Source organism: Mustela nigripes, chromosome 8 (assembly GCF_022355385.1).
Source record: "Mustela nigripes isolate SB6536 chromosome 8, MUSNIG.SB6536, whole genome shotgun sequence".
Lineage (NCBI taxonomy): Eukaryota > Metazoa > Chordata > Mammalia > Carnivora > Mustelidae > Mustela > Mustela nigripes.
In genome coordinates this window covers 23,838,363-24,126,720 of record NC_081564.1, presented here as the reverse complement: position 1 = coordinate 24,126,720, position 288,358 = coordinate 23,838,363, and the positions used below count along the sequence as shown (strand labels likewise).

The following is a 288,358-nucleotide window of genomic DNA, read 5'->3' as shown; positions in this document are numbered from 1 at the left end:
AAACTACCAAGTAAAAACATTGTATGATTCCACTTAAATGGGGTACCTAGAATAGGCAAATTCATAGAAATTGAAAGTAGAATTGAGGTTTCCAGGAGCTAGGAGGAGGGGAAATAGAGAGCTAGGTTCAAGGATACAAAATTTCAGTTTGGGATGATGGAAAAGTTCTGAAGATGGTTTGTAGTCATGGTTGCTCAACAGTGTGAATGTACTTAATGCCACTGAACTTAAAATGGTTAAAATGGTAAATTTTACCTCATGTATACTCTACCACAATAAAAAAAGAAAAATTCCTGCAAAAAGAAAATTCTAAATCCCACTATGGGTAAGAATATGCAAGAACCCACAATTTCACACTCTGTGGTGGGAAGTGTCATCTGCAGAACAGCTTAGGTTCACATATAAAAATCTTAAACATAGGGGCACCTGGGTGGCCCAGTTGGTTAAATGTCTGCATTCCCTCAGATCATGACCCCAGGGTTCTGGGATCAATCCCCATGTTGGGGCTCCCTGCTCAGTGGAGAGCCTGCTTCTCCCTCTGCCTCTGCCCCTCTGCCTCCCCTGCTTTTGCTTGTGCTCTCTCTGTAATAAATAAATAAAATCTCTTAAAAATCTTAAAAATAATCAAGCCTTTTGACTAACAGATCCTGTCTTAGGAATTCATCCTTAAAAAAGTTATCAGACAAGTGTGAAAGACATTCATCTCAGTATTATCTACAATGATAACTTAAAATGGCCTAAACATCCAAAACCAAGGTGTTTATTAAATAAATATAAATATATCAATATGCTAAAATAATTTGTGGTCATAAAAGGGATGTTTAGATCTACAAAATGTTATTCATAGTGCAATCTCATTTTGTCCACATGCGATGCTTATTTATAATTAGATAATATAAATATGAATATGTTTAACATGTAGGTGTATTGCATTTAATACATATTTTAAAGTCTGAAAGGACCAAATGTTAACAGTGACAACTTATAGGATATGGGCTTAAGAATAACTTTTATTTTTCTTTTGGCTTGTCTATATGGCCTTTTTTTTTCCTAATAAAATTATGTATTACAGGCATAATTAGAAAAAAAAACAAATGAATATAGACAAGACTTGCATCTAATCTGTCCTTAAACTGCTGGATGTCAAACGGGCTATCTGTAAGACAAGAAGTGATTCTGTTGGCAAGATTTGTTCTGATGCAATCAATAAAAAAAGTAACCTGACATTTGGGCTCATGAGACCAAGGCTGTGATTTTTATAACGCCTTATATAGAGGAAGGTGTACCTAAGTGTACACCTATATAAACACAGGTGTAGGCAGAAGATAGTCCCAGGGACTGATTTTTTATTCTGAGTTTAACACAGATTTATTAGTATTTTGGGAGAACCAAGAAAGGCTTTACAGAGAAGGCAACATAAAAATACCCATTTAGAAGTCAGACAGAGAAAGAAAAATACCATATGATCTCACTTGTACATGAAATCCAAAAAGAAAAATTTATAGACACAGAGAACAGACTGGTGGTTGCCAAAGGCAGGAGCTTTGGGGGTGGACAAAATGGGTAAAGGTGGTCAAAAGGTACAAAATTCGGTTTTAAAATAAATAAGTCCTGGGGATATAATAAACATTATTGGGACTATAGTTAATAATGCTGTATTACATATTTGAAAGTTGCTAAGAGAGTATGAGAGTATTTTTTTAAAGTTCTCATCACAAGGGAAAAAAGCTGTAACTATATGTGGTGATACATGTTAACTAGACTTATTGTGATGATCATTTTGCAATATACATATATGTAAAATCATGAACATTGTACACCTGAAACTAACATTATGTTGTATGCCAATTATACCTCAATTTTTAAAAAAGAAAGAAAGAAAGAAATCTATCTAATTAAAAATAGCTAATTTATGTATAAAGCTCATCATGTATGACAGGTAAGGCACTGCATGGACAAAAGCCAGGAAACATGAATAGTCCAGTTTGGATGGAAACTTACTGTATCTGTTTATATAATTGAATAAACTGCTATTGAATAATTTCTCTGTGCCACACACACTGCTCTAGGCATTAGAGGAACCACAGTGAAGAAGATATGGTCTTTATTCATATCATGTTCTAGTTGTAGAAGATAAATTTTGAAAAAAATAAGCAAATAGTGCATATAATATATTAGGCAATGATAGGTCCTAGAAAGGAAAATAAAGCAGAATACAGAGATAAAGATGGTCAGAAAACGGGGTGGTGATCAAGCGGGACCCCTTATGAATGGTATGGAAGGAATGAGGGATTGAGCCATGTGATGTCTGGGGGAAGGCCCTTCCAGGTAAGAGAGCAAATGCAATCAGAGAAATACAAATCAAAACCACAGTGAGATACCACCTCACACTAGTCAGAATGGCTAAAATTAACCAGTCAGGAAATGATAGGTGTTGGCGAGGATGCAGAGAAAGGGGAACCCTCCTACATTTTTGGTGAGAACGCAAGCTGGTGCAACCATTCTAGAAAATAGTATGGAGGATCCTCAAAAAGTTAAAAATAGAGCTACCCTATGACCAGCAATTGCACTACTGGGTATTTACCCTAAAGATACAAATGTAGTGTTCCAAAGGGTCACGTGCACCCAAATGTTCATAGCCACAATGTCCACAATAGCCAAACTAGGGAAAGAGCCTAGATTTCATCAACAGATGAATGTAATACATACACACACACACACACACACAGGAATACTATGCAGCCATCAAAAATGGAATCTTGTAGTGAAAAGAAGGGCCATCTGTACCCCAATGTTTATAGCAGAAATGGCCATGGTCGCCAAACTGTGGAAAGAACCAAGATGCCCTTCAATGGACGAATGGATAAGGAAGATGTGGTCCATATACACTATGGAGTATTATGCCTCCATCAGAAAGGATGAATACCCAACTTTTGTATCAACATGGACGGGACTGGAAGAGATTATGCTGAGTGAAATAAGTCAAGCAGAGAGAGTCAATTATCATATGGTTTCACTGATTTGTGGAGCACAACAAATAGCATGGAGAACAAGGGGAGATGGAGAGGAGAGGGAGTTGAGGGAAATTGTAAGGGGAGGTGAACCATGAGAGACTATGGACTCTGAAAAACAATCTGAGGATTTTGAAGGGACAGGGGGTGGGAGGTTGGGGGAACCAGGTGGTGGGTATTAGAGAGGGCATGGATTGCATGGAGCAGGGTGTGGTGCAAAAACAATGAATACTGTTACGCTAAAAAGAAATAAAATTTTTTTTAAAAATGAAATCTTGCCATTTACAACAATGCAGATGGAACTAGAGGGTATTATGCTTAGCAAAATAAGTCAATCAGAGAAAGACAAATATCATATGATCTCACTGATATTAGGAATTTGAGAAACAAGACAGAGGACCGACCATAGGGAAGAGAGGGGGAAATTAAATAAGATTAAACCAGAGAGGGAGACAAACCATAAGAGACTCTTAATCTCAGGAAGCAAACTGAGGGTTGCTGGAGGGCAAGAGGGTCAGAGGGATGAGTTGGCTGGGTGATGGAGATTGGGGAGAGTGCATGCTATGGTGAGTACTGTGAATTGTGCAAGACTGATGAATCACAGACCTGTACCCCTGAAACAAATAATGTATTATATGTTAATTTAAAAAAAAGAGTGCAAATGCAAGCCCCCTGAGAGGTGAACAGGAAGAGAACGAGAATAAAGATTTGAGAGACAGACTCCAGACTATGTTATTAAAGGCCTTGGATGCCCCTTAATCCAGTAGCAGGAATTCTTCCAGGACTTTAACACAAGGCAAGAACTTTGGAATAAGAATGAAGATTCCTGAATTCAAGTCCTGAGTCTGCTTCTAACTTGCTTTTTAACCTTGGGCTAGTGTTTCAACTCTCTGAGATTCAGTTTCCACGTGAGTCAAATGCAAGCAACTCTCCATCTTCAGGGGAGTCTCAAAGGAAGGTGGAGTGTGTGGAACCGTTAAGAACAGACACAGTTCTCTTCAAAAAGGGAAAGACAACTATCATATGATCTCCCTGATATGAAGAAGTGGTGATGCAACATGGGGGCTTAAGTGGGTAGGAGAAGAATCAATGAAACAAGATGGGATTGGGAGGGAGACAAACCATAAGTGACTCTTAATCTCACAAAACAAACTGAGGGTTGCTGGGGGGAGGGGGTTTGGGAGAAGGGGGTGGGATTATGGACATTGGGGAGGGTATGTGCTTTGGTGAGTGCTGTGAAGTGTGTAAACCTGGTGATTCACAGACCTGTACCCCTGGGGATAAAAATATATGTTTATAAAAAATAAAAAATTAATTTAAAAAAAAGGGAAAGGATATGACTGTGACACCCATAGAAGGGCTGGGAGAACAAGGGATCCTCAACATTTGGAAGAAATCTCTCTTTTAAAAGGGGTGGTAAATGAGGAAGTCAATTGCCCTAAAAGTTGGAAGGAAGAGGTAGCACGAATATCACCAAAATCACTTTGCAGCCCCCACTCAAGGCCAGAGTGCAGGACTCAGAAAGTACAAGAAACCATCTATGGAAACCACCTCAAAAATGTTTATATGACCTGAGAAGGCCTGGAGCCCTCCAGATTTCTGGCATCATTTGTGTGTGTGTGTGTTAGGGGATGGTCACAACCAGGACAAGTCCTAATCTGTAAGAGAAAGGAGATAAAGTATACAGGGCAGGAGAGCAGAGCCAGAGAGAGGATGAAGTTCAAGGCCTTGAATCAAACCTTCAGTCCTTTAGGTCCAGGGGATGATTCTCTGGAGACCATTGTTAGAATAACAACAAAAGAATTATCATTAAGCAATGGCTTGCTATCGTTTATTGACCACTGTAACAAGTGCTTTATAAACATTACCCCCCTTTAATTCTTACAATACCCCATGTGATAGGCAATATTATCCCCAATATGTAGATAAGAACACTGAGATTTGGAAAGATTAAGAAACTCGTAAAAGACAGAACTAGAATTTGAACCCATTTCTCTTAAACACACATTAAAAATATGTGCCCATAATATCAAATCATTGCAATGCACACTTTAAATATATACAAATGTTTTTGTCAACTATATCTAATTAAAGGGGGTAGGGAGTAGGAAATTAAAAATGTGCCCAGAGAAGGTATCCAGGGGAAGGGGGAAAAAAAATAGCCCTGGGCAAGAACTCAGAATGTTGGCTTCCTGTGCCTGCTCCACTCCTCACTCACCATGTCACTCCAACAAATCTCTTCCCCTCTCTGACCTACTGGTCCTCTGTGAAACCATCAAATTCTCAGCAACACAGCTCCACCAGCATCTCCCTACCTCCTTGATTCACTGGCCTCCTTCATCCTCTCAGAGATCCCAACATCTTGCTACCACACCTTTTCCCACATTTCCAGCTGCACCAGACTCAGATTCTGATGTGGGTCCAAAGTCTTGGTGGCCTGTGGGTGGAGGGTTGGAGAGGAGATTCCAGGGAGCTCTGCTCAGCTCAGAACACTTGGCTCCTTCCCTGTGACCTTTAGCAAGGCTCATAACTTGAGCCTTATCACATAATGAGTCTGGTTCTTTTAGAGGTCAATAAACCACACACTCCCCTCTCAGAGGGTACACAATTTATGTGATAATCTAAGTCATGCCAACATACCCCACTGCAAAAATGTGTAATTAGAGCAGAGTATTGAATACCCATTATCACAGCTCCCTGATTATACATGTGTAACAAAGCCATCATGGATCTTCAGTTACCTCACTGAGGAGCCCAGAGTTAAAGTCTTGGGAAAACCAGCTCACTGCACCCAGAAAGCCAACTGGTCTACATTTATAAATCTGCTTTCCTTGGTTACAACTCGCTAAGCTCCTTGAAGACCTGGAAATTACATAGCTTGAATGTGATCCCTGGAAAGTTCACTAGAGAGGACATAACTATCTCCACTGGGACACTGAGGCCCAATGAGGTCTCCTGGTTTACCTGGAACCAGAACTCAAGGCTTCCGCTCCCATGCCATCACCTTGATATTGGCCCCCATTTCACCCTTCAGCAGGTTTGATAAGTCAGAGCTATGAAAAAGACACCCACACAGTGCTCTAGAGCTTTCTGATAGGGCACTGAATGAAGGCTGTGTCCTGGAAGCCAGGGAGTTAGAAAAATCTCCCCAGAAGAGTGATATAAGCAGTGTCACAAAAGATCAGTGATAATGACCCAGGGGATGGGAGCTAACTGGGCTAGAGGGAAAGAAGGTACAGCTGTGACTAGGAGCATAGAGACAAGTTGGAGCACACAACTGGTGCTCAATAAGTATTTACCATATAAGGGACAGCCTGAGTCAAGAGCAGAGCTGGGATTCTCTCTTAATCATGGCATATAAACTTGGAAAGTCTCACTTCTGCCCTGAGCTCATTGTGCTCAGATGATTCATGAGGGTACCCCCAGTTCCATGATGCTTTATTTGGAAAGGAACATCAGGCTTTGGGATAGCACTCCTCCGTTCCTCCAGCTGAGTCAGGCAGGAGCATGTTTTCACCTGCTCGATTCAGGAAGAATTTGGCCTAAGAGGCTGGCACCACCCTCTACAGGTCAAACCTGTCTCTGAAGAAAAAACACTGATCACCTTATGAGCACTGTCACACCTTTTGAAAAGGAAATTTTCCTTTTCACAGCTAAGGTGAGGAGCCCAGATATTTCAGGGAGCTACATGGTCTCAGAGTCTATTCACAGAGCACTGGAGCAGAACAGGAGCAATCATTGAATTCAAGGTAAAAATAAGCAACATCAGGGGCACCTGGGTGGCTTAGTGAGTTAAAGCCTCTGCCTTCGGCTCAGGTCATGATCCCAGGGTCCTGGGATCAAGCCACACATCGGGCTCTCTGCTCAGCGGGGTCCTGCTTCCTCCTCTCTCTCTCTCTCTCTCTCTCTCTCTCTCTACCTGCCTATCCGCCTACTTGTAACCTCTCTGAGTCAAATAAATGAATAAAATCTTAAAAAAAAAAAATAAGCAACATCAGTGAGTATAAATTTGATTAATCTGATGAGAAACAAATAAATTACATTTTAAAACAATCATTTTGAAGGGGAAAGTCCTGATTAATATAATACTAGTCAAGTTTGTTGATTCAGTATTTTTCCAGTTTTATTGAGATATGACTGACATATAACATTGTATAAGTTTAAGGTGTACAATGTGGTGGTTTGATACATGTATATATTGCAAAATGATAACCATAATAAATGTTTTTATTTATGTTATTGTATGTACGTATAACTTCCCCCCAACTTGTCTGCATACACACACACACACATACCCACACACACACAGAGGCATACATAATAAAATTAGTTAGCACCTCCATCACCTCACATAATTACCATTTTGTACCATGCTGAGAACAAAAGTAGATTTAAGATCTATTTTCTAAGCAACTCTCAAGTATATAATAGAGTATTCTTAACTATAGTTTAACCCATTAAATTAGCTACTTAGGGAAAAAAAAAGTCATTGAATCCATCTGAATTATTTGCATCATATAACCCAAAATATCTGGTTCATTCTTTTCCATTTATTAACCGGTTCAGTATTGCACGTGGCCCTAGAGAAGAAGTAATAGGCCAGATCTCAACCACAGTCAATGTTATGATTGACAAATGCAAAAGTGGCATCTTGACTATCAGCTGCTCCAAGAAGGAAGAAGCATGAAGATGGCAGTGGGCACATGTATTAGTTTCCTATAACTGCTATAACAAATTACCACAAACCTGGTAACCTAAAACAACACAGAGATTAGATTCAAGAGATAAAACCCAGTTTAAATCTATATAAGCAAAACAAAACAGGCAAAAAACAAAGTGTAAACAACATATTTGTATATTGAACAAAATCATGGGAGGAGCAATAAGGGAGCTAGATTTATGCATGACTGGATCCAGAAAGCCAAATGATATCAAGACGCCCTTGTTCTTTAAAAAAAAAAATCCCTCATTCTGTGGATCTCATCTCTGCTGACTCTATGTCAACTGTCAAACTGTGGCTGAGTATTTCCATAGGGTATGGAATATGATTATTGAAAAGTATTTTTAAATCATCTGACATCCAAAGTTAAACTCTACTATTTTCCTTACAGGTTTTATTTATGTTATTGTATGCACATATAACTTCCCCCCAACTTGTATGCATACACACACACACACACACAGAGGCATATATAATTATAATTTGGGGAGCAAATTATGTACATTTAATTTTGTACCCTGATTTTGTTACTCAGCACTTTTTAATAAAAATTTTTCTTTTATTAGTTGTATTTGAAAATGAAAACATACACATCTATTCTCTTACAATTTTGACCCTAAGGTCAGAAGTCTAAAATCAGTTTCACTGGGATGAAATCGAGCTATCAGCAGAACTTCAATTTCTCCAGAGGAATTTGCTTGCCTTTTCTGGCTTCTAGAACTTCACTACTTGCAGTTCATTGTGCCTTTTCCCGTCTTCAAAGCCAAAAGCTTTGACCATCTTGCTGCAGTGACCACATTGCTGTCTTCTGTGTCAAGTCTCCCTCTGTCTCTCTCTTATGAGAAGACCTGTGATGACACTGGGCTCATTGGGATAACCCAGGACAATCTCCCCAACTCAATCCTTAATTACATCTGCAAAATCACATATAAAGTAACATTTACAGGTTCTGGGGATTCAAATGTGAATATCCTTGGGACCCACTATTCACCCTCCTGGGGCAGGGAAGCCATGAGCAGCTAACAGACCTGTCTTAAACCATATCCAGTCAGGAGGAGGCAGCCAAGCCAGATGCTGGAGAGTCACGTCCCATAGTCTTGTGAAAAGTCATGAATTGAAAAAGAAACTCTTGGCCACCATATAATCTTGTGGGTTTGTATTTAAATAAACTTTCTCATAGTCTCCCAGTATGTATTTAAAAGAGAAACACATCAAAAGAATTCTCAGAGTCTGGTACATTTTGCTGTGCCCTCACTCCTAAAAAAGGGTCCCCATGCTCCTCCTAGAACTTCTCACAACACCAGCTGATTACTACTCATGAAGCCCATTTCCAATAATTTTAGACACTACTCCTCTGGTAGAGCACTCTTCCCTTAACTACCCCATTGTTGATTCTCACCAGCCTGTCCTGAACACACTTTGCATATCGTTCAGCTGGGGGAAACCAAGGATGAGTCAACTATATACAGCCCTCATCTTACTGGAGAAATGTTCCTTATATAACTCACTGTTCCTTCCTCAACAGCTTTACTCCTGCTCAGACGCTCTTCCATCCAATAATGAAAGAAAATACTAACCCTACCATGCTAATATTATGGCAGCTACTAATTGTGTGTTAGACACTAGGCTAGTCTTTTTTTTTTTTTTTCACTTTTTGATCACTCTTAATTTTTTTTTCATTTTATTTTGTTTTTTCAGTGTTCCAAGATTCATTGTTTCTGCACCACACCCAGTGCTTCATGCAATATGTGCCCTCCTTAATACCCACCATCAGGCTCACCCATCTCCCCTCGTCTCCACTCCAAAACCCTCAGTTTGTTTCTCAGAGTCCAATCTCTTATGGTTCATCTTCCCCCAACCTCATTTTTCAATATATTGGTTAGTTTAGTTTTTGCAATAATCCTATAAGGTAAGCTTTATTACCAGGTTTCACAGATGAAGAAATGTGAAGTAAATTGCCCCCAAATCACAGGTAGTAAGAGGCATAGCTGTCATCTGAATTTATATCTTAGTCTGTGCCTTTGGCCCAACTAACCACCATTCAAGGCCCAGTCAAAGTCCTACCTTACCTAATTGACCCCACCCTGCAGGATTCTGCCCTTATTCTAAAGTCCCAAAGCCCAGGCTTTCTCAGCCTGACTCCATATTATAACCAACTGGAAATTTCAGTTGTATCTGTTGTAGTTTTAACATACCAGTGTGCAAGTCTCACCTCTACCCAATTTAGTAGAAAATTGTAAAGGGAAGGCCAGGAGTAGTTTTTAAAACTCTCTCAGGTCAACACAATTGGTCTTTACTCTTCAGAAATAGCAATATCATGCAATACAAAGACTAAGCAACTACTCAAGATGAAAAGAAAAAGAGATGTGACAACTGAATGCAACACATGATCTGGGTTTTTCTTTTCACTTGGGATGCTTGCCAAAATATGAGTAATGTCTGTAAATTAGTAGTATTACTACTTTAATATTTATAAATTAAATTATAATTTAATTATAAATTAGTAGTATTAGTAGTATTACATCAATGTTAATCCCTGATTTGTGGTAGTTTTGTAAAAATAATGTCCTTACTTTTAGAAAATTACACCATAGGGGGAGCTGGGTGGCTCAGTTGGGTAAGCATCCAGCTCTTGATTTCAGCTCAGGTCATGATCTCAGGGTTGTGAGATCAAACCCCATGTCAGGCTCCACACTGGGCATGGAGCCTGCTTAAGATTCTTTCTCTCCCTCTGCACATCCCCCACTTCTCCCTCTCTAAAAGAAAAAAAAGAAAATCACACTGAAGTATTTAGGGGTAAAGAGGTATCATGCCTACAATTAATTCTCAAATGGGCCAGAAAAAAAATCATTTGTGTGTTTGTGTGTGTGTGTATATACACACTCATATACATATATATGGAGAGAGAGGAAAGAGAATGTGAGAAAATTAAAAGCCAGTGTGATAAAATGTTATATTTGGAAGATTTGGGTAAAGGGTGTGTGAGAATTATTTGTACTATTCTTGCAACTTTTTTAAGTTTAAAATTATGTCAAAATTATTTTTTAAAGATTTTATTTATTTATTTATTTGACAGAGAGAGAGAGGCGCAAGCAGGGGTAGCAGTGGGCAGAGGGAGAGGGAGAGGCAGGTCCCTAATATTGAGTAAGGAGTCTGATGCGGGGCTCAATCCCAGGACCCTGGGATCATGACCTGAGCCAAAAGCAGACACTTAATAGACTGAGCCACCCAGGCACCCCAAAATTCTGTCAAAATTAAAAGTTCAAAGAAAGTGAACCTTGAAAGCATTATACTAACCAAAATAAGCCATATATATGTACAAATATTGTATGATTCCACTTATATTGAGGCATCTAAAAGAGGTAAATTCAGAGATGAAAGTTGAGTAGAGATTACCAAAGGATGAAAGGAGGGCAGAATGGAGTTATTGCTTAATAGGTACAGATTTTCTGTGTTGGATGTTGAAAAAGTTCTTGAAATGGATAGTGGTAATAACAGCCTAACATTTAAAGCATAATAAATGTCACTGAATTGCACACTAAAAATGGTTAAAATGATCAGTTTTGTTTTATATGTATTTTCCCACAATAAAAAAAAAAATGTTTTTTAAAAAATTGTCCAACTTGGGGCACCTGGGTAGCTCAGTTGGTTAAGCTCAGTTGATTCAGCTCAGGTCATGATCCCTGGATCCTGGGATTGGTTGGACTCCTAGCTCAGTGGAGAGGCTTCTTCTCCATTTCCTTCTGCCTGCCACTACCCCTGCTTGTGCTTTCTCCCTTGCTATTTCTCTCTGTGTGTCAAATAAATAAATAAAATATTTTTTAATCTTCAATTATGGGTTTTAGTAAGCATCTGATGCCATTTGTAATAACAACTGATGTCAAGCACAAACAAGACAAGACAAAGCAAAGATCAAGGCCTGACAACTTTAGTCAATAAAGATACAATGAGCCACTTTTAGATTCAGATAATTTATTACTTACATAAAGAGCAAAAAGAAGTATTGGCATAAGTGCCAGCTCCCTGTGGTACTTGTCCCACACACCAAAAGATGACATCAAAATAAAAAGAACCAGATGACTGCAAGGTAAGTTGTGAGATATCCCATTGCTGAGGGGCTAATTCTTGACTGCAGCTAAGTGATTCTACATTCTGCAGCTCTATTCTGAGGGGATGCAGAACAGCAAAGCCCATATCTCATCAGACTCCAGTAAGCAATGAAAAACTGTTTCATGACAGCCTCCCAAGGGAGATAAGGTGAGTAGAAGATGGTCTCATAGCAGCACTTCATAAGTCTCCCATCCTCTAGTGTTCCAGAAGGATCACTAGGCATTCTGCAAAGACTCAGCTGTGCTTCAAGATTCCTGCATCTATTAATATTCATGAAAATTCAAAGAAAAATTCCCAAGTCTTCTGGTTTTAAAGAAGATAAAGTAAACCCAATGAAACCTATCTCTTCCACTGATTGATAAAAACTCAAGACAAATAAAAAACAACTACATAAATAGAAAGACATCTATGGGAGAGACAAGATGGCAGAGAAGTAGGAGGAGGCACTGTTTCAACCTGTCCCCTAAAGTGAGCTGATTACCTACCAAAGAACTCTGATCACCCATGAAATCAGCCTGAAATTAGAATTATACATTTCTGGATCTCTACGGGGGCAAAAGATGCCAGTGGGCAGGTAAAGTGGAGTGGGAACATTGGACTGATATCGGAAGATAAACAAAAGGGGGAGGGAGCCATCAGAAGCCACCCATTGGAAAGTAATACCCCAATACGAGAGTGCCCTGTGATTGGGGACCAGCATTAACATGGAGTCTGGTTGAAAGCACTCAAAAAGAGCAAACGATCAGGGGGAAATTGTGGGAACCAGGCAGTTAGGGACAGGGCTTAAGTCCACCGACCCAGGACAACCACCACTGGCGCTGAGCCAGGTCTTGGTCCCTGAGAGCTTCTGGGTGGCTGCGCCCATGAGGGTGAGGCCGCTGGAGGCTTGCCAGCCAGCAGAACCACAGCCTTTTGCACTGTCCACGCGTGCGCTGCGTGACCAGAGTCTAAATCGTGCCCCACACCCTCCCCTGAAAGAGGAACATGTGCAGGCACCAGTCTGTGCTCTCTCAGACTGGAGAGTCTGAGCCCTTCCAGCCCTGGCCAGCATGAAAATCTCAGTGCGCTATCGCTGCTTGGGACCTCTCTGGTGGTCTGGACCTGCCCAGACAGCCAAGGCTAGTATTTCTTGTGGTTTTGGGTACAAGTGGGAGTTCCTGTGATCCCAGAGACCACGACTAGGAATGTGCTCTGCCAGCAGCAGAGGGGGAATTTATGGGCTCTGGAGCAACCAGAGGGGAACAGACTGAGGCTTCTCTCTGAGAGGGAGGTCTGGTTATAATTTGCTTTCCTCTAAACCTCCAAAAACCATCAAAAGTCACCAAGGGGAGAGAAAACAAAGGAACAAACAAACAAAAAACCTCCAGAGAACAAAAGCCTGAAAAACCGGTTTCCTCAGAGCCCACCCCCTTGATGGGGGCAGGAGGACTTAACTCTAGGAACATAATTGCCTGAAAACCCACATGGCAGGCCCTTCACCCAAAAAGCCAACCAAAAAAAAAAAAAAAAAAGACAAGAGGAAAACCACCACTACTTCATAGACGCAACTTTCACTTTTAATTCGTTCCCACTATCCTGGTTCTTATTATTTTTTTATATGTATAAATTTTTAACCTATTTACCATCACAATGAGATGTCTGGTACATCAAATTCCATAATAACCTTTTAACCTGAACTTTTTGATATATATACCTTTGTTTTTCTTTTGCTTTTCTATTTTTTAATTTTTTTATTTTATTATTATTTCTTAATATTCATATAGAGATAAGTTTCAAGATAATCCCCTTTCCCCAATTAATGCTATCCCTATGGGTAATAAACCAGTTTTTGATCCCCCTTTATCTTAAGAAAGTTGAGTCCTTTAACAAAGATATCAAGATACATCCAGGAAAAACAAAAATAACCTTCCTCACCCACACTGGGAATTTATAACCACTCTCCAATCTTTTTCTTCTGTCAGTGGTTCTGTGTATTTGTTTTTGTCCTGGTAGTATATAAATCTTATACTTGGGGTTCTTTGTGATGAGGTTCTTTTTTGTTTGTTTATTCTTATATATATTTTTTTTTCTCTTGTCATCTACTTTTGTTGGTCTTTTTGTTTGTCGGTTTTTGTTTGTATACTTCATAAATCTTACCTTGGGGCCCATTTCAGCTGGGCCTTCTCTTTTATTTTACCTTTTTTTTCCCTCTCTCTCTCTCTCTCTTTTATTTTTCTTTTTTCTTTCTTTTGGGTGGGGACTCTTGATTGCTCAGAAGAATTCCAGGGTGCACCTTGCCTGCACCATGGTTGATACATTCAGCTACACATCTGCTCAGCCATCTCTCACCAAAATGACTAGGAGGAGGAATGCCCAACAGAAGAAAAATTCAGAGACTGGGCCTTCTGCATCAGAGCTATTGGATATGGACATAGACAGTATGTTGGAAAGGGAATTCAAGCTAATAACTATCCAGGCAATAGCTAGGTTGGAGAAAGCCATGGATGACAAAATGGAATTGATTAGGGCAAAAGTGAAAGCTACCAGGGATGATGTTCACAATGCTCTCAATGAGTTCAAATCCAATCTAAATTCTCTAAAAGCTAGAGTAGCTGAGGCAGAAGATAGAATTAGTGATCTGGAGGACAAACAGATAGAGAAAAGGGATCAGGAAGAAACCTGGAACAAACAGCTTAGAAGCCACGAGAACAGAACTAGGGAAATAAATGATGCCATGAAACATTCCAACATCAGAATTATTGGAATCCCTGAGGGAGAGGAGAAAGAAAGAAGACTAGAAGATATAGTTGAACAAATTCTCCATGCAAATTTTCCCAATCTCATGAATGGAACCAGCATTCATGTCCTAGAGGCAGAAAGGTCTCCCCCCAAGATCATAGAATCTAGAAAGACCTCAAGACACCTGATAGTGAGAATGATGAATCATAATTGTAGACAGGAGTTCTTGAAAGCAGCTAGGACAAAGAAATCCCTTACATACATACAGAGAAAAGCACATCAGATTAACGTCAGACCTGTCCACAGAAACCTGGAAAGCCAGAAAGGGCTGGAAAGACGTATCCAGGGCACTAAATGAGAAGAACATGCAGACAAGAATACTTTATCCAGCAAGACTGATATTCAAAATGAATGGAAAGATAAAGAGCTTCCAAGACCAGCAAGGTTTAAAATAGCATGCGACTACCAAGCCAACACTGCAGGAAATATTAAGGGGGAGGTGCTGTAAAAGAGGAAAAATCCTAAGAATATCATTGAACAGAAATATATGGAGACAATCTATAGAAACAAAGACTTCACAGGCAACACAATATCAGTAAAAACATATCTCTCAATAATCATTCTCAATGTGAATGGCCTAAAGGCGCCCATAAAACAACACAGGGTACCAGATTGGATAAAACGACAGGACCTATCCATATGTTGTCTACAAGAGACCTATTTCAAACCTAAGGATACATCCAGACTGAAAGAGAAGGGTTGGAGAAGCATCTTTAATGCCAATGGGCCTCAAAAGAAGGCTGGAGTAGCAATGCTCATATCAGATAAGTTAGATTTTAAACTAAAGACTGTAGTCAGAGATACAGAAGGACACTACTAAAGGGACTATCCACCAAGAAGATCTAACAATTGTAAATATTTATGCCCCCAATATGGGAGCAGCCAAATACATAAGAAAACTGTAATCAAGATAAAGAGTCATATTGATATAAATACACTAATAGTAGGAGATCTTAACACACCTCTCTCAGTAATAGATCATCCAAACAGAAAATCAATAAAGAAACAAGAGCATTGAATGATATATTGGACCAGATGGACCTCATAGATATATACAGAACATTCCACCCTGAAACAACAGCAGAATTCTCATTCTTCTTGAGTGCACATGGAACCTTCTCCAGAATAGACCACATACTGGGTCACAAATCAGGGCTCAACCGATACCAAAATATTGAGATTATTCCTTGCTTATTCTCAGATCACAATGCTATGAAACTGGACCTCAACCACAAGGAACAGTTTGGAAGGTACTCAAACACCCGAAGCTAAAGACTACTTGATTAAGAATGCTTGGATCAACCAGGAAATCAAAGAAGAACTTAAACAATTCATGGAAACCAATGAGAATGAAGACACTTTGGTCCAAGACCTATGAGATACAGCAAAGGTGGTCCTAAGGGTGAAATACATAGCCATCCAAGCCTACCTCAAAAAAAATTGAAAAATCCAGAATACACCAGCTGCCTTTACACCTTAAAGAACTGGAGAGTCAACAATAAGTTAAGCCAACTCCGCACACATTAAGGAAAATAATCAAGATTAGAGCAGAGATCAATGAGATAGAAATTAGAGATAACAGTAGAAAGCATCAATGAAACTAGAGGCTGGTTTTTTTAAAGAATCAATAAGATCAGTAAACCATTGACCAAAGTAATCCAAAAGAAAAGAGAGAAGGCCCAAATTAATAAAATTATGAATGAAAAAGGAGAGATCACAACTTACACCAAGGAAATAGAAAAAATCATCAGAAAGTATTATCCAACACATGGCCAAAATTAGCAAGACAGGAAACAACATGTGTTGGAGAGGATGTGGAGAAAGAGGAACCCTCTTACACTGTTGGTGGGAATGCAAGTTGGTGCAGCCACATTGGAAAACAGTGTGGAGATTCCTTAAGAAATTAAAAATAGAGCTTCCCTATGACCCTGAAATTGAACTACTGGGTATTTACCCAAAAGGATACAGAGGTAGTGAAAAGAAGGGCCATCTGTACCCCAATGTTTATAGCAGCAATGAACACAGTCGCCAAACTGTGGAAAGAACCAAGATGCCCTTCAATGGACGAATGGATAAGGAAGATGTGGCCCATATACACTATGTATGGAGTATTATGTCTCCATCAGAAAGGATGAATACCCAGCTTTTTTATCAACATGGATGGGACTGGAAGAGATTATGCTGAGTGAAATAAGACAAGCAGAGGGGCGCCTGGGTGGCTCAGTGGGTTAAGCCACTGCCTTCGGCTCAGGTCATGATCCCAGGGTCCTGGGATCGAGTCCCGCATCGGGCTCTATGCTCAGCAGGGAGCCTGCTTCCTCCTCTCTCTCTGCCTGCCTCTCTGCCTGTTTGTGATCTCTCTCTGTCAAATAAATAAATAAAATCTTTAAAAAAAAAAAAGACAAGCAGAGAGAGTCAATTATCATATGGTTTCACTTATTTGTGGAGCATAATAAATAGCATGGAAGACAAAGGGAGATGGAGAGGAGAAGGGAGTTGAGGGAAATTGGAAGGGGAGGTGAACCATGAGAGACTATGGACTCTGAAAAACAACCTAGGGTTTTGAAGGTACAGGGGGTGGGAGGTTGGGGGAACCAGGTGGTGGGTATTGGAGAGGGCATGTATTGCATGGAGCACTGGGTGTGGTGCAAAAACAATGAATACTGTTACACTGAAAATAAATTATAAAAAATTAGTATCAACAGTTATGTGCCAATAAGTTAAGCAATCTAGAAGAAATGGTTGCATTCCTGGAAAACTATAAACTTCCAAAACTGAAACAGGAAGAAACTGACAACCTGAATAGACTGATATCTAGTAACGAGATTGAAGCAGTGATCAAAAACCTCCCAAAAAAAACTACAGCCCAGGACCTGATGGATTCCCTGGGGAATTCTACCAAACTCTCAAAGAAGAAATAACACCTGTTCTCCTGAAGTTGTTTCAAAAAATTGAAGCAGAAGGAAAACTTCCAGACTCTTTTTATGAAGCCAGCATTACCCTGATCCCCAAACCAGGCAAAGACCCCACCAAAAAGGAGAATTTCAGATGAATATCCCTGATGAATATGGATGCTAAGATTCTCAACAAGATCCTAGCAAATAGGATCCAACAGCACATTAAAAAGATTATCCACCATGACTAGGTGGGATTCATCCCTGGGCTACAAGGATGGTTCAACTCTGCAAATCAATCAATGTGATAGAACAAATCAATAAGAGAAGAGAGAAGAACCACATGGTCCTCTCAATTGATGCAGAAAACGCATTTGACAAAATACAGCATCCTTTCCTAATTATAATGCTTCTAAGTATAGGGATAGAGGGAACATTCCTGAACTTCATAAAATCTATCTATGAAAGACACACAGCAAATATCATCCTCAATGGGAAAAAGCCCACAACCTTCCTGTTGAGATCTGGAACACGACACGGATGCCCACTCTCACCATTCTTGTTCAACATAGTATTAGAAGTCCTAGCAATCAGACAACAAAGAGAAATAAAAGGTATCCAAAGTGGCAATGAAGAAGTCAAACTCTCTCTCTTCGCAGATGACATGATACTTTATGTGGAAAACCCAAAAAACTCCACCCCCAAACTACTAGAACTCATGCAACAATTCAGTCATGTGGCAGGATACAAAGACAATGTATAGAAATCACTTGCTTTCTTATACACTAACAATGAAAATACAGAAAGGGATATTAGAGAATCGATTCCATTTACTATAGCACCAAGAACCATAAAATACCTGGGAATAAACCTAACCAAAGAGGTAAAGGATCTGTACTCGAGGAACTACAGAACTCTCATGAAAGAAATTGAAGAAGACACAAAGAGGTGGAAGACCATTCCATGCTCTTGGATCGGAAGAATAAACATTGTTAAAACGTCTATACTACCTAGAGCAATCTATACCTTTAATGCCATTCCAATCAAAATTCCACCAGAATTTTTCAAAGAGCTGGAGCAAACAATCCTATAACTTGTATGGAATCAGGAGAGACCCCAAATTGCTAAGGAAATGTTGAAAAAGAAAAACAAAACTGGAGGCATCACGTGACCTGATTTCAAGCTTTACTATAAAGCTGTGATCACCAAGACAACATGGTACTGGCATAAAAACAGACACATAGACCAGTGGAACAGAGTAGAGAGCCCAGATATGGACCCTCAACTCTATGGTCAAATAATCTTCAACAATGCAGGAAAAAATATACAGTGGAGAAAAGACAGTCTCTTCAATAAATGGTGCTGGGAAAACTGGACATCTATGTGTGGAAGAATAAAACTCGACCATTCTCTTACACCGTACACAAAGATAAACTCAAAATGGATAAAAGACCTCAACGTGAAGCAAGAATCCATCAGAATCCTAGAAAAGAACATAGGCAGTAAGCTCTTTGACATCGGCCACAGCAACTTCTTTCAAGATATGTCTCCAAAGGCAAAGGAAACAAAAACGAAAATAAACTTTTGGGACTTCATCAAAATCAAAAGCTTCTGCACAGTCCACAAAACAAAGAGGCAACCCACGGAATGGAAGAAGATATTTGCAAATGACAGTACAGACAAAAGGTTGATATCCAGGATCTATAAAGAACTTCTCAAAGTCAACACACACAAAACAGATAATCATGTCAAAAAATGGGCAGAAGACATGAACAGACACCTCTCCAATGAAGACATACAAATGGCTATCAGACACATGAAAAAATGTTCATCATCACTAGCCATTAGGGAGATTCAAATTAAAACCACATTGAGATACCACCTTACACCAGTTAGAATAGCCAAAATTAGCAAGACAGGAAACAACGTGTGTTGGAGAGAATGTGGAGAAAGGGGAACCTTCTTACACTGTTAGTGGGAATGCAAGTTGGCACAGCCACTTTGGAGAACAGTGCAGAGATTCTTTAAGAAATTAAAAATAGAGCTTCCCTATGACCCTTCAATTACACTACTGGGTATTTACCCCAAAGATACAGATGTAGTAAAAAGAAGGGCCATCTGTACCCCATTGTTCATAGCAGCAATGGCCACAGTGGCCAAACTGTGGAAAGAACCCAGATACCCTTCAATGGATGAATGGATAAGGAAGATGTGGCCCATATACACTATGGAGTATTATGCCTCCATCAGAAAGGATGAATACCCAACTTTTGTATCAACATGGATGGGACTGGAAGAGATTATGCTGAGTGAAATAAATGAAGCAGAGAGAGTAAATTATCATATGGCTTTGCTTATTTTTGGAGCATAAGAAATAACACAGAGGACATGGGGAGATAGAGAGGAGAAGGGAGTTGGGGGAAATTGGGAAAGGGAAGACGAACCATGATAGACTGTGAACTCTGAAAAAACAATCTGAGGGTTTTTTGGGGCAGCGAGGGCTGGGAGGTTGGGGGAGCCTGGTGGTGGATATTATGGAGGGCACGTATTGCATGGAGCACTGGGTGTGGTGCATAAACAATGAATTCTGGAACACTGAAAAGAAATTACATAAATAAATAAATAAATAAATAAATAAATAAATGATAAAAAGCCTAAGTTAATATTATTTGATCTGAATAAGCAATTTTATCAAATAAGAATTAAAAGTATTTTCCCTCTGATCATATCAGAAAGCCTGTGGGATGTATATACTATTTCTGAATGATTAGACAACTCTCTGTTAGAGATCTTGACTATAGATGTTTAATAATAAAGCATTAGTCTCATATATTAGAATATGCATTGAAATAAAACTGGGAGATTTTATAAGAAAGAAATCTTGTCATTTGCAATGACGTGATGGAACTAGAAGGCATTATGCTAAGCAAAATAAATCAATCAGAGAAAGATAATTACCATATGATCTCACTGATAATGTGGAATTTAAGAAACAAGGCAGGAGATCATAGGAGAAGAGACGAAAAAATGAAACAAGATGAAACCGGAGAGGGAGACAAACCGTAAAAGATTCCTAATCATAGGAAACAACCTGAGAGTTATTGGGGGGGGGGGGGGGGTTGAAGGGATGTGGTAACTGGGTGATGGACATTGGGGAGGGTATATGTTGAAATGAACACTAAGTACTATATAAGACTAATGAATCATAGACCTATACCCCTGAAACAAATAATATATTATATGTCAATAATTGAATTTTAATTTTAAAAATAAATAAATAAAAATCTATAGTTGTAAAACATTTTTTTTAAAGATTTTTTATTTATTTATTTGTAAGAGAGAGAGAGAGTGAGAGCGAGCACAGGCAGACAGAGTGGAAGGCAGAGTCAGAGGGAGAAGCAGGCTCCCTGCGGAGCAAGTAGCCCGATGTGGGACTCGATCCCAGGACGCTGGGATCATGACCTGAGCCGAAGGCAGCTGCTTAACCAACTGAGCCACCCAGGCGTCCCTGTAAAACATTTTTTTAAAAGAACTATTATAGGGGCGCCTGGATGGCTCAGTGGGTTAAGCCTCTGCTTTCAGCTCAGGTCATGATCCTAGGGTCCTGGGATCAAGCCCCGAATTGGGCTGTCTGCTCAGCAGGGAGCCTGCTTCCCCCTCTCTCTCTCTCTGCCTGCCTCTCTGCCTACTTGTGATCTCTCTCTGTCAAATAAATAAATAAAATCTTTAAAAAAGAAACTATTGGGCACCTGGGTGGCTCAGTGGGTTGAAGCCTCTGCTTTCGGCTCAGGTCATGGTCCCAGGGTCCTGGGATCGAGCCCCGCATCGGGCTCTCTGCTCAGTGGGGAGCCTGCTTCCTCCTCTCTCTCTGCCTGCCTCTGCCTGCTTGTGATCTCTGTCTATCAAATAAATAAATAAAAGACTCCTGCTCGGAAACCATGGGCTGAAGATTTAATAAAAAAAAAAAAAAAAAAAAGAAAGAAAGAAACTATTATAACCATACTGTATAAGGTAAAGACAAACACTTTTGAATGAATGGAAAGACAGAAATTCTCAATAGAAAATAAGCTAAATGGAAAATTTACAACAGAGAAATACAATATTTGTAATAAAAAGAATCACTGGATGGCCTCAATAACTGAATGAAGATGTAGAGAAAATAAGAAATTTGAAGATTTTTGGATTAAAAAGTATCCAATCTGAAAAACAAAAAGAAAAAAATTGAAAAAATTAACAAAGCCTCAGAGACATGTGGGACAATACCAAAAGGCCTGGCATTCAGGTAATTAGAATCCCTGAAGAAAAGGAGAAAAGACTGGCACAGGAAGAAAAAATAATAATGGAGAAATAATGGTTGGAATTTTCCCAAATTGGGAGAATGACATAAATTTTACCAATTCAAGAACCCCAGAAACCTCCAAACAGAATAAACTTGGAAAAAAAAAAAGTCAAAATACATAATAATTAAACAGAAAAAAAAATTTTTAAGATTTATTTATGTATTTGAGAAAGAGAGAGGGCACGAGTGGGGGAAGGGGCAGAGGGAGAGAATCTCAAGCAGGCTCCCCACTGAGCACAGAGCCCAGTGTGGGACTCAGTCCCACAACCCATAAGATTTTAGCTGAAACAACACATTACATATAGGGGAAACACAGTTTGAGTGACAACAGGTTTCTCACCAGAAATCACAGAGACTAGAAAACAGTAAAACAACCTTTTAAATTGTTGAAAGAAAAGAACCATCAATAAAGAATTCTATATCCAGTGAAACTATCCTTAGAAAGAAGGTGAAACAAAGACATTCTCAGATTAAAGAAAACTAAGAGAAATTTGACAGCATACAGACCTGCTCTAAAAGAAATGCAGAAATAAATTCTTTAAATTGAAGAGAAGTAACCCCAGAGGAAAACTTAAAACTTCAGGAATAAAGATAAAGCAACAGAAATGAAAAATATTTGGGTAAACAAACCTTATACTTCACAAAAACTAACTCAAAATGGTTCACAGACCTAAATGAAAATGCAAAACTATAAAACTCCTACACAGCAATGTAGGAGAAAATCTAGGTGACCTTAGGTGTGCGATAACTTTTTAGATACAACCAGAAAAGAACAATCCATAAAAGAAATCACTGATAAGGGCGCCTGGGTGGCTCAGTGGGTTAAGCCGCTGCCTTGCCTTTGGCTCGGGTCATGATCTCGGGGTCCTGGGATCAAGTCCCGCATCGGGCTCTCTGCTCAGCAGGGAGCCTGCTTTCCTCTCTCTCTCTCTCTGCCTGCCTCTCCATCTACTTGTGATTTCTCTCTGTCAAATAAATAAATAAAATCTTTAAAAAAAAAAAAAGAAATCACTGATAAGTTGGAATTCATTAAAATTCAAAACCTCTGCTCTGCAAAAGACATTGTCAAGAGCATGAGAAGACAAGCCACAGTCTAGGAGAAAATATTTTCAAAATGCACATCTGAATTAGAGAATCGATCCCATTTACTATAGCACCAAGAACCTGGGAATAAACCTAACCAAAGAGGTAAAGGATCTGTATTCAAGGAACTACAGAACACTCATGAAAGAAATTGAAGAAGACAAAAAAGATGGAAGACCATTCCATGCTCTTGGATCGGAAGAATAAACATTGTTAAAATGTCTATACTACCTAGAGCAATCTATACTTTTAATGCCATTCCGATCAAAATTCCACCGGTATTCTTCAAAGAGCTGGAGCAAATAATCCAAAAATTTGTATGGAATCAGAAGAGACCCCGAATCGCTACGGAAATGTTGAAAAACAAAAATAAAATGGGGGTGCATCACATTACCTGATTTCAAGCTTTACTACAAAGCTGTGATCACCAAGTGGTTTTAATATGCAATCAAGTTTAAGAACCATAGCCCAAGGCAGTTATTTCCCCACAAGGAATTTTTTTTTTTTTAAAGATTTTATTTATTTATTTGACAGAGAGAAATCACAAGTAGATGGAGAGGCAGGCAGAGAGAGAGAGAGAGGGAAGCAGGCTCCCTGCTGAGCAGAGAGCCCGACGCGGGACTCGATCCCAGGACCCTGAGATCATGACCTGAGCCAAAGGCAGTGGCTTAACCCACTGAGCCACCCAGGCGCCCCCCCACAAGGAATTTAAGAAACAAAACAGATGAATATAGGAGAAGGGAAGAAAAAATAAGCTGAAAATTGAGAGGGAGGCACACTGTAAGGGATGATGAATTCTAGGAAACAAACTGAGGGTTGCTGGAGGGGAAGTGGGTGGGGGGATGGGGTAATTGGGTCATGGGCACTAAGGAGGGCACTTGATGTAATGAGCACTGGGTGTTTTATGCAACTGATGAATCACTAAATTCCACCCCTGAAACTAATTAAAAAATTTTCATTCTATGCCTATCTGATCAGCCAATATGAAAAAAAAAGACAACAGCAGGTATAAGAAAGGATGTGAAGAAGGGTGGATTTTAGTGCATTACAGATAGAAATATAAATTAGTACAAATACTTTGAATAAAATCTGGTCATCTCTACACAGGCAGCAACCTCTTTAACTACAGCTGCAGCAACTACTTAGAAACATCGTCAAAGGCAAGGGAAGCAAGGGCAAAAATGAACTATTGGGACTTCACCAAGTTCAAAAGCTTTTGTACAGCAAAAGAAAACAGTTCAACAAAACCAAAAGACAAATGATGGAATGGGAGAAGACATTTGAAATGACATAGCAGATAAAGGGCTAGTATCCAAAATCTACAAAGAACTTATCAGACTCAATACCCAAAGAACAAAGAATCCAATCAAGAAATGGGCAGAGGACATGAACAGACATTTCTGCAAAGAAGACATCCAGATGGCCAACAGACACATGAAAGATATCATGAAAGCATTAATATCGATATCAACATCACTCAGCATCAGGGAAATACAAATCAAAACCACAATGAGATACCACCTCATATCAGTCAGAAAGGCTAAAATTAACAAGTCAGGAAATTACAGGTGTTGTGAGGATGCAGAGAAAGGGGAACCCTCCAACCCTGTTGGTGGGAATGCAAGCTGGTCCAGCCACTCTGGAACACAGTATGGATGTTCCTCAAAAAGTTGAAAATAGAGCTACCCTATGACCCAGCAATTGCACTGCTATTTACCCTAAAGAAACAAATGTAGGGATCCAAAGGGGCACGTGCACCTGAATGTTTATAGCAGCAATGTCCACAATAGCCAAACTAAACTATCGATAGAACCTAGATGTCCATCAACAGATGAATAAGGAAGATGTAAATTATACACACACACACACACTGGAATGCTATGCAACCATCAGAAGAAACAAAATCCTGCCATTTGCAATGACGTGGATGGAACTAGAAGGTATTATGCTGAGCGAAATAAGTCAATCAGAGAAAGACAATTATCATATGATCTCTCTGATATGAGGAATTTGAGAGGCAGGGCGGGGGGCTGTGAGGGGTAGGGAAGGATAAAATGAAACAAGATGGGATCAGGAGGAAGACAAACCATAAGAGACTCTTAATCCCATGAAAAAACTTGAGGGTTGTTGGGGGCTTGGAGGGGTAGGGATAGGATGGCTGGATTATGGACATTGGGGAGGGTATGTGCTATGATGAGTGTTGTGAAATGGGTAAGCCTGATTCACAGACTTGTACATCTGGGGCAAATAATATTATGTTAAAAAGTTAAAATTAACATTATATGTTAATTCTTAAAAATCTGGTCATCTCAAAAAAAAATCTGGTCATCTCTAATAAAGATAAAGATATGCATGTAGTTTTAACCACTTCCACCTCTAAGTACTTACCCTAAAGAAACTCCTATGCCTTATACATACATGCGAAGTGACATGCATAAGAATGTTCATCGCAGGTCTATCTGTAATAACAAAAAAAAAAGTAAAAGCAAAATGTAACTGAAAATAAAGTTATCCTTAGAAGGGAATATCAAATAGCTATAATATATGTCATCATGGATAAATCTCAAAAACAGAATATTGAGTGAGAAAGACAACATTGCAAAGAATTTACAGTATGCTTCCATTATATGTACTTTTTAAAGTTTATTTACTTTTTTGGTAATCTCTGCATCCAAGGTGGGGCTCGAACTCATGATCCCAAGATCAAGAGTCACATGCTGTTCCGCCTAAGCCAGACAAGCAACCCTATATGTATGTTAAACCACCCAAAACTGTACATGTGTGTATGTGGAAAGAGAGAGACACTGATAAACAAAAAGAGAAAGTTTATGGGTACATACATGTGTAGAAATGAAGTATAGAATTGAACATAAAGGGGTGTCTATGTGGCTCAGTTAAATGTCTGACTTCAGCTCAGGTCATGATCTCAGGGTCCTGGGACAGAGCCCCACACTGGGCTCCATGCTCAGCAGGGAGTCTGCTTCTCCCTCTCCCTTTCCCTCTGCTCTTCCCCTAACTCATCTTCTCTCTCACTCTTTCTCTCTCTCAAATAAATAAATAAAGTAATAAAATAAAATAAGATATAAATAAACATAGGAATAATAAATGAAAACTTCAAGATAGTTACCTCTGGAGAAGAAAGAAGAAAAATTGAAGGGCAGAGCTTTAGCTGAAGCTAAACAATTTAATTATTTTTTAAAAGGACAAAGAGATCTGAAACAAAGAGCACATACACAAATAAGTATAAGACAAAGAGAGAGTGTGACAATATCAGAACAAGCAAAGCGCTATGACGAAAGAGATCTGTGAGCCTGGAAGATCCAGGAAGACTTCACAGAGGGGAGATCTCAGAGCCTGGTCTTGAAGAGTGGTAGGATACCGTAGCCTGAGATAGGATATGGGAGAACATGAGCAAAGGCATAGAAATGTGAATAGTAAAGGAGACTGGACCCAGAGGACCCGTAAGTAATTGAGGTAAAGGAGTGGGAGGGGAGAGGGTGATAGGGTTCTTCCAGTAGGTGAGGGTAATCTTTATTTATGTATTTATTTATTTTGCAGGAAATCTCTCCAGGCTTTATGAGCAACTTGGAGATCAAGCTCTGCTTTTTTATGGCCTCACTGTATATATGATAGTATCTTGCATATACAAAACAGTTACCCATAAAAGAATAGAATGAAAGCAGTGTCATCTAAGACTCCTGGAGTTTTGCAAGGGTGAGGAAAGACTAGATTATTGCCTCCACTTTGCCTCTTTTTCAGAGAACTTATCGATATGGCAGAAAGTTCTGGGAAGCCTATATGTATAGGGCTGGGGTTAGAGTTTAGAGCCCCCACTCTTTCTAGTGTAACACACTGCTATTATCTTAAAAACACAACAAGGAAACAAAAATATTTCTAGCCATCTGAAACCTGATAGAACTTGCAATAAAACAATTAAATCATCTATTTAATTCATGAAGCCCTACATTAGTCACAGTTCTATTTGTTGAGTATTGTGCAAATGTAGATATTTTCCATCAAAGTAGAAACTAAAAGTAAAGGAAACTACAGCATCACGTTGTGATACCCAGCATTGCACTGAGATGGTTCCCCCAAGGTTGTTCAGTGGAGCTGTGCCTTGTCTGGGTCAGGACTCACTAAATGGGAGAGGGTGTCAGCAGAAGCTAAGAACTAGAATAAACAGCAGACATGACCAGGAGTCAGGAGGCCCTGTTCTGGGGCTCCCTTGAAGTACTTAGAGGCCTTCCTTCTTCCTAACATACTTCTGGCAAGATCAGAACAATGATCAGAAAACCTGAAAGACTTTTTTGAAATGGGGACAGACAGAAGAATAGCATAATGCCAATGACATCCTTTTATGGTACAGTGAGGTATATTGATTATCTATGAGCTTCAGACCCTCTTGAAAAATAACTTAATCTTTTTTCTATAAATAACTGACTGATAACAGAAGCAAGGATTACCAGCTACAGATGGCCAATAGTCTCAAATGTCAACTTCAGCTACATGATGGCGGACTAGAATCTATTAAGTAGGATTCTAAGGCAGAGTTTGAATTCAGTGGAAAGAAGGCCACTAATGATTAATATCTGTCTCATGTATGGGAAGGAGGAATAATAACATACCTATTCTAGGTAAGGTTCTATTGCTATAGATCTCTACATAGCTCTAACTTCTCTGAATCTCAGTTTTTCTCATTATAAAATGAGGATAATTTATGCTTTCTAGGCCTACTTCACAAAAAGAAAGGTCTTGAAACATCTAAAACTATATGAGATAGTACAAGTATTTCTGCTAACTTGTCTGGATGAACAAGAAAGCTAATGATTCCAGAGTTGCTAGTTGGCTTCCCAACCTAAAACTGAAGGAACTAAAGGACATTGTTTGAAAAATGTTAGGGTCTTGACCAAAAAAATTGGGTACGCTGGAATCTAAAGAGTTTAAATCATTAGCTGGGAGGCTGGTGCTGCAGTTTATTCGGGGCAAGAGAATGGAATGAATTGAAAGCAAACAGCATCATTGAAGGACACTTATAATAATCCACCCAATAATTACTTATTAGGTTCCACTTAATAAATTCATTTGCTGATTTTACAGATATTCATTGAACATCTACAGATATTTATTGAACACCTATTATGTGCCAGTTCTATGTTGAGGCTAGAGATACTGTTGAGAATAAAACAGTTAGTTATCTGTTCATATGAAGTTCAAAGCCTAGTAGGAAATGCTGTAGTAAGAGCTACTGGGTGGCTCAGTCAGTTAAGCATCTGCCTTTGGCTCAGGTCATGATCTCAGGGTCCTGGGATGAAGCCCCACGTTGGGCTCTCTGCTCAGAGGGGAGTCTGCTTCTCCCTCTTCCTCTGCCCCTTCCTCCTGCTCACTCTCTCTCTCTCTCTCTCAAATAAATAAATAACAAGAAGAAAAAAAGAAAGAAAGAAAGAAGGAAGGAAGGAAGGAATAAAGGAAGAAAACGAACAAAGGTTGTAGTAAACAAGTAATTACCATAAAATGGTAAGTGTTATGAAAGGAGAATGTGGGGCGCCAGGAGAGCCTTGGGAAGAGGCTTTATGTATCTATAGGCCAGAGATTGCAAACTCGTGGTGCCTGGGACAAATTCAACCACAGATAATTTTTTTAACTAGTGCCATGTTTTAAAAGTACCTGAATAGGGGTGCCTGAGTGGCTCAGTCATTAAGCCGTCTGCCTTTGGCTCAGGTCATGATCCAGGATCCTGGGATCGAGCCCAACATCAGGCTCCCTGATCCATGGGAAGCCTGTTCTCCCTCTCCCTCTCCCGCTGCTTGTGTTCCCTCTCTTGCTGTGTCTCTCTGTGTCAAAAAAAATAAAAATAAAATCTTAAAAAAAAAAAGTATCTGAATAGCTTCAATGGGACATGCACTCTCCAGCTTTCCACAGTCCTCACCACTTTATACTGTGTTCTGCTCACTATTCTTACACATTGAGGAAGCCTGGACCCTGAAAAACATGCCCTGAAGGACTGAGCCAGGTAAGTGGTGTAGGAAATGGGGTGAGGGAGTGTTCCAGGTGAGCAAATGCCCACAGAGATTATGGTGTGTCTGGGGAGTGGGAAGGTCCACATGACCAACGCAAGGAAGAGACCAGAGGGTTAAACTCTCCTCTGTTATATATAAGGAAACTAATGCTCAGAGAGAAGGGACTTTGCTCAAGTCACACATCTACCAAAGCAAGCAACAGTGTCGGGACTAAATCCAATCCTCCTTCTCTCCAATAACCTATTCTTTCCTTGTAACCCTTTCCTCTTACCCATTAGGCCTACTAAGTGAAGTCCCAGGGAATGTCCAGGAATCCAGGCCCATTCACACCAGCGGCTCACAGGGGTTCAGACCAATCAAGCACAAGTCCTTGCTCTACAAGATTGCTCCACAGCGTCCTCCACCACTTCCTTGAGTATGAGTCAGGGCTGAAATTAGGAGCTGGCAAGTTTCAGGGGCTGGGTTCAGGACCCAGCTTATCTGTACTTTCCCAGGTGGTTTGTTGACATAGAAATACCTCTCCCAGCAACAAAAGGAAACCTAGCATTCCACAATCGGCCCTTCCTTCCTCTGGCTTAAGGTTCTCTTCTGCTTTAAATGCAAATGCTCTTGGAAGAATAATACCATCACCTTTTGATGTATGGCGTCCAATCTGTAATGCTAAAATTGGAACAAAACCTAAAAATTAGCCAAGCCAAACTTCTTATAATACTAATGAGGAACATGGGCATGCTGATGAGAGTGGCCCATCATTATCCTGTGTCAAAGCCAGGATGAAACCCTGGTCTCCTGATTCCTGGCTCAGGGCTCTTTCTACTGTTTCTACTCATTAGGTCCTGCTCTAAGAATGTTTTCCTGGAGGAAGAGAGGAGGGAAAGAAAAGGTGGCATCACACAAGTGGAGAAAGGAATCAGAAAAAAAAAATAGAAGGAAACCTGGCTTGATTTTATAATTTTTCAACTCCAGTTTAGTTCATTCTTTGATTCAAAAAATATTTCTTGAGGGTCTTCCATGTTCCAGGCACTGTGTTAGAAGCTGAAGGTAAGACAGTGTACTCCCTGACCTTGAGAACTTCCACACTAGTGCCTCTGGCTGACCTACTTGCTCAGGTCCTGTATACACACAACCTCCAGCTCCTTTGCTAATCCAATCAGCAAAATCATAATAATCACTTAACTTGATGCCTTTTTCTTTTACAGGGTACTCTACATTCATTGCTTCATTAATTTTCACACACCCACACAAACACACACACAACATGACAAAACATTCCCACCTATTTTACAGATGAGGACACTGAAGCTCAGTTTTTCCTTGGTTCAAGTTCCCTTGCTTCTTACTTGAACCATGTTCCCCCAAACTGCTGGGCGTTTTGTAAAAAGGAGAGGAGAAAATAACTCACCACCTTCTCCCCTAAGATTCTCCCCTCCTCCAGCCCACAAACAAGTATGAGCCAAGAGGGATAATCTATCATCTCATATGTTTTCTAGGAAAATTTGGAGCCTGGGGCTTGAGACTGGGTGCCCTCAATGGATAAAATTGGAGATATCAGAGAAAAAGCCATCTCTTTGGTTAACAGACTTGGTTCCTACAGAAACACAATATTCTACATGTGTACAGGAAAACTCCTTTTGCATCTCCAATTTCTTTTTTTGTATTCTTTGTTTTTTATTTTATTCTGCTTTATTTTATTTTATTTTATTTATTTTATTTTATTTTTTCAGTTTTCCAAAATTCACTGTTTATGTACCATACATCTCCAATTTCATCTTGGTCCTCACAACAGTCCCTGTGGCAGTGTCCTCTGTAGATGGAAACCAGAGCTCAATGACAGGAAATGTCAGAGATCACACAGTGAGGAAGGAGGGAGCCAGACAGAAGCCCTCCTCTTCTGTTGCTATTTTCATTACATCACAATGACTTCTTTGTGACTCCAGGCAACCTCCAGCAAGAGTCAAATTCTTGACCAGACCCTCCCAATTAATAACAGAAGCCTATCAGAGTTGGAACAAGGAGTAGCACAGAGGTTGTTTGGGGCAAAGTCTTCAAGCCAGAGATCCAGGGGAAAACCTGGATATCCATCTTGTGATCATCCTTACTCATGAACACCTTCCCCAAACCTCTTAAATCCCTTTTTCTAACCGGTTCAGGAATGCTCAGCCACGCTGTATCTGAACCCACACTGAATCTGTTTGATTTTCTGACTATAGCATCACTTTAAGATAATGTTCTCTCTGTGAACTCTTTGCCCAGTAAAAGAAGACATCTTACTGGCTTTTGATTTATCTTAAAGCTCTTCCTTCTAATTCTGTTATATGCTACCATATAAGGGAATCTTGAAAATATTCAACATTATGTGAGGTACCCAGAATAAGTAACTTTGTAGAGAAAGAAAATAGAAAAGTGTTTACCAAAGGGTTTGGGAAGAGGAGTAACAGGGCGTTTAATTGCTTACTGGGTGCAGACTTTCTGTCTGGGGTGATAAAAATTTGTGGAAACAGAAAATGCTGATGGTTGCACAACTTCATGACTGTCCTTAATACCATTGAATTACACACTTTAAAAAGATTTAATACAAGGCACCTGAGTGGTACAGTTGGTTAAGCAACAGGCTCTTCGTTTCTGCTGTGGTTGTGATCTCAGGGTTATAAGATCCAGTTCTTCTGCACCAGGCTCCATGCTCAGAAAGGAATCTACTTAGGACTCTCTCCCTCTCCCTCCACCCCTGCATGTTGTGCGTGCTCTCAATCTCTCTCTCTCTCTCTCTCTCTCTAATAAATAAATAAATAAATCTTTAAAGAAGTGATTTAACAGGTAAGTTGTACATTCTATATATTTTGCCACAGTTTTTGTTTTGTTTTGTTTTGTTTAAGTAGCAGCTCCTTCTTTGGAGAACAGTGTGGAGATTCCTTAAGAAACTAAAAATAGAGCTTCCCTATGACCCTGCAATTGTACTACTGGGTATTTACCCCAAAGATACAGATGTAGTGAAAAGAAGGGCCATCTGTACCCAATGTTTATAGCAGAAATGGCCACGGTCACCAAACTGTGGAAAGAACCAAGATGCCCTTCAATGGATGAATGGATAAGGAAGGTGTGTCCATATGCACTATGGAGTATTATGCCTCCATCAGAAAGGATGAATACCCAACTTTTGTATCAACATGGATGGGACTGGAAGAGATTATGCTGAGTGAAATAAGTCAAACAGAGAGAGTCAATTATCATATGGTTTCACTTATTTGCGGAGCATAACAAAAAACACGGAGGACATGGGGAGATGGAGAGGAGAAGGGAGTTGAGGGAAATTGGAGGGGGGAGATGAACCATGAGAGACTATAGACTCTGAAAAATAATCTGAGGGTTATGAAGGGGTCAGGGGTGGGAGGCTGGGGGAACCTGGTGGTGGGTATTATGGAGGGCACGCATTGCATGGAGCACTGGGTGTGGTACAAAAACAATGAATTCTGTTAGGCTAAAAATTTTTTAAAATAAAACAAAAAAAAGTAGCAGCTCCTTCTAAGGTGAAGATGATGGTTATAGATGTCTCATGCTGCTATGCAGTAAAAATTAAAGCCATGTTTCTTCTTTCTGTCCCTGTCATGGAAATACAGACAGATAAGATCTTAGTGGTTAAGAACAAAGATTTTGTAGTCAGAACACAGCTGCATTCAGGGTTTGCATCTATGATTTACTAGTTTTCTGACCTCAAGTAACCTATGCAACTTTGTTGTGCATACAAACCCCTGGGCCATCTAACCATTTCCAGAGCCTCAGACTCCTGTGGAAAACAAGGGGATCCTCATAGCTATGGCCAGCCCTCTTGACCATGCCCTTGTTGTGGAGATTAGGTAAGACAGTATATATAAAATGCTTAACTCAATCCCCAGCACTCAGCAAGCACACAAAACGATCGGAAATTAATATTCTTATTTTTCTACCTAATCACTGTCTTTCCAAGCTAGAGAGTCATCTCTGGGTTTGTGTGTGTGTGTCTGTCTGTGTGGTTGTTTTATTTTTTGCTATGTGTGCACAATTGGATAGATAGGAGCTCTTGCACATGCAGCAAATTCCTTGGAAGATTGTGTTCCCAGGAGAATGTGGACACACGTCCTGGGAGGCACGTGTTTACAGCTGAGCAGTATATACATGTGTATTTGTGTATATATAAAACACTGTTTCCTTATAAGACTTTCTTGTCAATCAACAATTCAAAAGTCATTTCCTGTTACTTGTCATGATATCAACTGAGGTTAATGACTGGAAAGATAATTAGATTGATTGGTCAAAGGGAAAGATCATGTTTTAGTTAAAATCTCTTATCCAAACCAAAAGTTTCAGGTATTTGAGAGAAATGTGATGACTATTTATAAACATTCTGATCTCTAGGTTGGTAAGGCTATAAATGCCACAAGGTGTCAAGTCCCCTGCCCAGCCTTCCAGTCAGAGGTATGAAGACTGATCTTGGGGGCACCTGGGTGGCTCAGTGGGTTAAAGCCTCTGCTTTCGGCTCAGGTCATGATCCCAGCATCCTGGGATCGAGCCCTGCATCGGGCTCTCTGCTCAGCGGGATCCCTTCCTGTCTCTCTCTCTGCCTCTCTGCCTACTTGTGATCTCTCTCTGTCAAATAAATAAATAAAATCTTAAAAAAAAAAAAAAACTGATCTTGGAGTGTCCCTTGTGTTGAGATAGTCTTTCTATTGCCCTTCTACAGAGGCCCTCTACAGGCACAAGATAGCTAACATCTAGGAAGCAGAACCCCTGAGTTCTGATCAGCTTCTGCAGCCAGCTCCCTTGACCATGCCAGAATTTCAGGGTCACCCTATATGGTGGGGCAGTATATGTAATGGTTACATGTATGTAATGTATACATATACATATATAATGATTAACGCACCTGCATTAAAGTCAAATAAACCTTGGCTTAAGTCCCAGTGCCTCAACTACCCAACAGGTAAATGTGTGATTCAGTAATTTTCTCTTTCTGAGTCTCCATTTCTTCAACTATGGAAACTATTTTTTAAAAGTAAGATTCCCATTTCACCAGGTTATTAGAGAAATTCATTAAGAACTTGCATTGAGCGTCTTGAGCATAGTGCCGGATATAAGGTAATGTCCACTTAATAATAACAGCTACTATTTATTGAACACTTACTCTGTCCCTATCTACATAGGCATCACCTCATTTAATCCTCACAACAACCCAGAAAGTTAGGTACCCTTATTATCCCCAAAGGAAACCAAAGGAAACCAAAACAATGTCCCAAGGTCATATAACTAGTAAGAGAAGAATTTGAACCCAAGCACTCTGATACTGTTATTTTTAATATTTTTGTCATTAACAAAAATAATAACCCAGAAAGGATTCCATTGTCTCCCCTCCATCTGTGGAGGGAATAGCTCTGACCTCAGATTCCTCAAAGATTTCTTTAATATTAATGTGCCTCCTTTCCCTCTATTTCATTCCCTGACTTTAGCTATGGTTCACTTATTCATTTAACAGACAATCATTAAGCAGCTACTGTGTGCCATACTCTGTGCCTGCCTCTTGGGATATGGCACTGAACAGAACAGTTGATGTCCCTGTCTTCATGGAGTTGAGGAGCCAGCTGAGAATGAGAAGCTGAAGAATGAGAGGAGCCAGCCACGCAGAAAACCAAAGAGTGAAATGAAGGCAGGGAGGCAGGAATGAGTTTGGCTAGTATGATTTAAGAAGTGAGAGGAGGAAAGTATGGCTGAAGCAGTGACGAGGAAATGACATAAGATGGTCCCTGCCCCTCTCTGGAGCTCCAGACCTACAATTCGCACGCTGACTGCACAGACATGTCTGGGTGGTCCTCAGACCTCCTAATGCAAAATGTCTTAAGACAAAAGTCATTACTTTCTCCAGCCAAACTCCCCTCCTCTTCCCTGGCCAGACACTGCACAACCCAAAACCCAGTGGCCCAAACTAAAGATTTGTTAAATATCTCCTGAATTTGTCCTCTCTCTAACATCATAACCCTTGCTTTGGTTCAGTCCTCATCATCACTGGCTGAGTTGTTGGACTGGTCCCTAACTGTTTACCCTGCCTCCAACATCTTCACCTCCAGTACCAGTACCTCTGACAGGCTGCTGTCAGAGAGATCCCCCAAAACAAACATGTAAATATATAACTTCCTCAGTGTAAAACCTCTCATGGTTCTTCCTTTGTCTCAGGATGAAGTCTAAACTACATAGCCTGGCAAATAATATCTTTCATGTTGTGGTCTGAAGCCATATTTTCAGTCTTGTCTCCCACTGGTCATCCACAAGTCTTAGAGCACCACCATATCAAATTACTCTTTCATAATACCAGGAGCAGCACAAGTTGTTCCCTCTACTTAGAATTCCTCTTCTTGCCCTCTCTTCTTGTAGAACTACTATTCAACCTTTAAGATCGAGTTCATTTCCTCACTAAAACCTTCTCTGACGCCAGGCAGAATCATCCACCTAACTCTCTTAAGGACCCACAGCACATGACATTTACAACATAGCTACAGTACTCATCAAATGTGTTTCTGATTATATCATTATATATTCGCCTCTCCACCAGACTGAGTTCAGAAAGTCTGTGATCATGTCCCATTGAATGCAATGGGTAGTGTACAACAGATGCACAATAAGTGCTTGATAGACTGATTATTTAATTAATGCAAAATTGATAAAGCACAAAAAAACTCAATGAGTCCCTCAAAAACCAGATTCCCAACCTTGATCTCATTAGCACAAACCAAAGGTCTGTAAGAGAGCATAGAAGCTGAGACCTAACCAAAAACTAACCCTTATCTTGCTACCTGGGAATCAGAGATTGCCAGAAATAACCAAACACCAGGGAGATACTAAGGTCTCAAGATAGTGATTTATCCAAGATCCCTAGGTCAGATATCAACACACCAGAACTAGAAGCCAAAACTGCTGCCTCCTAGTTCTCGAAGCTCCTATCTAGGACAGCTTCTGTCAAAAGTTGAAAGACAAAAGAAGCAAGGTCTTCTTGTATACAGGGCTTCCAAGAAGATGCCCATTGGCTCTTGCCAAATACATAGTCCAGCTTTGCTCTGGGTTGAACTGTGTCCTCTCTAAAATTCATATGTTGAAGTCCTAACACCTAGTAGCTCAGAATGTTATCTTATTTGGAGATAAGGTCTTTGTAGAAGTAATCAAGTTAAAATGAAGCCAGTAGGGTAGGCCCTAATCTAATATGACCGGTGTCCTTATAAAAAGGAGGAGTCCAGATATAAAGACACATATACAAGGAAAATGTCATGACATCATGAAGACAGCTGTCTATAAACCAAGGAGAGAGGCCTGGAGCAAATCTTTTCTACATAGCTTTCAGAAAGAACCAACCATGCTGACACCTTGATTTCAGACTTCTAGTCTCCAGAACTGTGAAATGATAAATTTCTTTTCTTTAAGACACCCAGTTTGTATGGCAGTCAGAGAAAACTAACAGAAGCCTTCTAGAGCAGTGGATCTCAAAGTATGGTCCCTGGAAAACCAGGTCAGTATCACCTGAGATTTGTTAGACAGGTAAGACCTACCAGTCAAACTCTGGGGAGGGGATCCAGTAATTTGTGTCCCAATAAAGCCCTCCAGGTGATTCTGATGCATACTACATTTGAGAACCACTCTTTAAAGCTGGTTTATTTAGTGTTCCCTGAAACTTCACAAATACCCAAAACCTCAGAATGTGACCTTATTTGGGAATAGAGTCTTTGCAGATGTAATTAGTTTAGCTCATAGTTGATTAGGGTGAACCTTAAGTCCAATGACTAGTATCAGTATAAACTGAGAAAACAGAGAAGCAGAGACAATACTTAGGGAGAACACTATGTGACAACAAAGGGGGAGATGCATCTACAAGGTGAGGGGTGCCAAGGTTTAGAGGAGTTACCAGAAGCTCACAGAGAAGCAAGAAAGGATTTTTCTCTAGAACCTTCAGAAGAAGTAAGACTCTGCTAACATCCTAACTTTACACTTCTAGTCTCCAGAACTGTGAGAGAATAAATTCCTGTTGTTTTAAGCCACTCAGTTTGCGGCAATTTGTTACAGCAGTCCTCAGAAAACAATACTCTGTCCAACAAAAGTCTTAGACACATGTAGCTATTTAAATTTAAGTTAGTCAAATTAAATAAAACTGAAAATTCAATTCTTCAGTTGCAATGGTCACATTTCAAGTGCTCAGCACATGAGGTTCATGACTACTATATTAACATAGAATATTTCCATCAGAGCAAAAATTCTATTGGATACAACTATCCTAGCTAGAGGCCCATGGGCTAAATTCAGTCCATCTCCTGTTTGGTATGGCCCACAAGCTAAGAATGACTTCTACATTTTTAAGTGGTTGAAAAGTTAAAAGAAGAGAATTTTGTAATGCAAAAATTATATGAAAGACAAATTTGTGTCTCTAAATAAAGTATTATTGAAACACAGCTGTACCCATTTGTTTACATTGTCCATGACTGATTTTATGCTACCACGGTGGAGTCAAGTACTTGTGACAGAGACCATATGGCCCACAAAACAAGGTATTTACTCTCTGACCTTCTACAGAAGAAGAAGTTTGCCAACCCCTTGCTCTAGAGGATAATGAAAAGTGACAAGGAGAGGATATTAGAACAAACTGGCAACATGGTTAAACACAAAGACATCTGTTTTGAGATGCTGATAGGCATGTACTTCCCAGATCACAGTGAAATCAAGGCAAGTATGTATTATCTCTAATTGATATGAACACAGTATACATATACAGATGATCCTTGAAAAACACAGGTTTGAACTGTGTGCATCTACTTACACACAGATTTTTTTTCAATAAATACAGTACAGTATTGTAAATGTATTATCTCTTCCTCGTGATTTTCCTTTTTTTAAGATTTTATTTATTTATTTGACACAGAGAGAGAAAGAGAGAAATTGCACACACGAGCAGGGGGAGTGGCAGAGGGAGATGGAGAAGCAGGCTCCCTCTGGGGAGCCTGGGGCTTCATCCCAGGATCTGAGATCATGACCTGAGCCAAAGGCAGGTGCTTTTTTTTTTAATTAACATATACTATATTATTTGTTTCAGGGGTACAGGTCTGTGATTCATCAGTCTTACACAATTCACAGCTCTCACCATAACACATACCCTCCCTGACGTCCATCACCAAACCACCCCATCTCTCCCAGTGCCCTCCACTCCAGCAAACTTCAGTTTGTTTCCTGAGATTAAGAGTCTCTGATAGTTTGTCTCCCTCTTTGGTTTTGCCTTGTTTCATTTTTTTCCTCTCTTCCCCTATGATCCTCTGCCTTGTTTCTCAAATTCCACATATCAGTGAGATCATGTGATAATTGTCTTTCTCTGACTGACTTATTTCACTTAGCTTAATACCCTTAATACCCAAGTGGCAAGATTTCTTTTTTTGTTGTTGGTTCAAAGGCAGATGATTAACTGACTGAGCCTTCGGGGTGTCCCCCCTTATGATTTTCTTAATAAGATTTTCTATTCTCTAGCTTACTTTATTGTAAGAAAATGGTATATAATAAATATAACACAAAAAAACATGTGTTAGCTGACTGTCTATGTTATCAGTAATGCTTCTGGTCAACAGTAGGCAATCAGTAGTTAAGTTTGGGGGGAATCAAACGTTATACATGGACTTTCAACAGTGCAGGGGTTTGGTGCCCCAACCCTGGCATCATTCGAGAATCAATTACAAATAATATCCACATATATACACCCAGAAGATCCATAGAGAAGGGAATGGAGGGACATATACCTAGGTATTAATGATGATCACCTAAGAGAGAATGGGTAAATGAGGCTGGAGTTTATGCCTTCTGCTATTATTGCCCTCCATATTTTCTAATTCTTCTGTAGTAAGGGGATACTGCTTTTTTAATTTAAAAAAAAAAAAAAAAAAAAACCTGCCTGATTGTAAAACAAAGCTTCTAACCTCTAGATTGTGAGGGCTGGGGGCACCTGTGTGGCTCAGTGGGTTAAAGCCTCTGCCTTCAGCTCAGGTCATGATCCCAGGGTCCTGGGATCGAGCCCTGCATTGGGCTCTCTGCCCAATAAAAATCTGTAGATTGTGAGGGCTGAGTCCTCCAGGCTGCCCTTATCTTTATGTAGCTCTGAATACCTTAATGGTTTCTTTCCCCACCGTTATTGGCTCTCAGGAAAGGATCTGCTCACCCCATTTACACTGAGATATTGTCAACTGACTCACAGATTATTGTGTATGTTCTTCCTCCCAGATCCGAAAAGCCTTTCAAAAAATTAAAGCCTAGCGCTATAGACATAAAGGTCTACCAGTGGAAGGTTAGCTTTCAGTTAACGAGGTAGGAATACAGAGAGCCTTCTGGTCATCCCTGAAATTCCCAAGCACAAGAAACAGTCTACCCCAGTTACTTTCACGGGCCTAGCCAGTGTGCAGTCTTGGATTCTGTACCCAGAAACAATTAACAAATACATACAGCTACACTTACAAACCAGGATCCAAACTTGCAGGCTGAAACAAAACTTGGCAAAAGCCTCCCAAACCCAACCCATTTTTAAGATCTAGGTGATGATGACTTAGACTCAGAGATCTAAATTCACTGACCCCCTAGGAAACCTCAGTCCCTCTTTTTGTCATCTCCTGGCCTCAGTTTTGTCCCAGGAAAGGGAGTAAGGCTTGGACAGAGTGACTTCCAAATTCACCCTCAGCTTTGCTCTGGACCACACTGGATTCTCCAGTTGTATTATGTATGCCTGGGACAGGGTCCAGGTAATTCCTAAAGCGTCAAATGATTAACCATTGAGCTGGGCCAGTTCCAGAAAGGACTCAAAAATTAACCTGGTTACTCCTGTTTTCCTTTTTAATCTTTACCATTAGTAACTCTGGTGAGGCATTATCTCTCTCTAGCCTCAGTGGCCCGTGTGCCATCCCCAGACCCTCTACCCAGAGTGTTCCATTCCCTTCTCCCAACTTTCCTCTCTTGCTGACTAAACTCTGCCAACAGTCACTTCATTCATGAGACCTTTTCTGATTCCCCAAGGCCCAATGACCACAACATCCACTGACTACCTCACTGTACTATACTATATCCTAGTATAAAGCACCAACTGTCATGGGTTTTAGTGACCTTTCCTATGGATACTTATTCCTACTTGGCTACTCCCCTTAGGAGTAGAAATTATGCTTATTTAAGGTTTTATACAGGGGATCCAGTGTCTAGATCAATGCTAAAATTCATGAATGCACAGGTTCATTGGTTGAGGATGCTGAAACTCTTGAAATGCTTTTTACCAATCTCAGAAATAGCCCTGACCACTAAGAAATGTTTTTAACTCTTCAAAGTACCTGTAAGCTCTCTTAGCTCCTTGGATCCTCACAAGAACCCTGTGAGGAGGGAGACCACTAAAGTGGAGTATAAAACACTTAACATGGAGGTGAAGCAATCTCCTAAGGCTAGCTGGCAAGTAAGAGATAGAGCCTGAACCACACACCTGAGTTCTTGCCCTACATTCCTGGACTTTTGAGTATATGGCATGCAGTGAAATCAAAGCCTCACCCTCTTTCTAAGAAACTGCAGTCTGTTGCCACCTCCATATCAACACATGAACATGCATACATTTATGTTTTATAAATACTTTCATGCTAGCTCCACATTTATAAATCTAGGACTGTTTTTCTCCCATCATTTATCATCATTCTTAAGGGGAAAACAGCCCAGTACAGGACCCAGTCAGATCAATATTTTTCTCAAAGAGATTAAAAGGAGCCAGAAGACACTGAACTTGATCCTACTTGCTCTAGGATGCTCCACTCAGGCCCTTCCCTCCTCCCGCTGTGTTCCAGAGGAGAAAAGACCTGTGAAAGCTGTTAGTGTGGCCAATCATCCCAATACATAACCTGGAGATGGGCTTCCCAGCCAGAATATAATCTTTTCCTGTCCAGCATCTGCGGAACCATATTCTCTCATCATAGCCACCTTTGCTGCTCAGCAGGGTCAGTCACAAACCTGTAAATATATGCACAAATTAATGTGCAAATGACTATTAGGTGCAGGTATATATGGAAGTGTGTTTATGCTATTGTGGTGTGTGTGTGTGTGTGTGTGTGTGCGCGCACGCTCATGTGTGTGTTGTTCTGATATAATGTGAACCACCACATGTATCTGTAGGTACTCTTCTGGAAAATGTGTATATGTGCAGATGAGTATGTGACCGGGCATAAATATTTGCTCACTCACCAGTCACCAATCAGTTCTACAAAGGTGTACTAATATTGCAGACACTGTGCAAGTTTCTGGGCATGCACAAGACACAGAATGGAGGGGTATACATCACAATGCATGAGTGGTAGATGTTTTTTTCAGTACTATGTAGCTGTCTATGAAATCACTATATATATGTATGTGTATATCAGGGCCCACATCAAGCTAGGGAAGTTCCTGATCATATAAGTGAGGACACATCATCTGTTGTTGCTGAAAAATGCTGTTGTGTTCTCTCCCCAAGCCCCAGGGATCAGATTAAACAGGACTCACCTGACCCTTGGGCCATGGAGGCATCCTCTATACTCTGCCAGGGTGGAAGTCTGAAGTATTGCCTCCCCTCATCATTACAGTCACTCCACTTTCCACCCCCTTAGGGAGGGAAGGCAGAACCTGATAACAGGGCAACAAGAGTCCAGCCCGCTGGAAGCCACCTGAGCTTCACATGTATTTATGGTTTCACAGTTAATGTTTGGCCCTGGGTTATTTTTACTTTAGGAGGTAAGCCGGAAAAGGCAAGGGAGATAAGATGCCAGGTCACCTGCAGCAGGCACCTGCTCAGACAGCCACCACTGGCACCGTAGTGTTCCAGGTCCTACCAAAGGAGGAAGCCACCCAAATAGCGGGCAAAGGCTTTTGGGAACAGGAGTAGAAAAAGAGAGCCCTTGCAAAATGTCCCTTAGGAGCCCAGAATCTCCTCTGCAGCTTTCTAAGGGGTACAAGAAGCCTCTCTACTAACAAATCAGCCAGTCTCTACTTACACACCTCTAGGACATGAGGATCTCCCTACCTCCAAGATGCTCTCTTAAGAATTTCACTTTTATACTAAGACAAAAATATACCTCCTGGCAACTTCCATTCATTGGTCCCACTTTCCCTTTCAAAAAAGATTAATCTTCCTGGGAATAACTGTCTTTGATTAATGCCTCCAGAAGGTCCCTGTTTTAATTGTTAATAACATAACTGAAAAAAATATAGTATTATTTTTTAGTTTATTTGAATACCTTTCTCTCCTATTTGAAGTGTGTAAACTCCTTAAGAGTAGGGAGGTTTTATATGTGTGTGTGTGCGTGCTCACACTGTGTACATATTATATATGTACATTCTACAAGTGTATATATAATACACTGTATATGTATATACTGTATATATCACCATTTAATCCATGTTTGCCATATCAGACACCATGCTCAGTGTGCTTACTATCTTACTTAATCTCTACAACACTATAAAGAACTATTATTCCTATTTTACTCAAGAGAAAATTGAGAGCTTAAATACCTTAAGTGAGGTCTCCCAACTGTGGATAAAATTCAAATTCAAACTCGAGTCATTCTAATTTTAGTCCTGCCTATTAAGCACAACACTGTAATCACTTGTATGCCTTAAAAATAATAAACCAAAATAAATACTAGAAGAATGTATTATTTATTTAATTGATAAGGCCATCCATTTCCAGTAACACTTAGAATGAGTGAGTTTCTCACATCGGTTGGCTGTGTATAGAGTGGGTGAGACATAGGACAATTTACATGGAAGCCCCAGAGATGGTCTGAAACCTGGGCCACTTCTTTGGAAGACAGGGTCTCTTTTTTTTTTTTTTTTTTTAATTTTTATTTATTTGACAGAGAGAGAGATCACAAGTAGGCAGAGAGTCGGGCAGAGAGGGGTTGGGGAAAGCAGACCCCCTGCTGAGCCGAGAGCCTGGGCTCAATCCCAGGACCCTGAGAGCATGACCCCAGCCGAAGGCAGAGGCTTAACCCACTGAGCCACCCAGGCACCCCAAGACAGGGTCTCTTGACTTCAAGGTTTGCCCAGTACAGCTGAAGAGAGACACACAAAAAAAGAAATTCTGTGGGCTTCTGAGCTTCCCCCAGAATCATTCTTGATATGAATCTATGCAAAGAATCCTTGAGTCGTTTACCTAGAATGTCTTTCTCCCCTATATCAGCCTCTCCTCCTTCAGGGCCTAGCACAAATGTCACATTTTCCCTGAAGCTTAAGCTACCCATTCTTTTTCTTTTTCTTTTTTTTTTTTTTTAAGATTTTATTTATTTATTTGACAGAGAGAGATCACAAGTAGACAGAGAGGCAGGCAGAGAGAGAGAGAGGGAAGCAGGCTCCCTGCTGAGCAGAGAGCCCGATGCGGGCCTCGATCCCAGGACCCTGAGATCATGACCTGAGCCGAAGGCAGCGGCTTAACCCACTGAGCCACCCAGGCGCCCTACCCATTCTTTTTCTTAAGGCCGAAGTATTCTTCCTTCAACTGTGTTCCCACTGTACTTCACACACACCTCAATTATAACACACATCACATCATACTGTATTTATAACTACCTCCCTAACTATGAGGTCCTCAAATGCTGAGCTTTCTAGTCTCTGGGCCTAGCAGAGATGGCACTCAGTAAACATGTTAAGAATGAGTGAGAGATAAGAGAACATGAAAGCCATCCTGCAGAAAGAAGGAACCCCTGTACCCAAAACAAAAAACCCCACAAATGTTACCCCTTGAGGTTGATACAGCATCCGATGCCTAAGACAAGGACTCAAATGAGGCCACATAGAGACGGGGTAATCAGAACACAGGAAGGACACTTAAACTGCACATCTAATGTCTAAGTCTCACTATTCCCTTTAGGGAGCCCTTTAGGGAACTCCCACAGGGCAAGGTTTTCATGTAAGACCTGGGAGGGAATTTACCAAGCTTCTACCAAAAGAATCCCAAACTGTGCCACAGACAGATCTAAGAAACTCCTCTGGATGATACAGTTCTATCCATCAAGGCTTGACTCAGCTCAAGATAAGAGTGGAACAAATGATGACAAGCACCATGAAAAAATGCTCAACATCACTAGTCATTAGGAAAACACAAATCAAAACTACAATGAGTTACCATTTCACACCCACTGGGATAGCTATAATCAATCAATCAATAACAAGTGTTGGTGAGGATGTGGAGAAATCAAACTCTTGCACGTTACTAGTAAAAATGTAAAATGGTACAGCCAGTGCGTAAAAACAATTTGGTGGCTCCTCAAAAAGTTAAATACAGAATTACCATATGATCCAGCAATTCTACTCCTAGCTTTATACCCAAAGAGTTGAAAACATTCATACACACAAAAACTTGTACACAAATGTTCATAGCAGCCCTATTCACAACAGCCAAAAGACGAAAACAACCCTATGTCCATCAATTGACAAAAGAATAAGCTAAATGGGGGCTCCTGGGTGGCTCAGTGGGTTAAAGCCTCTGCTTTCGGCTCAGGTCATGATCCCAGGGTCCTGGGATCAAGCTCCATATCGGGCTCTCTGCTTAGCAGAGATCCTGCTTCTTTCTCTCTCTGCCTGCCTCTCTGCCTATTTGTGATCTCTGTCTGTCAAATAAATAAATAAATAATCTTAAAAAAAAAAAAAAAAGAATAAGCTAAATGTGGTATATGATGGAATATTATTCAGCTACAAAAAGAAATGAAGTATTGGGGCATCTGGGTGGCTCAGGTGGTTAAGCACCACACTCCTGATTTCAGCTGGGGTCATGATCTCAGGGTCATGAAACTGAGCCCTGCATTGGACTCCACACTCAGCAGGGAGTCTGCTTGAGATTCTCTTTCTCTCTCTCCCTCCCCCACTTCCACAGACACACTCTCTCATTCTCTCAAATAAATAAATAAATCTTAAAAACGGAAAGAAATTAAGTACTGATACAACATGAATGCACCTTGAAAACATTGTGCTGAGTGAAAGAAGCCAGACACAAAAGGCCACATATTTATGATTCCATGTATATGAAATGTCCAGAACAGGCAAATCCATAAAGACAGAAAGTAGATTCATGGTTGTCACAGACTCAGGAGAGAGGAGAATGAGAGTGACTGTTAACAGGTACTAGATTCCCTTTATGAGTGATAGAAGTGTTCTGGAATTAGATAGCAGTGATGTTTGCACAACATTTTGGATATACTAAAAACCAACAAAATGTACATTTCAACTGATCGATTTTATTTTATATAAATTATATCTCATTTTTTAAAAGATTTTATTTATTTATTTGACAGACAGAGATCACAAGTAGTCAGAGAGGCAGGCAGAGAGAGAGGAGGAAGCAGACTCCCTACCGAGCAGAGAGCCCGATGCAGGGCTCAATCCCAGGACCCAGGAATGACCTGAGCCTAAGGCAGAGGCTTTAACCCACTGAGCCCCCCAGGCACCCCAATATCTCAATTTTTAAAAAGAAAAATTAATTGTGGTTATGGTTGTATGACTCTACAAATATATCAAACACCATCAAATTGTGTATTTTAAAAGAGTGAATTGTGTGGTATATGAATTATATCTCAATAAAGCCACTTACAAAAAAAAATTTCAAGACAGTGGTTCAAATCAAGGTCTTTCTTTTTTTTTTTTTTTTTTTTTTGAGCAGATGGGGAATTTAATTTTTTTTAGTTGTTTTTTTTTTTTTTTAAGCTTTTGATGTAGTGTTTAACTATTCATTAGTTGTGTATAACACCCAATCCAGGTCCAAAGACCAATGCTTTTAACCACTATACCACACTGCCTTATTTGCAGGGTAATCCCAGAAGGGCCCTTCAGCTCTCCTCACACAAGCTCTCTTTGCCTTGTGTACTCTGAGAGACAAAAGCTCCAGGCAAGTGGTTTCCTCTTCCCAGTGTTGTCCCACCTCAATAACTCCCAAGTGCCTATAATCTAAAGCCACATCTCCTTAATCTGAAAATCAAGGCCTCTCAAGATCTGCAATCAACTTTCTTTTCCTAGGACTCTGCTCCACATGCCCAACATCCTAACCAAATATTTCTCCCTGCCTTTTCCTGAATCATGTCCTCTCCTGCTGTCCAATGTGCCTGGAAAATCCTCTCTCCACCCCTCCACATCATGGCCAAATCCTGCCCATATGCTCTGATATACCTGGCACCATCTTTGAGTTCAAAGTTACACACACACACACACACACACACACGGACCTTAATTTTGCTTTTTGCTTCCTCTGAGCTCTTGTGCATCTCTATTTCTCCATGCATTTATCCCTATACAGAGGTATTTTGGACATATATTCTTTAAGGACGATGTAGAGAGACAGAAGCAGAAGCCAACACCCCGCTAAGCAGGGAACCCAACACGGGGCTCGATCCCAGGACCCTGGGATCATGACACAAGCTGAAGGAAGATGCTTAACTGACTAAGCCTAAAGGGCAGAGTATTAAACAACCCGAAGCACCCAGCACAGCATCTGACACACAGTAGTACTCACAAAATCACATCAAATTAACTGAAGTGAATTCAATCTCTCATCATCTCACAGCTCTTTTCCACTAATGGTAATTATCCTGCCAGCTAGAAACACTACAGGCACAGTTTGAACAAGGTGTTTAGAATGTTAATGGATGAAAATGGGTTGCAGCCACATTTATTTCATAAAAATTATTATTGAGTTTTATGGCCTCGGTTCCCTTGACTACCCAGCTGTTGGTTGGCATACCCTGCTCAGCCCAGGGGGTGGAAATATTCCCCTGGCAGAGTGATATTAGGCAGGGGTGATATGAAGAGGAAGAGAATTCAGCATTTGAGGTACCAGTACCTACTGAGTCCTTCATACTGTAACCATATTAGGACCCCATCGGCCCCTTCCTCAACTCTGAGATAGCAAAGGGGTTGGGAAGTCCAGAGGGGTGTGCTGCAGTTCTGCTCTGGCAGGGTCCCAGGAAGAGGGGCAAAGGAGAACCAGGCCAATAGGCCCTATGCTGGCTTTTATGTAGGATTGCTTTCTATGGTGATGCCCACCAATTTCCTAACCACTATAGCTCCCTGGTACCCTGACTAGCCATAGCCTACAATGTCCCACCAGCCCTACCCTCTTAGAGGAGCACAGCCCAGCAGAAATATAATGCGAGACACAAGTGTAATTTCAAATGCCCTGGTAACCACATTCAAAAGGGTAAAAAGAAGCAGGTGAAAATAATTTTAATAATATATTTTATTTAGCCCAATAGGCCCACAATATTAGCATTTTAACATGTAATCAAGAAAAAAATATTTTTAGGATCTTATTTGTTTATTTGTCAGAGAGAGACAGAACAAGCAGGGGGAGCTGCAGGCAGAGGAAGAAGCAGACTCTCAGCTGAACAAGGAGCCTGATGCAGGACTCAATCCCAGCACTCTGGGATCATGACCTGAGCTGAAGGCAGACACTTAACTAACTGAGCCACCCAGACATCTCCTATTAAAAAAAAAAAAAAATATATATATATATATATATATATACTAATGAGATACTCTCGATCCTTTTTCCATACTAAATCTTCTAAATCGGGTGTGTATTTTACACATGCGAGACATTTCAGTTCAGACAAATCCTATGTCAAGTGCCCAGCAGCCACATATGGCTAGTAGCCACTATACAGCACAGCTTAGCTCTAATTCCTTGAACAGCACTGCCCCTGCTGGCCTGACCAGCACTGTCCTGTGCCCCAAACCTAATACTACCTGTAGACCAGTCCTCTTCCCTGAGCTCCAGGCTCTTGCCAGCTGCCTGCTTGTCATCTCTACTTGCCTAACAGAAATCTTTGTGAGTTCCCCAAAACTGTATTCCCTTTTTCCACCCCAAAACCTATCCCTACAACCCACTCCAATTTAGTCAATGGCATCACTGTCAATCCAGTTGCTGGAATTAAAATCCAAGAAGTCATCCTTTTCCTTCACCTCTGCCTCACATCCAGTCAGCAAATCCTTTCAATCCAGCCCATGGATATATCTGTTCACTTGCCTCCAGCTCCATGGCTACTAGCCTAGTCTAGGCCAACATTATCTTGCCTGGACTATTAGAGTAGTTTCTTAACTGCTTCCATTCCTACCCTCCCACCCCTCACTCCACACCCACACAGAGCAGCCAGAGGGCTCAGATCTCTCCCCCACCCACATCCCTCCACCAGCTTCCCAATGCCTTCTAATAAATCCAAACACCTAACCTAACTTTGCATGTCCTTCATTACCTGCTCCCTCCACCCACAGCCCATCACTCTCCCACCAGCCCTATGTTTCAAACCTGCTAAATTCATTCCCACTTCCCGCTCCCTCTGTTTAGTATGTTCCTCCTCCAGACCTTCACATAGCTGGCTCTTTCTCACCATTCAGTCTCTGAGTAGCCTTCCCTTACCACCCTATCTGTCATAATCCTCTCATAGTCATTTTCTATTACCTAAACTTGTTTTCATTTTCTTCAGAGCATTCATCACTCCCCAAAATTATTTTCTGTCTCCTTCCACTATAACATAAGCTCTATGAGAGAAAGGATTTCTCTTCTACTGTTCATCTCTCTTCCTCTAGCAACTGGAAAAATACGTGGCATATAGCAACAAATGAATGAATGAATGAATGAAGGGTGGTATTCACTCAGTCTGGAACACTCTCTCCATTCCATGGTTGGCTCCTTCTCTCTCAAGTCTTATAGTAAGTGTCACCTTCTCATTTTCTACCTCAGCGTCCTCTTTGCTACCCCCAAATTTTACAATTTTAACTACAGCTAATTTATTGACTTTTTCTCTTCTTTTTTTGTCTTCCTTTGACTGATCTGAACACCACTCTATACACTTCATAAACAGGGGCAACATCTGTACATTCCTGCCATCCACTGCTTAGCACAAAGCCTGGCACATGATACCTGTTGAATGATACCAGCTCTTCCTGGTGGTCCCAGTCATGCCCAGGTAAGCGACCTAGTAGGGGTGTCCTACCAGATCCCTACAAGAAGCCTGCCTTGCCTGGTCTCCTCCCGCTTCCAGGAACTACATCTCCCACCTCACTGGACCACTGAGGAGGCTCAGGCATGATGTGATCTAGGTACCCAGTTTTGAAATAAGGGAGAGACTAGAGCAGAAAGAAGGAAGACCACTGTCCCCCAGGTATGGCTGAGGCTTGACTATTTCCTTCCCTTCCTCCCCCAGGGTCAACAAGGCTCTCAAGAGCTCATCCATGTTGGGCTGAGGGAAGGTTTTTGACTCCTGAAACCCAGCTACCACATTCCCCAGTAGCTACTCTCAACCTTTGCTGCGCACAGGGCCAGACACCAGGACACCGGTGACAAGGACACCGTGATGGCCCACTCACCTCCCAGCGAGACATTCACTCACTGAGGGAGTGAAGGAGAAACTGGCTGTGGCTGTGGGTCTTGACTCTCTGCTGATGGACACACCCGACTGCCATACAGGACAGCGCATGGGACCCACGGACTGACAGCCTGACGGACAGGCCAGTTGTACTGGCTGAAAGGATAGCCAACAAGAATGACTGACAGGCTGGTTGCACTGGCTGACAGGACAACTGATGGGATTGACGGACTGACAGGGCTGACAGGCTGACTGGCTGGTTGTACGGGCTGAAAGGACAGGGGATACAGACTGGTTGCACTGGCTGACAGGATGGTGGACGGGAATTGACTAGCGGGCTGGTTGACTGGCTGACAGGCTGGCTGTACTGACGCGCCCGCCAACTTGACTGGCAGGTTGGCGGCTGCGAGTGTTGCGGGCAGCCGCCAGACTCTCAGCCTCGCCCTCCACCTCCTGTTCACTCCACGTCAGCTCACCCCGCCGCTCCTCCCGCCACCCCTCCCGCCACCAACCAGTCCCTACGCTTCTCGCTACAGGGATCGAGCTGAACCCCCTGAGCGGCATGTGGCGCCCCCTGGTGGCCGTTCCTGGAAGGAAGGGGCGGGGAGGGGCAGGGAGAGGGGCGGGGAGAGGGGCGGGGCGCGGGTGGAGAGTCTGGAGCCGCGGGAACCCGCGTCTGTCACCCGGCGCATCAGTACCCACTTTTCTGTATTTCGCCCCTCTTATCCGCCGCCTTCATTCCCCTGTTGGGTCTCCTTGTCCTCCTTTCCAGTCGGAATGGGCGGACCCCCCTCTGGACCCTGTGTCGCCCTGAGGACCTGTCCAGTGACCTGATGGGGTGAGAAAAGTTCACGGCTGCCCCTCAGATCCTCTAGAAGCCTGGGCATCCCGACGGCTTTAGAGCCTAACTGGGGTGAGGGACAGCGGGACCCTTCCGGGGCCAGGCGGGCAGCAGAGCACGTCAAGGGTTGAAATCTCATACTCCCCCCTGGGGGGCCCCAGAAATCTTTGAGGATTCAGCGGGCCTGGGGGCACTGAGTGAGGAGGTGGGGGCAAGAGCCAGTGGAATTTGCAATGTCTGTGTTTATTGGACCCAGAATTGCTCTTCTCCTCCACGTGCCCCCTCCTCCCATCCCGGAGACCTCCACAGCCTCTACGCACGTCACCCACCTTCCAGAGGGCGACTTCTGGAGAATGGCTAACACTGTTAAGCCCCTAGGTGGCAGCAAAGGCCTGAGGAAGTGGTCCCAAAAATGGTACCTCCATTTCGCAAGAATACTAGAAAAGCTGGGAAGGATCGAGTCACTTCAGAGAGGAAGAAACTGAAGTCCAGACCGTCAGGAACATGCTCACATCACGAAGCGATTTGAACTCCAACTTCTTAGCCCCAAGAGAAGAGGAAACAAGGCAGAGAAAGGAGAGGCTAACAGGGAAAGTCTGTAGAAAGTGATGACTCGAAGCACAGAAGCACTCTGACTTGACGTCCAACGGTGTGACCGTGGCAGGCTCCTCACCTGTCTGAAGCTCCATTTCCTTTCCTGTAAATTTAGGAACAAAAAGGGCCCCCGCTTCTTGGTTTGTTTTGAGGATTCACTGAGATGCATGGAAATCACAGCACCAGTCCTGACACCTGGTAAGCACTCAGTAAATAGTCAATAAATGAATGCAGTAAAGCAGTGTTCCACAGGCCACCCAAGACAACACCTAGCTGGTATCTGAGTGTGATGCTCTTTTTTAATGTGTCAGCTTGGCCACACTACACTCCTGTTAGTCCATCAAACACTAATCTAGATGTTCAGGTGAGGTATTTTGTAGATGCAGTTAAATAAATTCACTTTAAAGGAGATTATCCCAGATAATCTTGGTGGGGCTGACTCAGTCAGTTGAAAGACCTTAAGATCAGAGCTGGGGTTTCCCTGAGGAAGAAGTTCTGCCTGTGGACAGTAGCTTCTGCCCTTGGCAAGAGTTCCAGCCTGTACCCAATGATTTCAGACTTGCCTAGCCAGCCCCACAATAGCATGAGCTAAATTTATTTTTTAAATTTTTTAAAGGTTTTGTTTATTTATTTGACAGAGAGATCACAAGTAGACAGAGGCAGGCAGAGAGAGAGCGGGAAGCAGGCTCCCTGCTGAGCAGAGAGCCCGATGCAGGGCTCTATCCCAGGACTCTGAGATCATGATCTGAGCCGAAGGCAGAGGCTTAAACCACTGAGCCACCCAGGTGTCCCCCTTGCAATAAATTTCTTAATATGTACCTCCTACTAGTACCATTTCTCTGGCTGAACCCTGAGTAATACCCAGAGTAAGTGAGGGATGTGTGTGTAGGTGTGTGTATACTGGGATCACAGAGACCAGTCCTCATGTTTATTTACTCCTTGTTAAGCCCAGGGTGGTTTGTGCCTTTGAGTCCTGTGGTTGGAGGCTATAGCAAAACCTTGGTTGTATAATGTTGGGTCTAAGATAAGTCTAGGAAGTGAGGTAGGGGGGTGGGAATGCAAGGCCCAGGTGTAGCACCCTTACTCCCGTCCACCAGCCATGTCCCAGGTTTCAGCTTCATGGATGCCACCTGCTTGCTCCTGGGCTTTCTCTATAGTCCCCTTTTCCCAGGGGTGACCAGACTCATCCTCCTCCCCCTGCAGCAGGTGTGGGATTAGGAACAAGGGGTACAACCATGCTGTCTCCCTGAGAGCCAGCTGGTGAGGAGGAGGCTTCTCCCTTAGCAACAAACTGGTCCACATGTCGCTGTACCCTGCCTCTCCCGCCTCCATCCACAGACCGTGTGTCATACACACATCCACACTTCTGCCCTCCTGCCCTGATTCTAACAGCCACTAACATTCATCGATTACGATCTATGTCGGAGCACCATGCCAGCCAATTTCCTCATCTCATTTAACCTCAGCACAAACGTTTGGGATGGTAATTAACGTTGTCATTATCCCCATTTTACAGAGGAGGAGGCTGAGGCATAGAGCATGGTCTCAGCCTCCCACCTGTTCCTCCTCCTAGGGAGACCTGCCCAAGACAAAACCTTAAAGGTCAACTGAGAACAGCTGTGGTGGAGAGAAAGTGACTCTGATGGTGAAGCTCCACTGTGCTGCAGGGTCTCATCGCTCCTCAGACACTTTGCTCCCTAGCACAAATGGTGGGCGAAGATAAAGGAGGTGGGCCGCCTGAAAACAGTTGGTTTTCCCCCTCCCCTCCTTCCCTCCCTCCCTTCTTTCCTTCCTCCCTTCTACCAGGAAACTGGAGAGGCTAGTAAACACGGTCTGGTGGAAAGAGGATGGGCTTAGGGGTCAGCAAGCCTGAGTCTGAGATTTGGTGGAGCTACTTGTAAACTGCAAGGCCTTCAGCAAATTTTGGCAGCCTGAGCCTCAGTTTCCTCATCTGTAAGGTGGGCCGGTGAGGAGCTCCCTCACTGGACTCCTGTGGGGACAGTAAAGCAGCTGGCATGCATTGGCAGTCAGTCCTCAGACCTACAGCCTGCCCTCTCCACAATTATTAGGGGGTTGGTGAAAATGAAGGCTGAGTGCCACAATAGCACCCTACCCCCTAAAAAACAACAAAACAAACACTTCTCCTTCCAGGGCTCAGCAGTTAAGGAGGCACTCCTTTTGAAGGCTGTCCCTGACTCCGCCTGCCTCCTTAAATGCTGCACCCTGCGTTCCCCTTTTTCCTGCTCTGCTTCCTTATTTGAAAGAAAGCAGTCACACCCCTATCCCAAATCACTCACGCTATCCCAAGTACCATCCCAAGTCTTTCCTCACCCTCATGGTTTGTTTAAGATTTTATTTATTTGAGAGAGAGAAAGAGAGATCACACAAGCAGGGAAGGAAGGGGCAAAGAGAGAGAAGCAAACTTCCCACTCAGCTGGGAGCCCACTGTGGAGCTCTATCCCAGGACCCCAGGATCATGACCTGAGCCAAAGTCAGACACTTAACTGACTGAGCCTCCTGGGGTGCACCACCCTCACGTTTTATCTAGTCCTTCAGCAAATCCTGTCAGCTCTACCCACTGTGTCTCTCCATCTCATTGCCACCACGCAGGTCCCCACCACCCAATCTCCCTCTTTGGCAAACCACTTTCCCACTCTGCCCCCACACAATAGCAAGCAAGATTTTTTTAATGCAAACAGGATCATGTCTCTCATTCCTCAAAACACTTCTATGGGGCTTTCCAATACTTCAAGGTCCTATGAGGCCTGGTCCTTGACATCCTCTCTGTTGACCCAGCTCCCTCCAATGCCACATTGACCATTGCCTTTCAGCTTCTGGTGTTCTGCCTGCTTCCTTTGCTTATGCTGTTCCATCTGCCAGAACATCTCCCCACCCCATCCCAACCACACTTAGTGAACTCCCCTCCTGCCCAGGCTGCTTTACATACTTTTGTTAAACAGGTCTCTAGTGTTCTACACCTTCCCTTCCCATTCACTGGGTAACTGCAGGATTAGCCCCAGCCCCAGCACACACACCTACCTCTGTGAGCTCCATTAGGCCAGGGACCCTGCTGGTTTTCTCACTGTGGTTTCACTGGTGCCCCACACAGAGTTGAATCAATGCTTGTTCGATGAACATAAGTTGAGGGAGTAAGGCACCTGCCTGATTATGGGTAAGGGCCATACTCCCTGGTTTACTTGGAGAGGCTCAGTGTTCACATGTCATTCCAGTGTAATAATAATAATGGTGCCCATGTTCCTTCTCAAGTATCCCAGTTTGGCAATACATTATATGTATCTAGTTATTAGAAAGGAGAAGAGGTTTACTCTAGAGCTTCTTTCCCAACCCCATACTGGTTTCCCATTTTCCCCCTACAAGCCCAAAGTTTTTTCTTCTTGCTCCTGAAATATTTCTCTTCTTTTAATATTCTCCCTGCATTGCCCCAACCTCCAGATATACATAAGAATTCTGTTTGCCCAGGGGCACCTGAGTGGCTCAGTGGGTTAAGCCTCTACCTTTGGCTCAGGTCATGATCTCAGGGTCCTCGGATCGGGCTCTCTGCTCAGCGGGGAGCCTGCTTCCCCCCCGCCCATCTGCCTGCCTCTCTGCCTACTTGTGATCTCTCTCTCTCTGCCAAATAAATAAATAAAATCTTTTAAAAAATTAAAATTTAATAAAAAAAAAAATGAATTCTGTTTGCCCATTTCACTGCAGGACTGTCCTCCCAGGGGTTGCCATGGTGATTGAATGATGTCACTGCCATGGAAACAGTTGCCTAAGAGATGAGTGATGTCATTTCCAGGAGGGGTTGCCATGGTAACCATCTCAGTGAAACTAGGGGGTGGCCAGGAAAGTGAAGGGGGTGGAGGGCGGATGCAGAAGGGACAGATGTGAAGGGCGGAAGGAAAGGGGGGGAGCCACAGGAAAAAAGGCCAGGAAGAGGACGCGGACCATCCCAGAGCAGTTGAAAATAACAGAATTTCAGAAGTGAAAAAACACACAGACCACCCAAAGCACTCACCTCGTTTTTAGAGGCTGCTGAGAGGCCAGGACTTGCTCAAGGTCACACCACCAATTTATGAGTGAGGCATCATGACCCTCTGTTTCTTATGTGGCCCATTGATAGACTTGGGCAGTGAAATAAAGGATTCCTTTTGGTTGTTTCTCTTTAAAATTTCTGGTTCAAATTGATCAATTGTTCATGAATTCAACAAATTCTTGTGTGCTGTGTGCTAGGCCCTGTAAAGAACCTGAGTGACATTTTCATAATTATTATAATACATATTTTTTATTTTATATATAAATGCATATATATATAAAATATTATATGTATATATTATGTGTTTTTTCTCCCCCACTAGAGTGTTAGATCCATGAGGACAGGCAATACACCCTGCCCAATGTCTACCATCTAGTAGGAGCTCAATGTGTTGAATGGATGAAGATGTAGTGACAGTGACGTTGTGTAGTACAGACCCATAGTACAGGAACCCAGAGAGAGGGTTCTAAGTCAGGGAGGCTCATAGATACGATTTGAATAGGTCAAGAGAAGAAAGCCATTCCAGAAGGGAAGAGTAATGGCTTGAGCCAACTGGAAAGCAGGTTAAACAGGCTGGCTGGATCCACCTGTGTAGAGCTTTCACCTAGTGGTGCTTTGATTTACCTCTTGAGTAATACTGTGGCTGTAGCACCTAAAGGAATCCCCCCTTCTGGAAGAAGGAATGACAAGGATTAGGAGGAAGAAAGGCATTAAAGTCCCTGTTGCTGGATATTCCTGGAGTCCTGGAGGTAGGGTTGGGGCCGGGACTAATTTGAAGAGGCAAATGTAAAGAAGATATAACTGAAAGCAGTCTGACTGACAAGGACAGAAGGGTCCCATCAAGGAAGATCTGGAATGTCAGGCTTCCAGTCTCTGCCTGAAGGCAACATGCTCCTGAAAAGAACAAGGACTTTGGAATCCTGCACAGGACATGCTCTGCCACTTCTCAGCTGTGTGATCACATGAAAGTCTGTTTCCTCTCTGAGTCTCTCAGTTGCAGCTATAACCTCTTTCTCAGAATCGTTGGCTTTGCTTTTTAAAATGCACGTAAAGCCCCGTTTAGCAGGGTGACTAAGTCACCCACAGAAGGCAGTCAGCAAATGTTATTTTTCCCTCTCCTCCCTGCTACAGTGTCTGCCTTCCAAAACGGCATTGGAGATATACTTAAGGAAAATGAACTTGACAGTGGATTCCACCATTCTTTAGCTCACCCAATCTTTTGGAGCCCTAGCTTTGCCAGGCATAATAGGGCCATATAGCCCAGTAGAGGTGAAGAAATGTACACAGTAATTTAGAATAATAATGCAAAGACTGACCCAAAGTCACCTGGCAGAAGGCTCCCAGACAGATGAGAGGTTTCATAATAGACAGCATTTCATTAGACCTGAAAAGGAGGATTTGATTTGAGGGGGATGTTGGATGGACTGGAGGAAGGAGGAAAGAAACCAGAGAGGCAGGAAGGCAAGCTATTGTACTTTCCTAGGACTCCTTTTCTCTAGATGGGGATAAAAAAAAAAAAACCTATGGTTTAGTGGTAAGAGCCTTAGAGGGCTGCCCCAGTTGTGATCTCAGTGTTATTCTTACTAGCTCATTCTACCCCATACCTGGTTTCCTATTCTGTTAAAAAGAGTATCAAAATAATTAAATAAACTACCTTCCAGGGGTGCTGTAAAGATCCAGAGACCTCATACCTGAGGTGTACAGAACATAGTAGGTATTTGAAACAGTTGTTTTCATCAGCCTAATGACTGAATTTCATAATGGAAGATGATCTGTTAAGTCCTAGCTAGCTGTGAATCACTGTTTGTGCTTCTCTGGAGGGTCTCCTGAAAACTGAGGGCCCTCTTGGTCTCTTGAATGACAGGCAGTCTGTAGGAGTGTATAGGAGGGTGTGAAGGGCCCAACAGTTCGAATGCAGCCTAGTTCACACAGCTAAGAGACATCTAGGACTCCCCACTCTCAAAACATTTAAGATGGCCAAGCATTTACCCAACAATAGCTCCATTAGCAAGAATCCTGTACCTTGAACAAGCAGCTCAAATGTCCATCGATTGATGAATGGATAAAGAAAATGTGGTATGTGTACACACACACACATGGTGGAATATTAATCAGCCATAAAAAAGCAATGAAATCTTGCCATTTGCAACATGGATGGGGCTAGGCATCATGCTAAGTGAAATAAACCAGTCAAAGAAAGACAAATACTGTATTCCACTCATATGTGGAATTTAAGAAACAAAACAACAAGCAAAGGGGAAAAGAGATAAACCAAGAAACAGACTCAACTATAGAGAAAAAACTGATGGTTACTAGAAGGAAAGTTGGGGGAGGAGAGGTGTTAAATAGGTGATAGGAGTACACTTCTTGTGACGAGCACTAGATGATTAAAATAAAAACTTAGAAAAGAACCCAATACCCTTTGCTCCAACTGAAAAAATGGATTTTCAAAACATTTTTTATTTATTTAATTTTATTTTTACTATTTAACTTTTTTATTTTATTTGAGAGAGAGATTGACAGATCAAGTGGGAGGAGAGGCAGAGCAGAGAGCCCGCTGCGGGGCTTGACCCCAGCACCCTGGGACCATGACCTGAGCCAAAGGCAGATGCTTAACTGACTGAGCCACCCAAGCACTCAGAAACAAATGGATTTTTGAGCAGAATTTGAGGAGTTATTGAAAATTTGAAGTAGTAGTACCAACAAACTTAAACATCCCTTGCCAAGTAGAATTCGTTCAACTCTAAATGAAAATATTAAAAGCTCTAAAAGTGTCCCCAGAATGGGATGAATGCCACAACCCATTTTTTCTTCTCAATCCCAAGAGCATAGTAAAGAACCATGAAACAAAGATTTAAAGAATCTAAATGTTACTCTAGGTTGTATTACCAATTTTCCAGTGTGACTCTGGAAAAGCCATTTCATTTCTCTGTAGTTTAGTTTCCCCTGCAGTAACACAGAAAGAACCCTATTATTTCATAAATTTATCTTGACAAGTTTTAAAACATGAATGTGCAAAACGGGAAGGTAAACTTTGAGATGGTGCAGTAGAAAAGCCTTCCCAGTGTATGGCACATGCACTTTATAGTTCCCTCTGGTGCTCTCAACGAATCCCATTTATCACTTATGGGGGCTAAAGTGTAATTATGTGTCCTCACATCCCCACACTCCATTCCCAGACCAAATAAGATGCCTTACACAGAGTACTTTGAGTTGAATGAAAACATATTACAAATACTACACTTACTAGAAAATGAGACATAAATTTCTAAAGGTTGTGTGACTTGTCAAGGCTGCCTGCCTGGAACATGGCACTGCCAGAACCCCAGCCATTTGGAACTCTGGATTAGGAGCCTTAAATTGTTCTCTGCAGCTTAACCAGCTGTGGGAATCCAAGGTCCACGTCTGTACCTCAGCTTTCCTGATTCACAAGGTGGGGACCGAACCTTTCATTAGACACCTAGGAAATGAAGACACAAATTATTTTCCTAAAGCTCTTCCTGTGAAGGGCATTTCAAAATCTAAGTTTTAATGTCTACATGTTTATCCCAACCAAGTTATCTTTTCTACATAAAGCTGGTAGCTTTAAAATACCTGACCTACTAACTGAAGTGAAACTTAATAACCACTTTAGCTAGCAATTAGGTCAACCTGAAACAGGCTTCCTAAGGAGTATTTTAGCAGCACAGGGGTCAGACCTCTACTTCAGAATCAGTAAACAGGTTACACTTCTGAGCTTAACAGGTCTGTGCTCCACCATGTTAAGTTCAAGGATAGAGACCATTGTCATTCCCAGCAGTCTAGTGCCAAGCTTTAGTCAAGATTAAGGGATTTTAAGACCTTCGTGTAACTAAACCACTTCACTTAACAAGCACGTTTGGTTCCTGGGCAACAAGCTGCAGGTGATAAAAACTGTGAGGGGCTCTAGTCCCTATCACCAGAGAATGAAGTCTAGATGGGAACCCTAAGCCTCAAGAGAAGCCCTGGGGTGAAGGCAGATGGGAGAAAGCTTAAGGTGTCAGGCCTTTCCCTTTTTTAAACACAGAGGGAGGCTTTTGTTTTAAAGAATACTCAAAGCTTTCTTAGTAATAATCACTAAAGATTATTTCAGGGATGTTTTATTGTATCTAATACAGAAAGGATATGAAGAAAACAAGGACGTGTACAAGCTCAGTTATCTACCTTGAGTGTTAAGTATCAACCAACATTCCAGCAGGGTGGGTCAAGCCACACCCTCCCAAGTTAAGCAGAGGCTTGACCTTTCACTGGTCAGGCGCTATATACTGCGGAAGACTGGCGCACTTTCATCTGCTCAGCTCCCATACCAGCACCAGTTACCAGGAAGAGTGGATCAGAGAGGCTTTGTGGACTAGGGTCACAGAAAACAAATGAAAATTCACGAGTCTAATGTGTATACTGCAAAATGTGTAATGGAATTTGAGAGTAAGAAAACTTACTATGCCAAAAATGCTTGAGTTTGGGGCACCTGGGTGGCTCAGTGGGTTAAGCCTCTGCTTTCGGCTCAGGTCATGATCTCAGGGTCCTGGGATCAAGCCCCACGTTGGGCTCTCTGCTCAGCAGGGAGCCTGCTTCCCCCTCTCTCCGCCTGCCTCTCTGTCTACTTGTGATCTTTCTTTCTGTCAAATAAATAAAATCTTAAAAAAAAAAAAAAAATGCTTGCGTTTGAGACTAAAACCAGGATTCAAAATGGTCATCTGTTAGAGAGCTCCTTTGTGGGGGGGAGGGGGATGGGGATGAAAACCACACACATAGACATAATATCCCCAAAGCAGCATTTATTTACCCACTGAATTCCAAAACATTTAATTTAGAAGTCTGGCATTTCATATCACCCATCTTGATTGATGTGGGCTGACACACGTGGTGCTGTCAGGATACACAAGGACAATAGCCAAAGAGTTACAAAAAATAAATCCATGATTCTTAAACAATCGCAACCAAAAAAAAAAAAAAAGTTACAGGTATCAAAACTTTAGATGCATTGCATTGAAAAAGAAGGTCTGTGCACATAATTTAAAGAGGCAAAACAAGGCGCTACTGAAACTTCACGTTAAACAGTTTATTATAAAGCTGATGGAAAGGAGGAGTGGTCTCTTTGTAATCAGCTTCCCTTAACAGTTTTCCATTAGCTGAAGAAAGAGGTGGGAGGGGTGAATTCATTTTTTGCATGCACAAGATGTATACTGCTTAACAAAACACTATCGGCTTTTTTTAAATGGATCATTTAAATATCAATCGTAGCCTGTGTTGGCTAATTCTTCTTTCTAAACTTCCCCATTGCTTTTGCTTGTATTTCACATAGATCAATAGGCATAGTAGAATGCCTCATTCAGAACGCCCCTGTCTGCACAATTCGAAAAGAGAGCCCCTATGGGCTTAAAGCAACCATCAATCCAGCAATGCCCATGAAGATTTATCTGAAACTGCTTCCCAAGGGGCAGGAGAGCAGATCTGAGTAGCTGTGCTGCCAATACAGATAGGTTTAGCACTAGATATTTAGTGATTGTGGCAAGGAAGAATCAAGTGATGATGGGGGGTGGTGGGTGAAGGGAAGGCCCAGGGCCCCGAAGACTCTTCAGTTGCCTTCTCCTGCTTCTTCATCCTGCTGGTCGCTCGTCCAGAGGGTGAGGTTGTCTCGCAGCAACTGCATGATAAGCGTGGAGTCCTTATAGGAATCCTCGTTTAGTGTGTCCAGCTCAGCTATGGCATCATCGAAGGCTTGTTTGGCTAAGAGGCAGGCCTGCTCGGGTGCATTCTGGATCTCATAGTAGAACACGGAGAAGTTGAGGGCCAGACCCAGCCGGATGGGGTGTGTTGGCTGCATGTGCTCTTTGCTGATTTCAAATGCTTCTTTGTAGGCAGCCTCAGAAGCTTCCACCACACTGTTTTTCTTCTCCCCGGAAGCTACCTCTGCCAAGTAGCGGTAGTAATCACCTTTCATTTTCAGGTAAAATACCTTGCTCTCATACTGGAAATCATTGCAGTTCTTGATGAGGAACTTGTCAAGCAGAGCCAGGACATCATTGCACACTGTTTCCAGCTCCTTCTCAATCTTCTCCCGGTAAGCTTTAACTTTCTCCAACTTCTTTTCATTTCCATCAGCCATGGTTTTCTGCTCAATGCTGCTGATGACCCTCCAGGAAGATCGCCTGGCACCAACCACGTTCTTGTAGGCCACAGAGAGGAGATTTCGATCTTCATTGGAAAGAGGTTCATTGAGCTCTGTCACCTGCAAAATCCCCAAAAGATAAACAATGAGATCCAAATCCAAAACTCTTAGAAAGAAATCTGCCTTTGAACCTAATCAACAACCCTTCTCAAGCCAGCATGGACAAGCTGGAGAAAAAACAGACATGGATCCTGTCTGAAGGAAGACTGTAGTCTAAAAAGAAGAAATAAATACTTGAAACAAAATATTCAGGGGCGCCTGGGTGGCTCAGTGGGTTAAAGCCTCTGCCTTTGGCTCAGGTCAGGATCCCAGGGTCCTGGGATGGAGCCCCGCATCGGGCTCTCTGCTCAGCAGGGAACCTGCTTCCCTTCCTCTCTCTCTGCCTGCCTCTATGCCTACTTGTGATCTCTGTCTGTTAAATAAATAAATAAATAATCTTTTTTTAAAAAAAAATATTCAGTGATGGGGCACCTGGGTGGCTCAGTGGGTTAAGCCTCCGCCTTCGGTCGGGTCATGATCTCAAGGTCCTAGGATCCAGCCCCGCACTGGGCTCTCTGCTCGGCAGGGAGCCTGCTTCCTCCTCTCTCTCTCTGTCTACTTGTGATCTCTGTCTGTCAAATAAAATCTTAAAAAAAAAATATTCAGTGATAAGGGATTTCAGAAATTCTTAATTCAGGCCTTTTAAGATGTTGCCTTCATCTTGGCAGAGGTACAGGGATAAATATAATCATCTAAAGATTGGTACGTAGTAATGAATGAAAAAGCCCTGAGGTTCAGCTATTCTGCAAAAGGTATTGTCAACAAATGTTCAAAGACTAGAGACTGGGAAGTACATTACAGATTCTACTTCCAACTTTATATTCTAGAAAGAACCAATCATACCTCCCTCAAATATATATTAATAGATAAGAGATTCACAGATGAGATCAAACACAGGTCAAGTGGCCACAGTTTTGCCCTGAGTTGGTTACACAAGAAAATCCCAGCTTACACTGAGACCTCCCCCAATCCAAATGGATACATTAGTGACAAGAACGTGCCACCAGCCTCTCCTAAAAGCAGAGGCTGGGGGCATGTTGGAACTCTCCAGTTCTCAATGTTTACCTCTTACTCAGCAGTAAGCTCTACTTAGCTCTACCTGACTGACTGGGCATCAAGATAGAAGCACCAATTACTTTAAGGAGCAATGTTAAATTTCCTAAGCTGTAACTTTAGGTAGTTCATGATGCCAACAACAAGTGAGCCAGCTATGTAGTTAGTAAAAAGGGTGCTGGACTTTGCTGTGTTGTTTAATTGTGTCACCCAAAGTTACAATGAAGTCCTAACCTCAGGACCTGTGAATGTGACCTTATTGGGAAACAGGACCTCTACAGATATCAAGTCAAGATGAAGTCATCCTGTATTAGGGTGGATCCTAAATCCAGGGACTGGTGCCCTTATAAGGAGTGGGAGATTTGGAGACACACAAACAGAGGGAGAATGCCATGTAATGATGGAGGCTGAGACTGGAGAGATGGGTCTACCAGCCAAAGAACACCAAGGATTACCAAGAGCCACCAGAAGCCAAGGCAGAGGCAAAGAAGGATTTTTCCCTAAAGCCTTCAGAAGGAGCACAGCCCTGCTGACACCTTGATCTTGGACCTCTAACCCTCCCAAATGCAGTAATATAATTTGCTATTTAAGCTACCCAACTTGTGGTACTTTGTTTGGCAGCCCAAGGGGACTAACACAGACTCGGAATCAGAAAAACCCGGGTCTGGGTCCCAGCAAAGCCACTAATTTTCTAAATTGACATCTATCTTTAGAAGGTAGGGGGATTCCTTAATTACATAACTGACTGGTAAAAGTCTTTAATTTTCAGGAGAAGAAAAAGAAAAATATTTAGGAAACCATAAAACACTCAACAGAGAAAAATATTACTTAAACTGTAAGGACAGAAACTCCTACAACTGAGGGGAAAGGGGTAAAGGCCAGGTTCGGTGGAGAAAGTTATTAACAGCATATTAAAATAGACATGCTTTAACGTGGATTGAAAAGACTGAGCAGCAGAGAATCAGAAACGCTTTTAAACTTTTTTAAAGATCCAAAAAATTAACTCAAGGACATAAGCAACAAATACAATCATTATGTGTAAAATTAGAAAACTTGTGCTAAGTTCTTCATTGTCTACTAGCAATCTCCTCCCCAATAAAAATACCAAAATTACCCCATTTCTCTGTCCCCAGCACCCCTACTTCTTTGCTACAAATCCCTAGCCTAGGATTGTCTCTCCACCTCTGCCTACTCAATCAACCCAATCCCACTTTCTTCTTCAGTGTGATCTTTGGCTACTGGCTGCTTCTGCCCATCCCGTGGGAGGGCTGCCTGCAAACCAGGTTCCTCATTCCTCCTCACACAGAGATTGAGTAGTCTCCACACTTCTCTCCATGATTTGCCCCAGTCCCAGGCAATCTCTCTACTAACCCCAAATCCATGCTCCCTTCAAATCCAGGTGAAGACCTGTAACCCCACTTGTTTCCTCCTCCAGTGAGTTCCTTCAACACATACTCATATTTATTTATTAGAAAAATAAAGAGACTTTATAGATATTTGTGAATTTGATCTTTTAAGGAAGCAATCCTTATAAATCAAAATTCCATCTTGAATACCCTGGCAAATCTCAGACTGTTGAATCCTCTCAAATGACTCACTTTTCCAGTGACAATATTCAGTAAAACATGAGGCAAGCACAGAATCACAGAGCTCCTTAGATCCTGCAGTAAATCACTTGACGTTAAAAGGCAAAGGTTATCCATAAGGAGTCAATAAGATTTCACCCTGTGGCTAATAAAGCTGCTAGCTAGACTCACAGACACACCAAAGTAACTCCCCAGAGTATATCTTTAAAATTGCGTGCATAGGGGCACCTGGGTGGCTCAGTGGGTTAAAGCCTCTGCCTTTGGCTCAGGTCATGGTCCCAGAGTCCTGGGATCAAGCCCCGCATCAGGCTCTCTGCTCAGCGGGGAGCCTGCTTCCCTCCTTCTCTCTGCCTGCCTCTCTGCCTACTTGTGATCTCTGTCAAGTAAGTAAAAAATAAAATCTTTAAAAAAAAATAAAATAAAATTGCATGCATATGTGAATACAGAACACCCTTAACGGTGTTTGTACAATAGACATTATCATAACTAAAAAACAAACAAACAAACAACACAAAAAACCCCATAAGAAATACAGAGTCTAGCCTGAGCTAGCTATGTGACCTTGTCTGAGGATCAAAAGCAAAACAAGGGGCACTGGTCTAAATTATTTCCAAGGACCTCTTCAGCTCTAATATTCTAGGATTCTGTTTTTCCTGAGCAATAACAAAAGGTGTGGAAAGGCAGGAGGTTGATATTGGTGTAAATGAAATTTGGTTGTATCTGTAGGTTTCAGGAATTCATGCAGCCCTTCTCCATCAGGAATAAACTGCCCAAAAAGTCTGCTGGGCAATATTTATAATGACACCTTCCCAAGAAAAATCATTTACTAGGAGTATTAGTGTTTATGTAACTATCTGGTTTCCTGCCAGTCTGAATGAATCACTATCAGCATCAGCTGAGTGTGACTAACAGCTAAGCAAGCATTGTTCTTAGAACCCCAGCCAGGGCCTAACTAGGAAATAACTGGATACATTTAAATATAGTATTTTTAAGACTCCTGGGTTACAACTCAGTTAAGAAAGGGAAACTTATGGAAGGAAGATCATTTTATCACTTGATTGGATAACTAAAGTAAAGGGAGCTTTCCCCAGATTGGAAAAGTATAGACCGAAGTGAAATCAGACAGGCTACTAAAACAAACAAAATTTATAGCCAGTCTTGATTTGTTAGCACCAGTTCCCAGTATTTCAAATTCCAAACTACTGGAGGCAGGAAAGTCTGGTCACACATCAAGAGAAGTAGACATTGGGAGGCAATGTAGTACAAGAAAAAGGAAAACCTAACTACTAGTCCCAACCCGGCGCTAAGCAGTGGCGTGGTCCTCCGCATGCATAGTCTACGGAGATGATTTACTGGAGCTTTACCATTAGAAGTTTCCAAATGGTTTCTAACTGGGAACGTGAAGCAAAGCCTAGACACAGAATTTCCGGGATACAGAGCCCTGCCCAGTGGTTCTCAACCTGGTCTCTACTCCAGCCAGTTTCAATAGCCTCATTTCTGCCACACATCGGCTACCCTCAGGGCAGCCATTCTAGACACATCTTCATGGGGCAGCACCACCTCTGAAGGACTCCTCACCTCTGTTCAGTCTCTCCGCCTTCCTGTTCGCCATTCCCCCACCTAGTCCAATTTGCCCTCTTTCTGAAAACCTGGAGTTGGTGGACCATTCCCATTTATAAAGGCCCCTCTTTCCACCTCCCTTAAGGATTGGGCTCCAGGCCAGACATTCAACTTGTGTCCTGACTGAGGTCCTTACCATACCACCACCTTTGGCTGCACCAACTCCCCTGGCGGGGGTGGGGGGTGGAGGCAGTGGGAATCACTTCACCCCTTTCCTTGGCTCTAGGACTAGACAGCAGTACTAAAGTTACAAGCAACCTTAGAGGCCACTAACTCATTTATCTTCCTATGACACCATTCGTTTACCCAAAAATCCCTAAGGGCCTCCTCCCACTAACTGGCCAGGCAATAAACTATGTGTTTGTGGGTAAAAATAGACCCAATGCCAAAAATAGCCCAGGGACTATTTGGGAAAATTTAAAAGTTCTTAATCTGGGAAACATCCAACCTCAAAAGTAACACTGAGCAAACAAAAAATGCCCCCCAGGATGGATTGCCAGGCCACATTGCCAAAGTCAAGGTAAAGGTTACTTCTCCTAAAGGACACTTCCATCCTTCAGGGCTACACACACCCACTACCATCCCACCTTTTAGTTACCCACACCCACTTGCTACTAACAAGCTTGCATTTGATATAAGAGTTGGCAAAAGGAGAAAACAATTCTCATGAACGATGAGGTAAACATGCCACATCATAAAATCTTTAGGATTCATTGGCAGAATCCTGTATGTATTAAAGAGGAGGGGGGAAAAATAAAGAAAAAAATGGTGAGTCAGGGAATGAGAGCTTTTTTAACGATTTCTCCCCAATTTACTACCCTCCAAGTAAAGATTTTGCCTAGTCCCAAGCTGGCAAACTACCCATCTGTCACCACTTGCCCAGGCCTGGATAGATCACTCCCTGTCCTCAGAACAAGGCTGCAGTTCTAGAAAGCCAAAAGGAAGCTAAACTTCAAGCTTAGCTTGGTAAGTTCAGGTAGTTAATATCCACTCAAAGCCTAACATTAGTCAAAGAGCCACCTTTGTATCATGGAGAGACTGCCTTTTCTTACTCTTAACATAACTGAGCACTTCTGTAGGACTGGCAAGGATTAAATCCAACGCATCTGAATGGCATTACTGCGTGCTACTGTCCCTGGAAGTACCAGCACTGAAAGCTTCAGAAGTTATGCCAGGTTCCGATCACAGGCAATGGCCACCACCCACAATGGGGAAAGTCACTGCAAGAAGTGGGAAGAGCACCCAATGGTGGGGCAGTGGACAGGCAGCCTCAACCTGGACGCTAGGAGGAATTCTACCAATAACCCAGACAATGAAATATTAAGGCCTATCAGCTTATAAAATATATTTTTAAAAAAATGTGGAGAAACAACTGGTGCCAAGTACATGAAACAATTCCCTAAAATAGGAGTATAATTTAACATAGTTCTGCACTTCCTAATTCATAGCAGGAATTCAAATTCAATTAAAACTTTGCTTCTTAAGCTAAAAAAAAAACTCTTGGTCTTCAGAACAAGCAAAATCCAAATGTGTGAGTCTACCTTTTACACTCCTCTGCTATAGCTAAGAACCATACGTGGTAGATTGTTTTTAATCAAACTTGGCAAAAATGACTTACATCTGATACGTGAAATTACTTCTTCACTAAGCCCACTTGTGTAAAGGGCCTGCAAGTTAGTCACCAATAATGACTAATATACCAGAATGTATACTAGAACTATTATCCCTTTCAAGATCCCAGGGTCCTGGGATCGAGCCCCGCAGGGAGCCTACTTCTCCCTCTCCCCACCCCTCCTCCCACTCATGCTCTCTCATGAACTCTCTCTTTCACACTCAAATAAATATCTTTATATATATAATTTATAATTTTATATAATTATATATAATTTTTTATGTGTGTGTGTGTGTGTGTGTGTGTGTGTATATATATATAAAAAGTCCCTTAGCCTCATGGGCCATTATTACATAGCGGCTAAAGTGAGAGTTCTAAATTTAAGAATTCAAATTTTGGCTTTACAACTTGATCTCAAAAAAATCAACCTCTTAGGGGAACCTGGGTGGCTCAGTGGTTGGGTATCTGCCTTCGGCTCAGGTCATGATCCCAAGGCCCTGGGCTTGAGCCCTGCATTGGGCTCCCCGCTCAGCGGGAAGCCTGCTTCTCCCTCCCCCACTACCCCCGGCTCGTGTTCCCTCTCTCACTGTCTGTCAAATAAATAAACAGAATCTTAAAAAAAAAGATTTAACCTCTTTAACCTCATTTGTAAAATGAAGTTAACTATTCATAGTCAGTTCATCCAAAGTTGTTGTGAAAATTAAATGAGAATGTACACATGGGAGTAACAGCTACCATTTACTGAATACCTAATAAGTAAAATATAAATTCCATAAATTTGATGAACTGTAACACAGAAAACGTATTTGCGGTATCTCCTTCCAAACCATTTCTGGAAGTGTGACACTGCATTCTACCACTAATATGAAATTTCAAAGCTCTGTGACCTATTCACCATCTGAAATCCTTTTAATTGAAGCTACTCCAAGAACCCAGAACCTTCCTTCTTTCCTTCCTCGGCCAATGTATGGCAAAGCAATACTTACATTACAAATTACCACCCAGTGGGAAATCATGCTCTCTAGTTTATACATATTTCAAACTACAGCACTGATGTGGCTTTAAGATTTCACACTAACCACAATTTTGGTCCACCTCAAAATCAGACTTAGTTTTAATATCTGCAACACGGGTTATGTCTTACCCTGAGCGACTCAGTCGAGCTCTCCTTTTATATACCACCTGCTCACTTCCCCACTTCTCATAATCTCACAGCTGTTGGAATAAGAGCCTTTTGCCACTGGTGGGGCCAAGTGCCTCTTCCTCTCAAACTGTTTAAGTTGAAGCTTTATTTCTTGCACTCAACATTTGTACAGCTATTCTTCAAGTCCTTCAGATATATTTCTCTGTCCTTTGTTAATTTTGTAATCAACTGTTATTAATAGTGTTAAAACACACCATGCTATCCCAAATAATCTTTGATGTTTAACAGATTCACATTTACAATCTGTTTTACTATAAAATAGATGATTTAAGGCAATTAAGAGACATGAATGAATGATGTCCACCCATGAATATTCACCAGAAATCTGGTTATTTGCCCTCTTTCCTTAAATCACTAAGTCTAATGCACACTGTTATCCCCCTTTATAGGTTTATTTTGGTTTATTTCACTTTCTCATAAGATGGTATGATACCCATGTTTCAGAGGTTACAATTTGGGTAAGGTCATTCCAAGACCAGCCGAGAAGGAACTGGGTTCTTAGAATCTTTCACAATGCCTCTCTTCCCAATGTTTCACCTTTTCAAGTTGCTAGGTATGAGATGAGGAGATCGTGAAGATACTCCTTTAGTTCACTTCAGAAGCATTTCTTGCCTCTTCAAATTATGGGGTGAGGCAGGGAACTGCAGTTCTTAAATGAGTTGAGGCAACAGTATTGTTTCCAAAATGCACGGTTTTTCTTAAAGCTTACCAACACCATCCTCCAGGTGACGCTGGCAGCATAAGGAACATCAATGATTATAGGCAGGCATTATTAGGTGACCATTTGAATTATAAAGAAAACAGAAAACAAGTTAGAAGAATAAAGACTGAAAAATGACTTGATAGCAACACCTGCACTTCTAGTTTTACACTTCAAAGGACTCAAAGCCCAAAGATGTTAGGTCCAAGGTTACAGCGTGGTGACATTGGAACATCTCCTCACTCAGGTGTGCTAAGTCTACGCTAGAGCAGTCTACTTACCTGCCCTTCCACCACCCCAAAGAAAACCCACATAAATCCAGATTACCAGATAACCCACGTTACCAGAATCCCCTCTTTCCAAAAGCTCTACGTTAAGCCTACAATATTAACAAAGTGGGGACTGAGACTTCCCAGTAACATTAAGAATTTAATGTACAGGGGTGCCCGGGGTGGCTCAGTGGATTAAGCTGCTGCCTGGGTGGTTCAGTGGGTTAAAGCCTCTGCCTTTGGCTCAGGTCATGATCTCAGGGTCCTGGGATCAAGCCCTGCACGGGGCTTTCTGCTCAGCAGGGGGCCTGCTTCCCACCCACCCCATCCCACCCCTCCCCCGCCACCCCAACCTGACTCTCTGCCACTTTTGATCTGTCAAATAAATAAATAAAATCTTAAAAAAAAAATTTAATGTACAAATATCAACTTAGTAAGTAGAACAGAAACTGTCTTCCACTGAACCCTGCCATGTCCTTTCCAATGAATATATTCCATTAATTTAGATGACAAAAAACTTGACTTTTTAAAAGGAGGTTACAATGAAGGAATCGTTTTATCACAATTCTCAGATGACATAACTGGAGCTTGGATTGATTTTTCAATGCTGGATGGCTTATCCAACCCATCAATCATTTCAGAGAGATACTACAGATTCTCAACACACAGGAGGGTTCATTAGTTGCAAAATGCCACCTTTTGGCCTCAGGGAAAAAAAATGTGTGAACACAAGTTTCTAGCTACAGAATAGCATTATTCAAGCCTGCTTATGAACACTAGAATGCCAGTTTTGTTCTCTCCCCAACCTGAATTTCATTCTGGTTACATCTCTCAAACCCTTCCTTACTTCCCATTTCAAGTTGCCTCAGGTTTCCTGGAGCTCCAGAATGTCCTTTCTTGTCGTTTTCTCTTAACCTCAAGTCATCTTTCTTCAAGCCCCACTCACAGGGTGAACGAGGGCCTCAGGAAAATGTCTGGAGAGGCCTCAGCCTGCACAATCTCAGTACCACTCCGTTAGTGTGACTTGCTGTGTGAAGAGAAGTGGCTCTTATCCCAAAGAAAATTAAGCTCAGAACCCCTTCAGAGAAAATGTATTCACAGTAGATTCTGTAAAATTTGCAAAATTAATACATTTCACATTTGTGTCCTTAAAGAGGGCCCCCTGAATTACAAAGCTTTAGATCCCAGACCTAGATTGTCCCTGGTTTAGACAATCTAACCCCTGAAAGCATGCCAGGGCTCAAATCAGCACCACCAATTTATCAACAAATGAGTGGTAATGCTGGTTTCCAAACACACCTAGTGCAATATTTAACAAGGACACCACTGGAAAGATATCTCTTGAAATGTCTTTCTTAGCTGGAAAATCCTCAATACTAACTTCAGCAACGTATTTCATTTGATATTAATATCAAAAGCATTAAAAGCAGTTTTTCACATGATTCTGAAATTTTAGGGAGATTTGTAGATTATAAGAAATCTCACAAGACCATAAAAAGGACAATCGAGCCATTAATTCGGGACAGTAACTGTCAGGCTTCAGCCCCCTAAAAATTGCCATGAGGGATGTTAGGGTGCAGATTTCTGAGCCCCGACCCCAGAGATGCAGAATCTTTAGGTCTAAGGTGGCCCAGGCGGATCCTCCCAGGTCTCCAGAGGATATACGCTGGTTAAACATAGCAGGTTGGTGGCCGTCAGCTGTAGCTCTACCACTGTGTGACCTTGACGCAGAGAAGTAATGTTCATTTAGAGAAAAGGTAAAATAAAGGTAAGAAGAGCAGTAAGAGGATAACAGGAACTCTTAGTCTCATATATGCAGGTGGTGTCTAATCCACGGTATGTGCTAGGGTGTGGCTAGGCACGAGTCCTTCACCGGAAATCAAGCTGCAAAATCAATCTATGAAGATCTCGGGAACGCAAACGCACACAGCCCTGTCTTGCCAAGAAGTCACGTCTCATTTTAATGTCCAAGCATTTGCTCCCTCCATCGGACCTAGGCGTGGGGCCCCACACCCGCCGCCCGCCGCCCTCCAGCTCGCGTCCACGTCTAGACTGCAGGATGGGGGTCTTCGCACACAAAGCCAGACCCGGGCGTGGGAAGATGGAATAGAGAGCGATTCCGTAGAGTAGAGCATAACAGATTGGAATCAAAACAGACTTCAGGTCGTGTGGCAAAGAGAACCAGGAGACAGGGTGCCACTCACTAGATGATTCTTTATTACAATTTGGGGTATGGAGGAAGGAGAGAGGGACGTGAGCCCCCACGCTGGGCAGAACGGTCTAGAACGAGGAATGTGGTTCTCTCACGTTTCCTCAGGCACCCTTTCCCCCCCCACCACGGCTCCGAGCTGGGATGCCGCGACCCCCGCCCACCTGAAAGGGGCCACTATCACCCACCCATCCTCGTGGGGCTACATTCCTCCCCCGAGACCCCACCCGGGCCCGGTCGCAGGAAATGGCGGGGCGGGCCCGGGAAGCGCGGGCTGCTGGCGGGCGGCCGCGCCCAGCGAGGTCGCGGGGTCGCTCTGGGCCGGGAGGGAGATGCCGCCCGACCGCCCATCCTTTCCCTACGCCGGGATCCCCAGCCGGCCAACCGGGCCTCCCGGCGCGCTCACCGCCTTCATGGCGGAGGCCATGTCGTCGTAGCGCTCCGCCTGCTCGGCCAGCCGCGCCCGCTGCAGCAGCTGCTCTCGGTCCCCCATGTCGCTCGTGGCTCGGCCTCGCCTCGCGCCTGCACCGCTCGCCTGCCTGCTCGCTCGCCCTGCGTCCGCTCCCTGGTCGCCGCGGAAGCCGCCGCCGCGCACGCGCACTGGCTCGCCGGCCGGCCCAAGGCTGCAGACTGCAGGCTCTGCCGCCGCTCCCGCCCTCTCGCTGGCTCGCCCCGCACGCTGTGGCTCGCGCCGCCGACGCCGCGGAGGGAGGAGAGGCGGCGGCGCGGGGGGATGGGAGGATGGAGGACGCCTGCGCAGTGGGAGCAGCCGGGCCTGGCGGCGGGGAGCGACCGGAGTGGGAGGGGGGAAGGGCGGGCCGGCCCTAACGGTCTATTTCAAGGTGACGTCACCTACTATAAATAGCTGCCGCCGCCACCACCGCTGCTGCCCCGCCCGAGAACTGCGCAGGCGCCCTGTCAGTGCTGCATTTTACCGCCGCATAGGTGGAGGTGGGAGAAGGAAAAGTGGGGTGGGGACTGCGGATCCCCAGGAGCGGGCGTGGTGATGGCGATTGCGTAGGTAGCTCAGTGGCACAACTCCTCCTTGAAGCGCATCTCTGAGGTCAGTTTGGAGGTCTGGCTCCAGATGGACCCGAAAATCAAATAACCCTTCTGTTTGGAGAAGCCAGGAGGCCGTGTGCTCCGGGGGGCGGGCCGGGGCCGCCCTCGCCGTCCTGCCAGCTTCGACCCCAATCTGGCCCATGCGCTTCTTGGGGACGCACTCTGCGCTAGGATCCGTATTGGCCAGGGCATTATCCGTCCGAACTTTGGGGACAGCACCCCACCTCTAATCCCAAACACGAATTTCACACCCTCTGCAGAGCTGTGCTCCAACCCCGACAATGGACTTTGGGCATACTGTGCCTTCCACGAGAGGAGGAACAGGTTGGCCTGACTGGGATGAGTAACATAAGTACTAGGAGCCAGTCCAGCGCTAGGCATGTATAGGCATAAACATAATTAATCCTCACAACCCACCCTGCAGGTGGGCACAGCTGGTCTCCCCATTTTTCAAAGCCAGATTAGTGACTTACTCAAGGTTACTTGAGTAACCCCTAAGTGGTGGAGCCAGGATCTGAGTTCAAACCCAAGCTGAACTTCCTTCTGTGGCAAGGGGTGGCGGGTGGATGGGCTGACTGGTCACTAAGCCCATCCAGCTGTCGCATTCTATGCTAAGGGTCCCTCATACCAGGCCTTGAGCTGGGCCTCAGATGAACTAGGAAAATCCCAAGGACTGAAACATAGCCCCACTTGAGTACAACATACCAAGGGAAAGACCTTAGGCTCTTTGAGAATTTTATTGCATGCTCAGCACTGGGGGAAGGAGTAGCTACAGAATAATTAAGATATATTCTCTTGTCTCATAAGCCAGATCTAAATATGCAAGTGCAGGTAAGCTAGACTTTGAGGGAGATGAAAGTCAGGGAAAAGGTAAAAGGGAGTGGGATCCGGAACAGACAAAGACTTAGCAGTGAGGACAGAAACAAAACCTGAGAGACAGTGCGAAGAAAGGCAGTGGGAAATGAGGTTGGGCAAAACAAGATAATGGAGTGTTTTAAATGCTAACTTGAAGATTTGAGTCATTATCCTTAACTGGGAACCAGAAGAGGAGTGGAAGTCCCATTTCAAGCCAGGAATCTTGCTCGGGAGAGTACGATGCATTTGAAGGGAGAAGAGAGGGACTGGACCATAGTTTTACCATCCAACAATTGGAGTACTGTTAAATGCACCGTAGAATAGAAATCCGGAAACGTCCAAGGTGGCAGGACAATTAGAGTCACTGTCATCCAACCCATTATCCCGTATAAGGAGAAACCAAGATCTGAGGAGGAGGAGAGGCTAGCCCCAGTTTGCACAGTGAGTGAGCAGAGCTGGGGTCTCCATACTAGGTCTCCTGTCTCTTGGCCTTTTTCTCCCTGCTTTGACGCTAAAATGAGGACCTCATTACCTGTGAAACGGGATTTTAGTGTGAGTCTGAGAGGAGGCCCCCGCCGCAGTTTTCACCATGCTTTGAAGGGTCACCTTTGCTAACTACAAATGGAATTGAGGTTAACAAACCAGGCTGATCTATCCCCTGGTGGATATCTTTAAAGAGCATGATAGATGATAATTAATTGTCCACCCCGCCTCTATGAAAATGGGGTTCCAGTGAGAGGTGGGAGGAGGCGGGCCAGCGCTGGGGGAGATTTTTATGGTTCCTTCCAGCCCTTAGAGAGATTAGAACCCTTCTAGCTTGTCTGATCATGTGGGACTTAGACTGATTTCAAAACAGTGAAAACTGGGGCACCTGGGTGGCTCAGTGGGTTAAGCCTCTGCCTTCGGCTCAGGTCATGGTCTCAGGGTCCTGGGATCGAGTCCCATATTGGGCTCTCTGCTCAGCAGGGAGCCTGCTTCCCCCCTTCTCTCTCTCTGCCTCTCTGCCTACTTGTGATTTCTCTCTCTGTTAAATGAATAAATAAAATCTTTAAAAAGAAAGTTAGTTATAGTTAGTATACTAACTAAAAAAAATCGGTGAAAATTAGGTAGATCAGGGCATTTGAATTCTAATAAATGTCAATGGGGGACACTTTGGATCTCCCATGAAGCTTTTCTTTCCTTCTTACCAAAGTTCATTGTCTCTACTTCCTCACATCCCACCCACTTCTCAGTCCAGTGTACTCTGGGTCTGTCTGCCCCTAGTCCTTCACCTAGACAGCTCTCACTGTGGCCACCAGTAGTAAGTAGCCTCCTGTTGTCAGTCCAAGGTCATTTCATAGTTCTCACCTTCCTGGCCCTCTTGACTACACTGGGCACAACTGCTCTCCCTTCCTAGACAGAATCTCCTCTAAGATTTCATGACACTGCACCCTCCTGGCTTGCTATTCCCCTTCTCTGGTCTCCGTGTGGGCTTGTCTTCTTGGCCTACCCTGAAATACTGGGGTTCTTCCCCAGGCCCTCTGCTTTTCTTGCTCTGTCCTATCCTGGGTGACTCCATCCACACCCACTCTTGAGGGAACATATCCCATATTCCCAGCTCTGGGCAAGGAGTTTTGCAGAAATGGGTATATTTTTTTCCCCTCAAAATTCCCCCCTGCAAGGTAAGTACAGTGTCCATTCCCATCTTACGATGGGGAAACTGGCTCAAAAATGTTCCATGATTTGGGGTGTTATACACAACTAATGAATTTTTGACCACTACATCAAAAATTAATGACGTAGGGCGCCTGGGTGGTTCAGTGGGTTAAAGCCTCTGCCTTTGGCTCAGGTCATGATCTCAGGGTCCTGGGATCGAGCCCCGCACTGGGCTCTCTGCTCAGCAGGGACCCTGCTTCCTCCTCTCTCTCTGCCTGCCACTCTGCCTCCTTGTGATCTCTGTCTGTCAAATAAATAAATAAAATCTTGGGGGAAAAAAATTAATGATGTACTATATGTTGGCTAACTGAATGTAATAAAAAATAAATTTTTTAAAAATGTTTCATGATTTGACTAGTCAAGAGCTGGTAGATTCCCAAACCTGATGGTCCAACACTGCCTTTGGTGTTAGCTGAGATGGGCTCACAGTGTGACTCCCCTCTGGAGTCATTTAGATTGTAAACAGTACAAACAAGCCTTCCTACCTGGAGTCTACACTCTCTGACCGGCACCCATCTTTACCCTTCTGAAAGGGCTGCCAACTCAAGCCCCAGGATAGCTACCTTGGATGGGAGGGACATCTACTCCCAGGGCCCTAAGTCCCATCAATAAAGTTGTTCTCTTTGAACAACTTCAGAGAGAGGCCCTGAACCAGATCAAGATGTTACTCAGAGCTCAGAGCAAAACCTCAGTGCGTTTCTGTCCTGTACAGAATCTCATCAGGGAACACAGCAACCTGCCCTTGACCACCTGAGGACACATGAGTGGTGTGATGGGGAAGAAGGATCTGAACTTAGTTTCAAATTCTACTCTGCCCTTTACCAGATGAATCTCTCTGGGCAAGTCCCTAAAATAGGACCAACCACACCTATTTCTTTGGGTTGGGGACCGGCCAAAGCACAGATGTTCCTCACCTGCATGGAGGCGGCCCATGGGAGGCACCAGCCATCATGACCGAAGAAAGAATAATTCCTTGCTGTATCCCACTCTGAGCCAGGGGGAACGACTGTTTCTCTTGCAGGACTGGATTTCAGAAGCAATGCCAGAACCTACCACTAGAGCCGAGTGAATAGGTGACCCAGAAAAGGCACGTCCTGTTTCCCCCACCCCCTTGTGTACTGTGGGACACTCTGAGGTCCCTGAGAAGTCTGGTCACCAAGAGACATACTACAGAGGAGACCTGGTATTATTCCAGAAAGATGGCTTTCACACTGTTGGCATGGTGGTAACCATGAGCAGGAGAGGCTGCCTGCCCACAGATTAGTGTCACCCAGATAGGATTTTAGGGTTTTCCCCCCAAATGCAGGCCTCCTGCTGCCCAAATAATCCTTGCTGAAGCAATGATAACACTACCACCAATAGCAGCAGCAGCAGCTGGCCAAGGGTCAACACTTTCCCCCCTAATATTATCCCACCAGATTCTTAAAACTCGTGGAAGGAGGTTCTCCCCTTCATATGGATGAGGAAAATGAAACAGAAAGGTCAACGCACAGCCTCCCACTCATGCCCACATTCTGCCACTTGCTGTGGCCCCAGTGTCCTTTTGCTCATACTAAATTGCACCCCACTCTGAGACCGGCCTGTGCCCACAGATTTCAGGACCATGCAGAGCCCTCCACCACTTTGTCAAAGCCTACTTGGGGAGCAGATCGGCTCCTCAAGGCAGCTTTTGGTATTCCAAAGTGTGAAAATGTCCTGGTAGCTACAATCTGTGAACCAGTGGAGCTCAGAGCCCATTCTCGGCACCCGCCCCCTGCAAGCTGGTTCAGAGGAGTTCAGCTCTGAGAGAAGACTGGCGAAGCTGCCCCCCATGGAACCACAGTGAGAGTAAGGGCAAAAAAGCAGGGGGAGGGCTTTTTTTTTGCTTCAGTTCTGCAGATGGTTGAGGACCTTGTGTTTCTTTGACAGAATTTTCTAGATCCTTTGCTTGGAACCTTCTGGGTAATTGTCTCAAGCTTCTGTGCGATTCCCACTGAGGTGGAACCAGGTGGAAGGGGCTGTGTGGCACATTCGAGGGCTGTGACTTCCCCTCCCTGAGGCTTGGACTTCTTGCCTGTGAAATGGGAGTCTGCACTGACAGATGGTAGAGTCCAATCTTTCTTCCAGCCCCGAAGGTCTACGGTATTTCACTGTTGGAGGTTCAGCAAACAACAGCACGACAACTCAAGAGGATGAAACGGGGATGCTTCAAAGGACCAGTGTTTGGACCCCCAGTTGAAACATGGAGTAGAGGAGGGTAATGAGACCTACTCCAGAGCAGGCCAGGGATGGGGGTGGGGGCACAGTCTGCCCTGTGCATGCCCACTCAGTTAAGGTAAGGTCAGTATTGTCCTTCTGATTTTACAGATGAGGAGACTGAAGCCTGGGGAGGTAAAGTGTCCTGCTCAACTTCCGCAGAGACAGCAGGGGGCCAGAGCCAGCACTTGCACTCCACCTTCCCCATTCTTTCCACTGCTGCTCTGACCTCCTGAGAGCCTTTTGGTTGTTGAGCTGTGAGCACAGCCATCCTCCACTGCTGCTTAAACCACACCCTGGGAAGTAAGTGAGAGAGGGTAGCTGTGTTTCCCCCAAGGTTTCCTGCCAGGCAACTGTACTTTAAAAAAAAAAAAAAAAAAAAAAATCTTTTCCTACCTAGTATGTTAGTAGGAGGTGAGCAGATTGCAACAGAAGCCTTCTCTCTTCTTCCAGACAAGAGCAACAGGCTGGCCCCCACTCAGGAAACGAAGAGATGTGGGAGGACCAAAGCCATAGGAGAAGGCTGACCCCAGGGGTCTGGCCTATGCAGACGAGGGAGACACAGACACACAGCAGAGCCACTGGAGGCATAGGTAAGACCCTTTCCCACTTACAAGATATAAGCTCCTCCCTCCTGGCCTTTCATCATGTAGCCCTGGGCCGTCTTTCCAAGCTTGCCACCTGAGCATCCTATGTTCACCACATTACATTCCCAGACTCTGCCCAAAGTTTCTACCAACTAGAATGTCCTTTCCCAACCTGCTGCCTCTTCCTCTGCTTTGAAGTCCTTGAATGCCCAGCTGAGACCTCACCTCCTCTAGAGAGCCTTTCAGATTCTCCATTAGGAAGCACTGTCCCCTCTGCCCACTCCCCCAGGGACTCTGGTATCCACCATGTGCGTAGAGTTATTTTGGTAAGGCTGATGTGTACTGGACAGCTGTTAGGCACTGGGCATGATGCTATGCAGCTTCACATATGACCTCATTTAATCCTCCTGACAACGATGAGGTGGGGATTCCTCTTATACCCACTCAAGGGGGTGGGGAAAGTGAAGCTCACTTACCCACAGTCATGGAGCTACTAGGGGCAGTCAGGATGCACACCCAGGTCTGACTGTCAAGCTCACGCTCTTTGTCACTTACACCACCTGCTTCCCACTTTCCAAGGAAGTCGTCATTTCCCTTGCAGAATGTAAGCACTGGGGAATCATTCCTCATCTGAGCCCCCACTCCTGGACGTACCTCTCCATGAGTGCTGAATTGAATCTGATCACACCTCACGCACACTGCAGAAATTCATCACTAGAGTCCTCTTTGTGAGTGGCAAGGGCTTTCAGGAGGCGTAGCACTTCTAACTGGTTGACAGCTAACTGACTAATTGACAGCAGGGGAGGAAGATAAGCTAAGGGAGGAAGCAAGGGGGAAGAAGGCGAGATTGCAGGTCGGAGGAGACTGAAAGGCTCCTCAGAGGAGGGCTCCTCAGTTGAAAGGGGCAGTTACTCAGAGCCTCCTCAAACCCTGGCTCTTCCACAGTAGCTGGGGAAGCCGGGGCAAGGGGCTGCACCTCTCTGAGCTTGTTTCCTCCTCCATAACATGGACCTGTTGCAACAGTGCTTGCTGTTCACCCTAAACACCCAGGGCTTCTGCCAGGAGGAATGAGGTTGTGCTAAGGGAGAGAGTGAGTGCTGCCTCCTGGGACAGTTGGAGGATCAGCCCAGCATGAAATGCCCTCCCCATGAAATCAGTGGGCCCTAAAGGTCTGAGAGCATCCAGGAACTCACAGGATCACAGACTTATAGTAAGGGTCTTAGAGACAACTCAGGTTGGCTTTCTCACTCTCAGAGACAGCAAATGAGCCTGGTTCCAAATCCAGCCTCCACTTGCTCTGTGGCCTCGTACATGTTACTTTGCCTGTCTCAGACTGGTTCCTCAATTTTAATATGGAATTAAACGTAATTCCTTTGCCATAGTTCTGTTGAGAGGATCAGAGACCCAGGCAGTGAGTCAGTATTAACTATAGGGCACTGAGGCTCAGAGAGGGAAAGTAATTCACTCACAGTCACACAGCAGGTTAGCAACAGAAACAGGTCTATGCCAGGTCCCCCCAAAGCCAAGAACTGGGCTTATCCTTAAGACAAGGCAGTCTTACCTCAAAGGCCGAGATGGACATTGGAAATGGAGCTGAGGAACTCACTGGGATCATTGGTGAGTGATCCCACTGAACTGAGACAACTGCTTGCATGGCTGGCAAATGGCAAAAAGCCCAAGTCAGAGCCTGGGGTCCTATGTTTAGCCTGCAGTCTAATCCACAATATAACTCCAGGCCGTCGCCCCTCTGAACGGCAGTTTCCCTACTCCCCAAGGATTTCTGGCAGGACAAAGAGATTACATGAAGACACAGGGCTGTTTTCCTAACAGCTACCCTGAGCTCTCGCAATGCCCCAAGCCCTGTGCTATCACCAGCCATGGCTGCATTTAGTCTTCATAGCAACTCTGTGAGGTAATCTGCAGACAAATGGCTAGGAATGGTTGGAACAAGGATCTGAGCTCTGATCCGATTCCCTCTGCCTGGAACACTTACCCCCCTTTTTCTGTGCCTAACTCGGGGGGCTCCTCAGGTTTTTGGCTCCCCTGGAAGAATCCCTCAACCTCAGGCTGGGGTGGGCACCTGGTCTGGTCCTCTGCACTGAGACTTTTTCTCCCTTCCTCCACCAGCCAGCAGGGGAGTTCCAAAAGGCAAGGACTTTGTCGCACTTACAGAGGTAGCCCCAGAGCCTAGCACTGTGCTTGGCATATAGCAGGTGCTCAGTCAATACTTGCCAAATGACTGAAGGCATCATGTCAGCATCAGGATGCCACCCAGACCCTGAGGAGCTGGGGAGAGGGGAGGAAGACTTTTGGACTCCTGCCATGCCTTACATTAGCAGCATCATTTCTGAGTCCTGACAGTCAACCCCCTGGGATGCCATTTGAGCTGGCTGAATTCCGGTCACTGTTTCACCTTGGAAAGGCAGCCACAGCCCTTACCCAGCAGCCCAGTAACTGATGTCACAGCAGCACCAGGAGCTGTCCTATTAATATTAAATGTGGACTCCACTGCGGCAGAGCTGCAGGCTAGAAGAGCTGGAGGGGGCCTTGCCACGTCTCCATGGAGTTGTAGGCAGGGCACAGATGGAAAAGGGGTGCGCAAACCGGAAAGACCCCAGCAGAGGAGCATTACACTGGCCCATTTTAGTCCCTGGCTTAACTCAGAAAGAGCCAGGGCAGCGTGTGCCTGCAAGGGGACAAGGAAACTACTGACTGAGCCCAAGTGGTAAACCTATGGGGGATTAGGGGCTCCCAGGGAGATTTCCTGGATACAGTGGGAAGGTGAGCACTGGCGCCAGCTGGACCTAGACTCCACTCCAGGTTTGCACCGTGCAGCTGTGTGAGCGGGGAGCAACTGCACCATCGAGCCTCCGTTCTCCAACCTATGAAATGGGCATGGTACCTTCCTTGAAGTGCTGTTGTGAGAGGATTAAATAAAGCAAGTGATCTAGATAGAGGACCCCTCTCAGCACATACTAGGACCTCGGTAAATACTTCTCCCAAACCAGGTGCAGGGCCTGAGGCTGGAGTGAGGAGAACTGAAGATGCTTCACACATTCACTGGCCAGCATGGCCAGAAGAGAGGGACACTTGTGGACCCTCCTTTCTGATGGCCTAACCCCTTCACCAGATAGACGAGGATGCCGAGGGCCCAGGAGGGAGCAGAGGCTCACACAGCAGAGCTGGGGTCTGACCTGGTCTGTAGTTGTCTGCCTGCCTTCCCCACCAGTAATGTTGAGGATATGCCCCCATTCCCTGATGGGTACTGGACAAAGCAGGACCTTCATCCTCCACTCCCTCCTGGTCCCCTTCCCATATGTTTCCCTGCAAATCCTGGGAGCTTCCCAAAGCATAAATCCAACCAAGACATCCCCTGCTTAAAACTCTTCTGTGGTCCCACACTTAGGGTTGCCAGAGAAAATACAGGAGGCCTGGTTAAAACTGAATTTCAGATAAAGAACAAATTATTTTTCAGTATACGAATGTTCCAAGTATCACCCACACATGATTACACTAAAAAAATTCTTCATTGTTTGGGGCGCCTGGGTGGCTCAGTCAGTTAAGCGTCTACCTTCAGCTTAGGTCATGATCCCAGGGTCCTGGGATCGATCCCCACATTCCCTCTCCACCCCCCACCTTGTGCTCTCTCTCTCTCTCTCAAATACATAAAATCTTTTTTAAAAATTCTTCATTGTTTATCTGAAATTCCAAGTTAACAGGACAACCTGTATTTTCATTTGCTAAATCTGGCAATCTGACACAAACAGCCTTCAGAAAAAAGATCAGAGTCTTTCACTGGCCCATGAGGCCCATTGTAGCCCCAAGCTCATCCTTTCCCTCTCTTGCACATGAACTCTCTGCTTCAGAAACAGCTTGTTGGCTTTTCTGGAGAATCTCAAGCTCTCCCTCTCTTCTGCCTTTGTAGATGCTATCCTTTCCACTGGGACCTTCTCTATACCTCTTCCTCCTGTCACTGCCCCACTGTGCTTTATCTGACCCATCCACGGGCTTCTGAAGCTTTGCTGTTTTCTCCTGGAAGGCTTCTTGGCTCTCCAAGCCTACATGGTACCTCCCCTGGGTTCCCACTGTGCCTGGGGAAGGTCCTCTGCCTGTCTCATTCACTTGGTGCAGAGGAGAGGCTCATTAAACACTTATTATATTGGATTGTTAAATTCCACAGGCCTCGCACCTACATCTATCAGCTAAATCCTACATGCCACCCAAGACCCTATTGAAATCTAACCTCCTCGAGGCCTCCTCAGGACCTGATCCTGCCAGTTCAGTCATTCTCCAGTGTAGCGAGCAATCTTTTTATCCCATAAACTCAGCAAAAGCAGCACCCCTCAGACTCTCCTGTGACCTGCAGTGCCCAGTATGGTACCTTCCTACCAGAGGATAGTCAAAAAATGCCAGTGAGTTTGGAGGATACCAAACCAAGCTCCTATGTCTGATTCTCCCCCTACTCAGAGGTCAGGAACCAAATCCTAACCCCTCCCTGTAGCAAAGCCTCCTGCATCCTCTATGCCTATAAAGGAGACAGGGAAGCATCTTTCATTCCCACCTGACAGAACAGCAAACAAAGGAAGTGGTGGAACCAAATGTTTGTGGTTCAGGTCTCTGGACTCCATCCTACCTCAGGGCCTTTTCACCTACTCTTCCCTCTGCCCAAAGCACTCTTCCCAAAAGATCTTCCCTTGGTTCTTCTGGGAAGATAGGAGATTAAAGATGACCACAAATACTTTGCCACTCGCCCCATCAAGAGGTGGTGTCTCTCCCGAGCACTTGAATCCAGGCTGGCCCTGTGACTTGCTTTGACAACAGAATGTGGCAGAAGAGACATTTTATGAGTTCAGAGCCTAAGCCTAAAGAGACAGTGCAGCTTTCGCCTTCCCCCTCTTAGAATGCTGCTCCTCAATCACCATGTAAGGCCAACTGCAGGATTAGAGCCTGTGCAACAGGGAGCTGAGGTGCCCCATCCAAAAACCAATACCAACTGCTAGAAGGCTGAGTGAGGCGTTCTTGGACCTTACAGCCCAGCTGTGCCTCCAGCTACATGCAGGAGAAACAGGCAGAGAAACCACCCAGGCCAAAGATAGACTCATGAGAAATAATAAATGGTTGTTATAAGCCACTAAGTTTGGGGGTTTGTCACACAGTTCGTGTTTATAACGTGGACATCCATAACATGCTCGTCTTCGTTCAAGTACCTGCTCAGAGGTCACCTCCTCTGAGAGTCCTTTCCCGATCATCCTGGCTAAAACAGCACACTCCCCCCACCGGTTGCTCTCTACTCCATTATCCTGTTTCATCCTGTCCTGGGCATGTGTCACCATCTGAAATCATGATATATTCACTCACGGACTTGTTCTTCTCCTCCATGCGACAGCAGTTTCCATGAGGCCAGGGGCCATAATGGTTTGTTCCCTGCCATCTCCCTAGCACTTGTGTGGGGTGTGACACAAGGAAGATGCCCCCAGTTGGTGATGGTGGTGAAATCATGTGCCTGCCCCTTGCTGGTGTGGCACTTCAGGGGCAGAGTTGTAGGTGTGAGCTCCCACTTGGCTGCGTCCTCCAAAACCAATGCCCCTGGGAGGTCAGGAAGGTAAGGCCAGGTGTCCAGGCTTCTCTCATGGGCAAGAGCTTCAGGGAGCCCAAGCTGAGCAGGAATGAAAGGAAATTGCCAAAAGCTGAGGATCTAGGCAATGGCAGACAGTGTCGGGGACACTGAGTCACTCCTCAGAGGCCCAAGGATTTCCGAGTCCCTAACACAAAGCAGATCCTCCGAGCCTGCTTTCTCCAGTGCCTAAAACTGGGTAAAGCCACAACCTCAGCTGAGGGAAAACTGCACAGCCAAGAGCAATAGAATCTGCTATCAGAGGTCTCTTCAAGCTACCATGCGGCGTTCTGTGGGGGCGGAGCGCGCATCGCCACGGTCCAAACCAGGCAGCTCTCCAGCCGGGTGGGCTCCTGTTGAAATTCTGGCTGCACTGCTGGGTAGCTGTGTGACTTTGGTGCGCTACCTAACCTCGCTGAGCACCAGCTTCTGCATCTGCAGATGGCGCACAATGAAAACCGAAAGTCTAAAGTTGTGCTGGTTGTCGGAGGGAGGGGTGGTCGATGAGATTGCGCATGCGCAGCACGGCGCCGAGCAACAGAACTGATCAACGGTTCAGTTCTCTCTAAGTATTTCCTTACCTCTCCATATGCTGTTGGGGGTTGGGGTGGGGGGCGAGGTGTGTGGAGAGCAAGATTTGAGTAAGACTCAGACCATTCCTGGGGATTGGAGCCACATTTAGGAGCTGCCTGTCAGGGACTCGGTTTACACTGGGAACCCGTTGGTCCATATTGGAAACACTGGAATGCCTGATTCTACTTAGCACTCTTAAGGCTTATGAGAGGACCCCTCAGAGCAGTCCTCCAACCCTCGTGGAGCACCCCCGGAATGTAAAAAGGCAATGGTTTGGGGGTAGAGGCCTGGTAGGGATTCAGGAGGCCATGGTTGGAGGCCCAGGTCTAGCACTAATAAGCTGTGTGACATGGAATAAGTCACTTGCCCTCTCTGGGCTCTATCTGGTGTCCTCATCTATAAAATGGGTCATTCATCCCTGAATTACCAACTCATAGGGTGGTTGGAGGATCAGATAATGATTCAGATGCAAGAATGTTTTGGAAAGCATTAGCTGTCTGATGAAGAAAACTATTAAAACTGAAAGGACTATGGGAAATCTCTGTACCTTCTGTTCAGTTTTGCTGTGAACTTAAAACTGCTCTAAAAAATAAAGTCTATTTAAAAAGAAACAAACCTGGATTCTCTAGCAAAACAACAACAACAACAACTAAAGCTTTTAAATTAAGCAGTATAATACTAGGTCAAGTTCTAGATCGCAACTTGCATGATTCCGGGCAAATGAGTTAGTCTTTGTTACTGACAGGGGCTTGGTTTTTCTTCTGCAGGAGACAGGAGCCCTAGGGCAAGAGAAGGGCCAGGGAAGATACTGTCAGATACAAGACAGATGAGATAAAAAGATGAAGCCTACCAGCCTCCCAAACCCCTGGGCAACCCACGGAGGAGGTTCCCCACCCAACTGTGAGCTGAGGATGGGGCTACCTGTTTCCTTTGCATCCCCTGCGCCCCCTTTGGATCTCAACTCCACCCCAGGTAGATGGTGACTCAAGTTCTGCAGACTGGTCCCTCTGCCCTTGTTGCCATGGTGCTGCAGCACAACCTGGCCAATCAGGAAGGAGATGGGTATCTGAGCCTCTGTTGCTAAAGCTGGCAGCAGGACGACTGGCCAATGGGAAGAGCAGCAGAGTGGGGCCACCATGGAAACCTCAGCCCTGAGGTTCCAAATGCGTTTTATCTCCATGCCTCCTTTGCAGGGGGATGGGGAGGGGGTAGGCTGGGTTTTCTGCATTCCTTTTTGGCAAAGAGCATCTCACAACCCTGGGAGAACATTCAGGAGTCGCATTAGGGGTGCACGACAAGAGACATCTTCAAAGAGTGAGAAAGGACCCCAAGCTTAGCACAGCACAGCTTCAGACACTCCCTTCATTATGCTTCCATGATACACTCAGCATCACTTATGTCTTTGATCTTAGCCCATCCCCACGGATCTACCTAGCTCCATCTGTCCTAAGAAACGACTGAAGACTGCAGAAAAATCCCCACCCCGCCCCAAAGTAAGAAAGGGAACACAGGGCTTACCCTCCAAAAAATGCTCTTCTGCCCTGTAGCTTTGTGGCTTGGCACAGACTGCAACACCTCTCCCCCCAGGGGCAGGGTACAAAGGGGGATCAAGATCAAGGTCAGACACAGGTGTTGCCCCTCTCTGTACAATTTGAAGACTGGGCAAATGGGCTCTGTGATTCCCTTCAGATCTCTCATTCTAGACTTAATGCTCGTTTAATCTTCAGGCTCTGGAAAAGCAGATCTACAAGGAATATTTTTCCCAGGGGGAGCCCTATAAATGGTGCCAGTGGACACAAATAAGACTCAGACTGCTTTGTGCCCTTAAAATGCCAGACCAGCAGGGCCATGAGTTTTAGGGCCTAGGCCCAGAGGGGTAAAGCTGCCCCCTCAAGGTCACTCAGGAAGATAGATGCAGAGCCAAGATTAGAAGCCCTAACTCCCAGGCTCAACTCTTCAGCCTGTAAGGTGCAACCTGCTTAAACCAGCCTTTTCACCTCCGTGCAGGCAATCAGAGAACTATGCACGCCCATCTTCTCATGCCCCTAATTTTGCAAACATGGGCATAATAACTTCAAGTTAAAATGTGTCCGTCCTGTTCCCCACTCTCTTCAGTCTTTTACTCTGTTGCCTGGCAACAGTTCTCTCCAGACACCTAGGTGTCATCCCAGAGACCACTCCTTCATCCTCATCCTTCCCACCAAACCCACGGCCTAATCATTTCATCTCCTAAATGGCCTCTAAGTCTCCCACTACTCCCCTCCCCCCACCACTTTCCCCAGCTGAGGTTCCATCACGAACTTCCTGGACAACTGTTGGCTTCTCACGGGCTTCCTGTTTTTGCACTTGCTCATCCCATCCCCCGCTTCCATTTTCTATAACCGCAGCCAGACAGTGTCTTACAAATACAAATCTGATCCTGTTACCTGAGGCTTGCTTAGAGACTTTAAGTATAATAACCAAAATCCTTAACATGCCCTGGAGGCCTGCATTGTCAGTCCCATATCCCCAACTTCATCTTGCCCTTCCATGTGCTCTGCTCTAGCTGCCTGGAATATTCTCACCCCTACCATGTCCCCCAGTTCTTCTAGTTACTCCTACCCACCCTTTGGCTCTCTGTTCAATGGTCACTCTCTTGGGGAGGCTTTCTGGACCTCCTTGAATTGGTCAAATTGCCCTGTTTCAGGCTCTCCTGGCACTATAGACACCTTTCGTTTGTAGCAAATATCACAGTTGCTGTTTTACACGTATCCATGTAATTTTTTAATTCATATCTGCAACCCCTTCCCCACTTGATATAAGCTTCACGAGGGCAGTGGCTTTGTCTTGTTCTATGCCTTAAACATATGGATGAGTGGATGGATAGATGGATGGACAGACGAGTGGGTCTGTGTATGTATGTGGGTATTACTGGATGATAGGTAGGTGGGTATATGGTTATATGGATGGATGGAGACTCTCATTTTCCCCAGCTTAATTATACCTCATCATATCTCCCTCTATTCTTGGCTAGTCTATCCACCCTTTATTCATTTAACATATACCAAGCATGTCTGATGTACCAGGAATGTGCCTACAGTGCTGTCAGAGCCCAGGGAAAGAGAAATCATCATGACCTTGGAGTTTATTTTATTTTTTTTAAAGAGTGTGTTTATTTATTTGAGATCACAAGTAGGCAGAGAGGCAGGCAGAGAGAGAGGGGTGGGGGAAGCAGACTCCCCACTGAGCAGAGAGCCCGATGCAGGGCTGGATCCCGGAACTCTAGAATCATGACCTGAGCCAAAGGTAGAGGCTTTCACCCACTGAGCCACCCAGATGCCCCTATTTTGTTTTTATTTATTTTTTGAGAGAGAGAGGGTGTGTGTGTGTGTGTGTGTGTGTGTGTGTTTGCAAGGCAGGAGAGGGTCAGAGGGAGAGGTTTCACAGCCAGCAGGGAGCCCAACATGGGGCTCAATCTCACAACCTCTAGATCATGACCTGGGCTAAAATCAAGAGTCAGATGCTTTTTTTTTTTTTTTTTTAAGATTTTATTTATTTATTTGATAGACAGATCACAAGTAAGCAGAGAGGCGGGCAGAGAGAGAGGAGGAAGCAGGCTCCCCGCTGAGCAGAGAGCCCGATGCGGGGCTCGATCCCAGGACCCTGAGATCATGACTTGAGCTGCAGGCAGAGGCCTTAACCCACTGAGCCACCCAGGTGCCCCAAGGGTCGGATGCTTAATGAACTGAGCCACCGAGACGCCCCTACCCTTGTAATTCAGATATTAACAGCTACATCCAGTTAACACTTACTACTGTGTGCCAGACATCACTGTATGCTCTCCTCCTGCAAAACATACTCCTTTCTACTTATCAGAGCCCAGCGGCATCTCAAGCGTCAATTCTTCCCCGGTTATCCAGCCTGTGCCTGATCTCCCATCCTCAGAACTGCCCAGCACATATGACTGAGCCACTCTTGCTGGTCTTTGCTCATAAACTTCTTCATGTTATCCTTTCTCCTCGAGTCTTCCTCTCCATCATACTCTAAGTAAGCTCCCAGGGGACAGGATTCACGTCTTAGGGAAGGCCAATCTGTGGCATAGCAAACATACTCACTCATGTAATCTTTACAGGAGACTGAGGGAGGCATGATTACCCCTATTGTCAAGAGAAGGAAACTCTTTTTTTTTTTTTAAAGATTTTATTTATTTATTTGACAGACAGAGATAACAAGTAGGCAGAGAGGCAAGCAGAGAGAGAGGGAAGCAGGCTCCCCGCTGAGCAGAGAGCCCAATGCGGGGCTCAATCCCAGGACCCTGGGATCATAACCTGAGCCAAAGGCAGAGGCTTAGCCCACTGAGCCACCCAGGCCCCCCAAGAGAAGGAAACTCCTGCCTGAGGTCACATAGTAAGTGGTAAAACTGGGTGCTGAAGCATGGTGGATTTGAATCTATGGTCCTTAATTGGCATTCACCGCCAGTCTGAATATTTCCTCCAGCAGCCCTGGCTGCAGCCACTCCACCTGTGCCTGAATACTGCTGGTGTGGAGTGACCTAGCCTATTACTGAATAATTGCCTGTTAGGAACCTTATTCTAGGGGCATCTGGGTGGCTCAGTCGGTGAAGTGTCTGCCTTCGGCTCAGGTCATGGTCCCGGGGTCCTGGGATTGAGCTCCAAGTCAAGCACCCAGCTTGGCAAGGAGTCTGCTTCTGCCTCTTCCTCTCCTCATTCCTTGTGTGTTTTCTCTCTCTCTCAAAGAAATTAAAAGAGAGAGAGAGAAGAGAACTTTTATTCTGAACCAAAGTGAAGTTTGGGGTCACTGCGTAGCAGCTTCAGACAGGCACTTTTTGACTTTGTAACTGCTACCCAGTGACCCCATTTCTGCCCCCGTACAACCAGAACAAGCACGTTCCCTCCTTCCACATGGCAGTTTGTCAATAATTTAAAACCAGCTCTCATGTCTCCCCTACATCTTATCCTCTTGGGGTTGGGGGTGCTGCAGAGAGAGCACTAACCTTGAGATAGAGAGAGCCTGGGTTCTTATCCTGGCTCAGCCACTGTCCACAGACCACTACACTTCAAAACAAAATTAAGTAGGTGATTTGACAAACAAGGGCATTAAAAAAAAAAAAAAGAAAGAAAGAAACCTTTTCACCACCTCCCATCACCCTTGTTTCATAAAAGAAAGGGCATCCTGACACATAAAAAGTAGGGCAGACAATCTGAGATTTAATTCAACTTTACGACAACTCCCTACATTGTCCCCATTTCTCTCATTTCACCGTGTCCCAGCTCAGACCCTGTGGGGGACTGGCCCAGGTCTACAGCCTGCAAGGACCTCTGCTCCAACCAATTAAAGAAAATGCCATCAGCCGGAAAACCCAGAACAGAGTGCCCTGCCATCAGGACACTGTTTCGAGAGGGAAGGAAAAGGGGAACGTGTCTGGCTCCGTGGGATAGCGGAGTTCAGGAAGCAAGACAGACTTCTCCATTGTGTCACAGCCTCCTGTCCAGTTTCTGTCCTGGCTTAGATGAGCAAAGTCTCTCCCTACCCTCGTAACTCAGTGGGCACCCCTGAAGGCATGAGGCAGGCAGGAGCTTAATGGTAGAACCGACTAGAAGTCAGGAGGACTGTTGCGGCTGGAAGGCCGGTACAAAGCCTGGTTGGTTCTGCAACGACCGCAGATTCTCTCTTGGGGCAGTTATGGGCTTGTTCTGCCCAAAGCCTCTGACCCAAGGCCTCCTTGCCACTCATTCATTCTCCTCTTTAATGTTTTAAAAAGGCCTACTGTATGCAAACACTGTGCTAACAATGGCAGTGCAAGGAATGACTTGGTCTCTGTCCTTGTGGAGCTCAGTTTATTAGGAAAGGCAGAAATTAACCCAATGTGGGGGGTGGGTGCAAACCTATGTGTGTGACAAGAGCTGGTGCAGAGACACATGCTGCCTGGATCGCATGAAAATAGGGGAATTCTGCTCCTCCGTGGTCATAGATGCTGGGGCGGTATTGACCAAGCTGAGATGGGAATGAAGAGCAAGTCTTGACTGATCCGGTGAAGAAGGAGGAAAAGCAACTTGCAGGCCAAGTGCCTGGGTGTTGGCATCCATCACAGGAAGAGCTAAAATGGAGCCGGTGTGACCACAGAGGGGGAAAGCACTGGAAAAGACATGCAAGAGGATGATGCTAGAGAGGTAGGTGGAGGGCTCACAGGCTACTTAAAAGCACTGGCTCTTAGCAATGTCCACAATAGCCAAACTATGGAAAGAACCTAGATGTCCATCAACAGATGAATGGATCAAGAAGATGTGGTATATATACACAATGGAATACTATGCAGCCATCAAAAGAAATGAAATCTTGCCATTTGCAACAACGTGGATGGAACTAGAGCGTATCATGCTTAGCGAAATAAGTCAAGCAGAGAAAGACAACTATCATATGATCTCCCTGATATGAGGAAGTGGTGATACAACATGGAGGCTTAAGTGGGTAGAAGAAGAATAAATGAAATAAGATGGGATTGGGAGGGAGACAAACCATAAGTGACTCTTAATCTCACAAAACAAACTGAGGGTTGCCGGGGGGGAGGGGGTTTGGGAGAAGGGGGTGGGATTATGGACATTGGGGAGGGTATGTGATTTGGTGAGTGCTGTGAAGTGTGTAAACCTGGTGATTCACAGACCTGTACCCCTGGGGATAAAAATATATGTTTATCAAAAATAAAAAATTAAAAAAAAAAAAAAAGCACTGGCTCTTTTTCTTAATTGAAATAGGAGACCACTGAATGGGACTGAGTAAGCAAAGTGGCACGAGAGCAAAGAGGAATCACCTGCCTCCTCCAGGAGGGAAACTGGGAATGGATGTTGACCAGGTTTCGTGCTGATCACTTTGCAACTTAGACATATGTCGAACCATTATGCTGGATGCCTGAACCTAATATGATGCATTATGTCAAGTATACATCAACTTAAAAAAGCAGCAATGCAGGGGCACCTGGCTGGCTCAGTCGGTTAAGTGTCTGACTCTTCATCTCAGCTCGGGTGTTGAGCTCAGGGTCGTGAGTTCAAGCCCCATGTTGGGCTCCATGGTGTGTGGAAACTACTTTAATAAAAAAGCAAACAGTGATGATGGTAGTAGTGGTGATAATAATATGGATAAAACTAATAACAGAGCTAGTGTTACTGAACACTATGTCCCATATGCTGCTTTCACTAAGCATTCTTTATGCATCCATTCATTCAGTCCTCACATTTCCGCTGTGAGGCGGGTACTATTAATATCCCCGCTTCACAACTGACAAAACTGAGGCACAGGAAGAGTACGTAAATTGCCCAAGGTCACACAGCTTATAGGTGGTAGAGCTGACAGATAAGGGAGTGACCTCTGAGCACCTATAGACATTGGTCTCATAAAGAAGTCCTAGGACCAGAAAACGCTATCCCATACAAAAGACGTCTGGGGACAGCAACCTCTAATAAACTTGATGTGTAACTTGGGCCCTGAGTCCATGTGGTTTGAGCACCTACCGCATGCTATGTATGCACACTGAGGTGAGTACTGAGGATTTGGCAGGGCCAAAAAACAGTCCCAGAACTTACGTTCTAGTGTGGAGAAAAGACAACACACAAGTGGGCAAACAATGCAGATAATTGCAGGTGACGAAAAGAACTGTAAGGGAGAGATAACAGGGCAGGGTGTTGGGCAGTGACAGGTAGGGGAGGTAGGGGGTGGTGCCTCTGTATACAAGGAAGACCTCACTGAGAAGGCAGCAGGTGACACCAACAACGAGAAAACAACTGAGCCATGACGGCTCCAAGAAGAGAGAAGAGTCATCCAGGGTCCCAAGGCAGGGGCAACCATGGGGTGTTCATGGAACAGAGTGAAGAGATGTTGCATCATTCTGAGTGAGCAGGAAAAGTTGAGAATGGAGATAGACGGTTCCAGAAGCCCAGGCCCCATAGGGCCTTGTGGGCTGTGCAAGAAGTTGGGATTTCATCCTGAATAGATGGGAAGTCACTGGAGGGTTTCAGGCAGGGGAATGGCACAGCCTGTTCTATGTTTAAAAGAGAGCACGTTGGCTGCTGTGAAAATACGTTCTCCAAGGCAAAAGAGGACACAGGAGGACCAGCCAGGATGCTGCTGCATCAGACGAAGGTGGAGGTGGCGAAAAGGTCAGATTACAATATATTTTTGCTAATGGATTAGATGTGGGTGGGGCCGAGGGAAGGAAACAGGATAACCCAAGGCTTTCCGCCTGAAAAACCGGGTAGATGATGGTACAGAGACTAAAACGGGGAGGACTGTGGGAGGAGCAGGTTTGGGTAGGAGCCAGGAGGACACAGCTAAATCAAATGTTGTGTTTTACACATATCCAGTTTGGCACCCTCTGAGATCACTCAGGAGAGGCTGAGAAGGCAGCTGGACTGACAGGCTGGAGTTCAGAAGTGGGGCTGGCGCTAGAGATCTCAGGTTGAGACACACAGGCCTGGTTAAGTAGCTGGTGGTTAGAATCATGAGACTAGGGCGCCCAAGGAAGGAAATGCAGAACGTAGATCCAGGGCCCGCACAGCCTGGGATCCTCCAGTGTGTGGAGACTGTACAGAGCCGTGGAGGTCCGTAAGAGAGGGTAAGGAAAATGGCTGGAGAAGGGAGTCCGGAAAGAGAGTGTGACCTGGCCCAGCTCTCTGCTGAGCTACCTTGTCATCTCAGGCAAGTTGCTCCCCATCTCTAGGCCTCAGTTTCCTTTTTGTAAAATAGGAGCAGGAGGGGGGTGGCCCTACCCTTCACTGAGATGGCTCCCCCTGGATCGTTGTGTGATATTCCTATGGCCACTGGCCAAATGAAGAAATCAAAACTCGGGCCTGACCACTTCGTTTCCAGTTCTCCTATAAACGGGCTTGCACTAGAAGAAATACAAAATACAACAAAACATAGCCCAAAGGCCCACCTCTGAGGGCCAGGGGACAGGGTAAGGTTATAGGACCTGGTGTAGAATCCAGATCTTGCCACATGCCAGCTGGGTGACTTTGGGTGACCCTGATCCTTACAGGTACTCCTCTGTAAGAGGCAGCCAGTAATGCCCACTACGAGGGGTTGTTGCTAGAAATAAACCAGGTGGCAAGCAAAAGCACCCCACACAGCTCCAGGCATGTGGTCAATGCTACTTCCTTCCTCCTTCAGGAAGATTTCTTCCCTGAATCAAAAGAAAAGGACTCCAGAGCAGCTCTACCCTTGGGGAACAAGGCAGCTCTGCTGCCACTCCGCCCTGGGGCTGCCAGCTCTGTGCCACCTCCGTCCCTCACCTGCATGGCAGGGAGAGTCTGCAAAGCCTGTCTGGTCAGGCAGCTGGGGCCATGTAGGGGCGGGGAGGCACAAAGGGGGGCATCTGCTTCTAGGGCCAGCCATAGCTATAAACTGAAGCCTTTTCCCAGGCTGGCAAAGTCGGGAGATGCTACAACAAGAAGCAGGTTGGGTGACCAGGCTCCGTGTCTCCTAGAAGTGGCTCTGGGATGAAAGTAGCCCCCAGAGAGTGGGAGCCGGGCCTGGAGCCTGGATTCCTGGTCTGGCTCTGTCGCGGTTAGACTAATGGCTACACTTACCAGGATCCTCCGTACTGTCAGACACTGAGCCAGTGCTTCAACTGAGGGTTCTTCAGCAACCCTGCACGCATGGTGAATATATTCCTATCGAAAAGAGGGGACTGAGGTCCAGAGAAGAGAAATTCTTGCCTAAAGTTACCGGGCCTTCCAGATATTTCTCTTTAAGATGTGTCAGACAGGGGGGACCCCCTTCAGTGGCCTGTAGCCTGCGTGTCCTCGTCTCTCTGCTTTCTCCAGCCACACCGCCTCTCCCCGGGGCTCACAAGCTTCATTTCCCTCTTAGGTTCTTCCTTTCCTCCCACCTCTGCCCTTTGCAAGCTCTGCCATCCATTAGATTTCCATGGAAATGCCTAGAAAGCCTTCCCTGAGTCCTAGACCAGGTTGGGGGCTCCTCTTTAACCTCTCACAGCGACCTCTCCTTGCCTTTGCTGCACTTTTCACAATGAATTATTTCACAGCCATAACACTAGTGAGCTATGTAACATTTTGTTCACCATCATTCTCCCTCCTGTATCCGCATGATGCCTGACACAAAGATGGCTCTCAATGTTTGCAGACGGGAGAATGACCAAACTTGTGAACATGAATGAGAGACTGAGCCACAAACGAATCTCCCTCTTGCAGAGACGAGCTGATTGCAATCCTGCCAGGAGACAGAATACTTGTATAAAGGGCCGTCTCCTTTGAGGTCTAAATCATAGAACCTGGGAGAAACAGCACCTTCCAATCACGCAGATGCTGTCCAAGGAGGCATACGTGAGGAGATCCCAAGCCGTGTGAGTTGGGAATTGGACACCCAGCCCCCAGCATGGGTTAGGTCCCCAGACCAGGCTGGCTTCTCAGTGCCCCCCCAGCCCCAATCTCAGACCCCAGCAGGGGCTGCCAGTCTCCTAGTTTCTGCAGGAGATGGTGGGAAGGGAGTGGTGGTGAGACTTGCCTCGTGTCGCAAGGGGAAGTGGACCCCGTTTCACTTCTGCTTTGAGGCAAGACACATCCTGTGTGTCCCACCACCCAGGAGTGCTCCTGTCCTAGCGCCAACCACCAGCTGCAGCCAGTGTGGAGATGAGGCACTGGAGAGCCTGGGAATGTGGCCCTCATTGCCATGTGGAGAACCCAGGCCCCAAGCCCTGACCTCCCTCCTTCCCGGACATGGCTGCCCCACCATGGAAGCTACCTTCAGTGGGCTTCTTGTTTCCATGCCCCCACCTCTTTCTCTCTAAGGGAAGAGCCCTGGGGGTGAAGGATCCCTGTGTTCAATCCCTCCCCTGCCACGTGGACACTCAGTAACCTTGGCTAAGTCGCTCTACTACCCTGAGACTCAGTTTCTCCTTGGCGGAGTGGGTACCACCACCTAGCCGCCTCCCTCAGGCTGTCCTCAGGCTACTAGCACTTGGCTCATGGGAACGCACTTGCTTGGGATTCAGTGTTAAGAGCTCCTGCTATTACCTTTCTTCTGCTTTCTGTCACTCCCTTCCCAAGCTTCAGACCAGCTTGTGCTGGACCAGATTCCCGGCACATCTGCCAGCCACATCCAAAACAGTGTCTGGTCTCCATGAAGGGTGTATTTACAGCACAGCCTTAAAAGTTATGGCATATTCTGTGTCCCATCCAGACCACCTCGCAAAGCTGATGGCATTAGGTCTCCAACTCCCAATTCCTTGAAAAAGGCAGAAGGAACATCATCCTTGCCCTGCCCCCAAGTTTGAAGTCCAGCCCATGGAACAGACTTGCTCAGGATCGCACAGGTCGTGAGCACTCAAGTCAGACAAGAACTGTAGGGAGTCCAGGTGGTTGTGCAAGTTCTTAAAATATTTCATAGCACACCCCCCGCCAGGGGTCTCACACCCATCCCCTAGACTCAGCATGATTCTGGGAGCTTGGACAGGCCAAAATTACGAGCAGGGTTTCCGGCTTACTGAAGAGAAAGGGGATAATCAAAGAGGCTCATTCTCTGCTGGCCCCATCAGGGATGTCGGCCCCCTCCTTGGAGCCTGGGTATGTTTAGAGCTTGCTCTTCAGATCCACGACCAGAAAGGGCAAAGCCTGACAGGTGAGCAAGGTGTCGTGTCTCTGTCCCCTCCTCCCCAAGGTGGGACCCTGGGGCCCAGGCTGGCTCAGGGCTTCCTGACAGTGGACCATGTGTCACTCTGGTTTGTACCCTGGAACTTGACCACACTAAACTCCCTCTGGAAATGAGCTGTTGGAAGTGGGCGCTGAGTAGGGCGGGTTTGGAGAAATCGCTCTCCAGTTTCCTCCGTGTCGGGTTTTAGGCAGTCACGTTCTCGTTGGATCTGGTGCCCTCCAGAATCCCTTCCCTGGCTCGCCCTCCTCACCCACCTGCCTTCACATCCCAGTCGAAATGCCCTTTTCTCCAGTCTTCCCAGTTCCCCCACATAGAATTAGGCCCCTCTCCTCTATTTCTGTCGTGCTTTACATCTGTGCCCTTCCACGGAGAGTGCAGGGCTGACATGGTCGAATGAATGAATTGAACCAATGCTAAATGAGCTGAGCCCCTATGCGTGACGGGTGCTCAACGTGGAGGACACAAGGATGAGCAAGATGTGCTCTCTGCCTTCCAGGAGATTATATGTTACTGGAGAGACAAGCTGTTTGTACAAGGAAAGAGAAACACAAAGACCATGGCACAGCATGTAAGCACTCAGTATGACCAGGATTCTTTTTTTTTTTTTTTTTTTTTTTTTTTTAAAGATTTTATTTATTTATTTGACAGAGAGAAATCACAAGTAGGCAGAGAGGCAGGCAGAGAGAGAGAGAGGAGGAAGCAGGCTCCCTGCTGAGCAGAGAGCCCGATGCGGGACTCGATCCCAGGACCTTGAGATCATGACCTGAGCCGAAGGCAGCGGCTTAACCACTGAGCCACCCAGGCGCCCAGTATGACCAGGATTCTAATCCTGGTTCTGTGCACAACTTGCGGTATGGCCCTAAGCAGGTCCCTTAGCCACTCTGGCCTTGGGACATAGCAAGAGTAATAGCTATAGGAGATTGGGGATGGGGTTGCCATCAGAAAAGGATTTAGAGCTCCATAATCAGGGCAAGTGGCATGTATCTTTTCCTCCAAAGTCACAGGAAGGAGGGGCCCGCCATCTGGGCCTCTTACCAGATCAGAATCTAGCTCAGGGTATTCTAACTTCGACTCTATTGATGTTTGGGGCTGAATAATTATTTGCTGTAGGGGTTGTTCTGTGCATTACAGGGTGTTTAAAAACACCCACAAGTGTAGCTGGTAGCACTTCCCACAGTTGTCTCCAGACATTGCCAAGTGTCCCTCAAAGGGGGGCCAAAATAGCCCCCAGTTGAGAACCCCTGGCTAGCTCCTGGTTCTCCTCCAGTGCTGTATCCAACCACCTGGAAAAGGGGTGGGGGGTTTGAGACAGCATCAGGACAGAAATGTCACAGGCTGTTCTCGGGCAGAGCCGCACCCGCCCTCTCAAGCTTGTGTCTGCTCAGCTTCTGAGGACACACAGGATGAGGCAGGACATTTCACCTTGTGAAGAGGTGCCTTTCCTAGGACAGTGCCTGGTCACACCTATCTGTTGCTCCCAGACTGTGGGGAGGAGAAGAACCCAGAATGTGAGCTACTAGTGTTGGATGAACAAAGACATTAGAAAGATGTTTCTCTCCCAGAATGCCCTGGGCTTAAAATAAAATTCTGTCTCTTTTTAAGAGACAACTGAGGATTAACGGGGAGAGACTGGGCCTGGATAAGCAATCTGGTAAAATCCACAGTGGACAGAGAGGAGGTAAGGGACTCAGCTCCCATCCAAGCTGCCACCAGCTGCCTCAGAAACTGAAAGAGACTCCTATTCCCTCTTGGCACTTAGCTCTTCTGCTAGTTGAGGAGGGGAAAGATCTGAAATCTTGTGATTCCCCAAGGCTTCTCCCAGACTCATTGCCAGAAGAGTTTAGATGGAAATACTGGGGCCTGGAGAGAGGGGTTTACTGGTGGTCTTATAGCAATTCCCCCCACCCACACCCTGTGCTTTGTCACCAGGGTGAGAAGAGATTTTCTTCCTGGAAGGACTATGTGCTGGTTTGCTGAGGAAAGAGATGAATCTTGCTGCAGCCAGAGAAGCAGAGGGAAAACAAATCTAAAGATGGGTAGGAATGAGTCCTTGGTGCCTGCTTTGCCCCCCTCAACCCATGCAATCCAGGCCAGGCCCTGGGCAAGTGTGTGGCCTGGCCTGAAAGCCAAGAGGTACCCAATGCACTTGCAGGCTGAAGTCGGTGTGGGGCTGGAAGGGAAGGAGCAGACAGGGCCTTCCAGAGAGGAGCCTGGAGGTGAGGAAAAGCCACTGACAGACGCTCAAATCACTGTGTACTCCCAGCAGAGCGTCTATATGTGAGGCCACGATCATGTGTTACACATCTGTACACCAGCAGAGCCATACCACACACACTAGAGTCAGCTGAAAGGAATACGGGGCCCCTAGCCAGAGCCCCAGGTCAGAGCAGAGGTGACGCCTCACTGACCCGGCTGAGGGCGACAGCACAGTGGACGGGGGCTGGGCTCTGGGATCCCACAGGCCTGATTCCCAGCCCTGCTATTAGCTGTGTGACCCTGGGCTCCCCTGCCTGGGCCTTCCACTCTCATCTGGTCTGAAGATGGCTGGTAAGATTACCCAATGCAGTGGAACATAAAGTATGTATGCTACATTGCCCAAAACAGCCAACACTCAAGAAATGGAGTGTCTGGGACACCTGGGTGGCTCAGACGGTGAAGGGTCTGCCTTTGGCTTAGGTCATGATCTCAGGATCCTGGGATTGAGCCCCGCATCAGGCTCCCTGCTGAGCAGGGAGTCTGCTCCTCTCCCTCAATAGCTCTCTCTCAAATAATTAAAATCTTTAAAAATTTTTAAAAAAGAAAGGAGGGGCGCCTGGATGGCTCAGTGGTTTAGGGCTTCTGCCTTCAGCTCAGGTCATGATCCCAGGGGCCTGGGATTGAGCCCCACATCGGGCTCTCTGCTCAGCAGGGAGCCTGCTTCCTCTTCTCTCTGCCTTCTTGTGATGTCTGTCTGTCAAATAAATAAAATCTTAAAAAAAAAAATGGAGTGACCATTATTATATATATATAACTGAAATTGGCTTCTATTCAGCTTTCTGCCCCACTATTTCCTATCCACATTGGTAAAGCCTCACAGACTTCCTTAGTATCAAGCGCATGTCATTTGCTTCGTCCTTATAATACCTCAAGTTTCCATTTTAATTATTTGGATGGGTCTCTTCCTACACAGGGGATACGGGCTTCCGTGCCCATCCCATGTAGTACTTGGCAGTTCCCGGCCCAGCTGCATAGGCGTCGGTGGTCCTGTGCTTTGGGCAGCCCGGGCAACTCTCTGTCTGCTATCAGATGTCATTTCCCTCAGGTGTCAAGTTCTCTGCCTCTACCGTATTGCCTTTCAGTGTGTGGCTTCTAATCTGCTTTGGTCTAAGAATCAGACTTCTAGGATAGTTAGAGCTGCATATAGAGTACTCACGAAGAAGCCCAGAGAGGAATCTGGAACAGGGCTTCTCAAATGAGCCACTGAGAGCAGAGTGTCTGTTTCTAGTGCAGAGTCCCAGGACACCCCGCTTCAGAATCTCCGGGAGAGGCTCTGGAATCTGCAGTTTATACAAGCCCCTTCACCCAGGAGCACTGGAGAACCACAGCTGGGGGACTAACACAGCTACCACTTCTGCTGTAAAGACTTCTCGGCTTCTTTCCATTCCTTTGGTAGAGGGTGCAGGTGTTATTCTATCACATCTCTTTTCCCATCAGGTTTTTCTGCATCTCACACTCTGTGTGGTTCCCCACCCTGGATTCATTTCTACATTCAGGAGGTCGTCTGGTGGGTCCCCAGGTGTCTGACGGCCTGACCACAGAACTGAGAGATGTCTCCAGAGCTGCTCAGCTTCGGTCAACAACCCTGTTCACGACAAGGAGCCAGCATGGCATGGTCAGAAGGCCCTCTTCATGCTTTTGGCAATGTGACACCTCTGACAAGAGAAAAAACTTCTCAACAGAGGTTCTTGGCACCTAGATAAGGCAGAATGACCACAGCAACTAGTTAGTGGAGTGCAGCCCTCTGGCCCAAGTGGGGACACTAGGCTCTCGACCACTCTGACTCCTGTCCATCCTACGAGGCTCAAGGCCACTTCCTTTTTAAAGACTAGCCCATCCACTCCAGCTCTCTGATTATTCCCTTCTCTAAACTCCTGGTGTTCAGAGAGTCTGGGGAAATTGCCATCACTTTAACAGTTGAAGTTGAGGGAGGGGCACAATGTTCCAGGCACTGTCCAAGCTCTCTACCCACATTCTCTCATGTGGTTTTCAAAACTCTGGGAGGTGGTAGTAGTGTCTTATTTTATAGATGAGGAAACTGAGGTTTGGAGAGATGCAGTAACTTACTCAGATTCACACACTGGCCAGTGGCCCTGCTAGAATCTGAATCCAGCCATTTGCCTCCTGCACCTGCTCTCTCAACTGCCACACTGCTGACTACAACCAAATGCTTAGAAAAACACTGGGCCTGGGAACTGGAGGACCTGGCCCTTGTCCCAGTTCCACCTAGAGCCTAGGGCAGGTCACTCCATGTTTCCTTAACTGAAAGAAAATGAAAGGGTTGGGCCAGATCTCCAAGAACCCCTCTGCTCTAAGGCTCTTGTCTTACTTACTTGACCACCCTCATCCCCCTTACACTGGGGTGACCCCAAGTGTCTGAACATGAATAAGCGCCCTCCATGACTTAATTTAGGGAACCAGATTGGTGAGCCCATCAAGGTCCTCCTTATAGTCCATGTGTCCTTCCTTTGTGCTAGACCCTGTGAGGGTCCCTGCCATGTGCACCTGCTCCCTTGGTCTCACCAGCTCACCCACTCAATTCTCAGTGACTAGAGAGTGTGCCAGAAGAAATTCTCAGCCTAGAGGGCTGAAAGGGGTCAGCAAATAATTACATTGTCGCAAGCACAGAAGAGCAACACTCAAGAGAGGTAGGGGTATATGTATGTTGTTTGGGGTTGGGAAGAAAGGTGAGGCCATGTAGTCTCTAACAGGTGAGGAACCGCACTCGAGCTCTCACAGAACTAGAGCCAGAACACTCTAGCTCTCACAGCAAAGAAACGGCAGAGCTGGGCTTTAAACCCAGGTCCTCTTGGCCCCAAGCCTCCCGCCTCCCTCTCTCCACCAAGAAATGGTTATTCATATTTATACACCTGGTGTGGGGCCTCCGATCTGCATGGACACATCCCTCAATATCTAACCAAACCACATACTTCCTCAGGCTGGGCTCTCTCTGCATCTGAGCAGCAGGCACGGAGGGAGGTGGGCGGGCCTGAGGGACAGGTGGGAGGACTAGGTGATGGTGGAGTTGAAAGAGGATTGAGTTCTACTCCCAGATTCTGCCTTGGACAAATGGGTGGAAGGAGGTGCTGGTCAGAAAGGAAGAATGTGGGGGAACCAGGTCTCAAGGGCACAGGTGTTTCAGGCCCAGCTCTGAAGAATGAGTGGCTAGCATTCTCGCTCATCAGCTGCCTTCTTCCACCAAATCACTGAGCCTTCTTTTCCTGGGTCATCTTTGGAAGAGGAGGGTGGAAAGTAGATCACTGAGGACCACACATGTCTGTGCCACATGATCTGATTCAGACAGGCACATCCATTGACAATCATGTAGGAATCATGCTGCCACATCCGGCAACAATCATGCAGGAAGCTGGATCAGAAACATGGCAAAGAGGACTTTCCATCCAGGAATGTCAGAACCACCGTTTGTTTACTGCTTGCCAGGTAGTAAGTGCTTTCATATACCTCTGTCTTCTGGTCCTCCTACCACCCTAGCAGACAGTTTCCCATTTTACAAATGAAGGGTATGGATGCTTAACAAAGAGTAAAGGTTTGTCTGAGGGAGGGGAAGGTGAGAAAGGGAAAGAAAATGGGATTTTTATCAGGGACCTATTCCTCACCAGAAATCAACCCATGTGCTTTCACATATATTAACAGATCTTTTCTTTCAAAATCTCTAAGTGTAGCGTAAATAGCTCCAATTTGAGGAAAGGCGTTCCATTAAGTAACTTAAGAGCCCAGCGCGGGGAGATTCAGATACAACACCCAGCCCCCAAGTCCTTGAGTCCAGAGTTCATTCATTCACTCCACATATTCAGCCAACCCCATTTCTCCAGCATTTGCTATTACACTGCATGTTTAGGAACAGAGACGAACAAAATAGGCAAGCTTCTGTCATGCTAGCATGGAAATGTGCCGAGTGTTGCCCGGGAAGTACAAGGTGCTGCAAGAAGACCTGACAGGTAGCCTACTGTGCTTTTCTAGAGAAGTACCACGTGAGCAGAGAGCAGATGAACGATGACCAGGAGTTAGCAAGCAGAGTGGGCCTGGAGAGGAGTGTTTTAAGCAACTGGGATAGCATGTGCAAAGGACCTGAGCTGCTAAAGAGTCTGTGATGTTCCAGGTGGTTGGAGGAACAGCCCAGGACAGAGAGTACATGGCTATGTCTAGGATGTTTGAAGTTCAAGTTACCAAAGACGTCTAAGTAAGTGGCGGGCACGATCAGAGTGGTTCTTAAATAAGACTCTGACTGCCAGGTGGAGGATGGCCTGGAGGGAAAGCAGAGATGGGTTAGGGGCTCTCCTAGCCATGCAAGAGGAGGAGGAAGATGGAGGAGGGCTGCGCAGGGCTGGGCGCAGCAGCAGAAGGCTGGGAAGAAATGGGTGGCTTTGCAAGCTACTGAGGACAGAAATCAACAGGGCTTGTGTGGAGAGATGGAGGCGGAGGCAGTGGCAGTACCTAGTCATGCCCCGTTTGTCCCACAACCCCTCACCCCTGCTACTAGCAGGTTAGGGAAGGGTGCTGAGGCTGAGGCCCCACACTGAATCTTATCCCTTTAAGGAGTAGGTTCTAAACCTTGGCGTCAATAGAGACTCCCCCCCCCCTTTTTTTCAGAATGCCATGACATCTGCGTGCCACACCTGGGTTCACCCACTTAGCAAGATTCATTCTGACAGCACAAGCCTGCAGTTGTGCGTGGTACTATCTGCTCTGCTCACTAGGTCTGAAAGAAACTATTCTGTTCTTGCCCAAGGGCTTATGAAAAGACATCTTTCAGGAAATCCCCGGCCAGACTCTCCCAAGACAGTGAATTCAAAGTCCTCCTCACCTTCTGTGGCTGCCTCATTTGCCACCATGTCACTGCCAACAAGGCCCGACTGCCCAGCCGAGGATGGGATCGCCGCTGCCAGGAACAAGGCGGGGGCCAGAGATGCTGCATGTGGCACTTTATTCCTGCTTCTGATATGTACAGGTATATACAGTTGGTGTGAGCCTATGGTACACTATTTCACAAAACTATCTTACATCCTGTGCATACTTTTGGGTGGGAATCAGCAGACGGCTCCGAAAAGCCCACGGCTAGGGGAAAGAAAGGACGCTCTCAGGAGCCACCCCTTCTCCAAGGACATTCATGGGGGCTGCTCGCCCCCCTCCCCAGTACTGAGGTCCTCCCACGGACCATCTGGGCCTCCCACCTGCTCTCAGCACTCGTTTCTTCCCGAGTCTTTCTCCTCGAGGAGAAGAACATTTTGTTGGCGGGGCAGGAGGGAAAGCAGCAGCAATGGCCCCCACTCACGGACGGAGGCACTGCCGCCTGCTGCCCGGAGCCCCATTGCCCCTACTGGACTTGGACAAGAACAGAATCCTCCCTGTGCTTCGGCTGTGCTTCGGCCCGTGGTGCAGCCTGGCCTCACGGGGCACTGGCATGCATCTTCTCCAGGCAGCTCGTCCAGAACATAACCAGCCGGTTGTCGCGGTTGATGCAGAAGTCCGTGAAATCCCTGAGCAGCCGATCAGCAAACTTCTCGTCCCCTGTGGCACTAGAGCGCCATGTCTTGGTCAGCATGGTATTATAGGCCCAGTTGTAGCCAACCCGTTCCTCACAGAACATGTTCTGGTTGGTGGAGCTGGTGGAGTTCCGCCGCCGCCGCTGTTGTCCTGAGAACTTGCGCCTGGAGTAGGGCAGCTGCAGGAACACTGTTCCTGAGGAGCAAGGGGAGGCCCCATGTCACCACCACCAGGAGGGCTCCCCTACCCCTGGGCAGCTGCAGGGGCTTTGCAGACATAGGCTCAATCATGGGGAGAGGGTCTCGTGCACAGGCTCCCGCCACAGGAACCCACCTACTCCACATTTTGCCTAGAGTGTCTCACCTGTAACATGGATGTATTGAGGCTTGTTCTCAGCGGGGAAGTTAAAAGCAGAAGCGGAATATTTATCTTGCACAAACCCAAACCTAAGAGAAGCACAGGAAGACACACAGATTAGGGCCTCCTTAGCTAAAGGGACAGGGAGAGCAGATGTGGCTAATAGGACTTCCTGACAGCCTGAGCTACAGGGACCTGGGAAAATTTCTTCCAAGATTGAACACTCAAGCTTCTGGTTTTCGCCCTCACCAGACCTCCTCCCACAGGCCTCCCGTCATCTCCAGGTGGGGAAGAGCCCTCACACCAGCTGCACTCCACATCCAGCCCTGTCTCTGCCCCTCCACCTGTCCAGTCAGTCCCTCCCCTGGGCGCTGTTGCACTGCCCCATCCTACCCCTCTGCTCTCTCTCTCCCTAGAATCCACACTGGGTCCTTCACCATGCTGGGTTCCCACCCACACAATGACAGGGGGAAGGTGCTTATCTTTTTTTTTTTTTTTTAAAGATTTTTATTTATTTATTTGACAGATCACAAGTAGGCAGAGAGGCAGGCAGAGAGTGAGAGGAGGAAGCAGGCTCCCTGCTGAGCAGAGAGCCTGATGCAGGACTCGATCCCAGGACCCTGGGATCATGACCTGAGCCTAAGGCAGAGGCTTTTACCCACTGAGCCACCCAGTTACCCTGGAAGGTGCTTATCTTAATTCATCTTAGCCACACCTCTTTCCCTTAGTTCTAAGCACATAGTGGGTTCTCAAAGAAAGCTCTTAGGTGAAATGGAATGAAACCTCTTAACTGAAATCCTCTTCTTAAAAACGAGGAACGAAATCTGGGGCTCTCTGCTTCGCTGCTCCATTCTGGAAATGGGCAGCAGGAGCCACTTTTCATCTGTGACTTACTCGATTCTGCTTCCCATCTATGGTTTATTCTATTCCGGGTTTTTCTATTTCCATCAAACACATTCATTACAGCTCTACCTGTTAACTGCTGAAAAGGACGTGTTAACAGATGTAGCTCCCGCCCTGAGTCTGAGAGGTTTATGTAACGAAACGCAGTGATGTGGGCAGAACTAAAGGAGGTAAAGCACCCGTTTCCTTCCATTGCATTCTCTGTATAAGCCGCCAGCTTTACACCGGCTTTCAATAACTATTTATCAAGAACACATGAAGTCAAATATGCAAGTTAAATGGATCAGCTAACATGCACAGCAAGCCCCATCATCTATAGGCTGATTCTATCATGTGTAAGAATGGCTCTGGATTTTGCCTTTCTTCCCCTCTACTTTTCAACCAAGGCTGTTTATTTACTCAGCATGGATCAGCCTGACCAGAATTTTCCTTCATTTCTTCCTTAGGTCACCAGGGAAGACCTTTAATTTTTTTTTTTTTTAAGATTTTATTTATTTATTTGACAGAGATCACAAGCAGGCAGAGAGGCAGAGAGAGAGAGAGGAGGAAGCAGGCGCCCCCGCTGAGCAGAGAGCCCAATGCGGGGCTCGATCCCAGGACTCTGAGATCATGACCTGAGCCGAAGGCAGTGGCTTAACCCACTGAGCCACCCAGGCGCCCCAAGAACTTTAATTTTAAAACGGCAATTAACCACATAGCACTTGGCTCCTTCATTGTCCACTTGGGAAACATTCGAGCAAGGACTACAGCAAAGGTAGGGTTGGGGTGGGGCGCACCCAACCCATCCAGAAAAATATGAAGGAGCTGGGGAGCCACAATAGGGAAGCTGGGGAAGGTCCAGGGAAGCTGGACCAATTTCTTCCTCTTCTTCCTTTTTTATAGATTTTTACTTACTGGACCAGTTTCTAACTCTTTCAGAAATGAACCTTATAGGTGGGCTAATGTTTCATTTCAGAGCCACCTTCCAATCTAGAGTCCCCCACGTGCAAAAGCTACTCTGGGCAAGGCACTTTGCTAGGTGCTGTAAAGGGAAACAAAAATGAGAAAAATGCATACCCTTGTCCTCCAGGGGCCCCTACATTAGGGTAACAGATGGACAGAGTGTGTTGGGAAAAAAGGGAAAGAGAGATTGAGAGAGCAGGGACCTGGAATCTGTGGTAGAACATGGCTGATAGATGGAGGAGGGGGTGGGGTTTAGAGGAGAATGTGGGGGTAAGATATAGGTAAGGACGGTGGGTCCAGGTGGGGAAGGGACCGCGATGTTCAGGTGCAGGGACACCAGCAGACTCCATGCTGTGATTCGTGGGGATGGGACAGAAGACATGAAAAAAATCAAAAGGCCATGTCCCAAGTGACATGTAGCCAGCAAAATCCAATTACCACCCAATGATATCATCCAAGGGAAGCATCAGACCTGCTTATAAATTCATCAGTCAGCTGGGGTCTTCCTAATGATACCTACTGTCTACCCAGGGCTTCCTAGGTACAGGGAACTCTGGAGAACCCTCCCAACAACCCAGCGAGTGGTGAGAAAATGAAGGTGAAGCAGTTCCAGAACTTGCTCAGCTGCATGCTGGTGGAGGCAGAGGTGAGCCAGGCCTCTCTGCTTTCTGGATTAACACCCTTTGCCACCCACCCACTGTGCTGCCCACCTTCTGCCCCGAGTCAGCACCCTCTCCTGCTGGAAGAAAGAAGCCAGTCTGTGGTGGGCCGGGGCGGGAGTGGGGTGTGAGATGGGGTGGTAACAGCTGAATAAGGAGATGGCAGGACATTGCAGACAGTGCCGAGAGAGAGGATTATGGAAGTGGGAATGGAGGACTTGCTTCTGCCATGATTAACACGAAGCAGCAAATGAACACTGAGTGGCGCATTCTAGAGACAAAGCTGGACTGGCCTCAGGGCAGCTAAGCCCAGGGAAGCCCCTCCCTGGCACAAATCCTAGTGCCAGTAAATACCCATGGACTTGGGAGCCTGGGTGGCTCAGTGGGTTAAGCCTCTGCCTTCAGCTCAGGTCATGGTCTCAGGGTCCTGGGATCAAGTCCCACATCGGGTTCTCTGCTCAGCGGGGAACCTGCTTCCTCCTCTCTCTCTGCTTGCCTCTCTGCCTGCTTGTGATCTCTCTCTGTCAAATAAATAAATAAAATCTTAAAAAAAAAATACCCATGGACTTATCCATTGCTTTTTAACCCCCATTATCTTCTCAGCATATATCAAGGGGCTCTTGAAGCATTTTATAGTTTTTTATCTCATGTCATCTGCTTGACAGCTTGGCTCAAAGTCTTGCTGGAGGCTAAGGAGGAAGCTCTATGCTTTCTGCTCAACTGGAAGATGGTAATGTGGTCTGAGAAACAACAGCTATAGGAACTGGAGGGGTAATTCTTATCTTTGAAACCAAGGCAAAGGGTCCTGTAGGGTATCGGCAGCAAGTCGGTCTTTGGTGAACTAGATCCACTTCCCCAGAAATGAAACAAACTGGGTTTGGGTCGACTACTCACAACAGTCACTAACGCCCTCCCATGATGCCCTCCTACTAAGGGACAAACCTGTGTGCAATGGCTTCCTGGAAAAGGTGCATTCGATCCCAGTATGTTTCCGGTTCAAAGCCTGAAAGAAGAAAAAAAAATGCCAGGGTGCGATCCCAAGGTTTTTAAGTTTCCCTGGATCTGGACTTCTGTATCCTTCACTTCTCTTGGCCATTCCTCCCCTCTGAGCTTCAGTCCAGCTTTTCCACACTAACCACTTTTGGGACACCAGCCTCCGTCCCAAGGAACAAAGGCGCATTCTCACCACCACTTCCCTGAAGCTCTATCAGGGTCTAGAAAGGCACTGAATAGGAGTCCTCAGCAACCAGTGTGAGCTACCAGAACTCGAGGTAAGACTCATTCTAATGACTTCCTATGCGCAAAGTGGAAAGGAACATGACATTAAAAATACCAACAGAAGATAAGCTTTAAATGCATGTTATCTGCTTCTAAGGAGAAAAGAAAAAAAATTTTACTACCCATCTTCAATTTCCCTACAAGGAAAGACAATGGTACAAGCTCTATTTTATGGGTAGGGAAACTGAAGTAAATAAATATTAAAAATTATTTTTGGAAAAGTGACGGGCTAGGGAGGGCAGGGGAGCAGACAAGAGCCTTCCTCCATCGCCCATATCATGGCTCCAGCCTCGCTCCTTCTGCATCACTGGTGTGAGGACCAAGAGCTGAGGAGGAGGTGGAGGGCTGAGGCAGGCTGTCGCTCAGCAACAGGCAACAGGCCAGCACTGCTCTTGGGACTGAGGCACTGAGGGCTGGAGGAGCAACTGCACAAGATATCCTGAAGAATAGGGGCGCTCTCTCTACTCTCTTTACATTTGGAATTTTCTATCTAGAATACATTTGAGGGCTGCAGGCAACTAAAGAGCAAATAAGAAAAAATACTTCAGCCTTAACAGGTAAAAACAAAGAGCAGATTCCTTGTCAGATTTTTAAGCTCTGGAATCCACTGTTATTGGAAGGGGAGATCACAGGAAGAGAAGCAGCATGGATGCAAGAAAATTGATTTTTAGATTCACGCCCTTAATGCTTTAAACTAGGACTCCTTTCTTCAGCTGTAACCATGGCAACCAACAGAGGATGTTGGTCTTGAAGCCTTGGTTACAACAGGCAGGAAAACCAGCAGCTCATACAAAAATGTCCTCCAATGCCAGCCTTGCCAGCAATCCTGTGCTGTGACAGTGAAGGTGGAAAACCCCAGAAGGGCTGGCTGGTGTGGGGGACGTGTCTCCTGAGCATATTAAAAACAGCAGCATGAGGCGGTTGTCTGGCTTGAAATCATCAGATACGAATAGAATCATGTGGCATTTCAGGACCACAGTGGTCCTCTGTCAGCCACTGGGAGATTACATGAGAAGGGGTGTGTGTGTGAGTGTGTGTATGTATGTGTGTGTGTGTACAGCACTGTGTCAACTCTACAGATCATGGGACCTATAGCCTCCAGGGGTTCTGTGGGACCTGCCTCAAACCCTAACCATCACTGAAAACAGTGTCTGAATAAAAACGTCTTCTGAGACGTAAACAAAGAATATACAGATGGGTCTTGGAACACAAGCTGTTTGCATCCCCGGGCAGCCTTTTCACAGGAAAAGTGTGGCAACATTTAGTGAGGCCTCCCTGACCTAGTAAGACCTCTCACCCCTGGGCTGCTTCTCTCCTTCCACCATTACACAGACTAACACAGGCACGGGAAGAAACCATCTCCCTCACACCAAAAAATTCTTCATTTCACATTTATAATGTCTACATCTGAGAAAAGAAAGGGCTACTGACATATTAGCAGCAATTCTAACTTTTCATTTTCAAAAAGGTCATTTGTCAGCTCACCAAGAGCTCTGTAGGGGCTATTTATATGTTCATCAAAATGAGCAATTAATTGGGGATAAATAATGTGCCATGTAAAGTAAGACTCGTCCTCTGATCTGTCCTACACCTACCCTCAGAGATCTGTGGAGCAAGGGCGGAGCAGCAAGGCAGCCCCACCTACTCCCTGCCTCCGCCCACTCCCAATTCCCCCTGGACTGACAGTCCTGTCCCAGGGGAAAGGCTGTCCTCAGAGTCCTGCTGTCCTCCTCCGAGCCCTCTTCTGCTCTGTCTTCCCTGAGACGCTGGACTCGAGCCACATGTGTGTACCAGGTGCTGACACACTACAGCTTTGCACAATAGGATGCTGGATCCTGTTTTGCATTCAATGCCCCCCCCCCCACTTTTTTTAGTCCGTTTGCATGAAATAGCAAATTCAAGCCTCCCATAAGGTTCAAATTCCCTCAGTCCTAAGCCAGTTAGGCTAGAGCACGGAAAGGAGAGTGTGGGGAGAATACCAGAGCTACTTGTGATTTACAGTGTCTCACACCCTCTCCTACCATCTGCTCCCGGCCTCACAAGGGTCTTCCTGAGTTGGCAAGGCAGTGTTCAACTTGACATGCTCTCATTTGAGGAATAAGGAATTTAAGGCATTAAGTGACTCGTGCAGGGTTACCCGGACACTAAGTAAAGAACCAGTACGAGACCCAGATCTTTTCAGCCCCCTTGTCCAAAGGCTCCCTCTGTGCACTGGCCTAGAGGGATGGCCTTGGGGGAGGGGGGGGTCTTATTCATGGAGACAGAACATCCAAGGAGAGTGTCTCTTACTATCAAACAAGTGCTCACTGCCCTCCTTGAGCAGGCAGCTGGTGTTGAGTGGAATGAAGAGCTGTGCTCGAAGCGGATCGCCATACAGGTAACTGGGCAGCGCAAAGGGACCCTCCAGAACAGGGACTAACAAAAAGCCGCAGGAAGTGGCTTTGCGATGCCAACCCTGGACCTGGTGGAAAGCACAGAAACAGAGTCATCTCCAAGTGAATTCAGACAAGAGAAAATACTTCCTAGGGAACGAGGCTGCCACCGTGGCGGCATACGTATTGATTGGCGTGTTCATTTATTCATGTTCACTGGCTCCAAACTGGTCCTGGTCAGGAAACAGCACAGTTTGCTCCTCTGACAGATACTTGAAGAACTGTGAGTTAAGTGGTTCCTCCTCCCAATTCAAGCTTCGGCAACTTCAGTGTTTCTTCTGGGAGGAAGCGACAGGAGAGAGCTATTTCTTGCCTCCTAAATGGCCTTCTCATTCTATAGGACGTTGGAGGAAGGTCACAGGATATAAGTTAAGTCCTTCTAAATTTATCCTTTATCAAAAATTTACTAAGACCAAAGTATCAAATAGGAAAACAATCCACTCAGGCTGGCTGGAAGGGACATGACTCAGGGCACAAGATAACTGTGGTGGCCTCTGGCCAAAAGTGATAAGCCCTGACCTGGTGGAATGAAAATCTCTCTCCGGCAAACTCCCAAAAGCCGTCTGTCCAAAGACTCTGAACCAAAGTTAACTGGGGCAGCGAGACAAACCTCCCCATCAGTACCATTTCCTTAGAGAACAATGGCAAATTTCTACACCTTAAGATACTTTCTAGGGGCTCCTGGGTGGCTCAGTGGCTTAAAGCCTCTGCCTTCAGCTCAGGTCATGATGCCAGAGTCATGGGTTCGAGCCCTGCATTGGGCTCTGCTCAGCGGGAAGCCTGCTTCCTCCTTTCTCTCTCTGCCTGCCTCTCGGTCTACTTGTGATCTCTGTCTGTCAAATAAATAAATAAAATCTGTAAAAAAAAAAAAAATACTTTCTGAACCATAAAGCTACATATATAAAAAAAAAAACCCTCATGTCTGTGGCTTTGGCATACAGATGAGGTATGTGTCAAATGTTATTTCAAGGGACGCCTGGGTGGCTCAGTCACTTAAGCGTCTGCCTTTGGCTTAGGTCATGATCCCACAGTCTTGGGATCAAGCCCTCCATCAGGCTCCCTGCTCAGCGGAGTGTCTGATTCTCCCTCTGCCCCTCCCCTGCTTGTGCTCCCAGTCTCTCTCTACTATAAATAAAATCTTAAAATATATAAATACGTGTGTGTGTATTTATTTATTTAGCTATTTATTTTGAGCGATAATTTAATTTAAATAGATACGGTTATGTTAAAAATTGAAGGGGACCACTCTTAGCTTTTTTCCCTAGAAACAGTCATAACAACAACACATCAACAACAAAAACCAAGATTTCTGTTTCACCAAAATAATCTTTCTTTTTTTTTTTTTTTTTCCTTAAAGATTTTATTTTTAGGGGTGTCTGGGTGGCTTGTGGGTTAAGCCTTTGCTTTCAGCTCAAGTCAGGATCTCAGAGTCCTGGGACTGAGCCCCACATCGGGCTCTCTGCTCAGGGGGGAGCCTGCTTCCCCCCCTCTTCTCTGCCTGCGTCTCTGCCTACCTGTGATCTCTCTCTGTCAAATAAATAAATAAATCTTGAAAAAAAAAAAAAGAAAAGATTTTATTTTTAAGTAATCTGTACACCTAACACAGGGCCCATACCCACAACCTCAAGATCAAGAGTCGCGTGCTCTACTAAGCCAGTCACGTGCCTCTGACCAAAATAATTTCTAAGGCTCTTTTTATTTTATGTCATATTTTAAAATATGTCATATTTTAATATTACAAAAGACATTACAATATTATAAATATTACATATTATAAAATTACATAATAAATTGTAATTTATAACAAATTTGGACACTCCCTTAAAATAATAATTAATCTATGCTACAGATTTCTGAAAACTTAAAAAATACTGTTGACCTTTGAACAACACAGGGATTAGGGGCATTAACACCCAATGCAATAAAAAAATCTGAGTATAACTTTAGACTCCCCAAAAACTTAACTAATAGCCTACTGTTGACCTTACCAATAAGAAAGGCAATTGATTAGCATATATTTGTATATTATGGGTATTATATACTGTATGCTTACAATAATGTAAGTTTGAGAAAAGAAAACATTATTAAGAAAATCATAAGAGAAAAATACATTTATAGTACTGTATTGTATATACTTTAAAAATTTGATTTAAGGGGCGCCTGGGTGGCTCAGTGGGTTAAGCCGCTGCCTTCGGCTCAGGTCATGATCTCGGGGTCCTGGGATCGAGTCCCGCATCATGCTCTCTGCTCTGCGGGGAGCCTGCTTCCCTCTCTCTCTCTGCCTGCCTCTCTGTCTACCTGTGATCTCTGTCTGTCAAATAAATAAATAAAATCTTTAAAAAAAATTTTTTTGATTTAAAAATCAAACCCCTGCTATTCAAGGGTCAAATCTGTAATGATAAAGGGATTAGCAGCTTTCAGTGGGTTTTACATGAATTGGTGTGAAAAGTGTATTTTTAAAGACAGTTGCTATTCTCCCCGGGGGAGATACTCTTCTTCCCGGAACTGTGACTATACGTGTGCATCTATGAATGTTATGGTCATGTTGTTTGAGATAGGATTATCTGGTAGGGCTTCCAAGGAGAAGGCTTAGTTTACCAGGTCAGAGGGTTAGTTCTGCCTGGAGGAAGTGGTTTATCCCAGTGTCAACTGGCTGGAGAAGAGCCAGTGTCCTCTGAAAGCTAAGCCAGACAGGTGGCTTGGTGTTTTTTTGTTTTTTTTTTTTTTAAAGTAGGTTCCCTGCCCAGTGTGGACCACAATGTGGTGCTTAAACTCATGACCGTAGATTGAGACCTGAGCTGAGATCAAGAGTCACATGCATAACCAACTGAGCCACCCAAGCATTCCGCGGGGCATCTCTTTTGATTTGGACCTTGAGAATGTTCCAGTGTTGCAGGGAAGGGGTCCACAGAGGCACTAATGCCATGCAGAGGCAGACTGGGGATGGGCAGGCAGAGAAAAAGACAAATCTCTTCCCCAGGGTATCATGCCCTGTGGGACAAAACTAGGCTTCTGAGCCCTGCAGAGAAAAACAATATGCGGCCAGCTGATGCCATGCTCACTCTCTTTGGTCATATCTTAGCTTTCTGTAAAGTCTTCCTGAACCTTTTGGTTGCTCTCAGCAAAGCAATGAGATGCTTGCGCCAATGTAGGAGGACAGCAGGACTCCGTTAAAGCCACAGAAAAGCATTCTTCTGGGTTGAAGGGGAGAGTGTATTAAAGGAGTGGCAGGCTGCAAAGATGGTTCAAGAGGGCACCTGGAAGATTCTGACAGCCTGGTTAAGGAGGGCTTGTTCTAAAGACATTGGGACCAGCGATGGCAGTTGCCAGGCTGCTCTCTCAGTGCGAGCAGTGAGTGACCCGATTAGACAGACCGGCCAGGCTGACTAGAAGGACAAAAGACAGAAGACCAATTAGAAGACAGCTTCTCAGCTTTGGCACTCAACTTTAGCTGGTTAATTCTTTGTCGTTGAGGCTGTCCTATGTAAGGTGTTATAGAGAGATGCGCAGTATCCCTGGTGTCTACCCCACTAGACACCAATGGCACTCTTCAACCATCAGTGTCAAGTAAAAATGTTTCCAAATGTTACCAAATGCTCCTACGGGGACAAAATCACACTCTCTCCCCCAACCTGACCCCTGTTGAGAGCTAGAGTCAAAGGCAGTGATGGCCACTGTCAAGGGGCTGGTTAAGTAAACAATGATACAGGGGCACCTGGGTGGCTCAGTGGGTTAAAGCCTCTGCCTTCAGCTCAGGTCATGATCTCAGGGTCCTGGGATCAAGCCCCACATCGGGCTCTCTGCTTGCAGGAGCCTGCTCCCCCACACCTGCCCGTGCCTGCCTCTCTGCCCACTTCTGGTCTCCATCTGTCAAATAAATAAATAAAATCTTTAAAAAAAAAAAAAAGTAAACAATGATACACACAAATAACAAAATATTCTGTAGCACTTAAAAACAATGAAGCACATTGTTTGAAACACAACAAAGCAGACTTATTTAAACCCATACTGAGGATACAGTAACAGAACAAAAATAGTAATAGTAATAGCAATAGCAATAGTAATAGTAGTAGGACAAAAAACACATTGCAAATACAGTTGGCACTTGAACAACACAGGTTTGCATAGGTCCACTTACACGTGGGTTTTTTTTTTTTTTATAAACAGAGGACTATAAATGCATTGTCTCTTCCTTATGATCTCCTTAATAACATTTTCTTCTTCCTAGCTTACTTTATTGTAAGAATACAATATATAATACATATAGCATACAAAATGTGTTAATCAACTGTTTATGTTACCTTTAAGGCTGCAGGTTAACAGTACCCTATTAGTAGTTAAATTTTTGGAAAGTCAAAAGTTTTACTTAAATTTTTGACTGCATAGAGTCAGCATCCCTGATACCCCTGCTGTTCAAGTGTCAACTACAGTATTCCAAGCTACCATAGCTGTTAAAAAAAAAAAAATGGTAACAAGGATTTGTATGTGCATATACTATCTCTGGAAGTACACTCAACAAAGTGGTGGGGTGGCTGTTTTTATTTATTCATTAAAAAAATGTTTTTTAAGTTTTTGTTTTGTTTTAAGTAATCTCTACACCCAATGTGGGGCTCAAACCCACAACCCTGAGATCAATCTACTGACTGAGCCAGCCAGGTGCAACAGGGGGCTGCCTGTATTTTTTTCTTCAAATTTTCATTTAAAATTCTAGTTAGTTAACATAGAACATAATATTGGTTTCCGGAGTAGAATTTAGTGATTCATCACTTACATAGAACACCTCGTGCTAAACATAAGTGACTTCCTTACTACCTAACACCCATTTAGCCCAACCCTTACCCACCTCTGGGTGGTTGCTTTTAGATGGAAATCCCTGGAAACGGGGTAAGGGTGGGGGAAGGATTTACTTTTCACTCGAGACCAGGGATTCTCAACTGAGGGCAATATTCCTCCTCCCTGGGGACATGCAGCATTATCTGGAGACATTTTTGGTTGTCCCAAGGTGGGCATGCTCCTGGCATTTAGGGTAGAGGTCCTAGATATTGCCTAACATCCTACGATGCACAGAACAGCCCCACTCAACAGAGAATTATCCCTCTCTAGATGTCAAGAGAAGGCTGACAAGGCTGAGAAACCCTGACCTAGTTCTTTGTTGACTGTCTCAATTTTTTATTGTGTTTAAATTTTTTATAAGGCTATTCCAAACAGTCCAGGTGAAAGGTAATCGGAGCCTGAACCCAAGGGGGAAAAAATAGTGACACAAATCTCTACCAAGCATCCACTGTGCCCCTCGGTAAGGTGAGCCAAGGCCCTGACCACAACACAAGGAGGCTCACCATCTCGAAGAGGACTGCGGCAGTCACAGCCATCCAGTGGAGCTTGATCTCAAAGGCCGCATTCAGGGAGAAGTTGCCATGATAGTAACAGCTACACCACTCCAGCCGGTCTGTGCGGTTGTTCACGTCCACGTCCAGGGTCACAGTCCTCTGCTCTGGGACAGTGGCAGCTACATCAGCACATTGAAGGGACCCCGAGAGAGAGAGGGAGAAGAAAGACTGGGATGAAGTGGAAGAACAAACAGCTAAGCATCCAGATACACATCTGCAGAATCACCTACTCGAAAATCACAGATTCTAGAAGCTTCCTGAAAATCATCTAGTTCAGGGGTCAGTCAACTTTTCCTACATAGGGCCTGGTAATATGTTGGGTTTTACAGGCTCTGTGGTTTCTGTTTCAGCCACTCAATCCTGCCATTGCAGTGCACTAGCAGCCAGAGACATGTAAATGAATAGGCCAGGCAGTGTTCCAGTAAAACTTTATTTACAAAACCAGAAAGATTTTTAGGGCAGTGAAACTATTCTGTATGATACTATCATGGTGGATACACATCCTTACACGTGCATCAGAACTCAAAATATACAACACCAGCAGTGAACTCGAATGTAAGCCAGAGGCCCGGGGGGATCCTTGTTAACGTAGGTTCACCAACGGTAACAAACGCCCCACTCTGGTGCAGGGCATAGACAGTGGGGGAGGCTGCGCATGTGCTCGGGCGGGGAGTATATGAAAACTCTGCGTACTTTCCACCCAACTTTGCTGTGAACCTAAAAGTGCTCTAAAAATAAAGTTTATTACACAACAAACAAACAAACAAACAGATGGTAGTCCAGATTTGGCCGGTTAAGCCATAGTTTGCCTCCCCTCATTGGCTCCAACTCCTTCATTTGCAGATGAGGAAACAGCAGCCCATGAAGGAGAAATGCCTTGACCAAGATCAGAGTCAGAACCTCAGCCAGGCTGAACCCCAGATCTTCCCCCTCCAGTGACCCACAAAGGGACACCATGGGACAGACAGCCCAGACCACAGTGAGGAGGAGGAAGTCTCGTTTTTCTGGTTTCAGCCCAGGAAGACAATAGTTCTAGAATCTTTTCTCAAGCATCGAAACCTCATAATGAATTTCAACACCCTGTTCCAACGGCATGTTGCTCAGATTCTACACTGGTATCCAACTAGCTCATCCTATCTGGAATTCTTGCTCAGAAATCCTGTTCAACCCAAGATAGGGATGTTTTAAGGATGGATCAATCAAGTTCCTGACCAGACTGAAGGCCTGAAGGAGGCTCAGAAGTAATGGAAAGATCAGGACTCTGCTCTGCCTGACTGGGCAGTGCCAGACGTCGGGTTTCTACAAACTATTATCAGCTCCTCATTCTCCTCAGCCCCATGAATCCAAAGGTATCCCATTATCTGAAGCCATCAGCTTAGTTCTGGGTTTTGCAGGTAGAAGCCCTGAGTGGCTTTTACCACTGACAAGGATAAAATGGCTCTTGAATCAGCAATTTTAATCAGCTCCTGCTGAGCAGCAGTGGAGCTACAGCCAGGATGCTGAATGGCCCCGGGGTGGACTGATATTCAGCTGCTGGGTATACAGCTTATCATGCTCACATAGCCAGAATGTGCAAAATGGGAAATGTTCTTCCTTTGGAGTTGGAAGGTCTATGCTCGGCCATTCAGCCAGGTGCCCCTGAGGACAGGGCTTCAGCTCTAATGGTTTAGTTCCTCATTTGCAAACTGAGGTGGTGTCCACCCAGCTGCTTCCTGGAGGAGGGTTGAGGATCAAGGAAAACATGGCTGCCAGGAGGTTGCAGACTACCCCCCCTCTTTCCTTCTTCTTTAGCCACCCCACTTGAAACCCTCCTGTTATTCCTTCCTCCCCCATTTAAGCTACAAGCTCAGCAATGCTCAATATGAGGCATTGCCATGACTCCCATGGGCACTGCTCAGCCATCTGGGACACTTGAGGCTAAAGAACATGGTGGCTTCAATGCTAGAAGTCTCATCAGAACTAGTTTCTGTCTCGGCCTTGTGTTCCTGATTCATGGCCCAACCACAGTAGCCTTTTACTTAATAGCCCCAATCAAAGGAATAAAGCTTTGTTCTTTCGTCTTGGATGGGGTAGTCCTCCCGGGGGGGAAAAGCCAGGGTCACAACAGAAAGGGCACTCAGTAAACACCAGCAGAGAACCTCACACATCTCCTCTCTCCCATCTGGCATATTCAGTTCAGAATGGCCTAGTCTGAGGAAGCCCAAGGAAGTGTCCCGTTCAGCCAAGTGGTTACAGGCTCAAGATACCACTAGCTTTCACTACTTCAGGGATGAGATTCGACAGTATAGACATGGCCAGTAGGCTAACAATGCTGACAAAGGTTTAGGCCCCAGCTGTGCTGCAGCTTCCAGCAAGTTCTCTGAATCACTCCTTAGTTGCATAAGAACAAACTTACTCACCTTGGGACAGTGAGCTACACTGAGTTGCAGTAAACAGGGGCAAACCCAGAGGAGGAACAGGCTGAGGGTCCTTGCCCCGGGTCACAGCAAGGGGGCTGACAATGAACTGGGAGGGGATGAGTGCCACTAGAGGAGGAGAGACTGCAGTCTCAGGTAGGGCACCAGAGATCAATAGTCACACCCAGAGCTGCCCCAAAATGGAAAGAGTAGTCAGTCACAGGAGTGAATGCCGTGTTGGGGGTAGTTTTCAAGGAGTAGCTGGCTCCCCACTTATTAGGAGTGGGATGGAAACCATTCACACATCAGGGTTTGGACCGAGGTGTGTGGCAGCCTCTTCTGACCCTGAGACCCAGTGGGGTTATCAAGAAAAAACTGAGAAGTCAAGGGTGTGTGAGTGGGCTTAAGGGATACAGTGCTGCTTCTCCCTGGGTCTCAGATGCCCTTGTAGTTTCACAGGTAGGCGACAAATGACAACATGAGGGGAGAAGTGGGAGCCACCATGGGCCAGGGCAGACAGGACTGTGGCACCCATCAGAAATATCAGAATGTCTTTCTGCTAAGACAAGCAGATTTCCAACTAAGAATATGAAAGGTTGGAAAAGGAACACGCCGAAAAAAACAGAAAGGGAAGCAGGTCATAAATGATACACACCTCTTCTTCCCCCTATAAACCAGATTAATTTTTTCTTTCCTGAGGGGGAAAAAACCAACACTGAGGACAGTCCAATTCAAAGATAACTCATCTTTCTCACTTAAGTAAATGTCTACATTCTAACCTGGAAAAAAAAAAAAAGGCTCGGAAGAAGTAGCTCCTATCCTAACACAGAGGTCTGAGGGGTGTTGCTAGATAGAATTAGCAGTGGTAAGAAACACATTTCTTGTGGGGGGTGGGGGTTAACGGGAAAAGAAGCGGATGAATGAAATTCTACTATAATCCTGCGAGCCACTGGAAAACTAATGAAAGGACAGCTTCAAGAAAAGAGGCAAACATATGAAATTCCTTCTGGTTTCAGAATCAATGCCAACACCGTAACGCCCACATGCAAACCCCAAGTGAAGGACACCTGCTTAATAAACCACCTGATGAAGACCTAAATCCTCTCTTCCTCCTTACTCTCCCTTTGTTTTGAGAAGATGACTTATTTTTTCCATACGGTGCTCCTCTTTAAGTGCAATTTTTCTGAAGTAACTAAGAACCAAAGCTAAAATGAATAATCTGAATCTCACCTTAAGCTTAGGACTATGGCGGACAGGAGAGGGTTCCACCAGCCTGCTGAAGGAGGAGACTTTGTTAATGAGGATGTGCATATGCAGAAACTGTCAAGGAGCCTCCAAAACCAGAATGATGATGCAAAGAGGACAGTTCCCAAAGCAGTAACTCTGACCCAGGAGTAAGTGGGGACATTGGACAATGTCAGGAGATATTTTGCCTCACTGGGTGGTGGTGTGGAGGGCAGGGGGGAGGGGGTGGTGTGCTACTGGTAACTAGTAGGTAGGGAGTAGATGGCCTCTTTTTTTCCAAAAGACTTCAAGGAGGGGCAGAATTAAAAATGCAATGCAAGGAAGCGGGTAAGTTGTGACTACTGGGGTTAGGGGAGCCACTCTCTTCATAGTTTTGTCTTCTCCATGCCCCCCCCAATTCTCTCACACAGTGCTGGGCATGCTGGGGTGAAGGTATAAGGCAAGGTTCAAAGCTACATCTGGACCCAAGTGAATCTGACGATCTGGAAACCATCATGACTCTTAGCATTTCCATTCTACCAGCTAGGTAAGAATTCTAATGAGCTGGGCATTTCCAGGCAAACTAGGCAGAAGGTGGAATTTCCCTGGAGTTTGATCTATGTCACATTTCCTCCCTTCTTTCCAGAGGTTTTTTAGGATCTCTCCAACCTGCCATTGAGGAAAATCTTGTGACTGCTTGCCTAGAGCATGCATTGCCTAAAGACGTTTACAGCCCAACCCACCAGTCCAGTCCTTGAGAGCAGAGGTCCCATTTCCTAAAAGAGGTCACTACCATTCAATACGTGAATGTGCACCCCTATCTTGGAACTGCAGGCACCAAGGAAAGGAGGGAAGACTCCTAGTTTACATCCCTTGATGTGGTGAGCACATCTGGGGAAGAAAGCTGGAAGAAAGATTCATGCTCAGCCTCAGTGTCTGGAATGGATAACCTCTGAGATTCCTTTCTCTTCAGACATCCTAAGACACTAAGGTCCTGGGAAGGCTTCTGGCAGGTCCTAAACCAGGAGTGAGCAGCAGCTCACAAGCCCTGTAGTCTGGCTGCTTCTCGGGAAAAGTGGCCCCACTGTCTATTCTCTCTTGTTTATGCAGGTTTAGCACTGTGCCCTGATTTGAGAGTTCTTGGACACTGTTTCTTGGTTGGGATAATAACGATCTTGACCCCCTCAGGTCAGTGGGAGCTAATACAAGAGTCCACCTTGTGGACAGACTACCTGTATGACAGGCGCAGTGGCTCTAATCCTGGTCCATGTGGCATTGTCCCCTTGGCTGACTGCCCTTCTCCCTCAGCTCCCGGCATCATCCCCAGGCCCCATCTGAGCTGAGCACCTACCTAAAAGCGCAGCTGCCTGGCTTCGCCCTCCGAAGCTGCGGCTGAAGGAGCTGTGCCTGCTTGCATAGGAGGCTGGCCGGCTAGGCAGCCAGGGCAAGAGGAAAGCAGGAATCTCGGAGTGCAAGAGCTCTTCGGCCACAAAGGCCACCTCAAACCACTTGCGCTGGAAGCTGGCAAAGTCCTCCACTGCCGTTGTGTGCCAGGTGGTGGGTTGCTGCATGGCCACTGGGAAAAGCAAAGGGGAAAGAAAGTGCCCTCAGTACAAATGCTCATTTTTGTACCGATGCAGGGCTGAACCTTGAAAACACGATGCTAAGTGAGTGAAACCATACACAATAGGCCACATGTTATAGGGTGCCACTTGAATGAAATATCCAAAATAGGCCACTCCCTAGAGACAGGAGGCAGATCCCCCCAGGGGTGGGGTGGGGGAAGTTGGAGTTTGGCAGTGACTGTCACTGGATACAAGGGTTCATTACAGGTCCAGAAAACGATATGGACCCTAGACAGAGGTGGTGGGTTTCCACAACACCAGGAACGTACTAAATGCCAGAGAAGCGTTCCCATCAGAATGGTTCGTTTTATGTTGCGTGAACTTTTCTTCAATTAAAAAAGATTTTCCTTCCCTCAGTTTCATATCTCTAATTTCAGAGCAGGTAACAGTAACCAGCTTTGGTTTTTTCCCCCCAACTTGAAGGTAAAATTGGTATTAGTCCAAGTGAGAATTTAAGGGGAGAGGTGGCCGTGGACATGCTATTGGGTACCAGGAAAAATCCTGCACAGATCCACTTCCGACATGTTCTTGGATAAAAAAGAGCACAGTGAAGGTGCTCGCCACTTCATCAGACTCCCAAAACCCAGAGGCTGAGAAGCCGGTTGTCTGCAGGATGGGAGTCACCTCCAGCCAAGGTCCCTGTGGGTTCTGGGTGGACTAGAGTCATGGCTCTGAATCCTGGGTGCCTTAAGCACAACATGAGCTACCTCTGACCTTGCTGGAATGGGTTCCCTCTTGGAATTATGTTTTCTCATTAAAAGAAAAAAGTTAAAATGTATCTTAGAAAACTTGCTAGGATTTGATAGTCTTTCTGGGGTAAGAAATGGGGGTCTAGCAAGTAAAAAGTGCTGTAAGTTACAGATCAGACCCTGTCTATACTCAGAACCACCTGCACTGGATAGGGGCAGGAAGGGAGCACTATTACTCAAATTAGTAACCAAAAATGGCTAATGGGAACTTCCTCACACCAAGATCCCTTGGCCTCTTGTAGGTTTATCTTCCATCCACACCGTTCTGACCAAGAATATACCATAGCTTTAAGAAATACTAGTCACTCTGGTTATGCGTAAATTAAGTACAAATGCTCAGGAAATTGACAGATCTGTCTACTTAGAATACAAAGTCACACAAGGAACTCAAGAACCACCATCATTTGACAAAGCAAGTCACCAAGAAAAACACTTGCCCCCATGGGCAACAGCATTCACGTTATCTCTGACCTCGGTCAGGTTCTTTGTCCATGACTATCTTGTAGAAATAGAAGCCATAGATGAAGGTCCGCCAGACTTCACCAGATGCATGTGTGATGAGTTGCTCTTCCAGCATTTTCTAGAAGGAGACACATTGAAACTCTGAAATTACTGTGGAGGGACATCTTGAGGTGCAGCCCTCAGTTCCCTGGAGTCGAGGAAGTGACCAGAACATTAAGGAGACCCTACTCTTCACCCCCCATCAGCTATGATGATTGCTCTAGGATAAATGCTGGACCTGATGTAAATTATATTACACAATTCAAAGGCTTATTATAGTATCATCAATTATTTCAAACATACAGGAAAGTATAAAGAAGATCCAGGTATACCCCTACCCAACTTCAACAAACTTAACATTTTGCTATATTGACTTCAGATTCTTTAATTAGAAGACAAAACAAAATATTCTGTGGACCCTCCCATGTCTCACTCCTCTTCCTCTCTCCCCAGAAATAAATGGTTAGTATAACATTATTCTCATGTATGTTTTTAATAATTTTATTATATGCACAAGGACTGATAGAGAATATGAGGTGTTTTTGTGAGACTGTAAATTTTAAATAAATGGCATAATACAATTATCAGTTTGCATATTGGATTTTCACTCAACATCATGCTTCAGACACTGTCCATGTTGTTAATGCATCCTTCATGCTCATTCATTTTAAGGGCTGTAGAAGTATTCTACCATGTAAAAAGGAAAATCTGATTTTCAGGGATGGGTAAAGGTCATGTAAAACAGCCTAATGAGACCCTCGAAGAGGGAAATGAAGATTGCGTGTTTATTCAAATCAGCTACTGATTTTATGTTTCAGGGATGACAAGTTAGCTGGGACTGTTTTCAGTGGGGGCCTCTGTGTGGACAGGACAGCATGAACCCCATCAGCCAACCTGACCTTCCCTGTTCTTTTCCTCTCCTGTGTGATTCCAGTTCTGAACAGTGCCATTAAATTCAGCAAGTGTTTGCTGGGTGCCTACGGTGTGCCAAACAGCAGGGTGATTTGGAAATGGGAAGACAAGAGATAGCTCAGCCCTCAAGGAGCCCAGTCAAGGTGGGAAACAATGAAATGAGATAGGCAGCATCTTCCTTCTGTTGTGTTAAGTGCTCTGACACAGTAAGACCAGGGCACCAGAAGGTCCCTGAGGCAGAGACCTGGATCCTGAATAAGAAGGAGGTAGCCCCGGGCGAAATGGGGGCTGGAGGTCAGAGAGAAGGCATTCCCTGGGAATCTTTCACAGACTCCTCCAACGTTCAAGAGCGCAGACTCCATCCAGAACACTTCAGTTCAGATGATAAATTCTGCTGGATTTTTAAGTCAAGGTATAGTGTCTTTCAAATCAAGACCTGCACGTTCATGGACTGCAGACAGGCCTTATATTTACTAAAAGCAGAGCCTTACCACAACTCACAGATCCCATTACTGGAAAGGACAGTTGCTTCAAAGACCAGCTCTGGTTTCTCAGGGGCCTGAGCAGACGGTCCTATGGGCCCTGCCAGTGCTGTCTCACCTGCATGATATCGATCGCCATCGCCTGTGTCTGGACGCCCTCCACATTGTTCACCAGCCAATGCACCACCTCTGCGCTGATGAAGCAGCACGGTGAGAGGCCCTTCTGTTCTGAGAGCAGCTGGACTCCCGTCCTGAATTGCAACATGGCAGGCAGGGAGCAGGGTATGTGTGCATGGTGGCAACAAGCAAAAGAGAAGGTGAAAAAGAAGGGACTCCCACTAGAGCATTTAATTTCTGAAGTAAGGCTCCACGCAGTATAATTTCTCTAATTATATTTATATTCCTAAACCCACAGAAATCTGCAAGATTGGACAAAAGAAAGTGTTACGGGGGAAAAGGAGAAGATGAAGGAAGAGGAATCTGACACTTAAGAGAATTACCTATAGCTGTCATGCATTGTACTAGGTAATTTACATAATTATTTCACTTAATCCTTACACTAAGCCTGCAACTTAACCACAAGTATCCCATTTTACTAACAAGGTAACCTAGGCTCAGAGAGATCAAGGAACTTATCCAGGGTCTCACAGCTGTTGAACAATACAGCCAGCTGAATCCACCAAATCACACTGCCCGAGCATCACTGTGTCTCAGGGCTCTGAAATCTTCCTACCCTTGCACTCATACATATAACAAACCACTTACGAGGGGTGCTTCATGGCTTCCAGGATCTCCGTCAGGGTGGAGGATGAAGTTAAGGAGCTTGCTGCCAGCTGCTGAGAGCTGTAAACAGAATGTCCAGTCAGCAAAGCATGGGGACACGGGTGCGATCAAGAGCATGACCTTCAGGAACCATTCTTACAGAGCTGGAGGCCAAGGATGACAGTGATACTGAAGGCATTCAAGCGAATGCTGGTCACTATATCCTAGGGATATCTCATGGGGAGTTTCCTACTTTGAAAGCGTACATGTTAAGATTCAAAAAAAAAAATCAAAGTGGTTTTGTGTCCAAACTTGTTTCCCTTAATAAGCACCTCCCCTTTTAATTAATACCTCAGCCACTTCCGAGAGATCTCCCTGGACAGCTCTGGTTTCACCCCCAAAGCCTTCCCCACCATTTAATCTCACCAGAGAACGCTAGGTAACCTGGTAAGAGCAGGAGAGAGAGAATTCCAGTATCATCGCTTACCAGCTGGAGGGACTCTAGTTCCCTCATCTGAAGATGGGGGTGATACTATTCCTTATCTTTTGGGGGTGCCATGAGGCTAATGTGTGTAAAATATTAAGTGTAGGGGCGATACCCACAAAGTCTCAAATGGTGAACAATACTGAACATAATAACAGTAATGTCAACTGGAAACTCAGAGAGGTTAAAGGAACAGATAAAGGTTAAAGAGCTGGGAGGTATCAGGGTCCGGGTTTGAATCCAGGTCTGCCTGTTTCCAAAGCCCAGAACTTTCTACCACCTATCACCTTAGTTCCTCCTCAGTGGTCTGGCTTTAAACATATGCAATACTTGACAGCTGAGCCCAGATTACTGGGTGGGGGACACTCCTAGCCGCTCACCATACCAAACCTGGAGCTTATTCCAGAAGCTCCTCAAATCCATAAAACCTCTCCCTTTCCTCAGTCTCAGCCGCCTCTTCCTATTTGGAGCGTCCAGGACTCCGTGGAGCATTTCAGAATCTCAGGTTTAAAAAAGCCTGTGAGGGATGCCTGGGTGGCTCAGTTGGTTAAGCAGCTGCCTTCGGCTCAGGTCATGATCCCAGCGTCCTGGGATCGAGTCCCACATCGGGCTCCTTGCTCAGCAGGGAGCCTGCTTCTCCCTCTGCCGCTGCCTGCCATTCCGTATGCCTGTGCTCGCTCTCTCTCCCTCTCTCTCTGATAAATAAATAAAATTTAAAAAATAAAAATAAAAAAAAATAAAAAAACCTGTGAAGACACCACCCACTCCCCCATGAAGTGAACTTCCTTCTAAGTCCTGAGTCCCTACTACAAGAGTCCAAACAAGAGGCTGTCCCGCCTGGAGGAACATCTTCGATGGCAGAGAACTTAGCTCCTCTATGCAGCCCATTTCCCAGGGGCAGTACCAACTGCTAGTCAGTTCTTCATCACAAAATGGGACCTATTCTTTGTCATTTTCATCATCATGATTTGTGACACTTCTGGTCTTCTCATCTCCAGCCCAAGAATCCCCAGTTCCTCTTTTCTTCCAAAAGCAGAACAAAACCTGCCACTCAATGAGGAAGCAGAGAAATTCACTCCCTCCCTAGGCAGCCCCTCCACTCTCCTCGACGTCCAGAGCCGAAAAATCAGCCAGGCTTGATGGGGATATTGGGCCTGGGGGGGACAAAAGAGACTAAAGAAGTCCAGGCTGCCTGCTGCCTCTGAAGTGATCCTCAGCCCTCCTGGCCAGAGTGAGTGAGGTGCCCAGCACCAGAAGCAGGGAAAACTGGCAGACCACGGGACAGAAAGGAAAGTGGGTGGCCGCTGGCAGGGGCCAGCCAGGTGAGCTGCCGCAGGGGCCCTTTTGCTCTCGGATAAAGGCATGCAGAAGTCACATCTGAAACCATTGCACCAAGGACTGCTCAGGTCGCAGGACAGTGAGGCAACCAGAATAGACTGGGCAGAATATTAGAAGGCTAACACAGCTGGGAAGGAAATCAAAAAGTTGTTTTTCAGATGTGACAAATCGTAATAAAACCTAGGGCTAACTTTCTCAAGTAAATGAGGTCCAAGCAGCTTCTTTTTTCCTCAGATACTCAGGAATAGGAAAAGGACAGCCATGGTTGGGGCACAACCAGCCACTCATCTGCTGTTCATTTCTTCAAGTTGCAGATACTGATTGTCCATAGTCAGGCATTAGGTGTGCCACACTCAACAGGATAGACTGGGTCCAGGATCCCTTCCCCAAAGTCCACTCCTGCACAATGCCTGATAACTTCCCTGGGTCTCTGTGGGCACCTGTCAGCTATCCAGGAAGGAAGGCAGGGCACAGATCCTTAGCCCCATCAAACAGGTACCGCTAAGACCTGAGTTAGCAGGTTTCCAGGTAGAACTACACAGGTAGAGAGTTCCAGGTAGTTCCAGGTAGAGTTCCAGGTAGAACTCACAGCTGAGTCAGATAGTGGATCTGGGACTCTGGACTCAGCCTCCACAGCCTCTGAGGCCAGACCCTCCCCAGTGCTTCCCCAGTGCATGAGTTTGGCCATTCTGAGTCTCACCTGCTGTCACTGGAGTTTGCAGGGGGGAAGCTCTGTTCCCCTGAGTTCTGGGAGTTCCCAAAGGCCTGGCTGTTGCCTCTGTCCACAGACTGGCTTGTGCTTACCCCCAAACTGGTGCTGTCCAGTACTGGGGTAGCTGTCTGGTCCACAGACACCTAAAGGAGATTTGAAAATGAACAAAACAATGAAATTCTTTAAGGCTATTTATATATGTGATCCTCCCCATTCCTCTCTCCTTCATAACCCTCAGTGGTTTGTGGTGAAGAGCTACAGGAGCCCAGCCCAGTCTCATGTGGGCTGCCTTCTATCAGAGCCATGGGAATTCCTGCACCCCACACCACTGCCGATAGGAAATCGCCATTCACAGTGAATCCCCAGAACCAAAAAATGGCTCCAGCACCTGACTCAAGCCACAGATTTACACTAAAAAAAAAAGATCTCCACAGAAATAGTAAGAAAGGCAGCACTCCTGTGAGACTGAAAAGTGGGAGAGAGAGAATACAATTAGAGACAAACGGGTGAATATCCTAGCAAACGCCCTCCCTCACTATGGCTTACCCTGCCACCCCAACCTTCCTTTCCTGTGTCTGTCAGCAGGATATCAACCTTCTAAGTGTACAGGCTCAATCCTCAGGGGCTTCTGGTAGCTCCCTTCCTTCTCTAGCTTAACCTCTAAAGAGAGGCCTAGTTCTGCAGCCTCGCCTCGGCTGATTCACATGTATTTCCACATCATGCCTATTCTCCCAGGAGAGGCTGTAACAGTCTCCTACCTGACCACCAACTGCAGCCTCTCATCCCTGAAGACACTACCTGCCAGCCACCTCCATTTTCATCCTCCTAAAAAAAAAACAGTTCTAATCCCATCGCTCCATGACTCTGAAATCTTTCAGGTCTCCCCATGAGCTACCAAACTTGTAGAGCCTTGCAGGTCCAGCACAAACAACCCTGGTTGGTGATGGCCCTGCACAGCCGGCTACTCACCCACATACACATTTCCAGCCAAATCAGACCCCGTGTGTTTAATCCCGTCTGTGTGCTCTGCTGACTCAAGGTGCCCTTCCCTACAACTGTAAGCTAAAAACCCATCATCTTAAGTGCTATTTCAAATGCTGCTTCCTCAGTAAAATGTCTTCTGACTCACTCTCACCCCAGCTCCCAAAGGAAAACCATCTCTCTCACTCTCTACTTTGGATCTCTATAACCCCCTCCTAGCAGCTGCCAATTTTTGCTTCATGTAATATTTTATTGGTCTTATTCCCTTTAAACATCTTGAGAGCGCAGGACTATGACCTGTTCACCTAGAAGGGCTGTACTGTACCCCACAGCAGATACCTGGAGAGAACAGCACTTCCAGAGCACTCCAGGAAAAATCTGACTCCTAGTCCCTCTTATATGGGTTTCTTAAGTACCTCAGAAGGGAGCCTTCTATTATCAAACATTTTGTTGGATGTTGTAAAAATCACTCCTTCTAAAATGGGGTGTCCCAAACTTGGCACCATTGCCACTAAAAGCCAGATGAGTCTTTGGGTGGACTGTCCTGTACCTTATAAGATGTTGAACAGCAACCCTGCCTTCACTTACTAGATGCTGGTAACACCAGCACCCCCAAGCCCTCCATTTTCAGCTGTGACAATTAAAAATACCTCCAGATACAACCGAATGCACCCTGGGAAATAAAGTAGTCACCAGTTCTTAAAGAACCATTCTCCTACATCAGGCTCAATATTTCCAAAAAAGACCACACAGACTTTGCTAGCACCATAAATACACAGAGAAATGCAGCAAGAAGCAGCTTGCAATTACCAATCACCATCTGCCTCTAACCAGCAAGACTTAGAAACAGGTACTAGACCATAAAATTAAATGAGAAGGGCGCCTGGGTGGCTCAGTTGGTTAAGCAACTGCCTTAGGCTCAGGTCATGATCCTAGAGTTCTGGGATCAAGTCCCACATCGGGCTCCCTGCTCAGCAGGGAGTCTGTTTCTCCCTCTGACCTCTTGCCTCTCATGTGCTCTCTTTCTCTCAAAGAAATAAAATTTTTTAAAAAATTAAAAGAGAAGAAGCTAATTGACGGGGGCTAGACCCAGCTCTTAGGTCCTATCTTCCAGACCCCTATAGTGGGGTTAACTCTCATCTACAGCACCTGAGAATTGCCCAACCAGCCTAAACTGCCAGAAATTTACATGATTCCTATAGCTTTATTTTAGCAGGCCTTCTGAATCAGAAATTGGCAAACATTTTTTGTAAAGGAGCAGAGAGTAATTATTTTAGATTTTGTGGGCTACAGGGCCCTGTTGAAACTACTCAATTCAGTAAGAAGGACAGAAGCAGCCCAATAAAGTAAATGAATGGGTGTGGCTCTGTTCCAGTAAGAATTATTTACAAAAGCAGATGTGGGTCAGATTTGCCCCATAGTTTCCTGACCCCCTGCACTATATCGTATAATGTCCATCTTTCAAGAGACTGCTTAGAACTTAATACCATGAAAGATTATGCTTCTCCAGGGCAAATGGTTTGCCTTTACCTTATGACCACTCTGAATCCTAGAATAGATGTTTCCCACTTTTCTTTGGCTCCGAGATAGTTCAGGGCTGAATTTAGCATTAAACTCTAGATAATTTATAAGACCTCAGATGATATCCTATCTTAAGTTTTTCTTTTCCTACATTTCCTCATTTAGTCACATTTTATTCTGGAGGTTGCATTTACTGCCGTAACCCACCTGAAGGACCTTTCTGGAATGAACAGAGAGACAAGGAAAGTTGGATGGACAGAAGGGCAGAATTTGCACAGAGGCCTAGGAAAGGCAAGTAGTGGGAGGTGCTTGGTATTGGATGCAATAAAAAAAAATAAAAATAAAAATTATTTTTTATTTTTTATTTTTTTAAATTTTAAAGTAGTCCCTGCACCCAAAGTGGGTCTCAAACTCATAACCCGGAGATCAAGAGTCACATGCTCTCCCAACTGAACCAGCCAGGCACCACAGGTGCAACTCCATTTTAAGAACCTTATTCCAAATCCTCCTTACAGAGGGGTTCCAATTAACCTGCATAGACACCCCCACCTCCAGAAGCTGCAGGTGAATCTCTCCATCCTCTTTTGAGTAAGCTACAGTTAGGGACTTGCTTCAAGAACAGAGTATAGGGGGCGCCTGGGTGGCTCAGTGGGTTAAAGCCTCTGCCTTCAGCTCAGGTCATGATCCCAGAGTCCTGGGATCTAGCCCCACATCGGGATCTCTGCTCAGCAGGGAGCCTGCTTCCCTTCCTCTCTCCCTGCCTGCCTCTCTGCCTGTGATCTCTGTCATATAAATAAATAAAATCTTTAAAAAAAAAAAAAAAAAAAAAAAAAGAACAGAGTATAGGAAGGGAAAAACAGTAACTTCATAATGGAGATCACTGACAAATACTACAACACCAAGTGATGAAGGCTCCTGTAACCAATGATGTTGTGTGGATCCCATGGACCCCCTAGTATGATGTGAGGAGAAGCATACTTCACCACTGAGCTATTCTTGTCAAGAATCCATAACTCCACCAGAAGAAAAACATCAAGTCAGTCCTGATTCAGAGGCCTTCTACATTGTATCTAGCCAGGGCTCCTCAAGACTCTCCACATTGTTAAAAAACAAAAACAAGGAAAAACTGAGAAAATGTCACAGAGGAGACTGGGGAGACACTAAAATTAATGCAACTTGGTGCCCCTGGACTAGAGCCTGGAACAGAAAAAGGACATTAAAAGAAAAGCTGGTGAAACCCAAATAAAGTCTGGTATTTAGTTAATTATTAATAAACCAACCCTAAACTGCAACACCAATCCCCAGTCCCATTCCCCCTTCCCTTACGCCTGAAGCCATGGGAGAGGATGAGGGATGAAGCTCCACCAGGGATGCCCTAGAGGTTGGCACCATCCACAACAGGCACCCCCAAGGAACCTCCAACTTGTGTGCCTGTCACGGCCCCACTTTCTGATGCTGGAAGACCATCAGCCACCAGAAAGCTGCCACATCTGCCAGCCCAGCTCTCTAACTGTACCTCGAGGGTGGCAGACAGAACATACTGCTTTGTCTTTTCTGAAGACAAAGTGGGCTAAGTGGCATACCTGGTTTCCTTTCACCTGGCTCCTTGAGGGCATTTAGAGGCATCATAAAGGGACCCATGACAGAATCTCATATTCAGAGAGCTTGGAATAACTCTCAGCTCCATAGCCAGGTTTCCCAAGCTTTATAGTATCAGGGAAGGATGGAATATCTTTTATTTTATTTTACTTTATTTACTTGACAGAAAGAGAGACACAGCAAGAGAGGGAACACAAGCAGGGGGAGAGGGTGAGGGAGAAGCAGGCTTCCTGCTGAGCAGTGAGCCCAGTGTGGGGCTTGATCCCAGGACTCTGGGATCATGACTGAGCCAAAGGCAACCACCCAACCACCTAGGTGCCCCTGGAATATCCTTCCAAATCAAACCTCTGCCCCCCTGCCCTCATGGAGTTTGCCATCTGGGTATGGGAAGGAAAAACAGACATTAGACAAGGAACACCCATGTTAGGACAGCCCTATGCCTAGGAAGCGCTCGGGATTTCTGATCTCAACTGAACCACATTTTCTCCACAGGTACAGCCTCCCTCTTCCATATGTCCATCCTAGCCCCTGACTCTGAATGGTTATTTATATTTTCATATCTCAGCACCACTCTTAAAAAAAAAAAAAAAGGAAGAGATTATTAATAAATAGACATACAATAAGATCAAATAAATATATGAGAAAATCCAGTGAACAAGGATAGAAAAAAATGAGGAAAAAAATAAACAAGGGTAGGAAAATGTGACATTCTAGAGTATCCATAAGTACTTCAATGGTAACATTTTAAACGTCTAGACCTGTTCCATGCAATACAGTGATTACTAGCTATCTGTGGCTATTCAAATATAAATTAAAATAAAATGTAAAATTCAGTTCCTCAGTTGCACCAGCCTCTTGTCAAATGCTCACTAGCCATGTGTGACTAACCATCTGTGTTGGACAGCACAGATACAGAACACTTCCATCATGACAGAAAGTTCTAGTGGACAACACTGTTCTACAGCAAAGGTGGCAAAATGAAAATATGTATAGGGACTATTGATATATATCAGCACAGCTGGCTATTACCAAAAAAAAAAAAAAAAAAAAAAGGAAAGGCCACACTGCTGGGAAGGAAACCAGGACCCAAATCTAGCTTATTTTATAATACAAGACAGAAACCTGTGTTCTGTATGAAATTTCCTGATTTTTAAGTATTTGCAACCACTTCAAGAGTTAAAAATGCACAGCAAGGCTGAACATGTTTTCAGGAGCTGGGAATGAGATGAATGTCCTGCAGGTAAAACTGTGCTCATGGCAAAAGCCTTGCACAGAGATTTCTGATAAGAGCCTGACTGATGGTGAAGAGTTTAGGTGAGGGCAACGATTGATTAATATGACCCTAAGGTCCTCTGGGGGGAGGGTAGAACTAAGCCCCCAGGAACATGAGCCTTTTGTTCACTCTTGTCTCCAAATAGAGAAAACAGATCAAAGGGTAAAAAGTCCACTTTTGGTCACTGACTCTGACTTCCCTGGGTTCCCACAAGCATGCCAAAAACTTGGGCCCTAACAGCTGTGGCTTCAAAGTGCACTCTGCAACAGCCTGGGGGCCTATGGGAGCATCTCTGGGGCCATCACAGGGCACACCTGCTGGGGGCTAGGAGCCTTTTCCAATCCCCCACATACTTAAGCCAAAATGGTTCCACAGAAAAGAAATTAATTTATCCACAGAAAAGAAAAGGGTTTTTTGGGTTTTTTTGTTGTTGTTCCATTGTTCAAACAAACATTTTTGTGTCTATCTCCCCCATTAGTATATCTCAGGCAGTACTTACTGAGTTCCTCCTAAATGCCAGGCAGGTGCTGAAGAATCAACGGTGAGCAACACAGACATGGCAGCTGCCCTATGGGAGCCTACAGGCCTATAGTCTCATGAAGTTGGGCACTAATCAAATCCCAGCCATACAAACACAGAAGTGGAACCAGGATTAGAGCAGAAAGGAGGGGCACGGGAGCTGTATGAATCTTTAAGATGTAGGATTTGATTAGATGGCTTGGAGTTAACCAGGCACAGAGGGAACAGTGCATGCCAAGGCACTGTGGGTGGAAACTTAGTGCCTACAGCAGTGTGGAGAAAGGCTCTTGTCGTTGGAGTCCAAGAGTGACGAAGAGGATGACAGAGATGAGGTTGGAAAGGGAGGGAAAGCCTTGATCATGCAGGCCCTTCCAGGCCATCATAAGGATTTTGGCCTTTATCCTAAAGGAAGAAAGCCACATGTTAAGGACTGAATATGTGCTCCCAAAATTCACATGCTGAAGCCTTAAACCCTATGTGATTATATTTGGGGGTAGGGCCTTTGGGAACTGATTATGTTTAGATGAGGGCAGGAGGGTAAAGTCATAATGGGATTAATGTCTTTGTAAAAGGAGGAGAGACCACAGTTCTCTATATCTGCCACCTGAAGACATAAGAGAAGGCGGCCATCTGCAAGCCAGAAGGAGACCCTCACCAGGAAGCGAATGTGTTGGCACCTTGATCTTGGACTTTTCAGCCTCTAGAACTCGAAGAAGCCAATGCACCCCTTAAGCCCCTAGTCTATGGTATTCCATTACAGCAAAACCCTGGGCTGGGAAACAGACTGCCAAGAGCCAGGATGGAAGCAAGGAAACCACGCTGGAAGCTCCTTCAGGACCAGCGTGAGAAATGGTCACAGGGACTGGTGATAAAAATGAAGGAGAAAAGGAGGTGAGTCCTTGCTGGGGTGAGCCCCTGAGACCCATGCCTGCTTTGAGAGTAACGGGCTGGGGGTCAGAGGATGGGGGAGGGAAGAAAGCCTAACATAAGCTCAGGCCTCAGGTGGCAGGGGCTTGTCCTCTTGACTATGATATTCCCTCCAGCTCCAAACCACAGACTAAAGATACCAGGCTGAATTCTGAGGAAAATTTCATTACCAAGGGCTTCTCATACCCTCTAAATGCTTGTGTCAGTTTGTGATGATAAAAATCGATTTCCAGAAAGCACTGAGTAGCTCTGTTCCGGTTATCAGATAGAGTGACAGGTTCATTATCATTAGAATGATGAATTGGTGGCACAAGGAACTAGTTTCCACGGCTGGTGCACAGCCCTGTTACCTGGAACCCTCTGCACATTGCTGTCTGTTTTAATTTTACAGGCACTTTCTTCCCTGAGCAGAGTCAGAGTCAGGGTGATTCCCTCCTACCCCCTTTGACCAGAAGGAACCCCTTGTCAGTAGAAAGCTGTTGTGAAGGGCAAAAATCACAGGCAAAGTCCTGGCGACTCAGAGCTGGAGGACTTACATTGCAAGGTCCTACAGGGTCATCCCGAATTTCAGAGATAAAAGGCGCAGGACACGTCACCCAGGTCCAGTGCATTTTTATGCACGCACACACACACACTCAGGAAAAACAGCTAATGGCCCAATCAAGCTGGGTCAATACCTGGTACCCTCAGCCCCTGTCCTCCCTTCCCTCTCCCACACACAGATACACGTATGGGGGAAGGTACTACATGCCAGGGTCCAAACTAATCACACAGAAGCTTCATTTCAGTTCCCTCTCAGAGCAAGCCTACAAAGAAAACATGACTAGTCCCATTCATTCTACAGATGAGAAACCTGAGGTTCAGGGAGGTTAGTGCAGCTGCCAAAAGGCTCACAATCAGTCTGATGCCAGAGCCAACACACTGTCTTTATTTATTTTTTTAAGATTTTTTAAAAAATCTATTTATTTGACAGAGAAAGAGAGAGTGGCAAGCAGAGGGAGAGGGAGAAGCAGGCTCCCCACTGGGCAGAGAGCCTGATGCAGGGCTCGATCCCCAGACCCCAGGATCACGACCCGAGCTGAAGGCAGATGTCCAAACAACTGAGTCACCCAGGTGCTCAGTAGGGAGTGACAGTCTTTTAACACGTAGCACCAGTCTCTTAAGGAGCTCATGACCCATTCTTTGCGGTTCCTGGTCTGGGAACTGGGGTGGAGAGCAGAGGCTGCTGGAATGGCGAATAGGCTCTAATAAGCAGCTGTCCCAAATGGACACAGAAACCTGGCACGGTAAGAATCCTAGGCTAATCCCAGCCACTAGCCAGCCACCACATCCCATGCAGCCTGCGACATTGTCCCTACGTCAGGCATTATTAGAAGTGCGTTACCTAGTTTCCAAATATGTAGGGCTCTTCTAGTTACCTAGTTGTCCTTGACCTGTTACTTAACTGCTCGGTGCACAGAAAAATGCTTTATGGGATTTCATTCCCTTGAAGTCTGTTGAGAAATGCATATTCTTTATAATCCTCAAAACTATCCTACAAGGAAGATATTTTTATTCAAATGAGGAAACTGAAGTTCAGGAGGTTAATTCACATGCCTAAAGCAGCTCCCTGGTACAGTGCTGAAGACGAAATCTGAAAGGAGCCTTCTGACTCCAGTGCCCCACTCCACTCTCCACATATCATGGTAGAAAACAAACACAGCAAATTCCATGTTACGTATATTTTAACACAACAATAATAAATAAACCAAACAAAAACAAACTGAGCACAATCTCATTTTGTGTCAGTATAGAGGATCCCTTACTATATATGAGCAGAGACAATCTTTTGATTTATGTGTAAGCTTAACAACATACTTGGTCACTAATACAAACTTTATTCGTGTGCCTCTCCCAACAGTTCATTTTTATACGTGATTTCCAACTGTGGGAACTTGTCCATTTTTGTTTCACCTGGAAATCCGCCAAGTGAAGCTGTGTGGACTGCTACATCGTTATGGGACTTATAAAATAATTCCCTTCTGGCTCAGCTGATTTTTCTTATGTTAAATTCTAATCCAAGTCAAAAACTTTTCATAACAGTCTCTTGTTAGAAAGTAAAAGGTTAATAAGTCCACCCTGAGTTTGATTTAAACCAAAAATGCAGCGTGCCTCCCACACTCAGAGATCAGAGATTCTTGATTAGAACTCAGAGATCCCCATCGGGATTTGCCCAGGGTGACACAGCTCACTGGGAAGAGGCAAGTGCAGACCTCTGAAGACCTGCAGAGACAAGCACAGCATCATCTGACCTCTTAAGAAAGGGAAGACTCCAATGCTCATTACCCCCTTTCCCTCCAGGTACGTGTGCTAAATGGTGCAGGGGCTCAGCCACTCACGATTTGTGTGCCTTTGACCAGGTAATGTATTAAGCCTCAGTATCTTTATCTAGAAAACGGGGGGATAACACCAATACCTCAAAGAAGACTGCGTGTGCAAAACCCTTTGCACAGTAGCTGGCAGAGTGAGGACTAAATCAATGTTGGCTTTCTGAATATCACCAGATAGGGATCCCTTAACCTTTGCCTTTGAACCTCCAAAGTCCTGTCCTCCTCAGTCCATCTCTCTCTGCATAAGCCCTGTGGATTATTTTTTTTTTAAGACTTTATTTATTCGCCAAAGAGAGAGAGAGAAAAAAAAAACACACAAGCAGGGGGAATGCCAGGCAGAGCAGGAAGAGGGAGAAGCAGGCTCCCTGGTGAGCAGGTAGCCTAATGTGGGACTCAATCCCAGAACCCTGAGATCATGACCTGAGCCGAAGTAGATGCCTAGCTGACTAAGTCACCCAGGCATCCCTAAACTCTCTCAATTCTTTCAAATCTCTGTAACTTAGTCAATTTCGTATATTTAGGGGCCTTGAAAAAGGGTATAGAGTCTGGTTTCCCTTCCCCTAGGTCCTGTCAGAACAGTAATTACTAAAGCCAATCACAGAGCAGGGGTCACAAGTCAAGCCTGTTGGTCCTGGATTTATTTATTTTTTTTTTTAATTTTTTTTTTTTTTTAAAGATTTTATTTGTTTATTTGACAGAGAGAGACAGAGAGGTCACAAGTAGGCAGAGAGGCAGGCAGAGAGAGAGAGAGAGAGGGAGAAGCAGGCTCCCCGCCAAGGAGAGAGCCCGATGTGGGGCTCGATCCCAGGACCCTGGGATCATGACCTGGGCCGAAGGCAGAGGCTTAACCCACTGAGCCACCCAGGCGCCCCGGTCCTGGATTTAAATCCCAGCTCAACCCTGTACTATGTAAAGCACAACTTCTTTGTCCTTCAATTTCTCCATGTTAACAACTTACGATAAATTAACTCACAGGTTAGGTAGTGAGAATGAGATGAGAGAACACTATGTGTTTGGCACAGAGCAACTAAGACTTCCAAGACTGTTTAGTCTTGGAAGGCCTATGGAGGTCTGGTTCAAACCCTTTATTTGGACTAAATGAGTTAAGGGAAGTCCAGAGGCGAGGCAAGCTGCCCAGTGTCACCCATCATTAAACCTATGATGAAGCGTATGCCCTATTAATAAATGTTTGCTGTTTTTGACCACTTCCTGCCACACTGCTATGAATTTATCAGGTTGCATTAGGAGGAAAAAAGTAAGTGCTCAGTTCTTAAGAAAGCATATTTCACATTGCTTCTATTAGATGGACAAAACACCTGAAAGGGAAGATGCTGCTGATGTGGCAGAGAATTGGTGGCAACTACATGGCAGAAAGAAGCAGACTCGGGAAACAAGAGCATCGATCCTGATGGTTCCTCTGCTCTCCTGCATTCATCATTTGCATTCCCCTTTGTCGCCACCAACCCAATGGAAGGGAATGCACACCTCTGAGGCCAAATTCAATTTCAGCTGCTCTTCAAACTCAATTTCAGCCCAAGTCTATCTGTTCAGAGCCAAGCAGAAGCCTTCTGCTGATGGGACAGGCATGCACGAGCTGCAGAGCCCTCAGAGTTTGACTGACCTGTGGGTAGAAGGCAGACGATGCTGTGCGCGGGCTGCGGACAAACTCCATAAAGAAGGCCCCGTCCTGAAGTCAGAGGAGGAGGAAGCAGCGGTGGCAGCAGCAAATGCAAGGGAGCGAAGGGACGAATGTGGACCCGTGGTGAACCATCAGGGGAAAGAGAAGGGTATGAAAGAAAAAAATAAAAATAAAAACAAGGAGGGAAGGAGAGAAACAAGGGCACATGAGGGGAATGGAGAGGAAACAAAAAGAGAGAGAAAGCGGGGGCGGGGGGGGCGATCCACCCAGAAAGACTATATCCAAATGCAAGCATTAGCAGGAACTCACACCTTCCCAGGCAGAATGTCCCATCTGTGTGGGAGCAAACACAGGGATAGAAGGTGTGTCCAAGCTCCCTGAGGTCTCATCAGAGCCTCACTTGGATGTTGCACCCTCCCACATAGCTCTGAACTTTCTTCAGACCTATGTCAAGGGAGAGGAAAAGGCCACAGAGCTGCTTGGTGAGGAGGTGGGGGAAAGCCTGTAGGGGTCACTTCCTGGCCTCCCACCTGGCTGGGTGACCAGCAGCCCTCTTGGGGAGATACAGAGGTTTGAGGTCTTCAGTTAATAAACACGGCAGCCAGATGGGAGAAAAGGATTCAATGCAGGCAAAGGTGGGATCCAGAAGCAGCAATACCTTCTCCTCCACTGGTTGTATAACAAAATAACCAAGAAGCTGAAATACACATAGTGTCAGAAACATAAGCACTCATAGGATGGGAGAGGGGAGGTGGGAGAGCTCTCAAGCTGCCTTCCCTGCTGAACCCTACCCTTGTGGGGTACAGGATTCCATGTATTTGAAACAAAAATGGCTTTCCCGAAGACCCCTCCTTCCATCTTTCTTAAAATCATTAAGTGTCCTCTTGTCCCTTCCAAATACTTTTACTTTTTCCACATTATCACTGAAATTCAGAAATGGCACTTGATAAATCTGAAAGTCTGCTTTCTTACAACTTTTCTCCAATTCTCAAAGTAGAATCACTGAACTATGTGAGGGTCCATTTCATCCATACTGCTGCCATTTCCCAATCAACCACTTTGAAGTCAAGTAAAAAATCATGGGAATGTGTGGCTGTGGAGATGCAAGTTCAGGGACCACTCTTCGCCTCCTAACACAAGATGCTGACTGGAGACACTGTTGGCATTTCTGAGTATGTCACCCAGAGGTCTTCCCTTTGACCATCTCACAAGACCTTCACTTCCCTTTGATTGCTTGGGGATCTACATCGGCCACAAATGATAATCATCCATGTGGATTTTTAGCATTCATTTGGAAAATGAGAAGAATGTTCTGAACAGCAATCTAATATTTGGCCATTGGTGCATTTTAACCTTACTGCTTGTGGTTCTATAAGTTCTCTACTTCTCAGGCCTGTCCCAGGGACTAGTTCTAATCCTCAAAGACGGCAATAAGTATGGGTAACAGCTAGCGGGCAGCACGCAGGGCGCCTTTGCAATCTCATTGTTTCATCTGTGTCCCTTCTCCACTAGAACACAGAGAATCAGACGGGCTAATGCTACTGAGATTTACGTAGACGTGAAAAGATTCTTTCTTAACTGACAGATCATTCCTTATGCAGAGACTGCATATCCTTGGGACTGTACGTAAAGTCACTTCCTAGAGCTGGGTGAGCAAACTACAGCCTGCAGATCTGGCTACTGGTTTATTATAATTTCTGAGCTAAGGGTAGTTTTTAAAATTTTAAATGAATATAGAAGTACCTACATTAAAAAAAAAAAAATGCCTACATAATACCCTTGATCTTGCCTCTTGGCTCACAAAGCCTAAAATATTTATTTAGATTTGACAACCTCTGGTCTAGAGAATATATAAGCTGCCTATAGTCTCAGATGATACTCTTTCTCAGATTTTAATCCCTCCATCCTCATGGGATATATTTATCCCAAGAAATAAAAAGAGATGTGGTCAAATAATTATGTGCAAGGGTGCTGTTTGCAGTATTATTTATAATTGTGATACAGTGCAGAATAACGGTAAAAATTTAAGGAATAATTACCAAAATTCTTTTTGGTAAAGAAACCATCTACACTTTTAACAAAAAAGTAAGTTATAAATGAAGGTCTATCTATATGATGAAATATTGTGTATTTTTTTTAAATCATGTTTTGAAAAAATAGTTAACTGACTAGGACATTTTTAAGATATGGAAGTGAAATTTAAAAATAGAAATACATATACAGACTTATAAGCATGAAAGTTGGCCACAGTTTTGAAAAATAAAATACATCTATTGAATCTCCTTCATCTTCTAGTGATAGAGACCAGATAAGACAATGCATAGTCAGCTCACCTTGACTCCCATACCAGATGATCTCACATTCTGAATTTCCCTGAATGAGTAGACAGAGCCAAGTGTATCGGTCTTAAAGGATACAAAAAGCCTGACCTATGGAGTTTTGTACTTACTATTCTATAGGAGAGGCCCAAGGCCCCATATTTTGATCTTTTCCCCCACAGGATGCCTCCATTTGACTATATTTCTCAGGAGTTTAAGCAAACAGATAGGAATTTCTTTATCAAAGAGTGAGCTCTCATAGGAGCTACCCCACTAGCTTTCTACCTCCTGTCTGGGAGAGCCAAAGATGTAGCTGAAGGAAAACCAGATGGCCAATTTCACAGCTCAAGCCAGATCTTGGGACCTGACCAATATAGTTTAGCCTGACTGTGTTATATCTGCATTTATCTAGCAGCTAACTTCCTTACAACTTCGAGCAGAAACGGCTTCTACAGAAATGGCAATGCTTAAGAGGATTCAGGGTAGAATTCATACAAATCCTCAGCACATTCATCCCTGGATTCGAATCACTCTTCATTTTCTTCTCCACTTCGGGTCCCTGAGAGCACAAGGCAGCTCCCTGCTGGAGTGGTCCCCTTTACCTTTCGTGGGCTGTCCACGTAGGTGGGAGTCATGGCAACGTTGCTGCTCTCAGCTGGCTGGGAGGAGCTCTTGGCACCATGCACAGCTGCCTGCTGTTCTCCTAAACACCTGAAAGATGGAAAAACACGCCTGTAGCTTGCTGAAAGCCCCTGGTAAAGGGCCATGTCAGCCAAGATGAAATGAAGACAGGTCAGCTGTCACCTCTGAAATATAGACTTCTGCTTTGTTTCTCTTTCAGGCCCAACACAATACCCTTAACTGCATTCATTTTCCTGGACAATCACCAGTCCCCCAAGGTAAATAAGAAAAGAGCCCAATTTAAGAAGCACTATGGCAGTACCTATTACTTTGAAAAGTGAAGTAACATGGTGTGAGTGGCTCCACCCAAGAACACCATTTTTTTTTAAATTTTATTTATTTATTTGACAGAGAGAAATCACAAGTAGATGGAGAGGCAGGCAGAGAGAGAGAGAGAGGGAAGCAGGCTCCCCGCTGAGCAGAGAGCCCGATGCGGGACTCGATCCCAGGACCCTGAGATCATGACCTGAGCCGAAGGCAGCGGCCTAACCCACTGAGCCACCCAGGCGCCCAAGAACACCATTTTTTTAATCCACTGGGAAGACTTGTTCTGTTTGTATTAAATATACCAGCAGAAGCACATTCTGAAAATTAGGGCTGCATTAACATGGCATAAACTAGATGGGGAAATGAATTGACTCCCCATACATTTCAAAGGTTTACATGTTAATTTTTCAAATGCACACACTTGATATCCTTGCCCCGCCCCCCAGCCACACAAATCTAACAGAATCTAACAGACACTATTTCATAACCAGAGACAACAATGGTTTCTTAGAACATCTTATCCCTCTCAGCTCTGATGTACATAAAAGTATACTTCCACGTTTATTTTCCTTCTATCTGTACTAAAAATAACTATGAGCTATCATAACTTAAATGTTCCCCCAAATTAGACTGCTTCAACACATCACTGAATTTTTGTTTGGAAGATTCCAGAAGTCTCACGTTATATATAGTCTTAAATCTTCGTTATTATTGCAAAATATACTTCCTGCAGTGGGCACTGTCAGGCACTGCCCAGGTCCCTCTGCTGTGGCCTTGCTGTCATGGTAGCTGGGCATACTGTCCAGCCAGCTCACCTGTAGCCCCTTCGGGGACAGCCCCAACTGCACAGCAGCCTGTTCAGGCTCTTGCCACACCACCCAGAGCAGCCCATAGACAATGAATGATCCATGAGGAAGTGTGCAGGTCTGGCCATGTTGGTCCACCTGGGCTCATCTCTGAAGGCTGTTCTAGCTCCAGAGGTGGCCCAAAGCTGTCCCTGGGGCTATGCTGCACCTGGGCTTCTCCCTCAGTCCACTCTTGCTTCCTACACATGCTTATCCCACTGACTCTCCTTAATAAACATCTTGCATGAGGAAAAAAAAAAAATCCTGCATGTTAAACTCCATCACAGTCTGCCTCCCCAAGAACCCAGTCTGTAAGACTTCCCTACTCTCAAATTCTGACATGTTTGTTACAGATTGTCAAGTAATTTCATACCAGAGATTAAAAATCAGTTTCCATGGTAACCTGTTACACTCTTTTTTTTTTCTTCTAGTTTTTATTATGGAAAAATTTCAAACACAAGTAAAAGAGCTAAGATAATGAGTCCCTACAAATTATATACTTAGGGCCAATTATGACTCATCTCTACCCTTTAGCTACACATCCCAATTATTTTGAAGCAGAACTCTCACATATTATTTCACCCATTAAGAACTTCAGTATGCACTGTATCCCTAAAAGAAAATAACTTGTGAAAAAACACAACCACAACTCCAATACACTTGAAAATTTTTAATTTTCTAGTATCAAGTATTTCCTCAACTGTCTCCCAAAAATCACTTGTACAGTTTGTTTGTTCAAAGCAGGTTTCAACTAAGGTTCCTACGTTGCACTAAGTTATGTCTCTTAACTCTCTTTTAAGGCATAAGTTCCTCTTCATTTCTCTTTATATCTTTATATCTTTATTTATTTATCGAAGAAAGTAGCTCATTTGTCCTGTAAATTCACATAGGCTGGATGGGCTGATTTTCTCCCTTTACTGTTTATCATGTTCCTCTCTGCCTCCTACCTCCTGAGAACTAGAAGTTTTATCTAATGGCTTGAGCAGATTCAGGTTCAACTTTGGGCAAGAACTCCTAAGTGGTGTTGTGTACTTCTATCTGGAGGCCTGTAATGTCTGGCCCTCTCTCTCTCTGGTGGTATTAATGGCCACTGGTGAACGTTGTTAGATCCAGAAGTTCATTAAAGATCAGACATGGTAATAGTCTATCATTCCTTCTGTACCTATGAGCTGTAATACTGAAAAAACACAAACCTCCCTACACCAATTACTTTGTTACTCTGAGGTGTAATTCATAGAGGAAAAGCAGAACTAATGCTCAATTCTTTCCCATGTCCCTACACCACACTGTCTCTATCACACTGAAGTGTGTTTTCCTCTGAGCTTCATTCACAAATGCACACTGTGACATTCTCTCGTACTTCCCCAAGGCTGCAGGGACAGGAAGCCCTGGTTACCACCTCCCACCTCCTCCCGTGTCCCCTCAGATGCACATGACAATTCCCATTTACTGAGTTGTCTTCCTTGTGGGGAACTGTGGACTAGGAATCAGGGATTCAGAGGCGAGTAAAACCCTGTTTGGAGGCTCCTTGTCTGATGGCTCAGAAGAAGGGGACCTGCCCGAAAACGAGCAGTTCTACTATACATATGTATATGTGAAAACATACAGAGAGACACGCTGCCTTCTGCTGGGATGGGGTTGCCAGCCAAGCCTCTATGGAAGCAGTGACAACTGCTTTTTGGTAGTTTCTGCCCTGACTTAGCTGTCATCAGGTTATGCTCATCTATTAAGAGGAGCAGCTGGGCCAGCACCAGCTGCCCAGACTGGTCCCAGTCATGAAGACAATGGGCAGAAGGCTGAGACTTTGGGGGCCTCTGTCTTCCACGAGAGTCTGACTAAACATTGACCCCAGATACAGACTAGAAGAGAAATGAAAGAAACACAGTTTATGGTTAAGATGGCAGGACTATAGATGAAATTTTTAAAAATTCTTTTCCATATCGCTATAGCATTGTTTTTCATAATAAACAAAATTGGATCTGCTCAGTGCAGCAAAAGCAAAAGAAAAGCGCACAAATAAAAAATGCTATGTGAGCAAACATTATATAAAGGTCTGGCTCCCTCTGCTCTACCTCCTGCACTGAGAAAACGCAGCAAGTCACCCAAGAGCAGTCATCTGGGGAGAGAATAAGTCTTGGGTCTCTCTGTCCTGCCTATTCCTGGGGGTTTAGCTGAGAGTCTCTCCCTACACATGGGGGGGGGGCACTCCCACCCCAACTACCCTGCTTCTTCCAGGCTGAGCAGAAAGCTGCTCCTTGGAGCATACTAAATGGTGACTCACTGACAAATTAAAATAAGATCCCCACCCCCACCCCCAGCTTCACACCCCTCCCAGCAACATATGTTCCTTGTTCTTTTTTCTAGCAGGAAAGATCTGTGATTAGTTATAGGGAGGACCTGCCAGGCTGAGTTCTGAGCTCTTCCCTTGGTCAGACGAAGGTAAGAGGACCCAGTTCCCTCAGTAATGAGCCCAGCCTACATGTGCTCTCTTCCTCTCATTTACCACCCCAGTGTCCCCGCCAGGTTCCCTTCTCTCCCTGTCTCCCTTCCTTTCCTTTTTTTTTTTAATCACCGTCCCTCCATCTTCTGTGGCCTTTTGCCTGACTACTGAGAGCCTGCCAAAGAGTCTCTGTCTCTTGAGGCCCACGTCCCAGGCCTTCCTATACATGGGGCTCATCTCTGAAAACACTTCTGTCAAAGACACTGACTGGATATTTCATGCTATTAAGGAATGACTATAATCTTTTAGACAAATTACAGTATTGGGACTTTTTTTAAAGGGGTACTTCTCTTTCAGTGATATATACTGAAATATTTTAAATAAAGAGATATGATGCTTGAAATTTAATAAAGAATAAAAAGGGAAGGTGAGAACAAGCGGGATATAAATGAAATAAGACTGGCCATGAGTTGCGAAGTTGCCATGACAGGTAAACAGGGATTTATTATACTAGTCTACTTTATCTGTTTGAAATTTTCCATTAAAATAAAACAAGAAAACTTGCAAAGGATCCCTCTTGCTATGAGAACATGCAAGGATAGCCTGGCATCCATGTTCCCACCTGTCTGTCCAACTGCAACTCCACTATGCCTCAAGGTCACTCGACGTGACACGTGGAAAGCCTAATGGACACAGGTACCTGCTGGACACCACATGGCCTCTCACACCAGAGAGACAAGGTCTAGCCTCCCCTAACACCTGTACAGGGACCCCCAGTATCCTTTCCTCTATCATTCCATGACTATTTACTGTGCACATCCTATATTCCAGGCACAACACACAGCCTCTATTCTCAGAGCACAGGCAAGCCAGGGGGAACATGAGTAAACCCTGGTAGAATTCTGGTAAAGGCTCTGATGCATGTTGGCCCGAGATGCTGGGAAGCACAGAATCTGAGTTGGCTGGAAGGACAGAGGGGCAGGAAAGGCTCCTACAGTGGGTGCCACCTGCACACAGAGGTATTTTCTCCTCTTGCCCAAGTTCCCTCCTTGTCCCTCTGTATAGATACTTCCTTTCCTCCAAGGCCAACTCAAATCCCCCCTCCTGTGATGCTGTCACTGCCCTTCCAGGCAAGATATGGCCCCACTGGCATCCTGGGAAATGGAGTGCTTACTGTTTATGAAGGGACCACACAAATGCCTAGAGAAGCTAGCCAGGTCACATGCCTGAGGGAACAGGGCAAGCCCAAGACCAGAGGGTGTGCTGGTTTTCCAATAAACCAGGGGGCATGTGCCCATTCTAAAGCACCAGTCCTCCCATGGCGGGGTAGGCACGTGAGTATGCATGCAGCACTATAACTGAGGCTCTTCTATTTCTCAAAAGATTGGATTTTATCTATTATCTATAATACAGTGTTGTGTATATTGTCTATAATATATGGTTTTACATATAATATAATCACGTATCATGTTGTGTATACTATATAATTTCCTGTAAAATCCAGATTTGTATTCAAAATCTCCGAACTAAAAAATGTGGCTCAGCTATTTAAAAAATATTTTGGGCCTTTACGGCAGTGAAACTACTCTGTAACAGTAGCTACATGTCATTATAAATTTGTCTGAAATCCACAGAATATACACTGGATGATGATGATGTGTCAACACAGCTTTGTCAATTCTAACAAACGGACCACTCTGGAGGGTGGTGTTGACAATGGAGGAATCAACGCAGGTGTGGGAGTCAGGGTGTATATGAGAAATCTCTGTTCCTTCCATTCACGTTTGCTTTGAACCTACAACTGCTCTAAAAAAATAAAATCTATTAAAAAAGAACAAAGAAACTAATAGAAACCTCACTTTGTGGGCCAAAGAAAATGTATCTGTAGCTCAAATTAAGCCCCAGACTGCACGCTTATAATGTCTGGCATATTTCATGTTATTTGACACTTACCAGGTATTAACCCAGCTTTCTGGCTCATGTATGCACCTTTTTCTTAATTTCAGGCTCCTTGCAGATAGAAATTGTATTTCACCCCCACTCACAAGGTGGGGCACTGAAAACCTGTGGAGCCTGTGGGGTGGGGATGAGTCTCTTCCCAAGCAGGCACTTACTTCTGACTGGCTTCCATCTCCAACAAGGCGGACAGAGCTGAGGTTCCCTTCTTCCCAACAGGGGGGCCGGCCGACTCAAGGGAGTGTGTGGCAATGGGCCCGGTCATCTGTAAGCCTTTCATGGTGGTCCCTTTCTAAAGCAGACAAGAGGAAATAAGGCCATCAGCCCAAGTGGGCTCCCTCAGTGGATGCCACTCACAGCCCAGAGAGTGCCTCCTGCAACTGCTGTGCGTCAGGCCCTCTGGGAATCCAATTCACAGAGGCAAGCAACACAGACCCTTGTTATTCGGTAAATGCTGAAAACTGCTTTTTTGCTTAAGCTGAAGGCTTGAATGCCTACTGACTCAAAATAAACTGCCTCTTTGAGGTGGAGTCCACAGATTTTTTCACCCTTGTCCTGGATTTAGGAAGTAAATAATGTTTTATCTAACTCACAGAAGAAGAAACTGAGTCCCAGAGAAGTTAAGTGACTTATAGTGAATCCCACTGGAGCTGGAGGTCAAGCTCTAATCATCTGGTTTCAAGACCAGAGCTCTTTCCACCATGCAGGGTCTTTAGGAAATCTTTTCTTTCTTTTTTTTTTTTTTTGAAATGTTTCCCGTCATAGGCAAGGCTGTGGACAAAGGGTAGCCAGTGTATGGGGAAGAACACTGAACTTGGGGTTAAAAACATAACTGATGATGCAGTTCTACTCACACTAAAAAGGAAAACTTGGATGAATCCCAGAGGCATTGTGCTGAGTTAAAGGCGGCAGTTTCCCAAAAGATTATATTATGTGATTATGTGCATATGACTTTTAGAAAAGACAACAATATAGTGACAGAGAACAGATCAGTGGCTGCCAGGGGTTAGAGATGGGGCAAAGTGTGAGATAAAGGGTAGCATGAGGAGTTTTTTGGGGAAGTGATAGAACTGCTCTGTATCCTGATTATGTGAGTCTATATATTAAAAAAAAAAGTTAAAATTTATAGAACTATACATACACACACCCAGAATTCCGGCTCTGCCCTTTATCGGATGGTGTCCTCAGCCATATCCCCACCCCATGGGCTTCAGTGTCCTCCCTGGGTAGTGTGTGGGTGAATGAATGCTCAAGGTGCTGGAAATTCTAAAAGTGATACAACAGTAAGCAAGTATTGCTGCCATTACCCTCTTGAGTGACTTTTACTCAGTAACCCAGCAGAAGCCACTGGGCTTGACATGAGGTCTCACCTGGGAAGCACATGAAGAAGCTGTGTGTCCTCAGGGCCACAGAACACTGCCATTGGCCGCCTGGTACCCTATCCCTCCCTCCTTCACCCTACACTGGAGAACACACTGTTTTAGATTTAAAATAAATTGTAGAGTAAATAAACTGGCCAGAGAGAGGCCCCTAAGATAGGAGGAGACCAAGCACAGTCCCCAAGGGGCCTACAGAGCCCTACCCGCATCATGCGATCTGAGCGATGTCTCCTGCGGATTCGGTTCAAACCCTCCACGAAGCGGATAAACCCATCCAAGAGCTGCCATTCCTCCTCATCTGCCCGGGGCCTGTCCCCATAGATGTCGCAGTGGGCTTCCCCTTCTGTGATGCGCTTTGTGGCAGTGACACAGGCTGGTAGCAGCAGGAAACGGGTCCTCCAGAACTTCAGAGACTCAATTAAGCTGTGAAGGGCCAAAGGGAGAAAAGGGGGTGGTGGTGAACAAAAGCAGGTAATGCAAGCACTCTCAGAACACTGGGGTGGCTCAGTCGGTTGAGTGTCTGACCCTTGGCTTCCACTCAGGTCATGATCTCACGTTCATGAGATCAAGCCCTGTATCCAGTGGGGAGTCTGCTTCTCTCCCTCTGCCTCTCTAAAAAAAATTTAAAAAAAAAAAAAAAAAAAGGCACCCCCAGTGAAGGTCCCATCTCTAGCCTGTCCTTGGAGCATGTATGTAAGGGGTCCTCTCCCCTTGAGTACATGTTTGTCTAATATTACATCTCATGGCTTCATTTGAAACACAGCTCTAGAGGAAGATCACAAAGGGTACTTTTAATTTACATCCCAGAGATGTCAGGACAGTTCTGTACACCCAGACCCAATGGAGTTGTGGCTTTTTATCACCACAATATTAAATCACACATAAAAATTAAAGATAAAAAATGAGATACCACAGGTAGTTAGGAAAAGGTTAAGAATATGATCTACACTGACATTCCATCGAAGAGGACTTCATCACTGAGGTTTCTGTCATTTCATGGTAAAATGTGCATAACAAAATGTACTATTTTAACATCCTTCAGTGTACAATTCTATGCCATTAAGTACACTAATGCAGATGTGCTTTTGTTCTTCCATGTTTTCTAAAACAAACATCATCTTGTAATCAGAAACAAAAGGACAGACATGTTCAAAGTCAGGCACACACAAGGTAGCTGGATGGAAAGCCAAAGTATGTTTTCTGACCTGAAGTCCTCAGAGCCGGCAGAACAGATATACTGATCTAAGTAATTCCACTTGTACTCCTCTAGCCGCTCATGGGAGAATTCCACCCAACAAGAGACAAACTCTGAGTCCGAGTGGGAAGGGCAGAGGCTGTAGGTATAGTGGATCTGGGCAGATTCATAAGGGTACCTGAAAAACAAAGGGCATGCCTAGAAGTCCAAAAGAAAATCACTACCTTCCCACCCCTTTCCATCTCAATACAGTTAGCACCATCCTTGGCATTCAATCCTCAAGTGTGGTAACCAACTCATCTCCTTTCTTAAACTCTGTCATTCTTTTATCCTCTCATTCTTTATTTCTAATGGGCTTGCTAAGAATCAAGCTAAACATTACAAGCTGAGTCAAATCCCTTTTAGAGGCAGGTGAACTACAACAGTAAATAACCCTAGAAAACAAAATAGTAATTCTAAGAACAGGAAAACCAACCACTCAACCTGTGTTGGTTTTAATAATGTGTCACAGAATTCACTAGGTGCACAGCAGGCATTATAAACAGAAGTTAGGATATGGAAACAATTCAGGACAGTAACAGAAAACCTGAGATTTCCAAGGAAGGACTCACTTAGGAAGGTAACGTGTCACTGTGATCATCTTATCCTTCAGCGTCACTTTGTGGAATGTTCTGCCCATACTCAGCCAATACTGATCCTCCTCCTCAGGTCGGTTTCGGGACACAAGGCCTAATAGAGGGACGGGGTGGAATCATTTCCTCTATCTGGTTGAGGTTCATTCCTTTAACAGACAATAACTTCTCTTCCATATACAGTCAGAAAAGGAAAAACAAAAGAAGCAACTTTTTCTCTTGAGGAACAGTTTCCTGGAAAAGACTTATTCTTGGTTAAAAAAAAAAAAAGTCCTGAAGTTGGCAGAATTTTCTGTTACTAAGCCAGCCAACAGCAGACAGAGCCCAGAAGTGCTGACAGCATCCAGAAGACGCACTCAAAGGTGAACAGCCTGACTCCTCAGCCTCTGAGAAGGAAAAGTTCTGGATTAGATGTTAATGGGCCAAGAGTCAACTCTGGGACTGAAATGGAGCTCCACTCTTCTCCAGCACAAGCTGCCACCCTGGCAGTTGAGGTCTTCACCCCAGGGTGGCGGTCAACCTGGCATCAGCTTCAATGACTCCCACAGCCTGCTTCTGTCTTAAAGAACTTTTTTCTCCAAACATTGGCTCCTATTGCTTTTTTTCTGCCTTCTCTTCCTGGGCCACAATCAAGATCATATGGGTCATTTAAGGTCACCGTCAAATGCCACTTCCTCCAGAAAGCTAGCAGAACCCATCCGCCGTCTGAATTCTACTCTAGATGTGGCTCCCCATGTGTGTATCTCACACCCTGCAAACTGGAAGTTCCACAAAGCCGGGGTCCAAATCTTGTTTGTCTTTAAATTTTCAAGAGCACCTGGCAAAGTGCCATGCCCACAGCAGGTATTTGAAAATATTAGTTGAACTGAGTTGGGCATCAGAAAGAGGGAAGTTATGAGGAATCAAGAAAAATACGAGCTCTCAAGAGAGTAAAACTAGTGCCTCAACAGACAAGGGAGCCAAGACAAGATTCCCATGATCTCAAAATTAAAGGCTCCTCTTGTGTAGTTCTGAGAGACAGTCACACAGTGCAAGCAGCATGGGAATTGTTAGGACAAGAGAAGACAGCAGAGGCTGTGGAAAATTTTCTAGGTGACAGTGAGGGGCACACTTGTCTAAAAGAGGTCAGGCTTTGACTCAGAGGACCCTGGGTTAAACCACAGCACTTCCATTTGCCAGTGGTGTAACCTTGGATGTCAAGTCTCTAAGTCTCCCTTTCTGCAACTAGAAAGTGGGCTTGCATCTGACTTCAGCTCAGGTCATGATCTCAGGGTCCTGGGATCAAGCCCCACATCAAGCAGGGAGACTGCTTGTCCCTCTGCCCCCCCCCCCACCACACACTCTTTCTCCCTCTCTCTCTCAAATAAATAAAATCTTTAATAAAAAAGAAAGGAAGGGGGCGCCTGGGTGGCTCAGTGGGTTAAGCCGCTGCCTTCGGCTCAGGTCATGATCTCAGGGTCCTGGGATCAAGTCCCGCATCAGGCTCTCTGCTCAGCAGGGAGCCTGCTTCCCTTCCTCTCTCTCTCTGCCTGCCTCTCTGCCTACTTGTGATCTCTCTCTCTCTCTGTCAAATAAATAAATAAATAAATCTTTAAAAAAAAAAAAAAAGGAAGGAAGGAAGGAAGAAAGGAAGAAAGAGGTCTTGTCCCCCATCCCTGCATCGTTCTTTCTTGCAACCCCCTGCTTGCTGTCAGGAAGTCATGGAACAATGTTCACGAGCACCTAGCACAGTACCGACCCCACTCTAAATTAGTTCCTGTTTTTATTCTGCACAGCACTCTTTACAACCTGTGATCAAATAAATACTTGTGGTTTATTAGTTCAACGACTGTCTCATCCAGTAGACAATAAACTTTGAGGACAGGGCTGTTCTGTTCACTACCGGAACAGTGTCCCTCTCATAACCAGTAGTCAACAAATCTTCAATCAGACACAATGTTACTTATAATTACTTTTCCAGTAATTATAACAACAATGATACCATTTCTGTTACTACAGAAATAAAAGGATTAAATTTATTGAAGGAGAAAAGTAGCCAGAAGGGGTCTTCTATAGACTCTGGCTAACTAGCCATGACACAAGGTTCATTTATCAGCCAGAGCAGAACTAGATGCCAGAGGAATTATGAACCACTAAGGGACACTGATCAGCTACTCTAGAGAAAAGTAGGTAGGAAGGCTGGACAGGGCCATTGACACTAAAGGTGAATTCATTCCACTATTCTTGGGATAAAGGACAAAATCATGTGGCCTTGTGAGGCCTCGGTCTCCTGACATGTCTGAATATATCTCTAGCTTACTTCCTGTACTCCACCCCACCAGTCTTCATTTGAGTGCCCAGAAAGTGTCACGGTGCCTCCCACCACTCGGCCTTTGCACATACTAATCCCTCTGCCTGGCATGCTCTTCCTACCTACTCCTGCCCACCACTCTCAAACTGCTTCTCTTCCAAGTAACTCCTGCACATAGTTTAGGTCTCACCTCAAACATCACCTCCTCAAGGAAGCCATCCCTGACCCTCTAGACCAGATTAAGTCTTGTATTAAATATACTCATAGCCCTTTGGTTTTTCCCTCACAATCTTTATCACAATGAGGAATTATATTTCAAGTTTTACTAATGTTATTTTTCCTCACTGGGAATGTTATTTTCCTCACTGGGCTGTAAGTACAAGGACACTGTTGAATGAATGAATGAATAAATGGCGATTCATTCATTCATATATTTATCAACCCATTTTGCTGTATACCAGGCACAATCATTTTCATTGCAGGAGATAAAAACATGAAGATGAAAGAGTCCTGGCACTCAGGAAGATTAATATTCAGTGCAGTCTAGAACATGAAAAGAAGGCAACAAGTGATAAATATCATAATGGGTTTTCAAACAACATCCAGAGGGAGTCCAAAGCCTCATCATAAGCAACAACTGGTCCATCCAGGACCACCAAGCTCCCCATCACACTGCTTTGATCCTCTGGCCCGAAGCACTTTAATGGGGCCAAAGATATCTGAGGCTTTGGACTGGGAGTTTAGGAGAATGGGGACGCTCAGTAGCTATAAAAAGAAAGTGGGAGAGTAATGGATTGTCCTGGGAAGTGATCACTGCTTTCTGATCCTAAGCACCCATACTTTATTCTCTCTACCTGACTTATTTTAGAAAAACTCTCCAGAGCCTGGCTGAGCCTCAAATGGCCTCACTGAGTCTCTGTCACTTATTAGTCTCTACTACTCACAGATGATCCATTATTGCTTCATCATGCTAAGCTTCAGTGACAAACAAGAGAAGATGCAGCCAGAATGGGGTGGGGGAGTATAAATTCCAGGTTTAAGTAACATCTGAGAACCTGCTGTGTCCAGGACTTGTGCTAGAAATAAATATCGGGTTTAAAATAATCGCAACGTACATTGATAGCTCAGGCCTGGCTCAGGTGCCTGCTACTCCTAGGTGCTGCCAAAGCCAGGCTGCAACATTCCTGAACTGGGTCACACCCCTTCCTTAAAAGGAGAGCAGTAGATTAAAGAGAGCTTTAAGATAAATCTGGGTGTAGCAGACTTTATTCTTCATGTAGAAAGAAAAAATGTTGTGTTGAAAAGTAATTCTCTCCTGGATTTATCTATTCCCTACTATCTTGAGAACCTACTTACATGAATTTAGTAGAAAAGAAAAAAATCCAAGTCCAAAGAGAACAACTCACCTCGGCTATAGAGCGGGCTGCTGCTCAGTGGGGGTGGGACAGTGGAGTTGGGCTTCGGTGCCTTGGGCTGCACTATGATTTGGTAGCCCTGCATGAGACGCTGGCAGATGAACTCTTCAAACACCTGCTGGGCCGTCATCTGCACACCCTCCTCGTCCCTTCTGAGAAAACAGACGGTTGTTCACATGGACATGCTTGGTCCAGGGCGAAGTGACACTCAGTCCACACTCCCATCCTCTGTTTTGCTTTGACTCCACAAGCCAGCCCTGATAAGCACTCCATGGTGATTCATAAAACTAACAATCTACAAGCCAGTTTGGGGAGAAATGATCATTTCAAAGACGCAGAGGAAGAAGGCAGGGAATAGCTAACAGCTGTTCCTAGAATAGCTCAGATAGCTAATCTTAGGAAAAAAAGATCCTATCTAGTGGGTCCAGAGCAATTGCCACAGAAAAATGTGAGAAAGCACCCATGAGGAGAAATGGTTAGAGAAGGCATGTACACAGAACCCTAAAGAAAAAAAAGGACAGTTCTTACTTCATGAAATTCTCTGAACAGAAAAGGAAGACATAGGTTTGAGAATGCAGTGTTTGGACACGCATCCAAAACCCTCCTCTGACACCAACCTGTCGATGTCTGCTTCTGGAAGGAGATCATAACAGCCCTCCGTGTAGTCGTTCTGCAGGCCCTGGCGGTCGGGGAAGTAGTCGGTGGTGAGGGGGAGGCACGCCGGAGTAGTGAGAGATTTCCAGTCCACTCCAACTGTGCAACAGAAGCCTGGCACTACAGGGGGAGCAGACAGTGTCAGAACTGCCTCGTGTAACAGAGGAGAAAGGCACGTGTGGTCACCAGGGCAGGTGTGGGACATGGGCGGGGCAGGAGGGGAAGGAGTTCACAGTGAACAGTGACAAAATGGCCAGGAAAGGGGATGAAGAAGGTAAGGGGTGGGGGGGAGAAAGAGAGAAACAGAGTTTGTTAGACAATGCAGTGCACATGCTCCTCCAATCCCATCATGCAAATGGGATTCACAGCTGGTACTCATTTTCTGCTGATCTTAAGCTACAGCCACAATGCCAGTGAGGTTACTGCAGGGCAGCGCAGGCAGAGTTACATGTCAAAGCAAATCAACATTCCAAGAGTTCCAGCCAGAGCCTCTCTGGAGGACTACAGAGTGGCTGGTGGGGAAAGAAGAGCTCAGCCTGATTTGGGAGCGAAGAGCACATGGTAGCAGAATTGAGGAATACTTCCAGAATTGCAAAAGTAAGCCACAGATCCAAAAGGGTAGGAGAAGTCAAAGAAGGATGTCTGGGAAAGTTACAAGGCCAGGACTTCAAGAGACAGAGTTTAATGATCTAGAAAGGAAAGCTGCAATCAGCAGAGTGGGCCCAATCACACGGGTCTGCCCTGAATTGCCTGATCTTTGGTTAAAGCAGGGTTTCTTCACCTTGGCACCACTGACATTTTGGACTGGGTAATCCCTTGTCATGGGGGGCTGTGTTTTGTATTACAGGATGTTGGACAGCATTCCTGGACTGTACTTACTAGATGCCAGTGGCATCTCCTGGGTGTAAATACCGAGAATGTCCGCAGTTGTTGCCACATATCCCCCTGGGGAGCAAAAATCCTTCCCCAGTTGAGAATCACTAATCAAGGTAATAGGGCAGTTATCTCTTTAAATAATTTAAGCAAAGATTATTTTTCAAATCTCTAGACAAGGGAGCAATAGGAAACAGAAACACTCCATGCCTTTCTTTGCCTCTGAGTCTCAAGCAAGGGACGCCTTCAACACTGTATCTTTTGTACAGTGCTAATGTGGCTCACAGCGCGATACACCCCTGTTGTCTCATCAGCCCTCACATGGCCACCCTGGAGCAGGGACTGCAATACCATCAACCCCTTTAAACACCTGGCCAGGCCAAACCTCCCAGAGGTTACTCGATCAGAAGCCTCTCTGCTTAGGGATCTTCCCACCATGCAGTGACAGAGACACACATACTAGCCAATACAACAGAGTCCCATTTAAGCAGAGTTAAAGGACAAGAAAAGGACCCGTATGCTAAGTCATAGTGGGAGACAAGCCCCATGTAGCCACCGCCTTGGGAAAGAGGATTTGACCTGCAAGAGGCCTAACTCCAAGGTCTACACAAGTCTGAGTATTTTGTTTGTGTGTTTGAATTCTATCTTACTGTGGTAAGCTCACTTAACATGGGAACTCTCTTTAAAAATGTTTAAATGTGGGGCGCCTGGGTGGCTCAGTGGGTTAAGCCACTGCCTTCGGCTCAGGTCATCATCTCAGGGTCCTGGGATGTAGTCCCGCATCGGGCTCTCTGCTCGACAGGGAGCCTGCTTCCCTCTCTCTCTCTCTCTCTCTGCCTTCCTCTCCATCTACTTGTCATTTCTCTCTGTCAAATAAATAAATTAAAAAAAATTTTTTTAAAATGTACTACACAATATTGTTAACTTGGGCACAGTGCTGTACGGGTCTCTAGAATTATTCATCATGCATAACTGGAACTTTACACCACTGATCAGCACCTCCCCATGTCTGCCTCTCCTCACACCCCTAGTAACCACCATTCCACACTCATTCTACGAGTCTAACTATACATAGGCCTCGTTAACTTATTAACACTTCCAGAATTGAAAACACAACCCAAAAGAGCCTAACTGATCACCCCAATTTCCCTAAATGGCAGATGAAGGGGTGAGTTTGTTTCTACTTTCTTGTTAGGACCAAGAGCAGAAGGAAGACACCAGACCAAAACCACAGTGGGAAGCCAGAAGCACAAGGCAGTTGTATCTTCATGCCCTCTTAGATTGTTCTGGCTCTCGTTAGAGTCCTATCCCTCAGGATCATGAACATCTTTCAGAAATGTTTTCTGCTGGGCACACACCAAGACACAGAGAATTCAAATGCATGGTCCCAAATCCCACGGTGAGAAAGCTCCTGATTCTTAGTTTAATGGTGTTCTTTCCCTGGGAAAAGACTGTGGTCTCTTTTCTAACTCCAGCAACTTCAGGCCCTATAAAGAGGGCCTTTGAGGAGGACCCACATCAAAACCATTAACAATGATAAACATGGATTACAAAACCCAGTCCTAGGGTTGTACAGAAGTAACAGGTTCATCTATTCATTGCTGGAAGCTTTCTGGAAAATAATCAGCCTGCCAACTGTACTTTGGGGAAAATATATTCTAAGGATGTGAAGGGAAAGAAAAGCTATACCCACTGCATCATGCATTACACCTGCATTCTACATTATGGCTAAGAAACTAGAAACCACCCAGATGGTCACCAATAATGAATGATTATTCAAACTGGGATGTAATGTGTTTAACACTGCTATTAACACTGCTATTAAAAAGGGCCCTGAAGAGGCTGGGTGGCTCAGTTGGTTAATCCACTGCTCAGGTCATGATCCTAGAATCCTGGCATCGAGTCCCACATGGGGCTCCTTGCTCAGCCAAGAGCCTACTTCTTCCTCTGCCTGCTCTGCCTGCCTCTCCCCCTGCCTGTGCTTGCTCTCACTCTCTCTCTGACAAAGAAATAAAATCTTCAAAAAAGGGCGGTGGGGGGTGGGAGGTAGGAGGGGCTGAAGAAAAAGCAAAATGATTATTATGTTAATCATAAGCCAGGGGAAAAAGACTCAATAATATATCTCTACTGGTTATAGCTAAGTAAAATAAAGTCAATCAGGTGGTAGGATTTACGCTGTTACAGATATTGAGATGTGTTCTTCCTGCACAGATGTTTCAACAGATAAATATGATTTTTTAAAAAATGCAACCCAGTCAAACAATTTCAACTACAGGTATATAAACAATTCCAGTCCCTCTTATTCCTTTGTTCCCCAGAGCCATCACAGAGCCTTTAAGGGCTAAGGCCAGCTCTGGACCAGCATAAGGACCTCATGGGAATTCCGTTACCCTTCCCACATGCCCTGAATCACATTCCAGAACAGGTTATCTGGGCCCTCTCACTTTCCATTGGAGAGGCTGCCGAGTATTCCCTTACCACACTGCCTTCTGGTACCCCAGAGATGTGTAGACTGCCTATAGGGTTCCCCTTGTTTCCTTATGCTCTGATCACCTCCACCCTGACCCCACCCTAATCAGCTGCCCCCTCTTACTTGGGTCTGGAGAGGTAGAAACACTGTCCTCTAGGGAATCCTTATTCTGAGTCCTAGGATTCATACCTATGGAAAGATGAAAACAGGTTGTTTTAATAAGGCTCATTCTGCAGAAAAAATGTTATGGCCAGTTATGGTTGAAAGAGCCCAAAGTTATAGCTAAAAATAAAAATGTGAATCAAGTACAAGTTTTATGCTGAATATTTCAAATAGCATAAAAGAGTCAATCCAAGAAAAATGAACAATCTAAAACTTGAAAATAAGCCAAAACTTTACTCTGAGATTATCAATACCACTCTTCGCCCAATGACAGTTAGCATTCACATACATGTGCATGCACACACACAGACACACACACACACACTGGCAAAAAGCAACCCACCACTTATTTTAAGAAAATGGCCACATTTCAGTCATTTCAACTAACTGGAGAAAACTTTAGCAAATATAAAATGACCCACTTAAAGTTCATTTCACTCATCAGTCATCCTTATCATCTGGATTTTTCTTCTCCAAATCTTGGTTTTCTGGAATATGACCTAGGACACATCAAAACTCACCACTTTAAGGAAAAACAATGATTTTCCCTATAGGGGGTCTGAAAGGAAAAACAGAAAGATTCTTTGAAATGCAACTTATTGCCTGAAAAGTAACAGAATTAATTTTAAAGTACATATCAATATTTAAAGGTCCCTTTCTAAATATATATTTACTAGAAAATTATGATACTTTAAAAAAGATTGAAAAAATCCTCACCCAACTGTCAACAGTGGCTATCTGCAAGAAAAAGGTGGAAGAGGTACTGGGAGGTAAACCAGAACTCGTATTTTTTATTCTAGATATTGTGTGTCATGTGACTCTTTTATAACAAGAATAAATATGTATAAATCCCTTATGGAATCTCTGAAAAGACAAGCCACGATATGGGAGAGAGCATCTGCAAATCACTTACCTGGCAAAGGACCTGACCCTGAATATATAGAGACCTCAAAACTCAAGAACAAGAATAAAATAACCTGAAGAGAAATTGGGCCAAAGATTTGAAGACTTCACCAAACATATTCAGAAGGTAAAAAAGCACAGGAGACGATGCTCAACATCCTCAGCCATAAGAGAAATTACCTCTACAGACCTCTCACAATGTCTAGAATGACAAGTCATGCCAAGTGTGAATATGGATGTGGAGCCATGGAAAACCTTACACATTGGTGGTAGAAATGCAGAATGGTGCACCACTTTGGGAAAAAGTTGGTTTCTTTAAAAGTTAAACAGACCAAAAAAAAAACAAACAAACAAACAAACCAGACAGGGGCTCCTGGCTGACTCAGCTGGAGAAGCACGCAATTCTTTTTTTTTTTTTTTTTTAAAGATTTTATTTATTTATTTGACAGAGATCACAAGTAGGCAGAGAGGCAGGCAGAGAGAGAGAGAGAGGAGGAAGCAGGCTCCCTGCCAAGCAGAGAGCCCGATGCAGGGCTTGATCCCGGGACGCGAGATCATGACCTGAGCCGAAGGCAGCGACTTAACCCACTGAGCCACCCAGGCGCCCCAAGAAGCACGCAATTCTTGATCTCGGGGTCCTGAGTCTGAGTCCCATGTTGGGTGTAGAGATTACTAAAAAAAAATCAACTTTAAAAAAAAAGTAAAATTAATCTCTCTGATATGAGGAATTTGAGAGGCAGGGTGGGAGGTCTGGGGGGGAGGGAAGGAAAAAAATGAAACAAAATGGGATCGGGAGGGAGACTCAATCTCACTAAACAAACTGAGGGTTGCTGGGGGCAGTGGGGGGAGGGATAGGGTGGCTGGGTTATGGACATTGGGGACGGTATGTGATATGGTGAGTGCTGTGAAATGTTGAAGCCTTACGATTCAAAGACCTGAATCCCTGGGACAAATAATACATTATATGTTAATAAAAATAATTAATAAAAAAAAGAATGAATGAATGAACAAAGAAAATTTGGCAAAAAAAAAAAAAAAAGTAAAATTAATGGGGCGCCTGGATAACTCAGTCAGTTGAGTGCTGGACTCCTGAGTTTCAGCTCAGGTTGTGATTTCAGGTTGTGAGATCGAGCCCCAAATGAGACTCCACACTCAGGGCAGAGTCAGCTTGAGACTCTTTTCCCCTCCTACTCTCTCCCCTTCTCCTCTCCCTGCTTGCAGGCACACACATGCTCTCTAAAGATAAATAAATAAAATATTTTTAAAATAATAATAATAAAAGTTAAAAAGATATTTACCATCTGACCCAGCAATTCATGCCTAGGAAATTACTCAAGAGAAAAAAAAAAAACCAATGTTTACAAAAACCTGTTCTGTAAATGGCGGCTTTATTCATAGTTGCCAAAACCTGGAAACACCCCAAATATCTTGCAACTAGTGAAGGGATAAACAAATTAATACATTCATACAATGGAATGCAATTCTGCAATAAAAAGTAATGAACATTTAACAACTTGGATGAATCTCAAATCATTATACACTGAATAAAAGCAGCAAGGCTCAAAAAGCTACGTACTGTATGATTCATGTGCATGGCATGCTGGGACAAGACCAAACTAGAGGGACAGAGAACAGATCAGTGGGGTTGCCAGTGGACAGGGGGTGGGGTTGTATACAAAGGGGCCACACACAAAGAATTGGCGGGGGAGCATAATGGAAGTGTTCTGTATCTTGCTTGATGTGTTTGTTAGTAGTTTTATGACTGTACACATTTGTTAAAAATTCACAGAACTGTACACTAAAAAGAATGAATTGTACTGTATGAATTTTAAAATTAGTACTTTCAAAAAATTTATTTGACAGTGCACACGAGCAGGGGGAATGGCAGAGAGAGAGGGAGAAGCAAGCTCCTGGGGCTCAATCCCAGGACCCTGGGATCATGACCTGAGCAGGAGACAGATGCTTAACTGACTGAGCCACCCAGGCGCCTCTAAAATTAAAACATTTTTTTAAATTTAGAAAGATGATGGCACTTGACCAAAACAGTTTTAGGACTTCTTTTTTTGGAACTGCCTTCAGCAGATTTTTCGTTTTTTTAATTTCTAGTCATCAGAATAAGGAGATAAAACTTACTAAGTCAGACAAATTCAGTGTTTCATTTTATTCAAACGCCTGCTACGAGGCAGGTATGAAGTAGGTACTATTCCTTTTGTACGGACACACTGAAGCTCAGAGAAGAGAATTAACTTAGGGAAGATCACACAGTAAATAGGGGAAAGATGCTTTTAGACTCTGCTCAACTCTACAGATGTTTCATTTCCTGACTCTCCATCTGGGGCACCAGTTTTCGGCTATTGAAAATGTTAGCTGTTCTTTGTCAATAGCCAAAAGCCATTTGAAGCTAAATTTTCTGAAAAAGCGATATTAGCTGATAACATCCATCTTCATGCAACACAAAGCATGGCTCTTAAGAAGCAAAGAGGTGAGGGCACCTGGGTGGCTCAGACAGCTAAATGTCTGCTTCTGGCTCAGGTCATGATCCTAGGAGTCCAAGTTGGACTCCCTGCTCAGTGGGAAGCCTGCTTCTCCCTCTCCCTCTCCCTCTGCCCTTCCCCCTGCTCGTGTTCACTCTGTCTCTCAAATAAATAAATAAAATATTTTTTTAAAAAAAGCCACAAAGTGGATTTTCTTGTTCAGCCTGAGAACCAGTATGAAGGCAACTGGTATAAAACCAGCCACCTCAAAGTATCTCATTCACAAATGTATTCTGAGCAACAGGAAATTATTAAATACATTACCTCACAGATTGAGATGCTAAATTTTTGTCATTAAAGCATATACATCTATTTTTTTTAAGAAAACCCAAATCCAGACTGGGTCTATGAGAACTGAAATTCCTACACTAATAAAGAAACAGTTCAACGGTTTCCCCCTGGGCAATTCTTTGAGTGCAAAGAGGCAAACCAATAGGGATTCTCAGAGCAGCTCTGGCTTCTAGACCAAAAGTAGAACTGGACAAAAGCATATTTAAGGCCACCAGCCTTTTATCTCACACACACACACACACTTTAATTTTAAAAAATAGCAATGAAAAACATTAAAAGAAAGATATTTTGTGCTCTTTATGAGGCTCTTTATACACAGTTTTCTCGCAGTTCAAGCCCAATGAACTGCTGCTCCCACCAGCTCTGACTTTAAGATATTACTTTCAATAAAATGTACTGGCTATTGGAATGTGACAGCCTCACAACTTAAGGTGACCAAGGTGACACTTCATGGTCAGTTAGCTCTGCTCCAACCTAACATTTGTGAATGAGACCTTACGCTCAACATTCAAAGTCAAATATTCACTCAACTTGGGGAAACAATGCTGAAAATTGCCATCTTAGCTTTGTCTTTTGACAACTCTTCAAAGTCAAGAAATCTGAATTTTGGGGAATGTCGGTGGCTTAGTCTGTTGAGCATCCAACTCTCGATTTTGGCTCGGGTCATGATCTCAGGGTCATGGGATACAGCCCCACATTGGGCTCTACGCTCGTCGGGGAGCCTACTTAAGAGTCTCTCTCTCCCTCTCTGTCTGCCCCTCAGCCTGCTTGTAGGCACACACATGCTTGTTCTCGCTCTTTCAAAATTAAATAAATAAATCTTTAAAAAGAAGAAGAAGTATGAACATAACCTTTGCTTGCTAACCTCAGGCCAAAACAGGTTATCAGTGTGGAGCCTTCAGAACTGGTCCCTGGTGACATCTAGAAACCTGTGCGTGGGGCTAGTCATTTCTCCTCCCTGGGGTACAGAGATGGAACTTAACCCACAAAAATCCCAACCTGGCCTGGATGAATGACTCTGAGGGCCTTTACTCCAGCTTCCATGTGCTATGATTTCCTCTCTACTTCAGCTATCGGGCTGCCACATGTACCTAATACTCAACACAAATACCAAGTTGCAGATTCTGAGTCCCAATACCACAGGGAAAGAAAGCATGGCATCCAGTTGTTTTCTTTTCCAAAATCATCTACAGCACTTATCCCCAAGGAAGGGAATGACAGTGACTGACAAGTCTTATAAATGGGTGCCCAGTTAAAGAAACAAGAGGGATAAAAATGATCTCCCCAGGCTGCTTGTGGGGCTCAGTCGGTTAAGCATCTGTCTTTGGCTCAGGTCATGATCCCAGAGTCCTGGAATCAAGCCTCGCAGTGGGCTCCCAGCTCAGCAGAGAGTCTGCTTCTACCCTTCCCTTTGCCCCGGCCCCTGCTTATGCTCGTTCACACTGTCTCGCTCTCTCTCTCTCAAATAAATAAAATCTCAAAAAAAAAAAAAAAAGATTGTCTCCACAACCTCATCAACCACCTGGTCCCTGCTGGGGAGCATGGTGAAAAACAAGTGAAGTGTACAGGTATGAGCCCCAGGCAACAATGCTTAAAATGAAATTCTAAAGGGCCAGGAGGGAAACCCACAGAGGCACCACTCCTGTGAATCGTGACTTGCAGATGAATCACGTCCAAAGGCAGGAGAAAATCTGAGTCACGCTTGAGTGCCTGCAGATGGTGCAAACTGTCAAGCCCAGGAGGTAAAGGTGGGGTCACATATGAGGTTCTGTTTCTTTTCTACCTTTTAATGAATAAAAAGATAACTAGTTGTTTAGTTAGACCCCACTTTGTCCCCAGATGAGAAGCTACTGTAACAATTTTGCCCTTAAGGAGCCCAATCTACCTTTGCTCCTCACAATAACCCTGTGAGGCAGGCATGAAGGTGAAGAACTTTATGTCCATTATACAGATGATGAACTGAAGGCTAAACTCTAAAGACCATGAGGGACAGGGCTGGGGCACTACTTCATCTATCATATCATAATGTAGCAGAGGTCACATGTTCAAACTGCACTGTAAACCACTAGGTCTAGCTCCCCACAAGAGGGCTTCCCTTTCATGGTTGTCATCTTGCATAAAACTGCTTCAAACAGAATTGCAAGTGAATGGTGAGCCAGAGCTCCTTGAGGTGAAGAGAACTGGTGCCTTAATTATTTTGTTTCTTCTCAGGCCTTAGCACAGTGCCTACAGTTCAATAAATATTTCTGGAATAGGTAAGAGTATAGTGGGTTTTGAGAAAGCAAACCAAATTCCAGGAAGATTGAGGATGGTTTGAAAGGAAAGTCACTTCAAAAACAAGCAAGGCAGAAAAACACTATCCAAGCCTTTAATAAAAGGCATCCAGTTCATTGTTCAACAAGGTTATAAGACAGGAAAGAAAAGCACTCTCCAGTGGAGGAAAAGCTAACCTCAGAAAGCTTTTAATATTCATTCAACTACCTGATATGTGCCAGGAACTGTTTTAAGTTCTGAAGATACAGCCATGAGGGAAACAATCCTTGACTTGTTGGAGCTCACAATAAAAAATACAAAATTAAAAGATCTAGTATAACAGGTGGTATTCTAGAGAAATAATAGGCATGGAAGATGGATGGGGAGTACCAGGGTAGAGAGAGGCAATTTGGGTAAGACCTAATGGAAGGAATAGAAAAAGCTGTGGGGAGGATGGCCATATCATTTATCATCCAATCCAGGACAACTTCAAGAGTGAAAGGAGACACTATTAATAATTATACAGGACAGTGAATTCAAACCAGGGCTGTCCTGGGCAAACTCAGACATGCAGACCTTACCCATAAAGCTCTTCAGTATGACAGCAGAGCAGAGGGATGAGCAAGAGTGTGCCTCAGATGCAGAGTGTGCCTCATACATTTGGGAAACCACTTTACTGAAGTGCAAGGGGAAATGAGGAGATGAGGTCTGAGAGTAACAATGGGGTCCCAAGAGGCAGGGGGCTCTGTTGGCTACCATAACACCCTTGGCTTTTAATCTGAGTGCACTGGGAAGCCCCAGGGGGTTTTGTGCACAGAAGTTTCATGATCTAACTTCTATTTTCAGAGGGTCACTCAGAATTGCTGTGCTGGAAATAAACTACATGAAAGGACAAAAGGAGGAAGTTGAGAGACCAGCTAGTGGGATACTGCAACAGTCAAGCAAAATATGAAGGTACCTTGGACAGGGCTGGGACTGGTGGCAGTGATACCATATGGAAAGATTCAAGATATATCCTGATAGGTCTGACATTAATTGGTTATTATACATGGTAATAAAAATTAGAATGATTTTTACCTAATCCTTTCTGTGGCTGGCTGACATAATTGATCAGGAAGCACAAGATCAAAGATGGGAATTCAATTCCTATAGGAGCCCAATCCTTCAGTCTACCTCCTAATGACCTCTTGCCTCTTTGAAAACACACGCTACCAATCATAAAGAGACCAGGCAAAGGTAAGGATGATCCTACTTAACGTTCTCATCCTGACTAGATAAAGACTCCAAGGAGCCCACACCTTCTCTAAGAAGCTACACATTCTAGAACATATTTATGTAATTATGCACTTGCATACCAATTAAAGAAAATAATTTCATGGGCTGTTCAATTTCATATGTGCTTCTCACATATGGCAGCTTGATCGTGGAAGCACAAATTCATTTGTCAATAAATGTGCTAAACACTGTGGAGAGAAAATGAATAAAGATAAGTTCTTTCAGTCTAGTGCAGAGACAGACATAGAAACAAACAGAGAGATCATGATATGCCAAGTAGTACAATTGCGTTATGCATATGGAGCTCTGTGGAAACATGTCTATCATCTCCTGGGGATGAGAGCGAACCACCAGGGGGGGCTTCAAAGAGAAGGTATTGTTGGGCTTGAATCATAAAGACTGAGCTCATGTCTGCCAGAGAGAATGAGGGCTGAAGATAGAGGAAAAGCATTCTGCAGGCAGACTAATCCATGCAAAGGAATAAGAGGACAAGGATCTTTGGAGGAGCCACAAGCAATGGCTGGAATATAACATATGCACATCTCATAACATACCCAATAATGGCAGCTCTCATTCACAGAGCACACCCCAAGCATGCCAGGCACTATTCCAACCACCGTATGTGGATTATCACACTGAATGATACAGAAGAAAGTGAGACACATGGAGGTTAACTGGCCTGAGTGCCTCATTGCTCATTAGAAGTGGAGTCAGGACTCATATCCGAAGAGTCGACAGCCTGAGTTCTTTCTCCATGCAGTGATGTGCGGACGTGGTGACAAATGAGGACACAAGGCAGGCAGGAGCTATGAACCATGGGAGGGTTTTATACATGGGAAGGGATGGCTGATCAATTTGCATTTGGAACTATGTCCTTGGTGACAGCAAGGAAGATGAATCAGAGGGGACAGGAACAGGATCTGGAAGATCACTTAGAAGGCTGCTATCATAATCCTGGCCAGAAATGACAGGAGTCATTTGACAGGAGTCATTTCTGAACCAAAGCAATGGCAGTTGAGAATGGAGGGGAGGGGCCAGAGTCAGAAGAAGGAGGGAACAGAAGAGGGAGAGTGGGTAGGTGAACCTCAAGACATGATTTTCGTTGTCAGTACACTAAGGATGAGGTACTCGGGAGTCATCCAAGCAGAGAGGCCCATCAGGTGCAAGCATGATGGTGTCATTAGAGGATCTTCCACAACCATCCCCAAATAAGGACTCTGAAACTTCCTTTTTTCCTCAAAGTAGATTTCAAATTTCCAAAAGATTCATCTTCTGAGAAATCATCTGGTCTACCTTTTCTATCCCAGGCCCAGAACCATTCCAAGACTAGTCAGGGTAAATCTCAATGTTGTTGCCATTGGAACCCAGAATCCCCTTGCTTCAGGTCACCAGTAAAACTAGGTCAAACTATAGTCCTGTGAATCCTAGAGCAGTCCTCATTGGTACAACCCACTCCAAACAGCCTGAGAAGTTCAAAGTCTAGGTTCCTATAAAATGGTCCCTTGGCTTAGCAAAATGGAAAGGTTGCCTTTATGATGTTCTGAAGGCACTTCACAGGAGTCTGGTAGCCCAGTGAAATTTTCAGAACCCTGAGTGCAGGCATAAAAAATATCTTATCCCCAAACTGTTACTCAGTTCATTTTCTCATTTAAAGAGAAAGAATAAAAGAAAGAGAGAGAGGGAAGAAAGGAAGGCGGGAAGGAGGGAAGAAGGGAAGAAAATGAATTAATTATAATCCTTTAGGGATTCATTTACTACCAACTGCTTTTCAATGCTTAGCCACAGACCTCTAGAAATATTGTTGGATAAAGCAACCAACAAATGGAAATAACACTTCATACAACCAGTCTCATACAGTTTCACTTTCACTATAAGCTAAGTTATAGAAATGCAGTTAGTTACAGAAAACTAAGAGCAGCCCATTTCCACCCTGACCCCCAAGTTTTAATGTTTTTCACACTCATGTTGAACAACAGCTGTCCTGTGAGGCCTTCCAAAATCTGTGCTCACCCATCCCAACTCCTACTCCCCTACATCCTAATGGTACTCTGAAAAGTGTAGTCGAAATGACGAACAGCAGTTTGAGTCAGGATACCTGGTCATGGGCTTGAGAGATTCATGTAATATCTCTACACCTCTGGGCAGTAAGTTGCCCCATGTGCAAAAAAAATTTAATAGCATATGTCCTCCTAGGATGACTGCATGACAGGGGAGATATACAAGTGCTTCCAGAAATCATATAACCTGTATAAGTTTATCCTCTCCCCACTTCCACCTAGAACCCTCACCTGCTAACTCTCTAGGTAACCAAATTCTATGCCTTCAACTCTGAGGTGCTTGCCCACTTCTCGAAGCAAAAATGCCACCCTTCTCTTTTTTGATTGCACAACTGGAATCACACTGTTTCACTTTGGGCCTCTTCTGATTATTTTTACGCTGCTGGGTGAGGCCCCTACTCCCAGATCTGGAAGCTCCTTGAGAGCAGAGGCTTCTCCTGCTATCCAACACCAAGGGTGTTACCCTCCACACCAAGCTCATATGCAGCCCTTGGTCACGACTCACTGACAGGCCAATGATAAATGTGGCTTGACCAATGTGTTCTTGGCTCAAAATGTAACATGCGGCCCATTTCTAATTCCATGCATTATATAGCACTGCTTCTAAATAGGTCACCCAAAATCGTGGCTGAAATGATCCCAGAATAGACTTGGCCCTGCTTCTCTGGTTCCCCAGGTCTTTTCTAGATGTGAGCCTGCAACTCCAAGCATCCCAAGTTACCTCTTGGACTGGTTACCTGCACCACTGCTGCTAAGCAGGCTGACAGAAAGCTCTTCTGTTCCACTGAAGTTCAAGAAGGACATGCTGTCACCAGGCTGACGGGAAGTGCTGTGCCTGCAGAGAACAGAGCCCAGCCACCTGGCTTAATGCAGACCATCACCTCTGTCATCCTGCTTACCCTGTATCCCAGGAGTTTTCATCAAAAACAGCTCTGAATATCTGGCCACATGGGCTGGCAACAACTGGGAGCCATATCACAGGCTACCAGGCTGCCGTGCTCAGTATGTGGGCCAGCTCTGGCCTCCCCTGTGGCCTGTTTGTCCTGCCCTTGCCCCCTCAAAACTACTCTCCAACTGCCATACAGGGCAGCCCTTTCTTGTCCTCAGCCTTCCCCTGCTCACATGGACAGAAGGATGTAAGGTGACTTAAGCTGATAAAGAGGGTCAGGCCCTGCCCTATCTCATCCAACCCATGGCATGTCGAAGTGACTGAAAACGGGGCCGAAGATTGCCCTTTGCCAAGTGTCTCCAAATCATCAGAGGAACAGTGAGGCTGGAGGTCACCCCCAGCTCATGTTTGTCAAGGCTTAACTGACTTTATTCCTGCACTGACTCTCTTGGCTGCTTTGTACCGCATTCATAGCCCAGGTTCAGAAGAGTTGTCTCTATAAATGCAGGCCTTGATTTCCACTGCTTTTAGCATAAACAACTTCTAAACTCAACAGTGGAATTTCTCAGTGACCAAAACGACAAAAGTCATAGACAGACTGCCTGAAACACGCAGCATGAACCACCTGCCTCAGCACTCGGTCTCACCCTTGGCTAAGGTTTAGATGAAGCTCATGTTTGAGGTTTACAAAGTATGCTTTGAATGAAAGCTACAGCAGGGCCTGAGTAACACATGTGGCAACAGTGTCAGGCTATTTGCTTTGCACTTGGCCCAGTGAAAGGAATGGCACTGACAAAGGAAAGGTTTGATCTCATCCTGCCCCTTCAAGTCATAGAAACATAATATTTGGCAGACTATTCAGCCATGGTCCTAGGTGTTGGGGAGTTTCTCAAGGTACCTTCTAGAGCCCTACGCACATCCTCACCTTCCAGCTGCTTCATGATACGCTAACTCCAGCAGCTCTGCAGAGGAGTGAGTTGGGTCCCTCTGCCCGCTGCCCTGCAGCTCCTCCATATTCTGCCGGGTCTGGTGATGGATCTGGATGGCCTCTCCGGATGGTCCTACCCAGACAAAGATCCACTGAGCATCATTCCCACCCAACAGCCAGTGCTTTGTACTTAGCTTGATTCTTCCTTCTTGCCAGCTGCTGGGACATGGGTGCTGGGAGAGACCGTCAAGAGAGCACTCCAAGGGCAACACTACACACATGACCCTCCAGCTTCCCAAAAGGACATCTCCTCTTCTGAGCAGGACTCACCCTCCTTTGGGGCCTCACATTTGTCATCCTGTTTAGCCTCAGAATACATTAGGAGCCTCTGTCTCATGCATGTCAAGCTGAGACACCATGGAGAACTTCTGATGTATAGGAGTACAGGGTCCCTCCCAGGAGGGCTAACACAAACTAAACAAAGAACACAACAAGTGAAATGCCAATGACTCTGTTAACACATAAGGCAGTGACAACTGTAACTCTAAGCAGCAGAGGATGAGCAAGTGCCGAAAAGACATTGGGTGGGCGGAAGAGAAATCACCATGGGTGAAATCTACTATAAAATGCTTCCTGGGGAGGGAGAAGCTTCAGAGGTGAATGTTCAGCAAGGTTAGCAGGAACTGAAAGACAGGGTGACTACCTGGGCAGAAGAAACAATGTGTATGAAATCGCAAATGTGGAGGAGCCAAAAAGACAAGCAGGAGACCACCAGATGGGCTTGGGGAAGAACAGAACCTCTGAGAATGAGAGCAAGGGGACACCAAGTTGGGGAGTTGGGCAAAGGAGGGCCTCAGCTATGAGCAGGCTGGGCAGGCAGTAGGAGGAAACAGAGGAAGTGGGGCCGGACAGTCCTGTATTAGGAAAGTGCACCTAATGGTTGGGAGAAAGAAGAGCTAGAGGTCACACAACAAACATCAACAGTTCTCGTAAGAGAATTTGAAGGGAGCTCATGGGGATAACAATGTAGGGAAAGAGACATCGGGAAGAAACAAACCATGCGACTGATTATGGCAGGGAGACGGGGGTCAAAGAGGAGTTTGGGAGTGAACCCCCATTACATCCCAAACAACCAGATTCACTTCTCACTTATTCAACTTTTAACACTAAAAGCAAGTGAAAAGGAAATAACTAGACATGTGCAGGCATTCAGCAGGATCGCCTCCATGAAAAAACCCTGGAGTTTAATGCATCTGTTCCCTCCCAGCCCAGTCAGAGCCCATTAAGCTGAGGTTTAATTTTAGCCACAGCTTTATAAAATCTTACTGTCATCCTCTGTAGGACAGAACACAGATCAAAGAGGACGGGCTAGGAAAAACAGTGAAATTGAAGAAAAAAATTTTCTTAAGTTTTGATTGCTTTTGAACTTAATTTAAATGGAATCATACAGTATGTACTTCTTTATGTCAGGCTTCTTTCATTATGTTTGTAAATTTCAACATAGGTTTGTATATGGTTGTAGTTCAATTTTATTTCTGTACAGCATCTCATTATAAAAAATAGAACCCACTTATTTTACACTTTTTTTTTTACTTATTTGAACTAAAAAAAGAAGGTTCACCCATTTCTCAAAAAATGTCCTGTTTTGTTTTTTTCAGTTGTCAGAGACCCCTGAGAGAACACAGAGTAACCTAACTTCTGTGTAAGCAAGACAATAATATCACTATCCAGAGAGAGAGCTAGGAGAGGAAGGAATGAACAAGAATGAGGGGCAATCACCTTAACAAAGAAGACGGGTGACAAAGTACAGTCCTTTGCAAACAAAAATGAGAAGCCCTTAGGTTTACATAGCTCCGTCGTTACAAGGCCCTTTCCAAGAGTGCCCTCAAGAATCCTCACAAGAACCCCTGGGATAGGCAGAATGGCCATGGTTATCCCCATCTCATGCGTGGGGCACCAGAGGTGTAGACAAGTTGAAATACTTGACCAAGCCACATGGTTGGTTAGTGACAAGGACCAGGACCAGCAGCTCCCAGCCTCGGCTCTTTCCTGAGCAACCAACTTACCCACAGGAAAAGTGTGCATCCAGCGCCTTCTGTTGGAGGTAAGCTTCATGGGCATTCGTGAGGGGGCAAAGGGGTTAATGAGTGCCCGCTGGGGTGTGTATCCCCCGGGTCGAACATGCAGCATGGATTCCGCACTGCCTACGTGGAACCTCCCCGGTGCACTTGAGTCTCGCTGTGGTGGCTCCATCATGTTCTCCAGGACATCTGTCAGTGATGGTAGGGGCACAAAGAGAAACCACAGATGATGGTGAAACCAGGGATGGGCAGGCAATCAGCCAAGCTGACCAGAATCTTGGATATTATACATGTTGGGAGTGAGAGAAACACGTAAAATCACTGATTTGATTCGCTTTTTAAATACCTGTGAGAAGGGCACTTGGGTGGCTCAGTCACTTAAGGGGTCTGACTCTTGATTTCAGCTCAGGTCATGGCCCTAGCGTCCTGAGAGTTGAGCCCTGCGTGGGGCAATTCTCTCTCCCTCTCCCATTGCCCCTCCCCCATGCTTTCTTAATAAACAAATACCTGAAAGAAGGGCATTCTGGTTCCTAAATTACTGGCCCAATGAAGTCACACCACAACCTGGTGGGGAGGACCACACACACATCTGCGGGAGACCTTATACTTTGAGCTGAATGCAACAATTCCCTGGGAGATAGGGTGAGTATATTCTATATGGAAGGAACAATAAAAATAGATATTTGAGGGGCGCCTGGGTGGCTCAGTCTGTTAAGCGTCTGCCTTCAGCTCAGGTCATGATCCCAGAGTCCTGGGATCAAGCCCCTCATCGGGCTCCCTACTTGGCAGGAAGCCTGCTTCTCCCTCTCCAATCCCCATGCTTGTGTTTCCTCTCTCGCTGTATGTCCCTCTCTGTCAAATAAATAAAATCTTTAAAAAAAATTTTTAAAATAGATATTTGGTGTCCAGAAGGAAAGGTCCTGGCAGAGAGAGCAAATGTGTAGGCACACGAGACTACAGCCCCTTTGTGCTGGGGCCAAATAACTTCATTCCACCCCTTGCACTATTGGTAGGAATGTAAACCGGTGCAGCCATTGTGGAGAAGAGTAAGGCGGTTCCTCAAAAAATTAAAAATAGAATTACCCTATGATATAGTAATCACACTACCAGATATTTACTCAAAGAATACAAAAACACTAATTCAAAGGGATACATGCACCCCTATGTTTATAGCAGGATTACTTACAATAGCCAAATTATGGAAGCAGCCCAAGCATCCATCAATACATGAACGGAAAAAGATGTGGTATATAAATACAATGATAAATTATTCAGCCATGAAAAAGAATGAAAACTTGCCATTTGCAATGACATGGAGCCAGAGAATATTACACTAAGCAAAATGTAAAACAAATGAGCAAAGGAGATAAAGAGAGAGAGGAACAAACCAACAAATAGACTCTTAACTATAGAGAACAAACTGATAGTTACCAGAGGGGAGGTGGGTGGAGGCATGGGGATTAAGGAGTATACTTGCTGACGAGCAATGGGTGATGTACAGAATTGTTAAATCACTCTACTGTACACCTGAAACTAATATAACACTGTATGTTAACTATACTGAAAATAATAAAATAAAATAAAAAACTTTGTTCTAGCCAAGAGAACACTGGTAGAAGTGACATGCTCCAATTGAAGGCCTAGACCACAGATATCTCCACTCATAATTATCCCTTCTCTTTTCCCCTACTGTGCCAACTTTGAAGACCAGTGCTAATGATCATGGCATCCCAGGATAGAAGGATCCTTGAGCCCTAATGACTGGGTGGATCAGAACCCCTTCCTTCTGACTCAGTGACCTGGACATAAGAAAGCAATCAAATGCCACTGTGTTTAAAAAAAAAATTCTTGGGAGAAAAGAATGAAGAAATGGATGCATCCAGTGCTGACCTGGCAAGGAGGTGGCATGATATTTAGACTCAACCTGTCCCCCATCCAATGGCAGACAGGTCCCTATTATAGAGATGGAGGCCACAGGCTACATAACCTAAGTGGATCAGAGACTTAAAACCCACAACCAGCATCCCTGATGTGCATCCCATGTTCACTAAGCAATCACCCACATTAGAAAGGGGATCAAACAGATGCAAATTTCATGGCATCAAGGAATCTGTCTTGTCCACCAATATTTAGTCAATGCCTACCAAAGAACCTGGTATACAGTAATAGTTAATTCCTCAAAGCTGATCTGCATGCAAGAAGAGGACATTCAGATCTCCGTGAAAGCTGTATTTTTCACTGTTAGTTAATGAACCGATGATCTGGTTTACCAAGTAAAGAAGAATATGGTCTAGTTAGTTGTCATGAAAGTAAAAGGAGAAAACCCAATTTTTTTTTTTTTTTTAGATTTTATTTATTTATTTGACAGGCAGAGATCACAAGTAGGCAGAGAGGCAGGCAGAGAGAGAGGAGGAAGCAGGCTCCCCGCCGAGCAGAGCCCGATGCAGGGCTAGATCCCAGGACCCTGGGGTCATGACCCGAGCCGAAGGCAGAGGCCTTAACCCACTGAGCCACCCAGGTGCCCCGAAAACCCAATTTTTTAAAAAGGTAAGTTCATGCTTTGAAAAGGATGAGAAATATGACTAAGGGATAAAATGGGTCAAAAATACATGTAGAGGAATGGGGAAATGTTTTTTATGCTATGTTGGGTAGGTAAATAGATAAGACCCCCTGAACATAGCAGAGAAATAGTAAACTAAGGGCCTGTAGATTGTACTGCCTTACAATATTCCGGTGAATTGGTTTTTGGCTTTCTCAATAAACTCCCAAATATCACTAAAGGACATTGAAATCAATTCTACTATTCAGATAATTTTTAAGAAAACTATTTTCAAAGCTACTTTCAAAGCTAATTTCAAAGCTACAATGTTATTTCCCCAGAGAGCTGGATTTTAGAGTAAAAAAGCGTTTTGAAAGAATTAACATTTAGTTTAATTTAGCTTTTGTTACAGACCCTACCAAGAATATTTTCAGCAAAATGGGAGTACCTGTCATGCAAACTTAGATATTTCCAGAAAGTGGGAAAAAGATAACCTAGAAAATTTCAAACATATTAAAATTTCTTTGAATGTTTATATACATAGGTTATATGCTATAGTCATGCAATTAAATATCTGCTCCTTTCTCTTTCAGCATTTCTTTTTTATACTTTGAGCCAGTTAAAAAACAAACTTTTTCCTGCGGTCAAAAATCTTCCTAGACCTGGAGCATCTGGGTGGCTCAGTTGCTTAAGTAACTGCTTTCAGCTCAGGTCATGATCCTGGAGTCCCAGGATCAAATCCTGCATCAGGCTCCCTGCTCAGCAGGCACTCTGCTTCTCCCTCTGACCCTCTCCCTTCTCATGCTCTCTCTCTCTGTCTCGCAAATAAACAAATAAAATTAAAACAAAAAAATGTCCTAGGCCTTTGGCACAGTGTATATGATGCTGGAGCTGATGCCTTCCCCTTCAATGTCCTGGCACACAGAAAACAGCCCTCACCCTTCAGGAATCCTTCCAGGAGGGCAACAGAGGGAAGCTGCATGTATACAACATTCCTAAGTCACTGGTCAAAAGTCAGAAGGGCTATGCTTACATTTATAGAACATCTTCGAAATTAACAAAATTATAGAGAAAGAGAATGATTAGTGACAGTGTGTGGCTATAAAGGGGTAGCACAAGACAGCCTTGTGATGATGGGATAGTTTGGTATCTTAATTACGATGATACTCACAAATAAATAAATCTACACACATGATAAAACTGCACAGGAGGTGCCTGGCTGGCTCAGTTTTTAGAGCATATGACTCTTGATCTCAGAGTCATGAGTTCAAGACCCATGTTGGGCATGGTACTTACTTAAAAAAAAAAAAAAAAAAAAACCTGCATAGACATACACATGCACAAATGAGTACATGCAAAGCTGGTGAACTCTGAATAAGCGCTGTGGGCTTGTACCAGCGTCAGTTTCTGTGACTGTGAGGTTGTCTACAATTATACAACATGTCTCCATGGGGAAATGAATGAAAGGTACATACGACCTCCCAATGTGTGTGCATGCGTGTGTAATTTGCAGTTTTCCATGGATCCATAATGATTTCAAACAGAAGTTTTTTTAGGAGGGGCCTTTAGACTCTAGCTGCAGGTACGGTCGAATGGCAGGATGAGATACAAAAAAAGCAGTACCCACACTCGTTACTGCAAGCCAGGTTAGCAGGTGACTGCGAGAAATCTTAAAGTAGAATATGAGGCAAAGGCTGTTTTAGGGATGGCACAAATGACAGTGATAAGGAAATAGGTAAACAGGGGCGCCTGGGTGGCTCAGTGGATTAAGCCACTGCCTTCGGCTCAGGTCATGGTCTCAGGGTCCTGGGATCGAGTCACGCATCGGGCTCTCTGCTTGGCGGGGAGCCTGCTTCCTCCTCTCTCTCTGCCTGCCTTTCTGCCTACTTGTGATCTCTCTCTCTCTCTGTTAAAGAAATAAATAAAATCTTAAAAAAAAAAAAAAATGTCTGCCTTCAGCGCAGGTCATGATTTCAGAGTACTGGGATTGAGTCCCATGTCCGTCTCCCTGCTCAGCAGTGAATCTGCCTGCTCAGCAGTGAGTCTGCTTCTCCCTCTGCCTCTGTGTTCTCTCTCTTTCTCTTATCTTCTCTCAAGTAAATAAACTCTTCAAAAAATTTAAAAATTTTTTTAAAAAGGAAATGAGCAAACACCTTGGGCTCTAGGCCTAAGAAAGTATCTACATTAACAGAAGGAAAGGTATACAGCTACAGTGAAGGGGGGAAAGGTGTCAGAGGCACATACATACAGCTCAATGCACTGGCATGGAAATAAATAAGATATGGGGCTTAAACCCCACACCTGGTCACATCCCGTGCCCCCTAGCCCCTGCTATAGGAAGGGAGCTGTCCCCATCTGTCCCTAGCTGTGCCCATACTTCAGCTCTCTGACCTCGAGTGCTGGTATAGCCCAAGGAGCTGCTGACTTCATACTGGTGCAGGTGGGGGTGTGGGATCATCAGGATGTTGGCACTCCTGCCCAGGGAGCTGTCATCAGAAGCCTGGCTCCTCACTTCCTCAGTGGGCAGTGCGCGGCTGGGCAAGGAAGGACTGGATGAGACGTCGCAGGAGCTGGCACTCTTCCGATGGTGACTCTCCCGCTCTCGCACAGACCTGAAAGATGAGAGACAATGAGTTACCAACCAACAAGTGATGCTGCCCCACCCAGAACTGAAAACACAAAATTAGTCGCCACCCCAAGATACTTGGGAAACCAATAACAAAAACCCCCACTGTGATCTATGAGTGGGAAATAGTAGGAGGTATTCTGCCTTGACCAGCTTGAGATAATATGTTAAGAACTGACTGTTTGCAAATGGCCCAAGTCTTAGGGTAATTGCTGTCAAGCAGTGACTGGTCCAATCTGACCCTGCTTGATCCCCACTGATCCATCTCATATCACTGAAAATGGGACAACTATGCAGGATACAATATGATGCAAGAGAAAAGTACACAGTGCCACCTCAAGAGGCTTCCTGCATGAAAAAACTGAGCCTAAATCTAATCAAGCCTCTGGAGGTCATTGCTGGTTTATAGGAAATCCAGAAAAGAGAGGAGAAGTTAAACATTATAACATAACAATCAGCCAAATGAAGAAAGCAACACAACTACATTTAGAGAAAAAAAGATATTCTAATCAAATGCAATGTCTACATCTCCTTTAGATCCCAATTCAAACTAAAAATACATTTTTGAAACAACTGGGAAATCTAATTATAGACTGGCTAGTAGAAGATATGAAAGAATTAGTGTTAATTTTGGTACTTGTGATTACTTATTTGTTTCTGTTAGAGACATACATTATAGTATTTACAGGTTTTTTAAAAAGGATTTGCTTTAGAACACTCAAGCAAAATGCAAAATACAAAATGTGAGGAAAGTAATGAAATGAGTCTCACAAGACACTGAGCACTCTTCATTATATTACTCCATTTGTTCGAACACGTTCGAACATGTCCGAACATGTCCTTAATAAAGGTTTAAAAAACAGTATACTCTTATTAAAACATAAAACTCCCTAAGGGGGAGGAAGTATCAAAAGGGGAGAAGCCCAATGGGGAGACAAAAAGGAAAAAAGGAAAAGTTAGCAACTATAGATAAGGCTTGCCCTCTCTGGCATCAGAGCTGTTTGCTTTCCACCTGGAAGGATTTTGCCTTAAGTCAGAGCTTAAACAGCCTGAAAACAGATCCCCTGAGCTGACCATATGTACATTATTGCAACAGTAAATATATGGACACTAGTGGATGCTCAGTCCTGCACAGGGTACAGAGCACCAAAACATGGTCTGCTCCCTCAGGGAACATATAACCTAGGTCTCTGAAATACCAGGTCTTGCCACCTTTCATTAGAAAAAGGAAAACCAAGGATCTTGGACCATGAAAGCATTTTAAAATACTCCAAATGAAAACACGACCGAGCCCCTAAGCAGCATCTATGTGTGGAAGAGCTGTAGTTAATGGCACTGAATGTTCTCAACATTTAGGAAATGTTTTGTCTGAGCTCTAAATGTTTTCATCTTGGGATGAGGAAAAAGGACAAAAGATAATCATGTGGCCACTATAAGCTCATTTACCAATGTGAAGGGATGCATATTTTTCCAATCACTTGTGCTTAAATAAACTTGCATATTTAAGAAATCTGGAAAATGGGTTTGTGGTACTTGGTTCACAAGGGCAGGAGGAAGCCCTGGGATAGGGATGGATTTTTTTTTTAACATAATACTCAGAAATTAATATATTGGTAAATCTAACTACATCACTCTTAAAGACTAGCTTATGACCAAACACCATGGAGCAATTTAAAAAGCAATTAAAGAGGGATGCCTAGGTGGCTCAGTCGGTTAAGCAGCTACCTTCGGTTCAGGTCATGATCCCAGCGCCCTGGGATCGAGTCCCACATAGGGCTCTTTGCTCCGCAGGGAGCCTGTTTCTCCCTCTGCCTCTGCCTGCCATTCTGCCTGCCTGTACTCTATCTCTCTGACAACTAAATAAATAAATAAAATCTTACTTAAAAAAAAAAAAAAAAAAAGCAATTAAAGGGAAGTCTCTTGCCTTCTGGGAATAAAAAAGCCAAAAGGAACTGTGGATCTATAGGATCTATACGTATTAGTAGCAGCCCAGTGAGAAAAATATTCTAGAATCTGTGAATTGTTTCTCTTGGTTAGAAAAAGCAGAACACTCTCTTTATTTGGAGAAAATGCTTCCTGCAAATATAGCTAACAAAATGGGTGGGCCAGAGAACTTGGAAACAAAATTCCCAATGAGCTACATGGTATAGCTTCCATTGGCTAATTTTAATTTAAAACAATTTCAAAGTTGTACTCATGAAGGTCCCCACAGGCCCTCAGATTTTTTCCAAGCAACTTTTATATACACCCCAAAGTGAATCTGGCAAAAAACCTGCAGGTGGCGAGGCGCTGAGCCCGGGATGGGCCTGGTAGCCTGAAAACTTGGGCGTCGTAAGCATCATAATCTACTTGGATGGGAAGGGCATTCTCAGGTTCTTTTGGTGTCCCAAGAGCTGAAATGCATAAATCACACAAATAGTCATTAAAACACATTTCAACCAGATGCCTTCGAAGGGTCTTCATCAAAATCTGCAAGGCAGAGATGATCACCATCATGACCGCCCAAGAAAAGCGAGATGATAATCCATTCATCAGGTTGTTGAAATTAAATGACTTACATGTCGAAGTGATACAGAAAATAACACTAGCACTAGGGTACATAGGTGGCTCGCTTAAGCTTTGAATTCTTGATTTTGGCTCAGGTCATGATCTCATGGTTCTGAGATCGAACCCCACATAGGGCTCCTCGCTCAGCGTTGAGTCTACTTTACATTCTTTCTCTCCCTCTGCCTCTCCCCCACCCACTTGCTCTCTATCTCTCAATCTCTCTTTCTCTCAAAATAAATTTTAAAATATTAAAAAAAAAAAGAAAATAATATAGCACTAAATAAAGGTAAGGTTTTGGCAATATTTCATTCTTCTGGGATTCCACTTTAAAAAGATCATCTTAATATGTAACACAGTTAGTACTTTAAAATTTTCTACCCAATCCCTACAACTGACCTAAGGAAAAGAAAAACAAGGTTTGTCACCATCCATTTTGCAGGTGATGGGACAAAAATATACAAGGTGGTTAAGGGACCTTCCAAAGGGAACTCCAGTTTCCCAACTGGGTGGTAAACTGTTTCTGCGACCTCACATGATCTTGTTGCCATGGCTTAGCTGACTCTTTCTAAAAGGGATGAAAGGAGGTCACAAAAATACTCACATGTATCACGGCCATTTTTTGCTTTCTCAGAGGCAGGCTGTAAAATGAGATAGATAATTAATCACTGTCTCCTCTGCCAGAACAGAACTTATCACAAGGCACAATATGTAGGTGGCTGCTCCCCAGGGAAGGGACCGTGCCTTCCCCCTCAATGAAACTGACAGAAAGGCAGGAGGGAACACTTGAGGCCCCCCTACCTCAGTATCAGGCCCTACCCGGCCCACTTCACACCTTGGTCACCCTCAAAACTCTATTCAATGGGGATATGCACCCCACCTTCAGGAAAGGATATTCAATTCTAAAGAGAAAAAGGGACTTGCTCAAAGTCACATGGTTAGCAGCTGGCAGAGCCAAAATCCAAGCCCAGCCCTTCATGCTCTTGGTCAGTCCACTGGTGTATATGTCCTACCGTGGCTTGCTCCTACTTTACCCTAAGCCCTGCATGCATGCCTCCCCCTTCACCATGGTACTCTCACCGGTCTGCCTACACCCACAAGAGCTCAGCACTGAGTGGATTACCCAGTTTGCTGAAATGGCATACAGAGATAGAAAACAGAAGGAGCTTTTTTTTTCCACCCAAATAAATATTTTTCAGCACCCTTTAAATGTTCATAATACTCATTGTTTCTTCTTTAAAATGATCATGTTGGGGTGCCTGGGTGGCTCAGTAAGTTAAGCATCTGCCTTTGGCTCAGGTCATGATCCCAGAGTCCTGGGATTGAGCCCAACATGGGGCTCCCTGCTCAATGGAGACCCTGCTTCTCCCTCCACCCCTCACCCTCTCACCCCACTCATTTTCTCTCTCTTGATCCCTCTCTCAAATATATTTTTTAAAATCTTCAAAATAAAATAAAAATTTTTTTATTTTTATTTTATTTTATTTACTTATTTATTTTTTTGCAGGGGCACCTGAGTGGCTCAGTTAGGTGTCCACCTCTCAATTTCAGCTCAGTTCATGACCTCAGGGTCGTAAGATCAAGCCCCACATCAGGCTCCATGCTCAGCAGAGAATCTGTTGGAGATTCTCTCTCTCTCTCTCTCTCTCTCTCTCTCTCTGCCCCTCCCCACCGCTTACACGCAGCATGAGTGCTCTTGTTCTCTCTCTCAAATAATAAATCTTGTGGGGAAAAAAAAGACAAAAATGGTCATGTTGCAGAGAAGTTCCTCTGTGTTCCTCTTTGCCCAGAAGGGTTCTGATGAAGGCATAAAACCTCAGAAGACAGGAGGTGGCCCTTTCTGGGCAGAGTCCCTTCTCCCAGCACTTCACTACTTGACATGGCCTATTTTAGGAAGAATCCTCCTAGTCCTTGAAATTAACATTTTCCTTATTAGACAAGTAACATTAACCCCCCATTCTTCCCCATAAAGGAAGAAATGGCCCTGATACTACTAACAAAGTGACAATGGGACAACTTTCAGAGTTCAGCTCTGGTAGAAACAGGCAGCTGCGTGAGAGCACACTGGTATACCACCTACATACCTAACAGTCTGCTCTTCTCTTCATATTACATCAAAAACACCCTTTAAGATTCTTAAAACTGGCATTTTTATTGGCTGTGAATATATTCCATCGAGTGGATATCTCATGGTTCCACTTAGTCATTTCCCTATTATCTTCAACTTGTAGCTATTATAAATAATACAGGACCAAGACTTCACTTGCATTCAATACAGCTCAGTTATTTCCTTAGACCACATTGCCAAAATGGAATTATCTGATTAAGTAGCATGAACATTTGCACTGCTATTGATATACATGGCTGAATTCTTTTCATAAGTATGGTACAACAACCAGGTACTCGAGCACCAACTTCACCACTTTTTCTAGGACTTAGTATAATTATTTTGCTTTAAGGTTATCCGGTAAGCAGGGGTGTCTGCCTGGCTCAGTCCGTACAGCATGTGACTCTTGATCTTTGGGTTGTTAAGTCTGGGTGTAGCAATTACTTAAAAATGAAATGTTTAAATATAAAGTTAAATAAAATAAACCCATTTGGTGAGCAAAAAATAATCCTATTCTTGTTTGAATTTGCATTTCTTTACCACTAAGATTTGATCTTTTCATCTTTCCCCTTTGCTGCAATGCATGCCCATGTCTTTGTCCCCAAAGGTATCTGAGAGGTCCCAGTATCTGAATAAACCAGTCACATCATAACTAAAATAATTCTTTTCATTATTAAGGAACTACAAATAATTGTCATACTTTTCCCAAAGATATTTCTTATGGTCTGGGAGGGTTTGCCTTGTTATTGATGTATTTAATGTGGAAAATTACAAAGCTCTAAGATGAGTATCTTAAACATATTAATGACCGTAAGGGAGAAGGGCATATCTCGGGACCAAAATAACCATGTTGGTGAGGGACTGTCCCTGAAGGCTCTGGAGGTTGGTGACACCTACCTTCTTTCCTGCCAGTTTTATTCGTGGGGTGAAACTGTTACAAAAGAGCTGGCTTTTGGATGTATAGAAACTGTGAAAGAAGAAAGGGTCATTAATCTAAGCTCCTTTCATTTTAAATTTCAAGACACAATTAAAACGCAGCCATGAATTAGCCCTCTCATGACTGCCTATGTCTCAGGCTTCACTCATTCCCCCAATTCTAACTTGTTCTGTAATTACTATAAAACATTAAATATGGTTTTAATTATTGTTCTTTCATTCTCCATAAACGGTTTCATGCTAGCCCTGATTCCTAACTGGATGAGAAACTCCTCCTTAAATCTATTTATACCATGATACTTTTGCATCTTGATACTTGGCATGATGCTGGGCCCAAAGGTGCTCCTTATTGGTTGAATAGTATTTGGTAAGCAAGAATAAATCATGCAAGGCAAGAAAAAAGTGATCTCATGAAAAGAGAGCACAGGGGTGGCTCAGTCTTTTGAGCATCTGACTCTTGACCTTAGCTCACATCTTGATCTCAGGGTTGTGAGTTCAAGCCCTGCACTGGGCTCCATTCTGGCCATGGAATCTACTTAAGAAGAAAGAAAAGAAAAGAAGAGAAAAGGAAAAAAAAAAGAAGAAGAAGAAAAAAAGGAAAGGGAAAAAAAAAAGACACAACCATCAAATTCCTACCCCTTTGAAAATCACATTTGTCATGTCAGGCACAAAAGAAAACTGGGAAACCCAAGCTGGCCCTGGGTATACTGAATGAATGAGTAAATAGAGGCTATACAGCCTTTTCCATTTCTCAGGCATCCTCTTTAATCTATAATTAATTTATGGGAAGGATGTTCTGAATACTAACCAATCCCCACCTTCCATCATAACTCTGATCATAAGCCAAAAAAAAAAGGCAGTATCAATAGATAACCAGCAGACTTTAGGGCAATCCTAGTAACTAACACTTTATGTGCACAAGAAAGTAAGAATACTAACTACAGGGGCGCCTGGGTGGCTCAGTGGGTTAAAGCCTCTGCTTTCAGCTCAGGTCATGATCCCAGGGTCCTGGGATCGAGCCCCGCACCAGGCTCTCTGCTCGGCAGGGAGCCTGCTTCCTCCTCTCTTTCTGCCTGTCTCTCTGCCTCCTTGTGATCTCTGTCTGTCAAATAAATAAATAAAATCTTTTAAAAAAAAAGAATACTAACTACATTAAGACCTGGAGTCCAACCAGCTCCTGGCACTTGGCCACTCCAAGTGGTACCAAGGAAAGTACTATGTAGAGGATGTAGCTCTGTTTCCAGATATTAATTACAAATGATCTGAGGGAAGTCATGAATCACTAAATTCTACTCCTGAAACCAATATTATACTATATGTTAACTAACTCAAATTTAAATAAAAATTTGAAAAAATATAAATAAATATAAACAAAAAATATAAATATAAAAAATATATAAATAAAGATATATATAAATATAAAAATATAAAATATAAATAAAATATAAATAAAAATAAAATTTGAAAAATATAAATAAAATATAAATATAAATTTAAAAATTTGTGTGGCATAGTGATGTTAGCCAGAACAATGGGTTTCTACTAGATTTATCCACATGAAATTGCTGTGTTTAAAAGTCAAAACCAGGGCGCCTGGGTGGCTCAGTGGGTTAAGCCGCTGCCTTCGGCTCAGGTCATGATCTCAGGGTCCTGGGATCGAGTCCCACATCGGGCTCTCTGCTCAGCAGGGAGCCTGTTTCCTCCTCTCTCTCTCTCTGCCTGCCTCTCTGCCTACTTGTGATCTCTCTCTGTCAAATAAATAAATAAAATCTTAAAAAAAAAAAAAAGTCAAAACCAGTCTCCTATCACAATTTCAAATGGTTTAAACCAATAGCTTCAGGTTTGCCATGAATTTGTTGTTCAACAAGCCACTTTACCTCTCTGGAACTCAGGTTCCTCACCTATACAGTGTGACTGGAGGTCTCTATGATCTCCAAAACAGTCTCTGGGGATAGTCGGTGATATCCCCCACCTTCGTAACTCATATATCTGCTATTAATTTACTTTTTGGATCTTTTTGGAGAGTGATAATTTTTCACTGAAGACAATTTGTTTATGCTTCAGGTAAGCTCTCTGGCCTTGTGGGATGCTTTTGAAGAGGCTGCGGACAGAATGAGAACAATGGCCCCTGTGAGCAGCCATGTAGCCCAGGCAGCCAGCCCTCTTTGCTCCTGTCCCTGGATGGCTCAAGCAAATAAGGCTCACAATGAGAAGTGAAAAGCAGGCCTCAGGCCATCCCAGCTCTCAAATTCTGAAGCCCCACCTGGATCTATCATCCATCTTAAATGGCATCAGAGAGCCAATTTGGCATGAAAAATAAAGTGATACATCAGGAAACCTTCAAGTTATTATTAATTAAAATTTGAGGAAATTACAGTGCTTAAATTCTTATATAATTTTTTGTGTGCTACAGCTACTCTGTCCTTTAATTATTTCCTAAACTAAACATAAAACCATGAAATATGGTGTATAATTAAACAGTAGCTATTTTCTTATGGGCAAAAGAATCTGAATGTCTATTTAAAGATTACAAAGCCAAAACTAATTAAAGGGCTGACAAAAAAGAAGATACATTGCTCCCTGAAATAAGTGAAAAATCTAAAAAGTTCAAAATACTATTTTACTTGGACCAAGTTTTTAAAACGACAGTAACATAAATACAAGATGAGAAAGATTCTGAAGGCAACCTCTTGGAAAGCAGGCACTTTTTCTTAAAGTGACTTCATCAAGCAATGCAATGACAACATACAAAACTGAACATCACTGAACAGTTACACACACATGTACATAACGGAATCACATGGATGACCAGCCAGAGAGTCCCTCACTGCGCTGAGAAGGGAGAGGCACACTCAGAACAGGATAATTACTGGGTGACCAGACCATCCTTACACGGATAGCCAAACCACTATTCCTTCTTGGTTCTTCACCTATGAATGATTACAGCTGACTGGGAGCAACCACCATACAAGGGCAATCTGGCCCATAGCAAAGGTAGAGAAAAAACCAGAAGGCCAAAATCAGCATTTGTGATCAATTTTCAAGCTGGTCTCCAGCAAAGACTTCTAACTAAACAGAAGACAAAATTACAGGTTCTGTTTAGCTTGGGGAACAGCTGAGCAGTCTTCTGCCCTTCACAGAATGCCGCCTTAAAACAGACAACCCAGGGAAGGGCAGAATGCTCCAGAAGCACTCAAGAGAAGGTGGCTTTTGGCTCTCCAGGACAGCACAGGAAAAACTCGCAGGAGAGAGTTGCTGAGGTCAGGTTTTAGAGGATAAATAGGCATTTGTGAGGAAGAGGGCAGGTGGAGAGGCCCTCCAGGTAGAAAGACTCAGAAGAGGGGCAAGTGTGCATCTGCTATGCAGAATAAAAGAGGGCAAAGGGGGGAAAGGAGGCCTCAGATGTCAAACACTTCAGTCTTCATCAAGCAGGTATGAGTAATCAGAGAAGAAAAGCAACGGGATTTACTTTTCATGAAATGACTCTGGTAACCAAGTAGAATGGTAGTTGACAGATGCTGGCCCGCAGAACCCCAGGGTTCCTTGGTGTGACATATGGGCCTACTACATCAGGAAAAGTGAACTTTTCCTCATACAAAAGTGAAAAGAGTACTTTCTCACTACTGTATACTTGGTTGCAAGTAAGATTTATACTTAAAAAAAAAGGTGGGGAGGCTGTTGCTTAAGAAAAAAATCGGAAAGAAGAAACCACTGGCCTAAAGAACTGATTCTCGAAGTGGGGAATGGGGAATGAGTGGGATTCTGCCAATCGGGAGGCATGTGGTACTGTAGGAGACACTGGATTTTTTTAAATTTTTAAATTTTTTTTTTTAATTTAAATGATTTCCCTTTCCAGTTTCCAATGGTTTCGACTGCACTTTCCATAAACCTGCAGGCATTTTTTTTAAAAATCATAAAACACTAAAAAGAATAATAGCTCAAGTCTTTTCACTTTTGGCAGGTCTGCAGATATCTAGTTCTCATAGTTAGTTTCCAGGAGGTTATGAGCTCTACTGGCAGATTTCAAAGGAACAGTTAACTCGCTCCAGGTTTTTTTATAGGAAAATTCACTTAGCCACAGTTCTCATAGACATTTTGGTTATCACGCTGGGGGTAGGTGTTGTTGGCATCTGGTGGGTAGAGATCAGGGATGCTGCTCAACTTCCTACAAGGCATGGGGCAGCCCCCCAACAACAAAGATGATCTGGCCCAAAATGTCAGTAGTGCTGAGGTTGAAAAACCCTGATCTAAAGGATGGACTGAAGGAGAGAGATCAGAAATAGACACACTAATAAGCCTACTGCAGAGCGCCTGGGTGGCTCAGTGGTTAAGCCGCTGCCTTTGGCTCGGGTCATGATCTCAGGGTCCTGGGATCGAGACCCACATCGGGCTCTCTGCTCAGCAGAGAGCCTGCTTCTCTGCTCTCTTTCTGCCTGCCTCTCTGCTACTTGTGATCTCTCTCTATCAAATAAATAAACAAAATCTTAAAAAAAAAAAAAAAAAAAAGACTACTGCAGTTATCCGGGGCACTTGGGGGGCTCAGTTGGTTGAGCAACTGCCTTGGGCTCAGATCATGATCCCAGGACCCCACAGAAGACTTTCCGCTCAGCGAGCAACCTGCTTCTCCCTCTCCCGCTCCCCCTGCTTATGCTATCAAGTAAATAAAATCTTAAAAATAAAATTAAAAAATATTGCAGATATTCAAAAACATGAGGATGGGAGAAGGCAGTAGCACTGAGAGAGGCATGAGAGATAACCCCATTGAGTCTCAGTCAGCAGAAACACTGAGGCCTTGTCCCAATGTGAAGAAGAGGCTTGGGGATTTTTCTACAAACAGAGAAGGGCAGAATGTTCATCTGCTATAATCTGTGGGAGCTGGGAATTTTAGTAGCTAGGGCTAATAATAAAAATAAGTCCTTCAAATTTGCCTTTATTTTTTCACTCTAGACTGTTCTTATGTTACTGCCACCGCTTTGCATGTACAGAAACTCTAAGCAAACACTGGAACTTTGGTCTCTGCATTTTCTGGACAAAAGTTTCTATGGTAAGAACTTTACAGATTGGCGGGGGAAGGGGGGATGCCTGGGTGGCTCAGTTGTTAGGCAGCTGCCCTCGGCTCAGGTCATGATTCTGGGGTTCTGAGATTGAGCCCCGCATCCAGCTCCCTGCTCAAAGGGAGATCTGTTTCTCCCTCTCCCACTCCCCCTGCTATGTTCCCTCTCTCGCTGTGTCTCTGTCAAATAAACAAATAAAATCTTTAAAAAAAAAAAAAAAAAGAACTTTATAGATGGGAAGAGAAAATGGCAAGGAAGTTACTCAAAACCCACATCATCTACTACGAATCAAGGTCACACCTACCTGTGGTTTATCCAGTGAGGAATATTATAGTCATCACCCAGACAAGAATCACGAGGCGCACTTCGATTATGTAGCTAGAAGAAAAAAGCCAGGTCACAGATCAGCTAGAAAACAAGGAGGCTATGGAACTGCTCTAACTTTTCTTTTCTTTTTTTTTTAAGTTTTTTTTTTTCCATTTTATTTTATTTTATTTCTTTTCAGTGTTCCAGCATTCACTGTTTATGCACCACAGCCAATGCTCCATGCAATACGTGCCCTCCTTAACACCCACCACCAGGCTCACCCAACCCCCCAAGCCTCTCCCCTCCAAAACCCTCAGTTTGTTTCTCAGAGTCCACTGTATCTCATGGTTCATTTCCCCCTCCAATTTCCCCCAACTCACTTCAACTTTTCTGTTCTGAAGTATTCATTCTTTTATTGTTTTCAAGATTTTATTTATTTGACAGAGTGAGACACAGTGAGAGAGGGAACACGAGCAGGTAGAATAGGAGAGGGAGAAGCAGACTTCCCACCAAGCAGGGAGCCAGATGTGGGGCTTGATCCCAGGACCCTGGGATCATGACCTGAACCAAAGGCAAATGCTTAACAACTGAGCCACCCAGACGCCCTTATTCAGCAGTATTCTCAAGACCACCCTAGTACTAGGAAATTGGTTTAGGAAGCACTCCAAAATCGAATTACCTTGAACAACGGGACAGCATGTAATGGTTGCTCCCCCATGCATACCAAGTCCACACCAATTCCTAAAAAGACAGAAGACGAAAAGAGATTGGGGTGGAGGTGGGAAAAGTAGAGATAAGTGTCCTAATCTATTAACAATACTATTTAAGCGGGTCAGGGTATGAGGCAAAGCTGACTTCCCATCCTATGATTTATAACCTTATTTGCCTACAGAGCAGAGAAATAAATAGATGCGTTTTTGTCTCTTTCCTCTTTACCAGGTCCCATCACAGCCTGCAATTATTAAATCCTTGACAATTAGCCTTTGACCGCTTTGTAAATCATGATTGGTCAAAAAGACAACCCAGGCCCCATTACTCAAGTTTCAAGGCCAGAAAGGAACAGGAACTTTGTTATTTCAGTAAAAAAGCAAAACAATCCATATCATTTAATGGAGCTTCTTCACTGGCAATCAGGATCTACATTCCACCTCCATCTTGTTGTTGAAGCACAAATTTAATGAGGCCAGGGTTACAAGCTGGGGTAGCAGGGCACATCATGGAGGGAGGACAGGATCAGAGGATCTGATGGTCCTCCCCAAGGCAGACTGATGGCACACCAGTTCCTTGAAACGATCCCCCCAAAAAGAGTTCTCCAGTGTCATTTATATTTGCAAAACCCTGAGTACCATTAGAGATAGACAAGATACACTAACATATTAAAACCTGCAATTAGGGAATCTGCCTAAACTGTGTATGACCCAGCACTTCCCAAACCAACTTGACCACGGAACTTTTTTTGTCCCCTAACACTGTTCACATCTCCAGGATCTCTGACACACAGAACCAGGGAAAGCTCAGAGTTCTACGGGTAAGTGAGGCTATAAACACTCAGAGACAGCACAAACCAAGGAACATTACCATTATCTATCATCCGCTGCTTGGTCAAGATCATGAGTAGACGGTCCACTTCAAACACACCCACCCCAGGCGTGATCACCACAGACATTTGCCCAGTTCGGTCAAAGTTGCGGTTGATGTAGTGCTTGTCAAACACTTGAAAGAAAGCAAAAGTTCTCAAATGAAGAGGTTACAGCTTCTCAGAAACCAGCCACTGGTGAGCCTCTCTGTGCCCTCAGGGTATTTTGTCCATGTTTCTTTGCAGCGACATTCTCACCTGAATTCTAGTTAGTCGTGTGCACATCTGCCTCTCCCCATCTACGTTAAGAACTATTTGAACACAAGACTATGTCACATTTGCCTTTGCTAACACTCCATCACTGATGCCTAATACTTGCCTTTTGCAGCATTAAATGCTCAAATTTTATGTCATTAATTTAAACAATCCATAAATGAGTCTGTATTGAAATTCATAAAAATCAAATATTAATCTAAGACAATATTTAAAAGAGTGGACTTTGTGTATCTGGCAAGTTAATTTTTCTTTCTGTCCTATACAATCCTGACTTTAGAAAACCAAAGATGTTCCAATATGACTAAAAGACTGACTAACACAAGACCCTGTGCTTTAGAATCCCCAGCACACCTGGGTGTAGACCCATGGGCAGGTTATATGCAGTGAAGTGACCACACATCATCACTTCCACCACTAGCCAGTGTCAACGGATGCCTAACCAGAGCTGGGCCGATGAGATTGTGCTGGGAACATGGAATTCTGGACAGAGAGGAGAGAGCTGACCGCAGAGCTGGGAGCTGACCACTGTTCTAGGAATACCTGCTCTTGCAGTTCCTAGAGCCACCTTGTCCCCACCTTCTTCTGCATGATATTCAAGCCTTCCCTGGTGGCCTCACCAGGTTTCTATATCCTGAGAGTAAATTTCCCTTTTTGTGTAAACCAATTAAGTAGGTTTCAGTTATTTGGAAACAAAGCGTATCACCTCACACATATATGCTGGAACAAACCTTTGGAAGAAATCACACCACACTGTTAACAAGGTTCCCTCTTAGAAGGGAACTGACAGTAGAGGGAGGGGAGAGATCTTCCTTTTTACTTGATATACCTCTGATTATTTGAATTCTAGAAACATGAGTTCCTTTTGTAATTTAAAAAAAAATCTTTTTTTAATTCCCTAGAAGCAATTGAGGGATAAGGTAGAAAATATCAAGAACAAAGTTTTAGTAAAGCAGCCCAAGGAAGATTCCTTCCAGCTCTTTACTCTCAGGTTACCATGAGAAGCAGATGAGAACAGCAGAACCAAAAGCTTAATGTTGGCCATTAAAACCATCCAATCAGAAGTTATTGCTTTCAATTAATCTTTGAGGTAGGTGGGTGGGGAGATTATCAACTGGATCTAGGTCTTTGGATGATAGTAAAAAGAAGTTCATAGCCTGGGTGCCTGGGTGGCTCAGTGGGTTAAAGCCTCTGCCTTTGGCTCAGATCATGATCTCAGGGTCCTGGGATCGAGCCCAACATTGGACTCTCTGCTCAGTGGGGAGCCTGCTTCCTCCTCTCTCTCTCTGCCTGCCTCTCTGCCTACTTGTGATTTCTGTCAAGTAAGTAAATAAAATTAAAAAAAAAAAAAAAGAAGAAGTTCATATCCATGTGGTAAACAAGATGCCAGCTCACCATGGCTAGTGTCCTTACTCACCATTGAATGACAGATTGATGGCCTCTAGGTAGTTTCCTTGTGCTGAGGTAGAATTGTCTCCTTGAGGAAAACCCTCTGAAGCAAAAAAACACAAGAAGGAAAAGTATCTCATGAAAGATGAACTCTAAAAGAACAAGCAGAAAGTAGTTGGACAGGGCCGCCCAACCCTGTAGTAGGAACATTACTGAACTTACTGCATACCTAATGAACAAGTGGACGCAACTAGAAATAGAAACCCGACCAGAAGCAGAAACTATGCCCAGCACTGGGAAGGAAGCAAGCATGAACCTCTTCACCTCCCCTCCTTCATCTCTCCATCCTCCTTTCCCTGCCGCACCTCCTATCATATGTATGCAGTACCTGCCTGTTCCAGTCGCACCAACACTGGATACTGGATGAAGAGTTTTTTAATGGTCACAAGGAGTGAAGTCCACTCTTCTCTCCTTTCATTCTGCACCACCACTCTGAAAGGAATATTGTCATAAATACTGAAGAGCTTATTATTTACATCAGGTCCTTCACAGGGTTTTGAAGGAAAGGAGAAGATGGGATTCCCAAGGTTAGGGTAATTTACCATATAATAACAAGTATTAAAGTCAAATGCACATAACAAACATTAACAAAGGAATGTAATCACATAAACAGTCACACAGATTGAAAACAAAAATAAAATATTTTGGAGCGCCTGGGTGGCTCAGTGGATTGAGCCGCTGCCTTCAGCTCAGGTCATGATCTCAGGGTTCTGGGATAGAGCCCCACATCGGGCTCTCTGCTCGGCGGGGAGCCTGCTTCCCCCTTTCTCTCTGCCTGACTCTCTGCCTGCTTGTGATCTCTCTCTCTGTCAAATAAATAAATAAAATCTTTAAAATATATATATTTTAAAACTGCCTTGAGATTGTATTAATACCTAGCATTGAGTAGGAATATGAAATTTTCACATAATGAATTACAATTAGGGAATATATAAAAACCCTAAATGAAAATATCTGGGGGCGCCTGGGTGGCTCAGTGGGTTAAAGCCTCTGCCTTCGGCTCAGGTCGTGGTCCCAGGGTCCTGGGATCGAGGCCCACATCGGGCTCTCTGCTCGGCGGGGGACCTGCTTCCTCCTCTCTCTCTCTCTGCCTACCTGTGATCTCTGTCTGTCAAACAAATAAATAAAAATATCTTAAAAAAAAAAAAGAAAATAACTGTATGTATGTTTTACATATATATCCGATAAACATGTCTAGGTCAGGAAACTAGATTAATAGAAAGGGATGGGTTGGGGCGAGCCTCACTGGCTCACCCAGTGGAGCATGAGACTCTTGATCTAGGGTTGTGAGTTTGAGCCTCATGTTGGGCATAGAGATTACTTAAAAATAAAATCTTTTAAAACAAGTAAGAATGGACACCTGGGCAGCTCAGTCGGTTAAGCGTCTGTCTGCAGCTCAGGTCATGATCCTGGAGTCCCAAGATCGAGCACCACATCAGGCTCCCTACTTGGCAGGGAGCCTATGCCCCTCACCTGCTCATGCTTTCCTGCTCTCTCTCTCTCAAATAAATAAATAAAATCTAAATAAATAAATAATACAAATGGGGCACCTAGCTGGCTCAGTAAGTAGAGCTTGCAACTCTTGACCTCAGGTTTGTAAGCTGGAGCTCTACGTTGGGCATGGAGATTACTTAAAAATAAAATCTTTTTTTTTTTTTTATTGTATTTATTTATTTGAGAGACAAAGAGAGGTGCCGAGCAGCTGAGCAGGAATCCCAATTCAAGGCTTGATCCCAGGAACCTGAGATCATGACCTGACCCGAAGGCAGATACTTAACCAACTAAGCCACCCAGGTGTTCCTTAAAAATAAAGTATTTAAAAAAAAAAAAAAAAAAAGGGTGCCAGGGTGGCCCAGTGGGTTAAAGCCTCTGCCTTTGGCTCAGGTCATGATCTCAGGATCCTGGGATCAAGCCCTGCATAGGGCTCTCTGCTCAGCGGGGAGCCTGCTTCCTCCTCTCTCTGCCTGCCTCTCAGCCTACTTGTGATCTCTGTCTGTCAAATAAATAAATAAACAAAATATTAAAAAAAAAAAAAAGGAAAGAAAGAAGTGATAGGTGGCAATCTATTTACTATAGACCTTCTGAACCATGTGAATGTACCACAAGAAGTAAAATTTAAATTTAAATGAAAATACATACATTTGTATTAAATTAGCAATTTTATTTTTTTTTAAAGATTTAATTTATCTATTTATTTGACAGAGGGATAGAGTCAGAGAATACAAGCAGGGGGAGTGGCAGGGGAGGAGAAGCAGGCTCCCAGCTGAGCAGGGAGCCTGATGCAGAGCTCCATCCCAGGACCCTGGGATCATGACCTGAGCAGTAGCTTAACTGACTGAGCCACCCAGGTGCCCCTAACCTAGCAATTTTAATGCTAGGAACTTATCCTAAAGAAACACACAGCAGTGGGTGCCCGGGTGGCTCAGCTGGTTAAGCATCTGCCTTCAGCTCAGGTCATGATCCTGGGTCCTGGGATGGAGCCCTGAATTGGGCTCCCCGCTCAGTGGGTAGCCTGCTTCTTTCTCCCTCTCCCCTGCCTCTGCACATGTTCTCTCTTGATATCTCTCTCAAATAAATAAATAAAATCTTTTAAAAAAGAGAGGAGGAGAGAAGGAAAGAGAGGAGAAAAAGGAAAGGATAGAGGGAGGGAGGAAAATGGGAGGGAGGGAGAGCAAGAAGGAAGGAAGGAAGGCAGACAAAGGGAGTATCCGGGTAGCAGAGTCAGTTAGTGTCTGACTCTTGGTTTTGGATCAGGTCATGATCTCAAGTTGGGCTCTACACTCAGTGCTGAGTCCATTTAAGACTCTCTCTCCCTTGGCACCTGGGTGGCTCAGTTGGTTAAGCAACTGCCTTAGGCTCAGGTCATCATCCTGGAGTCCTGGGATCAAGTCTCACATCGGGATCCCTGCTCGGAGGGGAGTCTGCTTCTCCCTCTGACCTCTCCCCTCTCATGCTCTCTCTCAAATAAATAAATAAAATCTTTAAAAAACAAAACAAAACTCTCTCTCTCTCATCCTATGCCCCTATCTCCCCAGCTCTTACCCTCTAAGATAAATAAATCTTTAAAAAAAAAAAAAGAAAGAAAGAAAGAAAGAAAAGAAACACACAGGACCCAGAATAGCCAACCCAATATTGAAAGAGAACAAAGTTGGACACCTTTGAAGCTTCAAGAAGCTACAGTAATCAACACAGTGTGGCACTGGTGAAATAGTAGACAAACAGATTAATGGAACAGAATTGAGGACCTAGAAATAGAATCCCCAAAATATATCAATAGATCTTTGACAAAGAAGCAAAGATAACACAATGGAACAAAGATATTCTTTTCAACAAATGGTGCTGGAACAACTGGACATACACATGCAAAAAAAAGAGAAAGAAAGCAAGCAAGCAAGCCAGACACAGACGTTACACTCTTCATAAAAATTAACTAAAATATATGCTTTGATCCTGGGTTTTGGCAGAAAACTTTTTAAAAACCAACTCAAAGTAGATTGTGGACCTAAATATAAAATGTAGAACTATATTGGACACCTGGGTGGCCCAATTGGTTGGGCATCTGCCTTCGGCTCAGGTCATGGTCCCAGGGTCCTGGGATTGAGTCCCACATTGGGCTCCCTGCTCCACAGGAAGTCTGCTTCTCCCTCTGCCCCTCCTCTTACTCATCAATCTCTCTCTCTCTCAAATAATAAATAAATAAAATCTTTAAAAAAAAAATAAAACTATAAAACTCCTAAAAGATAATATACCACAAAACCTAGATAACCCTGGGTAGGATGATGACTTTTTAGATTCAACACCAAAGCCACAATCCATGAAACAAAAAGACTAATAAGCTAGATCTTATTAAAATACAAAAACTTCTGCTCTGAGACAATGTTAAAAGAATGAGAAGACATGCCACAGACTAGAAGAAAATGCTGGCAAAAAACACATTTGATAAAGGACTATCATCCAAAATACACAAAAAACTCTTAAAACTCAACAGTAAGGGGCGCCTGGGTGGCTCAGTGGGTTAAAGCCTTTGCCTTTGGCTCAGGTCATGATTCCAGGGACCTGGGATCTAGGTCCGCATTGGGCTCTCTGCTCAGCAGGGAGCCTGCTTCCTCCTCTCTCTCTGCCCGCCTCTCTGCCTACTTGTGATCGCTGTCAGATAAATTTTAAAAATCTTAAAAAAAAAAAAAAACTCAACAATAAGAAACAAACAACCCAATTAAAAATAGGCAGAACACCTAAAAAGACACCTCAGATGATACACACATGGCAAATAAGTATATGAAAAGATGATCCACATCATGTCATATGGGGAAATGCAAATTAAAACAACAATAAGGGACCACTATATACTTATCAGAATGGCTGAAATCCAGGACACTGACAACACCAAATGTTAGTAAGGATGTGGAGCAACAGAAACTGTCATTCTTTGCTGGTGGGAATGCAAAATAATGCAGCCACTTTGGAAGACAGTTTGGTGGTTTCTTAAACATACTCTCATCATATGATCTAGCAGTCAAACTCCTTCATATTTGCCTAAAGGAGATGAAAACTTGGGTCCACACAAAAACCTACACACAGATGTTTATAGAAGCCTAATTTATAACTGCCAAAGCTTGAAAGCAACCAAGATGTCCTTCAGTAGATGAATGGATAAATAAATTGTGGTATATCCAGAAAATGGAATACTACTGAGTGCTAAAAAGAAATGAGCCATGACAAGACTTGAAGGAAACTTAAGTGCATATTACTAAGTGAAAGAAGCCAATCTGAAAAGCTTATATACTGTATGATTCCAACTACATGACTTTCTGGAGAAGGCAAAACTGTACAGACTCTAAATAGATCAGTGGTTGCCAAGGATTAGGGCTTTGGAGGAAGGGATGAATAGTGATACACTGAGGATTTTTAGGGCAGTAAAAATACTCTGCAAGATACTATAATGATGGAGATATATCATTAAATATTTGTCAAAGCCTACAGAGAGTACAATACCAAGAGTGAGTCCTAAGGTAAACTATGGATTTTCAGTGATTATGGTGTATCTGTGTAGGTTCATTAGTTCTAACGATGGCATCACTCTGGTAAAGGATGTTGATAATATGAGAATGGCATTATGTAGATGTGGGTAGAGAAAGTTTTGGGAAATCCCTGTACCTTCTCTCAATTTTGCTGGGAACCCAAAATTGCTCTAAAAAAATTAGAAGTCTTAATTAAAAAAAAAAAAAAAAGGCGGGGAGTCTGGGTGGCTCAGTGGATTAAGCCTCTGGCTTCAGCTCGGGTCGTGATCCCATGGTCCTGGGATCAAGCCCCACATCAGGCTCTCTGCTCAGCAGGGAGCCTGCTTCTCCCTCTCTCTCTGCCTGCCTCTCTGCCTTCTTCTGCCTACTTGTAATTTCTCTGTCAAATAAATAAATAAATAATCTTTAAAATAGGGGCACCTGGATGGCTCAGTGGGTTAAAGCCTCTGCCTTCGGCTCAGGCCATGATCCCAGGGTCCTGGGATCAAGCCCCTCATTGGGATCTCTGCTCAACAGGGAGCCTGCCTCCCCCCCGCTCTCTGCTTGCCTCTCTGCCTACTTGTGATTTCCGTCTATCAAATAAATAAATAAAATCTTTTTTAAAAATCTTTTAAAAAAAGCAAGAAACATTCAGTAATGCATAACTATATACCTGTATATCACAGTGGACATTGATTAATTTAAAAATTAGAAAAAGATTGGGGTGCCTGGGTGGTGCAGTTGATTGGGCATCCAACTCTTGGTTTTGGCTCACGTCATGATCTCAAGGTTGTGAGATTGAGCCCCGTGTTGGGCCCTGCACTCAGCATCGTCTACTTGAGATTCCCTCTCCCTCTGCCCCTCCTGCTCATTCTCTCTTTCAAGGAAATAAATAAATCTTTTTAAAAATGAGAGGGGTGCCTGGGTGGCTTAGTCAGTTAAGCAGCTACCTTTGGCTCAGGTCATGATTCCAGGGTCCTGGGACAGAGCCCCAAGTCAGGCTCCCTGCTCAGCGGAGAGCCTGCTTCTCCCTCTCCCTCTGCCTGCCACTCTGCCTACTTGTGCTCTCTCTCCCTCTGTCAAATAAAGAAATAAAATCTTTAATAAATAAATAAAAATTAGAAAAAGATTAAATATCTAACAATAAAGATATCGTATGATATGATAAAATTTCAGGCTACAATAGATATATAACTATCAAAAATGAAATCCTCTTTGATAGCCATTTAATATGAGTAATGGAGGTTCACAATGCTATCTCACCCAAGTATATTTGATTTTATTAAAAACAAAGCAAGCCAGGGGCGCCTGGGTGGCTCAGTGGGTTAAGCCGCTGCCTTTGGCTCGGGTCATGATCTCAGGGTCCTGGGATCGAGTCCCGTATCGGGCTCTCTGCTCAGCAGGGAGCCTGCTTCCCTTCCTCTCTCTCTGCCTGCCTCTCTGTATACTTGTGATTTCTCTCTGTCAAATAAATAAATAAAACCTTTAAAAAAAAAAAAAAAAAAAAAACAAAGCAAGCCAAAAAAATCATCCAATTTTAAAACAGGCTAAACAGGAGTACCTGGCTGGCTCAGTCAGTGGACCATGCAACTCTTGATCTCAGGATTATAGGTTTAAGCCCCACACTCAGTGTAGACATTACTTAAAAAATAAACTAAAATATTTAAAAAATAAAATAAAATGGGCCAAAGAGAAAAAGATCTAGAGAAACATACCACAGTATTAAAAGTACTTCCCTCTGGATTACAAAGTCAAACCAGGGATAAGACAAAAAACAAAAAAGATGAAAAAATTAGCTAAGAAGATGAATATACAATTTGCAAAAGAGAAATACAAAGGCCAATCAGCATGAGAAAATATTTACTCTTGGTATTAAAAGAAATGATTATTAAGACTTAGTGAGGTAACTGTTCTTCCACTCTAACTGTGAAGAAAGAAAATAGTATTCAGTGTTGGAAAGGACAGAGAAATAACATAACTACTGGGAAAACAGATTTTTTTTTTAACTTCCGTGGTTTTGCAGGGCAATTTGGCAACACCAATAAAAAGCCTTAACAGAAACAGAATATCTTTGACCCAATAACTCGGTTTCTGGGAACTTATCCTGTTTATGCTTAAGGTTATAACTAAGCTAATGCTTACACACTGTAAGACCATTTACTGGTAGAACTTCTGACAGTAGTGGAAAGTTGAAAATTACTTGTGTTCAATAAATGCTAGCAATCAAATGAAATGTCTACAGAGCAATAAAAATGATGCTGTGGAAACAGTATTTGACATGGAATGGCATTTGTGATGAAGTTAGTGGAAAATGCTGGTTTTGGGGTGCCTGGGTGGCTCAGTTGTTAAGCATCTGCCTTCAGCTCAGGTCATGATCCTAGCATCCTGGGACTGAGCCCCACATCATGCTCCCTGCTCAGCAGGAAGCCTGCTTCTCCCTCTCCCACTCCTCCTGCTTGTGTTCCCTCTCTCGCGCTCTCTGTCTGTCAAATAAATAAAATCTTAAAAAGAAAATGCTCGTTTAAAACATCATGTGAAAAAAGCAGGGGAGTGGGGGGTGGGAGGTTGGGGTACCAGGTGGTGGGTATTATAGAGAGCACGGATTGCATGGAGCACTGGGTGTGGTGAAAAAATAATGAATACTGTTTTTCTGAAAATAAATAAATAAATTAAAAAAAAAAAAAAGGCAGGGGAGTCTGTGACCACATCTCTGTGAAAACTACTCTGTCTCTATAAACAAAGAACAGGGTTTGATACACCCAAGTGATGATGACTGCACCTGGGAAGTGGAATTGAGGGTGTCCTATATTGTATTACCCTGTACCTAACTATATTTCATGATTTTCCTAAAAATAAATCTGTATTGTTTTTATAGTAAGAAAAATATAAACAAAGCTTCTTTTAATTTAAAAAATGTTGGGGCTGGGGCACCTGGGTGGCTCAGTGGGTTAAGCCTCTGCCTTCAGCTCAGGGCATGGTCCCAGGGTCCTGGGATGGAGCCCCATAAGGGGCTCTCTGCTCAGCATGGAGCCTGCTTCCTCCTCTCTCTCTCTCTGCCTGCCTCTCTGCCTCCTTGTGATCTCTGTCAAATAAATAAATAAAACCTTAAAAAAAAAATGTTGGGGCTGATTTTTTAATAATGTGAGGAAATTTTAATATATTAATGATATATTATCTTAATGATATATTTATGATGATGTATAATGATATATTAATGATATATTTACATATGTAAATCTATACTTGTAACTCATTCATGCTTTCTACAATCTGTTTTAATATGTCCATAATTATCCTCAAGTGAATTCATACTCATTCATATTCATTATGTAGAAATAACTTCATATATTCTTAGGCCAAAAGAGGTTCTCAGGTTCCAGGAATCAGCTGGCTCAATTGGAAGAGCATAGAACTCTTGACGTCAGGGTCATGAGTTCAAACCCCATGTTACATGTAGAGATTACTGAAAAATAAAATCTTTTAAAAAAAAATCAAATAAAAAAGTTCTAGGATCCACTGAAGTGATATGATGAATTTAACAGCATGAAGATATAAATGGTGACATTGGGGGAAGAAATGGCCCATTATAATACAGGACCCAAAAGAAAATCGACAAATAATTTAAAGTATGATTAGTATGGGGTTGAAGAATACACTGGTCAATGGGGCGCCTGGGTGGCTCAGTGGGTTAAGCCGCTGCCTTCGGCTCAGGTCACGATCTCAGGGTCCTGGGATCGAGTCCCGCATAGGGCTCTCTACTCAGCAGGGAGCCTGCTTCCCTTCCCCTCTCTCTGCCTGCCTCTCTGCCTACTTGTGATCTCTCTCTGTCAAATAAAAAAAATAAAATCTTTAAAAAAAAAAAAAAAGAATACACTGGTCAAAAGCACAGACTCGGGGTGCCTGGGTGGCTCAGTGGGTTAAGCCTCTGCCTTCAGCTCAGGTCATGATCCCAGGGGCCTGGGATCGAGTCCCGCATGGGGCTCCCTGCTCGGCAGGGAGCCTGCTTCTCCTCATCTCTCTCTCTGTCTGTCTCTCTGCCTATTTGTGATCTCTCTCTGTCAAATAAATAAATAAAATCTTTAAAAAAAAAAAACAAAAGCACAGACTCTGAACCACACTGCCTGCATCAAGTGCATACTCCATCACTTAATCTTCCATGGACTTTGGATATGTTACTTAAACTCTGTGTCCAAGTTTCTGCATCTGTAAAATGGGATAACAGCAACCATCACAAGGAATGCTATGATATTTAAATGAAATCAAGATAACTAAAGTGCTTAGCAAGTGTCCTATATATAGTAAGTCCAAAATACAAATGATAACTATTATCATCTTATTACCATCTCAATAAGAGAGTGGAGCCACTCTTATATTCTATCTTGTGCTCCTCTATAGATTTTTCATAATTTCTACAATGAAGATGCATTATTTCTTAAATGACAGAAAAAGGTAATCTGGTAAGTGATAAAGGAAATAGAGTTGACTTTTGAACAACATGGAGGTTGGAGGCACTAACGCCCCTGCCCTGTGCAACTGAAAATGTGTGTATGTTTTGACTCTCCAAAAACTTAACTACTAATAGCTGACTGCTGACCAGAAGCCTCACTGATAACATAGTCCATTAATGTATTTTGTATGTTATAGATGTTATAGATATTTTATACTATAGTCTCACAATAAAATAAGCTGGACAAAATAAAGCGTTATTAAGAAACTCATAAACGGGGGCACCTAGGTGGCTCTGTCAGTTGAGCGTCTGACTCAATTTCAGCTAAGGTCATGATCTCAGGGTTGTGGGATAGAGCCCTGTGTCCTACTCTGTGCTCAGCAGAGAAAGAGATTCTCTCTCTCTGTCCCTTCCTCTGCCTTTCCCCCTGCTCACATGCATCAGTTCTCCCTCTCTCTCAAATAAATAAATCTTAAAAAGAAATCATAAGGAAAATACCTTTACATACTGTATTGTGTCTGTCGAAAAAATCCACATATATGACATATAGTTCAAACTCATGTGTTCAAGGGTCAACAGTACAGCAAAATGTTAATTATTAATTCCAGGTATATGAGTGTTCACTATACAATTCAATCAATTTGTCTCTCTGTTTGAAAATTTTCACAGTAACATACTATAAAAACAAACAAAATTACCTAAGCTAATCTTAGAAAGAAATTACCTAAGCTGATCCTAGAAAGAAATCTGGATCAGGAAAAGCATCTCAAGAAGGAATATTAGGACAATTAGCACTGTTACAATGTCCTTGCTCTAAGGAGATAAATAATGAAGTATAAGATAATCATGTGTCCTTGCTCTAAGGAGATAAATAATGAAGTATAAGATAATCATGTGTCTATTAAATGTTAATAATTGATAAATCTGGTGAAAAGTATACAGATATTCATTATATTCCTCCTTCCACTTTCTCATAACTTAAAATTTTTTGAGATAGAAATTTTAAAAGGTTGCCCAAAAAACTGCCTGGGGAGTGTCCGTAACTTCTGTCATTCTTTGGGGCTTATCCGCAACCACAGTTTAAAATATAACTATGTGTTCGGGCTCCCCCGCTTCCCTCTCTCTTTCTCTGCCTGCCTCTCTGTCTACTGTGATCTCTCTCTGTCAAATAAATAAATAAAATCTTTAAAAAAATAAAATAAAATATAACTATGTGTGTATATATATATACACACACATATACATACACATAGTAAGTCCAGAATACAAATGATAATATGTGTGTGTGTATATATATATACACATATACATTATAATATACACATACATATATACATATATATATACCTATATATACACACACACACAGTTGTAAAAGAATAAAAAATTTCTTCTTTAGGAATGTTACGACAAAGTTGAGAATGGGGCGGGAAGGGGGGAATACTCTACAAATTGGCATTTGGTGCTGGCTTGGGACTTAGGAAGGAACTAGCTACAAAGAAATGTTAAAGGTTCCAGGCTGGGGGTAGGGGAGAAGAATGGACATCTGAGACAAAAACTAAATCCACATAGTAAACTGTTTCTGCAAAAGAGAGAGACATTGATTTCCCAGTCTGAGATGGTAAGGGAAATGAGCAAAGGGTTCCTCCTCTCAGTTACAGAAGGAAATAAATAGTCTGAGGCAGCAAGAATGAACCAGTAACAGAGTCATGTGCTTGAGAGAAGAAGTCTCTATCGGCTTTAACAAGTGTAGTAAGGTGAGGAAACACGCTTCGTATCAAAAGAGTTCCTTTTTATTTAAACATAAATTTTTGGGAGGCGCCTGGGTGGCTCAGTCAGTTGAGCATCTGCCTTTGGCTCAGGTCATGATCCCAGAGTCCTGGGATTGCCCCGCATAGGGTTCTCTCTGCTTGGTGGGGAGCCTGCTTCTCCCTCTTCCCTCTGCCTGCTGCTCCTCCTGCTTCTGCTAGCTCTCTCTTTCTGTCAGATAAATAAATAAAGTCTTAAAAAAAAAATCTTGTTACCTCAGGCAAAAATAAAACAATCCATTTAAACTCTACAAAGTGAAAGGCTTTCTAAAGCCTCGAGATCTATTCTATCATCCACCTGAAGTGTCAACAGTCATGTGATAAACTTCTCCAAGGATCTGAGAATTTAAAAGATCAAAGCCGGGGCACCTGGGTGGCTCAGTGGGTTAAAGCCTCTGCCTTCAGCTCAGCTCATGATCCCTGGGTCCTAGGATCAATCCCCACATCGGGCTCTCTGCTCAGCTCTCTCTGCCTGCTTCTCTGCCTACTTGTGATCTCTGTCTGTCAAATAAATAAATAAATATTTTTTAAAAATGAATAAATAAAAAATAAAAGATCAAAGCCCTTTAGCTCCAGCCCATTAAGCAATCCCCATCCGACTGTATCTGCTATGCTTCTACCATCTCATAAAGCGCCTCCTTATTCAGAGGCATTTCAGGACATCTGGACTGATCTGAATTCTGTGCTGATGGAATGAGAAGTACAGGGCATCAGCAAAGAGGGTAAGTCTTAACTAAAAAGGTCCAGTCAAGTCTTTCCAGAGGGCTTCTCAACCTCAGCACCATTGGTCTCGTGGGCTAAGTAACTTTGCTGTGCAGGCTGTCCTATGCACACTGTAGGACACTTAGTAGCATCCCTGGCCTCTCCAGGAGATATCAGTTGTATAACTTCCCCTTCTTACCTCCCGCACACTATTTTGACGATTTAAAAAAAAAAAAAAAAATCTCTCAACAGTGCCAAATGTGCTGGGTAAGTAGAGGTGGCAAGGAAATTGCCCCAGTGGAGCCTCTGGTTTACAGAAAATAAACCTACACCACCATAAGGATGCACTTAGACCAATCCAGAAGGGGTCTTCTACAGCCTCCCTACTCAAAACGGGATACAAAAACCAACCTACGCAAGCAAAGGAGCTAGCTAGACTGAGCAGAATCTCAGACCCACCCCAGGACTCCTGAACTTAATGGAATCGGCATGATCCCCTGGAATGATTCACCTGCACATTGAAGTTGGGGAAGCACACAGTACAACTGAGATTCTTCAACACATCAAATGTTTGGGGGCAAAAAGGAAGGGTGAAACCGCTTTAGATTTAGACTTAACAAGCAAATCAAACATAAATTATTTCAGAGATAATTAATGACATCTGAATATATACTAGATATTAGATATTAGAATTAACTTTGTTCAACATAGGCATGACATTGTGGTTATATGTAAAAATGCCCTTATTTTTTAGATATACCAAAAAACAAAAATGTCACAACATCTGCAATTTATGCTAAAATAAAAGCTAGCCGAAAAAACAAGATGAAGCAAAATAAAGAAAGAAACAAATAAAACAGAGGAAGCAAATATGGCATAATAATAACTGTTCAATCTAGCTGTTGGGTATGTGAATTCATTACATTATTTATTCTTTTTTTCTGGGAGTTTGACAGTTTTCACAGTACAAAGTTTGTAAAGTCTAAATGCAGTGTGGTATCCTGGATTAGATCCTGGAACATAAAGTAGAAAAACTAATGAAATCTGAAAACCATCTGAAATTTAGTTAATAGTAATACACCAGGGCTAATCTTGCAGTTTTGACAAATGGACTTTGGTTATGAAATGTTAACAGGGGTATGTTAATGTTAATGTTAATGGGTAAAGGGTATATGGGAACGAACTCTCTGGGCTATCTTTGTAACTTCTCTATAAACCCAGAATTATTCCAAAATGAAAAGGTTAACTTTTTTTTAAGTTAGGAAAGAAATAACCAAACAAACAAACAGAGCATAGAGGGCACCTGGGTGGCTTAGTCGGTTAAGCATCTGCCTTTGGCTCAGGGTCCCAGGATCAATCCCCACATCAGCCACCCTGCTCAGTGGGGAGCCTACTTTTACCTTTCCCTCTGCCCCCCCACCAATCCCCCCTCTCTTTTCTATCTCAATAAAATAAATAAAATCTTTTTTAAAAAAGGCACAGCAGGGACGCCTGGGTGGCGCAGTGGGTTAAGCAGCTGCCTTCAGCTCAGGTCATGATCCCAGCGTCCTGGGATCGAGTCCCGCATTGGGCTCCTTACTCGGCAGGGAGCCTGCTTCTCCCTCTGCCTCTGCCTGCCATTCTGTCTGCCTGTGCTCGCTCTCTCTCTCTCTCTCTGACAAATAAATAAATAAAATCTTTAAAATATCCTTTAAAAAAAAAAAGGCACAGCAAACCACTCAAACATACTTATAAAAGTCTTCATAGTACCGTCCCTTGTGATCCTGTCGAATTGAGGCTCGGTTTATTTCAGGAAATTCATCTGAAAAAGAGAAACAACACATATAAATCAAAGTGAAAAGAGAAATTCAGTTTCTCTGCTCCCTCTTCTGGGTTGAAAATTTGCATCACCAAAATAAATGAGTGAATAAAATTATATATCAAGTTGGCTAATCACAGCCTGCAGACCCTCGGCATCCACTAATAGACTCTAAGATTTTCTATTTTACCCTGGGCTCATAACAGAAAAAGTATGAAAGATGAGCATTGTGAAGGGAAAGATGTAAGGAATGGGTGGGAAGCTTAACAAAAAAAAAACTAGAGGAGAAAAACTTACCAAGAGATTTTGCATCATAGAAAGTTCTAGAAAATAGGACCACTGTAACTTCATGACTACAGTTTTTCTCCTAGAATGAGTAGAGAAAAAAAGGCTTACATTTATTTCGTTTACTTCACAATGAAGGAGCCTGCATGAACATAATAGTCTCAATTTTAGGAGGCTCAGTGATAGCACACTGTATTAGATGATATCACATAACTGAGGCTGCATAATGCAGTGAACACAGCACTGCTGGAGTGAGAAGATCTGCACTGAGTCCTGGCTCTGAAATTTACCACCACATGACCTTGGGCAAATTACCAATTGTCCCAGAAGTGCAAAAAGTGCTTAAAAACAGCAAATTGCCAATAAGTATGGGTCACTATCTCCCAGCTCTTGATTTGGCATGAACTAGATTAGCCCAGTGTCAAAGGATTATGGTATCTGTACCTGTTTCATGGTGTTTTTAAAATTTCTTCAGAAAAGTAGCTTAGGAAACAAGAATAAAACCCATGGTGGTAGATGTGAGAATCAAACACATCCCAACATCCTACCACTGCCATAAAGATGAGACTTGGGACTACTTGAGATGCAGGAGTCGAAGCCAAGGCAATGAAGTACCTTTGGATGGGGACGGGTTTTGGTGAGAATACATTTCCACAGAGTCTGGAGATCAATGTTCTGGAAATAGGCTGTTCACAGATGGCATGAAATTTGGCTTGCACCAGTGAACCAGCAAGCCCAGTTTTAGTTCCTCCCAATCTTCAAAGAGGAGAGCTTACAATGACCCATCTCTAACTGACCACACTCACTGACTACACAATTCACCATTTACCATGATCCACCTTATATACCCCCATGGATATACCTCAAGTGGACAGAAATTCCTAAATACAAGCCACAGTACCCAGAGCAGAGTGCTAGGAAAGAGCACATCTTCATTAGCCACCAACAAATTTATTGGATACCCAGTGCTCCAAACTCAACTCCTGATTTATCTGATTTTGGTAAGTGATATACAGAAAAAAATGCCTTACAGTGGGCTGGTGTGGCCATATGAGCCTCTCAACTCATGTGATGACGGGGATAATATATGACAGGCAACATGACCTGGGACTATAATAATACAGACAGGATAGCACAGAGGTTATGATCTCAGGCTACCTCTGGGTGAATGGAAGGCACCAATTAGAATCCTCATTCTGCTTTTACATGCTGTTGATCATGAGCAAATTACCCAGCCTCTTTGAGCTGTACTTTCCCTACCTGTAAAATAGTGGCAAGAGTTTAGTGAGATAATGTGGATAAAACACTTATCAAGATACCTGCTATGTCAAAATATTCAATAAATGTTAACTCAGACTACTACTATTACTCCCACCACTACTATATTTTGGGCTCTGAAATGAATTCATGAACTCTCATGCTCAATCCTTCTGTCCACAGTGCTAACTTTTAAGTTATTAGACAAGAGGAATAAACAACCTTCACTAAAATCATTAAATCAATACAGAGTGGTTATGTAAAGTTAATTCATTTTTTTTTTTTTAAAGATTTTATTTATTTATTTGAGAGAGAGACAGTGAGAGAGAACATGAGCGAGGAGAAGGTCAGAGGGAGAAGCAGACTCCCCATGGAGCTGGGAGCCCGATGTGGGACTCGATCCCGGGACTCCAGGATCATGACCTGAGCCGAAGGCAGTCGTCCAACCAACTGAGCCACCCAGGCGCCCGAGTTAATTCATTTTCAAGCTCCTGCTTTAAAACCAAGTTTTTGAGCACCTGGGTGGTTCAGGCATTAAGCATCTGCCTTCAGCTCAGGTTATGATCCCAGGCATTGGGATGGAGTCCCACACTGGGCTCCTGGTCAAGGGGGAGTCTGCTTCTCCCGCTGCCTTTGCCGTTCCCCAGCTCGTGCTCTCTTTCTCTCTCACATTCTTTTTCACAAAGAAATAAAAGTCTTAAAAAAAAATAAAACCAAGGGGCGCCTGGGTGGCTCAGTGGGTTAAGCCTGTGCCTTTGGCCCAGGTCATGATCTCAGGGTCCTGGGATCAAGCCCCGCATCGGGTTCTCTGCTCAGTGGGGAGCCTGTTTCCCTCTCTCTCTCTGCCTGCCTCTCTGCCTACTCTGTCAAACAATAAAGAAATTTAAATCTTTAAATATTAAAAAAAAAAAAAAACCAAGTTCTTGAATTTAAAAAATGAACAAATTCATGGGGTGCCTGGTTGGCTCAGTCAGTTAAGCAGTTAACTGACTGAGCCAACCCAGTGTTCCAAACTCAACTCCTGATTTAATGATATAGCTCAGGTCATGATGCCAGTCCTGGGATGGAGCCCTGCATCGGTCTCCCTGCTCGGCGGGGAGTCTGCTTCTCCCTCTGCCCCCCCTACTCTCTCTCTCTCCCTCTCTGCCAAATAAAAATAAATAAATAAATAAAATCTTTAAAAAAATAAACAAATCCTAAGAACAAAATCCTGTAAACTAATGACTGGGCCTATGCCAAATTCTGCCCCTATAGCTAATCACATATCCACTTACAGAATCTTGGGTTAGTCCACATCTAAGACACGACTGAGCCAGACCTGAAATGAAGGTTTTCACAGACCCAATAATGAAATGGCCATTATGAGGTCCAAGGTAACCATTATTCAGCCCACCCCAAGCTTTAGGCTCAGTACTCTGGCAGACACCAAGGCCTGATCATGGTTAAGCCACATGACTGCAGAAGCCTCCTGGCTGGTCTGCTTAATTTCAGTGTGTCCCTTCACCAAACTGCTCCTGGCCACTGGACTCTTCTTTCCTCAAATTCTCCCTGGCTTAGATCACAGTGATGTCTTGGTTGAGAACCTGTAATAGTTCCCATACTTCAAGTCCAAAACTACCTGGCTCAATGTGACCCTATCTTTCTAATCCACCTCATTACTTAATTATACCCCATATAAACCCTCTATGAAGTTGCCTAGACCACTCCCCACTCTCACACCTGTCTACATCCTTTTGCTCGAACTGTTCATCTGACACACCCTCTCCATCTTCCTTTCCAACATCCAAACCTTCCTCGGCCTTCCAGGCCCAAATTCAAAAGTAAATAAAGTTTCAACCCCTAAAACATACAGTTTGCTATTGCTTCAAATACACAGATGCAAGCTCCCAGCAGATCTGTAAGTTCTCTGGGGGCAAGCATTGTACTTCTACGTCTATACACTTCACTAGCTGAAGGATATTGCTTCGGTGTTGCTGAGGAAGATGGGACTTAGATTCAGTTGAGACCAGGATCCTACTGAGACCATACTATGTATAGATGCTTTAAAACACCTTGTGAGAGGGCGCCTGGGTGGCTCAGTGGGTTAAGCCGCTGCCTTCAGCTCAGGTCATGATCTTGGGGTCCTGGGATCAAGTCCTGCATCGGGCTCTCTGCTCAGCAGGGAGCCTGCTTCCCTCTCTCTCTCTGCCTGCCTCTCTGTCTACTTGTGATCTCACTCTGTCAAATAAATTAAAAAAAAAAAAAAAAAAACACCTTGTGAGGCAGGAACTACTATCAACTCCATTTTGCAGAAAAGAGAATAGAGGCCCAGGAAACTAACTACTTCTCCAAGATAAAAAATAGAATCAAAGTAGAACCATAATTTTAAACCCAGTCAGACTTTAACCAAACTCCATGTTCTTTCCCACTACATAATATAACCTCAGACATAATAACATATAATAACATATAAATCATATATAACATTTATAACATATAAATTGTTCTCCTATTTAAGTCTTTGATCCACCTTGAGTTAATTTTTTTAAAGATGTATTTATTTATTTTAGAGAGAGAAAGAGCACTCGAGCGAGGGGAGGAAAGGGAGAGAGGCAGACTCCCTGCTGAACAGGGAGCCCGAAACAGGGCTTTGATCTTACAAGCCTGAGGTTATGACCTGAGCCAAAATCACGAGTCAGATGCTTAACCAACTGAGACACCCAGGAACCCTAATTTGAGTTAAGTTTTAAATATGGATGTGTAGTGAGAGTCTAAATTCATTCTTTTGCATATGGATATCTGGCTCAAAATCATTTGTTGTAGAGACTATTCTTTCCCTCATTGAATGGACTTCATATCTTTGTCTAAAATCAATTGATCATAAATGTATGGATTGATTTCTATACTCTCAATTCTATTCCATTGACTTATATCATTTATCTTTATGCCAGTACCATGCTGTTTTTACTACTTTAACTTTGTAGTAAGTTTTGAAATTAGGAAGTAAGAGTTTTCCAACTTTGTTGCTCTTCCTCAAGGTTGTTTTGACTATGCAGGATCCCTTGCAATTGCATATAAATTTTAGAATTAGCTTTTCTGTTTCTGCAAAGAAAAAGGCCACAGGGATTTTGATAGGGACTGAGCCATAGTTTGTTTGTTTAAGATTTTATTTATTTATTTGAGAGAGCAAGAGAGAGTGAGAGAGAGCATGAGAGGGAAGAAGGTCAGAGGGAGAAGAAGACTCCCCTTGGAGCTGGGAGCCTGATGTGGGACTCAATCCCAGGACTCTGGGATCATGACCTAAGCCAAAGGCAGTCGCCCAACCAACTGAGCCACCCAGGTGCCCTGAACTATAGTTTGCTTTGAGTAGTACTGCCACTTTAACACTTATTAAGTTTCCCAATCTATTCTCATGGGTTGTTTTTCATTTTTTAGATCCTTATTAATCTATCTCAGCTAATTTTGTAGATTTTAGTATACGAATCGTGTACCTCCTTGGCTAAATTATGCCAAAGTATTTGATTCTCTCTGATGCTCTTGTAAATGGAATTGTTTTTAATTTAATTCTCTTTTTAAAACTTAATTCTATGTTTTTATATTTCCTATTCAAACTATTCATTGCCTATGAAACACAAATGATGGTGTGTGTTAATTTTGTACCCTGAACTTTGCTGAATCCATTTACATTAGTTCTAATAGTTTTTTTTGTAGATTTTTTAGGATTTCCTACATATAAGAGTTCATCTGTGAATAGAGGTAGTTTTACTTCTTCTTTTCCAATAAGGGTGCATTCTACTTCATTTTCTTGCCTAATTGCTGCAGTTAGAACCTCTGGTACAACACTGAATACTAATGGTGAAGGCAGGCATCCTTACTGTGTTCCTAAATCTTTTTTTTTTTTTTAAGATTTTATTTATTATTTGAGAGAGAGAGAGAAAGTGAGAGACAGCATAAGAGGGGAGAAGGTCAGAAGGAGAAGCAGAATCCCCGTTGAGCTGGGAAGCCAATGCAGGACTCTATCCCAGAATCATGACCTGAGCCAAAGGCAGATGCCTAACCAACTGAGCCACCTAGGTACCCTAATATTCCTAAATCTTAAAGGGGAAAGTTTTTAGTCTTTCACCATTAAATCTGATGTCACCTATGGGTTTCTCACAAATACTTTATCATGTCGAGGTAGTTAAAGTAATGTAAATCTAGAGTTTTATTAATTTAGGCTTTAGCTATGATAACTTTAATTAAAGGTAGTTTGGGGTACCTAGGTGGCTCAGTGGGTTAAGCCTCTGCCTTTGGCTCAGGTCACGGTCTCAGGGTCCTCGGATCAAGCCCCACATCGGGCTCTCTGCAGGGAGCCTGCTTCCTCCTCTCTCAGCCTGCCTCTCTGCCTACTTGTAATCTCTGTCTGTCAAATAAATAAATAAAATTAAATTTAAAAATCCAAAGGTAGCTTAATAAAAATGGTGTATTTCTAAAATCTGCAATAGTAATGTTTATGCAATGAAATTTAGTGTGTAAGAAACATACCTTCCACTTGGTAAAGAGATCAGCAAGGAAACCATTCACAGCTTTCTCAAAATACAGATCCCCTGAAAAGCAATAATGAGAAGAGGGTGAAGATTATCTTTATTTCTTGTTTACAGTATCTGCTCTAAGTAAAGTAGCAGGAATGGGACCAAAGACAAGGTGGGTTCTGCTATATCTTAAAACAAGATTATAAAAGTCAGGTGTATAAAAGTAGCTTCAATCTAGACTTTCCACAGAGCCAAATTTAATATTTGCCTAACTTAGTAAGAAGCTGTAGCTCTAAGGTAAAAGCCAAGATTGAAAATGCTTTGATGGCTGAAAAATGCAGTGTTACCTTCAGAATGAGAGGACCATCTTAATCTCCAAATGTGAGTATTCTCACAATGATGCTTAAAGTTGGTTAGATGACCCTGCGCATTCACTGAATTATCAGTTGCAGTTCCTACTGTTCTTGAGTGACTTTGATGACCATAAAAGAGTTTAGTTTATAGACATGGATGGAACTAGAGAATATTATGTTATATGAAATAAGTCAATCAGAAAAAGACAATTATCATATGATCTCACTCATATGTGAAATTTAAGAAACAAAACAGAAGATCATGGGGAAGGGATGGAAAAATAAAACAAAATCCTTATTAATCTATCTCAGCTAAGGAAGACAAACCATAAGAGACTCTTAATTACAGGAAATAAACTTAGGGTTGCTAGAAGGAAGGGGTTTGGGAGGATAGGGTAATAGGGTGATGGGCATTATGGAGGGCATGTGATATAATGAGCACTGCGTGTTACATAAGACTGATGAATCACTGAACCACACCTCTGAAACTAATAATACACTATATGTTAATTAATTCAATTTAAATAAAAAGTTTTTAAAAAGAAATTAATTTGTAATTTTGCTAAACACAAATTTGAAATACATGTACCATAGGGCTAGTGTATTAGACACAGTAGCCACACCTCATAGCAGCTATACTGCCCTCTACTCATTACATGATAACTCTAATAAAATGAGACAAACAGAGGCACCTGGGTGGCTCAGCGGGTTAAAGCCTCTGCCTTCGGCTCAGGTCATGATCTTAGGGTTCTGGGATCGAGCCCCACATGGAGCTCTCTGCTCAGCAGGGAGCCTGCTTCCCCCTCTCTCTCTGTCTGCCTCTGCCTACTTGTGATCTCTCTCTGTCAAATAAATAAATAAAATCTTTAAATTAGGCGCCTGGGTGGCGCAGTGGGTTGAGCCGCTGCCTTCGGCTCAGGTCATGATCCCAGGGTCCTGGAATCTAGCCCCGCATCGGGCTCTCTGCTCAGCAGGGAGCCTGCTTCCTCCTCTCTCTCTGCCTGCCTCTCTGCCTACTTGTGACCTCTCTCTGTCAAATAAATAAATAAAATCTTTAAAAAAAAAAAAAAAAAAAAAAATCTTTAAATTAAAAAAAAAAAATGAGACAAACATGGAGAGTCCTGAGTGACACGAAGAGAAATGAATGATATCAAAGAAAGTTTGTTCCTAGCCATAGAGTGATTTTATGTCTTTTCAACCCATACTTGCAGGATAATTAAAGATCTGAGAAGTCAGATTTTCCATTAATACTTTATAGCATTTCATGGAATTCACCATATAAATATAAATATGTAAAATATTTCCTTTCAATTTGTTTATTTTGGCATTTAATGATTTGTAAAGATCTCAGGACAGATTTTTGGAGAATGTCAATAGCTTACTGTAAAATGATACCAACTTGGGAGAAACCAGAAATGTCAACCCAATGGCAGCTACAACCAGCACTTAGGAACAGTACCATAAATATCGAAATCCCACATTTCACAGCTCATCTGAATAAATATGTAAACCATAGCCGACGTAGAACGAAACACCACCTGAAATAAACAAAAATGTTAATTGCGTTAAAAAGCAATGATGTATGAAATTTCAGTTGTGCCAGATGAAAAAGTTCTGGAGATCTATTTCACAATAATTAAATATAAATGCACTTAACCCTACTGAACTGTACACTTTAAAATGGTTTAGACAGGGGACCTGAGTGGCTCAGTCAGTTAAGTATCTGACTCTCCATTTTGGCTCAGATCCTGATCTCTGGGTCATGAGATCTTGCCCAGTGTTGGACTTTGAACTGGATGTGGAGCCTACATGAGACTCTCCCTTCTTCTCCTTCTGCCCCTGGCCCCCACTCACTCTCATTCTCTCTTAAAAAAATAGAAATAGGGGCGCCTGGGTGGCTCAGTGGATTAAGCCGTTGCCTTCGGCTCAGATCATGATCTCAGTGTTCTGGGATCGAGCCCCGCATCGGGCTCTTTGCTCAGCGGGAGCCTGCTTCTCTCTCTCTCTCTGCCTACTTGTGATTTCTCTCTCTGTCAAATAAATAAAATCTTTAAAAAAAAAAAAATAGAAATAAAATAAAATAAAATGGTTAAGATAGGATGGGGGGCCCGGCTGGCTCAATCAGTAGAGCATGGGACTTTTTTTTTTTTTTTAAGATCTTATTTGTCTGAGAGAGCACAAGCAGGGGGTGGGGCAGGCAAAGAGAGAAGAAGACTCCCCACTGAGGAAGGAGACCAATGCTGAACTCAAGACAAAGGCAGACACTTAACCAATTGAGCCACCCAGGCACCCCGCATGCAACTTTTGATCTCAGGGTTGTAAGTTCAAACCCCACACCCGGTGTATAGAATATTTAAAATAAAATCTTAAAAAATAAATAAAACAAAATAAAATGGTTAAGATGGTATGTTTTACATGTTTTTTACCACAAAAGAAAAAGAAAGGCAATGATGGAAGATTTTTCTTAAATGTGACATGGAACTTCTAAAAGCAAGCTTCATCCCTGGCATCATAAAGCCACGAAGAGAAGATCTTGTCCCTGCCCTCTAGGAGCTTAGAGTAGAGGATTAAAACACACAAAAGACTGCAACATATACAAATATTCCTTGAAGGTTCTCGTAAGAAATGGGGGGGGGGGCAGTAAATCTACCTAGGATAGTCAAGAAAACCTCATTATGAATACAGAACTTGGGGTAAGACATGCCAGTCGATGAGCTGCCAGTCTAATAAATTATTAATTATAATTCACATCGGACACACCCTACATACCTAGACTGCCTCAAGGAATCAGGAAGGCTTTCCAAAAGTAAGGGAGCCTAAGACAAGTACAGAGGGATGAATGAATAGCTTGTAAGGGAGAGAAGGCAGGAGCTAAATGCTCCAGACAGGAGAGAGAAGTAGAGAAGTATGTGCAAAGACACGGACACAAGACAGAACATGGCATGTTTGAGGAACAGCAAATGGTTCCCAAGGGCAGAACAGCATGCGATAGAGGGACTTATGGGAGAAATGAAAAAATGAGCTCCAGATTCCAATGTCTCCGCAGATTTCTCCTCTCAGAAGTCCAACAGGTATCTTACAAACAACTTTTTTCAACTGCTCCCAAATGTCTCCTCCCCAGTCTTCTCCACCTCATAAAAGACATCACTGTCTGTCCATCAAGCTGATCAATTCTTCTCTTTCCTTCACTCCTCATACCCAATCCACCATTAAGTTTTGTGAACTCTACTCCAAAATGCCTCTTAAGTCTGCCCACATCCCTCCATTGCTAGGGCTCCTACCTTAGTCCATACCATAGTTTTCTATCTTCCTGACTTATTTCTCTGCTTCTACTCTTGCCCCTACAAACAATGCTCTACACAGAGTAGAATACTATGGGTGCATATGCCACAACCTTTCTTCCTAAGTAATGGGAAGCTGATTCTATTCCAAGAGGCAAGGCACCCAGTCAAAAGACTAAACCTCCCAGCTTCCTGAGTAGCTACATGTGACTAAATTCTGGCCAGTAAGATGTAAACAAAATGTCACATCTGGAAGCTGACATGGCTGGAAGGTGAATCCCTCCTGACTTTCTTCCCTTCCTCTCTCCTCGACCTGGAATATGAATGTGGTTACAGCAGCTCCCGCTGTACCATGGAAGCCCAGTCCTGAGGATGGAAGAACAGGAAGATAAATAGAGCCTTAGCTCACCAATAATTGCGACACTGCCATTCCAGCCAGGAATGGTCTTCCCATGGACTTCTTTTATCAGAGAGAAAAAAGTTGACTCTGGAACATCAATTTGCCACTGTTACTTTGGGATTTTTTTGTTCAACAAAATCCAACTGAATGGCTCTGAACATGGACCTTATTTGTGGTGACATGGCTAAATGCACCAGGAAGGTCAGAACTGTTGGTAAATAACAGCACCCATTACAGGGTCTCCCTCAGGAAAATGATGAAGAAAATTGAAAAAGTCAGCACATCAAGTACACATGCTCCTTCTGTGGCAAAACTAAGATGAAAAGATGAGCTGTGGGCATCTGGCACTATGGTTCCTACATGAAAACAGTAACCAGTGGTGCCTGGACCTACACTACCATCATAGCGAAGGCGGCCATCAGTGCAGGAAAGGAATTCAGAGACCAGCAGAAGCTCCATCATTTGAAACACCTCTAGCCTATAATAAATAGGTTAACTAATGTAACAACAACATAACAAAAAAAGAAAAAAAAAACCAATTGGATGAATAAGTGATCTTTTGAAAGCGTAATTCGGGAATCACTCAACCACTCAAAATCCTTGAATAGATTCCAATTGTCCTTCTACCCCAGTTACAAGGACCTATGTGAACCGGCTGCAACCAGTCCACCTTTCCACCGACATCATTCTTCCTATTTATCTCTTATGCTTCTGCACACTGGCCTCTCACAATTGTTTCCTCTGCCTGGAAAGCTCTTTGCCTAAACCTCCATACACTGGCTAAGTTTCACTTTTCTGAAGTCTTTCAGAGACACCTCCTTGACCATCTTTGTAAAGGAGATCTACTACTCTCTCTCGCAATGCTCTGTTTCCCTATGAATGTTTAATTTATCTCATTTGTTTACTAAGAAGGCCACCTTCAGTTAGTCTTTCTCATTACCCAACTAGTTTCCTTTGGACTACTCATCATAATCTATAATTACATTTATGCACTGGGTGTCTACTTACATCTGTCTCCCCACTAGGGTGTGTAAGCTCTTTACCAGGAGGGATCTCATCTGTGCTGTTCACTCATGCCTCCCCACTGAGTGGTAGTGCTCTACTCTGAATTCCCCTCTAGAATGAAGGATGTTCATAGGGACACCTGGGTGGCTCAGTCAGTGAAGTGTCTGCCTTGCTCAGGTCATGATCCCAGGGTCCTGGGATCAAGTTCTGCATCACGCTCCTTGCTCAGCAGGGAGCCTGCTTCTCCTTCTCCCTAGCGCTCCCCCTCCTTGTGCACACACTCTCTCTCTGACAAATAAATAAATAAAATCTTTAGAATGAAGGATGCTCATGGATAACATTCTATACCAATTTGTTTGGTTTTTTTTAATAGTTAATCTCTATACCCAACTTGGGGCTTGAACTCATCACAAGATGAAGAGCCACATGCCTTACCAACTGAGCCAGCCAGGTACCCATCTACCAATTTTTTCCCCCCACCAAATTAAGTATTAAAAAAAAAAAAAGAAAGAAAAGCACAATAGCACTCAGAAGGTGCTTCCATATTATTTATTAAATATGTGAATGAGGGATGCCTGCGTGGCTCAGTCAGTTAGGCTGCTGCCTTCGGCTCAGGTCATGATCCTGGGGTCCTGGGATCGAACCCCATATCGGGCTCCTTGTCCAGCGGGGAGCCTGCTTCTATCTCTGCCTCTGCCTGCCACTCTGCCTGCTTGTGCTCTCTATGAAAAATAAATAAATAAAATCTTAAAAAATCTTTAAATATGTGAATGAATGAGGTTGAAGATGTAAACAAGCATATGCCAAATTATTGTGTCTTTGTAAATTATGCTTAAGAGTGAATTTCTAGTAAAGTGGGGACAAGCAAAACAAGATCACTATCAAATAACAATTTGTGCCCATTAGAGCTGCAAAGACTTTAAAAATCTAATACTGGGGCGCCTGGGTGGCTCAGTGGGTTGGGCCTCTGCCTTCGGCTCTGGTCGTGATCTCAGGATCCTGGGATCGAGCCCCACATCTGGGCACTCTGCTCAGCGGGGAGTCTGCTTCCCCCTCTCTCTCTGCCTCCCTTCTGCCTACTTGTGATCTCTCTCTCTGTGTCAAATAAATAAATAAAATCTTTTAAAAATAAATGAATAAATAAATAAAAATAAAAATCTAATACCAAATGTAGGAAAAAATGAAAAATAATAGGAGATTATATATATTGCTATTAGGAATATGACCTGGTCCAAATATTTTGAAAAATAATTTTCCATTATCTTACCTATGGCCTATACACTCCTAATTATAGATTAAAAATATAGTATTAAGGGAGCACCTGGGGGGAGCACTGTCAGTTGAGTGTCTGACTCCTGGTTTTGGCTGAGGTCATGATCTGAATCGTGAGATCCAGCCCTGTGCTGGGCTCTGTGCTCGGTGCAGAGTCTGCTTGGGACTCTCTCTCCCTCTCCCTCTGCCCCTCCCCTCTGCACACTCTCTCTTTTAAATAAATAAATAAATCTTTTTTTTTTTTTAAGATTTTATTTATTTATTTGACAGAGAGATATATCACAAGCAGGCAGAGAGGCAGGCAGAGAGAGAGGAGGAAGCAGGCTCCCCACTGAGCAGATAGCCCAACATAAGGCTCGATCCCAGGAACCCGAGACCATGACCCAAGCTGAAGGCAGAGGTTTAACCCACTGAGCCACCCAGGCACCCCAAATCTTTAAAAATATATAAAAAGGGGCTCTTAGGTGGTTCAGTCAGTTAAGTGTCCAAGTCTTCATATTAGCTCAGGTCATGATCTCAGGGTTGTGAGATCAAGCCCTGAATAGAGTTCTGCACTCAGTGGAAATCTGCTTGATATTCTCTTCCTCTCCTTCTCCCTCTGCCCCTCCCCTTGCTCACACACCTGTGCTTGCCCTCTCAAATAAATAAATCTTTTATATATATATATATATATATATATTATATATATATATATATATATATATATATATATGTATGTATGTATGTATTAGGTACAAAAATATAGCTTAAAAGGACTATATTTTTTTTTGCCTTAATAAAGCTCAAGGGATGCCTGGGTAGCTCAGTTGGTTAAGCGGCTGCCTTCAGCTCAGGTCATGATCCCAGCATCCTGGGATCGAGTCCCACATCAGGCTCCTTGCTCGGCAGGGAGCCTGCTTCTCCCTCTGCCTCTGCCTGCCACTCTGTCTGCCTGTTCTCGCTCGCTCGCTCTTTCCCTCTGTCTCTCTGATTAAAATAAATAAATAAATACATACATACATAAAGCTCAAAAATTAGTGAAACAAATAATATACTGTTAAGAGTAAGACACACATGTATTTGTTACTAAGTAAACAAGAAAAATACACAAAAATAGAATTCAGATAGCAGTTACTTATAAAGGCACTGGTTCTCAACTAGAGGCAATTTTGCTCCCCAAGGGAATGCTCAGTAATATCTGGAGATGTTTCTGGTTGTCGTGACTCACAGGGTACTACTGGTATCTTGTGCACAGAAATTAGGGATGCTGCTAAACATCCCATACTGCATGAGACAGCCCCCCATCACATCACTGCTATGTTGAACCAGGTAATTCGTTGTTCTGGAGACCTGTCTTATACATTATAATCATGTTTACCACCTTCTTCTCAAAATCCTAGCTGTGACACATAAAAATGTCTCCAGACATTGCCAAAAGACCCCAGTGGAGGCAAGATCACCCTCCGGTCAAACCACCACTCCCAAAGGAGGCAGGGGATAAGAACAAGGAAGAGCAGACAGGTGGTTTCACCAGCATGGGTAATGTTTACAGCTCTTCAGTTTGGATTTTGCCAGCTAGAATAGAGAACCAAAGAAGGAAATTCCTTCACAAAAGTCTCTGTTGATGTTTACCAACTGCAGTCTTCTACTGAGTTTAACCTTTGCTATATGTACTAGCAAGCATCAAAGCCTGCAAACTAGACACTGCATTTCCATGTTTAGACCTCTTTCAGAAGAGAAAACAAAGGGGCACCTGGGTGCCTCAGTCAGCTAAGCATGGGCCTTCCAGTCAGGTCATGATCTCAGGGTCCTGAGATTGAGTCCCCCACCAGGCTCCCTGCTCAGAGGGGAGTATGCTTCTCCCTGTGCCCCTCCCTCCACTTGTGCCTGCACGCTTACTCTCTCTCTCATAAATAAATAAATAAATAAGAAGAGAAAACAAAGATTGACCCCAAACTGGAGAGCTCCAACTATAGAACATTAGAATTCCAGGAGTCCTTGGGGCGTTTGGGTGGCTCAGTGGGTTAAGTCTCTGCCTTCGGCTCTGGTCATGATCCCAGGGTCCTGGGATTGAGCCCCACATCCAGCTCTCTGCTCAGCGGGGAGCCTGCTTCTCCCTCCCCCTCTGCCTGCTTTTCTGCCTACTTGTGATCTCTCTTTCTCTGTGTCAAATAAATTAATAAAATATTTTTAAAAAAGAAAAAAAGAATTCCAGGAGTCCTTAACAATATTACAATATTATTTACCAGGGAGAATAGTACCCATCAGGAGATAATCAAGTTTTTGACTGTTTCTGATTTGTTTTTGGTTTCAGGACTCAGAGATAATGGTATGAAGAAACAAAACCAAAAGACATTTTATCAGTCTCACCCTAGTATCTTCGCTGATATAACCACACATGACCTTCTCATTCTTGACCCACAGCTCACCAGCCTGTGCCCTGAAAAGATAGACACAGAGGTTATTGCAAGTCTTACATAAAACACAAAGAAACAGGGATAACTTCAGGGTGCCTCCCTGTACTCTGATACTTATCCCTAAATGACCTGCCCGGTTACCGATTTCCAGAGGAAATACCATGAACAGATTACGCAACATGAAGAATTCTCATAATGGAGTGGAAGTGCCCTTTCTTCCTTTCTGCTATGGGCTGGAGTGGCTGGTGTCAAGATGGACAAGTTCATGAAACCCAGTTAGGTGGTGTGCTCCTGGCCAGACACTGCTCCAGACGCAAAGCATTGATGATGGCACCTCAAACTGTCCCTACAGTCATACTTTGGTGGTTGGAAATGACCACCATCCCCACAAAGTGACAGCTGCCATGGGGAAGAAGAAAATCACCCAGAGATCAAAGATCAAGTCTTTTGTGAAAGTTGGTAACTACAAACAACTTCATGCCCACAAGGTACTCTGTGGATACCCCCTTTGACAAAACTGTCATCAACAGGACATCTTCAGAGGCCCTACTCTTAAACACAGGCCTGAAGAGAGGCCAAGGTCAAGTTCGAGAAGAAGTATGAGACAAGCAAGAACAAGTGGTTCTTCCAGAAGCTCCAGTTTTAGATCTGTTTTGTCATTAAAAATAGAAGGAAAAAAAAAGATAATTCTCAGAGTATAGTGAATTTATATGACAGTTCTTAATCTGGGAATCCATAGGCAACACACAAGTCTCAGGAAATCCATGAATCCTCTGAAATCATGCAAAGATTTCTGGGCAAAGAATTATAGTTTTTGTCAAATCTCTAAAGGGTCCATGTCACAAAAATAATTAGGAAGAACTGACAAACAAACAATTTTGCTAATCCCAACTTTGATATGATGAGTATCAACAAAAACAAAAATCTGTCTTAATATCAGGATTGGAAGACAAGCCATTAGGAGGCATGGGACAGAGTCCCTATTCAATGAAGGTCACTCCGAAAAATTTTCATGGCGACTTGATTTTGCACTTTGGGGCTTAATGTCTTTGGCTCTGCAACTTATTAAGGGCATGAAATGGATAGCATAGTTCAAAGAGTATGTCCTTCTGAGCTGACCAGCCTTGAGTGGAACTATTCGCGGCAGGAATCTCAGTTCTGAGTGTCCTAAAGTAGATGAACGACCATAGGGAAATAACTCTGAAGCCCAGCACCCTTATCTTAAAAAAGGAAATAATGACGTCTACTTTATAGAGGTATTCAGAGAATTAAACCACATACTGTGGAGAAACTATTCAGGACAGTGCTGGGATAGGAGGTGTCAGAGTTAAGAGTACTAGTAGCTACTTGTATTAGCAGGAACCGTAACAATGGTAAGCATGTTTTTTAAAGATTTTATTTATTTATTTGCCAGAGAGAGAGTGTTTGTGTGAGTGCACAAGCAGGAGGAACAGCAGGCAGAGGTAGAAGCAGGATCTCTGCTGAGCAAGGAGCCTGATAAAGGACTCGATCCCAGAACCCGGGGATCATGACCTGAGTCCAAGGCAGATGCTCAACAGACTGAGCCACCCAGGTCCCCCCCAGTCACAATCTTTCTGAGCCAGTTTTTTAAAAAAATCAGTAAATGTGATTAATAAGAACACCGCCTCATCCATCTTCTACAGCTCTTGAGAAGATCCAGTAAATGAGATCACTGTAAATGAGAGTACTTGGTGTACTGTGAAATAGTTATGATTCCAATGTAAATGGTTCCTTATAAAACACACACAGAGGGGCGCCTGGGTGGCTCAGTGGGTTAAAGTTTTGCTTTCGGCTCGGATCATGATCCCAGGGTCCTGAGATCGAGCCCTGCATCAGGCTCTCTGCTCAGCCGGGAGCCTGCTTCCCTTCGTCTCTCTCTGCCTGCCTTTCTGCCTATTTGTGATCTCTGTCTGTCAAATAAATTTTAAAAAATAAACATAAAAATAAAACACACATAGAAAATGCAGTATTGACCTTTGCTCCTAAACCTAAAATCTGCCCTTTGCCAAACAGGAACTGAGAATGGCCCTGAGGTAGATTTTCTTCTCTTTTCTGCTGGTTCAAGGGAAGAAAAACTGCCACTGACCAATGCAAACACAAAATCCATTATCCCCCAGGACAGAACCTAAGAGCACACATGGCTTACGACAAGACAAAAGGGCACACTGCCAAGCCTTGAGGATGAAGTTAACCTACAGGGTACTAGCGCTTGATTTATGTAGAAGCTTAGGCAGGGCACTTCCCCTTCCTTTTCTATCGAGTGAGCTGTTGGGGATCAGTGACTTCCACTATCTTTTACAACTAAATTTCATCCTTCTGTGAATACGAAGTTAAAATAAATGCAAAGTATGGTCACTATCCTGTTATCTGTGTAACACAGCTTTGAACAACCTGAATGTCCAACAATGGCAGACAGATTAAGTAAATTATGATGTAACCAGACAACAGAATATCATGCAACCATTAAACTCATGTTTACAAGGAGTTTTAACTTCACCAGAAGTGTTTATAAGCTTTTAAGTAGAAAAAAGGGATACAAAATAGTACACACAGTATCATCATCTATATAAAAATATAGATTCACCTATATATATATATTCATCTATATAAAAAAAATTCATGCATGTGTATGCATGAAAAAAACATTGAGGGGTACCTGATTCAAACAGTAGGTCATGCATGCGATTCTTGATCTCTGGGTTGTGAGTTCAAGCCACACTTTGGACATGGAAATTACTAAATCAAAAATTTAAAAAGAAAGGAAGGAAGGAGGGCACCTGGGTGGCTCAGTGGGTTAAGCCGCTGCCTTCAGCTCAGGTCATGATCTCGCGTCCCGGGATCGAGTCCCGCATCGGGCTCTCTGCTCGGCAGGGAGCCTGCTTCCTCCTCTCTCTCTCTCTGCCTGCCTCTCTCTGCCTACTTGTGATCTCTCTCTGTCAAATAAATAAATAAAATCTTTAAAAAAAAAAAAAGAAAGAAAGGAAGGAAGGAAAGAGGGGGCACCTGGGTGGCTCAATGAGTTAAGCAACTGCCTATGGCTCAGGTCATGATCTCAGAGTTGTGGGATTGAGACCCACATTGGGCTCCCTGCCCAGTGGAGAGTCTGCTTCTCCTTCGGCCTCTCATTCATGCACGCTCGCTCTCTCTCTCTCTTTCTCTCTCTCTCCCTTAAATACATACATAAATCTTTTTAAAAAAATAAAAGAAAGAGTCAAGATGGTAGAGGAGTAGCAGACTGAGATGACATCAGGTCGCAGGAGTTCGGCTAGATACTTATCAAACCATTCCGAACACTTACAAACACAAAAGGAGATCGAAGAGAATAAGAGCAGCAATTCCAGAAACAGAAAACCGACCACTTTCTGAAAGGTACGACGTGCGGAGAAATGAATCCGAAGCAACAGGAAGACAGACCGTGGAGGGAGAGGCCAGCTCCCAGCAAGCAGTGGAGCAACAGAGCACAAAATTTGAACCCTTAGAAGTTTGCTCCACTGAGGAACATTGCTCCAGAGGCTAAGCAGGGGTGGAGCCCTCACAGGGAGAGTGTGTCTCAGGTCCCGCAAGGTCACAGAAGGATTGGGGGTGTCTGAGTGTAGCAGAACTCGGAGGTATCAGAGCGGGGAAGCTGGCTACAGAGACAGAGCTGATGAGTGAGCTCTCAGCTCAGGGTTACCTTAAACCGTGATCCATGGCACAGACAGGCCACTGCTATTTGAGCAGGGCCCCCATAAGTGGCAGATCCGGAGAAAACCACCTTCATTTGCCGGAAAAGCAGAGCGGCAGGAATCTGCTGGATTTGTGTGCCAGAGACATAAATGCTTGGTTGCAGGCCGGATGACCTAGGAGTGTGGCTGGAGACGAGGGAGAGTGGAGTGACTGAGCACTTTTCTCCAAGGAGGCACTGAGGAGTGGGGCCCAAGCTCTTGGCTATTCCGGGCCGGAGAGTGGGAGGCCGCCATTTTAATTCCTGTCCTCCAGAGCTCTACAGAAAGCGTTAGCAGAACAAAGGCTCCATAAAGCGAACCAAGATTACTTAGCCCAGCCCCTGGAAGGATGGCGCAATTCCGCCTGGGCAAAGACATTTGAGAATCACTACAACAGGTCCCTCCCCCAGATGATCAGCAGGAACATCCAGCCAAGACCAAGCTCACTGATCAAGGAGAACAGTGGAATTCCAGAGAAGGGAAAAGCAAAGCATGCAATGCATGGTGTTCTCCCCATGATTCTTTAGTCTTGCAAGGTTAATTAAATTTTTTTAATTTAATTTTTTTCTTATTCTAATTTTTTTAACTTTTCCTCTTTCCTCTCGCAATATTTTTTAACTAGTTTATCTTAACAATACCTTTCTAAAGAAAAAATGTTTTTAAACCTGCATTATTATTGTCACATTTAAGATTTTATTTATTTATTTGACAGAGTATTACAGTCACATTTTAACCTTCATTGTATCTAACTTTATTTCTTGTATACATATAGGGGTTTTCTTCTAAAAAAATTTTGGGATAAAATTTCCTCTAAAATATACCCTAAATCTAGCACAGGGCTTTGTTCTAGTCTCCAGCCTGACCAAATTCTCTCCACCTTCTTTTTCTTTCTTTTACCAACCAATGTATCTTACCAATTCTTTTTTAGAAATTTTTTTTAAATTTTCATCGTTACAGTTATATTCCATTCCTTCATCGTGTTTACCTTTAATTTTGTATACATGTAAGTTTTTCTTTCTTTAAAACTCTGGGAAGTAGTTTCTTCTAAGAGAACTCTATTCTATTCATCAGTCTAATATATATATATATATGTGTGTGTGTGTGTATTTTTTTTTATTTCATTTTAAATTTTTTTAAAACTCCCTTTTACCCCCTTTTATCACCCCCTGATTTGGGGTCTCTTTTGATTCGGATAGCATACATGTATCTAGGATCTTTGCCACCCTTTTAGTTATTTTATTCTCTCATTCATACCTGGATAAAATGACAAGGTGGATAAACTAACCACAAAAAAAAAAAAAGAATAAGAGGTAGTACCAAAGGTTATGGACCTAATCAATACAGATATTGGTAATATGTCAAATCTAGAGTTGAGAATGACGATTCTCAAAGTGCTAGCTGGGCTCAAAAAAGGCATGGAAGATATTATAGAAACCCTGTCTGGAGAAATAAAAACCCTCTCTGGAGAAATAAAAGAACTAAAATCTAACCAAGTTGAAATCAAAAAACCTATTAATGAGGGGCAATAAAAAAATGGAGGCTCTTACTGCTAGGATAAATGAGGCAAAAGTGAGAATTAGTGATATAGAAAACCAAACGACAGAGAATAAAGAAGCTGAGCAAAAGAGAGACAAACAACTACTGGACTATGAGGGGAGAATTCAAGAGATAAGTGAGTGATACTATAAGATGAAACAACATTAGAATAATTGGGATTCCAGAAGATGAAGAAAGAGAGAAGGGAGCAGAAGGTATATTAGAGGAATTTATTGTAGAGAATTTATTGTAGAGAATTATTGTAGAGAATTTATTATAGAGAATTTCCCTGTAGAGGAATATGGTTAAGGGAACAAGCATTGAAATCCAGGAGGTGCAGAGAATCCCCCCCTCAATATCAATAAAAATAGGTCCACACCCCATCACCTAATAGTAAAACTTACAAGTCTTAGTGACAAAGAGAAAATCCTGAAAGCAGCCTGGGACAAGAAGTCCGTAACATACAATGGTAAAAATATTAGATTGGCAGCAGACTTATCCACAGAGACCTGGCAGGCCAGAAAGAATTGGCATAATATATTCAGAGCACTAAAGAGAAAAATATGCAGCCAAGAATACTATATCCAGCTAGGCTATCATTGAAAGTAGAAGGAGAGATAAAAAGCTTCCAGGACAAACAAAAACTAAAAGAATTTGTAAACACCAAACCAGGTCCTCTAAGGGGTCTTCCAGGCAAAGAGAGAGCCTAGAAGTACTAGACTAGAAAGGAACAGAAACAATATACAGTAACACTCACCTTAGAGGCAAGACACTGACATTAAATTCATATCTGTCAACAATTACCCTGCATGTAAATGGGTTAAATGCCCCAAACAAAAGACACAGGGTATCAGAATGGATAAAAAAACAAAACTCATCAATATGCTGTCTACAAGAAACTCATTTTAGACCCAAAGACACCTCCAGATTTAAAATGAGGGGGTGGAAAACCATTTACCATGCTAATGGACATCAAAAGAAAGCTGGGGTGGCAATCCTTATATGAGATAAATTAGATTTTAAACCAAAGACTATAATAAGAGATGAGGAAGGACACTATATCATACTCAAAGGGTCCGTCCAACAAGAAGACTAACAATTTTAAATATCTATGCCCTTAACATGGGAGCAGCCAATTATATAAACCAATTAATAACAAAATCAAAAAAACACATCAAAAATAATACAATAATAGTGGGGGATTTTAACGCCCTCCTCACTGAAATGGACAGATCATCCAAGCAAAAGATCAACAAGAAAATAAAGGCTTTAAATGACACACTGGACCAGATGTTCATCACAGATATATTCAGAACATTCCATCCCAAAGCAACAGAACACACATTCTTCTCTAAACATGGAACATTCTCCAGAACAGATCACATCCTGGGTTACAAATCAGGTCTCAACCAGTACCAAAAGACTGGGATCATTCCCTGCATATTTTCAGACAACGATGCGCTGAAGCTCGAACTCAATCACAAGTGGAAAGTTGGAAAGAACCCAAATTACATGGAGGCTAAAGAGCATCCTACTAAAGAATAACTGAAAAAATTCATGAAAACAAATAAAAATGAAAACACAACTATTCAAAATCTGTGGGACACAGAAAAGGCAGTCCTGAGAAGAAAATATATAGCGATACAAGCCTTTCTCAAGAAACAAGAAAGGTCTCAAATACACAACCTAACCCTATACCTAAAGCAGCTTGAGAAAGATCAACAAGGAAAGCCTAAACCCAGTAAGAGAAGAGAAATTATAATAAAGATCAGAGCAGAAATCAATGAAAATGAAACAAACAAACAAAAAAACGGTAGAACCAATCAATGAAACTAGGAGCTGGTTCTTTGAAAGAACTAATAAGATTGATAAATCCCTGACTAGACTTATCAAAAAGAAAAGAGAAAGGACCCAAATAAATAAAATCATGAATGAAAGAGGAGCGATCACAACCAACACCAAAGAAATACAAACAATGATAAGAACATATTACGAGCAACTATATGTCAGCAAATTTGACAATCTGGAAGAAGTGGATGCATTCCTAGAGACGTATAAACTACCAAAACTGAACCAGGAAGAAATAGAAAACCTGAGCAGACTCGTAACCAGTAAGGAGATTGGAGCAGTGATCAAAAAATCTCCCAACAAACAAGAGCCCGGGCCAGATGGCTTCCCAGGATAATTCTGCCAAACATTTAAAGAATTCATTCCTATTCTCCTGAGACTGTTCCAAAAAATAGAAATGGAAGGAAAGCGGGGTGCCTGGGTGGCTCAGTGGGTTAAGCCACTGCCTTCGGCTCAGGTCATGATCTCAGGGTCCTGGGATCGAGTCCCGCATCGGGCTCTCTGCTTGGCAGGGAGCCTGCTTCCCTCTCTCTCTCTCTGCCTGCCTATCCATCTACTTGTGATTTCTCTCTGTCAAATAAAAAAAAAAAAAATCTTTAAAAAAAAAAAAAAAAAAAAAGCCTCTGCTTTAGGCTCAGGTCATGATCCCAGGGTCCTGGGATTGAGCCCCCCATCAGGCTCTCTGCTCTGCAGGGAGCCTGTTTCCCCTGCTCTCTCTGCCTGCCTCTCGGCCTACTTGTGATCTCTCTCTGTCAAATAAATAAATAAAATCTTTAAAAAAAAAAAAAAAAGAAATGGAAGGAAAACTTCCATACTCATTTTATGAGGCCAGCATTACCTTGATCCCAAAACGAGACAAAGACCCCATCAAAAAAGAGAATTATAGACCAATATCCTTGATGAACAGATGTGAAAATTCTCACCAAAATACTGGCCAATAGGATCCAACATTACATTAAAAGGATTATTTACCACAACCAAGTGGGATTTATTCCAGGGCTGCACGGTTGGTTCAATATCCACAAATCAATCAATGTGGTACAATACATTAACAGAAGAAAGAACAAGAACCATATGATCCTCTCAGTAGATGCTGAAAAAGCATTTGACAAAGTACAGCATCCTTTCTTGATCAAAACTCTTCAAAGTGTAGGGATAGAGGGTACATACCTCAATATCATCAAAGCCATCTATGAAAAACCCACAGCAAATATCATTCTCAAAGGAGAAAAAATGAGAGCTTTTCCACTAAGGTCAGGAAAACAGCAGGGATGTCCATTATCACCACTGCTATTCAACATAGTACTAGAAGTCCTAGCCTCAGCAATCATACAACAAAAAGAAATTAAAGGCATCCAAATCGGCAAAGAAGAAGTCAAACTATCACTCTTTGCAGATGATATGATACTATATGTGGAAAATCCAAAAGACTCCACTCCAAATTTGTTAGAACTTGTACAGGAATTCAGTTAAGTGCCAGGATATAAAATCAATGCACAGAAATCAGTTGCATTTCTATATACCACTACCAAGACAGAAGAAAGAGAAATTAAGGAGTCGATCCCATTTCAATTGCACCCAAAACTATAAGATACCTAACCAAAGAGACATAGAATCTATACTCAGAAAACTATAAAGTACTCATGAAAGAAATTGAGGAAGACACAAAGAAATGGAAAAATGCTCCATGCTTTTGGACTGGAAGAACAAATATTGTGAAAATGTCTATGCTACCTAAAGCAATCTATATGTTTAATGCAATTCCTATCAAAATCCCATAAAAAAAATCCCATCCATTTTTTTCAAAGAAATGGAACAAATAATCCTAAAATTTATATGGAACCAGAAAAGACCTCGAATAGCCAGAGAAGTATTGATAAAGAAAGCCAAAATTGGTGGCATCACAATTCCAGACTTCAAGCTCTATTACAAAGCTGTCATCATCAAGACAACATGGTACTGGCACAAAAACAGACACAGAGATCAATGGAATGGAATAGAGAGCCCAGAAATAGACCCTCAACTCTATGGTCAACTAATCTTCGACAATGCAGTAAAGAATGACCAATGGGAAAAAAAATAGTCTCTTCAACAAATGGTATTGGGAAAACCGGATAGCCATATGCAGAAAAATGAAACTGGACCATTTCTTTATACCACACACAAAAACAGACTCAAAATGGATGAAAGACCTCAATATGAGACAGGAATCCATCAAAATTCTTGAGGAGAACACAGGCAGCAACCTCTTCAACCTCAGCCGCAGCAACTTCTCCCTAGAAACATCACCAAAGGCAAGGGAAGCAAGGGCAAAAATGAACTATTGGGACTTCATCAAGATCAAAAGCTTTTGCACAGCAAAAGAAACAATCAACAAAACCAAAAGACAACTGACAGAATGGGAGAAGATATTTGCAAAGGACATATCAGATAAAGGGCTAGTACCCAAAATCTATAAAGAACTTAGCAAACTCAACACCCAAAGAACAAATAATCCAATCAAGAAATGGGCAGAGGACATGAACAGACAATTCTGCAAAGACATCCAGATGGCCAACAGACACATGAAAAAGTGTTCTACATCACTTGGCATCAGGGAGATACAAATTAAAACCACAATGAGATACCACCTCACACCAGTCAGAATGGCTAAAATCAACGAGTCAGGAAACGACAGATGCTGGCGAGGATGGGGAGAAAGAGGAACACTCCTCATTGCAATGAGGGAATGCAAGCTGGTGCAGCCACTCTGGAAAACAGTATGGAGGTTCCTCAAAAAGTTGAAAATAGAGCTACCCTATGACCCAGCAATCGCACTACTGGGTATTTACCCTAAAGATACAAATGTAGTGATCTGAAGGGGCACATGCACCCAAATGTTTATAGCAGCAATGTCCACAATAGCCAAACTATGGAAAGAACCTAGATGTTCATCAATAGAGGAATGGATAAAGAAGATGTGGTGTGGGGATGCCTGGGTGGCTCAGTTGGTTAAGCAGCTGCCTTCGGCTCAGGTCATGATCCCAGCATCCTGGGATCGAGTCCCACATCGGGCTCCTTGCTCCACGGGGAGCCTGCTTCTCCCTCTGACTCTGCCTTCCACTCTGTCTGCCTGTGCTCGCTTTCGCTCGCTCTCTCTCTGACAAATAAATAAATAAAATCTTAAAAAAAAAAAAAAAAAGAAGATGTGGTGTGTATATATGTATATACATATATACACAATGGAATACTAGGTAGCCATCAAAATAAACGAAATCTTCCCATTTGCAACGACATGGATGTCAGAGAAAGACAATTATCATATGATCTCCCTGATATGAGGAATTTAAGAGGCAAAGTGGGGGGATTAAGGGGTAGGGAAGGAAAAAATGAAACAAGATGGCATTGGGAGGGAGACAAACCATAACAGACGCTTAATCTCACAAAACAAACTGAGGGTTGCCAGGGAGAGAGGGGAAAGGAAGAGGGTGGCTGGGTTATGGACATTGGGGAGGGTATGTGCTATGCTGAGTTCTGTGAAGTATGTAAGCCTGACGATTCACAGACCTCTACTGTGGGGCTAATAATGCATTATATGTTAATAAAATTTTTTAAAACAGATATTAGCAAACAGCATTCAATAATACATTAAAAGGATAATTCACTGTTTAAAAATTTTTTTTAAATAAAAGAAAAATAATACTGAAAGGTCACACTAAAATTTAATAGTGGTTACCAATACATAGTTAGCTTATATTCCACCATAAGTTTTCTACTTTTTTTTTTTAAGATTTTATTTATTTATTTGAGAGAGACAGAGCACAAGCAGGGGGATCAGCAGAGGAAGAGGTAGAAGCACACTCCCTACTCAGCAGGGAGCCTGATGTGGGGCTTGATCCCATGACCCTGGGATTATGACCTGAGCTGAATTCAGACACTTAACCACCTGAGCCACCCAGGTACCCCACTTTTTTTTTTTTTAAGATTTTATTTATTTATTTGAGACAGAGAAAAAATGCACACATAAGCATGAGTGGGGGTAGGGGTAGAGGGAAAGGGAGGAAGAGAACCCCACTGAGCTAGGTGCCTGATGAGTGGCTCCATCTCAGACAGGGCCTGAGCTGAAAGGAAAAGCACAACCAACGGAGACTCAGGTAACCCAAGTTTTTTTTTCTTTATACTCTCTGTAATACCCAAATTTTCTAGAATAAATGTTTTTTTCAAATTATGAAAGCAAAGTTTTCAGGGGTTTTTTTTTCCCACAGAATATAAAATCACATATACTATATGGTCTCAAGCCAAAACGCAGAATATTTTGACAGAACTATGTCAAAATGTTAATAGTTGTTGATTCTGAGTAGTAATGTTATATTTCTCTTCCCTGCTTCTTTTTTCCATTTTTCAAACTGCCTATATTGAACACATATTATATATAAAAAATATTTAGCATATGCCTGATATCTAACATGTGATAAACAAGTGGTACTTAGTACTAATACTATAGTTAGAGAAGACATTCTAAGAGAATGGCCACCAGAGAAGACTCAAGTCAGAGAAGATTCCAGATCTGCGATACAGCAGATGTAGCAGGAAAACACCCAAACTGAGTATTTCAAGGGGGTTTAACTATGACTCTCCACACTGGTCTGTCTGCTTCTGGAGAGCTGAGAAGTCAAGGCCAGAAATTATTCAGTGTTGCTCCCTCTGGAGTCTGATCAGAAAAAAAAAAAAATTTTTTTTCAGTAAAAAAAGATACCTTAGCTAGTCAGCAGTCCCAAAACTACCTGGAAAACTTCATGATGAAATCAAATGGACTAGGTTTTTAAGTTCCATATTTTAAAAAAAAGCAAAATGCTAAGTTTTAGGAAATAGGACTTTAGTGCAGTATTTTTCTTTTAAAATTTTAATTTTTTTAAAATTATCGATTGCAGGGTTTATTTTTAACATTTTGAAGAATACATTGGGAATTTAGTCTGAGAAAATCAAAATGTTTACCTTTGAAGGAAAAATGATGCTTCAAAGGCAAGGTCTCAAGGTAATGAAATTGTCTCATATGTCCTTAAGAACTAACTAAAGTACCAAGTAAAGAAGCTAAATTACAGAAGACTTCAATAATTATGACTTTATGTAAATAACAACTGTCTTTTGTTATGTGAGGCCCAGAGTATCTTTTTCTTAGTTTCTGTCTTTCCTTCTTTTTTCTTTTTGTCTTCTTAATTTGCATGCCTCCTTGTAGGAAAGAAAGTGACTTTTGATTCAATGTAGGAAGACTATAAGTAAATATTCTAGAGAAATAGTAGAAGACTGTGGTTTACATTTAACCATGAATGAGCAAAATATTAGGACAGATCTTTAAAAGTCTAAGCCTGACATTATGTCAGGGTTCTCATTTCTGTATCTGGCACCATATAGATATGGGCACTTGCACAGAAAAACAAGAAATTTAAGAATGAAAGGTATCTGAGTGGGTTTCTAAACCAGGGCTAAGCTAACTATAGCCCGCAAGCCAAATCCAGTCCATCTCCTATTTTTATGTGGGTCACAGTTAAAGAATGGATTTTATATTTTTAAATGCTAAAAAAAAAAAAAAAAAAAAAAAAATTTGCAACAGAGACCTGAGACCCATGTAGCCCAAAAATTTACTCTCTGGTCCTTTATGGAAAAAGATTCTAAACTAACCATTTCATTTTGCAGAGGAGTAGACTCAGAGTCTCCCTGACCTGCCCAACATCACCCCACTAATCACTGGCAGTACAGGAACAGATTATAGGTTTCCTGACTCCTGGCCCACCACCTCGGAGAGACTAAGTTGTACCGGAAAGAATGAATCTAGGTTACATTTCTTGTTTAACTCAAGGCTTAGTCACTTCTTGGGCTGTGCTTACTAAGATTTCTCAAAGAATCTTGACCCTCCAATTTTTAAACCATCCCCTTTTTGGGAAAAAAAAATTAATCCTTTATCCTTTCTTTCCTTTAGGATCAGTAGTTCAGACTAACCAATTAGCCCTAGTTGATGATGAAATGCTCTTTATAAAAGGGATTCTGAGGGTGCCTGGGTGGCTCAGTCAGTTAAGTGTCTGCCTTCAGCTCAGGTCATGATCGCCAGGGTCCTGGGATCAAGTCCCATATCAGGCTCCCTGCTCAGTGGGGAGTCTGCTTCTGCCTCTTTCTCTGTGTGCTTGCATGCATGCACTATCTCTCTCTCTCACTCTCCTTAATAAATAAATAAATCTTAGAAAGAAAGAAAGAAAGAAGGAAGGAAGGAAGGAAGGAAAGAAAAAAGGAAAGAAAGAAATGAATGGCAGGATTAATGGATGGATGAATGAATGGATTCTGGCTAACAAAGGTAGGAGAAATGACTAAATCAGAAAATCACTATCATGCAATGATCATCAATGGATGATACCATTAGGTGAAAAGTTTATGGGGAACTTCATAATGGAGGACCAGACTACCTCACTGGAACCCCCTGATCAATCCTAGTGCCATTAAAAGTGAGTCAACCAGGGTCGCCTGAGTGTGTATTCTGTACACACTCAATCTGTGGATTGAGTGTCTGACTTGATTCTGGCTCAGGTCATGGTCTTGGGGTCCTGAGATTGAGCCACTTTGGGTTCCATGCTCAACATGGAGTCGGCTTGAGATTCTCTCTCTCTCCCTCTCCCTTTGCTCCCACTCACTCACGTGTGAACTCTCGCTCTCTCAAATAAATAAATAAAATCTTAAAAAATATGAGTCAACCAGATGTAAACATGCTTGTGTTATACATAACAAATTTCAGGAAAGAAACCATTTCTTCTAAGGAGAAGGATTTGTTTTTCATTATACCTTTTTGCCCTGTCTGAAGGCTTTATTCTGTGGATGTTGTGCTTTTCACATTAAAAGTGCTTTCAAAAAAATCCCTTTTCTCTCTTCTTTACAAACTAAAATCTAGGAATCATTTTAATAAATCAAGGGCAGTGCAATATGGTTTAAAAGGCAGCAAATCAGGAACTACTAGGCTAGTCTTTTTGTATCTCCAAGTATGTTTCTGAATCTGTAAAAAGAGAAGGTTTGATTAAATACATTCATCTAAGGCTTTCTCTTATTCTAAAATTATGAGGCTGTGCCTGCTTTGTTACAGAATACCATGTGGCTTCAGCAACTTCCACTCAACTTAAAACTACTGTAGTGTAGGGGCGCCTGGGTGGCTCAGTGGATTAAAGCCTCTGCTTTCGGCTCAGGTCATGATCCCAGGGTCCTGGGATCGAGCCCCACATCGGGCTCTCTGCTCAGCAGGGAGCCTGCTTCCTCCTCTCTCTCTGCCTGCCTCTCTGCCTACTTGTGATCTCTGTCTGTCAAATAAATAAATAAAAATCTTAAAAAAAAAAAAAAACTACTGTAGTGTACTTCGGGATTTTTTGGTTTATTTTAGCAACAACAGTCTAATCGTTTAAGCTATCATGTATTTTATTATATGGACACCACACACCTCAAATGCAGTATATATCCCAGTTACAGCACTAGATCCTACTCCTAGATATTAGCCGATTAAGTCAAGAGTGATGTAATACCTACCTGATGCCAGCAAATTCCACCTTCTGAGTGATATAGGCACATGTGCTGACCTAAGGAAGATAGAGAGAATATGAGATTCAACAACACATCAAGGTCACAAAGAAGGTCTCCTGCCTTTTTAATTTCTTCTAACAACCAAAGGTTCAATTAACAAGGGAGCAATAGATTTGCCCTATAGGCAAACCTGCTGGGGCAAGTGTAACAGTAGGTTCTTAAGAGTGTGACAAATATAGACAATAATAAAGACCAGGTGGAAAAATAACTGGGCTTCACTAACATGCTATCTTCACATATGTTTGCATACATATCTCTATTTACATGCTTATTTAATTACACAACATTCATTTCTCATTTTAGCTCTCATTTTATAGAATGGAACCCTTCCCTGTCCAATAAAAAATGAACAAATATATTTTTTCTGAAAATATTCACTGTTATGGAAATTCCATCTATAATTCATTGCTTCACAATGCTCAAAATGCCCGATAAGAAAAATTTTCAGCACCAGCTCACAATGAATTGATCATTTTAAGTGGAAAACGTTAACTCAAAATAAATAGATCAGGAAAATGGGAGGGTACGGCAAAAGCAGTTTAACCAGGAAGCGACAAGATCTGGATTCTAGCCTGGTGTCAACTGCTGACTATAGTTTTCTAGTCTTGGGTAATCGTTTATCCTCTCAATCTCAATTTTCACATCTATAAATGAAGAGTAATAAAAAGCTATCCATGGGAATAACATGAACATGTGAAAGCTAAAGTTCCACTCAAATGGAAGGTAATATTATAATTTCCCATTTGAACCAAAAATGTGGAGTAAAAATCTATAAACAAGGAAAAACAAAGCTCAAAAAAAACCACAAAGAGAGGGCGCCTGGGTGGCTCAGTGAGTTAAGCCGTTGCCTTCGGCTCAGGTCGTGATCTCAGGGTCCTGGGATCGAGTCCCGCATCAGGCTCTCTGCTCAGCAGGGAGCCTGCTTCCTCCTCTCTCTGCCTGCCTCTCTGCCTGCTTGTCATCTCTCTCTCTCTGTCAAACAAATAAATAAATAATCTTTTAAAAAACAAAAACAAACAAAAAAAAAACACCACAAAGAGAATGGAAGAAAATACACGAAGAGTTTACAATAATTATCTGTGAAGCTGGTTTTAGAAATGATTTTATACCCTTCTCCCTATTAAATCTCTACAAGGAAAATGGATTATTTAATATAACAGGAAAAGTAACAGACTTTTTTTTATCACATCTTACCAAACTTTTCTTTAGTCGCCACATATCTCCACGGCCTATATACTGATCCTTAAAGGTTAATTCCACTAGGTCAAGGGTCACATCCTAAAAGGGATAATCAAATATATCTCTCTGTGTTACTCTGCCACACTTCATCTTAAGATAAGGCACACTCAGCATGGAGAAACTTTTCAGCAAACAAGAAAACTACTGGAAGAACATTTGATAACAGAACACTGACAAACAGCATTTCATACTGCCAGAAAAGGCTTCTGAGTACAGATGATAAGTCTACAAGAGATGCTACAGCAGCTGGATCATGACTAAGTGCAAAGAGTACCAAAGTAATAATTCTGTGTTTAGTCTTAATTCTGGCACTTACACAGGACATTGAGCTCTGTGTTTTATTTCCCTAGATAATGTCAGTGGTGTCTTTTAAACAATGATTTTTACCTATTATAGCACCATTTCTCATTTCAGAAAAAAAAAAATAAGAACGCCTAGAGAAATTACAGTATTTTAATAGCAAATTTTACATTGAGCTTGACACGTACCTATACATACAGAATCTTTTTAGGAAAGCTTTTACAAAAAAGTGAGGGCTTTAAGTGCAACCTATATATACCTACAATCTAAGTGACCTATATATGACCACATATTTAATAATCCAACACTATACTTAAGTAACTCATTACTTCCTTAGAGACCCAACCTCTTGGGAACAGTATTAATCATTCCCAAAAGATACTCAAGTCCAGAACAAACACATACCTTAGGGTCTACAACATTCACATAAACATCTTGATAAGGTCTTAATCGGAATACTTGAGTCACAGTCTGGTCCACACTAATAGTTTCTGAAACAGAAGAAATCTGGATCAGATAACATATTCTGAAAAAGCAGGCAAATATATTCTAATCTGTAGTCATTTTTTTTTTTAAAGATTTTATTTATTTATTTGACAGAGAGAAATCACAAGTAGGCAGAGAGGCAGGCAGAGAGAGAGAGAGAGAGAGAGGGAAGCAGGCTCCCTGCCGAGCAGAGAGCCCGATGCGGGACTCGATCCCAGGACCCTGAGATCATGACCCGAGCCGAAGGCAGTGGCTTAACCCACTGAGCCACCCAGGCGCCCCTAATCTGTAGTCATTTGACAAGCAACACAAATGACTGTTGGCCATGGGCAAGAAAAATTCTCTGCCTTCTAGCATCTGAAAGCTTTTTAGGTGAAACAAGCATGTGAAATAAGACCCAAGCCTTCAGCAATTAAAAATGAGAGAAACAGAAATGGAGACAGAGAGAGAAAATTAAAGAAACCAAGGAGCAACATAAAAAAGCTCAAAGAACTGTGAAAATTCAGAAGGAGACCATTTCTCATTTGGAATGAAAGTAGCCGAGGTAGTTAAGGGAGAAACAAACTTTTCAATGAGCCGTTACAGCTGGTAAGTAAGAAACATACCAGATGGCAGGAGATGGAGTGGTGAGAGCAAGGAGAAAACTCTTAGGATTTGGGTTTTGGTCTTTTTATTTTTTAAGATTTTATTTATTTATTTGACAGAGAGACACAAGTGAGAGAGGGAAGAGAAGCAGGGGGAGTTGGTGAGGGAGAAGCAGGCTTTCTGCTAAGCAGGCAGCCCAATGCAGGGCTCGATCCCAGCACCCTGGGATCATGACCTGAGCCAAATGCAGACGCTTAACAACTGAGCCACCCAGGCACCCCATGATTTGGGTTTTATAAAATGCTTCCCCATCATACTGAATTCTAAAAGTAGTGAGCATCACCATCCTTTAGAGCAAATCAGAATTTTTTTTTCTTTGAAGTACCATTTAAGAAATTACCTTATTTGCTATCAATTAACATTTTGGTTCCTTGAACAGCTCATTGGAGGTACACTCATTAGAGGAAAAAAGAAAGGATCAGATCCAGAATGAGTAAGTAGAATGGCTGCTCTGGCTCCTCTACTTACTGACGTCAGACAAGCCAATTTACCTCAGTGAGACTAAGTTCCCTCCCTCAATCAAGAGTTGTGTGGGAAGATAAAAAGAAAGAGACATTACAAAAAGCTCCCAGTTTCACTTACTTATGGAGCATAAGGAATAACATGGAGGAGACTGGGAGGAGGGAGAAGTGAGTTGGGGGAAATCAGAGGGAGAGATGAACCATGAGAGACTGTGGATTTTGAGAAACAAACTGAGAGTTTTAGAGGGGAGGGGCATGGGGGGTTGGGTAAGCCTGACGGTGGGTATTAAGGAGGGCAGGTATTGCATGGAGCACTGGATGTGGTGCTCCCAGTATACTATCCTACATTTGTGATAGGTTATCTTCTCTCACCTAGAGTACGCACTTAACAAACATCTTGTGAAAAAATACAATATTTAGGAAAGCATGCTTTGCCAACAAATTTTTTTTTTTTTTTGGAGTTAAGAATAAAGCTTTACCTAGTCAGATTAACTTTCCTCCTAACAATAAAGACAGTTTCTTCAGTGCCCTCAGGATGCTGACAAACGAGATTCCTTGGCACTTTTGAAATCTGACAATTTTTTTAGGGGCACACATTTTGACAAGGAAAGAAGTACTATGCCCTCATTCCCTGAGATTATGAAGAGACATGTTCCTTACAGTTTCTGGAACAGTTTCTCCAAGTGTAAAAATAAAAACCTTAGAGAAGAGAGATGAAATTCTTACCTTTCTGCAAATCTTCCTTAAGTGACTTGACTTGCAAAAGCAGAGGGCTGGGGGAGAAAGCAACAAAGAGATAGGATGTTGTAAGCTGTAATTAACCAGCTTTCTTCACCCCCTACAAAAGGCAAAGAGATCCCTCTGGATATATTGTAACCTACAGCACAAGAAGGGGGAGAAGTTCTCTTAGAAACAAAGAAACTCTGCACTTGCCTTCCAGGAAACAGCTAAATGCTACACAATTTTCACAGAGTTGTCATCCTGACTTTAAAATCAGAAAGAATAGACTACTTTTTAAAAGATTATTGCTTTATCAAATCCCAGAAGGCAGGAACAGTTTCATGTAAAGGCTAAGAGCTGTCCTGCCTTGCATGCCCCTTAAACAAAATATTTGGAAACAGCAGGCTGCCCAGTTAGTCCCCTTGATCCTAATGAGATGTTTACCTGTATTCATCATTGGGGTGAGCAATCTCCACAATGTCTCCAAGCTTGATGTGAGGAAACACTTTAGGGTTCATGACTAGCTCATCATCTGAAAGACAAGTCAGCAATCTCAAGTAGAAAACGGACTAACTTGGACGACAAGCTGTGATATACATTCTCATGTTGGGTCCTAGTGACCTCATTGGTTAGTATCACTACCCCATCTCGAAGATGAGGTTCCATTCTAAATTGCAATTCAGGTGAACTTAAGGATTCACAGAGAGACATAAAACTAGTGAGTAGCTGAGTTGGATAGTGTTCGGGGCCTTTGTCCTCAGAGCCCATGCTCTTTCTATTACCACCCCACTGGGAAAAAGAAACCTCTGGGATTAACACTTTACTTCCTTGAATTATCACATACCTGGCCTATACCAGGAACAAAACAGCCTGATCCCACAAATGCAGCACAATCCCTGATATTTATAAAGTGTTCAAAGAATTTCCAAAAATACTGTCTTTAATATGATCCTCACAATAAATCTTTAGATCTAACAGAAGTGAAGAAATGACCTAGGGGATAATGTGACCTGCCTAAAGGTAAACAGCTAATAACAGCACAGCCAAGACTGATTACTAGCCCAGGATTCATTCATTCTCTCTCTCTCTCTCTTCCCCCTCCCTTTTTTTTTAAGATTTTATTTATTTGACAGAGAGAGACACAGCAAGAGAGGGAATCCAAGCAGGGAGAGTGGGAAAGGAAGAAACAGACCTCTCACTGAGCAGGAAGCCTGATGCAGGGCCCAATCCCCTGAGCCGAAGGCAGACACTTAACAACTGAGCCACCTAGGCACCCTTAGCCCAGGATTCCTTCTGCCTAAAGCCCACAACCTCCCATATGTCATAAAACAACAAAACAAAATCCCACAAGCCAAGTAAAATACCCTACACTTTGGAAGGCAGCACTTGATCAGGGAAAAATTTTGGATACTAGTTCACATTAGGGTCCAATAAAACTCTTAAAATAGGGGCACCTGGGTGGCTCAGTGGGTTAAGCCGCTGCCTTCGGCTCAGGTCATGATCTCAGGGTCCTGGGATCGAGTCCCGCATCGGGCTCTCTGCTTGGCAGGGAGCCTGCTTCCTCCTCTCTCTCTCTGCCTGCCTCTCTGCCTACTTGTGATCTCGCTCTGTCAAATAAATAAATAAAATCTTTAAAAAAAAAAAAAAACTCTTAAAATATAGGGAGGACCTATGTTTCATATGTTTATCTACCCCCACCTCCACACTCACTAGGAGTGGAGAGAATCCTTTCATATATAACAAACTCAGAATCATAAAGAGGGAGTGATTTTTTTTGTTATTGTTTTGATTTTGAGGAAAAGCTACAGCCTTTAATTATGCTAAAACCATGACAAATACGTATATCTAAACTTCAAATATAATCAGACTCCATAAAAATTCAGCCTAGGAAAGCAAAGCATTGGGTTAATCCCAAATTTTATTTGGTATATTGATTCCACTGATAGTTTTATGCCAAATCCACTATGATGCCTTCCCCTAACTTCCATATTCTGAATTAAAATCCCTGAGCACTAATTCCACTGTTTCATTTTACCATTTTCTTTTTGCATATCTGTCTCATCAAGCTAAAAGCTCCTTAGGGACAAGGGACCTTGTCATATTCATAACTTTTACGTTTAGCACAGATATGCACCTAATTTCATTTGATGTGTTTTTATTTATAGTCCTACAGGAGACGGGGTATAACACTTAGCTGTCTTTCTCTTATACAAATGAAAAAGTAGACATGTATTCATTGTATATACACTGTATACACTATCTTCTTATTCTTCTGTCTGTCAAAAGTTGTTTCTGTTTTCTACTCAATTCTACCCCAAGTGTTCAGGCAGCATCAACAGAATACAAAATGTAGTATTAACAACAGACTCTGCATTTTAGCAGAAATTGTGTTTTAAATACAGCAACACCTGGTATATCCTTGCCCTGGTAATAATAATGGTTACATTTACTGAGCGGCACTGAGTCTGATACTCTACTAAATACCTTCCATATATCATCTTACTCAACCTCACATACTTTATGATATCCAAACTAGTGTTTTCCTTTTTGGGGAATCCTTGCCCTTGGGAGGCTTACACATATACAAGAGCAAATGCATAGTAAAATACATCTTTAAAAAGACTCATTGTGTGGGGCGCCTGGGTGGCTCAGTCGGTTAAAGCCTCTGCCTTCGGCTCAGGTCATGATCCCAGGAGTCCTGGGATCGAGCCCCGCATCAGGCTCTCTGCTCAGCCGGGAGCCTGACTCCTCCTCTCTCTTTGTCTGCCTCTCTGCCTACTTGTGATCTCTCTCTGTCAAATAAATAAGTAAAATCTTTAAAAAAAAAAAAAAAACACTCATTGTGTTGTTAATTCCAATTTCTGAAGCAAATAAGATTGTTAGGACAAAAAGGAAAATTATTTCTTTACAAAAAGAAAAAAAATCATTTTACTAATCACCATCCTATTCTGCAGATTAATAGACACAATGTGCTAAGAAAAACAGAAAAATTGTTCTAATGTGCTTGAAGTTTAGATAAGATAAACTAGGGGCTTGCCTATGAGGTCACAGGGAAAGTTAAAGGCAGAGCTGAAAAATCTGGTTTAGTACAGAACAATATGCTTTGTCCTGCCCCTCCTCACTATGCCTCTCAGCCAGGCAAAGTTTCATGCTTTGATCAGACCTGTCTAATGTGTGTCTACTACTGCTCTCATATAATGTAAGTTTCTTTTATCTGCCAAACCAGTGCATACTAAGATTTTATAAGATATATGCAATAAACATGTAACATAAAATACAAATAAGGGCGCCTGGGTGGCTCAGTCGACTCAGCATTTGCCTTTGGCTCAGGTCATGATCTCAGGGTCCTGGAATCAAGCCCCACTTTGGCTCCCTGATCGACAGGAAGCCTGCTTCTCCCCCTCCAGCTCCCTCTGCTTGTTGTCTCTCTTCCTGTCAAATAAATAAATTAATCTTTTAAAACTTAAATAAATAAATAATAAAATACAAATAAATGAAGGGTAGTAGACTGGCAACATTCACCATGTTCCTTAAAAGTCAGAATAGAAATGCTCTTAGCAGGGGCCTGTGCTCTCTGGTGCTACTGTCCTCCCTGCAACTATTTCATACTTGCTGTTTCACTCAGTTAAGTTGCCTCTAGCTGCTATGGTCATGTGAGTCAGTGTGTCATTTTCAAGGCATTGGACACATCAAGAACCTTAGCCAACTTACACAACCCTCAAAGACCAATCAATACTGACCACTGCCCCCAAAGCCCTTCTTGTGGATGACAAGTTTGTAGACCTTTGTTGTTTTCATCTTGTACTGTTGTTTTTCCTTCAGCTGTTCCAAGCTTGGGGGAGAGAAGTCATCTTGCCTCTCTGCCACTGAAACACAAAAAGGCTAGAATGTCAGACTTTTCTTTGCAACTGCTCTTTGATTTTAGGCCATTGAATATACTGGTATTGTTCAGAGAAGAGGTAGCACCAACCCTTGGATGAAATCACTCCTCCAATTACAAGGAGGGTTAAAGGGCAAAACGGAGAATCTGGAAACTAAAGGAAATTTGGCCCAGGGTCTATTCCAACCTCCAAGAAGATATTCTATCACCCCCTAAATGGAAAACTTGTAGTCAATTGCGCACTCACTACCTTGTCTCTATCTAAAGCAAAAACACCCAAATACTAAAGAGATCTTGAAACAGGTTAGCGCACTCATTTTGTGGATGAAGAAGTAAGGGACTTGTCCAAGGTCACTCAGAGACTGAGATACTCCCACCATTCACGTTTCGCAGTCAGTGTCCTGGGCAAGGAGAGGATAAAGAGGAGGAAGGCAGGGCTTCGTTCCCTTTATGTCCATTTGTACAAACTCTCAGCGACTCCTCCTCCCCACTCTCATTTCACAGCTGCGGCCACTAAAGCTCAGAGAGGCTCGGAGACTTGTCTAAGATCACACAGCAGCATGGAGAGTGGGGTCAGAACTCGAACCTGGGCCACCACCCCCTTCCTCAGACTCCACAAACCCGGGCCCGGCGAGCAGCCCCACTCACCCACAGCTCCGGAGCCCCTTCCCTCTTCAAGCCGGGACTCCCAGGGCCGGACCCTCCCACGGTCCCCTGCGCCTCCTCTGGACGCCCCGCCTACGCCCCCACAGTCCTTGCGGCTTCCGTGCCCCAGCTCAAGGTTCCTGTCCGCCCGCCCCGGCCACAGTGTGCTCACCTGAGAACCCGCGCAGCTCTGGTGGCTCCGCCCCGGAGCCCCGCCCCCTTCCCGCCCACACGCCCCGGGCCGCTCTGGCCCGGCCTCCGCCTCATCTCGGTGTCCACGCCACTTCCCTATCCGGGGCTCCCGCCGGGGGCGGGGCGTTGCGTGTGGCTTCTAGCTCTGGCTGTTTGCTGTGTTTTCCGCTCGCAGGCAGGGCGGTAGCCGGCCATGGAATGGAAATCGTTTTTCTTCCAGACAGTCTCACCTAGATCCATGCCCAAGAACTTCGTTTCCGATTTAGGACTCCCCCCCGCCCAACTGGGCAAACACAGACGAGTCTCCTCGGATCTGTAAATAGTGTTGCGGACCCTCGCCTGGCCTCACGGGGCTACTGAGAAGCACAAAAGAGTTTCTGGGAGAACTTTTGTAAAATGCAAAAGGCCCAGGTCTTGCGATAGAGCGACGGATTCTGCTGAAAAGCATTCACTTTTCAAATCCCTCGAAACCCCAAATGAATTGCGTGCCTCCCTGGTTAATAGCTACCCTCTCACAGACATCCTTATAAAATGGTCACTTCCCTATTAGGTGGCAGGTACGTTGTATTTCACATATAGGTAAACAGGCGGGGGACACGAAACTCCTCAGAAGGAAGCAAGGATGGATCCTGACCCAGTCGAGTCCAGCGTGGCTCTGAAGGCTGAGCTTCTAACGAGCATCCTCCTCACAGACCGAGGAGCTCTTCCTAAGACCGTTTCAGGACATCTTTCTGTTCTCCAGAAGAAAATTAGAGCTGTGTGGACTGTTCCAGAAACTCGCCAAGGACTTCTGACAAGTTACCAATTCCATTTAACTGACAACGGTTTGGGAAATTTTCTGAATGTTTAAAGATGAAAACGTTGCGTGGCACAAAGGAGACCTGATTGGGAGAAGGCGGGGGTGGGGGAAGGAGGGGGGGTATGTGAAGAGAGGAGCTTCTTTTCGGTATCCATACTTTTGTTTTAGGATTCAGAAGTTAAAACTAAAAAATAATTGTGATTTTTTTATATAAGTAAAAACATGTAATCAACTGCAACAGTTGCAAAAACTTCAGGGATAAAATGTTAACTATGAAAGACTTCAATGTTGCTAATTCAGCGGACGCATTCAGATCCCCCTGACTGTTTTGTTAGCAGCAGTGGCTGGTGGGAAGTCTTTCATTCCAGAGGGCCTAATGAGATTCTCTCTCACTGGCCCTCATTGAAATTTGATTCCATCTCCTGAGAAATGTCTATAATTGGTGTCATATCTTAGAACTGCAAATATTTCACTTTTTAATTTGGCAAAAACTTGTAAAAAAAAACAAACAAACAAACAAGCAAACAAAATCTTAACAGGGGCGCCTGGGTGGCTCAGTTAGTTAAGTACCTGCCTTCCATCAAGGTCATGATCCCAGAGTCCGGGGTCCAGACTCTGCTCTGCTCAGTGAGGAGTCTTCTTCTCCCTCTCCCTCCGCCTGCCTCTCTGCCTACTTGTTCTCTCTTGCTGTCCCTGTCAAATAAATAAATAAAATCTTAAAAAAAAAAAACTTAATAGGTTTTGAGTTTTTAAAAAAATTGTCAAGCCTGGTCAAGGTTAGGGATGGCTGGAGCAGTTAGTTCCTGGACAGGGGATCTAGTCTAGGGGATTCTCAATTCTAAGATCACTGTGCTACAACCACCTGCACAATAGCCTGTTTTGGGCAGTGTGGCTTTATACCAAATTCTCTTTTCTCAATTTTCTCCCTTGCCAGATGGAGATAAGAAGTACCTGTATTTCCTTGTTCACAAGATGTTTAAAGACCAAATGAAATGATGGGCATGTTATATTAAGTCTTTCAAATTAAAATAATTTAAAATACTATATATAAATACAGAGTATTATTGGCAAGCATGGAATTGATTAGGAAACTGGCTTTCCACGACTTTCAGGGCATTGAATGATATTTATGCTCCTTCCTTTGGACTTCTTTGTGCCTAATAGAGAGCTAGGAGCAGAGTTGGGTAAGGCTAGTGAGACACTTATCTTAGGGCACAAAATGTTAAGGAGATGTCAAAAAAGCTCAGGGAAGGGCGCCTGGGTGGCTCAGTCTGTTGAGCTACTGCCTTCAGCTCAGGTCATGGTCCCAGGGTCCTGGGATGGAGCCCCGCATCAGACTCCCTGCTCAGCGGGGAGTCTGCTTCTCCCTCTGCCTGCTGTTCTGCCTACCTGTACTCTCTATCTGTCAAATAAATAATCTTTTAAAAATTAAAAAAAAAAGCTCAGGGAACAAGATAAATAATATTTAATATAATTTTTAAAATAAAAATTAATACAAAAGCCCACTATTAACAAAATATCACATTTTTAAAAGATTTTATTGATTTATTTGACAGAGAGAGAAAACACAAGTAGGCAGAGCGGCTGGCAGATAGAAAGGGAGAAGTAGGCTCTCCACTGAGCAGGGAGCCTGATGCAGGGCTCAATCCCAGGACCCTGGGATCATGACCTGAGCTGAAGGCAGCCACTGAACTGATGGAACCACCCAGGCACCCCAAAATAGCACATTTGTAAAATGATTTGTTTATCTATTTATTTCAGAGAGAAAGAGAGAGCACGAGTGAGGAAGAGGGGCAAAGAGAGAAGCTGGCTCCTGACTGAGCAGGAAGCCCAATGTGGGGCTTGATCCCAGAAACTTGGGTTCATAACCTGAGCCAGAGGCAGATGCTTAATCAACTGAGCCACCCAGGTACCTCCAAAATATCACATTTTATTTTTTTTTAAGATTTTATTTATTTATTCCACAGAGAGAGATCACAAGTAGACAGAGAGGCAGGCAGAGAGAGAGAGAGAGAGGGAAGCAGGCTCCCCGCTGAGCAGAGCCCGATGTGGGACTCGATCCCAGGACCCCGGGATCATGACCTGAGCCGAAGGCAGCGGCTTAACCCACTGAGCCACCCAGGGACCCCAAAATATCACATTTTAAAGGGGTGTGTGTGTGTGTGTGTGTGTGTGTGTGTTTATTTGACAGAGAGAGAGGACAAGCAGGGAGAGCAGCAGAGGGAGAGAGAGAAAAAGGCCCTCTGCTGAGCAGAGAGCCTGATGTGTGGCTTGATCCCAGGACCCTGGGACCATGACCCAAGCTGAAGGCAGACACTTAACCCACTGAACCACCCAGGAGCCCCCAAAATATCACATTTTAAAATAAAGACAAGGGGCGCCTGGGTGGCTCAGTGGGTTGAGTCTCTGCCTTCGGCTCGGGTCATGATCTCGGGGTCATGGGATCGAGTTTTGCATCACATCGGGCTCTCTGCTCAGCAAGGAACCTGCTTCCTCCTCTCTCTGCCTGCCTCTCTGCCTACTTGTGATTTCTGTCTGTCAAATAAATAAATAATCTTTAAAAAAAAAAAAAAAAGACAAGGTCAAGGCACCTGGATGGCTCAGTCAGCTGGGCATCCAACTCTTGACTTCGGCTCAGGTCATGATCTCAGGGTTGTGGGATTGAGCCTTGCGTCAGGCTCCACACTCAGCAGGGAATCTGTTTGGGATTCTCTGTCCCTCTTCACGCCTTAAATAAATAAATAAATAAATAACTCTTTTAAAATAAAATAAAGACAAGATCAATAGTGATGCTGGACAGTCATGCTAGATCCTGAAGCAAAAAGACAAACCAGTAATACTGGATTTCTCAGATTCCCATTCTATAGGCAGATAGTTGCCTGAGAAAGTACTGGACAATGTGGATACTGTGTAAAGGCAGCCATGTTTAAAGTGAATTTCTAGTTAAATCATCACAATACCGGGAAGCCTGGGTGGCTCAGTGGGTTAAGCCTCTGCCTTTGGCTCAGGTCATGATCTCAGAGTCCTGGGATCAAGCCCCGCATCGGGCTCTCTGCTCAGCAGGGAGCCTGCTTCCCCCTCTCTCTCTGCCCACCTCTCTGCCTACTTGGGATCTCTCTCTCTGTGTCAAATAAATGAATAAAATCTTTTTTAAAAAATCATCACAATACCTTTTGTAGTAGTCTATGTATGAATTGTACATATATACAGATGATCTTTGCACTCATGGGCTGTAAAATAACAGAGCTGACATTTGGGTTTATCTATCTCCAGCCCTGACCAAAAGTGGGAAAACCACTATCTTGGCCAAAATGGTCCACATGTTGGCTCAAAGATATCCTGATCAGAGAAAAGAGAATTAAAATCTCTCATAAGCCTCCAAATCTCTAGTTCTATAGGCAGCCAGGTTATTAAGTTCCAAAAAGCAACAGATTTCTGTGTTTAATATAAGGCTGTGTGATTTGGATCAAGTTGACTCCATTCTCTGAACTTCCTTAATCCACCCCACTTTTTCTTAAGATTTGTTTATTTATTCTGAACCTTCTTTTTTTTTTTCTTTTAAAAGATTTTATTGATTTGTTTGTCAGAGAGAGCACCAGAAGGGGAAGCAGTAGACAGAACAGGAAAAGGGAGAAGCAGGCCCCCCACTGAGCAGAGAGCCCAGTGCAGGACTAGAGCTCAGGACCTTGGGATCACAACCTCAGCCAAAGGCAGAGCTTAACCAACTGAGCCACCCAGGTGTCCCAAGATTTGTTTATTTATCTGAGAGAGAGTGTGTGCAAGCAGGAGGAAAGGACCGAGGGAGACGGAGAGAATCTTAAGCAAATTCCCCACCAAGCACAGAGCCCCATATGGAGCTCAATACCATCTCATGACCCTGAGATCATGACCTGAGCCAAAATCAAGAGTTGGACACTTTTTCAACTGAGCCACCCAGGCACCCCTCTGATTCCCTTTTGAATAAACCATCTTTCTTCCTTCAAATATCTGTTGAACATTTACTTACGCCTAATACCATGCTAGGTGCTGACCATAGAATGATGAACAAGCATGGGGAGGGACAAATGATGAATGAATCAATAAATAGTTGCAACGTGGCAATTTCAACCAGTCTTTAAGCCTTGAAGAAGTTAAAACAAGATGTCCTGCAGGACTGGAGGCCGAGGTGCCCTTTAGATTTAGTGTTCAATGTGATTGGAAGGAGCAGGGGACTGACATGACCTAACACACTGATTCGAGTTATAAAAAGATCTCCTGGGCTGCCAGTGAGAGTCCCCTAGAATTGCAGCCATTCGGGCCAGGAAAACAGTGGACTAGCCAGGGTAGCAGCAGGGGAGACAATAGGCCCTAAGGTTTAATAGGAGCTGAGGCAAAGGTGCTTTCCCCTTTAAAAATCCTGGGCGCAGGGGCGGGGCAGAAGGCTGCTAGGGCCGGCCCATGGCCGAGACTGGACGCGGGAAGAGCCGCCCCTAGGATTGCGCGCGCGGCATGCGGGGGCGGGACTTGGGTGAGCCCGCATGGCTGGCTCGGGTCCCGGATGAGGAAGTGCGGGGTGGGGGGTGGTGAGGAGGAAGAAAACCATAGAGACGAAGAGGCGGTGGCGGCTGGAGCGCCCCCGGGCTCTCTCGGCTCGGTAGGCTCAGGTAGCTTTGGCGGCGGCGGGGCTGCGGCTGCAAAGGCCGGCCTGGCGGGGCGAGCGCGGGCCGCGGAGCAGGCCTCAGGGTAAGAGGCCGGGGGCGGGAAGGCTTCGGGCGCAGCCGCCCCGCCCCTCTCCATCCCGAGGGGACCCTTTACCGGGCGTTGCAGGCTGAGGGGGAGCCCGGGCTCCCCTCCCTCTTGGGGTGTCGACGGGAACGTAGGCTGCTCTGCGGGCGGCGGAACGACCTGGGGAGAGGGAGGAGACCCCGCGTCGCGAGGGGGAAACGGCTTTTCGAGTCATGGCTCCGACGGGGGAGAGATATTCCTCTTCCACCTCGATACGGCGGGGGACCCCCAACTTCTCGAGGAGGGCGACGCCCCTTGTTGTGGGCGTCCGCTCTTCCCCAGTTCCTGTGCGTTTGTCAGCCATGCGACACTCGCTCCCGGGGTGCGAGAGGGCGATTCTAAACTTATTTCAATAGGAGCAGTAGTAGGTAACCCCTCAACAAGACCTTTTCCCCCGATTTGGTCAGCGCTCTCGATGAAGAGCAAGATTCAACTTGCCTAAAAGTGTTGGGGAGGGGGGTGTCTTCCTTCCCTGTAAAAGAGAGACTTACCTTCTTTCTTTTATTTTTCACCTTTAACCCTAGATATAGAGAGGAAGACCCTGAATTTACTTTGTGGTATTAGAAGTCAGTCTCTTCCCCCCTCCCCCAATCACGTCCCCAGAGTGAGGCTCTCTTCTCTTTCCGCAAGTCTCTTGGTGTGCAATGAGCTCCTTTCCCTTGCACAGTTAAGAGCATGGCGTCTGGAATGTGGTAGTTTCAAGTCTGTCTCCCATTTTCCATCTTCGTGACCTTGCTTAGTTGTTCAACCTTCCTGAGTCTCAATTAGCCCATCTCTAATTTGGGTCCTCTTTGTAGAAAGCATGGTCTTCAGGGCTAAGGGAGAATTTGTGTAAGTGTTTAGGACATAACAAGCTTTTGGTAGACTGTTGCTGTCATTGTTGCTGCTACTGTTATTGTTGTTTTTAAAGAAAGAAAACTAATATCTTCATAGAGACCCAGATTTTTCCATGCATGCCTCCTCCCGTCCCCACCCCCACATCACAGGTGTTCAATCCATCCTTTCTCACTGGAAAGGAGACTTTTCCCCATCCTGGGGTGGAGAAAGAGGCATTTCTACTCCCTTTAGATTCTTCCATGCTCCCCAGATTAACAAAGAGGGCCTCAGAATAATCAAGAGAAAAGACTTTGTTTTTGGAAACAGGTCTGTACTCCAAGAGGGAGGGAGGACAGATACTAAAAGCCAGCTTTCCCTTTGTCCACAGAAGCTATCACTTCCTGACTGGTTAGAGATGTCCTCACCCACTCCCCCTACCTGCTGTAGTGATTTACACACCTCCCCCTCCTCAAAGAGGGAGTTCCAACTTCTTTTTTCTTTCTCTCCCAAGGAAAATAAGACTCTACCTTTGAGAGGAGGAGTCTTTCCTGCAGTGTATTTAGAGTGGCACAGATGGTTTCCTTCTCCTCATCCTTTGAAAAAGAAACGAAAATATTTTATGCAGAAAGCCTTTTGTCAGAAATCAGGAGCATTTTCGCTGTTTCACTCCCCATGTGGAGACAGAGGGATCCTTTTTCTGCATGCTAATAAAGGAAGGAAAAGGGAAACAGTGCTTGATGCTTTTGAGATTTCCTGCACACTCCCATGTTGAAGAGCTGGGCCCTGTTTAGTGTACAGACTTCACTACCCTACTTTCTGTTTGTCTAGAGATCTTGCTAAAAGATTCTTCTTTCTCTGTCCCTCAAGAAGAGGCCCCTTCTACGAATGCCCTCATGGAGGCATTGGCTACAGTGTCCGAATCTTGGAAAAGAAAGCCCCTTTCTCAAGGTGAAAGGAATGTTGTGAACTTCTGAGGGCCTGATCGATATTGTGAGTATTGTCCCTTGACATAAGTGTGGCAGCGCCCAGTGTTAACTGTTCTCATTTTGAGCAGCCCTTTTGCATTGGAATTAAAGGGAGGGGAGACCTTCAGACTGGGGATTATTGGGCACATGGTTTTCTGTTCCGCTTTTTTCTTTGTTTGATTCTTTTTTCTACGTTTTACTTACTGCTGTAAACTTTGTACTCCCAGAACTTTTGTTTTAGGGAGTGTTTGAACTACTAAACTACTAAACCACTTTGTCAGGTTTTTTATATTATAAAATGTATTCTAATGAGATTGAGAGCTGCAGTGTTAATCTTTCACTGGTAGTTTATTTTCTTTTTTTCACGTTTTTGTTATTTGGTAGGATAGGAATTAATGTTGCCACTAAGAAAAAACTTTGTGTGTGTAAACCTTGAGTGCCACAGTGGGGCTTAGTTGGAATTCTATCACCATTATTGATATCTATAGATGTACTTTGAAAAACAAAGAGAAATAGAAAAGTTATCATTTAGAGTCATGGAATTCTTACGGGTGGCAGGACCCTTTGAGGTTACTTTGTTTAACTTGTTCATTTTACATGTGAAAAACATGGAAGAAAAGTTAAGTGACATTCAAGACCATACAGGCAGCAGGATAGGGACCCTGTTTGGAGACCAGCAACTAGACTGCTTCCCAGCATTGCTGTTGCAGTTGACATGGAAAGGTTTTGAGATGATTGTTCTCAGTTCAAAAGAATTTCTTCCATTATTGGGATAACTTTACTGCATACTCCTATAAATATGGGTCTTTTTTCAGGGCTAAGTCCATTCCCTAAGCAGTCTAATTCTAATTTGTGTCATGGTAAAGATGAGAAGCCAGTAACAGCTGTTAAGAGTTTGTCAATCTAGGGACGCCTGGGTGGCTCAGTTGGTTGGACGACTGCCTTCGGCTCAGGTCATGATCCTGGAGTCCCGGGATCGAGTCCCGCATCGGGCTCCCAGCTCCATGGGGAGTCTGCTTCTCTCTCTGACCTTCTCCTCGCTCATGTTCTCTCTCACTGTCTCTCTCTAAAGAAAAAAAAAAAAATTTTTAAAAAAAAAAAAAAAAAAAAAAAAAAAAAAGAGTTTGTCAATCTATTATTTATTTTTTGCTTATACCTCAAACTAGATAATTACCCAGTGTGCTAACCCAGTAGGTTGGTTACAAGTCATTAGTAAGGATTAAGCTATAAATCCCTGCCTTCATTTTTTTTTTTTTTAATATTTTATTTATTTATTTGACAGAGAGAAATCACAAGTAGATGGAGAGGCAGGCAGAGAGAGAGAGAGGGAAGCAGGCTCTCCGCTGAGCAGAGAGCCCGATGCGGGACTCGATCCCAGGACTCTGAGATCATGACCTGAGCCGAAGGCAGCGGCTTAACCCACTGAGCCACCCAGGCGCCCCCTGCCTTCATTTTATGAGCATGTGTAACTCACTGTTTTCAAGTTTACTTAACACTTTGATGTAAAAATTTTTATGGTTGAGGCAGAGAGCTGACATTTGGAAAGATAACTGATAAAAATAAAGGGATAATACACTTACCAGTTATTCTTTTTTTTATTATTATTTTTGGGGGGGGGTGCCTGGGTGGCTCAGTGGATTAAAGCCTTTGCCTCTGGCTCAGGTCATGATCCCAGGGTCCTGGGATCGAGCCCCTCATTGGGCTCTCTGCTCAGCAGGGAGCCTGCTTCCCTCCCTCTCTCTCTGCCTGCCTCTCTGCCTACTTGTGATCTCTATCAAATAAATAAATAAAATTTTAAAAAATATTTAAAAGAATAAAAGAAAAAATATATTTTTTTTAATTTATTTGAGAGAGAGAGAGAGACACAGGCAGGGGGAGTTGGAGAGGGAGAAGCAGGCTTCCCACCTAGCAGAAAGCCCAATGCGGGACTTGATCCCAGGACCCAGGGATCATGAACTGAGCAGATGCTAAACAACTGAGCCACCCAGGCGTCCCACTTACCAGTTATTCTTTTTTTTTTTTTTTTTTAATTTCTTTTCAGCATAACAGTATTCATTGTTTTTAACCACACCCAGTGCTCCATACAATCATGCCCTCCTTAATACCCACCACCTGGCTCCCCCAACCTCCCAGCCCCCACCCCTTCAAAACCCCCAGGTTGTTTTTCAGAATCCATAGTCTCTCATGGTTCACCTCCACTTCCAGTTTCCCTCAACTCCCTTCTCCTCTCCATCTCCCCATGTCCTCCATGTTATTTGTTATGCTCCACAGATAAGTGAAACCATATACCAGTTATTCTTTATTCCTGTTTGGATCTTGGGAAACAGTGTTTAAAATGTTTTAACAAAAGTAGTACATACTTACTGTTAAAAAAAAAAAGTAAACATATAAGTTGTTGGTGATCTTCTCACCTAGGGTAATACTGTTAATATTAATTATATTCTTTCAGACAGTTTTCTTATGTGTATATTTTACCATAATAAAAGAGTTTTGATGTTTAGTTTGATCAGCTATCCCAGGCAACCTCCTTTGTAGAGTTGTTTCTCTACACCATCATCTTTAATTGTTCCGGTGTAATTAGAAATTTAGTTTTAAAGAATTTGAATGTCTTCTTAAAATTTTTTTCTGTTTCTACAGTCTGTGGCATTTTCAATATTTGATGGTACAAGCTAGTGAGCTGAGAATAATTTTAATCTGCTACTCTAGGCTTACATCTAAATATTACTTCAACTCCGAGGGTTCCAGCTGAGAGACTCCCCTGTCCTGGGTGACTCAACTGCAGATACTCTTCAGAAACTCAAGGACCCAGGATAGGGCAAGGAGAAAAGGAGAGAAGTCTATTTTGCTTCAACAGCCAATGTGCTTAGGTGATTTACAGATTGAAAATTCTTAGAATTGTATCTTTTCCAAACAGAAAATTCAAGAAGTGATAGATAGCTTTGTGGTGTTTGGCTTTTGTAAATTGGAGGTTATTTGGGAGTGACCAAAGCTTTAAAATTCTGTTTTGGCAAATGCCAGTTTATATCATAGAAGCATGTACAAGAAACATAACAGCTCTGTTTTCCTTGATGAATATTTTGAACCATTCTATGTGATTATCAATATTGCCTCTTCATGATACAGATCTGTTAGTAAATGTGTATTTGTGTATGATCCTGTGTTTGAAACAAATCTTGAATTAGGACCATGGGGATGGAAAGGAGTGGGATTTGTTAGAGAAACCATGGGAGTTGAGTTTGTGGACTACAAGTGCTAATGGAGCAACAGGTGGAAGGTCAGATACAGTTGTGTCTGGGTTCAAGTCTGACCTCTAGAATAGTGGGGGTGTTGTTACTCAGAGAGGCAATGGATTAAAAAAATAAGTATGTAAGTTTACTGAGAACATCTTACTTACCTTCATTTCTGGTTGTTGTTTGTATGTAGTGAGACCCAATTATTTATTGGGTTGAGTGGGTTCTATCTTGGAAATGTTAAGTTTGGGAGAGGTACCATCCTTATAAGTGAAACATAGGTCAGGAATTTGAGAAGACATGGGAGCTGGGGATAGGTGTTTTGTTTTTGTTTTAAATCAGCTTTCAGATATAATTTGCATATCATACAATTCAGCAGTTTAAACTGTACAATTTAGTGGTTTTTAGCATAGTCACAGAGTTGTGTAACCATCACCACAATCAATTTTATTTTTTTTATTATTTTTTTTTTTACCACAATCAATTTTAGAACATTTTTATGCCCCCCCAAAAAACTATTAGCAGTCACTCCCAGTTTTTCGAGCCCTCACTAAGGAACTGTTAATTCACTTTCTAACTCCACAGATTTGCTGACTCTGGATATTTTATATATATGAGATCTTATATGGTTCTTTTTGACTGGTGTATTTTATTTACTGTAATGTCTTCAAGGTTCATCCATATTCTATCACAAATCAGTATTCACTTCCTTCTCACAGCCAAGTGATATTCCATTGTATGGGTGTACCACATTGCTTATCCATTAATCAGTTGTTGTACATAAAAGCTGTTTCCACTTTCTGGCTATTGTGAATAGCGCTGCTGTGAACATTTGTGTACTAGTTTTTGTGCATGCGTACTTAGGAGTGGAACGTTTGGCTCATATGGTTACCTGTACTTAAAGGGAGAGTTTTGAGTCATCTACATAGCAGAAAGGCTGCAAAAAAGGTGAGGGCATCAAAAAAGTGAAGCCTGGAATGCGAGGCATATCAAGGATTAAACTTTTGAGAACACTCACACCTTAGTGGCAGTAAGAGAGAGGAGCTCTTGAGCACATGGGGGCAAGAGACCCAGGGAGCTGATCTCCATCAACAAATCTGCTCTTCTACAGTATCCTTTCCTGCACTTACTCTGCTGGTCTGTATGTGGTGTGATAACCAAAAACTGGATTGTATCTGTTGTTGGGAAAGGGAAACTGAGCCAAATGAAAATTGAGCACCTCCTCCCTTTTTTGGCATCCAATAGCAATTCTACTTTAGCCGTTAATCCCCCCCCCTCCGCCGCCTCAGTGGCCTAAAATCTAAAGTGCCTCTAAAAATATCCAGGAGCTAGAGGAGAAAGGGGAAGATTGTAGCTCCAAAAAGGATATGTTTCTGTCAGCACCATTTATTAAAATGTCTCATTTGATTCTCACCGTACTCCTGGACACAACAGTTTATCTCTCCTTGCTGCTTTTTTGGATTCATTTTTTTTCATCAGCCCTCTTGTGTTCTCTGAACTTAATGGACCAGCAGTCTGATTTCCTATAATTTCTAGTATTTAAATTAGTAGTGTCATGTCTTAACTTTTGGGGAGAAGTCCTTCAAAACAATAAGGACACCCAGTGGATGAAAGCATAGGAACGTGAGTAAGTAAATTTATCTACCACAGGTTGGAAAACCAGAAAGGCAGAATGGTGCAAAATGAAAGGATCTGTCTTTGGTCCCGACTCATCCCTCAGCTTCAGTCTTGATAGCTCAGGTCAATGGATGGGATCTTCTGTGGAAAGAGGAAAGATTTTAAACCCAGGAATATCCAAGGGGTAGGTGCTTCTTGACGGGGAGGCAGAGCAAGTGCCTTTTGTATAAGTAACATGTGTGGGCTTCCCAAGAAAATCAGGGCAGGAATAGAGACAGTGTCCAAGGAAATTGAGTTGTAAAGATTTACATGGTGTATTGGAGAGTCCTTCCTGCTCAGAAATCTGAATGTGGTCAATTGAGAGAGAGGAGGTGAGACAACTTAGTAGTCAAAACAGTTTGGTAGCCAACAATGGATTTTGCTTGTATGTAATATGTTTATTTTGGGAAGAGATGGATGTTAGAAAGTGGTAGGAGTAGAAATCTGCTGGCTTTCTGAAATACCCTTTCCTGTGTGCATTTTGGCCAAAGGGATTTGCCATCAGTAGCCTCAGGTAAATCCTTGTTATGAACTCAGTTGCCAGAGATTTCTCACGTTTTCTCTTCCTTTGTTTAGATTAGGGAAAGCATCAAGAATGAAAGCATGTAGTATCTTACTTGGTTAGCCAGTTTCCACCTTGGTCAGGTCGAAGTAAATTTTGTTGTGGAAACTGCCCATATTTGGTAGACTAAAATGAAAAAGTTACCAATCAGGAAACCTTAGGTCCAAGTGTACCATTCCCTAGCTGTGTGCGTTTGTGTGTGTGTGTGTAACTTTAGTAATTTAGTTTTATGAATTACACAAATATACGTATTTTGGCAAATAACTCTTGTTTCCACTCTCCAGTGCAAAAGGTGAAACATTTCCAACACTGTGGAAGCCTCTTGTATCTTCCCATCTCTCCTCAGATAACCCTATAATATTTTAGGCAGGTCACTTTTACCTCTTCAATGTGATGTTAGGATCTATAATGGGATGGTGATAGCTGCTCTACTTTGCTCATAGGGTTGTGAGAATCGAATTAGTTGTGCCTGTGAAGGCACTTGGAAAATTTCAAGATGCTGAATGGAAGTCAGAGAGGACTTTGCTAAAGTTCTGGTTTAGTAGTGTCTTGTGCCAGAGTGTTTGGTAAGCAATAAAGGAATGGAATTCTGTTGTCTATAAACTTTCCTTTACAGAGAATTATTCTTGAGGAAAAGTCAGTATATTAAATTCCTCAGAATCTCTCGGTATATGTTCATTCAGCAAGTATTTCCTGAGTACCTTCCATGTGCCAAGCACTTCTCCCAGGCAGTGGGGATCCTGCAATGAACACAACAGGCAAGGTTCATGCCCTGAAAACAGGTAGAAAATTATCTTTATCTTCTAACTTACATCATTTCTATCCTTGGATGCTTAAAACATGTCTTATTCTCATCCATATTGCTGTCCCTCGCTCACCCACAATTGATAATTGTTCATAAGGCAGTATTTCAGTTGAGATTAGACAGGTGTCTATTAAAGGTGTAAGCTATTTATTTTTCCACTAATTCACAGTCTTTTTAAGGAAGATGTTTTGGTGCCAGATGTTGTCAGCATTTGAGGTGGATTTTTTTTTGTCCTTATTTTAGCCACTTTTTAGCTGAAACAGCTTTCTTCTACCCTGCAAGCTTTTAAACTTTTATCCCTTCCTTTGATTTGTGTCAGGGTGAACCGTTTGATGTAAAAGACTTGACTCCATAATCTTCCATCTGCCCTAATGCTGTCATCCGGAGTAGAGACTCAGCCAGTTCCACTTGATTCCTCCATGTCTGCCGTGGTACAGGAATTATACTCTGAACTCCCTGTGAGTGTCTCCAAAGAGCTTCATGCTGACCCTGAGCCAAGTGTGATTCCAGATGTAAAACCCGGAGCCTCAAGCTCTCTTATAAGTCAGAGTAGGGCAGTGCCCTTGGAGCTGCAGAGGACTCATGCGGAAAGTTGTTGTGAAGAAACTTCTGGCACCTTGGATCATGGGGGTGAACCTGGGCGGTGTGGGCTGGTGGACTCCACAGCAGGAGGTTCTGTGGCTTCTGGGATCTTGGATAGGGAAGAGAAAATCAAGAGCATGGAGCTAAAGGTCTTCAGAGATCAAGGGGACCAGGCGGAAATTTTAAGAGACCCCTGTGAGGGAGCAAAGGAAGACCCACATCAACATTCCACAGCTGCTGAAGAAAAGATCAGCTTAAGTCAGGTAAGACATGAGATCTCAATTCAGATGAGTGTGAATGACAGCTTTCCAGAGTAACACTTCACATGGTAAAGTACAGATGCTGACAGGTAGCTTATGATTTGCTCTTGAAATATTTCCAAAAAGTTGAGTTTGATGTTAACTTTCTTTTAATGATTTTTTTAAAAACATCTGTGTCGCATCAGACACTTAAAGAGAGAAAGTGCTTATCTGATGAAAAAGTGTCACTTCTCTGAAGCAGCTACCGTATGTGGAATGTTGAGTCTTATGGTAGTCGGATACTTGTGCATCTGGTTTTAAGAAATGATGGGTACTCATTCCTTAAGTTTTGGTAGCATCATAAGTAGGATGGAGGGACATGTCACAGAAATCTCTGAGAAACTCTGTTGACCCAGGTCGGGCTTCATAGGATGAATACCCTAGAGCAGTCTCCTTATTTCAGGAGCCAGTCCTTAGCTCTGCAGGTCCAGACACTTACTTTTGTTTTTTAGTATATCAGAGATTATTATCTCCAAAGGACTGACCCATGCTAACCCATTTCATGAGAGACTAAAGTATAAATCAGAAAGCCAGTTCTTTAATTTGCGTGAAAAGTGGAATTATAACTTGGTAGGAATGGTCACACTGGCTGGTCAGTATGTCTTCTTCTTGTAGGCAAGTCTACATGGGAAATCAAATCTCTCTTTGTAATGTGAAATTAGAGTAATAAGGTTCAGGTAGGTAAAACTAATGATTAGTGAGCTGTGATAGCCTGAGGAACCCAGACTCCTAAAGGAATATATCTGCCAAGTACACTAGAAAACTTTCTCTGGGTGATGCCTCAGACCAGGGTTCAACAAACTTTTTTCTGTATAGGGCCATGTAGTAAATATTTTAGACTTTGTAGGCCATAGGGTCTCTGTCAAAATTATTCAGCTGTGCCCTTGTAGCATAAAAGCAGGCATAGACAATACATAAATGAATGAGTGTGGCAAAATATATCAGTAAACCTTTTTTTTTTTTTTTAAGATTTTATTTATTTATTTGACAGAGAGAGATCACAAGCAGGCAGAGAGGCAGGCAGAGAGAGAGAGAGAGGGAAGCAGGCTCCCTGCCGAGCAGAGAGCCTGATGTGGGACTTGATCCCAGGACCCCGAGATCATGACCTGAGCCAGAGGCAGCGGCTTAACCCACTGAGCCACCCAGGCGCCCCTCAGTAAACCTTTTTTACAAACAGGTGCTGGCCCGTAGGGTATAGTTTGTCAGCCCCCACCCTAAACCTACAAATAAATTCATACTGCCTGGGCTTTCTGGGCTAAGTTCCATTTCCCATCTTATAGATCTGTCATTTGTTTACACAGGTTACAGGGCAAAATTGATTGTTAATAGTCTCCATACATTGACCATAGTTAGGAATAGCTTTAGATAACAACAATTAAGTAATGTATCTGATTTTATGTTATGATAAGCTACCTTTAAAAATATAAGTGAGGTAACAGATTCAGGATCTGAAAGTTTCTTAACTTCTTGATATGGTGGGCTCAGTCTAACAATATGAAATTTTTCTGTAATTTGGTGACGTTTTCATGTGGTATTTGGTATAAAATAAAAGTACATATGCATAAATTATGAAGTACGTAATGAATAAGTACATACACTCACATATATATGCCTCCCAACCTAAGATCTAGAAAATTATTGTCCCTTTCTTCCTCCCAGCTCTACCAGAGATAAATACTATTTTGAATTGTGTAAAGCAAAATTAAATTTAATAGATATAAATGTGAGACTTTTTTACTTCGTTCCAAAAACTGCGTAAGTGGAAAAAAAGAGAAAAAAGCAGAAATACTTTTGGAAAAACAAAAGACCTATAGGCTTTAGCTACTCAATTAGAATTGGCTTTTTGGGATAGCCATCAAGAAAAGCCAATTTGCTCTTAAATGTCCATGAACAGAAGTGTTAGTTGTTAGTTGTTAGTGTTAGTTGAACTGAGAACTAGCAATTATAGTCTGTTGTGTGTTGGTTAATCTATAGTTAGAATATCACACTCACAGTCCCCTCTTCCCACTCCAGCACTCAGATGAGCTCAAGATGCCCCTGGAGTGAGAAGGACAGAGGGAAAGCGAAGAATGTGTCAGTGTTGGGGTCACTGGCCAAACTGGATCCTGTCCTCTCCCCATGCTGAGCCTGGTGTCACATGTATCATGTGTAGGAAGAATATAGAAAACCAGAAACGCATTCATGATAAAGAGTTCACACTAATGACAAAACCTGAAAATAGGGGCACCTGGGTGGCTCAGTGGGTTAAAGCCTCTGCCTTCGGTTCAGGTCATGATCCCAGAGTCCTGGGATCGAGCCCCGCATTGGGCTCTCTGCTCAGCAGGGAGCCTGCTTCCTCCTCTCTCTCTGCCTGCTTCTCTGCCTACTTGTGATCTCTCTCTGTCAAATAAATAAATAAAATCTTAAAAAAAAAAATAAAAGAATTTGCAAAGCTGGGACGCCTGGGTGGCTGAGTTGGTTGAGCAGCTGCCTTCGGCTCAGGTCGTGATCCCGGCGTCCTGGGATCGAGTCCCACGTCGGGCTCCTTGCTCTGCAGGGAGCCTGCTTCTCCCTCTGCCTGCCTCTCTCTCTGCCTGCGCTCACTCTCTCTGACAAATAAATAAATTTTAAAAAATCTTTAAAAAAAAAAAGGAATTTGCAAAGCTGTCAAGTAGAAATGGTTCTGTTGGGCACAGTTAGGCTCTGTAGAAGACAGTGGTAGCTCATTCTTAGGTCACAGGACCCTTTGAAAATCTGAATGAATGCTGCATATCTTTCATTAAAGTAGACTACTGTTTCAGAAGGTTTGCAGAGCCCAGACATCTTTGACATCAAGATTTCTTTTTTTTTTAATATATTTTATTTATTTATTTGACAGAGAGCACAAGTAGGTGGAGAGGCAGGCAGAGAGAGAGGAGGAAGCAGGCTCCCTGCTGAGCAGAGAGCCCGATTCGGGGCTCTATCCCAGGACGCTGGGATCATGACCAGAGCCGAAAGCAGAAAGGCCTTAACCCACTGAGCCACCCAGGCGCCGCAAGATAATTCTTGCTAGATTGGCAAAACACCACAAACAGACAAAACACAACTGATGAATTAGGAAAACATTTTGTGGTATATATCACAGATAAGGATTTATCTCTCTAATATATAAAGAACTCTCTCTTTTTTAAAAAATATTTTATATGAGAGAGACAGTGCATAAGCAAGAGGCGGGGCAGGAGAGAAGAATATGCAGGCTCCCTGCTGAGCATGGAGCCCATAGTAGGGCTCCATCCCAGGTCCTACTATCATGACCTGAGCCAAAGGCAGATTTTTTTTTTTTTTCCATTTTTTTTTTTTTTTTTTTTTTTTTTTTTTTTTTTATAAACATATATTTTTATCCCCAGGGGTACAGGTCTGTGAATCACCAGGTTTACACACTTCACAGCACTCACCAAATCACATACCCTCCCCAATGTCCATAATCCCACCCCCTTCTCCCAAACCCCCTCCCCCCGGCAACCCTCAGTTTGTTGTGAGATTAAGAGTCACTTATGGTTTGTCAAAGGCAGATTTTTAACTGACTGAGCCACCCAGGCATCCCATAAAGAACTCTCTTTTTTTTTTTTTTTTTTTTTTTTTTTAGATTTTATTTATTTGACAGAGAGAAATCACAAGTAGACGGAGAGGCAGGCAGAGAGAGAGGGAAGCAGGCTCCCCGCTGAGCAGAGAACCTGATGGGGGACTCGATCCCAGGACCCTGGGATCATGTCCTGAGCCGAAGGCAGCGGCTTAACCCACTTAGCCACCCAGGCGCCCCAGAACTCTCTTTTTTTTTAAAGTATTTTATTTATTTGACAGACAGAAATCACAAGCAGGCAGAGAGAGTAGGAAGCAGGCTTCCCCTGAGCAGAGAGCCTGAGATGGGGCTCAATCCCAGGATCCCGAGATCATGACCTGAGCCGACGGCAGAGGCTTTAACCCACTGAGCCACCCAGGGGCCCTTAAAGATTTTTTTAAGTTGAGGTTCAATCAAGAGTCATGCTCTACTGACCAAGCCAACTACGCACCCCACTACTATATAAAGAACTCTTAGATTGAGGAATGGAAAACCCAATAGAGAAATGAAGGAAAGACTTGAATAGATGATTAGTGTGTGTGTGTGTGTGTTCGTGTGTGTGTTCTTAAACACGTGAAGAGATGGTCGACCTCAGTTATAATTAGAGACATGTAATTTTAAATGGTTGAAATACCACTTTTTTACCTGTAAGACTGGAGAAAATGAAAAATGATGGCAACATGTTGTTTGGCAAGGCTATGGGAAAGTGTTCTCACCCGTTGCTGGTGGGAATGCATACTGATACAACCTTTCAGCAAAGGCATTTGGCTGCACCTAACTAGAAAGCACATACTCTGACCTGTTGACCTAGCACTCTCATTTCTAGGAATTTACCCTGAATATACACTCCCAAATTATGGAAATACATATACCCAAAGTTACTATTTGCAGCATTGCAAAATGTTAGAAGCAACCTAAATGTCCACATATAGGACAAAGTTTGATTAAACCATAGTATGTATATGGTACATTTATACATGGAGCACTATGCATCTATAATAAAGAATCAAGGAGGATCTCCGTGTACTGATAGGGATTTCCAGAAGTACCGTGGCTCCCCAAGACCACCTCCAGGTTTCAGTATTCACTGGAACTCACAGGACTCAGTATACGGTCATATTTGTAGCTAAGTTTAATTATAACAAAGAATATTAGCCAGTCAGCAAAGGGGGGGAAGCATGGTACAAAGTCCAGAAGATATCAGGTGGTAGCTTCCAAGAGTCCTCTCCCGCTGTAGTCACACACACACAAACACATATACACAGCCTTCTCCAGGAACAAACTGTGACAACACATGTGTAATGTTTACCATGGAAACGTTTTTAGAGCCCAGGGTTTTTACTGGGGCTGGTCATGTGGGCATCCTCTGGCTGGCACATACCAAAATTCCAGACTTCCAGAAGGAAAGCAGATGTTCAGCATAAACCCCATTGTCATATAGGTGCACCGAGCCACTCTTCCCACTAGGGAATGTTGGAAACTCTCCCCAAATCTAAGTTCCCAGATGAGCCAAGGCCACCCTTGCAAGCAAGGCCTTTCTAAGGATAACAGGCCTACTATGTTAACTCTCTTCTGCAAACTAGGATATACTGGTAAAGGAAAAGAGCAAAGGGCAAGTAAATAATTGTTTGTATCCTCGCTTTCATTCAAGAAATAAGGGGAGATGAGTACGTACAGGTATCTACTGGTTTGTATAAAACACACACATGTACATGCAGGAAGAATAAAGTAGAAATGAATGGGTTTGGCTACTTAAAAGAAGCCAGTGGGAGCAGGGTAGAGAGTGTAGGAATAGGACAGAAGGAACAAGAGGAAGTGACACTTCTCTGAGTACATCTTTTTGTATAATTTTGAGTCTGTTCTTAAAAAATAACTAATTAAGGTGCCTGGGTGGCTCAGTGGATTAAGCCGCTGCCTTCAGCTCAGGTCATGATCTCAGGGTCCTGGGATCGAGTCCCGCATCGGGCTCTCTGCTCAGCAGGGAGCCTGCTTCCTCCTCTCTCTCTCTGCCTGCCTCTCTGCCTACTTGTGATCTCTCTCTGTCAAATAAATAAATAAATTCTTAAAAAAAAATTAAAAAAAAAAAACTAATTAGACAACCTGGGTGTGAGGGGAACCCAGAATTGAATAAAAACTCTTAACAAATAACTCTTAACTGTATTACCCACATTAAGGGAGGTGGATGAAAAAGAAAAGTAACCCGAGTACCTTTGGGAAACAGTATTTTAACTGTACTTTTAAATCTAAATCCAATAAGGCTTTTTTTTTTTTTTTCCTAAGAGTGAGAGAACAAGCAGGCGGGCATGTGGGGAGGGCGGGCAGAGCTAAAGGGAGAGAGAATCTTAAGCAGGCTTCATGGGGCGCCTGGGTGGCTCAGTGGGTTAAGCCACTGCCTTCAGCTCAGGTCATGATCAGGGTCCTGGGATCGAGCCCCGCATCGGGCTCCTTGCTCAGAGGGGAGCCGGCTTCTCTCTCTGCCTCTGCCTGCCTCTCTGCCTGCTTGTGATCTCTCTCTCTCTCTCTCTGTCAAATAAATAAATAAAACTTTAAAAAAAATTTATTTTTTATTAAGCATGCTTCATGCCCAGCGCAGAGCCCAATTTGGGGCTCAATGACCTGAGATCATGACCTGAGACAAATTCAGGAGTCCGACACTTAACCAATTGAGTCACCAAGTAGCCCTCATTTTAGTAATTTGTTTTTCACACGGGTGAGGCTTAGCAGTTCCTGAACTGCTATAGTTATGTTCAGGGATTGAGCAAATAGGTAAATATTGTGAATAATGAGAGTGAACCAGGTTTCTCACTAACAAAATGAAATTATAGATGGGGGTGGGTTGAGGGCTAGAATGAATCCTATGGTGTGAAACTAGAATTGGAGCTATCAGTATGAACTTCCGGTTTTTAATATATGTAGATAGATAAAGAAATGTACTTATATATATGGGTATGTGAGGTAGGATCTAGATCTAGTGACACCTCATAGCAGTGAGCACCCAGTTCTTGGTTCCTAAGTAACATTTTCCAATTAAAGGAACCAGGACTTTTTGGGGAAATGTTTTAGAGGCTGGCACAGGGGAAAATACAAGATGAGCTAAGAACGATTTATGGTTAATTGCTTAGAAAATTAGGAGACATAACAGAAGGACCCAGGAGCCAACTTGAAAGAACTCCCAGTGGCTAAGACTGGGACAATTTGAGCTTAAATAATGATGATAATGAATTATAACCCAGAGAATAAAGCAAGTATCATGAGCCCATGTTGATATAAAATAATTGAATAAATAACTTGGAAAAGGAAAGCTCTTAAAGAATTCTAATTCGTAAATACAAAAGGAATCATGGAAATAAATCTCCATTGGGCAACCATCACAGTAATAGTCATCTCAAGCAAGAATCCTCAATGGGTAGTGGCTAGAAGTTTAAATGAGAAACAAGTATTTACATTGTCTCCAGATACCTCCCCCATAAGATACTTAGTAATTTTATAGTAACAGAATCATTACAAGGTATACAAAGGAGAAAATAATCACAGTGGAGAAACCTGACAGACACCACCTGAACCAAGTGTTGGAAGTTTGGCTCCAGAGGTTTGAGAACACCCCCCTCCAAAGCTATGTTCCTCTTGAGAGAATCCACCAAGAACCAGCATCACTTCTGTGAGATTCCTGCCTCCAAAATACATAACCAGAATCTACTGATGAAACATCAAACCCAAATCAAGGGACTTTCTTTTCAAATTTGTCAAAGTCACAAAGATGAATATCTAAAGAACTATCTCAGTTTAAGGGAGAACTTAAGGAGACATGATAACTAAAGGTATCATGAGAGCCTGGATTGGATCCAGGTCCTGAAAAAGGACTTGGGAAGCCATTAATAAGATTTGAGTAAATTCTGTAAATATTATAATAATAGTAGTTTACTGGCCTTAATAACTGTATGGTGGTTATGTGTAAGATAGTAGCATTAAGGAAAGCTGGATGAAGATTACAGAAAATTTTTTGAACAGTATTTGCCAACTTTTTAAATTTTTTTTACACATCTGAGGGAAAATACCTCTGAATTATTAAAAAAACATTTAACATTTTTAAATATAATAATAGTAAAAACAACCAAAAAAAATAACTCTTCTTGTTTAAAGGAAACAGAATTTAAATCAATAGAAAAGGTACTTTTTCACATCTAGGCCAGTTTAGAAATAGGTTATGTTGTGTGGGGAAGTCCTGTTTATGAAGAGACAGAATGACTGAATGTCAGGAATATAGCAGAGGGGATCTAGTTTGGACAGGCAACCTGAGAGCTGTTCTTTTCCCATCCCAAGGGTCTGTGATTTATTTCTAATAGCCTTCAGCAGCATTCCACAAAGTTCTTTTCCTTCGGCTGTTCTTCATCTCATACCAGCAAAGAGGCCCAGCTGGGCACTGCCACAGGTTTGTAGCACAGTGAATACTCAAAGATTACCTCTTACCCACTGCTCTCTCTTCCCTTTGGACCAAAATCCATCACGTCGGGAAAAGTAGTGGCTTCAGCCACCTAGGCTTCCAGGGCATACATTGTATAAATCAAATGAATTTAACAGTCCAGTTTGCTTGGTGAACTTCCCAGTTCAAGGAGAAGGACAGCACTCATTTTTATAATTAGAAGTTTGCACTGGTTTTAATTCACTTGTTTAATTCATTGACTTGTTTAATCGCATTTAAAGTTGTTACAGGTTTTTGTTGTTAAAAGAAAAAACAATATGTTATTTTATGAAGTGGGATATTTTTAAATGTTGGTGTTAACTTTTTTTTGCCTTTTTTAAATTGTGATAAATGCACATAACATAAAATTTACCATTTTAATCATTTGTGCATGTACAGTTCAGTGGCATTAAGCACATTAACACTGTTATATAAACATCAACACCATCCATCTCCAGAACTGTTTTCATCTTCCCAAGCTGGAACTCTACCCATTAAATGCTAACTCCCCATTAGACTCTCCCTTCAATCCTGGCTACCATCATTCTCCTTTCTGTCTATGAATCTGTCTACTTTAGGGACCTCATCTAAGTGGAATTATACATTCTTTGTCCTTCTGTGACTGCACTTAACATTTTTTTTTTAAGATCCACTTAAAAAAATTAAAATATTCTAACCATGAAATACTTCAGTCATTCAAATGCTTCAGTCATGTAAAGGGAAACCAACAAAAAATAATTCTTTCCTGACTTAGGATTGTGTCAAAAAGGCATAAAAGCTTACAACTAATAATTTGATGTTTTGATCAGGAAACCACTTTGTTATTGAGGAGGAGAGAAGAAAAACAAAAAGGAAGGAGGGGAAAGTATCAGAACAGACTCAGTGGCAGGGACAGCTGCAAGAGCCAGACTGAATGGTCAAAGAGAGAATTCAGTTCAGAACTCAGTTGTAGGACAAAGGTCAGCAAATCGGGTGCATAGCGAGGATGTGGACAATGTTAGTGTTATTTAAGAGTAGATAGAGATGAGAATGTGATACTCCATGTAGATGATTTTAACCTTGAAAACTCTTTATTCAGTGTGTGGTTGGTCCCTCCGCCCCCAACATATGCTTGTTCTTTGTTTTTCCTGGTGCTTAGATATTAGCTGTAGGGTGTTTAAGGTTTTTTGGTTTTTTGTTGTTGTTGTTTTTTTTAAGATTTTATTTATTTGACAGAGAGAGAGAGAAGGAACACAAGCTGGGGGAGTGGGAGAGGGAGAAGCAGGCTTCCTGTCAAGCAGGGAGCCTGATGCGGGACTGTATCCCAGGATCACGACGCCAGCTGAAGGCAGACAGTTAATGACTGAGCCACCCAGGTGCCCCGGGTGTTTAAGTTTTTATGTATTTTACTTTTTTTTTCCTCTCATAGTGGTTGAGGTGCCTGGGTTGAATATGTTACAAAAGCTTTAGTTCCAGGATATGATACTTCATTTGTGCTCAACACGGACATAGAAAAAAGTTCTGATCATCTGTTATCTGTACACATGAAGAGTCATTATACACTTTTGACAGATATATTTGAAGCTATCTGGACAGGGGACATCAAATAAGGATGCACAATGGCTGTTGATCACTTGAACCATGTTATGCTGTTGGAGAAACTTTTTTTTTTTTAAAGATTTTATTTATATATTTGACAGAGAGATCACAAGCAGGCAGAGAGGCAGGCAGAGAGAGAGGGGGAAGCAGGCTTTCCACTGAGCAGAGAGCCCAATGCGGGGCTTGATCCCAGACCCCCGGGATCATGTCCCAAGCCGAAGGCAGAGTCTTAACCCACTGAGCCATCCAGGCACCCCAAGAAACTTGTTTTTTAATGCCATGTTCATCAGACCCAAACTTGTGCAATTTGTGTGACTTCACTTAAATGAAAGCCCACTGAAGTAAATGCCCATTAATCTTATTTACATCTTACTCTAAGAGTCTGTGATCCTATGCGAAATTTGCGGTTGAGTGTAGGAGCTTGCTATTTGCTTGAAAGGATATCTTGGTGGAAAGAATTCACTTTTGGTGATTTAAAGGTGGAAAAAGGAGGCAAGAATCAATGAAACAAGATGGAATTGGGAGGGAGACAAACCATAAGTGACTCTTAATCTCACAAAACAAACTGAGGGTTGCTCGGGGGAGGGGGGTTGGGAGAAGGGAGTGGGATTATGGACATTGGGGAGGGTATGTGCTTTGGTGACTGCTGTAAAGTGTGTAAACCTGGTGATTCACAGACCTGTACCCCTGGGGATAAAAATATATGTTTATAAAAAATAAAAATAATAATAATTTTTAAAAAAAGGTGGAAAAAGTCTGAACTTCATGCTGTTACTAGTAAAGCTGGTGGCCATAACCTGTTCTCCAGGTCTGCCAGGGCACTCTTGTCCCCACAGTGATGGTTTGCCCTCTGATATCTTATGATGTTAAAAGTGACAGAAAATTGCCCTAAGCACAAAGGGCATATTGCTGAGACTAAGATAGAACTTTCTCCTAATTATTAGAAGAGTTCTCAGATAATTATTGGGAGATGGGATTATTATCAAATGCCTCTCCCAGCTAAGGTGATCAGTGCCTTATTTAAAGTCACCAGTTGTTTCCCTGAATTGAAATACGTGAAGGAAAATTCCTTTTTAAGCTCAGTAAGGATGATTTACAGTTACTGTTCAACAGCTGTTCCTTTCTAAATATGCAAGAGACAGGAAACTCAAAGATCCACTTAGAGATACAAAAGTTTCTTTTATTTTCAAAGTATTCTTCACTATGAACATAATCATGGCTGTTTCCACAAAGGTTAGGTAGTAGGAAGAATCTCATTTGCTCCATATTGTTGCCCTGTCATTGCACACTTCAGTGTACAGACAGTCCCATCTGAAGATGGTGTGGTCACTGACCATCCTTACTCATCTAGCTCTGCCTTCAGCTCAGGAAGCTCAGGTTTAGAAGAGTTGAGTGGAGTCTGGTTACAAGCGGGGCTCACAGCTCAGAGATAAATTAGGCCCTGAAGAGCTTGTAACTTACCACGTGTAAAAAGCTGAAGAATCTGATTTATATTTATTTTCTTCTTTGAAACATTTGTGTTCTCCTACTCTAAACTAGTCTCACAGGAATGAATCAGAGAATTGCATCCTTTCCAGGACATAACAACTTTTAATGGGAAATAAGATCACAGATGAGCAGTAAGAATGGTTTTTCAAGACCTTTCTAAAATCTGCCACAACTTTGAAGTATCAAAAGTTGATTTTGATTCTAAGCATTTGGCAAGAGCCTGGTATATTGGATATGCAAGGCAAAGAATGTTTACTGTCGATTTGAAAAATGAATTGGTAATGTACTGTGGCAATTCTTACTCTATACAGCTAACAGCATATTATAAGCTATAGCAGAGGGAAGGAACCATGTGAACTTTCATCTTGGAAGTTGATTCATTCAAAACAGATTTTGCAGAATCTAGGTGGAAGAGAAAATGTTTAGACTCCACCTCTAAAAATCCTGAAAGTTAGAACATTTAGCCTATAAAATATTATAGGAAAAGGAATTGATAAATTTCTGCAAGTGTTTATTTTATGACTAGCTGACCGTGATGGGGTTGGGAGAATGACAGGATCATTATGCTCTATGTGTCCTGCTTGCAGGTGGGCTGTTCTGTTCTGTCAGCCGCACTTGAGACCCATACTTTGTAGAGCTCCCATCTGATATGGAGACGACCCACCACTGTGGTGGTGGTTGTTGGGGGTGGGAGGTGTCTCACATCTGACCTCAGCCTCACACTCTGTTTTCTTTTCAACACAGTAAACTTCTTATTATATTTGAGACTTCAAACTTTATAGGGTCTTCTTAACTCAGAACCTTTTAAGAGAAGTCAGCAAGGCAGAGGGAGAGGGGAGTCACTTCCTCTTAGCTTCTGCTTCTCTCCTTCCCTGGTACAAATCATGACAAACCAAGAAGAAGGGGACATGGCTGAAGCATTTGGCTTGGCACTCCACCAGGGTATTTTGAGTCCTCCAGCTGAGAACCTTAGAGCAGCAGGTGGAGCAAAACTAAAATTCCAGGAGCCCCTCCCAGAGCAGGAGTCTGTATGGTTGATTGTACAAGCTTGTTCTTAGTGCTAATAGGTAGGAGTCCTGAGGTTGGAACAGAGCCCTTTCTAACTCCTCATCCCATAATCTTTTACTCCAACATTCTGCCTTTTCTATAAAGTATTAGCCTGAAAAAATAATTCTAAATAGCATCTCATGTCACATCCCAAACATTCAGCCTGAGAACTGGAACAGCAAGAGAAATACCATTTTGGATAAAGAAGCAAATGTAACTACAAATAAAGATGTTTCTGTAACTTCTTATTCTGAAATAATTTTAGACTTACAGAAAAGTTGCACAAATAGTACAAAGAATTCCCATATACCCTTCATGCAAATTCCCTACATGTTAACATTTTTCCACTTTTGCTTTTTTTTTCCCCCCTGAATAATTTGGGAGTATAGTTGCAGACATGATGCCTAAATATTTCAGTGTGTATTTCCTAGCAAAAAAAGACATTGTGATGCATGACCACATGGTACCTTAGTCAAAATCAAGTAGTTAACACTGATCTATGTATTTTTATTTAATCTACAGACTATATTCAAGTTTGGCCAGTTGCACTAATGTCTTTTGAGGCAAAATAAAATGTTTTTTTGGGGGGGGGGCGGTCTAGGAAAAACCTAGGATCACTTGTAGCATTCAGTTGGCATGTCTCTTTAACCTCCTATAATGCGTAGCAGTTCCTCAGCCCATGACCTTGACACTTTTGAAGAATACAGGCCATTTATCTTGTTGAATTTCCCTCTATTTGGATTTGTCTGGACTTTTCATGATTAGATTCTGATTATGCATTTTGGCAGCAGGAATCCCACAGAAGTGATGCTGGTCCATCCTCTTAGGAGGCACATGGCTTTGGGTTGCTTCATTCCTGGGAGGTCAAGTCTATCACTTGGTTCAGGTGGGAGCTGCCAGCTTTCTCCACTGCAGTTACTATTTTCCCTTATGAAATTATTAGTTATCTCATGGAAAGATACTTTGAGGCTATGTAAATATTTGTTTCTGATTCAAACTTTTAGCCACTAGTTTTAACATCCATTGACGATTGTTGGTTGAGATTATTATTACTGTGATGGTCACCCAGTAGTGATTTTCTAATTCCATGATTCCTTTTACAGTAAGTAAGAGCTTTCTCTTCTCCTCCTTTGCAGACAAGTTCAGTCTGGCATCATGCTAGAACTCATATTTTGTCAAACAGGTAGTATTACTGTAAATTATCTGGGAGATACTTGTTTTTAAGTTCATGCCTTGCAAAAGTATTCCACACTATATGAGATAGTCCATGCTGTCAATTTCAGTGGTGATGTTTTATTTCCGCCTGTCTCCACCAGTTCTTGCCACTGCTTTTATCTTCCCTCTCCGTCCTGGGTTCTGTTTCCACGAGAGAACTTTGCTTAGGATACAGATGGCTTTTGCTAGTTTTTTTTTTTTTTTAAGATTTTATTTATTTATTTGACAGACAGAGATCACAAGTAGGCAGAGAAGCAGGCAGAGAAAGATGGGGAAACAGGCTCCCTGCTCAGCAGAGAGCCCAATGTGGGGCTCGATCCCAGGACCCTGAGATCATGACCTGAGCTGAAGGCAGGGGCTTAGGCCACTGAGCTTTTTGCTAGTTTTGAGTTTGTTTGAAGTGCTATAAAAATTACCAAGTTACAGTAATGATACCACTATCCATGGATTTAGATATGTACCATGTCAGTATCTTGCACTTAGCAATTAAATCAGTATGAAAAAAAACTTAAATCTTGGGGTAGGGTAAGAGAGGTGACTCAGAAGGAGAGCTTAACATAAGCAGCGATCTTTGTTCTTTCAGCATCTCCTAGCTGGTAAACTTTCCTTCATGGTGCTTGAAGCCATTTGCTGCCATGACATGCACATTTTGCTGTCACTGACCCCTCCCATTCTTCTGAATTTGTTCTGTAGGAGAAAACTGGTTGTCATTGATGGTGTTCTTCTTTGCATGCTCTTCCTCCAGTGAAGGGAGATGAAAAGAGAAAATAGCCCTTCTAAGAAGTTTGGAAAGAAAATGCATACATGATCTCTAGAGTGGTTGGGGATTGAGATACATCCACTTTGGATATAAATGGATGAAATTAAGGTTACATTGCAGCAATGTGTTTCTTTTTTTTTTTTAAAGATTTTATTTATCTATTTGACAGAGAGAGATCACAAGTAAGCCGAGAGGCAGGCGGCCCAGCAATGTGTTTCTTTATTCAGAAAGTATTTAATAGGGTCAGCATTTTAAGCCTCTGTTATTATCCAGACCTTGGGAAACTTGGCTTTTCAAGTTCAAATTCTAGAGAAGAGCAGTTTTTATTGATTTTATTTCTTTAAATTTGAGGTTTTCTGGGGCGCCTGGGTGGCTCAGTGGGTTAAAGCCTCTGCCTTCGGCTCAGGTCATGATCCCAGGGTCCTGGGATCAAGCCCCACATCAGGTTCTCTGCTCAGCAGGGAGCCTGCTTCCTCCTCTCTCTCTGCCTGCCTCTCTGCCTACTTGTGATCTCTGTCTGTCAAATAAATAAATAAAATCTTCAAAAAAAAAAAATTTGAGGTTTCCTTCAGTTGCCAATCTTTGTGACTCCTACCAAAAATTTATGACTGCTAGTCATAAAGAAGTTTCTCAGATGGTAATTTGCATTCATGATCAGGTATCTCTGAATCCTCCCTGACCACTGGATTTTCTTCTTCCAGGAAGACCTCCTGATGCAGTCATGCAGAGAACGTTTATGCACAGGCCTCCCTGAAGACTGTCTAAGAAGCAAAGGTATTTATTTTTCTCCAGTCTTTTCCTTTTTCTACTTATTACACACACTGTTTTAGTTCACGGTTTCTATTTCGCATTGGGAATGCAAGTCCCTGCCTTGCAAGATGGACTTAACTGTAGAAATTCTTGATCTTGTCCACAGACATACTTGAAGACACTTAATATTATTGAGCAGTGCCTGAGGTTTTCTTGTGGTTTTTTGGTTTTTGTTTTAATTTTTTCAACTTTCTTTCTCTTTTTCTTTTTTTTTTTAAGATTTTATTTATTTATTCGACAGAGATCACAAGTAGGCAGAGAGGCAGGCAGAGAGAGAGAGGAGGAAGCAGGCTCCCCGCTGAGCAGAGAGCCCTATGCGGGACTCGATCCCAGGACCCTGAGATCATGACCTGAGCCGAAGGCAGCGGCCCAACCCACTGAGCCACCCAGGCGCCCTAATTTTTTCAACTTTCTAAAAAAATATTTTGTTTATTTATTTGAGAGAGCACACAAGCAGGCATGGGGAAGAGGAAAGACAGAGGGCAAAGCAGATTCCCTTCTGAACAGGGAGCCCAGTATAGAACTGGATTCCAGGACCCTGGGATCATGATCTGAACTGAAGGCAGACACTTAACCAACTGAGCCACCCAGGCACCCGTCTTTTGTTTTTGTTTCTAAGTAAACTCTACCCCCAGTGTGGAGCTTGAACTCATGACCCTGAATTCAAGAGTCACATGCTCTTCCAATTGAGCCAGTTAGCCACCCCAAGCAGAGCCTTAGTTTTGACAATAGTTTGCTTCCCCCTTTTATATAATGAACCCCTATTGATGTGAAATCTTTGATTTTATAAAACTAAACTGCCTGTTCGGAAAGGTTAACATGAATGGGGAGAAATTGACCCAGTCCAGTTCAGCACTATAGAGTGCATCCTGTTTCTGTTCCCCTGGGCAGGGATAGGAGAAAGTGTTCACTCCAGGTCACCTTGAAAACCGTCAAAGCATTTTCATTTCCATTGCTTTGTATTGTTCCTCAAAATAATGAATAGATAGAGGCATCTGAGATACCACCTTTAGATTGATTGATTGAGGAGAAAACAGAGGCCCAAAGAAAGAGTGCTGAGCCAAGATTTTCTCCCCAGGCTGAAAATAATCATATGTAACTTTAGAGAGGACTCTGTGTATGTATTATGCAATTAAAGTTAAAAATACGGAGTAATCAAAACCATAAAAAAAGGAAAATAGAGCAAGTATGTTTAATTATATGAACGTTTTGTTACTGTGATAAAACATCATATTTGACTCTCTGCTTCTTGGCAGCCCAGACAGAAAAGGAAGCACAAATTGTCCTTATGAGAAAGGGCACTTGTCCCAGTTTATCACCCTGCTTCCTGCTGCTGGAGATTTCCTCTGTGGCTCAAAGGCTTGGCTGTCCAGTATAGATTAAAACTCTGAAGATGAGAAATGTCCTTTTGTACGTGTCTCACCCAGTTCCTAGGGCCTTACTTGGGACCATTTTAGCCACCCTTCCACCCCCCACCTCAAATATCTTTTTAGGGGGCTCCAGTATTGCTGTATTGAGTCTTTGGTGTATTTGGTATATTTTCACCCACATACCAAATATACCAAAGACACTTTCACTTAACAACTGAACTGACCTTTAAACAGAATTAGGGGGGTGCCTGACTGGTTTATTTGGTAGCACATACAAGTCTTGATCTCAGGGTCATGAGTTTGAGCCCCATGTTGGGCATAGAGATTACTTAATGAAGATAAATAAATTAAAAAACAAGCAAAAAAATGGGTGCCTAGCTGACTTGGTTGGTAGAGTAAGTAACTCTTGATCTAGGTGTTGTAGGTTCGAGCCCCACGTTGGGTGTAAAGATTACTTAAAAAAAATAAAAAATCGGGCGCCTGGGTGGCTCAGTGGGTTAAGCCGCTGCCTTCGGCTCAGGTCATGATCTCAGGGTCCTGGGATCGAGGCCCACATCGGGCTCTCTGCTCAGCGGGGAGCCTGCTTCCCTCTCTCTCTCTCTGCCTGCCTCTCTGTCTACTTGTGATCTCTCTCTGTCAAAAAAAAAAAAAAAAAAAAAAAATCTTAAAAAAATAAATAAAAATATTGGGGAAAAAAAAAAACCAAACAAAAACAAGAGAAGAAAAGAGAATTCTTTTCAGTGAGGAAATCTGCCTTCTCAGACTTACCTGGTCACTGTCCACCAAAAAATCTGGTCTACATTGGACATGGATAAGATGAGCTCTTCTGAAAAGTACTCACAGATAAACTACTTTGTGACATTTTTCTTCCTGAGTTAATACCATTCTTTAATTACTAAAATTGGGAATATGGTTTATTTTTCTTTCCCCAAAGCCATGTGCAAGGTTCTCAGTTTTAGATGGAGAAACTTGAAAACAGCAGCTCTACTAGAGTTTTTTAGTAACAGTGACCTAGTGTGCCTGACTGTGATGTGTTTTTCCATTCAGTCCCCAAAGAGCCACCCAAGGTGTCCCTTTGTTGCACAGGAGGAAACAGGCTCCGCCCAACCAATCATTCAAGGCAGAAAGAAAGTTCTATGAAGGCAGGTCTGTGAAAGAAATGAACACACAGGCTGCTGCCATGGATTTCAATTAAACAAGTGTACATGCTGTATTGTCATGTGGCCAGCATCTCAGCTCAGTTTGCCAGGTTTAAAGTAAAGCATTTGGCAGCCTGTCATTTACTATTTCTTGGAGACTTAGTGGTGCACTGCCTCGGGGGTCCCCAGCTGCAGAATTTTCACTCTGCCCCAGATCCTGGTCCCACACATTTTAGAGGTAGATCTTCCTGATAAAAACTGGTATATCCTTCCTACTTTTGTTTTAAATGTTTGCTCTATTCGGTTTTGCTTATTCTGAATGAGGGCACCTCAGAGGTTAGGGCTGTGTGAATTGATAAATTTGCTGAGGAATGGATTTGGGTTCCCTGCATGGAGGCGTTCAGCAAGAGAACCTAAGTCTGCCACACTCTCATTGGTGTGTTGTTCTTCCTTCTCTAAGTAAATGTCCCATTCACAGTACTTCCAAGTTAGTGTGGTATTCAGAATTTTTAGGTTCTTTACAGTCATGTCTGCTGTGACTTAGGTAGATAAAATTAGAACAAGCTTAATGCTTTGAAAGGACATTTGTGTTAACCAAAAGTCATCTTTAATTGGTAGGATGTTACCTTGCAAATCATTCCTTATTTCTTGATTGCTGTAGGGCAGGCCTATGAAAAATGGCTATGGGGGAGCAGTGATGGATGTTGGCTGAGGGGCCATTTCACAAAAGGAGGGTGTCCTCCTCTCAGGCACTCTGCTGCCCCTCCCTTTCTACCAGTGTGGCTTTTCTTTTTTTTTTTTTTTAAATAAACATATAATGTATTTTTATCCCCAGGGGTACAGGTCTGTGAATCACCAGGTTTACACAGTTCACAGCACTCACCATAGCACATACCCTCCCCAATGTCCATAACCCCACCCCCCTCTCCCAAACCCCCTTCCCCCAGTAACCCTCAGTTTGTTTTGTGAGATTAAGAGACACTTATGGTTTGTCTCCCTCCCAATCCCATCTTGTTTCATTCATTCTTCTCCTACCCCTTAACCCCCCATGTTGCATCTCCACTTCCTCATATCAGGGAGATCATATGATAGTTGTCTTTCTCCGATTGACTTATTTCGCTAGTTCCATCAGTGTGGCTTTTCTAATGTGGCTTTTTTACCATAATTTTACCATAATTCTGTTCAGTATTTTATAGAATTGACATTATCAAGTTTTTGTTTGTTTCTGTTGTGGTTTTCTCCCCCGCAAGTTCCCTGTTAGTAACAGGCTTGGTTTGGGAAGTTTATGACTTAATTCCCAGAGTAGCAGTCTCCATGAAGGGTTATTTAGGAATTCTCTGAAGTAGGAGAGTCATAAGAAATAGGAAGAGCATTTGAGGGAATACATTATGATGCATAGGTAAAAGCAGTCAAGGAGGGAAAAGATACCTTATGTAATTTTTGGAACTAGGTAGTTTGAACTATTTTTTTTTTTTTTTTTTTTTTTAAAGATTTTATTTATTTATCAGAGAGAGAGGGGGGAGAGAGCAAGCACAGGCAGACAGAATGGCAGGCAGAGGCAGAGGGAGAAGCAGGCTCCCTGACGAGCAAGGAGCCCGATATGGGACTCGATCCCAGGACGCCGGGATCATGACCTGAGCCGAAGGCAGCTGCTTAACCAACTGAGCCACTCAGGCGTCCCGGTAGTTTGAACTATTTAGAAGAATTCAAGTTGAAACTATGTTTCAAAGCCCTCTATGTCTGTCATACGATTCAATTAAGCATTTTAAGTAGATGGAAAGAACCCTATCAATAAATTTCTTATGCTCTATATTCATCTAGATTCTTGGAGTTTATTGATTCTTTTTAAATATATATATATAATTTGGAAAGAATATTTCCTGTTTATATTCCCTATTTATGTCATTGTCCTCCTATAATTTATATTTTAGGGTGGGGAAAGTTGAAAAATCAGCCAGTACCACTCCCATTTAATAGACAACATGAAATAAGTGCAGACCTTTTGGGAACTGAAAATTTTTTTATTTTTATTTACTTACTTATTTATTTATTTATTTAAGATTAAGGTGTAGGGGGCGCCTGGGTGGCTCAGTGGGTTAAGCCGCTGCCTTCGGCTCAGGTCATGATCTCAGGGTCCTGGGATCGAGTCCCGCATCGGGCTCTCTGCTCGGCAGGGAGCCTGCTTCCCTCTCTCTCTCTCTCTCTGCCTGCCTCTCTGCTTACTTGTGATATCTCTCTGTCAAATAAATAAATAAAATCTTAAAAAAAAAAAAAATTAAAAAAAAAAAAAAAGATTAAGGTGTAGGAGCCCTTGGGTGGTTCATTCAGTTAAGTGTCTGCCTTCAGTTCAGGTCATGATCCCAGAGTTCTGGGATCAAGCCCTGCATCAGGCTTTCTGCTCATGGGGAGCCTGCTTTTTCCTCTCCCTCTACCACTTCCGTGCTTGTGTTTTTTCACCCTCTGTCAAATAGATAAATAAAATCATTTTTAAAAATTAAGGTATAACTTAACCTACACTAAAATTCACCCTTTTGTTTGTGTGTACAGCTCTGTGAGTTTTGACAAATACAGTTGTGTGACTCACCACAATCAAGATACAGAACATTTCCATCACCCCAGTGATTTCTTGCATTTCTTTTATAGTGCATCCCTCTGGCCAGCCTCCGTCATTAGCATCCACTGATCTTTTTCTGTCCGTATGGTTTTATGTTGTCCAAAATGTCCCTAAATGTAATCATAGAAGAGAAGCCTTTGAGTCTGGCTTCTTTCATTTAGCATAGTGCGTTCAGGATTCATCCATACAGCTATGTGTATCAGTACTTCATTGCTTCTTCTTGCTGAAGAGTATCCTGTTGTCTGGTTCTATCACAGCTTGTTTATTTCCCATTGAGGGAAATTTCTGTCACAACTTGTTTATTTCCCATTGAGGGAGATGTGAAATAGGGTTTAGGGAAATAGGGTTTCCTATTTCCATGGAAATGGGGTTTCCAGTTTGGGCAGTTAGGAATAAAGCTGCAGTGAACGCTTGTGTACAAGGTTTTGTGTGAACATGAGTTGTCATTTCACCTGGGCAAATACCTAGGCGTGACACTGCTGGGTCATTTGGAAAGTGTGTTTATTTTATAAGAAACTGACAGTTTTCCAGAGTGGTTGTACCCTTTGGGACCAATAGTATATGAGTTCCAGTTAAGGAGTTGAATCCTTTTTCTTTTTCTTTTCTTTTTAATTTTATATTTATTTGACAGACAGAGATCCTACGTAGGCAGAGAGGCAGGCATAGAGAGGGGGGCAGGGAGCATGCTTGCTGCTGAGCAGAAAGCCTGATGTGGGGCTCGATCCCAGGACCCTGGGATCATGACCCCAGCCAGAGGGGTTAATTCATTCGTTTGGAAAACCAGATGTTTGTTGGTCAGAGAAGCTGGGGAGGTGACAATAGCTTGTAGGGTTGTCTGCTGGCCTCCTCCCTGTAGGTAGTTTTTGTGAGTCTCCACACAGGAGAGCTTCCTTTTATAAGACATTACAATATTGCTAACCCATTGCACATCTTTTTTAAAATGAGATGTACGATGTGCCAAAAACGGATGTCATATTTAGTGTCCACAGTCTAACCACTTAATGTTTTGATTTGGGAGAAGGTTTTGACAGAAATGCAATTAAATCTTTGTCAACCTCCAGCATGTCTGTCCCCAATTTTGGTTATATGGTTATATGGAAATAACACCTAAAAAAAGATCTCTCAGTTTTCTGATTTTTAATCTTTAAGTTTACTTCTATTTTTACTTATATTTTACTTTAATCTTTAAGTTACTTATAATTGGAGTATAAGCACTTTTTTAAAAATAATTTTATTGAGATACAATTTATGTACTATAAAGTTTGCCCATTTGAGGTATACATACAGTTCAGTGGTTTTCTTCTGTACTTACAGCATGCAACCATAACCCTAATTTAATTTTCATTACTCCCACCTGGTTTGTATCCATTAGCATTCATTTTTCATTCCATTCTTCCATACCCCCCAACCTTTTCCAGCCACTAATCTGCTCTTGTAAATGAGACCTGGTATTTTATGACTGATCTCACTTGGCATAAAGATTTTTAAGGTTCATCCATGATCTAGCATATATAAGTATGCCATTCATGTTTATGGCTGAATAATATTCCATTTATCCATTTGTCTGATCGACATTTAGGTTGTTTCCACTTTTTAGCTATTATTAATCATGCTGTTGTCAGCATTTGTGTATAGATTTTGTGTAGACATAAATTTTCAGTTCTCTCTCTCTCTCTTTTTTTTTTTTTTTTTTTAAGATTTTTTATTTATTTGGGGCATCTTGGTGGCCAGTCAGTTAAGTGTCTCCCTTCAGCTCAGGTCATGATCTCTGGGTCCTTCGAGCCCTGCATCAGGCTCCCTGCTCAGCAGGGAGTCTTCTTCTCCCTCTGTTCCTCTCCCTCCCCATGCTTGCTCTCTCTCCCTCTCTCTCAAATAAATAAATAAATCTTTTTTAAAAAGAGTTGGATGCTTAACCAACTGAGCCACCCAGTTTCCCCGAGATTTTAGTTTTGATGAAGTCCAGTTTACCAGTCTTCTTTTTATCACTCCTTCAGTATCTTAGCTAAGAAATCATTACCAAAATCATGAAAATTCACTCTTGTGTTTTCTTGTAAGGCTTTTTACTCTCAGTTCTTATATTAAGGTTTCTGATCTACTTTGAGTTAATTTTTTTGTATGACGTGAGCGTCCATATGTGTTCATTTGCATGTGGATGTCCAGTTGTCCTGGAGCCATATATTGAAAAGCCATTCTTCTTGGTCTCTTTGTCAAAAATCAGTTGACTGGCTATAAATGTTTGAGTTTCTTTCTGGATTCTCAGTTCTGATTTCCTTGCTTTTCATTAAATCCATCCTGTGTCAGTGCCACACTATATTACTGCAACTTTGTTTTTGAAATCAGGAAGTGTGAGTCTACCATCTTTGTTCTTTCTCTTTCTTTCTGTCTTTTTTTTTTTTTTTTTTTTAAGATTTTATTTATTTATTTGACAGAGGGAGCACAAGCAGAGGGAGTGGGAGAGAGAGAAGCAGGCTTCCCTCTGAGCAGGGAGCCCAATGTGGAACTTGATCCCAGGACCCTGGGATCATGACCTGAGCCAAAGGCAGACACTTAATGACTGAGCCACCCAGGCACCCCATCTTTGTTCTTTTTCAAGAGCATTTCAGTTGTTATGTGTCCCTTGCATTTTTGTTTGAGTTTTAGGATTAGTTTGTCAGTTTCTGCAAATGTAAGCACTTTTTAAATGGTTAATAACCATTTAATAAAACAATAAATCTAGGGCCTTCAGCTGAGGTCATGAAATCCCAATGCTTGTAAAAATAGGCCCAGACTGGGGCACCTGAGTGGCTCAGTTGGTTAAGCAGCTGCCTTCAACTCAGGTCATGATCCAAGGGTCCAGGGATCTAGGCCTGCATTGGGCTCCCTGCTTAGTGGAGAGCCTTCTCCTCTCCCTTTGTCTCCAGGCTTGTGCTCTTGCTGTCTCTGTCTCTGTCGAATAAATAAATACAATAAAATCTTTAAAAATAAATAAATAAAAATAGACCCATACCTCACAAAATACATGTTTTACCCTCCAGTATACCTAAATACTTCTTTTTAATATGCCACATTTTCTTTATCCATTCATTCATTAATGGATACTTAGGGTTGTTTCCATGTCTCACCCACTGTAAATAATGCTGGAATGAACATGGGGTGCAGATATCTTTTCAGAATAGTGATTTCATTTCCTTTAGATATATACCCAGAAGTGGAGTTGCTGGATGGAGTATATCTAATACTTTGATCAGCTTCCCTAACCTTCTTGTTCTTCATTCAGACAACATCTATTATGTACCTGCTATGTGCCAAGGTCAGTGTCGGGTACTCAATCCACAGTGATCATTAAGGTCCTGTTTCTGCCCTCAGATAGCTCCAGTCTCACAGAGGTGATATATTAAACAAATATTTGAGAAACAGTATCACAGAGGTTTTAGTAGAGATCCTGTACAAGGGAGTGGAAACCCAAAGGAGTTCCTAGCCCTAACCAAGTTTGAACTCTGGCACTTGACTCACCTTTACAAGTCCTACAAGGGGATACCATCTTTCTCCCCATATTAAAGGAGAGGACTGGGTCAGTGTTCCATAGCCTTTAGAGAACTTTCTTATAAACATAATTGCCTCAAACTCTTCTTTAAAATTCTTCGACATTTCCAAGTCAACGTGGTTAATTATAATCAAGTAAAAGATTGGTAGAGTATCCTCTTGCTTTCAAGCTGTACACAACCCCTGTTTCCCACCCAACCTTCAGTGTTAATACCACCTGGGAAGCAACTGTTCCCCTCCTTCCCCCTAAGATTCTCAGCTCAGTTGAGAACAGGTGTTCTTCTTAGCAGGTAAGGGCTCTGAGGTGGAATCTTGCCTTAAGTGCCTTGCACAGTAGTGAATAGTTCGGGGATGGGTGAAGAGTTTTGCAGTTTTCTTGAGCAGATAAAACGAAGGATTTGACTAGGATGGTGCTAGACCAGCGTGTAAAGGACTGGAGTTTACAGGAATGGCTTAATGCCATACTCTCCAGTGAAGAGATACACTAAACTATTTGGGGTAAATGCACTTAGAAATTCATGAATAGGTAGGGTTATCTGCTATGATGTGGAAAGTAAGCTAGTTTCAAAAAGATAAATACTGTATGGGCCATTAGGATTTCAAGGCCATAATAAGTCAATAATTGGAATTTGTGCAGGCTTGTGGAATCCAGTATGTATTTATCCATCTAGTATTTGTTGACTCCCAGTATTTTTAAACACTGTGTCCTGTCCTAGCATAGTTATTAAGTTTATCATTTTAACTGTTCTCAGGTCCAGTAAGATAAGAAAGAAAGCAGAACAAAGGAAAAGCACTTTTTCTTTAAATGGCAGGCACTGTACCAGGTGGTGTTTTACATGTATTGTTTAATTTAATCCTCAAAGTAGCACTGAGGTAAGTGTATTTCATACCCTCTTTTTCAGAGGAGGAAACTGAAACTCAGAGAGGTAAGTAAGATCACAGAGCCCACCTGCCTTCAGAGTTGCTGTTCTTTTTCTCAGAATTGCTGCTCTCAGTACCAGTTGAGAAATGGATAGGGAAGCTCTAAAAGACAGTATTCATAGCATTTGTTGATTTGACCTAACCGTTTATTAATTCCCCAGATTTATTGAATGCTATTTTGTACTGGGTATTATGCTGGGCAATAGGGAAAGGAAGAGACCAAGACAAACATGATCCTTACTTACGGAGTTTATATTCTAGTGAGAATTAGATCTTTAGGTTGATTTGGTTTTAGCTTTATCTGTTTAGTGCTCGTATTTTGTTATATATATGTGTGCATGCAAATATACATATACATATATGCACATGTATGAGTATATCTGTGTTTTCTAAAAAGAAAGTAAGGATGAAAAACTTGTTATATATTAACAAGTTTGGGGAACTTGTTTATACTGCGTCTTTTACCTAGGATTTCAGGGACACTGTATAGTAATACTTCTTTATGAATTGCATTTACCTTCTGCTTAAAAAGGTTTTTTATTCTTTAATGTTTCATAAAAGAAAATTTTTAATTTATTGAAAAGTGGCGAGTATACTAAACCCACATGTATCTGTCACTCAGCTTTCATAACTAGTTTTGTAGGGAAGCAGTTACTCTAAGTAATTCAGTTCAAAACTAATATTCAACTTACACATTTATCTTTTACATAGGTTTTGTGTAAAACTGTTCTTTTACAAAGAGGTAATTTATTTATGTCTCAGTATTATTCAAGTAATAAGAAGATGCTCATTGAATAATATAAGATGTTATATTGTGGGTCTGCTTTATTAATCTTTTAAAATGGAAGCTTCTTAAGACTCTGGATTACATGTATGTCTCCATATTCAATTGTCCAGCTAAGTAAGTACATTTAAATAAGTAATACTTAGAGAAAGGCAGTTGTTCAAAATTAGGCGAGTATACTTTTGGCCCTGCGTCGTATTTTGCATAAAAGAACAAAACCAATGGTATCATGCACTAATTTTATAATTTGCTTTTTGAGTTGGGTCTTTTTTGTTGCTATTGATCACATAATTAAATTTATGAAAGTGTAACTAATTTTTTTTAAATTGCATACTGATTTGGATTTCTTTTTCTCGTGCAGAAGGAAATGTACAAATTACAACTGGAACTCTTCTAAAATCTACTGAAGTACAAGGTATAAAGGTCAATGGTACTAAGACGGATTATAATGAAGGACACAAGAATGGCAATGTGAGTAAAGGTCTCTCAGCTGGGTGCAGCGAATACCCAGAAATAGACAAAATCATGGCCAGTGGTGAGGTTTCAGAAACCAGCACATTAGTTTCCCTAGAGCCTTTAACCTTTGTGGACCCTGGATTAACAGAAGCAACTTCTAAAGAAAAAGAATGTGAAGAATTAAAAACTTGTCCTTCTTGGTTGTCATTGTTACCAGGGAGCAGTGCCATTTCCAAAGTGGACAATGGGAAGGAAGAGGTGTATAAGTTAAACCTTGTCTGTGAAGCAGATGACAATCACCAACAGATTCTCAGCCACCATAATGAAAAACACAGTTCTGCCCATGGCAGTCCCAAAGCCACAAGAAATGTAATTGTTACAGAACCCTTAGGAGAAAACTCTGGCATTTCCTATTTCTCTTCAAGTTTGTCTGGTCCACAATCCAGAACACCATCCTTAGAAACATGTGGTTTTAAAGGTGATGGCTTGCCAAAGGGATGTGCTGAAAAGACAGGCAATTCCTGTTTTGATGGGGACGATCAAAGCAAGAACGTGGCTACTAGAGAGGAAAATGAACAGTTTTTGAACCCCAGGAGTGAAAGAGGGGAACTCTTTCTTGTTAACGCCAGGCAACCAGAAGAGGATGCTAGCAGTTATTGTCCTGGTGAAAAAGAGACTGTTGCCTCCCCCAAAGAGACTAGCCATGGTAACTCTTGTGTTCAAGGCAGTATCCAGACAGACAGGTCTAGTTCTTCAATGCCTGGTTCTTTCACTGAAGCCACGGAACAAATGTTTAAAAAAAATGATCTGAAAATCACTCTAGACACTCAAGGTAGCTTGAAAAACCATGAGGACCATAGAGAAACTTCTACTGATATGAGCCATTTAGGCAAACACTCTGAAGAGAGCAGCTTTTCCTCCTTAATGCCAATTAAGGAGCCAGAACAGACAACCACTATAGAGCTCAGAACGATAACTGAAAAGATTTACAGTAAAGACTCTAACTCATTCCGCTTCCAGAGAAATCTGGAAGGCGACACCCAGTTAAGTGAAGCATCATATAATGAATTTCTGATTGAAAGAAAATCCCTTGTGAGTTTAATGCGTGAGGACCAGATAAGTCCTGTGAATGAGGTGTCAAAACCCAAGAAAGATATTGCTCAGTTACCACCATCCCTAGAATTTGATTACAAACCCAAGTCAGAACAAGCTGTACAGGCCGCACAGGACGATAGTTCACATTTAGATGAACAGAACATTGCCTGTGAGATGAATGAACTTCCTTGTACCAATGAACTGGTTGTAAACAAAATAGAAAGTGAATGTATTTTAAATCAAGTGCCCCTTAATTCTCAAGACCACGCTAAGTTGCCAGCTCGAAGAAAGATGCCTTTAGCAACAAGTGAGGATTCCCAACAGAGCCATCACCCTCCATTAGAGGATGGAGCAGATGTCATTGCTGATACCCAAATCATTTCCATGAAGACAAAAATGAAAGATGTCTCTCCATCAGGTGACAAAACCTGTGGTGCCTCATCAAACAACCCCACCTTAAACATCAAACCAGGAAGCCTAGAAAGAAAAAGCAAAGTGACTGATTCTGGAATAGTCGATCTACATTCCAGACTTCCCTCAAGTAAGAAAGAAGCAGCAGGCTTGCCTCAAGAAGTCTCTGTTATGGAATGTCATAGTGTTCAATCTCAGGATCTCTCTAGCTGTCCTCGTGTAAGTAAAAATGCACAAGAAGAGAGTATGTGTTCTTCTTGTGCTGCTTTTGAGTCCAGCAGAATCATCACAAAAGTTGAAAACTCTTTGATAACCAAGTGTGAAGATGCATTTCAGCTCAGCAGTCACCACTTGCAAGGAAGAGAAGACTCCACAGAAAGTAGCACCCACAAAGTGAGTTTTACTTCGGAGGGAAGTGAACTTTCTGGGGAAGAAACTAAAGGAGATAAGATGAGGAAAAGAATGGCAGCAGGCATGTTAAATAGTGAAGCTTTAGACAAGGCCATTTCCCCCACTATTCACACCCAGCCCAGTGAGGAATGGCTAGAAGGAAAGGAACAGGATATACCTAAAGAGACTGTGTTTTGCAAGTATAAAATCTCTGACTGTGCCACACCAGAACTAAACGTACCTGCAAACATTCCAAGGCCTGAAAAATTGTTGGACCAGTCTCTTACTATTATGTTCTCCAGTTTCAAAAACAGGAGCCAAACAGTTGAAACTCTTGATCAGAAAGGAGATGAAGTCCTTAACTGCCAGCATAATCAAAATGGACCAGATGAATGCAGGAATGAAGATAAACCAGCTAAGGAGACACTAGATGGTGAAGAGAGAGAGACTGTCATAGCACCTAACAGAGACGTAAGCCACAACCAAAAGGATCTGCTAGTTGGTTCAGCCAGTAACAACACATTGTCCAGTGGTAGTTCAAAGAAAGGCAATTTGAAAGGAGACTCTCAACGTATTTCTGGTAGTGAGGAGTCCACAGATGACATGCCAGACATCATCTACACGAACTGCAGTAGAAAGTCTACAGAAGGCATGTTAGACTTCAGAGCATCTAGTACTCTTGACAGTGGTGCAGGGCAAGATAGACTGAGGTTACAGGAAACCTTGGTGAGTACTCTATCTCAGAGAGGAGAACTGAATGCTGCATTTATCGGAATGATTGGCCAGGACTCAGATTTCCCAGATGCTACGTCCTCTACAGGGCAGCCTCTGGAAATTAAAAAATCATGTGAAGAGAAAGTAAGCAGATCATTAAAAGATTGTGAAATGGAAGTGTACCCAGACTCTTGTGCCCATGATATAGAGTCTGTTACAGATCATGAACCAAATACAAGAACACTGGATAGAGTAAATGTGTCCTTAAATTATATTCATCATGAAGAGCAAGTTAAAGAAACATCTCTTAGAGAAATAGAAGGAATGATTAAAGGATCAAGACTGGAAATAAATTCTGAGTTTGATAAGGACAGTACCTTTGGAATTTCCTCGAAAGAGTTGCTATCTTCTGGATGTCCAGATGAGAATCCTGCTCCCGTAGGGAGCCTGGAATCCATTGAGATAATGCCTTCATATCTGTCTTCTCACAAAAATTCAGAAAGTAATGTTAATAGTGAAGAAACTGACCTGGAAAATCTTTTTAAACCAAAAGATGGTGAAATGCCTTGTGAAAACATGGGGCATCACACCGTCCTGCTTGAGACGAAGGAAAGAGCACTAGGAGATGGGAGTAATTCTAGTGAAGGAGTCAGAATAGACATTGGTGTGCAAAATTTGCCTTTGACAATAGAAACAGGAACTAAATTGAGAGAAGAAAAAACTGAAGAACATCGGAGAGGACCCATGGGTCACTTAACTGTCAGCGAAGAGTCTGAGGAGATGATTTCCAGAGAAGCTGGTCATGGTGATAAAATAAGAGAGACCCCCTCTAAGTCCCAGAAGATGCTTGGTGATGAAGAGCAGCAAAGGCAGAGGGCTTTGAACTACATGTTGCAGAATGAAGAGGAATATATACATCAAAAAGAAGTACACACGATATTGGAACAATGCACATCATCTAACATGTTATCAGATGAGTTGCAAGATAAGAACCAAGCTAAAGATTGCAAAGGTGGGTCCACCGTGATGAAGGAAATCACCCTAGCAAAGCTGGCCCAGGGCAGCAGAGCTGCACAGTTCCAGAAGTTGGAAGATCCAAAGGAGGAAAGCTTGTGTCATCCATTAAAAAGGGCCATGGAGTCGTGCACAGGTCCTTGCCTTCATGGTGCCCCTCAGAAAGCACAAGGCCCCGATTTTGCTGGGTGTGATGAAATACATGGTGCCTTTGGGAACACTTCATATCAGAAAAGAGTGCTTCCCTTAAAGAAGCAGCCCCATCGAACATGTAAGAAAGTTTCCTGTCAGGAGCAAGTCAACACGGGGAAAAAAATAAGTAAAATCAGAAGCTCTGCCTTTTTCAAGAGTTCCTCTATAACCGTCCCCACAAAAGCACACAGATTTCTCAGTTCATGTGCCGTGCCTGCACCTGCACAGTTGGAACCTGAAAGAGAACCAACCAGGAGCTTAACGAGCCACATACCAAAGCAGAGGGCGACTCCATGCCATTCCTTGAGGAGCCTGAATGTTAGGAAGCCTACCAAAGAATCAGCCTTACTTAGCAAGCTGTCCATTCTTGCCTCCAAACTGGTCCCAGCCACAAAGACCCAGAAACTAAGATATCGGCGGTGTTCCTCTGAACTTCTTCCAGTGGCTAAAAGCTACAAGCGTCTCAGATATAAAAGGCTTCTGGATGGATTTTCATACAATACAATGCAGCTGAATCCCTATTTGGCAGCTGGCGGATGGGATAAGAGACCTAACAGTAAGCCCTTGACACTTTATTCACTCGAAGCCATCAAAATGAGCTTCATAGATTTGAGCAACAAGGTGCCATCACTGCTGTTTGGTTCGGAAATTTTCCCAGTATCTTTTCACATGAAATCGGGCTCTGAGTGCATGACCGAGTCCCCAAGGACTTTTCCTGAGCACTGTGCTCCAGCCAGGCTCGCCTTAGGAGAGGCCCAAAGGTGCCTGTCTCAACCTCCCAAGTGGACCTTTTCTTTTTTCTTGTCCCACAGTTGTCCTGGGATGGCCACATTCAGGGAAGACACTGGCCTCCATGGTCAGGCATGTGCCCAGGCTCCTTCACAGTCTCCAGGTCCTCTCCAAGACTATGGAGGCACTGCCATAGTCCAGACCAGAGCAGGCTGCTCTGTACTTGGCCTTCACACACTTCTAGCACTTTGTTCTCCTGGATGTTACAGAATCTGGACAAAAAAACGGAGCTTCTCTAGTCACATGCCTACCATGCAGAGGCTCTTCATGACCCAGTTTACACAGGGCTTAAAAGGGTTAAGATCTCCAGCCTCCATAGCAGACAAGGTCTTCTGTTCTCTTCCCTACTCGGTGGGCCGAGTGCTTTCCATTTGGAGCCAGCATGGGCCTTCTGCCTGCCCCTTCGAAATCTCTGCTCTTCATTCCACTCACAGCAAGCAGCAGCCAACTCCGAGCACCACGAGCAGGTAAAATCCATGTTTGCTTTTCAATCTCTGGGGAAAGTTGAGGGCTGGAAATGCAAGGCTATTTAGAGTTCTTGTGTCTGCATTTTCTGTTTACCTTGACAAATCTCTGCTGAGAAAATGTACCAGTAAGTCTTAAGTATTTTTACCATTCTATGTTCTGTCCATGTCATTCGCAAACCATCAAATTTTTTGAATCTCTTCTATCCATGCCCCTGCCTTGCAAAGAGCAAACACCATTACAGGTCAAAGACTTAAAAATAGTGACAAACAGGGGCGCCTGGGTGGCTCAGTGGGTTAAACCTCTGCCTTAGGCTCAGGTCATGATCACAGGATCCTGGGATCAGGTCCCGCGTCAGATTCTCTGCTCAGCAGGGAGCCTGCTTCACCCTTTCTCTCTGCCTGCCTCTCTGCCTACTTGTGATCTCTCCCTCTGTGTCAAATAGATAAAATCTTTTAAAAAAGAAAATAGTGACAAACAATGGCTTCTAACTATATCTTATTGACAAAGTGTTATTCAGTCAGCAACTGATTTGATGTTTGATATATAAAGGATACAGAGTAAGTACTTTTTTTTTCTTAAGATGTTATTTATTTATTTGACACAGAGAGCACAGCATAGGGAGCAGCAGGCAGAAGGGAAGGGAGAAGCAGGCTCCTCACTGAGCAGAGAGCCCAACACAGGGCTCAGTCCCAAGACTCTGGAATCATGAACTGAGCTGAAGACAGACAACTTAACCGACTGAGCCACCCAGGCACCCTCAGAATAAGTACTTCTTAAGTAAATAAACTAATTATGTAGACATCACCAAATCTAGTTCACAAACCTTTGGATTTCTCCCTGGAGCAGAGAGTCTTCAAAGATTGACATTTACATACTATAGTTGTACAATTCATAGAATTTTAAGTGAGCCAGAGAAGAGGAGTTTGACCACTTAGAATAGTTGTAAATCATTTCACCAATATCATTTTACCTTCTTTTTTTTTCTTTTTCTTCTTCTTTTTTTTTTTTAGATTTCATTTATTTATTTTAGAGAGGGAGTTGGGGCAAGAGGGAGATGGAGAGAGAGAGAATCTCAAGCAGACTCCCTGCTGATCCCAGTCTGTATGTGGGGATCAGTCCCACAACCCTGAGATCATGAACTGAGCTGAAATTGAGATTTGGACACTTAACTGACTGAGCCACCCAGGTGCCCCTCATTTTACCTCCTTATAAAAATAAGAGGAAAAAGAATTTGAGAGTTGAATTCCCAAAGATCTGTCTCAGACATTAAAAAATCCTTTGATTTGTAATCCCTCAAAGAAACTGAACATTTTTTTAATTAGCTTTCATTGTTGCTATAATTTAAAAACTCAGCACCATCAAAGCCTTAAAATTACAAATAGCCTGGAAGAGGTCTTGTATTTTGTGTGTCTGTGCAGTCTCTTGTGCAGAATCATTCTGTGTCACTAAAATGCTATCTGGCGCATATTGCAAAGTTCCCTGAGCGTCTTAGTAGAAAACTAACTAAATCAAAGGGTTTCAGAAGAACACCCCAGAACCTGAATGGGGTTGATGGAAATTGAGAGATGAGTGCTCTTCTAAGTACTTGTCTTGTAGTTAATAGAAAAATGTTCGTATAGTGTAGTCACAAGAAATACACTGGAATGAGTCAAATTGGGTTTTTTTTTTTTTTATTTAACTTTTTTCAAAGATTTTATTTATTTATTTATTTGAGAGAGAGAGCGATAGCAAGAGAGAGAGAGCACAAGCAGGAGGAGGGCAGAGGGAGAGAGAGAAGCAGAGTCCACACTGAGCAGGTAGCC

General features: G+C 43.3%; 3 protein-coding genes and 1 pseudogene across 22 annotated transcripts in view; 2 read left to right on the top strand and 2 right to left on the bottom strand.

Annotated features, from left to right (window-relative positions):
* Nucleotides 1-59,594: 59,594 nt before the first annotated feature.
* Nucleotides 59,595-72,034, bottom strand: YWHAH (tyrosine 3-monooxygenase/tryptophan 5-monooxygenase activation protein eta). Its single transcript, XM_059408918.1, has 2 exons — nt 71,702-72,034; nt 59,595-61,063 (listed from the first exon to the last, which is right to left on the bottom strand). Exons 1-2 carry the CDS (start codon nt 71,786-71,788, stop codon nt 60,410-60,412), a joined length of 741 nt encoding a protein of 246 aa, XP_059264901.1. The 5' UTR covers nt 71,789-72,034; the 3' UTR covers nt 59,595-60,409.
* LOC132023760 (uncharacterized) lies at nt 71,787-80,087 on the top strand (annotated as a pseudogene).
* Nucleotides 80,088-102,736: 22,649 nt separating this feature from the next.
* Nucleotides 102,737-241,284, bottom strand: DEPDC5 (DEP domain containing 5, GATOR1 subcomplex subunit). Of its 14 annotated transcripts, none has more exons than XM_059408904.1 (44): nt 241,246-241,284; nt 240,289-240,414; nt 236,993-237,080; nt 236,555-236,601; nt 234,642-234,727; nt 233,892-233,975; nt 232,644-232,693; nt 227,300-227,383; nt 217,952-218,021; nt 211,104-211,182; nt 209,305-209,366; nt 203,557-203,626; nt 203,190-203,262; nt 189,836-189,939; nt 189,476-189,550; nt 187,788-187,922; nt 186,889-186,950; nt 186,208-186,281; nt 180,811-180,880; nt 178,411-178,447; nt 177,535-177,655; nt 175,028-175,248; nt 170,083-170,286; nt 168,014-168,149; nt 166,937-167,034; nt 156,848-156,913; nt 153,345-153,528; nt 152,719-152,879; nt 149,002-149,119; nt 148,401-148,568; nt 147,399-147,618; nt 145,975-146,108; nt 140,230-140,338; nt 137,292-137,357; nt 126,470-126,624; nt 123,951-124,028; nt 123,304-123,436; nt 121,762-121,870; nt 120,268-120,492; nt 115,246-115,415; nt 109,767-109,938; nt 107,142-107,202; nt 103,702-103,784; nt 102,737-103,533 (listed from the first exon to the last, which is right to left on the bottom strand). In XM_059408904.1, exons 2-44 carry the CDS (start codon nt 240,344-240,346, stop codon nt 103,241-103,243), a joined length of 4,893 nt encoding a protein of 1,630 aa, XP_059264887.1. In that variant the 5' UTR covers nt 240,347-240,414; nt 241,246-241,284; the 3' UTR covers nt 102,737-103,240. The 14 variants fall into 14 exon arrangements, with proteins under 14 accessions (XP_059264887.1, XP_059264886.1, XP_059264888.1 ...); XM_059408903.1 differs by lacking the exon at nt 241,246-241,284 and adding an exon at nt 241,077-241,225; XM_059408905.1 differs by lacking the exon at nt 241,246-241,284 and adding an exon at nt 241,077-241,225 and having other exon boundaries at nt 153,345-153,501.
* A 5,323-nt stretch (nt 241,285-246,607) lies between these two features.
* PRR14L (proline rich 14 like) overlaps nt 246,608-288,358 on the top strand; it is a 60,725-nt gene continuing 18,974 nt past the window's right edge. Inside the window, exons 1-6 of one of the 7 annotated variants that reach the window (XM_059408898.1) lie at nt 246,608-246,786; nt 248,512-248,634; nt 255,182-255,707; nt 270,569-270,641; nt 280,225-280,248; nt 281,389-286,555. In XM_059408898.1, the coding sequence (XP_059264881.1) occupies nt 255,234-255,707; nt 270,569-270,641; nt 280,225-280,248; nt 281,389-286,555 (5,738 nt within the window). In that variant the 5' untranslated portion in view covers nt 246,608-246,786; nt 248,512-248,634; nt 255,182-255,233. The remainder of the gene's footprint in view (nt 246,787-248,511; nt 248,635-255,181; nt 255,708-270,568; nt 270,642-280,224; nt 280,249-281,388; nt 286,556-288,358) is intronic. The other 6 variants (XM_059408895.1, XM_059408896.1, XM_059408897.1 and 3 more) reach the window with 6 other exon arrangements.

Coding starts and splice junctions, on each gene's coding strand:
- DEPDC5 (XM_059408904.1), bottom strand. CDS start 240,346: ATGAAAACAACAAAGGTCTACAAACTTGTCATCCACAAGAAGGGCTTT. Junction 233,976..234,641: donor TGAATGTTGTAGACCCTAAG/GTATGTGTTTGT, acceptor TATCCCTTTTAG/GATGTGACCCTTGACCTAGT. Junction 148,569..149,001: donor GTGACACGTTACCTTCCTAA/GTGAGTCCTTCC, acceptor TTTGTTTTTCAG/GTACCCTTATGAATCTGCCC.
- YWHAH (XM_059408918.1), bottom strand. CDS start 71,788: ATGGGGGACCGAGAGCAGCTGCTGCAGCGGGCGCGGCTGGCCGAGCAG. Junction 61,064..71,701: donor TGGCCTCCGCCATGAAGGCG/GTGAGCGCGCCG, acceptor GGGATTTTGCAG/GTGACAGAGCTCAATGAACC.